Here is a 288,358-nt window from a genome sequence, read left to right as displayed (position 1 = left end):
GGTAGACAAGGTGGTGAAGGCAGCATTTAGCACACTGGCCTTCATCAGTCAGAGCATTGACTATAGGAGTTGGGACGTTATGTTACAGTTGTATAAGTCGTTGGTGAGGCCGCACTGGAGTATTGTGCACAGTTTTGGTCACCCTATTATATGAAAGACACAGATAAACTGGAAGGAGTGCAAAGAAGGTTTCTCAGGATGTTGCAAGGACTAGTGGACCTGAGTTAGAGGGAGCGGTTGGCCAGGCTAGGACTTTATTCCTTGGAATGAGGGGTGACCTTATTGAGGTGTATAAAATCATGAGGGGCATCGATAGGATGTACGCACATGGTCTTTTCCCCAGGGAAGGGGAATTGAAAACTAGAGGGCATAGGTTAAAGGTGAGAGGGGAAAGATTTAAAAGGGACCTGAGGGGCAACTTCATGCAGAGGGTGGTGTGGATATGGAATGAGCTGCCAGAGAAAGTGGTTGAGGTAGGTTCAATAGCAACATTTAAAAAGTATTTGGATAAGTACATGGATGGAAAAGGATTAGAGGGATATGGGCCAAACGCGGGCAATTGGGACTAGCTGGGAGGGCACCATGGACCGGTTGGGCTGAAGGGCCTGTTTCTGTGCTATATTGCTCTGTGACTCTAATCATGTAACAGAATAAAACACAAGGGACACGTTCTATCACTGCTTTGAGAAATGCAGCAGTTGGAGTCTGTTATAATATAACAGTTACAGAAAGGATATTATTAAACTAGAAAGAGTGCAGAAAAGATTTACTTGGATGCTACTGGGACTTTATGGTTTGAGTTATAAGGAGAGGCTGGATAGACTGGGACTTTTTCCTCTGGAGCGTAGGAGGCTGAGGGGTGATCTTATAGAGGTCTATAAAATAATGAGGGGCACAGATCAGCTAGATAGTCAAACATCTTTTCCCAAAGGCAGAGGAGTCTAAAACTAGAGGGCATAGGTTTAAGGTGTGAGGGGAGAGATACAAATCGGTCCAGAAGGGCAATTTTTCACTCAGAGGATGGTGAGTGTCTGGAACGAGCTGCCAGAGGTAGTAGTAGAGGCGGGTACAATTTTGTCTTTTAAAAAGCATTTAGACAGTTACATGGGTACGATGGGTATCGAGGGATATGGGCCAAATGCGGCCAATTGGGACTAGCTTAGTGGTTAAAAAAAGGGGTGGCATAGACAAGTTGGGCCAAAGGGCCTGTTTCCATGCTGTAAACCTCTGTGACTCTGAGTCAGTGTAGAGTTTACTCCACAGAGTGAGGTGACATTCATACCTTAGCCACACACTGAAATGGCACTAACACATTCACTCCGGGACCAGGATGTTCTCTCCAACTCCTGGAATATATTTTCCATTGCGATGAAGCATCGGTTTTGCAGTGTGGCCAATCTTTCCCATTAGTGCCAGGACCGCTGTGACTGAGGGCAACTCAGCAAGCGCAGGGTCAGACGCAGCAATATGGAGCCAAGCTCTCGCAATGGGATCTTGTGCGAAAACTCTGCAATTGGTGCTCCCAACTCAGAAGGTCGTGGGTTCGAGACCCACTCCCTACATACTGAGCACAACATTTACCGGGGGGGGAGTGCTGCACTGCCTGAGGTGCCGTCTTGTAGATGAGACGTGCAGCCAGTGCTCAGCCCTCCCTCGGGTGCGTGTAAAAGATCCCATGGCACTATTTAGACGAACAAAATGAACTGCTCACCCGACACATGAAACCGATCGAGCTGTTGTTTGTGGGAGCTTGCTGTGCACAAAATGGCTGCAGCAACAACATTTCAGAAGTACTAAACGGGCTGGAAAGTGCTTTGGGATGTCCCACCGTCACAGCGTGCGTAATTACTAATTCTTTAACAGCCAGTAATCGCACCAGTTGTACACGGCAGGGGAACCAACAGCTCGAGGCAAGTTAATGGCGAACAGTCACAGGCCGTTCCCACAGTGACAGCCACTTACCACATCGCTTGTTTAACCGGAAGTGAGGTGTGCAACCATGTGACCACCGTGCTGCCATGTGACTCGTACAGTCTGATCACCAGCGCATTTTTCCGGTCTTCTGCCTATTGGAGAGAAACGGCCACGGATCAGTTCACAAAACTCACTGATCGGCCTCCCTCCCTCGCCGAGTCCCGGCCTCCCTCCCTCGCCGAGTCCCGGCCTCCCTCGCCGAGTCCCGGCCTCCCTCGCCGAGTCCCCGCCTCCCTCCCTCGCCGAGTCCCGGCCTCCCTCCCTCGCCGAGTCCCGGCCTCCCTCCCTCGCCGAGTCCCGGCCTCCCTCCCTCGCCGAGTCCCGGCCTCCCTCCCTCGCCGAGTCCCGGCCTCCCTCCCTCGCCGAGTCCCGGCCTCCCTCCCTCGCCGAGTCCCCGCCTCCCTCCCTCGCCGAGTCCCCGCCTCCACTGCAGTGGGAGTGCAGCTCAGTTGCGTGTCTCGTTCTCCCCGTAGATCCTCTCGCCTCCCAGCACTTTTCTACTTTTTTTATCATGGAATCTCTGCAATGCAGAAGGAGGCCATTCGGCCCATCATGTCTGCACCGAGCACAATCCCACCCAGGCCCTATCCCCATAACCCCATGCATTTACCCTCCTAATCCGCCTGACACTAAGGAACAATTCACCTAACCTGCACATCTTTGGAGTGTGGGAGGAATCCGGAGCACCTGGAGGAAACCCACGCAGACACGGGGAGAATGTGCAAACTCTGCACAGACAATGATCCAAGCCAGGAATTGAACCCGGGTCCCTGGCACTGTGAGACAACAGTGCTAACCACCGTGCCACCCTAAGGCCTTTTCAGGCAACTATCTTTCCCTCCAAAGTAAGCTACCACTGTAGAGCAACAGTGACACCATTCACAGCTGCTGGGAGCACAGTCGCCTCACTGACCGAAAGGAGAAGAGATTGGGATGAGTGATTTCCTGTCTGAAGCTGGGACACCATCGAAGACAAGTTTTTACTTTACAGTAAACGGATAAAACTTTACTGTATAAATTGTTGAGTGGATTTTTATTTACCTGTTTGATGGTTTCCAGGACAACAGCGGGAGACTGGATCGAGAACGCACTCCAGAAACAGGACGCACTGACACTGGGTTCAGCAGGTACAATGTGCAGGGGGTAGTTAATGTTGTAGGCAAACTGAATCACATTGGCTTCTTGGAAGGAACCTGCCGGGGAAAGGAATACAGACCAAGTCAAGGCAAGGGCTACAACTGAAACCTTCTTTAAATACGACTAGTTAAAAATAAGTTCCAACATATTCTGATTCAGTTCAAAATCACCACGTAAGGCATCCTGCCCCAGTTCAAACCTCAAATCAATACAACAAGGTCACAGTCAGCACTGTATAGGACTGGTGACTGCAAATAGTCACAGGTAGAGCGGTTCTATAACAGCACAAAACTTCCAGGTTGGTACACTAACTATGCCGATGGGCCGTCTGTGTTCTATGACTCTACGCCACGATATCAGATGTCCACCACAGCGCCAGTGCGCTACCCCTCCATGGATTATTCTGCACGAAGTTCAGCGGTCACGGGCATTCGGCCTCTGATATTCAGGTAAGCGTTCTCCAAGGCGGCCTTCGCGACACACGACGGCGCAGAGTCGCTGAGCAGAGACTGATAGCCAAGTTCCGCACACCTGAGGACGGCCTCAACCGGGATCTTGGGTTCATGTCACACTATCTGTAACCCCCACAGCTTGCCTGGACCTGCAGAGTCTCACTGGCTGTCCTGTCTGGAGACAATACACATCTCTTTAACCTGTCTAAATGCTCTCTCCACACACATTGTTTGTACCTTTAAGACTTGATTAGCTGTAAGTATTCGCATTCCAACCATTATTCATGTAAATTGAGTCTGTGTCTTTATATGCCCTGTTTGTGAACAGAATTCCCACTCACCTGAAGAAGGAGCTTAAGGCTCCGAAAGCTTGTGTGGCTTTTGCTACCAAATAAACCTGTTGGACTTTAACCTGGTGTTGTTAAACTTTTTACAGGGAAGGTCCCAGAGGATTGGAGAATAACTAATGTTTTTCCTTTGTTTAAGAAGGGTAGCAAGAATGATCCAGGTAATTATAGGCCGGCGAGCCTTACATCAGTGGTGGGGAAATTATTGGAGAGGATTCTTCGAAACAGGATTTATTCCCACTTGGAAATAAGTGGACTTATTAGCGAGAGGCAACACGGCTTTGTGAAGGGGCTTGATCGAATTTTTCGAGGAAGTGACGAAGATGATTAATGAGGGTAGGGCAGTGGATGTTGTCTCCATGGACTTCAGTAAGGCCTTTGACAAGATCTCTCATGGCAGGCTAGTGCAGAAGGTGAAGTCGCATGGGATCAGAGGTGAGCTGGCAAGGTGGATATACTGGCTCGGTCAAAGAAGACAGAGGGTAGCAGTGGAAGGGTGCGTTTCTGAATGGAGGGCTGTGACAAATTCCTCCGGGATGAGTGCTGGGACCTTTGCTGTTTGTAATATATATAAATGATTTGGAGGAAAATGTAACTGGTTTGATTAGTAAGTCTGCGGACGACACAAAGGTTGATGGATTTGCAGATAGCGATGAGGACCATCAGAGGATACAGCAGGATATAGATTGGTTGGAGGTTTGGACGGAGAGATGGCAGATGGAGTTTAATCCGGACAAATGTGAGGTAATGCATTTTGGAAGGTCTAATACAGATAGGGAATATACAGTAAATGGCAGAACCCTTAAGAGCATTGATAGGCAAAGGGATCTGGGTGTACAGGTACAGAGGTCACTGAAAGTGGCAACGCAGGTGGAGAAGGTAGTCAAGAAGGCATACGGTATGCTTGCCTTCATCGGCCGGGGCATTGAGTTTAAAAATTGGCAAGCCATGTTGCAACTTTATAGAACCTTAGTTAGAATCATAGAGTCATAGAGGTTTACAGCATGGAAACAGGCCCTTCGGCCCAACTTGTCCATGCCGCCCTTTTTTTAAACCCTTAAACTAATCCCAATTGCCCGCATTTGGCCCATATCCCTCTATACCCATCTTAATAGAGTTACGAGTCAATCACATCGCTGTGGCTCTGGAGTCACATGTAGGCCAGACCAACAGATTTCCTTCCCTAAATGACGTTAGTGAACCAGATGTGTTTTTCCGACTATGGTTTCATGGTCATCAGTAGATTCTTAATTCCAGATATTTTTATTAAATTTAAATTCCACCACCTGCCGTGGCGGGATTCGAACTTGGGTTCCCAGAACATTAGCTGAGTTTCTGGATTAATAGCCTAGCGATAATACCACTAGGCCATCGCCTCTCATTTGGAATATTGTGAGTGTAGTTAGGCCACACTTGGAATACAGTGTTCAATTCTGGTCGCCACACTACCAGAAAGATGTGGAGGCTTTGGAGAGGGTACAGAAAAGATTTACCAGGATGTTGCCTGGTATGGAGGGCATTAGCTATGAGGAGAGGTTGGAGAAACTTGGTTTGTTCTCACTGGTATGACGGAGGTTGAAAGGCGACCTGTTAGAAGTCAAGATTATGAGAGGCATGGACAGAGTGGATAATCAGAAGCTTTCTTCCAGCGTGGAAGAATCAATTACTAGGGGGCATAGATTTAAGGTACAAGGGGCAAGGTTTAAAGGAGATGTACGAGGCAAGTTTTTTACCCAGAGGGTGGTGGGTGCCTGGAACTCACTGCCATGGGAGGTGGTGGAAGCAGATACGGTAGTGAGTTTTAAGGGCCAAATACATGAATAGGATGGGAATAGAGGGATATGGTCCCTGGAAAGGTAGGGGTTTTAGTTCAGTCGGGCAGCATGGTCGGTACAGGCTTGGAGGGCCGAAGGGCCTGTTCCTGTGCTGTAATTTTCTTTGTTCTATTGTTTGACCAGGAGCCAGTGTGGGTTAGTGAGCACGGGGCTGATCGGAGACTCGGTGTAAGTTAAAATATGGGCAGCAGAGTTTTGGATAACCTCAAGTTCACAGAGGGTTGAATGTGAGACAGCAGCCAGGAGTGAGTTAGAACATAAGAAATAGGAGCAGGAGTAGGCCATCTAGCCCCTCGAGCCTGCCCCGCCATTCAATAAGATCATGGCTGATCCCTATAACCCCTAATTCCCTTACCGATCAGGAATCCATCTATCCGTGATTTAAACATATTCAACGAGGTAGCCTCCACCACTTCAGTGGGCAGAGAATTCCAGAGATTCACCACCCTCTGAGAGAAGTTGTTCGTCCTCAACTCTGTCCCAAACTGACCCCCCTTTATTTTGAGGCTGTGCCCTCTAGTTCTAGCTACCTTTCTAAGTGGAAAGAATCTCTCCATCTCTCCCTATCCAGCCCCTTCATTATCTTATAGGTCTCTATAAGATCCCGCCTCAGCCTTCTAAATTCCAACGAGTACAAACCCAATCTGCTCAGTCTCTCCTCATAATCAACACCCCTCATCTCTGGTATCAACCTGGTGAACCTTCTCTGCACTCCCTCCAAGGCCAATATATCCTTCCGCAAATAAGGGGACCAATACTGCACACAGTATTCCAGCTGCGGCCTCACCAATGCCCTGTACAGATGCAGCAAGACATCTCTGCTTTTATATTCTATCCCCCTTGCGATATAGGCCAACATCCCATTTGCCTTCTTGATCACCTGTTGCACCTGCAGTTGAAATAGTTCAATCCAGGGGTTACAAAGACATGAACCTGGGTTTCAGCAGCTAAGCTGAGAGGGGACAACATTGGGCAATGGTAGTGGATACTTGCTGCTGATCCAGTCCTGGGTGTCACAGGCAGTCTGATAACTCAGCGACAGTGGAGAGAGCTGGTGGTGAGGTAGTGCTGAGTGTTGTCAGTGTACACGTGAAAATGCCGTGCCTTTGACTGATGTTGTCGAGGGCAGAATGTAGATGAGAAATAGTAGAGAGCCGAGATATCAGTGACGCCATTGCAAGTGATTCTCCGACTCCGATTCGATCAGATAAGAACGGAACCAGGCGAGTGTAGTCCCACCCAGCCGGACAACAGTGGAGAGGTGATGGTGGAGGATGGTATGGCCAACTGTGTCAACGGCTGCAGAGACAGATCCCGGAGGACGGAGAGGAGTCGTTTATCTTTGGTGCAGTTATAATTTGTCACTGAGGTGCGAACAGCCACATTAAGGCAGGTGACCAAATGCTTGGTCAAATAGGTTACTGTTAAGGAGGAAGGGGACAGGGAGAAGATTCCAGAACCTGGAGCCTAGCCGGCTGAAGGCATGGCTGCCAATGATGGAGATTAAAATCAGAGACGCACAAGCATCTGGAATTGGAGGAGGACAGAACTCTCGGTTGTACCACTGGAGGAGATTACAGAGATGGCGAGGGGTCAAACCATGGAGGGATTTGAAGACAAGGCTGAGAATTTTAAAATGGAGCTGTTTATTAACCGGGAGCCAGTGTAGATTCAGTGAGCACAGGGACTGGGTGAATGGGGCTTGGTGTGAGTTTGGATGGGGGCAGCAGATTTTTAAATGAGTTCAGATTAATGGTGTGGAGGTGTGAGGGGACTGAGTCTTTTCTCCGATGGGTACCTGTCAGGTTCAGTGGTGTCACTCTTGCCTGGTGAAAAGGGTAAAGGTTCAAGCCCCATTTCCGAATTACAGCAGAGCATCTAAGGAGTGGCCTTGTTGAAGAAGATATTAAACTCTGGCCCAACCTGCATTTTGTTTCAGACGCTTGTGCCATTAATGTGAAGAGCAGCGAGTTCTGCAGCCTTAACGGATATCTCCAAAACTCTAACAGATTGTCTCAGTGTTGTGTATCTGAGCACTTACCAATCACTGCCATTCACAATCAGTCATAAATCATTGTGAATGTATTTGGGAGTTTCAGAGAGTTGTCTTAAGTTAACAAGTACACCAACTCTTGCGCTAGAATCCTGTGCAATTTGTTATTCTGTTGTTAGTGTGAAAATGGAAATACAGCTGAGTGGCACGGTGGCACAGTGGTTAGCACTGCTGCCTCACAGCGTCAGGGACCCGGGTTCGATTCCAGCCTTGAGTTACTGCCTGTGTGGAGTTAGCACATTCTCCCCGTGTCTGCGTGGGTTTCCTCCGGGTGCTCCGGTTTCCTCCCACAGTCCAAAGATGTGCAGGTTAGGAGGATTGGCCATGCTAAATTGCCCCTTAATGTCCAAAGATGTCTAAATTAGGGGGATTAGCGGGGTAACTATGTGGGGTTATGGAGATGGGTGGGATGCTCTGTCAAAGAGTCGATGCTGACTTGATGGGTCGAATAGCCTCCTTCTGCACTGTAGGGATTCTTTGATCTCAAAAACTGCAAGAAATTACAAAGGGTTATGAATGAAGCCCAATCCATCACGCAAACCAGCCTCCCATCCATTGACTCTGTCTACTCTTCCCGCTGCCTTGGGAAAAGCAGCCAGCATAATTAAGGACCCCACGCACCCCGGACATTCTCTCTTCCACCTTCTTCCATTGGGAAAAAGATACAAAAGCATGAGGTCACGTACCAACCGACTCAAGAACAGCTTCTTCCCTGCTGCTGTCAGACTTTTGAATGGACCTACCTTGCATTAAGTTGATCTTTCTCTACACCCGAGCTATGACTGTAACACTACATTCTGCACTCTCTCCTTTCCTTCTCTATGAATGGTATGCTTTGTCTGTATAGCGTGCAAGAAACAATACTTTTCAGTGTATGTTAATACATGTGACAATAATAACTCAAATCATTAAACCCAAAGGATTACTTCTGAAGGGCAACAAAAGAAGAATATATTATCCGTATATTTATCAGTTGAAGAGGCTCATTTCAATTGATTTACCTGCGTGGGGCATGAGAGCGTAAGTGAACTGATGATGGCCCATATCAGCCGTGGCATCTGGTGCTTTCGGAGCACGCAAACTGCAAAGGAAAATAAAATCATGAAGGCTGCACGTGGACTGGTGTTTGGCTGGAAGCTCTTGACAATTTACTGAAAAAGCAACTACACATCCAGCACTGAGTGTGGCTTCCAGCATGTCTGACTCCACCGCTAGGCTACAGATACCATTAGCCCATAGAAATACCACCGCCCTGTACAGATACAGGGCAGATACCATCACCCTGTACAGATACAGGGCAGATATCATCACCCTGTACAGATACAGGACAGATACCATCACCTTGTACAGATACAGGACAGATATCATCACCCTGTACAGATACAGGGCAGATATCATCACCCTGTGCAGATACAGAGCAGATACCATCACCTTGTACAGATACAGGACAGATATCATCACCCTGTCCAGATACAGGACAGATACCATCACCCTGTACAGATACAGGACAGATACCATCACCTTGTACAGATACAGGACAGATATCATCACCCTGTACAGATACAGGGCAGATATCATCACCCTGTACAGATACAGAGCAGATACCATCACCTTGTACAGATACAGGGCAGATATCATCACCCTGTACAGATACAGGGCAGATATCATCACCCTGTACAGATACAGAGCAGATACCATCACCTTGTACAGATACAGGGCAGATATCATCACCCAGTACAGATACAGAGCAGATACCATCACCTTGTACAGATACAGGGCAGATACTATCACCTTGTAAAGATACAGGACAGATACCATCACCCTGTACAGATACAGGACAGATACCATCACCCTGTACAGATACAGGACAGATACCATCATCCTGTACAGATATGGGAGAGATACCATCATCCTGTACAGATATGGGAGAGATACCATCATCCTGTACAGATACAGGACAGATACCATCACCCTGTACAGATACAGGACAGATACCATCACCCTGTACAGATACAGGACAGATACCATCACCCTGTACAGATACAGGACAGATATCATCACCCTGTACAGATACAGGACAGATACCATCACCCTGTACAGATACAGGACAGATATCATCACCCTGTACAGATACAGGACAGATATCATCACCCTGTACAGATACAGGACAGATATCATCACCCTGTACAGATACAGGACAGATACCATCACCCTGTACAGATATGGGAGAGATACCATCATCCTGTACAGATGCAGGGCAGATATCATCACCCTGTACAGATACAGGACAGATACCATCATCCTGTACAGATATGGGAGAGATACCATCACCCTGTACAGATATGGGAGAGATACCATCACCCTGTACAGATATGGGAGAGATACCATCATCCTGTACAGATACAGGACAGATACCATCACCCTGTACAGATATGGGAGAGATACCATCACCCTGTACAGATATGGGAGAGATACCATCACCCTGTACAGATACAGGACAGATACCATCATCCTGTACAGATATGGGAGAGATACCATCACCCTGTACAGATATGGGAGAGATACCATCATCCTGTACAGATATGGGAGAGATACCATCATCCTGTACAGATACAGGACAGATACCATCACCCTGTACAGATATGGGAGAGATACCATCACCCTGTACAGATACAGGACAGATACCATCATCCTGTACAGATATGGGAGAGATACCGTCACCCTGTACAGATATGGGAGAGATACCATCACCCTGTACACATACAGGGCAGATACTATCACCTTGTACAGATACAGGACAGATACCATCACCCTGTACAGATATGGGAGAGATACCATCACCCTGTACAGATACAGGACAGATACCATCATCCCTTACAGATATGGGAGAGATACCATCATCCTGTACAGATACAGGACAGATACCATCACCCTGTACAGATATGGGAGAGATACCATCATCCTGTACAGATACAGGGCAGATACCATCATCCTGTACAGATATGGGAGAGATACCATCATCCTGTACAGATACAGGGCAGATACCATCATCCTGTACAGATATGGGAGAGATACCATCATCCTGTACAGATACAGGGCAGATACCATCATCCTGTACAGATATGGGAGAGATACCATCATCCTGTACAGATACAGGACAGACACCATCATCCTGTACAGATACAGGACAGATACCATCACCCTGTACAGATACAGGACAGATACCATCATCCTGTACAGATACAGGGCAGATATCATCACCCTGTACAGATACAGGACAGATACCATCACCCTGTACAGATACAGGACAGATACCATCACCCTGTACAGATATGGGAGAGATACCATCATCCTGTACAGATACAGGGCAGATACCATCATCCTGTACAGATACAGGACAGATACCATCACCCTGTACAGATATGGGACAGATACCATCACCCTGTACAGATATGGGACAGATACCATCACCCTGTACAGATATGGGAGAGATACCATCACCCTGTACACATACAGGGCAGATACTATCACCTTGTACAGATACAGGACAGATACCATCACCCTGTACAGATATGGGACAGATACCATCATCCTGTACAGATACAGGACAGATATCATCACCCTGTACAGATATGGGAGAGATACCATCACCCTGTACACATACAGGGCAGATACTATCACCTTGTACAGATACAGGACAGATACCATCACCCTGTACAGATACAGGACAGATACCATCATCCTGTACAGATACAGGACAGATACCATCACCCTGTACAGATACAGGACAGATACCATCATCCTGTACAGATACAGGACAGATACCATCACCCTGTACAGATACAGGACAGATACCATCACCCTGTACAGATATGGGAGAGATACCATCACCCTGTACAGATACAGGACAGATACCATCATCCTGTACAGATATGGGAGAGATACCATCATCCTGTACAGATACAGGACAGATACCATCACCCTGTACAGATACAGGACAGATACCATCACCCTGTACAGATATGGGAGAGATACCATCACCCTGTACAGATATGGGAGAGATACCATCATCCTGTACAGATATGGGACAGATACCATCACCCTGTACAGATACAGGACAGATACCATCACCCTGTACAGATACAGGACAGATACCATCACCCTGTACAGATATGGGAGAGATACAATCACCCTGTACAGATACAGGACAGATACCATCACCCTGTACAGATATGGGACAGATACCATCACCCTGTAGAGATACAGGACAGATACCATCACCCTGTACAGATATGGGAGAGATACCATCACCCTGTACAGATACAGGACAGATACCATCATCCTGTACAGATATGGGAGAGATACCATCATCCTGTACAGATACAGGGCAGATACCATTATCCTGTACAGATACAGGACAGATACCATCACCCTGTACAGATACAGGACAGATACCATCACCCTGTACAGATATGGGAGAGATACCATCACCCTGTACAGATACAGGACAGATACCATCACCCTGTACAGATATGGGAGAGATACCATCACCCTGTACAGATATGGGAGAGATACCATCATCCTGTACAGATACAGGACAGATACCATCACCCTGTACAGATATGGGAGAGATACCATCACCCTGTACAGATATGGGAGAGATACCATCACCCTGTACAGATACAGGACAGATACCATCATCCTGTACAGATATGGGAGAGATACCATCACCCTGTACAGATATGGGAGAGATACCATCACCCTGTACAGATATGGGAGAGATACCATCATCCTGTACAGATACAGGACAGATACCATCATCCTGTACAGATATGGGAGAGATACCCTCACCCTGTACAGATATGGGAGAGATACCATCACCCTGTACACATACAGGGCAGATACTATCACCTTGTACAGATACAGGACAGATACCATCACCCTGTACAGATATGGGAGAGATACCATCACCCTGTACAGATACAGGACAGATACCATCATCCTGTACAGATATGGGAGAGATACCATCATCCTGTACAGATACAGGACAGATACCATCACCCTGTACAGATATGGGAGAGATACCATCATCCTGTACAGATACAGGGCAGATACCATCATCCTGTACAGATATGGGAGAGATACCATCATCCTGTACAGATACAGGGCAGATACCATCATCCTGTACAGATATGGGAGAGATACCATCATCCTGTACAGATACAGGGCAGATACCATCATCCTGTACAGATATGGGAGAGATACCATCATCCTGTACAGATACAGGACAGACACCATCATCCTGTACAGATACAGGACAGATACCATCACCCTGTACAGATACAGGACAGATACCATCATCCTGTACAGATACAGGACAGATACCATCACCCTGTACAGATACAGGGCAGATACCATCATCCTGTACAGATACAGGGCAGATATCATCACCCTGTACAGATACAGGACAGATACCATCACCCTGTACAGATACAGGACAGATACCATCATCCTGTACAGATATGGGAGAGATACCATCACCCTGTACAGATATGGGACAGATACCATCACCCTGTACAGATACAGGACAGATACCATCACCCTGTACAGATATGGGAGAGATACCATCATCCTGTACAGATACAGGGCAGATACCATCATCCTGTACAGATACAGGACAGATACCATCACCCTGTACAGATATGGGCCAGATACCATCACCCTGTACAGATATGGGAGAGATACCATCACCCTGTACACATACAGGGCAGATACTATCACCTTGTACAGATACAGGACAGATACCATCACCCTGTACAGATATGGGACAGATACCATCATCCTGTACAGATACAGGACAGATATCATCACCCTGTACAGATATGGGAGAGATACCATCACCCTGTACACATACAGGGCAGATACTATCACCTTGTACAGATACAGGACAGATACCATCACCCTGTACAGATACAGGACAGATACCATCATCCTGTACAGATACAGGACAGATACCATCACCCTGTACAGATACAGGACAGATACCATCATCCTGTACAGATACAGGACAGATACCATCACCCTGTACAGATACAGGACAGATACCATCACCCTGTACAGATATGGGAGAGATACCATCACCCTGTACAGATACAGGACAGATACCATCATCCTGTACAGATATGGGAGAGATACCATCATCCTGTACAGATACAGGACAGATACCATCACCCTGTACAGATACAGGACAGATACCATCACCCTGTACAGATATGGGAGAGATACCATCACCCTGTACAGATATGGGAGAGATACCATCATCCTGTACAGATATGGGACAGATACCATCACCCTGTACAGATACAGGACAGATACCATCACCCTGTACAGATACAGGACAGATACCATCACCCTGTACAGATATGGGAGAGATACCATCACCCTGTACAGATACAGGACAGATACCATCACCCTGTACAGATATGGGACAGATACCATCACCCTGTAGAGATACAGGACAGATACCATCACCCTGTACAGATATGGGAGAGATACCATCACCCTGTACAGATACAGGACAGATACCATCATCCTGTACAGATATGGGAGAGATACCATCATCCTGTACAGATACAGGGCAGATACCATTATCCTGTACAGATACAGGACAGATACCATCACCCTGTACAGATACAGGACAGATACCATCACCCTGTACAGATATGGGAGAGATACCATCACCCTGTACAGATACAGGACAGATACCATCACCCTGTACAGATATGGGAGAGATACCATCACCCTGTACAGATATGGGAGAGATACCATCACCCTGTACAGATACAGGACAGATACCATCACCCTGTACAGATACAGGACAGATACCATCACCCTGTACAGATACAGGACAGATACCATCACCCTGTACAGATACAGGACAGATACCATCACCCTGTACAGATACAGGACAGATACCATCACCCTGTACAGATACAGGACAGATACCATCATCCTGTACAGATACAGGACAGATACCATCACCCTGTACAGATACAGGACAGATACCATCATCCTGTACAGATACAGGACAGATACCATCACCCTGTACAGATACAGGACAGATACCATCATCCTGTACAGATACAGGACAGATACCATCACCCTGTACAGATACAGGACAGATACCATCATCCTGTACAGATACAGGACAGATACCATCATCCTGTACAGATACAGGACAGATACCATCGTCCTGTACAGATACAGGGGAGTATTTTGAACATTTATCTCAGTCATTGGATACACAAACTGTCGTCTGCTTCAATTCTATTTTCCTGATTTGGGGAGAAATGCTTGTCCAGTTTTGCAGTAATCGCTCCCAATAACATTCAGTCCCTTGTTAAAATGCTGAGTGTTGCAAACCAGATCGGCCACATTCCATCTCCACACAGGCATGTATGACCTTTAATGGTCAAATCTTGAGGTGTGCCAAGCCACTCAATCCGCCCCTCTGTGCCAGCGTACTGTCAGACGGTCAGACCCCGGGATTATTAACAGCAGAGTGGAGCCAGCTGAGATACGCAGATTGTCAGCGGATAAGGCAACTCGGAGGCTGCCATGTATTTATTGTTTCTTTGGGAGGGGACAAATGGCAGAAAACAAAGGTCCTGTTTGATTTGAGTCCAGCTGTTGCGGGACTTGGTGCGAAGGCACCCACCCAACTGGTGACATTCGGTGGTTTCACCAGGGCCTTCAGTTGTGATTTTATTGGTCTCCATGTTTAATGGATGAGACAGTGGCTTTGGAAATGATGTGCGGGTTAGGGTGGATTGGCCATGCTAAATTGCCCCTTAGTGTCAGGGGGATTAGCTCGGGTAAATGCATGGGGTTACGGGGATAGGGGCCTGGGTGGGATTGTGGTCGGTGCAGACTCGATGGGCCGAATGGCCTCCTTCTGCACTGTAGGGATTCTATGATTCAGAGAAAACCGTGGGAATAATTCCTAGCTTAAGAAACCACTTATAGCCAGACAGGCTATTTACTTTACAGCAGGGTAGTCATGGAGATGGAGGGAAGAGATGCACAATTAATAAGAGGGCTGCTCTTACTGATCCTGATGACAGAGGCCATTCGGCCTTACTGATTCGGCTCTTACTGATGACAGAGACCACTCCATCTGACGAAGGAGCAGCGCTCCGAAAGCTTATGGTATTTGCTACCAAATAAACCTGTTGGACTTTAACCTGGTGTTGTGAGACTTCTTACTGTGCTTACTGATCCTATCAGACGGACTGGGGAAGAGCAGGCACGAGTTTAAATTACTCAAAAGATTGAGCACCGGGCTGCTGTTCTGTTCCCAGCGAGTAGGGAGCCTCTAGACTGGGTTCCCAGTCCCTGCTGACTCTCCATGGTCTTCTGGAGGGAACCGGAGCAGTTCCAGACTGAGACACACATCGCAGCAGATGAAAATGGAGCAGATTCACACATTACACTTGCCCCACGTGACTTCCTGGGCCTGAGGCAGTCAGAACAGAATCTTAGGGGGTATTTTTGTTCCATTGATGGGTTACTTCCTGCTTTGCTCTGTCACCCAGGAGGTTGGGGGAGGGGGGCGCGTGGTAAGGGCCGGTGGATAGTCACAATGTGGGTTTACTGGACCATTGCTACCCCTTACTTACACACACCCAGTGTCGTTAAATAACCCTTCCAATTTTCTAATTCTCTGCCTAAGATCACTCTGTTCCATTCTAATATTCTGACAATAAATATCCCAGATGGTTTTAGAGCCACTCAGTCCAAAGTCTGAGGGTTCTACGGGTTCCCAAACCTATCATCTCATTCACTCACTAAAACACTGAGCTCCTTTCTGATCTGCAGCCCGCACTGTCTGCTTTGAAGGGGTAGCAGCGACATTGTCACTGGGCTAGTAATCTGGAGACCCCAGGGTAATGCTCTGGGGACCTGGGTTCGAATCCCACCACGGCACATGGTGAAATTTGAATTTTTAAAAAATCTGTAATTAAGAGTCTAATGATGGCTCTGAAACCATTGCAGGTTGTCGTAAAAGCCCGTCGCTAATGTCCTTTACAAAGAACAAAGAAAATTACAGCACAGGAACAGGCCCTTCGGCCCTCCAAGCCTGCACCGACCGTGCTGCCTGTCTGAACTAAAACCCCCTACGCTTCCAGGGATCCCCCTAAAGAACAAGGGAAGGAAATCTGCCGTCCCTGCTCTTGTATTCTAGCCCTCTAGAAATGAATGCTAACATTGAATTTGTCTCCCTAACTGCCGACTGAACCTGCATGTTAACCTTAAGAGAGTCCTGAACCAGGACTTCCAAGTCCCTCCAGATTTCCGAAGCCTTTTCTCCATCCCCTGTGAATAGAATCATAGAAACCCTACAGTACAGAAAGAGGCCATTCGGCCCATCGAGTCTGCACCGACCACAATCCCACCCAGGCCCTACCCCCATATCCCTACATATCTTACCCGCTAATCCCTCTAATCTACACATCCCAGGACACTAAGGGGCAATTTTAGCATGGCCAATCAACCTAACCCGCACATCTTTGGACTGTGGGAGGAAACCGGAGCACCCGGAGGAAACCCACGCAGACACGAGGAGAATGTGCAAACTCCACACAGACAGTGACCCGAGCCGGAAATCGAACCCGGGTCCCTGGAGCTGTGAAGCAGCAGTGTTAACCACTGTGCTACCGTGCCGTGACTCCAGGTCCTCAGCAGTCAGGGATTGGCCCAGCCAACGACGTCCTCATCCCGTGAATGAATTAAAAAAAAAAGGTGCACAAAGATCCTGGGATTATCAGGATAGTGTGTGAAATGTGAAGCTGGGTAGAGCTCACACAGTCAGCCTCTCACTCCTGTCTGATCCCAGTCCCATTCCCTCCCAATCCTAACTAGACAGTTCAGTGGCGGAGTGAATGGAGCTGCTTTAAACTGGGATAGGTTTTTAAATATATATCACACCGATACTAAATAATGCCCCATGGCTTATATTAGCTGTTTCATGGGCAGTGGAGTGTGGTTATTATAGATAGGTGGCCAATTTATAAATACAACTAAAGGCTTGTTTCACTGTACTATATAAACTACTCGATCAACTCTCTCTTACTTCCAGGTGAGTTGGAATTAAATCTAGGCCAAAGTTACAGAGTTCTCAAGCCTTCTCATTCACTCCGTCACAGGAGCAGAATCTCTACCGTGCAGAAGGAGGCCATTCGACCCATCGAGTCTGCACCAACCACAATCCCACTCTGCTAGTCCCCCTGACACTAAGGGGCAATTTAGCATGGCCAATCCACCTAACCCGCACATCTATGGACTGTGGGAGGAAACCGGAGCACCCGGAGGAAACCCACGCAGGGAGAACGTGCAAACTCCACGCAGACAGTGACCTAAACCAGGAATCAAACCCTGGCGCTGTGAGGCAGCAGTGCTAACCACTGTGCCACTGTGCCGTATCGGATTCCCACTTCATAGAATCATAGAAACCCTACAGTGCAGAAAGAGGCCACCTGGCCCATCGAGTCTACACCGACCCAGAATCCCACCCAGGCCCTACCCCCATATCCCTACATATTTACCCGCTAATCCCTCTAACCTACTCATCTCAGGATATTAAGGGGCAATTTTAGCATGGCCAATCAACCTAACCCGCACATCTCTGGATCATAACATTACATAACACTTACATAACAGTTATTCATTTGGACGTATTTAGAGATACAGCCATATCCTTGAGGTGAATGAATCTCGATCTTTCTCAGTACTTACAGGGATAGTGTCATTACGTTTCGATGCACTGAGTATCCATACTTGCAGTCATTGAGTAACGCTACACCAAAGCCATACTCCGATAGGTCAGCCCACTTGTGTCCCCAGACCTAGGGAGTCAAAAGGCAAAGTCATTTTCTACTTCACTTCTGCTGAGATGAAGCATCTCTCTTTCGGGATCGAAAACACCAAAGGATCTTTTGGAATATTTAAATTATTAAATAATAACTCAAAGCTGTCTAAATCCAGCGGGAGGGATTTACCGTGCCCAGTCTACAGTTCAGAGTCCATTCAGAGGATATTCTTCAAAGCCTCACTTGACCACTAGAAGGACAATCATGAACACCTCATCAGATCATCACCCAATCTTCTAGACTCAATACAAGCCTCGTTATGCGACCTACCCTTATAATTGGACCCTTTTAGCCCAGGTACCATAGATGCATTTAAGGAGGAGCTAGCTAGGTGCATAAGAAAGGACTGGGAGACCTTGCTGGTAGGGTGAGAAGAGTAGTGAGGGGGAGGATGCCTGTGTGGAACATCTCTCATGCAGAGTCTAGACAGAGGATAGAGAGAAACTGTTCCCAGGAGTGGAAGAGTCGCGAGCCAGAGGTCACAGATTTAAAATAATTGGCAAAGAGACCAGAGGCAACATGAGGAAGAATTATTTTTACACAGTGAGTGGTAACAATCAGGAATACACTGTCTGAAAGGGAGGCAGAGATAGTTTCAATCACAGCTTTTAAAAGGGAACTGGATACTTGAGCACTTGGCACATCATAACACTCAGGGCTATGGGCCAAGTGCTGGCACATGGGATTAGGTGGGAACCCAGCTGTTTCTAACATGTCGGTACGGACTCGATGGGCAGAAGGGCCTCTTCTGTGCTGTATGATTCTATGATAAGGACCTGAAGGGAAAGAAATTGCAGGGCCAAGGGTGGGGAGGGAGCAGGCACTGACCTGATGGGCTGAATGGCCTCCTTTTGTGCTGTAGCCATTCTATTATCTTATGAAACACCAGACCAGAACAGTTGGCCCGTTCCGTGCTGAATATTATAACAGGAGATAAGTTGTGGTATTCTCTGAATCTCTTCACAGCTCTCAGGGCAGTGCAGTGGTGATCGGGAATTTGGCAACGTGAGACCGGGGATTGTACCACTGAAAAGAGTAACTGAATATTTCAGTATTCCGATTTCCTGCTTCTACAGAAAATATTGGCCTTTTCCCAAACAGCTCTCGAGTAAGAAGCTGCAGAACATTCCGGATCCATTCCTTCGCGCACCGTCAGCTAAAGGACCATTTCAACATTAAATGGAAAAGAACGATTGCTAAAGAGATAAATGTTTAATTTCTTATCGGCTGTGGGAGTCATGAACAGCAATGGCTGAATCGTTAATAAAGACTTACACCAACAGGCACAGGGTCAAACCAGCACCACAGATTTTCAAGCTTCTTTGGCTTGGAGTTGTCACGCAATGAGGCATGAATGAGCCAGGCTCTGATGCCCTGTAGCCAGGCAGCATTCAGTAACTAACCCCCAGACAAAGGAGTATCGGTGATAATGATGAGGATTGGCTGTCAAACATTTCTCAGCTTTCAACAGGACGGTGGAAAATCGACTTTCAAAAATCATTTGGGCGTCGCTCCATCCCTAATTAGACCATAAGGTATAGGAGCAGAATGAGGCCATTCGGCCCATTGAGTCTGCTCTGCCATTCGATCATGGCTGATATGTTTCTCATGCACACAATCCCTACAGTACAGAAGTAGGCCATTCGGCCCATTGAGTCTGTACCGACCACAATCCCACCCAGGCCCTATTCCCGCAACCCCACACATTTACCCCGCTAATCCCCCTGACTCTAGGGTCAATTTAGCATGGCCAATCAACCTGACCCGCACATCTTTGGACTGAGAGTGGAAACCAGAGCACCCGGAGGAAACCCACACAGACACTCTACACAGATAGTGACCTGAGGCCGGAATTGAGCCCGGGTCCATGGCGCTGTGAGGCAACAGTGCTAACCACTGTGCCACCGTGCCTCCCTCATGGGACTCTCAACCGCATCTCCCACCTTTTCCCCATAACCTTTGATCCCCTTACCAATCAAGACCCTATCTATATGAGACCACAAAGTTGCCCTCGAGAAGGTGGTGGTGAGCTGCTGTGGCCCGGGTGATGTAGATACACCCACAGTGCTGTAGAGGAGCGAATTGCAGGATTTTGACCCAGCGACGGTGAATGAACGTGGACATATTTCAAATCAGGATGGCGTGTAACATGGATGGGAACTTGCAGGTGGTGGTGTTCCCATGTGTTGCTCTCTTGATCTTCTGGGTGGTGGAGGCCATGAGTTTGGGAAGGTGCTGTTTTGTAATAAAACATGCTGAATCCCCACAGCGGAAATGAAATGAGTCAATCCCTGGGTCAACATGAAGAGACAAGATAGCGCAAAAGACAAACTGGACTAAAGCCTTTCTAAAGTTAGAACCCAGATGCCATTTCACATCGAGCGGGTTGCTACTTGTAAATAGCTTACATTTCTGCACAGTATAACATCCCAAGGCACTTATGAATATCAAACTGTTAACTGTTGCCCATAAACAGTGGGCTGTGCTCAGAAAAGCAGAGTAAGCCCGGTAATAATGAGATGCTGGCATTGAGATGCTGAGCTACTCTGTTAAACATGGAATCACAGCAGGGTCGTTAGTATCTTAAAGTTTAACGTTAAGTTTAAAGTTCATTTTTTAGTGTCACAAGGCGGCTTACATTAACACTGCAATGAAGTTACTGTGAAAATCCCCTAGTCGCCACACTCCGGCGCCTGTTCGGGTACACTGAGGGAGAATTTAGCACGGCCAATGCACCCTAACCAGCACGTCTTTCGGATTGTGGGAGTAAACCGGAGCACCCAGAGGAAACCCACGCAGACACGGGGAGAAGGTGCAGACTCCGCACAGACAGTGACCCAAGCCGGGAATCAAACCCGGGTCCCTGGCGCTGTGAGGCAGCTGTGCTAACCACTGTGCCGCCTTGCAGCCCCCCATTCTGAAATTGCTCTGCATTTCCCTGCTTTCGAGATGATAGAGATTAAAAACTCTCACACTCAGAACTATTTCCAAACTGTAGATCTTTGCCAAGGATTTTGAATAACTTTTGTTTTCGCCTGGAGTGGAAACTTTCATTCCACGTCTGCGTTACATCAACTATTCCAAAGCCTTGAACCCTCAATGAATTATCCACGACGCTGCTGTTTGTAACTTGGAGATTTGTTCATCCACCATCCACGGTGCTTCTTGGTCTGGGAATCAATCTTGTGTCACTGGTCCTGGTTTTCAAATTCCTCCACAGCTTTCACTGGTGGCCGTACCTTCATATGCTGAGGCTTAAACTCTGGAAAGCCTTCCCTGAATCTCTCCAACATCTGCAACCTCCATTGACTCTCCCTAACACTAAAACCCTTACCTCTCTTGACCAATCTGTTTGTCGCCTGTCTTAACATCTCCTTGCAGTGGCTTGATGTCAAATTTCATTCACTAACGTCCCTCCGAAGTTCACTGGGATGTTTTACAGGGTGGCACGGTGGTTAGCACTGCTGCCTCACAGCGCTAGGGATCCGGGTTCGACTCCTGGGCTTGGGTCACTATCTGTGTGGAGTTTGCACGTTTTCCCCATGTTTGTGTGGGTTTCTTCCCACAGTCCGAAAGACGTGCTGGTTAGGGTGCATTGGCCACGCTAAATTCTCCCTCAGTGTACCCAAACAGGCGCCGGAGTGTGGCGACTAGGGGATTTTCACAGTAACTTCATTGCAGTGTCACTGTAAGCCAACTTGTGACACTAATAAATAAACTTTAAACTTTATGTTAAAGGTATTTGGTAAATGCTTTGGCTGACTTATTTTAGTAAGAAGTCTTACAGCACCAGGTTAAAGTCCAACAGGTTTACTTAGCACAAGCCACAAGCTTTCAGAGCGCTGCTCCTTCATCAGGTGAGTGAGAATTCTGTTTACAAACAGGGCATATAAAGACACAAAGTTGTGTCTTTATATGCCCTGTTTGTGAACAGAACTCCCATCACCTGATGAAGGAGCAGCGCTCTGAAAGTTTGTGGCTTGTGCTACCAAATAAACCTGTTGGACTTTAACCTGGTGCTGTAAGACTTCTTACTGTGCTTACCCCAGTCCAACGCTGGCATCTCCACACTATGACTTATTTTAATCAGCAGATCGGGGGTCGATGCTTTTACTGAAGCGAGCGACTCAGGAGAGTTGCTGAACCTCAGCGTGACGGAACTGAACTGCAGCCATCCACAGAGCCAGGATGCTTTGGCCAGGTTGCCATTTCGAATGAGTGCGTGTTAATTCACGGTGTCACATCAATGATTTCCCCCAAAGGACGTCACCTGCACTCAGTGGGTCAGCAAGGATAGGCAGAGGCACCGAGGGGAAAGCGTGAACTGAAGGCGACTAGAACAGCAACAGAGGAGTGACGCACTCTGGGAAACGGGTCCAGTTGCTGGGCAAGAAGAGCTTTTCTCTTCTCCCAGATGTAGCTCTTGTACCAGCGCAGGAACATTTCAGCTCAGTCAGAGTGAAATCTGATTAATCTCCCCTGACAGCCCCAGTGAACCCACCAATGATTCCACCAAAAGTGGAAACCACTTGACTGGGAAGATATTCACATCGATACGATTAGCAAGCAGCGAGAAATGGAGCAAACGTTTCAGACGTGCCTCAACGAAGCAACTAAGGTTTTAGTTTAAGTTTATTTTAGTGTCATAAGCAGACTTCCATTAACACTGCAATGAAGTTATTGTGAAAATCCCCCCTAGTCGTCCCACTCCGGCGCCTGTTCGGGTACACTGAGGGAGAATTTAGCACGGCCAATGCACCTAAGAAGCACGTCTTTCAGACTGTGGGAGGAAACCCATGCAGACACGGGGAGAACGTGCAAACTCTGCACAGGCAGTGACCCAAACCGGGAGTTGAACCCGGGTCCCTGGCGCTGTGAGGCAGCAGTGCTAACCACTGTGCCACTGATGGATGTGCAGCAAATACACCGGGGAAGGAGTTGCTTCGTATGTTGCATTGCCGACGAGACCATTGTGTGAGAGACACGTTGTGTGTCTGTGCCGTATATGAAGTGTCAGGTGCTTTATATATATAACACGTATGTCTATCAGTGTTTCTCGTGTTAGTGCCTGTTGCCAAGCTGCTGTAGCCACGTGCTGGCTCACACCTGCTCACAGGTCCAAAAATGTACGGGTTAGGTGGATTGGCAGTCTAAATTGCCCCCTTAGTGTCAGGGGGACTAGCTAGGGTAAATGCATGGGGTTATGGGGATAGGGCCTGGGTGGTCGGTGCAGACTCGATGGGCCGAGTGGCCTCCTTCTGCACTGTAGGCATCCTATTCTATGATTCTATGAGGTGTAGCCACCATTTTCCTCTATCGTCAACTAGTGTCTCCCAGCTGCTAAAATGTCAATGTTTAGAGCCTTCATGTTGTGTTTACAAGCATCCATGAACCACAGCTTGGTCTTGTAGCTCTGGCTAACTTGCCATACAGAAAATCCATGGCTATACGTCCATTTCCCGTCCTTCAAATGTTCCCAAGCCAGCAAAGTAGCCTCTGCTTGATGAGTTTCCATCAGCTGCCTTGGAATTATCACGTTGGATTTCAGAAGGAGCTCCAACCTACGGAGCTGACTCCAATACGTTTCCACAAGAGCTCCCTGCTAGTCTTCTCTTTCAGTGTGGGTTAACTGAGCAGAATGGTGGAATTGCTGATTTTCAACAAGGGAACTCTGCGTTCTGAATGTAAGATTGGACTCAGCAAATCGTGTCCAGACATCGGCATCTGCCGTATGTGCATTTCACAAGAGCAGAACACAGCGTCTCTTACTCCCAAGCTATCTCCACAATCTGGTCGATTTCGGGCCATTCTTTAAGATCACCAAACCAGAGTTAAAGTCACTAATCTATGTTTGGTCTTTTCCTTCTCTCTTCCTCTCCCCTGGGTGACATGGTGGCACAGTGGTTGGCACTGCTGCCTCACAGCGCCAGGGACCCGGGTTCAATTCTGGCCTTGGGTCTGTGTGGAGTTTGCACGTTCTCCCCATGTCTGCATGGGTTTCCTCCGGGTGCTCTGGTTTCCTCCCACACTCCAAAGATGTGCTGGTTAGGTTGAATGGCCATGCTAAATTGCACCTTAGTGTCAGGGAGATTAGCAGGGTAAATGCATGGGGTTATGGGGATAGAGCCTGGGTGGGATTGTTGTTAGTGCAGACCTGATGGGCCGAATGGCCTCCTCCTGCACTATAGGATTCCTTATCTTTCGGTATACAATAAAGTTTCAAGTTTCCTGGACCTTTTTCGTGAAGAAGTCCTTCCTGATTTCACCACTGAAGGGATCAGTGCTGGACTAGGTTGATGTACTAGGTTACTGGACCCTATATCAGACCACCCTCTGTCCCACAAAGCTAAGCAACGCCCTGGGTTGTCTTTCCATGTAGTTTTGGGGCTTCACTTCCCATTAAATTGCTGAATGAAGTGCCTGGTCTGTGCAACACAATTCCGCAATGTCCCTACCTCAAAGCGCGCCCAATCCCACGAAGTGTTCTGGTGCGTTGGCCGCTGCAGGTGTCCAAACTGGATTTCGTACGTTGCGTTAAGACTGTGCACTGTTGTGGGGAACTCCACCTTCAGGAACTTGTGTGCCTCGTGCCATTCCACCTGCAGAACAGGAATGGAACCCGGTCCAAATGGCTGCTAATTGATTCGGAACAGCAAATCTTCAGGCTCCCAAAACCCACTCACCTCTGTTTTAAACTTAATATAGGGACAACAGGCATCCAGTATGATTTCCTGGCGGATCTTGCTGGTGTCACTGATACGGATAGAGTGTCTTACACTCCCCCTAACTCCGCCAGGGCACACTACTTCCAGAGGTTTCAGCACTTGTGAGACAGGCTTCCTAATGAACAAGCAGAAAAAAAAGGATCCCAGTTGAGATTAATTCAGATTCTAAGTATATTACGCAAAACATCTCTCTCAGCTTTTCCCATGAACATGCTGCTGCCACTTTGTTGCTTAATCATTCCTTCCTATCAACCAACATTTGCTTTGGATCTGGTGGTTGTTTTACAGTTCCTGCCACTAACACTCCCCATTTACCCCGACTGGGGTACGACACACACTGCTTTGTCTACACCAGTGGCTGGGTTCTTTCAGAATCACTGACCGGAATTCTATCGGTACATCCGCCCCGATCCCGGGGGCGGGCGAGGCTCGGAGAACGGCATTCTCCATTGGCTTTGGACGGGATCGTACGAACCTCGGATGCACATGCCGCTAAAATTCCGCCCAATGTGTCCTGGAGTGGGACTTGAACTGGGTGCTTTTTGGTTCAGAGGCACTGGATCGCTCTGGCTTCCTTTCCATTAGACAAGCTAAACCCAAAACCTAGAATTCCAAAATGGTGAAACTCTGATGCACCAATGTTAGCAAAATTCAAAGATGGGAACTGCATAACATCTCAGCAGCCAGAGCACTGGAAAATAGTTGGTGAGATTATTCTATACATTTGAAGTGACTCTCAGTGGAGACACTAATGTAGGAGGGTTTTATTTGCTATTGCCTACAGGAGGTATCTGTTCAGTGTGCACTGCGGAACAGTTAATCCTGATTGCTGTACAGCTGGGTCACCCTTATAAGACCATAAGACATAGGAGCGGAAGTAAGGCCATTCGGCCCATCGAGTCCACTCCACCATTCAATCATGGTTGATTTCAACTCCATTTACCCGCTCTCTCCCCATAGCCCTTAATTCCTCGAGAAATCAAGAATTTATCAATTTCTGTCTTGAAGACGCTCAACGTCTCGGCCTCCACAGCCCTCTGTGGCAATGAATTCCACAGACCCACCACTCTCTGGCTGAAGAAATTTCTCCTCATCTCTGTTCTAAAGTGACTCCCTTTTATTCTAAGGCTGTGCCCCCGCGTCCTAGTCTCCCCTGTTAATGGAAACAACTTCCCTACGTCCATCCTATCTAAGCCGTTCATTATCTTGTAAGTTTCTATCAGATCTCCCCTCAACCTCCTAAACTCCAATGAATATAATCCCACGATCCTCAGACGTTCATCGTATGTCAGGCCTACCATTCCTGGGATCATCCGTGTGAATCTCCGCTGGACCCGCTCCAGTGCCAGTATGTCCTTCCTGAGGTGTGGGGCCCAAAATTGCTCACAGTACTCCAAATGGGGCCTAACCAGTGCTTTATAAAGCCTCAGAAGTACATCCCTGCTTTTGCATTCCAAGCCTCTTGAGATAAATGACAACATTACATTTGCTTTCTTAATTACGGACTCAACCTGCAAGTTTACCTTTAGAGAATCCTGGACTAGGACTCCCAAGTCCCTTTGCACTTTAGCATTATGAATTTTGTCACCGTTTAGAAAATAGTCCATGCCTCTATTCTTTTTTCCAAAGTGTACGACCTCGCACTTGCCCACGTTGAATTTCATCAGCCACTTCTTGGACCACTCTCCTAAACTGTCTAAATCTTTCTGCAGCCTCCCCACCTCCTCAATACTACCTGCCCCTCCACCTATCTTTGTATCATCGGCAAACTTGGCCAGAATGCTCCCAGTCCCGTCATCTAGATCGTTAATATATAAAGAGAACAGCTGTGGCCCCAACACTGAACCCTGCGGGACACCACTTGTCACCGGTTGCCATTCTGAGAAAGAACCTTTTATCCCAACTCTCTGCCTTCTGTCTGACAGCCAATCGTCAATCCATGTTAGTACCTTGCCTCGAATACCATGGGCCCTTATTTTACTCAGCAGTCTCCCGTGAGGATAGAATCATACAGCGTAGAAGAGGCCCTTCAGCCCATTGAGTCTGCACCAACTCATTAGAAACACCTGAACTCCCAACTAATCCCATCTGCCAGCACTTGGCCCATTGCCCTGAATGTTATGATGTGCCAAGTGTTCATCCAGATACTTTTTAAAGGATGTGAGGCACCCCGCCTCCACCACCCTCCCAGGCAGCACATTCCAGACCGTCACCACCCTCTGGGTAAAAAAGTTTTTCCTCACATCCCCCTAAACCTCCTGCCCCTCACTTTGAACCTGTGTCCCCTCATGACTGACCCTTCAACTAAGGGGAACAGCTGCTCCTTATCCACTCTGTCTATGTCCCTCATAATTGTGTACACATCAATCACCTTGCCCCCCTCAGTCTTCTCTGCTCCAGGAAAACAACCCATGCCTACGCAACTTTCTTCATAACTTAACTGTTCCATCCCAGGCAGCATCCTGGTGAATCTCCTCTGCACCCCCTCCAGTGCAATCACATCCTTCCTATAATGTGGTGACCAGAACTGCACACAGTGCTCCAGCTGTGGCCTCACCAAAGTTCTATATAACTCCAACATGACTTCCCTGCTTTTGTAACCTATGCCCTGACTGATGAAGGCAAGTATCCTATATGCCTTTTTCGTCACCCTGCTAACACGCCCTTCCACCTTCAGAGATCTGTGCATATAAGGTCCCTTTGTTCCACAGAACTTCCTAGTGTCCTACTATTCATTGAATACTTCCTTGTCAAATTACTCCTTCCAAAGTGAATCACCTCACACTTTTCAGGGTTAAATTCCATCTGCCACTTATCTGCCCATTTGACCATTCCGTCTATATCTTCTTGCAGCCCAAGACACTCTGCCTCACTGTTAACCACCCAGCCAATCTTTGTGTCATCCACAAATTTACTAATCCTACCCCCCACATAGTCATCTGTGTCATTTATATAAATGAAGAATAATAGGGAGCCCAACACAGATCCCTGTGGTACGCGACTGGACACTGGCTTCCAGTCACTAAAGCAGCCTTCCCTCATCACCCTCTGTCTCCTACAACTGAGCCAATTTTGAATCCACTTTATCAAAGTACCCTGTATCCCATGTGCATTTACCTTCTTTACAAATCTCCCATGAGGGACCTTGTCAAAGGCTTTGCTGAAATCCATATAAACTACATCCACTGCACTACCCTCATCTACACACCTGGTCACCTCCTCAAAAAATTCAATCAAATTTGTTAGGCATGACCTCCCTCTGACGAGGCCATGCTGACTATCTCTGATCAAGCTTTGCCTCTCCAAGCGGAGATGGATGCTCTCCTTCAGAAGTTTCTCTAATAGTTTCCCTACCACTGACGTGAGACTCACAGGTCTGTTGTTCCCTGGGTTATCTCTGGAACCCATCTCAAATAGCGGAACCACATTAGCTGTTCTCCAGTCGTCTGGCACCTCCCCCGTGGCCAGACAGGAATTGAAAATTTGGGTCAGAGCCCCTGCCATCTCCTCCCTTGCCTCCCACAGCAGCCTGGGACACAATACATCTGGACCCGGAGACTAATCCACTTTTAAGGCTGGCAACACCTCTTTGCCCTTCCCTATGTCAATTTGATCAAGAACTCACAGTCTCTCTTCCTGAATTCCATACCATCATCCTCATTCTCTTGGGTGAAGAAGGATGTGAAGTATTCAGGGATGTATGGAGGGAAGATAGAAACTAGAAACATTCCCAAAGACTTTTAAAGCATCAGTTGAGAGGAATGATGCCCCAGTACCTACATATCGCCCACCATGTCCCCCCTCCCGTGCCTCCAGGCAGGTAGCTGTAGAATAGCACGTACAGGAATTTGGCGACTTTGATTCACAACAATGGCTTCTCTCTCATTAGAAGTGGCACAGTTTAAACTAGTTAATGTTGATTATAAAGATTACTCTGGACATTACCTTGTTTCTAAGTGATAATCCATGACATCCCACGCATCCCAGTACAACGGAATGTCGTCAAAGAGCACAAACTGGTTCCCATGGCAGCCCTCGGGAATAGTTTCCCTGAAAATACAACAAATACAACGTTCTTAGCGACTCCGGACCCGAGTGATGAGCACAGCAAGTTCACGGTCCTGGAACTAGATCATGCCAGGGAGATGTGTAGAAACAGATATTGTGCTAAAGCTGCCTTTAACGTTTTGCCTCTTTAAACACAAAAACCATGAACAAGGACTGAATAGATGCTGAAAATGTGAATCTCGGCGATGAGGGAAGGGCAACATTTCATAAATACCACTCTCAGCTCCATTGTCCTTACAAGTCACTGCCCTGTGCATTGCCGTGCCACTCTCCCCATTCGTTATTCCCCCCCAAAAACCTTCCGCCAAACTCTTTGCCACTCTGGGAACAACTTGCTGCACAGGCAGTCTCTTTTGCCCCTCCGTCGACCCCTGTAAAGTGCCTGGGGATGGCGATGCAGCATGGAGCTAAACTGCTGATCCGAGTGCTGGGAATTAAAAATAAATACAGGCTTTCAAGCAATTTAGGTCGCAGAGTAAATGAGCATCTCTGGCTCCGGTCCAAGAAAGAAAGCCGTCAAGGGCTGTGAAGTATCACAGCTTCACAGCTCCGGGGACCCGAGTTCGATTCCCGGCTCGGGTCACTTGTCTGTGTGGAGTTTGCACATTCTCCTCGTGTCTGCGTGGGTTTCCTCCGGGTGCTCCGGTTTCCTCCCACAGTCCAAAGATGTGCGGATTAGGTTGATTGGCTATGCTAAAAATTGCCCTTAGTGTCCTGAGATGTGTAGGTTAGAGGGATTAGTGGGAAATATGTAGGGATATGAGGGTAGGGCCTGGGTGGGATTGTGGTTGGTGCAGACTCGATGGGCTGAATGGCCTCTTTCTGTACTGTAGGGTTTCTATGATTCTTCTAAGTGGTTACAACCTATTATCTTTGCACTGGTCTATGTATTAAAGATGTGGAGATGCCGGCGTTGGACTGGGCTAAACACAGTAAGAGTTTTAACAACACCAGGTTAAAGTCCAACAGGTTTATTTGGTAGCAAATGCCATTAGCTTTCGGAGCGCTGCTCCTTCGTCAGATGGAGTCTTCTGAAACTCCATCTGACAAAGGAGCAGGGCTCCGAAAGCTAATGGTATTTGCTACCAAATAAACCTGTTGGACTTTAACCTGGTGTTGTTAAAACTCTTACTATGTATTAAATGCAGGGAAGTGAGTTGTAAAAGGGGGCTTCTGGGGGTGATCAGAATGGTTCAAAAGCAGAACCTGTCTCTGGTGTAAGCATCAGTCTTTCTCTGCGTTACCCAGATGTCCCAGGGCTGGATATAGAACAGAATGGCAGACTATTTAAGATCTCTATAAAATTCACAAGCTTTATTTTTACTGTATTTAATTCGGCGCATTTAGTTAAGATCACTGCCCATTGGATTGGGTGATTTAGTAAATATTTTTGCAATCTAGTATTTATTACCTACGTTTTAATAAAGTAATACAGTATGAATGGAACTCCAGCTGTTTTCAAATCTAATGTCCATCGACTGCAAGATCGCTTTAGAATAATGAACATCACTAATTACAGTTTGACAGATAAATAACTACCGTCCATCAAACATTTGAGTTTTCTGAAGCTCAATAGGATGCTCCTGATGTAAGATTTTGATTCCAGAGTGAATTTCAGATACTTTTGACATAGTTAGGTTAGGATTTTAGAAGGTTTATTTATTAGTCACGAGTAAGGCTTACATTAACACTACAATGAAGTTACTGTGAAAATCCCCTAGACCGGCGCCTGTTCGGGTACACTGAGGGAGAATTTAGCGTGGTCAATGCTCCTAACCAGCACGTCTTTCGGACTGTGGGAGGAAAACGGAGCACCCGGAGGAAACCCACGCAGACATGGGGAGAACGTGCAGACTCCACACAGACAATGACCCAAGCCGGGAATCGAACCCGGGTCCCCTGGCGCAGTGAGGCAGCAGTGCTAACCCACCGTGCTACCGCCCATACAGCAAGTGCCCGTAAACACTCTGAATTATAGTAATCCCAGTCACATTTCTGTATGTCACAGTAACTGAGAAAACATGTCACTACATTAAAATTAATCAGAAGAGCTTTGATTTGCTGATTCATGTTCCTGAGGGAGTCCCAGTTGAAGTTGAGGAAGGATGTCTTGGAGTTACTGCTTCAGTTGATTTAGATTGTGTAGATGTGTAGATGGGGATTTTACACGTTTATTCTGTGGTCACGAAATGCTTCATTTTGACACGGAGTTCCAATCTTTATAGATCATAGAATCTTTACAGTGCAGAAGATGGCTATTCGACCCATCGAGTCTGCACCGACCCTCCGACAGAGCATCTCTCCCAAACCCACCCCTTCCCTATCCCATCTACCCCGCAAATGTATCTGGGACAGCAGATACATGGGAACGCCACCATCTGCAAGTTCCCCTCCAAGCCACTCACCATCCTGACTTGGAAATATACCACCGTTCCTTTGCAGTTGCTGGGGTCAAAATCCTGGAATTCCCTCCCTAACAGCATTGTGGGTCAACCCACAGCATGTGGACTGCAGCGATTCAAGAAGGCAGCTCACCACCACCTTCTCAAGGGCAACTAAGGATAGGCAATAAATGCTGGCCTAGCCAGCGACAACCATGTCCCACAGATGAATAAAAAAAGACACCTAACCTACACATCCTGGAGCACTAAGGGGCAATTTAGCATGGCCAATGCACCTAACCCGTGCATCCTTGGATATTAAGGGGCAATTTAGCATGGCCAATCCACCTAACTCGTGCATCCTTGGATATTAAGGGGCAATTTAGCATGGCCAATCCACCTAACCTACACATCCTGGAGCACTAAGGGGCAATTTAGCATGGCCAATTCACCTAACCCGTGCATCCTTGGATACTAAGGGGCAATTTAGCATGGCCAATCCACCTAACCCACACATCTTTGGATACTAAGAGGCACCTTAGCATGGCCAATCCACCTAACCTGTACATCTTTGGATACTAAGGGGCAATTTAGCATGGCCAATCCACCTAACCCGCACATCTTTGGATACTAAGGGGCAATTTAGCATGGCCAATTCACCTAACCAGCATGTCTTTCGGACTGTGGGAGGAAACCGGAGCACCGGAAGAAACCCAAGCAGATACGGGGAGAACATACAAGCCGGGAATTGAACCCGGGTGCCTGGTGCTGTGAGGCAGCAGTGCTAACCACTGTGCCATCATGCCACAATCCGGTGCTTATTTTGGCACTTTCACCCCACTTTCAAGTTTGGAACTATACCCTGAGGTTAGTTTGCTTATTCATAGATGAAGGGAAATGAACACTGGCCACATTTATCAATATGCAAAATCAGAGACCAAGTGCACAGCCTCATGAAGTCTGCACGAACCATGTTCCTGACTGGTCGCAATTCATTCATAACACACAAACTCGAAAAATATTAATGTTACTCAGTCGGAAGAAAATACCTGACTGTTAAAACATTTATTTCACTACTTAATCAAGGTTTAAGATTTCAAAGATGTACCCAGATTCAGTAAACAATGGCACCCTTGAGGATTCATTTAATATTAAGATAACAATAAATCTTTGTTTACTGTAAAATTAAGCTCTTCTTCAGTGTTTGGTGATACCATATCAAAATACAGGTGTTACTAATTTGTGTTCAACATTGGCACGCACTGAGCAATTGAACGCTTCACTGATTCTCATTCCATCAGTACCATTCTGGAACCCACCTGACAGCTTCAGTAGCGTGGTCAGAGGCTGGGAATCCTGAGGTGAGTAACTCACCTCCTGACTCCCCAAAGCCTGTCCATCATCTACAAGGCGCAAACCAGGAACATGATGGAATATCACTGGATGGGTGCAGCTCCATTAACACTCAAGAAGCTTAACACCATCCAGGACAAAGCAGCCCCGCTTGGTTGGCACCACATCTGTCAGAGATCCTTGGGTACCAGCAATCTTAGGCAAACTCGATTCTTAACACAAATAGCCCTGGACACCATGCACCCAATGCAAGGTCTTTAATTACTTGTGCACAAGGAGAACTCCTCCTCCTTCCATCGAAAAGGCTGGAGTGGTTCGGCCGTTACGGAGAAACAACTCAGCAGTTTTTTAAAAAAGTTTATTTATTAGTCACAAGTAAGGCTTACATTAACACTGCAATGAAGTTACTGTGAAATTCCCCGAATCGCCACACTCCGGCGCCTGTTCGGGTCAATGCACCTAACCAGCATGTCTTTCGGACTGTGGGAGGAAACTGGAGCACCCGGAGGAAACCCATGCAGACACGGGGAGAACGTGCAAACTGCACACAGACAGTGACCCAAGCCAGGAATCGAATCTGGGTCCCTGGCGCTGTGAGGCAGCAGTGCTAACCACTGTGCCACCGTGCCGCCCATCAGGAACAAGAGATTTTTCACATAGAACATAGAAATGCTACAGCACAAACAGGCCCTCCGGCCCACAAGGTGTGCCGAACATGTCCCTACCTACTAGGCTTACCTATAACCCTCTATCTTACTAACTTCCATGAACTTATCCAAAAGTCTCTCACTACCGGCAGCCGATTCCACGCACCCACCACCCTCTGAGTGAAAAACTTATCCCTAACATCTCCTCTGTACCTACTCCCCAGCACCTTAAACCTGTGACCTCTTGTGGCAACCATTCCAGCCCTGGGTAAAAGCAAAGAACAAAGAACAATACAGCACAGGAACAGGCCCTTCGGCCCTCCAAGCCCGCACCGCTCTCTGGTCCAAACTGGACCATTCTTTTGTATCCCTCCATTCCACTCCGTTCATATGGCTATCTAGATAAGTCTTTAACGTTCCCAGTGTGCCCGCCTCCACCACCTTACCCGGCAGCGCATTCCAGGCCCCCACCACCCTCTGTGTAAAATACGTCCTTCTGATATCCGTGTTAAACCTCCCCCCCCCTCACCTTGAACCTATGACCCCTCGTGAACGTCACCACCGACCTGGGAAAAAGCTTCCCACCGTTCACCCTATCTATGCCTTTCATAATTTTATACACCTCTATTAGGTCTCCCCTCATCCTCCGTCTTTCCAGTGAGACAAACCCCAGTTTACCCAATCTCTCCTCATAACTAAGCCCCTCCATACCAGGCAACATCCTGGTAAACCTCCTCTGCACTCTCTCTGAAGCCTCCACGTCCTTCTGGTAGTGTGGCGACCAGAACTGGACGCAGTATTCCAAATGCGGCCGAACCAACGTTCTATACATCTGCAACATCAGACCCCAACTTTTATACTCTATGCCCCATCCTATAAAGGCAAGCATGCCATATGCCTTCTTCACCACCTTCTCCACCTGTGACGTCACCTTCAAGGATCTGTGGATTTGCACACCCAGGTCCCTCTGCGTATCTACCCCCTTTATGGTTCTGCCATTTATCGTATAGCTCCCCCCTACATTAGCTCTGAGAATCCACTCGCCTCTGAGAATCCACTCTATCAATACCTCTCAACATCTTATACACCTCTATCAGGTCACCTCCCATCCTTCGCCTCTCCAAGGAGAAAAGACCTAGATCTTTCAACCTATCCTCATAAGGCATGCCATCTAATCCAGGCAACATCCTTGAAAATCTCCTCTGCACCCTTTCTATGGCTTCCACATCCTTTCTGTAATGAGGCGACCAGAACTGGGCACAGTACTCCAGGTGGGGTCTGACCAGGGTCCTATACAGCTGCAGCATTATCTCCCAATTTCTAAACTCAATTCCTCTATTGATGAAGGCCAGTATTCCATACGCCTTCTTAACCACAGCCTCTACCTGCAACGCCGCTTTGAGCGTCCTATGAACCCGGACCCCAAGGTCCTTCTGATCTTCCACACTGCCAAGCGTCTTACCCTTAATATTATATTCTTTCATCCTATTCGACCTGCCAAAATGAACCACCACACACTTATCTGGGTTGAAGTCCATCTGCCACTTCTCCGCCCAGTCCTGCATCTTATCTATGTCTCGTTGCAACTGCTGACATTCCTCTACACTACCCACAACACCACCAACCTTTGTGTCATCAGCAAACTTGCCAACCCATCCTTCCACTTCCTCATCCAGGTCATTACTAAAAATCACAAAGAGCAAGGGTCCCAGAACAGATCCCTGGGGCACTCCACTGGTGACCGACCTCTATGCTGAAAAAGACCCATCTACAACCACTCTTTGCCTTCTGTGGGCAAGCCAGTTCTGAATCCACAAAGCAATGTCCCCTTGTATCCCATGCCCCTTCACTTTCTCAATAAGCCTTGCATGGAGCACCTTATCAAACGCCTTGCTGAAATCCATATAAACTACATCTACCGCTCTTCCCTCGTCTATGTGTCTAGTTACATTTTCAAAAAATTCAATTAGGCTCGTAAGGCATGATCTGCCTTGGACAAAGCCGTGCTGGCTATTTCTGATCATACTATTCCTCTCCAGATGTTCATAAATCCTGCCTCTCAGGATCTTCTCCATCAACTTACCAACCACTGAGGTTAGACTCACTGGTCTATAATTTCCCGGGCTATCTCTTCTCCCTTTCTTGAATAATGGAACCACATCCGCAATCCTCCGGAACCTCTCCCGTTTCCATTGATGACGCAAAGATCATCGCCAGAGGCTCAGCAATCTCTTCCCTCGCCTCCCACAGTAACCTGGGGTACATCCCATCCGGTCCCGGCGATTTATCCAGCCTGATGCTTTTCAAAAGCTCCAACACATCCTCTTTCCTAATGTCCACAGTTAAACTCCTTGGACTCCCCAATGACTCCTAATATTAGATTTGAGAAAATGTGTGCCATTGAAATGAATACACCACCATCATGCTGAGCAGAGCATATAAAAACTGCATTCATCGTGGACCCAAATGTATGGATTTCATTTTTGATGAGACTTTGTAGAAATGGAATTGTTATTTTTCATTGACATCCATGTTTGCCAATTAAATCCTGGCTTTTCGCCCTTTCTCACTCAATGAAAAATTGACTTCTGCTAATCCTTCATTTGCAAAACATATCCCCATATCTCGTCTTTGGTATTTGTTATGGAAAGCATCCGGTCTTGTTCACACTCTGGTGAAGGTCAAAAAGCAGAATGTTATGTGGCCTTGTCTGACTCAGACAGGCTCCCTTGAAGGTCTGCGACTGATAACATTCTCACAAGCTGTTACAGAGAAGGCATGATTGTTTTTAAAAATCTGAGCATTTTAACTCCCACACATCCACAAACATTCACTCCCTCCCGACAATCAGTGGCAGCCGTGTGTACTATCTCCAAGATGCACTGCAGGAACTCAGCAAGGTTCATTGGACAGCACCTTCCAAGCCCACGACCACTACCATCTAGAAGGACACAGTTTGAAGTCTCACAACACCAGGTTAAAGTCCAACAGGTTTGTTTGGTATCACGAGTTTTCGGAGCACTGCTCCTTCATCAGGTGAGTGGCCCGAGTTGCCCTTGACTTACCTGGTGAAGGTGCAGCGCTCCAAAACCTCGTGATACCAAATAAACCTGCTGGACTTTAACCTGGTGTTGTGAGACTTCTTCCTGTGCCCACCTCAGTCCAATGCTGGCATTTCCACATCATCTAGAAGGGCAAGGGCAGCAAACACACAGGAACATCACCATCTGGAAGTTCCCCTCCAAGCTACTCACCATCCTGACTTGGCAATCTATCGGCCATTCCTTCACTGTCGCTGGGTCAAAACTCTGGAACTCCCTCTCTAACAGCACTGTAGGTGTACCTACACCACATGGACAGCAGCAGTTCAAGAAGGCAGCTCACCGCCACCCTCTCAAGGGCAATTAGGGATAGGTAATAAATGCTGGTCTAGCCTGCGATACCCACATCCCCATGAATGAATAAAAAAAGTATTAGATCAGCAAATGCGCAATCACCATTGTGAGGGCACAAATTGGTATTACAAATGCAGCTATATAAGACCCTCGTCAGACCCCACTTGGAGTACTGTGCTCAGTTCTGGTCGCCTCATTACAGGAAGGATGTGGAAAAGATTGAAAGGGTGCAGAGGCGATTTACAAGGATGTTGCCTGGATTAAGTGGCATGCCTTATGAGGATAGGCTGAGGGAGCTCGGTCTTTTCTCCTTGGAGAGACGTAGGGTGAGAGGAGACCTAATAGAGGTATATAAGATGTTGAGAGGCATAGATTGGGTGGACTCTCAGAGGCTTTTTCCCAGGGTGGAAATGGCTGCTATGAGAGGACACAGGTTTAGGGTGCTGGGGGATAGGTACAGGGGAGATGTTAGGGGTAAGTTTTTCACACAGAGGGTGGTGGGCGAGTGGAATCGGCTGCCATCAGTGGTGGCAAACTTAATAGGGTCTTTTAAGAGACTCCTGGATGAGTACATGGGACTTAATAGGATGGAGGGTTATAGGTAGGCCTAGAAGGTAGGGATATGTTCGGCACAACTTGTGGGGCCGAAGGGCCTCTTTTGTGCTGTAGTTTTTCTATGTTTCTAAATGTTCATAGAATCCCTACACTGCAGAAGGAGGCCATTCAGTCCATTGAGTCTGCACCCACAACAATCTCACCGGTGGGCAGGAATCTCTACAGCAATAGTGCTCTGGGGGGTGAGTATTGTCTAACTCCCTTACTGGAATTTTGTGCTATATTCTGGCCATGGCGCAGGTTTTCAGGAAATTCCAGGGTAAAGGATAAAATGAGTGCAGAAGATTTTTAGATCAAAGAAGACCACTCAACCCATCAAGTTCAAGCCAGCTCTCTGCAGAGCGATCCAGTCAGTCCGCAATGGTTTCTAACCAACTCATTCCTACGCCTCAATGAAAGACAGACTCAATACTCATCACTTTCTAAGTTTCTTTCCAAAACAAGATCACGCTTCTTCCATTGCTCTCATATTGCTGTGTAGATGCGGGGTAGACCCCCCACAGAGCTGTTACTGCTCAGCACACTGCTTCAACTGAATACGAATCTGTATCCTGACTAGAATCTCACCCAGGCACAGTATCGACAGACACTTTCGAACAGCTGTATTCTATAGGAAGTTTAATGTTATCTTGATCTTAAATGAAACCCTCAAGGGTGTCATTCTTCCTGACTTGTTTCGTTGTCACCTTAAACCGCGATCAAGTTGTAAAATAAGTGTTTCAACAGTCAGGTATTTTCCTCTGACCTACATTCTCTTTGCATTAATATTTATAGAGATTGTGTATCAAGCGTGCGTTGCAAGCAGTAAGGAAACATGGTTGGTGCATCTCCCTGTGTCTGCGTGGGTTTCCTCTGGGTGCTCCGGTGAGGCTGAGCACTTGGCTTCCGATTTTATATACTGATAAATGTGATCAGCGTTCGTTTCCCTTCATCTATTAATAAGCAATATTTGAAAGTGTCGCTATGTTGGGCTGAAAGAACCAAAATAAACATGAGACTGGAAAATTCGCTTGGATTATTATACTGAACTGACCTTCATCCAGCACCTCAATAATTGCTATTAACTCACTCGGGGGGAAAAGGGAAATGCTGGAATTATAGAATCCCTGCAGTGCAGAAGGCCATTCGGCTCTTCGAGTCCGCACCGACTCTCGTAAAGAACATCTAACCCAGGCCCACCCCCTGCTCCATCCCTGTAACCCCACGCATTTGCCCATGGCCAATCCCCCCAAACCTGCACATGTCTGGACAATAAGAGACAATTTAACACGGCCAATACACCTAACCTGCACATCTTTTAAAGTTAAAGTTTATTTATTAGTCACAAGTAAGGCTTACATTAACACTGGAATGAAGTTACTGTGAAATTCCCCTAGTCACCACACTCCGGCGCCTGTTCGGGTCAATGCACCCTAACCAGCACGTCTTTCAGAATGGGGGGGAAACCGGAGCACCCGGAGGAAACCCACGCAGACACGGGGCGAATGTGCAAACTCCACCCAAGTCGGGAATCGAACCCAGGTCCCTGGCCCTGTGAGGCAGCAGCGCTAACCACTGTGCCGCCCAATGGACACTAAGGGGCCATTTAGCACGGCCAATCCACCCAACCTACACATCTTTGGGCTGTGGCAGGAAACCAGAGCACCCAGAAGAAACCCACGCAGACACAGGGCGAACGTGCAAACTCCACCCAAGTCACCCAAGCCAGGAATCGAACCCGGGTCCCTGGCGCTGTGAGGCAGCAGTGCTAACCACTGTGCCACCCCAATGCTGCAGGCTCGCCAGCATTTACAGAAATGAGCAGTTTAGTTTTATAGTCTTGGTCAGAACCGCAGTCCAGAAATATTGTTTGCACGTTGGCAAACACTCTTGTGTTTTTTCGGCATTTCCTATACTTACAGCATCTTTACAAGGACGTTTTGGTGCGTGGCACCTTGGACAGGTAGAATTAGAGGCATCCCCACCCGCATGAAAAACATCACACCTGCTGAAAGAAATTATTTCATTTCGCGTATGGAAAGGTTAAGAAATGATTCCCCTGTACCTTTTGTAAAGTAAATGAGTAACTTTTGTCAAACGGCCCAGCGAATCGAATACGACTTTGAGAATTCCGTTCTCCATAAGTACAGAGCCATCTCCCTGGAACGTGAACAAACGATGCTTCAGGGTGTAGCCACAGGGAGTAGGGAAAGGGGAGAACAGGGACATGAGGGCCAACAGCACAAAGACTAAGAGGGAGAGAGTAAGGAAGAGAAAAGGGAAAAAGGAGGACAAAAGTTTGAAAGTGCACAAGGAATCCAGAGCACGAGAAGGGAATAAGTGAAGTAAGAGATCATGAAAGGCAGGCTTGCATTTATATAGCACCTCTCATGACTCAGGAAGTCCCAGAGAACTTTACAGTCACAGAATCATAGAATTCCTACAGTGCAGAAGGAGGCCATTTGGCCCATCAAGCCTGCACTGACAGACCCTATCCCTGTAACTCCACGTATTTACCCCTGCTAATTCCCCTGTCACTTAGGGTCAATTTAGCACGGCCAATCCACCTAACCCGCACATCTTTGGACTGTGGGAGGAAACCAGAGCACCCGGAGGAAACCCACGCAGACACGGGGAGAACGTGCAGACTCCACACAGAGAGTGACCCGGGGCTGGAATGGAACCCGGGTCCCTGGCGCTGTGAGGCAGCAGTGCTAACCACCGTGCCGCCCCAATGAAGTATCATGTAAGAAACACGGAAATTAATTTGGGATGAGCAAGATCCCACAAACAGAAATACAACAGTGAACGGATAATCCTGCTTTTTAGTGGTGCAGGTTGAGGGATGCTGTCAGCAGACTGGGAGAAGCTTCTTCAAGGCAGGGCATCCACCTGAGAGAGCAGGCAAGGTCTCGGTTCAATGTTTTAGCTGTCAGCATGGATTCTCTTGAACTCTCAATCCCCTGACTCAGTAGCTGACAGATGGAAGGTACACGGAGCAACAGCATGACAGAGTGCGTGGAGGAAAGGTAGCAAGGGAGTGACAGAGAGGACACACGGATTCACTGACAGATGAAGAGACTGCATCTTACCTCTTGGCGTTATCATTACCTGAGAAGTGACAATGACTGGATGAGGTGGGACCAGGGGACTGGTCACTGTGGCAAACCCCACACTGGGAACCTTTACCAGAGCTGCAAATGACACAGAACGCACACCTTAGTAAATGCAGTACCAGGAGAGCTTACGTTTGCTCTGTTCATTGGTGTACACAAGTTGGCATGGTGCCAATCTGGCAGTGCCAATTTATGCCAGGGGCGGTGCCAGGGTGGGCCCTAGTGGGAGATTCATTTTGGGGGGGGGGGGGGGGGAATGCCAGCGATGATTGTCGGGGCGGGGGAAGGGAGGCTGAGGCAGACTGGGGAGCCCTTGACACCTTTGCGGTGGGGAGTGGGGGAGGTTAATTTTTGATCTGATCGGGGCACCCTTTAAAGATGGCACCCCGGACTCCATGGAGTCAGTCTTGCCGGCTCTATCAGGCCCTGCCCCGCCAGAATAATGGCGTGAACCAAAGCTGGAGAGCTCCACAACAGATTTCAGTCTGAGCCTGACACTTGGAAAGAGTTGTTGAGATTCCGCCCCAATGTAAAGTTTATTTATTAGTGTCACAGTAGGCTTACATTAACACTGCAATGAAGTTACTGTGAAGTTACTAGTTGCCACACTGGGTACACTGAGGGAGAATTTAGCATGGCCAATGCACCTAACCAGCACATCTTTGGACTGTGGGAGGAAACCGGAGCACCCGGAGGAAACCCACGCAGACACGGGGCGAACGTGCAAACTCCACACAGACAGTGACCCGAGGCCGGAATTGAACCTGGGTCCCTGGCGCTGTGAGGCAGCAGTGATAACCACTGTGCCACCGTGCCCCCCGTCAGCACAATGACCTTTCTTCAGGACTACAATAAATTCCACCTCTCTTTTAGAGTCGAGCTTCGTCAGAACCTAGAGGAATTGGATTCAGAAAAGCAAGTCAGTTGAGGAAGGTTATATTAAGCTGGTTAAGTTGTTATGAATGAGGAGAAAATCAGGGTCGTCAGAAACAAGAAACAGGATGTTTAATTCAGCTACATTAAGAATTGCAAAGAAAGGTTTGCTTGGTTGAGACTGAAGCTGGCACTAAGTCAACTTGGACAAGGAAATGGACTAGTCAAGTACTAGATACTGCATGGTAACTGGAACTGCCAAACCCTGGACAAACATACTGCAAGCAACTTTTTAGGATCAGATTTCTCTGGATCAGGTCCTGTTGTCGATCTAACACGCTTGCTTCCAACAGAATGATTGAAATCACTTCCTGCGTGAGTTTGCCAAGCTCCCATTTCTCACAACACTGGAAAGGCTGAGACAGGGAGAGGGCCCAAAACTGGTTTTGATAAGAATAGATTTTTTTTAAAATCCCACATCATGTAGAACAGATATCAATACTTTATTTTAGGCAACTCAGATGGGTACTAAAGTTTGCTTTAGTTGAGGAGGGGGAGGTGATGGCCTAGTGGTATTATCACTAGACTATTAATCCAGAAACTTTGCTAATGTTCTGGGGACCTGGATTCGAATCCCACCAGGGCAATGGTGGAATTTGAATTCAATAAAATATATCTGGAATTAAGAATCTACTGATGACCATGAAACCATTGTCAAGTGTCGGAAAAACCCATCTGGTTCACTAGGGAGGGAAATCTGCCGTCCTTACCCGGTCTGGCCTACATGTGACTCCAGAGCCACAGCAATGTGGTTGACTTTCAACTGCCCTCCAAGGACAACTAGGGATGGGCAATAAATGCTGGCCAGCCAGCGACGCCCATGTCTCACGACTGAATGAAAAAAAGGGAAACTAAGAACTTCTCATGATCTGATTGGCATAAAACTGGTCTTGGTACCCCTGGGCTGGGGAAAAAACAGCACCCGGCCAACCTCAATCGCTTTCCGGTAACCTTCTCGGCTGTAAAATGTGTGCAAGTGTATCAAACTGTGTTGTGATACACCCCAAGGTCAAATAGCTGGTTAACACTCGCTGTCCAACGTGATTACTTGGGCACAGTTCCAGAGGCCAGCCAATAGCTGCTGAGCTACACCCATACAGGAAACAGAAGGGCAAAACAGGGCGTATGAAATACATTCAGGACAATTCTAAATGTGCTCCCACAATCACGCCAGAAAAGCGACATATATAGTGATGCAACTGACTGCTGCCTCAATACACAGACCTCCACCTCTGACTCCCCATCCAGAATATCCTTGCTCGCTCTGCCAGGGAAAGAAGCCCAGGATGCAAGCCAGGTCTCCCCTGGCTCAGAGCTTTCACAGTGGCGTCACTCTAGATATTGAGTCAAGAGCAGCATTGACAAAGGCCATGGAGAAGAATAATGGAAGCTAATGTGGGGAAGCTAAAATACAGGAAGAAAATAAAATATATTTAAAAAATAGGAAGCAAAAATTATATTTCTGAGTATCATATTGCAAAAACCAGTTTCCTTCTGCGTGCAAATAAGTTTTGCAATTTAAACTTTGGCTGTGGCTAAATTCTCATCACAATTTCACAGGTCCCCTGTTGATGTAGGGTGTGTGCTCCTGTAGGGAATACTGCCCTTGCCAGCTTCCCTCTACGATAGGAGGGGGTTCAGCTCCCGCTGAGCTTTGTTCTAGGCTAGAGGGCGGTCATGTTAGTTCAGCTGGGAGAGAGATCCCATCGAAAGGCTCTCTCAATGAGAGATCTCCAACCACCAAGTTAAATTCTATTACCTAGGACTTCGTCTCCCTCTAGCCGGGGCATTGAGATGACTTCAGTCCGTTCCCACGACAGGGTGTTTAGCACATTGATGTTCTTCCCGGTCTCCTGCACGGATCCTCCCAAGAGACACTGGATAGCCTCTTTCAGAAGCTCGTTCCCACTGCTCTGGATTTCTGCAATTAACAAAGGGGAAATAGGAACATTAAAATGGCCGCCAGGAAAGGCAACATTTATTGAAGGCGAGTCAAGCTCCACAAGCCAAAAAGAAAATCCATGTTTCGATTGGGATGGGGAAGGGGGAGAGAATCATTTTTGATGCTTCCAGACAGGGAATAATCCGCCCTCGCCTCTGAAGGTTCAAAGCTGATGCTCTGATTCTGACAATTTCTGTGTCTTCACTTCTCTGCTAAAGCCATCAAGATGGGAAGCTCAAATTCAGCGAGGCCTTTAAAACATTTCAATTTAATTCGAGTAATTAAGTTGCGATCAGCCAACAATCGCAGTGACAGGTCAAAAATGACAAACAATTAAAACTATCCCATCTCAGCCTTTGAGTTGCTATGACATTTTGCCTGATTATACTCCTCTGAAGCACTTTGGAATGTGAATCATGAAGCTCCTGTAGAAATGCAAAGTCTTATTAAAGGTAAAGTTTATTAGTGTCACAAGTAGCGGCACAGTGGTTAGCACTGCTGCCTCACAGCACCAGGGACCCAGGTTCAATTCCGGCCTCAGGTCACTGTGCAGAGTCTGCACATTCTCCCCATGTCTGCGTGGGTTTCCTCCGGGTACTCTGCTTTCCTTCCACAGTCCAAAGATGTGTGGGTCAGGTTGATTGGCCATGCTAAATTGACCCTAGTGTCAGGGGGATTAGCAGGGTAAATGTGTGGGATTACAGGAATAGGGCCCAGGTGGGATTGTGGTCAGTACAGACTCGATGGGCCGAATGGCCTGCTTATGTACTGTAGGGATTCTATGAGGTAGGCTTACATTAACACTGCAATGAAGTTACTGTGCAAATTGCCTAGTCGCCACACTCCGGCGTCTGTTTGAGTACACTGAGGGAGAATTTAGCACGGCCAATGCACCTAACCAGCATGTCTTTAGGACTGTGGGAGAAAACCGGAGCACCCGGAGGAAACCCATGCAGACACGGGGAGAATGTGGAGACTCCGCACAGACTGTGATCCAAGCCGGGAATTGAACCCGGGTCCCTGGTGCTGTGAGGCAGCAGTGCTACCCACTGTGCTGCCCATAAGATAGCTATGATGTGGAGATGCCGGCGTTGGACTGGGGTAAACACAGTAAGAAGTTTAACAACACCAGGTTAAAGTCCAACAGGTTTATTTGGTAGCAAAAGCCTTTTGCTACCAAATAAACCTGTTGGACTTTAACCTGGTGTTGTTAAACTTCTTACCATAAGATAGCTGCCAGAGGACATATAAACATTTGCTCATGTGTAACTCTGAGGGATTGAAGGACACTCTCACCGGGAGACCCTGTAACCTTTTTAATTTCAGCAGAAGAACTTACATTCACTTTTCAGTCACTAAAAATAGTTGTACGTAGTGTTTTAGGCAACCTTTTAAAGCAAGGCTTCCTATTAAACAAATAGAAAACATTTTGTACTTATTGGAACAAAGCTGAATCAAATAGTATTTTGATGGACCAAGTTCTCTTTGTGTTTAAACATTGCTGAAAAAAGAAAGATGTTGCTGAAGCTTTTCATCATGCACTTATCAGGACAAATGCAAGGACATCAAATTTCAAACAAACCATTTACACTACAGGAGAAAAGACTGATCTACAAGTTGATCTTGATTGGCTGAGACATTGCCATGGAGAGAGCGATGGATACCAAAGGCTCCCCAAGCCTACAGATAATTCACAAAGCTGGTGCAAGGTTTGAACATATTCCTTTTGCTTGCAGAGAACGGGTCCCTGAGCATGAATGTATCTTGCTCTCAGTAACCAAAACTGAGCCGCATTACAAACTCAACAGAACATTCACTTTTAGATTTAATTCCATGATTGGGCAGCATTTGTTGAACAATCCCGAGTGTGCTATTAGCTACAGTAAAAAATAATTTAAGATAATCAGTTGAGCTTGTAACATGGATCATTCACATTTGTTGGAAGCAACATAAATTCATACGTAGGGACCTGTTCTCTGTAAGCAAAAGGAATACACTCAAGACTTGTGCCCTTTTTAAAGGGCGCCCGGGATGGTGGCACAATGGTTAGCACTGCTGCCTCACAGCATCAGGGACCCGGGTTCAATTCCCGGCTTGGTTCCCTGTCAGAGTCTGCACATTCTCCCCGTGTCTGTGTGGGTTTCCTCTGGGTGCTCCGGTTTCCTCCCACAGTCCGAAAGATGTGCTGGTTAGGAGCACTGGCCATGCTAAATTCTCGCTCAGTGTACCCGAACAGGTGCCGGAGTGTAGGCGACTATGGGGTTTTCACAGTAACTTCATTGCAGTGTTAATGTAAGCCTACTTGTGACACTAATAAATAAAGTTTAAACTTTTTGAATTACCCAGAGCTTGGGGAGCCTAAAGTTCCCCATTGCTTTCTCCATGGCAACTCCTTGGCCAATCAGAGTTGGTTTGCCACCCAATTAGCACCCTTTGCTCCTGTAGTATAAGTATGTCATGATCATTTTGTAATTTGATTTTGTGTTTGACCTGATGAGTGCAAGACAAAAAGCTTCGGCAGCAAGTCTCTCTTTCAGCAATATTCCCTCTGTAATAAAATCTTACAGTAAGAAGTCTCACAACACCAGGTTAAAGGCCAACAAGTTTATTTGGAATCATGAGCTTTCGGAGCACTGCTTCTTCATCAGGTGAGTGGCCCTAGTTGCCCTTGACTTACCTGGGCAGGAAGGAGCAGCGCTCCAAAAGTTCGTGATTCCAAGTAAACCTGTTGGACTTTAACTTGGTGTTGTGAGACTTCTTACTGTGCCCACCCCAGTCCAACGCCGGCATCTCCACATCGTAAAACCTTACAAAAGGTTTAGGTTTATTTAGGTTTATTTATTAGTGTCAAAAGTAGGCTTACATTAACACTGCAATTAAGTTACCGTGAAAATCTCCTAGTCGCCACACTCCTGTTTGGGTACACTGAGGGAGAATTTAGCATGGCCAATGCACCTAACCAACACATCTTTCGGACTGTGGGAGGAAACTGGAGCACCCGGAGGAAACCCATGCAGACACGGGGAGAACGTGCAAACTCCACACAGACAGTGACCCAAGCCGGGAATCGAACCCGGGTCCCTGGCGCTGTGAGGCAGCAGTGCTAACCACTGTGCTGTCCCATATTGGGTGCCTATGGTTTGAAATATCAATGAATTACAAAATAGAGATTAGAGGCAGTGTCAGATTGCTATGTTCAATGCAACACAGCAGTTCCTCCAACAATCAACCCTATAATAAAATCTTCCTCAAAGTATTATGTACAAGTGTGACAGCCTCTACAACCCAAGGAAACAAGTTGAAAGTGATAAAATTACACTTATATGTACACAAGTTTAATGGTACAGTAATTATGATAATCTGGTGTAATAAAAATTGTAATTAGCTACAGTGAAGTTATGTGAGGAATCACACCAAAAAAAAAAGACATACATTACTCAAATAGCCTGAGAAGTAAACATAATTACAGATTTGGATGCTTGGACAATAAGCTGTGAGGGCAGATGCCTTACCTTCATAGTACTTCATTGCATCTTCCACCACAGACTGAATACACGAGCCAGGCAGCACATCGTGGAACTGATTGAGCAGCAGTAGTCTGTGAAATGTGACAATTACATACAATTGACTCAAATGTGCCAGTGTTTATGCTCGTCACGTCCTCCCCCCCACCCCTCACCTCACCCTACTCGGCAGAAACTTTCAATTTTTTTCCCAGGTGTTTATCTAGATTCCTCTCACATGTATCTTATAGTTACAGAGTCCTGCAGTACAGAAGGAGGCCATTCAGCCCATCATGCCTGTACCGAACACAATCCGACCCATCCCCACAACCCCATGCATTTACCCTAGCTAGTCCCCCCTGAAACTAAGAGGCAATTTATCATGGCCAATCCACCTAACCCGCACATCTTTGGACTGTGGGAGGAAATCGGAGCACCCGGAGGAAACCCATGCAGACACAGGGAGAATGTGCAGACTCCACACAGACAGTGACCCAAGCCGGGAATTGAACCCGGGTCGCTGGCACCGTGGGGCAGCAGTGCTAACCACTGTGCCACCTCTATATTATCTATAGAATCTATATTATTCATCCCAATCACTCCTTGTGGCAGCAAGTTCTCACACTCTGGGAAAGAAGCTTCTCATAAATTACCTATTGGATTTATTAGTGACTATTGTACCCAGCTAGCTCGGATGGTAGGACTTGAAGCTCTTAATCTCAGGGTCATGGGCTCAAGCCCCTTGTTGGGTGCTATGTTTATGGGCCTCACAGCGCCAGGAACCCGAGTTCAATTCCGGCCTTGGGTCACTGTCTGTGTGGAGTTTGCACGTTCTCCCCGTGTCTGCGTGGGTTTCCTCCGGGTGCTCCGGTTTCCTCCCACACTCCAAAGATGTGCGGGTTAGGTTGAGTGGCCATGCTAAATTGACTCTTAGGTCAGAATTCTACCGGCCCGGCCGCCACGGGAATCAGAGCGGACGAGGGGTGGGGCACGGGAAGGTCCACTGACCTCGGGCAGGATTTTACAGTTTCGGGACGAACGAGACTGTAAAATCCCCCGCTTAGTGTCAGGGGTATTAGCAAGATAAATAGGTGGGGTTACGGAGACAGGGCCTGGGTGGAATAGTTGTCAGTGCTGGATCAATGTGTCGAATGGCCTCCTTCTGCATTGTTGAGATTCTGTGATATTTATGGCCGCCAGTTTAGATTCTCCATAACAAGTAGAAACATCTTCCCCACCAATGCCAATACTATCAAATCCTTTAATTATCTTAGAGATTTCTCTAGAGGAAGAAAGTGGCCCAGGCTGTTCAATCTATGCTGAAAGAAATAACCTCCCAACCCTGGTCTCATCCATGTAAAGGCTTCAATATTCTCGCCTCCAGTCAGGTTTAATATCCCAGCTGCATGCAGTGCTGCTCAGTCCACTATTTACAGAGCTTTTTGTAAAGTTTTCACAACCCGTGGGAAAATTAAATACACAGAGAAGCAGCATTAAATTTCCTAAACGTCAATCACAACTTCAGCCCTATCTTCAATGGGTGCTGCAATTCTAACTGCACACACACAGCAAGTGCTGGCCCTCTGAGAGTAGCTACTCCTGAAGCCAATCATTAGAAATCCTTCTCTAATTTATCATAGAATCAAAGAAACCCTACAGTGCAGAAAGAGGCCAGTTGGCCCATCGAGTCTGCACCGACCACAATCTCACCCAGGCCATACCCCCATATCCCTACATATTTACCCGCTAATACCTCTAACCTACGCATCTCAGGACACCAAGGGACAATTTTTTTTAGCATGGCCAATCAACCTAACCCGCACATCTTTGGAGTGTGGGAGGAAACCGGAGCACCCGGAGGAAACCCACGCGGACACGGGGAGAATGTGCAAACTCCACACAGACAGTGACCCAAGCTGGGAATCGAACCCAGGTTGCTGGCGCTGTGAAGCAGCAGTGCTAACCACTGTGCTACCGTGCCGCCCCATACAGTACAATTGGGGAGGACAACTGATTCACTCACAGGCTCACTCACTGACTCTTCTACATTGTGACCAGAGTTTGGAGATCACCTCCGCCAGACTTTCTCCTACACTCCCAATGCCTGGAAATGGTCCGCTGCTCCACCAACAAGGAACGTCACTCATGAAAGGTCCATTCTACCAGCGTGACTGGCCTGTGGCTTAGGCTGCGGTCTTGTACAAAATGATGCCTTGGTGCAGCCATCAGCACGACTGTCAAGAGGAGGGGAAGCACTTCATTACAAGGGACAAAAGAAGGAATGAATCCCTCTTTCACAATGCCTACCTATTTTGTTCCATAGATTGCATAAAGGGCTGGAACAGTTCAGCTCCCGAGCTTCGGCGACACGGCAGCACAGTGGTTAGCACTGCTGCCTCACAGCGTCAGGGACCCAGGTTCAATTCCGGCCTCGGGTGACTGTCGAGGTGTAGAGTTTGCACGTTCTCCCAGTGTCTGCGTGGGTTTCCTCCTGTGGTTCCGGTTTCCTCCCACAGTCCAAAGATTAAGTGGATTGGCCACGCTAAATTGCCCCTTACTGTCCCAGGATGTGTAGGTTAGTGGGGTAAATACGTGGGGTTAGAGGGATAGGGCCTGGGAAGGATAAAAAGGTGGGATGGCGCAGACTTGATGGGCCGAGTGGCCTCCTTCTGCACTGTAGGGATGCTATGATTCTGATTATTAACTTAGAACTCTATGTGGAATAGGGAAATCGAAAAGCAGAGAGAAATTAACAAGGCAATAAATGAAACACACATTACCTCCACAGATGCTGCAGCTGGGCACTCGGATATTCGAAGCTGTCTTTCTGGACTGAGGCCAGGCTGCTTACCACTTCAATACTGCGAAGGATACACTCACACTTACGGTTACCTTTCTTAATCTGTAGAGAAAGACAAAAATGGACCTAAATTGGTGAGGTAGAGTTGCTGAAAGGACAGGTTTAATAAATCAAATGGTCTATTATAGTTTGCACTTTCTACCATTCATATCCAGAGCATTGATGCTTTTTAGAGGAAGCTAGAATGGGCGGCACGGTGGCACAGTGGTTAGCACTGCTGCCTTACAACACCAGGGACCCATGTTTGAGTCCCGGCTTGGGTCACTGTCTGTGCAGTCTTTACATTCTCCCCGTGTCTGCGTGGGTTTCCTCCGGGTGCTCCGGTTTCCTCCCACAGCCCGAAAGACGTGCTGGTTTGGGTGCACTGCCAGGCTAAATTCTCCCTCGGTGTACCCGAACAGGCGCCGGAGTGTGGCGACTTGGAGATTTTCACAGTAACTTCATTGCAGTGTTAATGTAAGCCTTACTTGAGACACTAATAAACAAACTAACCTAAATTAATAAACTAAAGCTAAGTGTAAATGAGGGAGAAAGGAATTGAGGGTACGCAGACAGTGGCACATGAAGTAGAGAGGAACAAGGTCTGTGTGACCATGAGTACTGACAAGAAGCAGGTGGCAGATTCATGTGTAAGTTCTAAGTAATTCTGTCCACTTTTCACAATTGAGGGAGATCTTCCCTTTGCCCAGACGTAGATCATGTGATTCCTCAAAATGGTGGCTCCTAAATAAGTGAAAAAGCCTCATCGTAAGAACATGAGAAATTGGGGAAGGCCTTTTGGCCCTTCCGTCTGCTTCACCGCTCAATAATCTGCTCATACCATCACAATTGTATTTTCCCTTCAATAAGGCCACAGCTTCCCTGGATGGTATTTGATATGATTTGATTTGATTTATCATTGTCACATGTATTAGTATACAGTGAAAAGTATTGTTTCTTGCATGCTATACTGTTCATAGAGAAGGAAAGGAGAGGGTGCAGAATGTAGTGTTACAGTCATAGCTAGGGTGCAGAGAAAGATCAACTTAGTGCGAGGTAGGTCCATTCAAAAGTCTGACAGCAGCAGGGAAGAAGCTGTTCTTGAGTCGGTTGGTACGTGACCTCAGACTTTTGTATCTTTTTCCCGACGGAAGAAGTTGGAAGAGAGAATGTCCGGGGTGCGTGGGGTCCTTAATTATGCTGGCCGTTATTCTGAGGCAGCGGGAAGTGTAGACAGAGTCAATGGATGGGAGGCTGGTTTGCGTGATGGATTGGGCTACATTCACGACCTTTTGTAGTTTCTTGCGGTCTTGGGCAGAGCAGCAGCCATACCAAGCTGTGATACAACCAGATGGATATCTTGATGTGCCCTAGAGGGCTCAATGAAGCAGCAGCCGCCGTCTCCTTTACGAGTAGGAATGACAATTCCTGTGACAGCTGGGGGCTACACCACCTCACCACAGCAAGATCTTGGTGTGATTGATTTTAAAATGCAAGGTCAAATATATAACATCCTGCCAGCAATATTCAATAAAACAGTTCACACCAAAATGTTTCACAGGATAGAACCTTAAATTTGACAACTAAGTAAAATATGTCCATAGAATCATGGAAAGCCTACAGTACAGAAAGAGGCCATTCGGCCCATCGAGTCTGCACTGACCACAATCCCACCCAGGCCCTACCCCCATATCCCTACATAGTTTACCCGCTAATCCCTCTAATCTACGCATCCCAGAACACTAAGGGGCAATTTTAGCATGGCCAATCAACCTAACCCGCACATCTTTGGACTGTGGGAGGAAACCGGAGCACCCGGAGGAAACCCACGCAGACACGAGGAGAATGTGCAAACTCCACACAGACAGTGACCCAAGCCGGGAATCGAACCCAGGTCCCTGGAGCTGTGAAGCAGCAGTGCTAACCACTGTGCTACCATGCCGCCCACAATGCAGTGATTTTGGCAAAGTGAAATTACACCTGTTTCCTCCCAAACTCATTTGGACAGCACGGGGACACAGTGGTTAGCACTGCTGCCTCACAGCACCAGGGACCCGGGTTCGATTCCAGCCTCAGGTCACTGTCTGTGTGGAGTCTGTACGTTCCCCCCGTATCTGCGTGGGTTTCCTCCGGGTGCTCCGGTTTCCTCCCACAGTCCAAAGACGTGCAGGTTAGGTTGACTGGACATGGAAAATTGCCCCTTAGTGTCAGGGAGACTAGCACGGTAGATATGTGGGGTTACGGGGATAGGGCCTGGGTGGGATTGTGGTCAGTGCAGACTCGATGGGCCAAATGGCCTCCTTCTGCACTGTAGGGATTCTACGATTTCCTCCCACAGTCCAAAGATGTGCAAGTTAGGTGGATTAGGCATGCGCGGGGTTATGGGGATAAAGTGGCGGAGAGGCCTGGGTGGGATGCTCTTGGAATCAGTGCAGTCTCGATGGGCCGAATGGCCTCCTTCTGCACCGTAGGGATTCAATGATTCCTGATGAGTCAATACGGTCAGACATTGATCATATGGGGCTTCAAGTAATTGCTGAAGGTAAAGGAACAGGCCAATGGCTTTAATTGCTTGCTGGTCAGAGAGAGGGTTTGTGTAACAAGGGAGAATTAATTTACTGAAGTTGCATCAACTTAAACTAAATTTGAAGTAATTTAAAAGAATTGCAGCATCAGATTTTAAATTGAATAGTTACCACGGATCGTTTTTAAAAATTCTTGCCAGCATCACTGGCAAGTTTAGAATTTGATACCCATCTCTGATTACTCTTGGCTGGCTTGCTGGGCCATTTCAGGGGGCATTTAAGAGTCAACCACAGTGCTGTGGGTCTGGAGTCACATGTAGGCCAGACCGGGTAAGGACGGCAGATTTCCTTTTCTAAAGGACATTAGTGAACCAGATGTGAAATATGACGAATTGATGATAGTTTCATGGCACCATTACTGAGAGTAGCTTTTAATTTCAAGAAATTAATAACTGAATTTGAATCCACCAGCTTCCATCACGAGATTTGAAACCCAATGTCCCGAATGAACATTAGCCCGGGCCTTTGGATTACCAGCGCAGTGACATTATCGATCCGCCACCATCTCTCCCCATCGACAGTGGAATAATGTGATTACGGTGACCGTGTGCCCGAGACTCTGGATGCAATTTATAACCTTCTCAAATGGACTGAAGTGGTGAAAACCTCCCATTCTGCCCCAGGGTCCATGGCCAATTCTGTCAATGGGGCATGGTTCCAGCCAATGGGGTTTTGAACCAGTGTAAGGATTGCAGAAACTCCAACATATTTAAAAAGCCACAATCCTTTACACTAAAACAGAAAATGCTGGAAAATCTCAGCAGGACTAACAGCACCTGTGGGGAGAGAATAGAGCCAACGTTTCGAGTCTGGATGACCCTTCGTCAGAGCTGAGAGAAAAGAGGATCAGCGGAGATTTATAGTGCGATTTCTTGGTTCTATAGAGAGATTGAATAGGTTGGGACTTTATTCCCTGGAGCGTAGAAGATTGAGGGGAGATTTGATAGCGGTGTATAAGATTTTGATGGGTATAGATAGAGTGAATGCAAGCAGGCTTTTTCCGCTGAGGCTAGGGGAGAAAAAGACCAGAGGGCATGGGTTAAGGGTGAAAGGAGAAAAGTTTAAAGGGAATATTAGGGGGGGCTTCTTCACGCAGAGAGTGGTGGGAGTGTGGAATGAGCTGCCGGATAAAGTGGTAAATGCATTTACCACTTTAACGCTTAAACGCTTTTAACATTTAAGAAAAACTTGGACAGGTTCATGGATGAGAGGGGTGTGGAGGGATATGGTCCAAGTGCAGGTTAGTGGGACTAGGCAAAAAATGGTTCGGCACAGACAGGAAGGGCCAAAGGGCCTGTTTCGGAGCTGTAATTTTCTATGGGTGGGGGTATGCAGAATGGGACAAAGGGAATGTAAATGAGGATATAGGAGGCATCCATTTGGAGACTTTTAGCACTTTTATCACCTTCTCAGCCTCCTGTATCCTCAGGACAAGTCGTGGTTATGCTGCTGTAACAGGACAGAGTGGAGTTGTTCGGGTATTGTAATGAGTGACAGCTGCACCTACAAGCTTCATCCAAATTCTTTCAATGCCTAGGAGCTCTCGGCACAGCCAATGACACAAGTGAGATTTGATGAGTGCCTAGAAAGTAAATAGCTTTCTTTACTCATGATTGTGTGCTAATGTTATATTTAGATATATATATATATAATTTTTTGTTTCAGGGGACTGTTTACAGATTCAGCTCTATTCTGCACGCAGTCGGTGTGTCTGGAAAACATTCAGCTCAGATACTGGGAGAGCAGGAACATAGGAATTAGGAGCAGAGGTCGGCAAGTTCAGCTCTTCAAGCCTGTTCCGCCATTCAATCAGATCATGGCTGGTCTCTCCCTGGTCTCAAATCTCCCCACCTGTTCCCCTATCCCTCTTTCCCTTTTTTCATTAGAAATGTGTCTATCCCCCTCTTGAAATCTTTCAACGATTCATTATCAGTTTTAGCCATGCAGTGTTTACTTAGGATAGAGTGAATGGATTTTTGTTTATAGATGGAGATTACCTCTGAGACTTTGATTAAAGGAACGTAAGGTGGGTTTAGGTATGACGGGTCATGTGATGATGTGGCTAATGGGAGGAGCTAGGTCTTTAGCAGAGAAACAGCTTTTCAGTTCTGGCTGGGAATTGTTTGAAGACAGAGTTCTACAAGCTGCTCTGAAATTCATTCTCTGAAAGCCTCAAGACAGACTACACTCATTATAGGAAGTATATTTATGGTTGCTAATCATATTTAAAGTAGTATTGTAAATCTGTAATAGTAATGTTGCCTATTTGGAACTGAAACAGTGATAAGTTAGAAATTAAAGTTGTCATTCATTTTTAAAATATTGTTCAACTGTAAATGGTTAAGCTGTTTCATTTGTTAGAGTTATATTTAAACTGTGTTATTAAATAAAGTCTGTTTTACTATAAAAGATCCCTAATTTGTCAGGGGAATTACTCCTGAAGCGAAGCAGCTTTTCCACACATTTATGCCAAAATAAAAAATTGTTGGGGTCTAGTCTGGCATTCTAATGTAAATTGAGCTTCTGGTCCAGGATCTTAAAACCACTGCAAATAGATGAATATATAATTACATAATTAAATCTATATAGTTACATATAAGAGCAGCAGACACATGGGAACACCACCACCTGTAAGTTCCCCGCCATGTCACTCACCATCCTGACTTGGAAATATATCGCTGTTCCTTCACTGTCACTGGGTTAAAGTCCTGGAACTCCCTTCCTAACAGCACTGTGGGCGTACCTACACCAGATGGATTGCCAAAGTTCAAGAAGGCAGCTCACCACCACCTTCTCAAGGGGCAATTGGGGATGGACAATAAGTGCCGGCATAGACAGCGATGTCCACACCCCGTAAATGACTTTTTTTTTTAAAAAAAGCAAGTCGGTATATTTAAATTTAGGAGTTTCGCTACAGCGTTCAAGTCCTCCATTGTCTCTGTTTCCAGATGGCTTGGCAAGATCCAGTCTTGGATTAACCTTGATTTCCTTTATCATCCATCAGTTTACAACGTGGTTTTTCCCAGTTAACTTCAACTTTAGCATAAAGCTTGGGTGATTGTCTGTTTGCACATTCTCCCCAGGTCTGCGTGGGTTTCCTCCGGGTGCTCCGGTTTCCTCTGACATTCCAAAGATGTGTGCATTAGGTTGATTGGCCGTGCTAAATTGCCCCTTAGTGTCAGGGGGACTAGCTAGGGGTTATGGGGATAGAGCCTGGGTGGGATTGTGGTTGGTGCAGACTCCTTCCGAACTGTAGGATTCTATGATTCTATGAAAATTTGAAGGCCAAAATGATTTATATATTTTCCTTCTTTACCAAATATTTCTATAACAGTACAGAGTTATCAAAATGTTCACCTTATACACATTTAAATCAGAATTAATGTTGAAAAGTTTCCTTCAAATGTGATTAATGTCCTTCCAAAATTTGTGACCGGGGTTCATATGAAGCATTATCCAAAACATTGCTGATCAAATGCACTGGAATGCGAAACAAATAGCACAAATGCTAGGTGTAGCCGTTTGAAATGTATTACAAAATACTTTGAGCTTTTAAAAGGGAAGTAAATATAGGTTCTGAAAGGATATGGGGGAAAAACAGGGAAGTGAAAATAAGAAGATAACTTTAACTTCCTCCTTTACTGTAAAATCCCACAATTAAGAATCATTTTAGTTCTCCCTCATTCACTATATTATTGGTATTTGCCACTTTTACCGTACTTCCGGGGGGGGATCAGCCAGTATTAAGGGACACAGGTTTAAGGTGCGAGGGGCAAGGTTTAAAGGAGATGTACGAGGCAGATTTTTTACACAGAGGGTGCCTGGGGAGGTAGTGGAAGCAGATACGGTAGTGACTTCTACGGGGCGTCTTGACAAGTACATGAGTAGGATGGGAATAGAGGGATATGGTCCCCGGAAGGGTAGGGGGTTTTAGTGAAGTCGGGCAGCATGGTCGGTGCAGGCTTGGAGGGCCGAAGGGCCTGTTCCTGTGCTGGAATTTTCTTTGTTCTTATTATAGTAAGTGCAGTACAGGTTTTCAGTTACCTCCAAACAGTTGGAAAACATATACGGCACTTTGTTCAATTCAGTCTTATATAATGTGAAAAAAACTTTAACTAGTTCCAATAATGGCTTCCATGAAGGTTTGCTCTGGCTGCAATCCCAATATGGAGGAGTGCAGCAAGGAGTTCTAAGCTGCAAAGTTACAGTAATCTATGTGTCACTCTGAAGTTTAAAGTTTATTTTGTTAGCGTCACAAGTAGGCTTACATTAATGCCTTAATGAAGTTACTGTGAGAATCCCCTAGTCGCCACACTCCGGCGCCTGTTCGGGTACACTGCGGGAGAATTTAGCATGGTCAATGCACCTAACCAGCACGTCTTTCGGACTGTGGGAGGAAACCGGAGCACCCGGAGGAAACCCACGCAGACGCGGGGAGAACGTGCAGACTCCGTACAAGCAGTGACCCAAGCCGGGAATCAAACACGGGTCTCTGGCAGCAGTGCTAACCACTGTGCCGTCCCACCGCCCTCTGTTAGTAATAAAGACTATTCCCTGTAATTTGGAGGTATAAATGTATATTGTTTGCCGTGGGGGGGGGGGGCGAATTTTAACACCCCAGGAGAGCGGAGAGTTGCGGTGGAACTGGGGGTTGGGGGCAGGGGTGGTGGCAGGGTGTATCTTCTCAAAAATAAGAACCTAACCCCAACATAAATACCCCTAATTCCGGTTTAACCAAGGTGAGCTGGGAGGAGAGATCCACCCCATCCAATAGTTGCGTGCTTTTCCAGCACTGCTTGTGGACCAGGAAGAGGAGTACTTTCCACCAGTTGTCTTGGTGATTTGCGTCCCTCCCATTAATTGCCCCTCCTCAAATTATCTCTCCCTGCCCCTGCTGTTGAGAAGGGAATTCCAGGATTTTAACCCAATGACAGTGCTCCCGTCCCTAGGTCAATGCTGGGTGATCTATCATCTACAAGGCACAAGTCAGGAGTGTGATGGAATACTCCCCACTTGCCTGGATGGGTGCAGCTCCAACAACATTCAAGAAGCTCGACACCATCCAGGACAAAGCAGCCCCGCTTGATTGGCACCACATCCACAAACATCCACTCCCTCCACCACTGTTTTCGTTAGAGAGAAGAAGGTTAAGAGGTGACTTAATAGAGGCATACAAGATGATCTGAGGATTAGATAGGGTGGATAGTGAGATCCTTTTTCCTCGGATGGTGTTGGCTAGCACGAGGGGACATAGCTTTAAATTGAGGGGTGATAGATATAGGACAGATGTCAGAGGTAGGTTCTTTACTCAGAGAGTAGTAAGGGCGTGGAATGCCCTGCCTGCAGCAGTGGTGGACTCGTCAACGTTGAGAGCGTTCAAGTGGTTATTGGATAAACATATGGATGATATTGGAATAGTGTAGATTAGATGGGCTTTAGATTGGTACCACTGGTCGGCGCAACATCGAGGGCCGAAGGGCCTGTACTGCGCTGTAATGTTCTATGTTCTATCACTCAGTATCAGCAGTGTGTATTATCTACAAGATGTACTGCAGAAATTCACCAGAGATCCTAAGACAGCACCTTCCAAACCCATGACCACTTCCATCTAGAAGGACAAGAGCAGCAGATACATGGGAACACCCCCACCTGGAGGTTCCCCTCCAAGCCACTTGTCATCCTGACTTGGAAATATATCGCCATTCCTTCGCAGTCGCTGGGTCAAAATCCTGGAATTCCCTCCCTAACGGCATTGTGGGTCAACCCACAGAACACGGACTGCAGCGATTCAAGATGGCAGCTCACCACCACCTTCTCAAGGGGCAACTGGGGATGGGCAATAAATGCTGACCAGCCAGTGACGCCCACGTCCCATGAATGAGTAAAAAAAAAATTCCCTTTTCACTTTCCTGCAGCGGTTTGGTACATTTGAGTGCTTTGCTCTGCCATTTTAGAGAGTCGTTCAGAGCCACAAAGGTTTGGAGTCATATGTAGGCTAGATTTCCTTCCTTAAAGGATATTAGTGAAGGAGATGGGACTTACAGCAATCCATGGTTGGATGGTCACCATCACTGAGCTTTTCACTTTAGATTAATGAATCAATTGAATTTAAATTCCTCCAGCCACCCTGGTGGGATTTGTAACTGTGTCCCCACGGCATTAGCCTGGGTCACTGGATTACTATTCCAGTCCCCACAATACTTAACAACGAGAAAGGTTCCCACCTTTGCTTGGGAAGTATAGGTACCATTGTGTAGCTCCAAGAAGAGTTCACCAACCCAGGTACAAAGCATTGTGGTGTCAGCTTCCAGGATTGAGAAGAAGATCTCTGGACTGGACTGTTTCACCCTGAGATAAAGAGTGTCAGTTAGTAGCTAGCACGATAGGGTTAATCTTTCATATATAACTCTTCAACACGTGGCAAACAACATACCTTGTTACAGATACAGTTTTTAAAATACAGAAATAAAGGAAACGAAAACATTTCATCATAAATTTTTCTGATTCGGCTCCCTGGATCAGCAACTTACTGACCCTGAACTGGCCTCAGCTACAAGGAGCTGGATTTTCGTATCCATAGCGTGACTGGTTAATGTTAAACAGGAGAAGCCTGGTTGGCAGTTATTGTGCTATTACCAAGTACTTAGGGCCCAGAAACAGGTCATTCAGCCCAACAAATCCATGCCTGGGTTTAGGCCTCACATGAGCCTACTCCCACCTATTCCACCTAAACTATCAACACGCCGTTCTATTGGTGTCCTCCCACAAGCTTATTACGATAACCCCCAGGACTTAAAGTTCATTTATTAGTCACAAGTAAGGCTTACATTAACACTGCAATGAAGTTACTGTGAAACTCCCCTAGTCGTCACATTCCGGTGCCTGTTCGGGTCAATGCACCCTAACCAGCATGTCTTTCGGACCGTGGGAGGGAATCGGAGCACCCGGAGGAAACCCACTCAGACACGGGGAGAATGTTCAAACTCCACACACACACACACACAGTGACCCAAGCCAGGAATTGAAGCCATGTCCCTGGCGCTGTGAAGGCAGCAGTGCTAACCGCTGTGCCGCCTGATATGGGGAATCCCTAATCCCAGTAGGACGCATGGAATACGAATTCCCGGGAGATTGGTAATTACCTTGCCCGGTGGAACTCGTATCCCGTGTTCTTTATAAAGCAGGCCCCAGAGCGGGGCTTTTGTTGTAAAGTCCCGGTTGGGACCTGCATGGGTTTCACCACAGGCTTGTGGTTTGGCTTTATTTTGACTTTATGCAATAAAGCACTGTTCGTTTACAGCTGACTCCTGAGTTATTACATTGATCTAGCTTCCTCTTAAATGCATCTGTGCCACTTTCCACAACTACTCCTTATGGTCATGAGTTCCACATTCTGAGATTGACTATTCTCTATGATTTTCTCCTTAATTCCCTGTTATATTTATATAACTACTTTATATTTATTTATGTACTAACATCTCAACCAAAAGACAGCGTCTCACCCCAGCAGCGCAGCACTCCCTCAGTACTTCACTGCGGTGTCAGCTTTGATTTTTGGGCTCAAGGTCTGGAATGGGATTTGAACCCGCGACCTTTATTCATTTGTGGGACTTGGGCGTCGCTGGCTGGCCAGAATTTATTGCCCATCCCTAGTTGTCCGAGGGAAGTTCTGAGTCAACCACATTGCTGTGGCTCTGGAGTCACATGTAGACCAGACCGAGTAAGGACGGCAGATTTCCTTCCCTAAAGGACATTAGTGAACCAGATGGGTTTTTCCAACAATCGACAATGGTTTCATGGTCATCAGTAGATTTTTAATTCCAGATATTTTTTATTGAATTCAAACTCCGAACCCGGGTCCCCAAATCGTTACCTGAATTTCTGGATTAATAGTCTAGCAATATATATTTTTTTATTCATTCATCGGACATGGGTGTCACCGGCTGGCCACCATTTATTATGTGGAGATGCCGGCGTTGGACTGGGGTAAACACAGTAAGGAGTCTAACAACACCAGGTTAAAGTCCAACAGGTTTATTTGGTAGCAAATGCCACTAGCCTTTGGAGCGCTGCTCCTTCCCATTTCTCGCCATTTATTGCCCATCCCCAGTTGCCCTTGGAGGGCAGTTAAGAGTCAACCACATTGCTGTGGCTCTGGAGTCACATGTAGGCCAGACTAGGTAAGGATGGCAGATTTCCTTCCCTAAAGGACATTAGTGAACCAGATGGGTTTTTCCAACAATCGACAATGGTTTCATGGTCATCAGTAGATTCTTAATCCCAGATATTTTTTATTGAATTCAAATTCCACCATCTGCCATGGTGGGATTCGAACTCAGGTCCCCAAAACATTCTGGATTAATAGTCTAGCAATAATACCACTAGGCCATCACCTCCTCTCTGACTCAGTGGCGAGAATGCCATTCACTAAACCACGGCTAACATGGCAATAACCCTGGGGACAATTCCAGTGTCGTTCTTGGTCCTGCTTATAGAAATTGGGGATGGTGGAAATGGAAACATCTCAAAAGGAAATCACATGGGCGTTTGTAGGAAATAAATTTGTAGGGCTTTGGGGATTGCCCTGCAGGAGTCCAACATGGGCTCGATAGGCCGAATGGTCTCCTCTGCAGCATAAATGATTCTATAAATGACCCAGGACCACTCACCCAGCTCTTTTCCCTCCAGGGAGAGTCTGTCCAAGCAGGATATCACTGTCAGAACACCGAAAGAAATCAGCCCTTTTGTGTGTACAGTGGACTCTCCATGGTATTGCTCAGAGTGAGTTGCAGGAATAATTAGGCAACATATACTGCATTTTCAGAGAACGGATGAACGATCACATAGTATTTGTGCTAGGAGTACATTTCAAAAATGTCATGTACCCAACACAGAAGACCAAGTAGTTGATCCTTTGTGACATTAATTACAGGTTGCGTGGACATGTTGAGATGCTTAGCTGCTCAAGAGGAGATTGTGCTTAACCTGAAATGTCCCTTTAAGGCCTCTGCTCAGGGACACCCTGTGGAGAGCCCAGAAGCCTAATGCTGCCGGCCACCCCTCTAGACTGGGAACCTGTCTCTGGAGGAGTCCCAAGTTATCAAGATCAGAAAAAAACAGCTGAAAATGACTGGGTATTGTTCTTATTTCTGATACACTTGGCACACAAGTGCAATTTAACACCAGGGTACTGTTTCTAGGGACGATTCCCATCTGAAATCGAGCGCTTTAGGCTAGAAAATGTTTGACACAATCTGCCAGTCCACTATACCATCCAAATAGCCAAGTATCTTCCCTGTAGCCAAAACCCTCCTGAAGGCAAGTCTCTTTCCAAAATACTTTGTTTTTTTCTCTCCCCCCAGTACTTCAATCCCCCCATGATGACTAACCATCTGCAGAGTGAGGGGGGGATCCGCAGTAAATACACTCCCACACCTCAAAGACTATTTCCTAGGTTGCTCGTGTTATGAAGCAGAAGTGGATCCCCCGTCCGAGAACTAACACTTAACCCCTCACCCAGTAATCTGTAAAAGTGAATGTTAAGTGGTATGATCTGCTCTTCAACAGCTTTTAGTGGTTAAATCAAAATAACTCCCTGACACACTCTCTAAAGTCAACAAGTAATAATTTATTTATCTCATTAACAATGAGCAAATTAACTAAACTATTAACAAACCGAATAAAACATGATTCTAACGGAATGCTGTTCAGATAAGTACAATTCCCACTCATTAACAAAAAAAAATAGAATTTCAGTCACTCTAAATTACGACCAGGTTTTGTCTCTTCCGGAATATTCTGGGCCTGTTCTGTTGATTCTTCTTTGCTATCTAGATGAGGCTTTGAGATAAAAGCTATGAGCTATGGCAGGTGGCAGTTGTTCTCTTCCTCTGTCGCACTGCCCCCTTCCTTTTATACCTGTGATGACAGATCAATATCCCTCACAATAGGATTGATCCTAGGTTGCCAAAACCATCGGATTTAAATTTAATAGGTTCTTGGTATCCAAGTGCCTAACTCAAATCGATAGGCTGAATTCAAATACTGGAAAACCTGTTGCTTTGGTAACCCTGCTGCTTGGCCTTCTATTACAAATGTTTCATTTTGGGCACTCTATCTGTACTTGCTTTTTTTTTAAGCTTTCTAAGCATAGAAAAAGCACCACATTTTTAAAGGGACCGTGCAATGCTCTCTCCCTGGCATCTTACAACTTTGCAAACACCAGTTTACAATTACTCTACTCAACTTCACAACACTGGCACAGCACAATGGTGTCTCTTTCTATGCTCCGTCCTCCTCCTCAGTAGCATCGCTATGAATAGGAACTCAGCAGGATATGAATTGCACACCTTCACAGGAGCTTGGGTCCCCTTAAACCACAAGCAATTATGACTTTGTAAATACGCAGTTGCATGAAGAATTTAAAAATATATATTTTATATACACAATACATACTTTGCACACAACTTGACATAATGACAGGAACATAAAATGGCAGGTGAATAATGACTCCGCTCAGGCCAGACCTAAGTGGGAAGTTAGTTAAAAATGTACGAGATTTTTATAACCAGGGCGGCACGGTGACACAGTGGTTAGCACTGCTGTCTCGCAACACCAAGGACCCGAGTTCAATTCCCGGGTTGGGTCACTGTCTGTGCGGAGTCTGCACATTCTCGCCGTATCTGCGTGGGTTTCCTCCGGATGCTCCGGTTTTCTCCCAAAAGACGTACTGGTTAGATGCATTGTCCATGCTAAATTCTCCCTGTGTAACCCGAACAGGCGCCAGAGTGTGGCGACTCGGGGATTTCCACAGTAACTTCATTGCAGTGTTAATGTAAGCCAACTTGTGACACTCATAAATAATTAAAAATATATAGTTTATATGTACGAGATTTTTATAACCAGGGATTGCTCACTGACCTGGGCAGTCCGTCTGTGTTCTGGACTCTCTGCAGTCGGTCCAACATGTTTTGGGTGGGTCCACCTCCTCCATCTCCAAACCCAAATAGGAACACACTGTCATTCACACGGCCCTTATCTTTGTTGTTTTTGACTGTATCCAGCAGCTGTAACACAGGGGGTGGGGGAGGCAAATGGTTAAATCCTTTGGGACAAAATCAATTTTGGTTCTGGTTTTTGTCATTCGGACATTCAGCAATATTGTGACCAACAGCAAGCCGCGGCTGTGAATGCCACACAGCCACCCAAGGCTTTTCGCCGGGGTGCACTGAGACATGCTGTGATATCGGGCTAAAGATGGCAATATAGCTCAGGTGGAGAAAAGCTTGGTTCAGAGAGTAAGTTTTAAAGAGCATCTTAAAGGAGAGGAGAGAGAGATATAGGCCAGAATTCTCCCCAAAAAGTTCCAACTCAAATTCGGATGAAAACTGGAGTAATTCACGCTGTTTTTTTCCAGTGGGAGTTCAGGGGAGAATCTCCCACACTCTGTGCACTGCAGAGGCCGCCAGCATGAATATAATTATAAATCAATGGATAGGGCTTATTCCTGCCCAGGAGGCCAGCACTGAACAGATCACTGAGCATGCGCCGATCTGTCAGCGCCGAGGTTGGTGTACATGCAGCGGACCCACACTGCCGGCCTCCCGATTGCTGGCCAGTCCTGTGATCTCCACGACAAAGGGCCTCCGGCCCGATCGCTGGCACCCCAATCATTCCCAGGCCCAGCCCCGGCCACCCGCCCCCTCCCGACAGTTACCAGCTTGCTGCAGTGCCAACCCCGCAGCAAGCTGACCCCCTCCAGCCTTTCCCAATCGCTGGCCTCCCTCTTTCCCCCACCAATCCTGTCTGCAGAGTGGCAGCGGGACACCCCCACCCTGTCAGGCCATGCTTCCAACAGGCCTCACCCCCTTGTGGGCACAGACTGGCATTGCCAAGGTGCCAATGCCAGGGGGCACCGCCTGCCCACCGCCCACACCCCTAGGGGGCCCCGCTTGACCCCCTTCACTCAGGCCACTAGTTTCCCGTTAGTGCAGCAAGGTGGCAGTGGTTACTCACAGCACCAGGGACCCGGGTTCAATTCGGTCTCGAGTGTCTGTCTGTGTGGAGTCTGCACGTTCACCTGTGTCTGCGTGGGTTTCCTCCGGGTGCTCCGGTTTCCTCCCACAGTTCGAAGATGTGCAGGTTAGGTGGGATTAGCCATGTTAAATTACCCCATCGTGTCCCACGATGTGTAGGTTAGGAGGGTCAAAGTTTAAAGCTTATTTATTAGTGTCACAAGTAGGCTTACATTAACACTGCAGTGAAGTCACTGTGAAAATCCCCCAAGTCGCCACACTCCGGCGCCTGTTCGGGTACACTGAGGGAGAATTTAGCACGGCCAATGCACCCTAACCAGCACGTCTTTGGACTGTGGGAGGAAACCGGAGCTCCCGGAGGAAACCCACACAGACAAGGGGAGAATGTGTAGACTCCGCCGGGACCCAAGCCGGGATTTGAACCTGGGTCTCTGACGCTGAGAGGCAGCAGTGCTAACCACTGTGCCGCCGTGCCGGGGTAAATATGTAGAGAAAGAGCCTGGGCAAAATGCTCAGTCGACGATTCGGTGCACTCGATGGGCTGAATGGCCTCCTGCTGCACTGTAGGGATCCTATTCTATGAACCTGAAAGCGACATGGCTGAAGGCGTGCCCATCGGTTGTGGAGAGGGTGAAGTGTGGGGGAATGCCCAAGGGGCCAAAGCAGACCGAGGTTTGCGAGGGAAGGCACCGAAACTCCAAAACTGACTGGCAAAGCATAAAAGACAAAAAATTTATGCCTCAAGCACCTCCGCCCTCCTGCAGCACAGAGTTCCTGATCTTAGCTGTGTGGTCCAAAGGAAACAAGATGTTTTACTCATCGAGAAGCAGCCAAAATTTGAGAGGAAATGTTATTCTGGCGAATTGTCTGAATGGCGGAATGAGAGAGATCTGGGAGTGTTGCCCACTGGTGTACTCCCAGCGGAGCGGAAGGAAGGAAAGGAGAAAATAAACTGCAAATTTAATAAGGAGCCCCAAAACAAAAATAAAACAGCGGCCAACGAGAAAACTGGAGTTCAAGGCTGTGTTAAATATTTCTGCAAAGACTAAATTAAATGTGGTGAAGAAGACAGGAATGGATTCTATGCAGCGGGGGTGGAAATATTTTTATCAGCACAACACTTAAATCTAGAGAATGGAAATGTTTTATTGATGAATGTTTTAATAATTCTCAAGAAAATCTCGAGATTTATCAGAAACACTACATTCTGCACTCTCTCCTTTCCTTCTCTATGAACGGTATGTTTTGTCTGTATAGCGCGCAAGAAACAGTCCTTTTCACTGCATACTAATACATTACACAATGCACCTAACCGGCATGTCTTTCAGACTGTGGGAGGAAACCAGAACACCCGGAGGAAACCCAGGCAGACACGGGGAGAACGTGCAGACTCCGCACAGACAGTGACCCGAGCTGGGGATTGAACCTGGGTGGCACGGTCGGCACGGTGGTCAGCACTGCTGCCTCACAGCGCCAGGGTCCTGGCTTCAATTCCGGCCTCGGGTCACTGTCTGTGTGGAGTTTGCACGTTCTCCCCGTGTCTAGCGTGGCTTTCCTCTGGGTGCTCCGGTTTCCTCCCACAGTCCAAAGATGTGCGGGTTAGGTGGATTGGCCATGTTAAAATTGCCCTTAGTGTCCTGAGGTGCGTAAGTTAGAGGGATTAGTGGGTAAATATGTAGGGATATGGAGGTAGGGCCTGGGTGAGATTGCGGTCGGTGCAGACTCGATGGGCCGAATGGCCTCCTTTTGCACTGTAGGGATTCTATGTGACAATAATAAATCAAATCAAATCAAAAATAATGAATTGGGAGCTGATTTTAAAGAATACAACATTTTAAGACATGTTTATTTCATCACCAAAACACCTTTCCATTCCACTATTCGAGAAAAGCAATCAAAGCTACTGGCGCTGTCAAATGCTTGTGAAAATGTAATTTGAATTCAAATTGTTATTTGCACCATTCTGATGAAGCTTTCCTCTTGGCTGCTGTGTGATCTCTCGCTCCACATGTTTTTAAAGAAAAGACAATGGCTTTGAACTGGCCTCAATAGATCCCTCAACGTGACTCATGCAAAGCAGCTACGCTGAATTTGAAAGCATTTAAATGTAATTCCTCCGTTGGAAAGTGAAAGCTCGACACTCCAAACACTGGGAACACAGTATCCAACGCCGCCATCTCAGCATCACAGTAAACAGAGCAGGGGAGGCAGCATTGTGGCAGACCGCTTCAAGTAACCGCAAGTCAAATAATACAGCCTTTGACACATTTCATAAGTAGGTCAATGTGTCCAGCAAGGTGACAGAGAATTAAAAGGCTTGACATCTGGACTGTGCTTTTAAGAGAAAAATACTTTTTTTTCTATTTGTTCATGGGGTGTGGACGTCACTGGCTCGGGCCCAACACTTATTGCCCATCCCTAATTGCAATTGATTCCCTCTCGTCAGTCAATGGGGCCTACGTCAGGCTCTGCTGCTTCAGGCTTCTAGGATTACAAAAACACACAAAGACTGTTCAAGGTTTCTCTCCCAGTTTTCTAGTGTTTGAAAGGAAACCTGCCCTTCCCCAGCAGATAATGGAACGTTAAGAGACACGATTATAGCTCAGACACACAAACAAATTGCTGCAATTTGCTGGCGGGGGGGGGGGTGGTGTGGATCGTTCCGACGAGGCACCAAAATAGAAAACAAAAATAGCCCCAATCGCGTAGGTGAACTCTAAAACACCTGCACCCACGGCTGCAGGAGCAAAGCGTGTATTCGACTAAAACTGAGGAAAATGATGTGGTCCCTACCCCAAAGGGTGGTGGAGGCTGGATCTTTAGAAGTATTTAAAGTGGAGGTGGATAAATATTTGAGAGATCGAGGAATAGAGGTCGAGGGGGGAATGGCACAGAAAAGGAGTTGAGGCCGGCATAGGTCAGCCAGGGTTGTATTGAATGGTGGGGCAGCTTGAACAAAGAACAAAGAACAGTACAGCACAGGAAACAGGCCCTTCGGCCCTCCAAGCCTGTGCCGCTCCTTGGTCCAACTAGACCAATCGTTTGTATCCCTCCATTCCCAGGCTGCTCATGTGACTATCCAGGTAAGTCTTAAACGATGTCAGCGTGCCTGCCTCCACCACCCTACTTGGCAGCGCATTCCAGGCCCCCACCACCTTCTGTGTAAAAAACATTCCTCTAATATCTGAGTTATACTTCGCCTCTCTCACCTTGAGCCCGTGACCCCTCATGAACGTCACTTCTGATCTGGGAAAAAGCTTCCCACCGTTCACCCTATCTATCCCCTTCATAATCTTGTACACCTCTGTTAGATCTCCCCTCATTCTCCGTCTTTCCAGGGAGAACAACCCCAGTTTACCCAATCTCTCCTGGTGGCCCACTCCTGCTTCTGTTTCTTGTGTTCTTGTGAAAGGAACAATGATTATCTTTATATTAAGGAGTTAGCTTTTCTCCTTCTCTGGTTAACATTGGCTTCCAGTCCAGCAACACCTCAAACTGCTTATGGCCTCATCTCTCCCTATCTCTGTAACCTCCTCCCATCCTACATCCCTCCAAGATCTCTGCCTCCTTCAATTCTGCCCTCTTGTGCACCCCTGATTTACTTTGCTCCAGCACTAGAAACTGCCATAAGCGGTCAAGGACCAAAACTCTGTCATTCCTACTTCAAACCTGGTCAGGAAATGAAGATTTGTGGGCGACACAGTGGTTAGCACTGCTGCCTCACAGTGCTAGGGATTTTGGCTTGGGTCACTGTCTGTGTGGAGTTTGCACGTACTTCCTGTGTCTGCGTGGGTTTCCTCTGGGTGCTCCGGTTTCCTCCCACAGTCCGAAAGACGTGCTGGTTAGATGCATTGGCCGTGCTAAATTCTCCCTCAGTTTACCCGAACAGGCGCCAGAGTGTGTCGACTAGAGGATTTTCACAGTGACTTCATTGCAGTGTTAATGTAAGCCTACTTGTGACACTAATAAATAAACTTTAACTTTAAACTTTTTGAATTATGCGGAGCTTGGGGAGCCTATAGTTCCCCATTACTTTCTCCATGGCAACTCTTTGGCCAATCAGAGTTTTGGTGTCTAATGTAGGCCAGACCTGGTAAGGATGGCGGATTTCCACCTGCGAAGGACATTAGTGAACTCGATGGCTTTTTAGTTTCGTGATCATTATTAATGAGACTAGCATTTTATTCTAGAATTATTAATTAATTGAGTTTAAATTCCCCAGGTGGAATTTGAATCCATGTCTATGGAGCATTAGTCCAGTAACATTGCCACAATGCTCCCATTCTCTTGTTTAGGAGTGGCACTGGGGTTAGTACTGCTGTCTCAGTGTCAGGGACCTGGGTGCTATTCCCGGCTTGGGTCAGTGTGTGTGTGGAGTTTGCACGTTCTCCCCGTGTCTGTGTGGGTTTCCTCCGGCAGTCCAAAGGTGGGCAGTTATGCTCAATTGCACCTTAGTGTCCAAAGATGTCTGTGTTAGATGGATTAGCCATGATGAATGTGTGGGGTTACAGGGATTGGGTGGTGGAGAGGATCTGGGTAAAATACCCTGTCAGAATTGGTGCAGACTCGATGGGCCAAATAGCCTCTTCTGCACTGTAAGGATTCTATGCGCTTTGTTGCCACATTTTGTCTGTGAGTGCTCCAGTCTTGCGATGTTGTGGGTGCTATATTATCACAATTTGTCGTTGTTTTGTGGTAGCAGTGAAGTAATCTGCTGGCAGATTTCTGTTTACGCCAAGTACAGTGGCACAGTGGTTAGCGCTGCTGCCTCACAGCGCCAGGGAACCGTGTTCAATTTCAGCCTCAGGTCTGTGTGGAGTTTGCACATTCTCCCCGTGTCTGCGTGGGTTTCCACCGGGTGCTCCGATTTCCTCCCACAGTCCAAAGAGGTGCGGGTTAGGTGGATTGGCCAAGCTCAGTTGCACCCTTCATGTCAGGGGGACTAGCTAGGGTAAATACATGGGGTTCGGGCCTGGGTGGGATTGTTGTTGGTGCAGACTCGATGGGCTGAATGGCCTCCTTCTGCACTGTAGGATTCTATGATTCTAAGTGTCAAAGGTAAAAGACTGCATTGCGATGGTGTTCTCTACAGCAGTGGACCTTGCAGTGGCCATCGTGTCCACTGGCTCCAGGGCTAACGTCCGGTTTTAAAGGACAGGATTGGTGGGACATGTTCCTTTATAACCTCACAGACCAGGAGACGCACAGGATGAGATTCTGAACAAAAAGTGAAAAAACAAAGTGGATCAGAGGACCACCTCTCAGTCTGCACCTGGATCTGGCTGGGACCTCCACCTACAGGTATAGGATCCGCTGGGAGGGAGTTTTCCTAAGGTTGTGTGAAGGCAAGGGTGGCCTTAGCGAGAAATTACAGGGTTATCTACCGGGTACGCTCGAGATCTTTCACAATGAATGGACATGGTGGGACTTCATTCACGTTGTGTGATTTCAAGAAGAAATTAGATATAGCTCTTGGGGCTATTATGGTATAAGGGGGGAAGAGGGGAGAAGGTGGGTCAGGATATTGAATTCGATGATCAGCCATGATCATAATGAATGGTGGAGCAGGCTCGAAGGGCCGAATGGCCTACTCCTGCTTCTGGTTTCTATGTTCATAAACCCTCTGGGCAAGACACTAGCAGAGTGTCTTTATTGCTTGTGTGGCTGGGCGAAAATCCTATTTCAAAAGGAGAGGGGAAAAAAGTCCCTCAGCTCAAGCATCACTGTACCTGACCCCTGCTCTGAGATTGAAGCTTACTTCATACTTACCTCTGCTACCTTGCCATTCATTTCATAGCTGTTACCAGGTGGAAAATGGGTCAGGACCCTGGAGCCGTCAATTCCCTCCCAAAAGAACGTGTGGTGCTGTAAAGGTCGGCAAGAACAGCAGAGAGAAAAATGAACAAGTATTACTCGACACGACAAAGAAACTGCGGCAGTAGCATTTTCCAGTTCGACATCAGTGCCCAACTAATCATACAATAAATCCATAAAGCCAACAGGAAAAAACATCGGAAGCAGTTAGGGTACATTTATGCACGTGTTTCAATTCCGACTACAAAGCCAATCTTCCAGCGAAACGTAGAAACATCAAAACTTCCAACAGAAACAGAAAATGCTGTAAAATCTCTGCAGCTCGGGCAGCATATCCGTGAACAGAGTTAACGCCTCGAGTCCGCATGACTCTTCTTCAGAGTTAAAGAGAGGTAGAAGTACGAAGGATTATATATGTTATAAGAGGGGGTGTAGCAGCTGGAGCAGGGCAGAGGGTTAGTGATTGGTGGGAGCAAGGAGAGATTGCGACAAAGATGTGTAGGTCACGAGACAGAGGGAGTGTTAATGGCAGTGGAGGATGCGGGTTGTTGCATAAGGGTAAGATATCAGAAGGTGTTAATGGGGAGGCGATGGCCTAGCGGCATTATCGTTAGACTATTAATCCAGAAACTCAGCCAATGTTCTGGGGACCCGGGTTCGAATCCCGCCACGGCAGATGGTGGAATTTGAATTCAATAAAAAATATTAAAAATCTACTGTGAAACCATTGTCGATTGTCAGAAAATTCCACCTGGTTCACTAATGTCCTTGGGGGAAGGAAATCTGCCGTCCTTACCTGGTCTGACCTACATGTGACTCCAGAGCCACAGCAATGTGATCGACTCTCAACTAGGGATGGGCAATAAACGCTGTAAGAGTTTTAACAACACCAGGTTAAAGAGTTTTGTTAAAACTCTTACTGTGTTCACCCCAGTCCAACGCCGGCATCTCCACATAATAAAGGCTGGCCAGCCAGCGACACCCATGTCCCACGAACGAATGAAAAAAAAAAGAATAAAGGTCAGTGAAAGCAAAACTTAAGGACAAATGACAGATGGCCCGGTGGTGGTGGTGGTGGTGGTGGTGGTGGTGGTGGGGGGGGGGGGGGGGGGGGGGGTTTGCATTGGGACAAAAAATGTTTCAGATATATTAAAAAAGGGAGGAGAAACGTCACAGTCTAAAGTTGTTGAACTCAATGTTGAGTCCTGAGGGCCTCATCAGAAGATGAGGTGCCGCTCCTCCAGTTTGCGTTGGGCTTCGTTGGAGCACTGCAGCAGGCCATGGACAGACATGTGGGCATGAGAGCAAGATGCTGAGTTAAAACGGCAAGCGACAGGAAGGTTGGGTTCATGCTTGTGAACAGGGCAGGGGTGTTTCCCAAAGCAGTCTCCCAGTCTGCGTTTAGTCTCCCCTCAATGCTGAGGAGGCCACCAGCCTTCTACTCTGCCCCAGTTGCTACACCCCCCCTCTTATACCGAATATAATCCACCAATTTCCACCTCTCTTCAGTTCTGAAGAAGTCATGCAGACCTGAAACATTAACTCTGTTTCTCTCTCCGCAGATGCTGCCGGACCTGCTGACTTTTTCTAGCATTTTCTGTTTTTGTTTCACATTCCAGTTTCCGCAGTATTTTGCTTTTATTTTAGCGTTTAATTCAAAACTTCTAAAGTAGGAACCCTTCCAGTTAAAGGAACTCATTAGGTATTGAACAGCTGATCCACACGGATGATGAAAATCCCACAGATAGTGATACTGTAAGCAAGGTATTTATCATAGAAATCATAGAAACCCTACAGTGCAGAAGGAGGCCATTCGGCCCATCGAGTCTGCACCGACCACAATCCCACCCAGGCCCTACCCCCACATAATTTACCCGCTAATCCCTCTAACCTACGCATCCCAGGATTCTAAGGAGCAATTTTTTTTTAACCTGGCCAATCCACCTAACCCGCACATCTTTGGACTGTGGGAGGAAACCGGAGCACCCGGAGGAAACCCACGCAGACACGAGGAGAATGTGCAAACTCCACACAGACAGTGACCCAAGCCGGGAATCGAACCCGGGACCCTGGAGCTGTGAAGCAGCAGTGCTAACCACTGTGCTACCGTGCCGCCCAGGTCCCTCAGGTTTGCTCTTCCATTCAGTTAGATGACAGGTTAACCTGTACCACAAATCCATTTTCTTCTTGCCTTGGCCCTCTATCCCTTGACACCCTCAGCTAATAAAAAACTCTATCAATCTTAATCTTCCGGGGGGAAGAGAGTTCCACATCTCCATTGCCCAATTTGTGAAGACATGCTCCCTAATTGCACCTCTGAATGGCCTGACTCTAATTTTAAGGTTCTGTCCCTTTGTGCGGGACTCTCCGGCTAGAGGGAAGAGTTTCTCTGTATCTACCCTGACAAATCCTTTTAACACTTCTCTCAGATCACACCTCAATCTTCTAAATTTGACAGAATACACGCAAAGTTTGTGTGACTTGATCTCTTAATTTAAGCCTTTAAACCCTGCTATCATTCTGGATCCCCAATCTGTGTTGAACGCTAAGATCTATTAAATATAACTGGCATCGGTACACCCAGGTTCGGGAGGGCAAACTGACCAGTCTCTGATACGGACCACCATTCCGACAACCCTGCCCAAAACGTGGGGAGCAAACAGCAAATACAGACAAGATCGGGCTTTAGTGGAATGTCTCCCACATTCAAAAAGACCGCAGATATTCACCGTCCAGCCTCACTTACAAGAAATGAAAATAGGTTTATTTTATTTACTGTCACAAGTCGGCTTACATTAACACTGCAATGAAGTTACTGTGAAAATCCCCTAGTCGCCACACTCCGGCACCTGTTCGGGTACACTGAGAGAGGATTTAGCACGGCCAATGCACCCTAACCAGCATGTCTTTCAGACTGTGGGAGGAAACTGGAGCACCCGGAGGAAACCCACGCAGACACGGGGAGAATGTGCAAACTCCACACAGACAGTGACCCAAGCCAGGGATCTAACCCGGGTCCCTGGCGCTGAGAGGCAGGAGTGCCACTGCTGTGCCACCGTGCCACCCCCTTGGATGAGGGAGATTGAGCAAAGGGAAGGGCTCCAGGGAGGATGAAGAAAGAGAGAGGAAAGGAGAAGAAATTCCAAGCTTTCAAAAAAATGTAACAACTGCATCAAACTCTACGGGGTGTGTATACCAGACCAGTTTAACACTAGTCTCAAATAGTTCCAGCTTCACACCAACACTGAACTGGGCAAGTAAACCCAGAGCCATGGCCCAACCAGACTGTGGAGTGAAGCAGAGTGCGACTCAACGAAGAACAAAGAACAGAACAGCACAGGAACAGGCCCTTCGGCCCTCCAAGCCTGTGCTGATCATGATATAGGAAGAATGTCCGAGGTAGATTCTTTACTCAGAGAGTGGTTGGGGTGTGGAATGGACTGCCTGCAGTGATAGTGGAGTCAGACACTTTAGGAACATTTAAGCAGTTATTGGATAGGCACATGGAGCACACCAGGATGATAGAGAGTGGGATAGCTTGATCTTGGTTTCAGATAAAGCTCAGCACAACATCATGGGCCGAAGGGCCTGTTCTGTGCTGTGATGTTCTATGTTCTATGATGCCTGCCTAAACTAAAACCGTATGCACCCAGAGTCCATATCCTTCCATTCCCATCCTATTCATGTATTCGTCTAGTTGCCCCTTAAATGCCGCTATCGTACCTGCTCCCACCACCTTCCCAGGCAGCACATTCCAGACATTCAACACTCCCTGTGTACAAAAACTTGCCTCACACATCTTCTTTAAACCTATGTCCCCTGGTATTTGACTTTTCTACCCTAGGAAACAGCATCTGACTGTCCACTCTGTCCATGCCCCTCAAAATCTATTAAACCTCTATCAGGTCACCCCTCATCCTCCGTCATTCCAGTGAGAACAAACAGAGTTTATCCAACCTCTCCTCATAGCTAATACCCTCCAGACCAGGCAACATCCTGGTAAACCTCTTCCGTACACGGAGTTGGGGGTAGTGTGTTAAAGTGGATTGGGGACTGGCTATCCGACAGGAAGCAAAGAGTCGGAATAAATGGGTGTTTTTCCGGTTGGAGGAAGGTAACTAGTGGCGTGCCGCAGGGATCGGTACTCGGGCCGCAACTATTTACCATTTATATAGATGATCTGGAGGAGGGGACGGAGTGTAGGGTAACGAAGTTTGCAGACGACACAAAGATAAGTGGAAAAGTGAATCGTGTGGAGGACAGAGAAGATCTGCAGAGAGATTTGGACAGGCTGAGTGAGTGGGCGAGGATATGGCAAATGGAGTATAACGTTGAGAAATGCGAGGTTATACACTTTGGAGGAAATAATAACAAATGGGATTACTATCTCAATGGAAACAAATTAAAACATGCTACCGTGCAAAGGGACCTGGGGGTCCTTGTGCATGAGACGCAAAAGCCCAGTCTGCAGGTACAACAGGTGATCAAGAAGGCAAATGGGATGTTGGCCTATATTGCGAGGGGGATAGAATATAAAAGCAGGGATGTCTTGATGCACCTGTACAGGGCATTGGTGAGGCCGCAGCTGGAATACTGTGTGCAGTATTGGTCCCCTTATATGAGGAAGGATATATTGGCACTGGAGGGAGTGCAGAGAAGGTTCACCAGGTTGATACCGGAGATGAGGGGTTTGGATTATGAGGAGAGGCTGAGGAGATTGGGTTTGTACTCATTGGAGTTTAGAAGGATGAGGGGGGATCTTATGGAGACTTATAAGATAATGCGGGGGCTGGATAGGGTGGAGGCGGAGAGATTCTTTCCACTTAGTAAGGAAGTTAAAACTAGAGGACACAGCCTCAAAATAAAGGGGGGTCGGTTTAAGACAGAGTTGAGGAGGAACTTCTTCTCCCAGAGGGTGGTGAATCTCTGGAATTCTCTGCCCACTGAGGTGGTGGAGGCTACCTCGCTGAATATGTTTAAAGCGCGGATGGATGGATTCCTGATCGGTAAGGGAATTAAGGGTTATGGGGATCAGTCGGGTAAGTGGTACTGATCCACGTCAGATCAGCCATGATCTTATTGAATGGCGGGGCAGGCTCGAGGGGCTAGATGGCCTACTCCTGCTCCTATTTCTTATGTTCTTATGTTCTTATGTACCCTCTCCAAAGCATCCACGTCCTTCTGGTATTGTGGCGACCAGAATTGTACACAATATTCCAAATGAGGCCTCGCTAGTGTGGGGGCCAGTTCACACTACATTAAACAAAAAGAAAAACCCCATAAGTGCTGCAAAATTTGAGACAGAAAGGTGAGAGAGGCTGGATAAACCCAGCCAAATAAGCAACATGCGTGCAGGAAATAGACAGGTTAACTTTCAGCCTTACTCCTGTCCTTAAGTAGTACGTTCCTATATATTTACAAAATGCTATCATTAAACAGGTGATAGAACACAATCATAGCGCTGCACAATGGTATATAATGCTAGTTAATTAGGTACATATATATTCAATAGTGAGTTCATACAAAGTTCAAATCAGTGAATAGATCTGAAACTAGCATATAAGAAATGAAGTTGAGGTAGCCCCAACCCAATTCCTGTGCATTTACAGTATGAAAATATGCAAAGAATGATACAAAAGTGACCCAAACTCAGAAAGCTAGTTCTGAGGAATGCATTCGGCAGCCTGCACTCCTGGGTGGCAGTCCTTACCTCATGTCACTGGCTCGGCGGCACAGTGGTTAGCGCTGCTGCCTCACAGCACCAGGGACCCAGGTTCAATTCCGGCCTTGGGTCACCGTCTGTGCGGAGTCTGCACGTTCTCCCCGTGTCTGCGTGGGTTTCCTCCGGGTGCTCCGGTTTCCTCTCACATTCCAAAGATATGTGGGTTGGGTTGATTGGCCATGCTAAAATTGCCCCTTAGTGTCAGGGAAAGGTTAAGTGCGTGGCGTCATGGGGATGGGGTCTGGGTGGGATTGTTGTCGGTGCAGGCTTGATGGGCCAAATGGCCTCCTTCTGTAGTGTAGTGATTCTACGTGGGCAGAGAAGGTGCAGGATTTTCCTGGGCTCTGCTTTCTCTGAACCCTTTGTCAACATCTTATCAATGACATGAAAGTTTGTTAATGCCAGGTGCAGAGCTAAGGGAAGCAGGCGATAGGTATTTGAACACTATATAAAATGTAAAACACCCAGATAAAGAGGTCATCGCTGGGACGAGGGGATGTGAGGAATGTTAATACCGAACAATCCACAGTCTCAGCAAGGAAAGGCTCAGGGTATCAGCTGGCCTGCATCCTGTCCTTGGCCGGCTGAGCTTTCCATTTCTCCTTAACACTTCGAATGCCCCTCCAAGTAGTCAGCCTCCAGAGGTTGTGGTGGCCGGTAACTGCCTACTCATTGTCTGTGTCAATGTCCGCCATCTGCAGGTCTCTCCTGGTAGCAAAAGCAGTGACATCCAGCAGGTTGTGACCATTGGCCAGTTCACCATGTGGAAGGTCTTTGTGTATCCGGACGCCATCTATCCGATAAACATGGCCGAGCCAGCGCAGCCATCGCTGGCTCAGTGTACGTTTATGGAATCAGGACACTCTGAATCGGTGACCTTGTTCAACCAGGAGATGCTGGGCAGACCTTGGGCTGTTTTCCTTCATGTCATGATGTGAAGTTGCCGGCGTTGGACTGGGGTAAACACAGTAAGTAGTCTCACAACACCAGGGTAAAGTCCAACAGGTTTATTTGGTAGCACGAATTTTCGGAGCGTTGTCCCTTCATCAGGAGAGTGAAGAGTTCAGTTCACAAACAGGGCATATGCAGACACAAACTCAATTACAAGATAATGGTTGGAATGCAAGTCTTAATAGGTAATCAAGTCTTTACAGGTGCAGACAATGTGAGTGGAGAGAGGGTTAAGCACAGGTTAAAGAGATGTCTCCAGCCAGGACAGTTAGTGAGATTTTGCAAGCCCAGGCAAATCGTGAGGGTTACAGATAGTGTGACATGAACCCAAGATACCGGTTGAGGCCGTCCTCATGTGTGCGGAACTTGGCTATCAGTTTCTGCTCAGCGATTCTGCGTTGTCGTGTGTCGTGAAGGGCGCCTTGGAGAACGCTTACCCGAAGATCAGAGGCTGAATGCCTGTGACCGCTGAAGTGCTCCCCCACAGGAAGGGAACACTCCTGCCTGGTGATTGTCGAGCGGTGTTCATTCATCCGTTGTCGTAGTGTCTGCATGGTCTCCCCAATGTACCATGCCTCAGGACATGTCAGTGAGTGTCATTTCAGTTGCGTGTGACATTTCTAATATCTGAACAACTCTCCTCCATAGTTTCATCCACAGAACTGAAACTAAACTTCAGTTACCAATACCAGGCTAATCGGCGCAATACCTATGTGGTAACTTGAACCCACAATAAAGATGGTCGAACACGTTGTCAAGAGAACAACCTTGACACGGGTGGCACAGTGGTTAGCACTGCTGCCTCACAGTGCCAGGGACCCAGGTTCGATTCTCGGCTTGGGTACAAAGAACAATACAACACAGGAACAGGCCCTTCGGCCCTCCAAGCCTGCGCCGCTCCCTGGTCCAAACTAGACCATTCTTTTGTATCCCTCCATTCCCACTCCGTTCATGTGGCTATCTAGATAAGTCTTAAACGTTCCCAGTGTGTCCGCCTCCACCACCTTGCCCGGCAGCGCATTCCAGGCCCCCACCACCCTCTGCGTAAAATACATCCTTCTGATATCCGTGTTAAACCTTCCCCCCCCCCTCACCTTGAACCTATGACCCCTTGTGAACGTCACCACCGACCTGGGAAAAAGCTTCCCACCGTTCACCCCATCTATGCCTTTCATAATTTTATACACCTCTATTAGGTCACCCCTCATCCTCCGTCTTTCCAGTGAGAACAACCCCAGTTTACCCAATCTCTCTTCATAACTAAGCCCTTCCATACCAGGCAACATCCTGGTAAACCTCCTCTGTACTCTCTCCAAAGCCTCCACGTCCTTCTGGTAGTGTGGCGACCTGAACTGGGCGCTGGGTCACTGTGCGGAGTCTGCACATTCTCCCCGTGTCTGCGTGGGTTTCCTCCGGTTGCTCCGGTTTCCTCCCACAGTTCAAAGATGTGCAGGTTAGGTGAATTTGCCATGCCAAATTCTCCCTCAGTGTAACCCGAACAGGCGCCGGAGTGTGGCGACTAGGGGATTTTCACAGTAACTTCATTGCAGTGTCAATGTAAGACTACTTGTGACACTAATAAATAAACTTTAAACATGTGCAAAACTACTAAACGACATCGGTTAAACATTAACATAGACAAAAGCTCCTACAACACTCTGTAACACCTCTCTGTCCCTTAAATGTCAATTCCTCAACAGGACAGAAATACAATGAAAGTAATGTCTCAATATGTGACATTATTTCAGGAGCTTTGCGATTGCGTTGCGATCTGTGTAATACCACTGGATCTTGAGTCAGCTGATTTGAATCTGGAGATTCAAGCGGCTGAGAATCTATGCCTGACTGTTCCTCATCCATTCCCACAGTGGAGTCTTGTGCAACAGGAACCACTTTCTGGTGAATACCCACAACAGCCCGAACGTCTGCTGTGTTATCTGAAAATGTTGCTGACTCTGAAACCTTTGCTAACTCGGAGTCATAATATAAACCAATATGATCTTAGTGTCTGCGAACAACTCTTCTTCTGTGCAGCTTCACTGGCTAAGATACTGGACCACTTGGGTTTAGAATTATTCCCAGTAACTATTTCTGGTTACTACCAAGGGTCCCGATGTGAACACGATCGGTGTTGAACTGTCTCTCCTTCTGCTTAAAGTTTATTTATCAGTCACAAGTAAGGCTTACATTAACACCGCAATGAAGTTACTGTGAAAATCCTCTAGTTGCCACACTCCGGCGCCTGTTCGGGTACACTGAGGGAGAATTTAGCACGGCCAATGCACCCTAACCAGCACGTCTTTCAGACTGTGGGAGGAAACCGGAACACCCGGAGGAAACCCACGCAGACACGGGGAGAATGTGCAGACTCCACACAGATAGTGACCCAAGCCGGGAATCGAACCTGTGTCCCTGGCGCAGAGAGGCAGCAGTGCTAACCACTGTGCCGCCCTCTGCTTCTCTTGTCTCCTGCCCATTCTTGCTCTGAGATCTGGATGAAGCAGATCCAGCTGAGACTTCAGTCTTATCCAATAATGACTCAGCTGGAGAGAGAGAGAGCCCTGTTGTTGATACGATACTGGAACAGGAACCTGGAGAGCCTGGTTCCCAAAGTATCCCCTGCCATTCTCTTCAAGCCCTCTTTCACAGTTTGAACAGCCCGCCCATTTGAAGCTGAATGAAGTGGCGCAGTATGCACATAGCGGAATCTATTCTGTTGCATAAAGTATTGAAACTAATCACATGTAAACATGGCTCTGTTATCATAGAAGGAGGCCATTCAGGCCATCGAGTCTGCACCAACCACAATCCCACCCAGGCCTTATTCCCACAACCCCACACATCCACTCTAGCTAGTTCCCCCTGACACTAAGGGGCAATTTAACATGGCCAATCCACCTAACCTGCACATCTTTGTTCTCTGAAATGACCTGTGAGCTGTGAAAACGTGGTGTCACTTCTGTGTTGTAACAGGAGCTGTAATGTTACTCACGACGTGTGCATCGAACCACTTACAATGCACATCTATGATGATCAAAAACATGTGATTCATGAAAGGTGCTGCAAAGGCCACATGAAGTCTGGGCCATGGCTGATCAGGCCACTCCCAAGGATGAGGTGGTGCTTGTGCTGTATCTGACATGCTGAACAGGATTTCACCCTGATCCATATTAGGCCACCACACACACGATCTGACTAGACATTTCATTCGAGGGGGTGGTCCTCGTGAATTTCATCCATGACTTGTGAACGACCAGGGGCAGGAACTATCACTCTTGACCCACCCCCCCCCCCTGACCCCCCCCCCCCTCCCCCCCACCACCACCACCACCACCACCCCTCCACCCCCCAACAGTATGTAACCATCCTGCACACTTAACTCATCTTTACGCTTCACAGGGGGTTGCAACCCAATCATCTCCTGCAACAGTTGGCCATCCCTGCATCAGATATCTCTTGGCTTGGGATGTTCCCGGAGGAAACCCACGCAGACACGGGGAGAACGTGCAGACTCCGCACAGACAGTGACCCAAGCTGGGAATCAAACCCGGGTCCCTGGCGCTGTGAGGCAGCAGTGTTAACCACTGTGCCACCGTGCAGCCCATCTGGAGCTGCCTTAATAACTTCAACTTTCCCTTCCACAGGGCCTCCTTCTGCACTGTAGGGTTTCTATGTTTCTATGTTTCTAAGGGAAAACCATAGCACAGATTTGTGCTATGGTTTTATGACCGAGATACTCTACACTTTGTGCCTGGAAAATGCATGTGTCCCAGTGCAGACGCAGTCCCGCTTCGGAAAACCTTTTTGACACTTGATCCAGATTGTGGAGGTGCTTTTCCTCAGTATTCCCCGTAATCGAGATGTCGTTCAAGTAGGCTGCTACATGAGGAATGCCCTGCAACAGGTTGTCCATCATTCTTCGAAAAATCGCCTGGCTGGAGGATACCCCAATGTCCTAATGACTGTATCTGAACAGACCTTAATGCGTGTTAATTGTAATGTACTGCTTAGTCTCTCCTCTAGCAAGAGTTATCAATAGGCACGGCTCATGTCAAGCTCATGTTGCCACACTAAACTTCAAAAAACCTTATTTTTTTCCTTCCTTGTTTCTCCTTTGTCGCGAAAAGATGTGGAAACTTGAACCCACAATAAAGGTAGCTGAACATGTTGCCAAGAGAATAATCTTCTTTACATAATGAAATAACAAAGTTTACAAACGGCAATAACTCAGCAAGAACTACAAAAACAGCAGTAACTAGTACACAGGTCTTGCTTACAGAACACCCTCTTGTAGACCCGAAACCCACGCTGATGAAGACATGACACGCGCAAACTGTCCTGGTCCCCCCATGCCGACACAATAATTAAGAAAGCCCACCGACGCCTCTACTTTCTCAGAAGACCAAGGAAATTTGGCATGTCAGCTACAACTCTCACCAACTTCTACAGATGCACCATAGAAAGCATTCTTTCTGGATGTATCACAGCTCGGTATGGCTCCTGCTCTGCCCAAGACCACAAGGAACTACAAAAGGCCGTGAATGAAGCCCAGTCCATCACTCAATCCAGCCTCCCATCCACTGACTCTGTCTACACTTCCCGCTGCCTCGGGAAAAGCAGCCAACATAATCAAGGACCCCTCACATCCCCTCTCTTCCATCTTCTTCCGTCGGGGGAAAAAGATACAAAAGTCTGAGGTCACGAACCAACCGACTCAAGAACAGCTTCTTCCCTGCTGCTGCTCAGACTTTTGAATGGACCTACCTCGCATTAAGCTGATCTTTCTCTACACCCTAGCTATGAGTGTAACACTACATTCTGCACTCTCTCCTTTCCTTCTCTATGAACGGTATGCTTTGTCTGTATATCGTGCAAGAAACAATACTTTTCACTGTATACTAATACATGTGACAATAGTAAATCAAATCAAAAACCCATTAAAAGACATCGGTAATACATTTACATAGACAAACGCTACTACAACTCTCTGTAATGTGACGATACTGTGCCTTTATGAAGTGTATTTGAGCCATGGTCCTGTGCAGGGGCTGGTGTAACAGTTTTTTATGCACTCGGAGCTGTGTCTACCGGCATCCTGTATAGTTGTTGCAGCAGCCTAATTGTTTCTAATGGCTAGAATGTTGGTTTTAATCTGAACTAATGCTGTTCTGCTGTTTTCCCCAGGGACTTTGCAGAGTGGGGTTTCATCGGGATAATTGGCAGGTATGATCACGTGATGGGGAAAGCTGGGCTTTTCACAGAATATTTAAGCTTGGATGCTGCTTGTGGAGTTAAGAGAGAGCAGTCTCTTTCTTTTCCCCTCTCTGAAGTTGGAGCCTGGGATCTGCCAGAGGCTGGGTTTACTTCTTTGAGGTTTTGCTGTTTGGAGGATATATCCTTCTCTGAAAACTGCTGCCGGGATCGTTGTCCAAAAGTGATAAAAAGCTGAAAATCTAGTGTTACGTTAGTATACTTGTTTTGGTGCTGATTCTGAGGAAGAGTGTATGCCTATGGGATATTGCTTTGAATTGGAACAACAGAGATAGCTAGCTGTTAGGAGTTATACTGTGGCATGTCTAAGTCTTGTAATTGGTAAAAGTTATGCTAATTCTTTCTTTATATTCTAACTGTGTTCTTAAATAAACTTTGTTGGATAAAAGCTTCCTAGTGGATCACTGGAATCATACCTGGAGTGAAATACCTTATGCTCACCCTAATGCCAAAAACAATCTAAAACTTAGAGTCTAGGCTAACTTCATAAACACCTTGGAGTCTCTGGCCTGTAACAGTAACAACTTGCTTCTTCAAAATGGTGACACTCGCGTACAAACCTCCACTCATGTCTAAATCACTTGATAGATATACTTGAATGTTTGTAAGCAGAAATAAATCACGTTACTGACTGTACTGCCAGCCTTCACGCTACACTCCCACAGAGCTACACTCTCTGAACACGTTCAAGTTATTTTAACGCGCGCTCCGAAAATCTCCAAACAGCAGCCAGGACGACCGGCGGTGATTACCACCAGAATCGAGAAACTTACCGGGAATTCATTCACCAGGTTCCAGCTGAGTTTCTGAGTTAGGAAGCGTGTGATACCGCACCCCTGCATTATCTGTGGCAGCTGGGCAGAATATCCAAACGTATCTGGCAACCAGAACTATTCAAAAAGATAAAGAGAGAGAGAGAAAGAGAAAGTGTTTAATTTGTAACGTGTTTCAGCTCTGTAAATAGCTCAGTGAACAAAGAACAGTACAGCACAGGAAACAGGCCCTTCGGCCCTCCAAGCCTGTGCCGCTCCTTGGTCCAACTAGACCAATCGTTTGTATCCCTCCATTCCCAGGCTGCTCATGTGACTATCCAGGTAAGTCTTAAACGATGCCAGCGTGTCTGCCTCCACCACCCTACTTGGCAGCGCATTCCAGGCCCCCACCACCCTCTGTGTAAAAAACGTCCCTCTAATATCTGAGTTATACTTCGCCCCTCTCACCTTGAGCCTGTGACCCCTCGTGATCGTCACTTCTGATCTGGGAAAAAGCTTCCCACCGTTCACCCTATCTATACCCTTCATAATCTTGTACACCTCTATTAGATCTCCCCTCATTCTCCGTCTTTCCAGGGAGAACAAGCCCAGTTTACCCAATCTCTCCTCATAGCTAAGACCCTCCATACCAGGCAACATCCTGGTAAACCTTCTCTGCACTCTCTCTAACGCCTCCACGTCCTTCTGGTAGTGCGGCGACCAGAACTGGACGCAGTACTCCAAATGTGGCCTAACCAGCGTTCTATACAGCTGCATCATCAGACTCCAGCTTTTATCCTCTATACCCCGTCCTATAAAGGCAAGCATACCATATGCCTTCTTCACCACCTTCTCCACCTGTGTTGCCACCTTCAAGGATTTGTGGACTTGCACACCTAGGTCCCTCTGTGCTTCTATACTCCTGATGGCTCTGCCATTTATTGTATAACTCCTCCCTACATTATTTCTTCCAAAATGCATCACATTATATTGGTATTGAACTGTAGCCTGTGCTGGTGGAAAGGTGGCACCAAAATTGGCCAAGAGCCAAATAGGCAAGAACCAAATAACTCTCCTGTCTGTTATCAATGAGCCTCTGTGGGAGAACCTGTGTGCAAATCAGAAAGCAGGGTAAACACCCAGGGAATGCCCGAGAGTCACAGCTTCAATGCATTTCTCAAACAGGAACAAATTCAGCTGCGGTAACAAAATTAAATCACATGGGACGAATAGTCACCCGGGCAAGTGACCATTATCCCAGCGTGAGGATCCCACTATACACATTGGGGCATTCCAGTCCTCCATCCCACAAACCGCGCTGTGTGCCTTACTTGCCAGAGTGGGTGGGATTCTCCGGCCTTGTCCGTGGCGGGACCAGTCACAAGCAAGAATGGAAAACTTGGCGTCCCAGCCGAAAGTCCATTCGCTTTTGACAGCACTGGAAAATCACAGCCACCAACAAGGGATGTCTGCTAACCCCCACTTTGGCTTCGCTTTAGTGGCCAGTGGCAGAAGAACTTCAGCAGCACGGCGGCACAGTGGGTTAACACTGCTGCCTCACAGCGCCAGGGACCCGGGTTCGATTCTCCGGCCTTGGGTGACTGTCTATTTGGAGCTTGCACATTCTCCCCGTGTCTGCGTGGGTTTCCTCCGGGTGCTCTGGTTTCCTCCGAAGATGTGCAGGTTAGGTGGATTGGCCATGCTCAATTGCCCCTAAGTGTCCCAGGTTGTGTAGGTTAGATGTATTGGACAGGGTAAATGTGTGGGGTTATGGGGAGAGGGTGAGGGAGAGGGCTTGAGTAAGGTACTCTTGTTAGAGAGAGTCGGTGCAGACTCAGTGGGCCAAATGGCCTCCTTCTGCACTATAGGGATTCTATGTGAAATTCGATAGGATGGACAGTGAGAGCCTTTTTCCTCGGATGGTGATGGCTAGCACGAGGGGACATAGCTTTAAATTGAGGGGTGATAGATATAGGACAGAGGTCAGAGGTAGGTTCTTTAATCAGAGAGTAGTAAGGGCGTGGAATGCCCTGCCTGCAGCAGTAGTGGACTCGTCAACTTTAAGGGCATTTAAAGGGTCATTGGATAAACGTATGGATGATATTGGAATAGTGTAGGTTAGATGGGCTTTAGATTGGTTTCACAGGTCGGCGCAACATTGAGGGCCGAAGGGCCTGTTCTGCGCTGAAATGTTCTATGTCTTTCATTGACTGAACTGTTAAAAGTCTCAGACAAGGCATGTTTAAATCGACATAGTCATTAAGAGCAGGAAAAGCTGCTCCATTAACAACTTTGTAAAACAAGTTTCCAATTTTTAAAAAAATAGTAGAGAACATTGCAGAGATAAAGCAGCTTTGGGGCAGGTGTGTTTACGGTGGATATTCCTGAGGCCTCAGTAATTGGAACTAAGCAACTCGCTGGATTCTTGGCTCACTTCAAAATCAAAGGTCGAGCAGAACGCAGCTACAATTAAATTTTAGATCTCAAAGTGGCCCACACGATTTCACCCAAATCTATTCCAATGTGACTGCCAATTGCTGAGCTGATAATCCAAGTTACTTAATAAAGAGACTGTTGTCTCAGGCGGTGAGGCGTTTGTTTAGAGGAAGGAGGAGCCAAGGCGGGGGTGAGCAGACAGAAAAATGTTTAGCTGGTTTTATAAACGTACAGCTGAAAAAAAATGCTGGAAGGGTGGCCAAGAGGGCTCGTACGAACATGTGGAATAATGCAATGGAATCTAACAGATAGCTGAGTGAAACAGGTTAGCAGGACTGTAAATAGCATCAAGTAACAGCCTCAACACATGCAGGGTTTAAACAGTATTCAACAACATGAGTACATGAAGGGCGTTAATAAAGATTTAAGGGAAGTCCACTGAAGTTGGCAAACATTACAGAGCTTTCACTGAGGAATGCAGCAGAAAAACAGAGAAAAAAAATCATGTTTTTCTTTATTTATTTGTGGGACATGGGTGTCGCTGGCTGGGCCAGCATTTATTGCCCATCCCTAGATGTTCTTGGAGGGCAGTTGAGAGTCAACCACATTGCTGTGGCTCTGGAGTCACATGTAAGCCAGACCGGGTAAGGACGGCAGATTTCCTTCCCTAAAGGACATTAGTGAACCAGATGGGTTTTTTCCCGACAATTGAGTTAATTGATATGAAGCACATAAACATAAAAAACACACTGCTGCCTGACAGCGCCAGGGACCCCGGGTTCAATTCCGGCCTCGGGTGACTGTCTGTGTGGAGTTTGCACATTCTACCCCCTTGTCTGCGTGGGTTTCCTCCGGGTGCTCCGGTTTCCTCCCACGGTCCAAAGATGTGTGGGTTAGGTTGATTGGCCATGTAAAAATGTGTGGGGTTACGGGGATAGGGCGGGTTTTTGGGGCATGGGTGAGCTACTCTGTCAGAGAGTCGGTGGAGACTTGATGGCCAAATGGCCTCCTATATTGTAGGGATTCAATGAAAAAAATGTGGTAAGCATTAGGAGCTTGTTGCTCAGTTAGAGTGAGATAAAATCACTCTAACTCAAATCAAAGTCTTCTCTTATGCATCATAAAATAATGTCTTTTTTAAAAATGAGATGAAAATAGAATTTGACTGTTTACCTGATGATCGGTGAACACTTAAATCTCAATTTTGCTGTCAAGAAGGTTTTGAAATGGATATTTGGTGACTTAAAGTATTGCAGTGTCACCTTGTGTCAGATTTAAGTGTCCGGACTGCTTTCAGAGATAGTGTGGGAGAGGACAATTAGGGCAGGAGGTTGCTGTAAGAATCAGTTACCATTTGCTCTATAAGTATTAAGAGATGTATCTTGATTGAGCTGAAGGTATTGAGAGAGATTCCTGGACTGTCTCTTACAAAGGCTACTTTTTTCTTTCTCTCAGAAACAAATCTAACATTATAAAGTTTGTACACACTAACAATACAAACTAGCACTGCTGCCTCACAGCGCCAGGGACCCGGGTTCGATTCCCGGCTCGGGTCACTGTCTGTGCGGAGTCTGCACATTCTCCCCGTGTCTGCGTGGGTTTCCTCCGGGTGCTCCGGTTTCCTCTGAAAGTCGTGCTGGTTAGGGTGCATTGGGCCATGCTAAATTCTCCCTCAGTTGTACCCCGAACAGGCGCCGGAGTGTGGGCCACTAGGGGATTTTCACAGTAACTTCATTGCAGTGTTAATGTAAGCCCACTTGTGACACTAATAAATAAAAACTTAAAGCTTAAATGTTCAACTTAAATTTACATTACATCGAGATTCCCTTTCGATGATTCGCTTTTACTCAGTAACTATTCAGAAATTACCTTGCAATGCAAGCTCCCGTTGCCATGCCAACTACTCACCTCACAGCAATACTTTCCAAACTCTTGCTGGAAGAATCTTTGACCCTGGAGGAACTGTCGGACCATGGATTCGCCAGAAGGGAGGTTTCCATCCTGCAAAACCTGGACATTAGTGCCCTCTACTGGCTGACTTTTGTGACTGCTTCAAAATCCAAGTAAAACAGAGATATAATCCAACACCAACTGGAGCAGGAGCAATATAGATTTGTGAATGTACATTCGTAATAATATCTGCTTGCTCAACAAGTACAAGCATTCATTTCTTTGTTAGTTGTAAAACTTTGGGCAGTAATATAGTATTGAAGATTAAATAGTACTAAAGATCAAATTCGGCATGTCCGCTACGATTCTCACCAACTTTTACAGAAATGCCATAGAAAGCATCCTTTCTGGCTATATCACAGCTTGGTATGGCTCCTGCTCTGCCCAAGACCGCAAGGAACTACAAAGGGTCGTGAATGAAGCCTAGTCCATCACGCAAACCAACCTCCCATCCATTGATTCTGTCTACACTTCTTTCTTTGCCTCGGCAAAGCAGCCAGCATAATCAAGGACCCCACGCACCCCGGACATTCTCTCTTCCGTCGGGAAAAAGATACAAAAGTCTGAGTTTACGTACCACCCAACTCAAGAACAGCTTCTTCCCTGCTGCCATCAGATTTTTGAATGGACCTACCATATATTAAGCTGATCTTTCTCTACACCCTATAATTGTGACTGTAACACTACATTCTGCACTCTCTCCTTTCCTTCTCTATGAACGGTATGTTATGTCTGTATAGCGCACAAGAAACAAAACTTTTCACTTATCAATAGGTGTATTATTGTCACACGTATTGCCCAATACATGTGACAATAATAAATCAAATCAAACACGCTGCTTCTGCATTCCAGTTGTACCTAACCTATCCTTCTGATTCCCAATCTTTTTTATCAAAGCTACCTACCTCCAATTCATCCCATCTCCCATCTCCACTCATCTGCTGTTGAGTTGCTCATCCGTGCCTTTGTCACCTCCAGGCATGGGTATTCCAAAGCTCCCATGAACAGCTTTCCAACCTTCTTAAATTTAGCTCATCCCGCATCTGCTGTCTGCACCCGAAGTCGCATCAAGCTCAGCTCATTATCACCCACCGTGCTTGCTGGTCTACATTGGCAACTGATCCGCCAGCGTCTCAATATTCACAAAGAGCAGTGAGATCAGTGATCAGCTATTCACCGATCGGCACGGTGGCACAGTGGGTTAGCACTGCTGCCTCACAGCGCCAGGGACCCGGGTTCGATTCCCGGCTTGGGTCACTGTCCGTGTGGAGTTTGCACATTCTCCCCGTGTCTGCGTGGGTTTCCTCCGGGGGCTCCGGTTTCCTCCCACAGTCCAAAGATGTGCTGGTTAGGGTGCATTGGCCGTGCCAAATTGGCCCTGTGAGCGGGATTTTACGATCTCGCCCGAGCGAGATACGAGGTATGGAGATTTCCGTTCCACGAGCCTCACCCACCCCGATTCCAGGGCGGGCAAGACGGTAAAATTCCAGCCTTAGCGTCAGGGGGATTAGCGGGGTAAATACGTGGGTTACAGGGATAGGGCCTAGCTGGGATTGTTGTCAGTGCAGACTCGATAGGCCGAATGGCCACTTCCTGCACTGCAGGGATTCTATGATTCTAATGTGGTTCCAATGGTGTTGATTCAGGATGAAATGTTAGTCAGGTCACTGGCAGGATTCATTGTTCCCTATTACATCTCATCTAAAGGATGGCACTCAGACAATGCAGCACTCCCTCAATACTACACTCCGGAGTGTCGGCCTCGCCTATCCTATATAAGACCCTCGTCAGACCCCACTTGGAGTACTGTGCTCAGTTCTGGTCGCCTCACTATAGGAAGGATGTGGAAAAGATTGGAAGGGTGCAGAGGAGATTTACAAGGATGTTGCCTGGATTGAGTGGCATGCCTTATGAGGATAGGCTGAGGGAGCTCGGTCTTTTCTCCTTGGAGAGATGAAGGATGAGAGGAGACCTAATAGAGGTGTATAAGATGTTGAGAGGCATAGATCGGGTGGACTCTCAGAGGCTTTTTCCCAGGGTGGAAATGTCTGCTACGAGAGGACACAGGTTTAAGGTGCTGGGGGGTAGGTACAGGGGAGATGTTAGGGGTAAGTTTTTCACACAGAGGCTGGTGGGCGAGTGGAATCGGCTGCCGTCAGTGGTGGTGGGGGCGAACTCAATAGGGTCTTTTAAGAGACTCCTGGATGAGTACATGGAGCTTAATAAGATGGAGGGTTATAGGTAGGTCTAGAAGGTAGGGATGTGTTCGGCACAACTTGTGGGCTGAAGGGCCTGTTTGTGCTGTAGTTTTTCTATGCTCTCAAGCTTTGGAGAAGGAAATAACCTCACAACCTTTCGATTCAAAGCGGAGATAAGCTGACATTTCACGTCATGTGGATAGGAAGGGGTGTGCAGTGCTTTCTAACAATAGCTCCGATACCTTACCATTTCCACCCAGGTGCCTCCCACTGTGACAAACTGCCCCTTCTCAGCGGACTCCTTGAGTTGTGTGTACAAGACTGGATACCAGCACTTAACCCACTGCAGCTGCTGCGCCTGTGAGAGAGTGAAAGGAAATTATATCAGCTCTTGTTCATTCTATATGGTATCTCTTTCAGCACTCAACTCCAAAAAATCATTGAAAAAATAAATCATTTGCATTTATATAATACCTTTCACATTCTCTCTGAAGCCCCAGAGTGTTCCAAACAACAACTTGCATTTATGTAGCACCTTTAATATAACAAAGCATCCCAAGGCACTTCACCAAGTGTAAACACAACAAACACTGACACCAAGCCGACGGGGGAGATGTTAGAAGAGACTGATGGTTTGGTAAAGAGATAAGCATTAAATAGTGACGAAGAAGAGAAAGAGGAGGCGCTTTATGGAAAGAATTCCAGAGTTTAGGGTGCAGACACAATGACACAGTGGTTAGCACTGCTGCCTCACAGTGCCAGGGACCCGGGTTCGATTCCCAGCTTGGGTGACTGACTGTGTGGAGTCTGCACGTTCTCCCCGTGTCTGCGTGGATTTCCTCCGGGTGCTCCGGTTTCCTCCCACACTCCAAAGATAGAGTCATAGAGGCTTACAGCATGGGAACAGGCCCTTCGGCCCAACTTGTCCATGCCGCCCTTTTTTTAAACCCCCCTAAGCTGGTCCCAATTGCCCGCATTTGGCCCATATCTTACCCATGTAACTGTCTAAATGCTTTTTAAAAGATAAAATTGTACCCGCCTCTACTACTACCTCTGGCAGCTCGTTCCAGACACTCACCACCCTCTGTGTGAAAAAATTGCCCCTCTGAACCTTTTTGTATCTCTCTCCTTAAACCTATGCCCTCTAGTTTTAGACTCCCCTGCCTTTATTGCCCACAGAAGGTGATGTTTTCGGTCTTCAAAGTGGAAGTGGACTAGAGACTGTACACAGATCACAATTTCAACAGTCCAGGTGATTAAAATTTAGTCAAAAATTATGTAGCTGCACAACAAATGCGGTTAACTGTCAGGCATAAAACACTGATGTTTTTTCCCCCCGAGGTAGTGGGATCCAGCAGACAGGCTGAGATCTCAACACAAAACAATGCAATGACATTTTAACTTGGGCAGGGGGTTTAATGTGCGCGTTAGGTGGATTGGCCATGCTAAATTGACCCCAGTGTCAGGGAGATTAGCAGGGTAAATATGTGGGGTTACAGGAATAGGTGGGATTGTGGTCGGTGCAGACTCGATGGGCCGAATGGCCTCCTTCTGCACTGTAGGGATTCTAGGTGATTGAGGACACGGCCGTCCACGGAGGGATAAAGTGTGGATGGCTGGGGTTGTAAGGCAGGAAGAGATTCTAAAGGTGGGCGGAGCGAGGCCATGGAGGCATTTAAACGTGTCTAACGTGAAGCAATGCTGGATCAGGGGCCAATGTGGATCAGGGGTGGTGAGGGAGTGGGGGCTTGGTGTGGGATAGGAGTTCCCTCTGCTGGCACCTGGAACTGAACATCCGAACTTACTGAGCAATGGCAAATTCTTGGATCCAGTTATGAAGCAGCAGCAGAAAGTCTGGAAGCTGCCAGGGTCTAAAACATAGCGACACTACTAAAGCGGCACGCAAAGTTAGAATGTCATGAGAAGACTCAGAAAGATTTCCTCTTTGCAGATAATGAGGATCACATGGATAATCGCCCGATAAAAATTGGTGAATTTATAAAACCAGGGTGCATCAGAAGCTGATAATAATATTCTAAATAAAACTGAAATCGGATACAGTTTCCTTCAGGGTAGGTAACACCAGGAACCTGTGCGATTTCAAGAAGATATGGTTCTTGGGGTTCAAGGGATCAAGGGAAATGGTGGGGTGAAGGCAGGATCAGGATATTGGATTTGATGATTAAACTAAACAGCGGAGCAAGCTAGAAGGGCAAATGGCCTACTCCTGCTTCTATTTTCAACGTTTCTATGTTTTCAGGAGGCTGGGCGAGATTGGGTGGATTAAATATTAATGTTAGGTTTAGTTAAAGGTTCAATTCATAGAATCATAGAATTCCTACAGTGCAGAAGGAGGCCATTCAGCCCATCGAGTCTGCACCGACCACAATCCCACCCAGGCCCTATCCCCATAACCCCATGCAATTACCCTGTTAGAACATAGAACATAGAACATAGAACATTACAGCGCAGAACAGGCCCTTCGGCCCACGATGTTGCACCGACCAGTTAAAAAAAAAAACTGTGACCCTCCAACCTAAACCAATTTCTTTTCGTCCATGAACCTATCTACGGATCTCTTAAACGCCCCCAAACTAGGCGCATTTACTACTGATGCTGGCAGGGCATTCCAATCCCTCACCACCCTCTGGGTAAAGAACCTACCCCTGACATCGGTTCTATAACTACCCCCCCTCAATTTAAAGCCATGCCCCCTCGTGCTGGATTTCTCCATCAGAGGAAAAAGGCTATCACTATCCACCCTATCTAAACCTCTAATCATCTTATATGTTTCAATAAGATCCCCTCTTAGCCGCCGCCTTTCCAGCGAAAACAATCCCAAATCCCTCAGCCTCTCCTCATAGGATCTCCCCTCCATACCAGGCAACATCCTGGTAAACCTCCTCTGCACCCTCTCCAAAGCCTCCACATCCTTCCTGTAATGTGGGGACCAGAACTGCACACAGTACTCCAAGTGCGGCCGCACCAGAGTTGTGTACAGTTGCAACATAACGCTACGACTCCTAAATTCAATCCCCCTACCAATAAACGCCAAGACACCATATGCCTTCTTAACAACCTTATCTACTTGATTCCCAACTTTCAGGGATCTATGCACACATACACCTAGATCCCTCTGCTCCTCCACACTATTCAAAGTCCTCCCGTTAGCCCTATACTCAACACATCTGTTATTCCTACCAAAGTGAATTACCTCACACTTCTCCGCATTAAACTCCATCCGCCACCTCTCGGCCCAACTTTGCAACCTGTCTAAGTCTTCCTGCAAACTACGACACCCTTCCTCACTGTCTACCACACCACCGACTTTGGTGTCATCAGCAAATTTCCTAATCCACCCAACTATACCCTCATCCAGATCATTAATAAATATTACAAACAGCAGTGGCCCCAAAACAGATCCCTGAGGTACACCACTTGTAACCGCACTCCATGATGAATATTTACTATCAACCACCACCCTCTGTTTCCTATCCGCTAGCCAATTCCTGATCCAATTTCCTAGATCACCCCCAATCCCATACATCTGCATTTTCTGCAGAAGCCTACCATGGTGAACCTTATCAAACGCCTTACTAAAATCCATATATACCACGTCCACTGCCTTGCCCCCATCCACCTCCTTGGTCACTTTCTCAAAAAACTCAATAAGGTTAGTAAGGCACGACCTACCTGTCACAAAACCATGCTGACTATCACCTATCAATTCATTACTCTCCAAGTAGTTATATCTGTTAGTCCCCCTGACACTAAGGGGCAATTCAGCATGGCCAATCCACCTAACCCGCACATCTTTGGAGTGTGGGAGGAAACCGGAGCACCCGGAGGAAACCCACGCAGACACGGGGAGAACGTGCAGACTCCACACAGACAGTGACCCAAGCCGGGAATCGAACCTGGGTTCCTGGCGCTGTGAGGCAGCCGTGCTAACCACTGTGCCGCCATTCTGTGAATGAATGCATCCTTCTTTTCCACGACTGAGATAATAACAGTAGCAAACCCCTCCGAGCAGTAGTTCAGGCATCCTTAAGCGTTTACATGCAAGGAAGCCCCGGTGCCAAGTATTAGATGTGTGAGATCAGTGACAATGCAGAGCAATGCTGCAGGAGTAGAGGGCGAGTCTAGGATGAATGAAGAGGTTTCTCTTGTAATTCTGGAGCAGCCACACAGTCAGACTGAGTGTCACAGAGAAATGGGCATTTGTGGCTCATGAGATGCGTGGCTGAGTGACTAACAGCTGTCAATGGGTCTTGCAGCTGTTTCTCCTCCTCTCTCTGCCCAAACATGCCAGGGGCAGCTGGCACAGTCCTGAACATGGCCTCTATCACAACTTAAAAGAACCAACAATAAAGGTAGTAAAATCTTATAAAAACAGCAAAATGCTGGAAAATCTCAGCAGCTCTGGCCGCATTGATTTGATTTATTGTCACATGTATTAGTGTTCAGTGAAAAGTATTGTTTCTCGCACTCTATACAGACAAAGCATACCGTACATAGAGAACGAAAGGAGAGGATGCAGAATGTAGTGTTACAGTCACAGCTAGGGTGTAGAGAAAGATCAACTTAGTGCGAGGTAGATCCATTCAAAAGTCTGACGGCAGCAGGGAAGGTGCTGTTCTTGAGTCGGTTGGTGCGTGACCTCAGACTTTTGTATCTTTTTCCCGACGGAAGAAGGTGGAAGAGAGAGGGCCTGATTTTACCATTTGGAGTCTAAGGGCCGGATCCGGGCGTAATGCAGATCCCAGCCCGGAATCCTCTTTGCAGCGCGCCCATACGCTTTTTGCCGGCTCCAGTCCGATCCGCGCAGTGGGCGGGGCTTAGCACTGCCGGAACGATCGGAGCAAAAAATCTTAGCACTGCCGGAACGATCGGAGCAAAAAATCTGAAGCAGCGCGCCCGGGCGGGAAAGAAAAAAACAGCAGAGAGGCGGGGGAGGGCGGGGGGGGGGGTACATGGGAGATTCTTGCAAAACTGAAAATAATGTAGCATCTTCTTTGTGCTGCCTAATTATCTATGGGAAAGGTAATTAAACTACAGTGTCCTAGTGAGCAATTAGTGACCTGTATGATGCATTTGTGATCTGTAACTGGGTTGTTGATGTCCCTGTAGCCATGAGTCAGGTGCTCAAATGTTCAGAGTCATGTGGTGAACTTGGAAGAATTGTCCCCCTGGTGGAACTTGGTTGGAAATAAGATTCAAGGAGATTACTAAATCTGGGAAATCAACCACAGTGAAAAGAGGTTTGTATTGGCAACTCTTCTCTCACATTCCATGGCAGATGTGCCCCTACTTATGAATGTGATTTGCATGGGCAACGTTGGGTGCAGCTAATCTGCCTCTGGAGCAGCCTTGGATCCCTTCTTTCATCTTGTTTTCATCTGAACATTGCACAGAATTGGAGGAATTCCCTTTGGAAGATAATGTCAAAATTATAATCGCAGGAACTAAAAACCTGACAGTCAAAAATTTGGGAAAATATTTCAAAATATATATCCCCATCCATATTTTGAAATATTTGAAGTCCATCCTCACCCCCTCCAACCAGAGATCCATCTGAGGCCTCCCCCCTCCTCCAGCGGAAGGCCAGGAAGGTGCTGCAGGCTCTCGAAGAACTGCAGGTCGGAAGGATGGTGGAGGGAGACCAGCGATCGAGGTAGGTTGTGGGTGTGTTCTGCCGAGGGGGGCCTGCCTCCCAGGGGCGTCCGATCCCGGGTAGGGGCCTGCCTCCCAGGTGGATCCAATCCACCTAATCTCTCCTCGTATCTTAGCATTTGGAGTCCAGTATCACTCTGGTGAATCTACACCACACACCCTCCAAGGCCAATGCATCTTTCCAAAAGTGCACAGAATTGCTCACAGCATTCAAGCATGGTCTAACAAGGGCTTTGTACAGCTGAAACATGACTTGTATTCTCTTGTATTCTATTATGCTCCTCTAAATATAAAGGCCAGCACTGTTGTCTACCGTCTGTACCTATTCATGATATTTTAATGAACGGTGGACTTGCACCCCAAGTCTCTTTAGGCTTTGGGTTAGATGCTAGGAAGTATTTCTTCATTCAGAGAGACATTACCCTCCGGATGTAGTGAACATATGATGGATATAATTTGCTTCAGTGATAAGAGTTACTCCAGTTACAGATATTAGTTAGATATGACTGAGGGGAGTCATAGAACATAGAACAGTACAGCACAGAACAGGCCCTTCGGCCCACGATGTTGTGCCGAGCTTTATCTGAAACCAAGATCAAGCTATCCCACTCCCTATCATCCTGGTGTGCTCCATGAGCCTATCCAATAACCGCTTAAATGTTCCTAAAGTGTCTGACTCCACTATCACTGCAGGCAGTCCATTCCACACCCCAACCACTCTCTGAGTAAAGGACCTACCTCGGACATCCTTCCTATATCTCCCCCATGAACCCTATAGTTATGCCCCCTTGTAATAGCTCCATCCACCCGAGGAAATAGTCTTTGAATGTTCACTCTATCTATCCCCTTCATCATTTTATAAACCTCTATTAAGTCTCCCCTCAACCTCCTCTGCTCCAGAGAGAACAGCCCCAGCTCCCTCAACCTTTCCTCATAAGACCTACCCACCAAACCAGGCAGCATCCTGGTAAATCTCCTCTGCACTCTTTCCAGCGCTTCCACATCCTTCTTATAGTGAGGTGACCAGTACTGCACACAATATTCCAAATGTGGTCTCACCAAGGTCCTGTACAGTTGCAGCATAACCCCACAGCTCTGGGTAACAGCAGTGCCTCGGGGAATCAGGGAGGAAACAGGTTTTTCTGGAAATGTATTTTTATTCTATTCATTCGTGGGACATGGGCGTCATGAGAATCAACCACATTGCTGTGACTCTGGAGTCACGTGTGGGCCAGCCGGGGAAGGACAGTAGATTTCCTACCCTAAAGGACATTAGTGAACCAGATTGGTTTTTCCGACAACGGTTTCATGGTCATCAGTAGATTCTTAATTCCAGATATTTTTTATTGAAATTAAATTCCACCATCTGCCGTGGCGGGATTCGAACCCGGGTCCCCAGAACATTAGTTGAGTTTCTGGATTAATAGTCTAGCGACAAGACCACTAGGCCACCGCCTCTCCTGGACACAGTTTATTTTTCTTTTACCTCCTAAGAGATTCCCACGGTTCTGCGATGGGTCACTGTCCGTGTGGAGTTTGCACATTCTCCCCGTGTCTGCGTGGGTTTCCTCTGGGTGCTCCGGTTTCCTCCCACACTCCAAAGTTTTAAAAAAAGTTTATTTTGTTAGTGTTGCAAGTAGGCTTACATTAACACTGCAATGAAGTTACTGTGAAAATCCCCTAGTCGCCACACTCCGGTGCCTGTTTGGGTACACTGAGGGAGAATTTAGCATGGCCAATGCACCCTAACCAGCACGTCTTTCAGACTGTGGGAGGAAACTGGAGCATCTGGAGGAAACTCACGCAGACATGGGGAGAATATGCAGATTCCGCACAGACAGTGACTCAACCGGGAATCGTGTGGCATGTCCTCCATTACACTTCCTGAGGTCGATGACTATCTCCTCATCGGTGGAAAGAATAACATAGCTAACATTTAGTGTCCATATGACTGTTCTGCAGAGCCAACATGCAATCCAATTACGCACATTACTGCCTTCTGGGTGTGCATGTTAGGTGGATTGGCCATGCTAAATTGTCCGTTAGTGGTCCAAGACTTGTAGGTTAGGTGGATTGGCCATGGGAAATGTCTGGGGTTATGGGGTTAGGATGGGGGAAAGGACCTGGGTAAGGTACTCTGTCAGAGAGAGTCAGTACAGACTCAATGGGCCGAATGGCCTCCTTCTGCACTGTGGGGATTGGGAAAATCCATGCCATTCTTCACTCAGCATTAAGGGGGCACTATCCTGCCTGTAGCTCATACTACCAATGACTTACAAGAATTTGAGTGACTCAGAATGTAAAGACAGAAGAAGCCTATATCCACTATATGAATCGATATTTCATCATATATCAATGAGGCAAAAAAGAAAACATTGAGATAATTAAGGGTCGACTCATTCAGGAGTTGCAGGAGTTGTATATAAGCTACCAATCCCAGCAGTCACTCCGCAAACCTTCCGCAACAAAGCATTCAGCCATCAATTGCGTCTGGTTCCAGACACCGAGCTCACCGCAGTACAGCCACACTCCACACTGACTGAAAGTGAAAGCTATATTATATTTCAGAAGAGGAAGCCTTTTTTTTACAAGTGCAAACTCAATGACAAGTGTCAGAGAATGCATTACCGAGGCACTGGTTTACAGTAAGGGTGCTTCACCAATGAAAACAGTCAGGTACAGAGAAACATCAGCCACAGTGGGGTTAGAAATGGCAGCATTGCACAGTAGGAAAGACCAGAGCTGGGTAAATATAGTGGTCACCATAGGGGACGCTTAAATAAGGAGTCGGACATTTGATTCAGAAAATTGCAAGATAGGGGATGCAGGGGTGATCTCCGAGGATGGCACGGTGGCACAGTGGCTAGCACTGCTGCCTCACAGCACCAGGGACCCGGGTTCGATTCTGGCCTTGGGTGACTGCCTGTGTGAAATCATAGAATCCCTACAGGAAGCCAATGGGCCCTTCGAGTCTGCACCGACCACAATCCCACACAGGCCCTATCCCCGTAACCCCACATATTTACTCTGCTAATCCCCCTGATAGTAGGGTCAATTTAACATGGTCGATCAACCTAACCCGGACATCTTTGGAGTTTGCAAGTTCTCCCCGTGTCTGCACGGGTTTCCTCCCACAGTCCGAAAGATGTGCAGGTTAGATTGATTGGCCGTGCTAAATTGCACCTTAGCATCAGAGGGATTAGCGGGGTAAATATGTGGGGGTTACAGGGATAGGGCCTGGGTGGGATTGTGGTCGGTGCAGACTCGATGGGCCAAATGGCCTCCTTCCGCACTGTAGGGATTCTATGATTGGGATACAGTCTATGAAGTTTTGGACAATTACAAGTCTAAGCAGGCTGGAGATTCAGATGATGGCGGCAAGAGCGTTTGAGAGTCATGTCTTCAGGTAATAAAGGTTTTGACAATGTTAAAGATGAGGGAGGGTGACAGATCAGATGGGCCCCTGAATATCAAACAGGACAGGGTGTTCGGGATGGAACCAATGCCCATCATCAAATTGGCTCTGTGGCAGCAGATAGTGTCTACAGCAAAATAACAACTAAATAAGGCCACAGGAAGAAAACAAACTGGTGGAGTGGAAAGCAAGCTGGCAACTGGCTATCTCACCTACTTTCTGAAGACCAATTTCACCCCCATCATCCCGCTTAAAGAGATAAATTTGATCACAGGGATGATGGACCAAAGGACCTCCTTGGATACTGTACATTTTATGAGCTGTTACCATCCTCATGGTAAGGAGTGCAGTAACACTCATTGCTCAACTCAAGGAAGAGGAATATCCACTGAGTCATAGAGGTTTACAGCATGGAAACAGGCCCTTCAGCCCAACTTGTCCATGCCACCCAGTTTTTAACCACTAAGCTAGTCCCAATTGCCTGCATTTGGCCCATATCCCTTTATATCCAGCTTACCCATGTAACTGTCTAAACGCTTTTTAAAAGACAAAATTGTACCCGCCTCTACTACTACCTCTGACAGCTCGTTCCAGACACTCACCACCCTCTGAGTGAATAAATTGCCCCTCTGGGCCCTTTTGTTTCCCTCCCCTCTCACCTTAAACCTATGCCCTCTAGTTTTAGACTCCCCTACCTTTGGGAAAAGATGTTGACTATCTAGCTGATCTATGCCCCTCATTATTTTATAGACCTCTGTAAGATCATCCCTAAGCCTCCTACGCTCCAGGGGAAAAAGTCCCAGTCTATCCAGCCTTTCACTGGGGAGATGTATCTGTGAATTTATTCAAAACAAACCTTCCAAAGGGATGGAAGAAGAGAGAATATGGAAGAACTATAGTTGGATAGTGTGTTGCACCTTCCTAATTCTGGTGAGGCCATTAGAGGGAGACACAGAAGTCAGACAAGGCAGCTATCAAGAGGAAGGAATTACATTTGAGATGATGACTCAATTAGTGACATTTTATTCATTACAGGTGGTTAATTACAAAGACCAAGGGAAGAGACAAGTGTCCAAACTCTCATCTAACAGCATGGGATTAAATTTGAAAAAATCAATTTCTACATAAAAATGCTAACAGAATGATATATATTTCTCTGGTCAGAGCTATGGCCGATTTTATAGTTTAAAATTTATCAGGCTTACATTAAGACTGCAATGAAGTTACTGTGAAAATCCCCTAGTCGCCACACTCCTGCGCCTGTTCGGGTTCACTGAGGGAGAATTTAGCATGGCCAGTGCACCTAATGAGCACATCTTTCGGGCCGTGGGAGGAAACCGGAGCACCCAGAGGAAACCCACGCAGACACGGGGAGAACGTGCAAACTCCACACAGACAGTGACCCGAGCTGGGAATCGAACCCGGGTCCCTGGTGCTGTGAGGCAGTAGAATCATAGAATCTATGGCACAGAGACAGGCCCTTCAGCCCAATGTGTCAGGAACGAGATGCCAGAGGTGGTAGTAGAGATGGGTACAACTTTGTCTTTTAAAAAGCGTTTAGACAGTTACATGGGTAAGATGGGTATAGAGGGATATGGGCCAAACGCGAGCAATTGGGACTGGCTTAGGGGTTAAAAAAAGAGGCAGCATGGACAAGTTGGGCCGAAGGGCCTGTTTCCATGCTGTAAACCTCTGTGACTCTATGATTCTACCTGGTCCATGCCGATCAAAGTGTCCTTCTAAGCTAACCCCATTTGCCTGCATTTGGCCCATATCCCTCTAAGCCATTCCTATCCATGTATCTGTCCAAATGCCTTTTAAATGTTGTCAATGTCCCTGCCTCAACCACTTCCTCCGGCAGCTCATTCCACATATGTACCACCCTCTGTGTAATGCTAACCACTGTGCCACCATGTAACCCCTGAAGAGCCTTTGTGAATTTGAATATTCAACTCTGAATCACAGCTCTAAATTTCTCTTGCTGCATTTTCCACCCTTGTGAAGCAACCAGATAGGAGCATTCTGCAAAAGTAACTAATTCTGTGGCATCCACATTGGTTCTGTTAAACCGGCTGAACAGGAAGATTAATGCTACAGCCACACTGACCTGTGCAGTATTCAGATGATAGGGGCTGATCCATTATGTATTGTATTGGGAGGCAGTTTATATAGACTTTAAAGTGACCAGTCACTTTTAAATATTATTTTAAAAAGCTTTCCCTCCCTATTTCTTGTAACAAAGCAGGTCAAAAGGGTACAGTTGACTTGTTCTCTGTCCCTTTGATGCAAATTCAGCTGTTTAAAGATATGTCAGACCGGCTTGGGTAAATAGCAGGGTAAATAAGTGGGGTTACGGGAATAGGGCCTGGGTGGGATTGTTGTTGTGTGCAGACTTGATGGGCCGAACAGCCTCCTTCTGCACTGTAGCGATTCTATGATCTACGTGGAGAATGGTGAGCATGGATAAAGATTTGATCAAAAGCGGGATAAAGGGTAATGGGGAAAAGGCAGGGAAGTGGAGTTAGGATGAGATGGAGATCAGCCATGATCATATAGAATGGCAGAGCAGGGTCAAAGGGCAGAATTGGTTACTCTCGCTCCTAATTCCTGTGTTCATATTGAACATGATGTGGAGATGCCGGCGTTGGACTGGGGTGAACACAGTAAGAAGTCTCACAACACCAGGTTAAAGTCCAACAGGTTTATTTGGTAGCAAATACCATAAGCTTTCGGAGCGCTGCTCCGAATTAGTATTAATTAGTATTCTGTAACTTGATTTCTGTGATTCTGTGCACTGTTTGAGAGCAGATTTCCACTCCATCTGACGAAGGAGCCGCGCTCCGAAAGCTTATGGTATTTGCTACCAAATAAACCTGTTGGACTTTAACCTGGTGTTGTTAGACTTCTTACTGTGTTCATATTGAACGTCGTGATGTGGAGATGCCGGCGTTGGACTGGGGTAAGCACAGTAAGAAGTCTCCCAACACCAGGTTAAGTTGAGCTCATGGTATTTGCTACCAAATAAACCTGTTGGACTTTAACCTGGTGTTGTGAGACTTCTTACTGTTCATATTGAACAACAGAGGACATTCTCTCCCATGTCGGTGGGAAGCATCTTACCATCCAAAACATCACAGCTAAGATTTCTAACTCCACGGAGGGAACAGTTTCTCGCTGTCTACCTTACTGATTTCTTCAATCATCTCAAACTACTTTACTTGCCTCTGCAGAATTCCACCAAAATTAACAGACCGAGACAGAGTACAGGAATGAGATAGAGGATCTGGTGCGGTGACAGTAATCTCGCCTTCAATGTCAACGAAACAAAAGAGATTGCCATCAACTTCAGGAAGCGTAAAGGAGAACATGCCCCTGTCTACATCAACGGGGATGAAGTAGAAATGGTCGAGAGCTTCAGATTTTTAGGTGTCCAGATCACCAACAACCTGTCCTGGTCCCTCCACGCTGACACTATAGTTAAGAAAGCCCACCAACGCCTCTACTTTCTCAGAAGACTAAGGAAATTTGATATATCAGCTATGATTCTCACCAACTTTTACAGATGTACCATAGAAAGCATTCTTTCTGGTTGTATCACAGCTTGGTATGGCTCCTGTGCTGCCCAAGACCGCAAGAAACTACAAAGGGTCACGAATGTAAACCAATCCATCACGCAAACCAGCCTCCCATCCATTGACTCTGTCTACACTTCCCGCTGCCTCAGAAAAGCAGCCAACATAATCAAGGACCCCACGCACCCCGGACATTCTCTCTTCCACCTTCTTCCGTCGGGGGAAAAAGATACAAAAGTCTGAGGTCACGTACCAACCGACACAAGAACAGCTTCTTCCCTGCTGCCGTCAGACTTTTGAATGGACCGACCTCGCACTAAGTTGATCTTTCTCTAGACCCTAACTATGACTGTAACACTACATTCTGCACTCTCTCCTTTCCTTCTCTATGAACGGTATGCTTTGTCTGTACAGCCGCTCAAGAAACAATACTTTTCACTGTATACTAATACATGTGACAATAAATCAAATCAAATCAAACGAAAGAGTCACACACGTTTGGACATAAGTCTGGTGGCTTTTGATTGGAGTTATTGCTTCATTCTGAAGGCAACGCTGGTTTAAAAGAAAGTGAAATTTCTAATTTATTTTGCTCATTTGAACTTCCTATTTGCTGATTACAGAGTGGTGGTGAAGGAGAAGGCAGGAGGATCTGCACTCTGATTACTGCAGCGTTGAGGTGGGGGGAGACAGAAGGTCAAAGGTCAAACAACACTGGCACATATCTCACCTGAGAGCAAGTGAAGATGAAGTTTGGGTTTTTCTCCATGAGGCGCAGTGCGGATACCCAGCTGCGGGCACACTTCCGAATCGTCTCCTCAAATGGCCACAGCCAGGCTGGTCAACAAAAAGAAAGATTAAAATACTGATGTCATCATACCGAGTAGCCAGGGACAGGTGGAGGCCTTTCAGCCACTCACACCTGCTTCTCCATTCAACTAGATCATAACTGATCCGTCATCTTCACACCACCTCCCCACCTTGATTCCGTGTCCCCTTAAGTAACAAAAACCTATTCTTCTCAGTTTTGAAAAATTTTCAATCGGTCCCCAGTTCAAAAGCTTTTCGGGAGAGAGTTCCAGATTTCCAGAGTTCTAGATTTCCAGAGTTCTAGATTTCCGGAGTTCTAGATTTCCAGCATTCTACATTTCCAGAGTTCTAGACTTCCCGAGTTCTAGATTTCCCGAGTTCTCGATTTCCCGAGTTCTCGATTTCCCGAGTTCTCGATTTCCCGAGTTCTCGATTTCCGGAGTTCTAGATTTCCAGCATTCTACATTTCCCGAGTTCTACATTTCCAGAGTTCTAGACTTCCCGAGTTCTAGATTTCCCGAGTTCTAGATTTCCCGAGTTCTAGATTTCCCGAGTTCTAGATTTCCCGTGTTCCAGATTTCCCGTGTTCCAGATTTCCCTTGTGTGAAGAAGTGCTTCCAGTCATCATCCTTGTCGCAACTCTAATTTTAAGATCACACCCTCTTTTTAAAAAAGTTTATTTATTATTAGTGTTTATTTATTAGTGCCGTGGGGTGGCACGGTGGCACAGTACCTTTTAACTTTTAATCCTTTGCTGCATTTTAATATATCCAGCTCCGTGGCTAGTTTTCTGATGCACATTTAACAAAAATAACTTCATTTCACGGATAAATGGCAGCACAATGGTGAGCACTGCTGATGCTCTGTTTGTGAACAGAATTCCCACTCACCTGAAGAAGGGGCTTGCAGCTCCGAAAGCTTGTGTGGCTTTTGCTACCAAATAAACCTGTTGGACTTTAACCTGGTGTTGTTAAGCCTCACAGCGCCAGGGACACCCAGGTTCAATTCCGGCCTCCGGTCAATGTGTGTGTGGAGTTTGCACGTTCTCCCCGTGTCTTTGTGGGTTCCCTCCGGGTGCTCCGGTTTCCTCCCACAGTCCAAAGATGTGCGGGTTAGGTGGATTGGCCGTGCTAAATTAACCCTAGTGTCAGGGGGATTAGCAGGGTAAATATGTGGGGTTACGAGAATGGGGCCTGGGTGGGATTGTGGCTGGTGCAGATACGATGGGCTGAATGGCCTCCTTCTACACTGTTGGGATTCTATGATTCTGTGAAGTTACTGTGAAAATCCCCTAGTTGCCACACTCCGGTGCCTGTTCAGATATACTGAGGGAGAACCTAAACAGGTGCTGTGAGGCAGTAGTGTGCCATCGTGCCGCCCCCCCCGGTGTTCTTGTTCTGAACTCCCCCAGCAGGGAAAATAGTTTCCCCCTATCTACCCTATTACCTCAATTAAAACATCCCTTCATCTTCTACATTCAAGGAAGACAAGCAACGCATCTAGGCAAACTGGACAATGAGTAAAGGATACGGAGGTTCCATTAATTTAACGGCACAGACCGTGAGGGCTGAATGGCCTCCTTTTGTGCTGTAAGGTTCTATGGTGCAGCCCAACTTATAATTCTGTGGACGTCAATGCAAGTTTTTAAAAAACCGGGGCTGGGAGGGAATGAAAGACAAAGATTTGTGATCAATTGCTTTTTTATTATGCCACAATTTGCGATCTACACCTGTAACACTTTGAAGAATGACTGTGTAGATTTTATTCAGAAAAATCTATATTTTAGTAAGGCCCTTCCTCCAGCCCCGACACAGCAGCAGCAATATCCAGCAACTCAACAAGGCTTCTTTGAAAGCACCTTCAAAACACACATAATCTCTACCACCCAGGAGGGCAAGGGCAGCGGATATATAGGAACACCATCACCCGCAAGTTCCCCTCCAAGCCAAATGTTGTCCTGACTTGGAACTATATCACCATCCCTTCAGTGTTGCTAGATTGAACTCCCTTCCTAACAGCGCTATGGGTGTACCTACACCACAAGTGGTGCAGTGATTCAAGAAGGCAATTTTCCACCACCTTCCCAAGGGCAATTAGAGATGGGCAATAAATTCTGCCCTAGCCAGCAACTTCCAGAGTTAGTTGTAGTCAAATTTTTGTTGACCAGTGTGGACACGATGGGCCAAATGGCCTCCCTCTGTCCTATAAACGTCTATGAATCTATAATTGATGCGCATAACAGGTTCCCACAAAAAGCAATGAGATAATGAGCAGATAATCTAACATTCAGTCTTGCCTGAGGAATAAATATTGGCCAGGCTGGCAAAGCTTCCCTGTTCTTCTTCCAATCGTAATATAGGATTCTTTACTTCCATCTGAGGGAACAGGTATGGCCTGTGTTTAATGTCATCTGAAAAGACGGCATCTCTGACAATGCAGCAGTCCCTCAGCTAGATCAAAACACAAGACGTGGGCCTACAAATATGGGTTAAGGATAAGACTATAATGCTGCGGGTCCTATTCTGCATTTTATGCTTACATTGGAGCAATTTTCCGAACCACTTTTGTATATTACAGGACGGAGCTTACTGACCGGCACTGGCTCTTGGTTAAGCAATGCCACAATTTTCAAATTCTCATCCTTGTTTTCAAATCCCTCTACAGCTTTTCCCCTCCTTACTGGGCAGCACAGTGGTTAGCACCGCTCCCTCACAGCGCCAGGGACCCAGGTTCGATTCCCGGCTTGGGTCACTGTCTGTGCTGTGTCTGCACGTTCTCCCCATGGTCTGCGTGGGTTTCCTCCCACATTCTGAAAGACGTGCTGGTTAGGTGCATTGGCCACGCTAAATTCTCCCTCAGTGTACCTGAACAGGTGCCGGAGTGTGGCGACTAGGGGATTTTCACAGTAACTTCTTATTATTCCCCCTCTAATTAAACCTTACAGTGAGTCTTGGGTATCCATTATTCTAAGTGCAGACTATTTAAACCCTTAATTGGTTTATAGCCTGCAATGCATCCAAAGTATTTAGTTCTTTGTGTAAACTTTTTCAATTCCGGACAAATGTGAGGTAATGCATTTTGGAAGGTCTAATAAAGATAGGAAATATACAGTAAATGGCAGAACCCTTAAGAGTATTGATAGGCAGAGGGATCTGGGTGTGCAGGTACACAGGTCAGTGAAAGTGGCAACGCAGGTGGAGAAGGTAGTCAAGAAGGCATACGGCATGCTTGCCTTCATCGGCCAGGGCATTGAGTTTAAAAATTGGCAAGTCATGTTGACGCTTTATAGAACCTAGTTAGGCCGCACTTGGAATATAGTGTTCAATCCTGGTCACCAGACTATCAGAAGAATGTGGAGGCTTTGGAGAGGGTACAGAAAAGAGTTACCAGGATGTTGCCTGGTATGGAGGGCATTAGCTATGAGGAGAGGTTGGAGAAACTTGGTTTGTTCTCACTGGAACGACGGAGGTTGAGGGGCGACCTAATAGAAGTCTACAAGATTATGAGGGGCATGGACATAGTGGATAGTCGGAAGCTTTTATCCAGGGTGGAAGAGTCAATTACTAGGGGGCCTGGGTTTAAGATGTGAGGGGCAAGGTTTAAAGGAGATGTACGAGGCAAACATTTTACACAGAGGGTGGTGGGTGCCTGGAACTCGCTGCCAGGGGAGGTAGTGGAAGCAGATACGACAGTGACTTCCAAGGGGCGTCTGGACAAATACATGAATAGAATGGGAATAGAGGGATATGGTCCCCGGAAGGGTAGGGGGTTTTAGTTCAGTCAGGCAGCATGGTCGGTGCAGGCTTGGAGGGCCGAAGGGCCTGTTCCTGTGCTGTAATTTTCTTTGTTCTTTGTAATTATTCAATGTTACAACCTGTAACTCAATCCCTAATCGATTGAAATTGTGACACTCCACTGTGTTAATGTAAGCCTACTTGTGACACTAATAGATAAACTTAAATTTATTTCTGTAACCGCCTCTAGCCCTAGAACAGACACACCCGTGCTCCTCCAATTTTGGACTTCTGAGCATTCCTGATTTAAATTGCTCCCCCACTGGAGTCTGTGTCTTTGTCAATGGAGACCCTAAGCTCTGGAATTCCCTCCCTCAATCTCTCTTTGCACCTTTTAGATGGTCCTTAAAGCTTCCACTTGGGAGGAGGCATTTGGTTATCTGCCCTCCAATCTCCTAATGTAACTTGGAATAAAGTTTTGTTTGATAATGTTCCCACGAAATGCCGTGGGATCTTTTTCTATGTTAAGAAGTGCTATATAAATGCAAGTTATTGTCTGACACACAATCCTCTCAACAGATCCTGTAATTTACACCAGATATTCATTATGCCTACATGGACCATCAGAACCAGTGAACTGGATTTTTAATCAGTCAGACTCCACGACAGCAGTGGAGTGAAACAATTCCAGCTGATTAGGGATTCAGTTACAGGTTGTCACATAATTGAATCATTCAGATAGTTTACCAAAGAACTAAATATCTTGGATACACTACAGGCTGTGGACCAGTCAAGGATACCCAAGACTCACTATAAGGCTTAATCAGAGGGGGAATAATGGAATAAAGCAACAAAGCAAAGATCTGTTTTTAATTCATTCATGGACATGGGTGTCGCTGGCTGGCCAGCATTTATTGCCCATCCCTCGTTGCCCCTTGAGAAGGTGGTGGTGAGCTGCCTTCTTGAATCGCTGCAGTCCATGTGCTGTGGGTTGACCCACAATGCTGTTAGGGAGGGAATTCCAGGATTTTGGCCCAGCGACTGTGAAGGAATGGCCAATATATTTCCAAGTCAGGATGGTGAGTGGCTTGGAGGGGAACTTGCAGGTGGTGGCGTTCCCATGTATCTGCTGCCCTTGTCCTTCTAGGTGGAAGTGGTCGTGGGTTTGGAAGGTGCTGCCTAAGGATCTTTGGTGAATTGCTGCAGTGCATCTCGTAGATAGTACACACTGCTGCTACTGAGCGTCGGTGGTGGAGGGAGTGAATGCTTGTAGATGTGGTGCCAATCAAGCGGGGCTGCTTTGTCCTGGATGGTGTCGAGCTTCTTGAGTGTTGTTGGAGCTGCACCCATCCAGGCAAATGGGGAGTATTCCATCACACTCCTGACATGTGCCTTGTAGATGGTGGATAGGCTTTGGGGAGTCAGGAGGTGAGTTACTTGCTGCAATATTCCCAGCCTCTGCCCTGCTCTTGTAGCCACTGTGTTAATGTAGTGAGTCCAGTTGAGTTTCTGGTCAATGGTAACCCCAAGGATATTGACAGTGGGGGATTCAGTGATGGTTACACCATTGAATGTCAAGGGGCGGTGGTTAGAGTGTCTCTTATTGGTGATGGTCATTGCCTGGCATTTGTGTGGCGTGAATATTATTTGCCACTTGTCAGCCCAAGCCTGGATATTGTCCAGATCATTTGAACATGGACTGCTTCAGTAGCTGAGAAGTGGCGAATGGTGCTGAACATTGTGCAATCATCGGCGAACATCTCCACTTCTGACCTTATGACGGAGGGAAGGTCATTGATGAAGATTGTTGGGCCTAGGGCACTATTCTGAGGGACTCCTGCAGTGATGTCCTGGAGCTGAGATGACTGACCTCCACAACCACCTTCCTATGTACCAGGTATGGACTCCAACCAGCCGATACCCATTGATTCCAGTTTTATCTACATTTACTAGTAAACATTAGTTTCTCTTCAGCGAGGGGCTGCATGCTAACTTTCTCAGACCTGTATCGATGTGGCAGTGTCCCATAGCGTGCACTGTGTGCTGGCTCGCGCCATTCTGCTGCTGAAAAAAATCAGCGGCCAATCTGCGAGCTTTGGCAAAGGTGCTCGGATCTTCCACATCACAGACATTCACCATCTTATTGGCGGTGTACAGTGCTTGATAGCTACGCTGATTGTCAGTGCCAAGTAACTAGAGAGAGAGAGAGAGAGAGAGGAGGGGGGGTTAAAAGGAGGAAACAAACAGATCGCAGGATAAAAACATAACAGATTAAATCAATAGTACACCCAGAGTGAATTTACCATTTGTCCTCAGGATGTGGGCATTGCTGACTGGGCCATCATTTGTTGCCATCCCTAATTGCCGTCGAGAACGGCATTTGGGCAGCACAGTGGTTAGCGCTGCCGCCTCACAGCGCCAAAGGCCCGGGTTCAATTCCGGCCTTGGGTCACTGTCTGTGTGGAATCTGCACGTTCTCCCCACGTCTGCGTGGGTTTCCTCCGGATGCTCCGGTTTCCTCCCTCGGTCCAAAGATGTATGGGTTAGGTTAATTGGCCACGCTAAATTGCCCCTTAGTGTCAGGGGGATTAGCTGAGGTAAATATGTGGGATTACGGGAATAGGACCTGGGTGGGATTGTGGTCGGTGCAGACCCGATGGGCTGAATGGCCTCCTTCTGCACTGTAGGGATTCTATGAAGGTGCCTCCTGAACTGCTGCAGCCTGTCTGGTGTAAGCAAATCCACAGTGCTAGGATTCCAGGATTCCAGTTCCAGGATTATGACCCAGTGACAGTGAACTAACGGTGATATATTTCCAAATCAGGATGGTGAGTCTTGGAGGGGAATGGAGATGTGGTATTTCCAGGTGTCTGCTCTCTTGTCCTTCTAGATGGTGAAGGTTTGGAAGGTGCTGAGGAAGAAGTCTTGGTGAGTTGCTGCAGTGCACCTTGTAGATGGTACACACAGTTGCCACTGTGCGTCAGTATTGGAGGTAGTGAATGTTTAAGGTGGTGGATGGGGTGAAATCAAGTGGGCTGCTTTGTCCTGGATGGTTTTGAGTTTCTTGAGTGTTGTTGGAGCTGCACCCATCCAGTCAAATGGAGAGTATTCCATCACACTCCTGACTTGTGCCTTGTGGATGGTGGACAGAGTTTGAGGAGTCAGGAGGCGAGTTAGTCGCTGCAGGATTCCCATCCTCTGACCTGTTCTTGTAACTGCAGTATCCATAGAATCCCTACAATGCAGAAGGAGGCCGTTCGGCCCATCGAGTCTGCACCAACCACAATCCCACCCAGGCCCTATTCCCATAACCCCATATATTTACCCAAGCTAATCCCCTGACATTAGGGTCAATTTACCATGGCCAATCAACCCAATGTGGAGATGCCGGTGTTGGACTGGGGTAAACACAGTAAGAAGTCTCACAACACCAGGTTAAAGTCCAACAGGTTATTCGATAGCAAAAGCTTTTGCTACTAAATAAACCTGTTGGACTTTAACCTGGTGTGTGAGACTTCTTACAATCAACCTAACCCACACATCCTTGGACTGTGGGAGGAAGCCAGAGCACCTGGAGGAAGCCCACGCAAACACGGGAAGAATGTGCAAACTCCACAGGGACAGTGATCCGAGGCCAGAATTGAACTCGGGTCCCTGGCGCTATGGGGAGTAGTGTACCACCGTGCCACCCGTCTTATACTTATATTGCTTATAGTCCAGTTCAGTTTCTGGTCAATGGTAACAACCAGTATGTTTATACAGGAGGCGCAGTGTAACATTTTATGGGAAAGAGAGCACCGACAGCAGTGCAGCACTCCCTCTGCACTGCAGAGGTGTCAGCCTAGATTGTATGCTGAAATCTCTGGAGTGGGAGTTGAACCCCCTGTCCTCTGACTCAGAGAAGAGCGGTAGTCATGATGTGGAGATGCCGGCGTTGGACTGGGGTAAGCACAGTAAGAAGTCTCACAACACCAGGTTAAAGTCCAACAGGTTTATTTGGTAGCAAATACCAGAACCACAGTCAACACCAGGATTGTTTTTGCTTTCATTACAGGGATAAAAAAATTAACTAATTTCCTTGATTATAAAGATGCAAACGAAGTCACTGGTGATTCAAACCCAGTCGCGCCGACCATAGGATCATTCCGGTCAAGATAGTTAAGAAGGCATGTGGGATACTTGCTTTTATCAGTTGTTGTCACTGAGTGTATGAGCAAAGAGGTAATGTTGGAGTTGTACAGAGCCTTGGTTAGGCCACAGCACTGTACTGTGTGCAGCTCTGGTCACTTCACATATGTGATTGCATGAGAATGGGTCCAGAGAAGGTTCACCAGAATGTTATCTGGCATAGAGTATTTGAGCTATAAGGAGAGACTGGATAGACTTGGGTTGTTTTCTCTAGGGCAGCGAAGGCTAAGGGGGGGGGAGGGAGAACATGATTGAGGTGTATAAGATTATGAGGGGTATGGACAGGGTGAGTAGGGAGCAGTTTGGTTGAGGGGTCAATCATGAGGGGATCTGTGCAGAGTCTGCACGTTCTCCCCATGTCTGCATGGGTTTCCTCCAGAAGCTCCGGTTTCCTCCCACAGTCCAGAGATGTGCGGGTTAAGTGCATTGGCCATGCTAAATTGTTGCTTGGTGTCAGGGGACTAGCTGGAGTAAATGCATGGGGTTATGGGGATAGGGCCTGGGTGGGATTGTGATCGGTGCAGACCTGATGGGCCGAATGGCCTCCTTCTGCACTGTAGGATTCTATGAAATCTGAGCACAAAATAGTTTTAGTTCACAGGACTGAACTAGACAGGTACTGACCACATTTTCATTAACACAAACTCAATGGGCCGAATGGCCTCCTTCTGCACTGTAGGGATTCTATAACATATCAAGACACGCACACGCAGCCGGCCGTACCTTTGCCATATCAGAGAGGATCTCGAAGTCAATCAGCAGTTCGTGAACAGCCCTGTTGAAGACGACCAGCTCGGCCTTGTGGAGAGTGAAACTGCGGTTTGGGTCGGGGGGCGAGATCATGGAGCCTTGTCCTGCACCAAACAATCCGTTGCAAGCCAGCTCCACATACAGCTCCAGGCTGCAGAGAATAAACCTGTGGTAAGGTCATCTCCCCCACCAGCAAATTACAGCCATCACAACCACCAGATACAGGAAGTAGAAAGACCAGTACATCGACGTGTCCAATGGATATCAACCTCATCATTTACTAAATCATCTAATCCTGGGATATGAGCAAAGTACAAAACATCACCCTGCCATTACACCTCCCCCCAACCGCTTTCCTTCCTTCAACTAGATAACCAGGGCAAGATTAACAAAACTTGCTTCCCGAATTCTCCTTTCTTTTTATTCATGGGACATGGGCACTACTGGCTGGCCAGCATTTATTGCCAATCCCCAGTTGCCTGAGTCAACCACATTGCTGTGGCTCTGGAGTCACATGTAGGCCAGACCAGGTAAGGACGGCAGATTTCCTTCCCTAAAGGGCATTAGTGAACCAGATGGGGCTTTCCGACAATTGTCAATGGTTTCGTGGTCATCGGTAGATTCTTAATTCCAGATTTTATTTTCTATTGAATTCAAATTCCACCATCTGCCGTGGCGGGATTCGAACCCGGGTCCCCAGAACGTCAGCTGAGTTTCTGGAATTAATAGCCGAGCAAGAATACCACTAGGCCATCACCTTCCCCTGGGAAGAAAAACATTGTAAGGAGTCTAACAACACCAGGTTAAAGTCCAACAGGTTTATTTGGTAGCAAACGCCACTAGCTTTCGGAGCGCTGCTCCTTCGTCAGATGGAGATTTCCACTCCATCTGACGAAGGAGCAGCGCTCCGAAAGCTAGTGGCTTTTGCTACCAAATAAACCTGTTGGACTTTAACCTGGTGTTGTGAGACTCCTTACTGTGTTTACCCCAGTCCAACGCCGGCATCTCCACATCAAGAAAAACATTAGCATGGAAAAACATTGGCCATGCTAAATTCTCCCTCGGTGTACCCAAGCAGGTGCCGGAGTGCGGCGACTAGGGGATTTTCACGGTAACTTCATTGCAGTGTTAATGTAAGCCTACTTGTGACAAATAAATAAATAAAATTAATAAATAAGAGAGAGGATATGAGCAAATAACAAGAGACAGAGAGAGATGATTATAAAAAATGTAAATGAGAATGTTGGAAGAACCCTATAGGGGAGTGCTGATTAGCTATGGTACTTTCCCAAGAGTCTATCCATCCATTCTGAGACGCACTTTATTGGAGGATTTATATAACCATGGAGTGTACAATGGCCCAAAGCTGAATGGATACGAGTTCTGACCTGTGAGGATCTTCATCCGTGAGCTTCTCCGTCAGGATGTAGCTGATCTTCTCCCCTTCCTTGGTCAGTCCCTGAAATAACAATCAATTTTGGATGATTCAGATGCTATGGCTGGAATTTTCCCATCCTGCCTGCCACAGGAATCGCAGCAGGCGGGACACGGACTATGCAAAGGTCTGTTGACCTCGGGCAGACTTTTCCGGTCTTGGGGAGAGCGCGGCCGGAGAATCCTGCCCGATGTCTTAAAGAGGTCGATTCTCCGTCACTTAAACGTTTCGGTTTCAGTACGGATCCAATGCCCAGAATTTGCTGTGTAACTTTGCAAAGTTCTCTGTCTAAATAGCTAGATATTAGAGATTTGCATTCTAATTAGTATTCTGTAACTTGATTTCTGTGTCTGTGCACTGTTTGAGAGCAGATATCCACTCCATCTGACGAAGGAGCAGTGCTCCGAAAGCTTATGGTATTTGCTACCAAATAAACCTGTTGGACTATAACCTGGTGTTGTGAGACTTCTTACTGTGCTTACCCCAGTCCAACGCCGGCATCTCCACATCATAAATAGCTAGATGCAGCATTTACTCCATAATCCAGGGATCCGGGTTCGATTCCTGGCCTCGGGTCACTGTCTGTGTGGAGTTTACACGTTCTCCCCACGTCTGCGTGGGTTTCCTCCGGGTGCTCCGGTTTCCTCTGAAAGACGTGCTGGTTAGGGTGCATTGGCCGTGCTAAATTCTCCCTCAGTGTACCCGAACAGGCGCCGGAGTGTGGCGACTAGGGGAATTTCACAGTAACTTCATTGCAGTGTTAACGTAAGCGGACTTGTGACTAATAAATAAACTTAATCTGTGCCTGATGTTATTCCTGTGCCTTATCCTATACCATCCTTCCCAGGTATCCTGTTCCATAATGTTGCTTGGCAGCGCAGGACTTGATCACTGCTGCAAAGAGAGACATGTGGCTGAACTTATCAAGACAATTATGGAGCTGCCAAATTTCAAAAACTCAAAACCATTTACACAAAAGAGGCTCTGACTGATCGGCTGAGGTGTTGCTATAGAGAAAAGACCAGGGAGCTACAGCTTCCCTGAGCTTGCAGGAAATTTAAAGGCGGCTTGAACATATTCCTTTTGTTTGCAGGCAACCAGTCCCTGAGTTTTGCCTATAGCAAGTATAAATGAACTAAGTAACAAACACCACTTACTATCTTAAATTGGTTGATGGTGTAGCAATTAGCACACTCAAGATTGTTCAGCAAGGATTGGCACGTAACATGAGGTGGCACGGTGGCGCAGTGGTTAGCACCGCTGCCTCACAGCGCCAGGGACCTGAGTTCAATTCCGGCCTCGGGTCACTGTCTGTGTGGAGTTTGCATATTCTCCCCATGTCTGTGTGGGTTTCCTCCGGGTGCTCCGGTTTCCTCCCGCAGTCCAAAGATGTGCGGGTTAGGCGGATTGGCCGTGCTAAATTGCCCATAGTGTCTCAAGATGTGTAGGTTAGATGGGTTAACCATGGTAGATGTGTGGGGTTACGGGGATAGGGCAGGGGAGAAGGCCTGGGCAAGACGCTCTGTCAGAGAGTCATGTGCAGACTCGATGGGCTGAATGATCTCTTCTGCACTGTCAGGATTAAGAACATAAGAAATAGGAGCAGGAGTAGGCCATCTAGCCCCACGAGCCTGCCCCGCCATTCAATAAGATCATGGCTGATCTGAAGTGGATCAGTTCCACTTACCCGCCTGATCCCTATAACCCCTAATTCCCTTACCGATCAGGAATCCATCTATCCGTGATTTAAACATATTCAACGAGGTAGCCTCCACCACTTCAGTGGGCAGAGAATTCCAGAGATTCACCACCCTCTGAGAGAAGAAGTTCCTCCTCAACTCTGTCCTAAACTGACCCCCCTTTATTTTGAGGCTGTGCCCTCTAGTTCTAGCTTCCTTTCTAAGTGGAAAGAATCTCTCCACCTCTACCCTATCCAGCCCCTTCATTATCTTATAGGTCTCTATAAGATCCCCCCTCAGCCTTCTAAATTCCAACGAGTACAAACCCAAGGATTCTATGATTCTATGGGTTAATTTAAGTTTGCTAGCAGTGACATACATTCATACATTGGTACCCATTATCTGAAAAGAAAATAAATGTGCTCAAGCCTTGCACCTTTTCGAATTACCGAGATGTTTGGGGAGCCTATAGTTCACTTTTGCTTTCTCCACGGCAAGGCATCGGCCAATTGAGTCAACTTGCCACTCAATCAGCATCTGCAGTGTAAGTTGTGATCGTTTGAAATTTGGTATTCTTGCATTTGTTCTGATGAGTGCAAGAGTAAAAGATTCAGCAACATGTCTCTTTTTAGCGATGTTCACGTTTCCTGTCCCATTATATTACAATACATAAAACAGGAACCAAATTTTACTCTTGGTTTCAATGTGCTAGCCACATCAAAACAGGTGAGGACATTTCCTCTGGTCATTATTTCAACCAAAATCACTGATTTGGACCTAAATGGTTCCATTATTTCACCAGAAATACAGGAAGTAATCGTGTTAGATTGTCACTAAGACAGTGTGCTAATTCTGCATGCAAGAAAATGGTCTTAATCTATTTAGTCATCTGTACATTCATGCACCATGAGAAATGGGCATCCCAGAATAATGTTCCAAAGGGAAAGTATCACATTCTTAGCGTGACATACATCAGAAAGTCCACTGATGAGGCCAGAACCGGAGACGCAGCTTAAAAATAAGAGCTTTGCCATTTAAATCGGATGGAGACAGGGAGAATTTCTTCTCTCAGAGGGTTGTTTGTTAGTCTGTGGAATTCTCTGTACCAGAGAGCAGTGGAGGATGGTCATTGAATATATTCAAGGTTGTGTTAGACAGATTCTTGATTAACAAGGGAGTCAAAGGGCAGAGAAAAGGTTAGACAGGAAAGTAGAGTTCAGGCCACAATCAGATCAGCCATGATCTTATTGAATGGTAGAGTGGGCTCAAAGGGGCCGAATGGGCTACTCCTGCTCCTAACTCATTTATATGTTCATTTGTTCATATATATGTTCGTAAAAGAACTGCACAGTGCAACAGTGTACAAATTACTAAATAGATTAAGACCCACACTACAAAGATGTGCGGATTGTGCTAAATTGCCCCTTAGTTTCAGGAGGACTAGCAGGGTAAATATGTGGGGTTACAGGGATAGGGCCTGGGTGGGATTGTGGTCGGTGCGGACTCGATGGGTCAAATGGCCTTCTTCCACACTGTAGGGATTCTGTGATTCTTTCTCGTGCATGCAGAATTAACAGATCACAGGTTGAAAAGCACTAACTAATGGGCTTCAATCTGAACCATTCTACACACATCACCTAACCCTCACAGTGAATGACATGCTCACAGAAACATATCATACAGATATGATGTGCCAACTTTTGCAATTTAACAATGACCAACAAATCAGTAAAGTTTAATCCTGTGGTTTTGTGTCACAATACAGGAACAGTCCAAGCTTTACAAGATTATGATGCTAGGCCATCAGTACATCAACCGCTTGAATCATTGGGAATCTAAATGTAACTAACTTCATTGCTGATTAGAAAATAAACACTGAGAAATAGGCACCATTGTAAGATATCTGACATTGATGTATGCACGTTCTCCCCGTGCCTGCGTGGGTTTCCTCCTGGTGCTCCGGTTTCCTCCCACAGTCCAAAGATGTGCAGGGCAGCACAGTGGCACTGCTGCCTCACAGCGCCAGAGAGTCAGGTTTAATTCCAGCTTCGGGTCACTGTCTGTGTGGAGACTGCACATTCTCCCCGTGTCTGCGTGGGTTTCCTCCGGGTGCTCCGGTTTCCTCCCACAGTCCAAAGATGTGCGGGTTAGGTGGATGGGCCATGCTAAATTGACCCTTAGTGTCAGGGGGATTAGCAGGGTATATATGTGGGGTTACAGGAATAGGGTCTGGATGGGATTGTGGTCGGTGCAGACTCGATGGGCCAAATGGCCTCCTTCTGCACTGCAGGGATTCTCTTGATTAGGTGGATTGGCCACGGTAAATGTGCAGAGTTATGGGGATAGGATGGAGGGGAGGGCCTGGGTGGGATGCCCTTTCAGAGCGTCAGTGCAGACTCAATGGGCCTCTTTCTGCACTGGATTCTATGGTGAGACAAAAAGGTGAAGTGATAAGGCAAGAGCAGAGCGTATTTTCTTTTATGTTGCGAGTGCTTTATAGCCTTGGTTGTGGAACAATTTTCACAGTAGCTTCATGGCGGTGTTAATGTAAGCCTACGTGTGACACTAATAAATAAACAAAACGACCGATTGATCGAGGGGCTGCTTTGTCCTGGATGGTGTCGAGCTTCTTGAGTGTTGTTGGAGCTGCTCCTATCCAGGCAAGTGGGGAGTATTCCATCACACTCCTGACTTTGAGGAGTCATTAAAAGTCGTGCATGTGACTAAAAGAGTGTCTCCATAACCATGCCTGTGTACATCAATTATTAGACAACACTGGGCTAATTTGATAGCTTTTTTAAAAACTAAAATCACACATTTTAACAGGTTTTAATTCTCATTTATGTTCTATATTGGCACCACACTAAATTTTAGCCAGAAAAGGCTGGAAATAGCACAGCAGGTTTGGAAGCATCTATGGATCGAGAAACAGAGCTAACATTTTAGGTTCTGATCTTTCACTAGTTTTCTCAGTTCTGACGCAGGTTTTAACTCTGTTTCATTCTCCATCGGTGTGGCCAGACCTGCTGTGTGTTTCCAGCAGTTTCTGCATTAATTTCAGGTTTCCCAGCGTCCAGTATTTTGCTTCCGTCAATTTACCGTACCTGAACTGGGATGCCATTTCGCCATACCAGCGCTTCTCCATCGCTCTCCCACACAAAGTGCACCTCCTCGCCTTTCCAAGCTGTTGGAATGGTCAACGTCACCCGGAACCAGGATGTCCACCATCTACAGCAAGGAGGCCAATTGGAAGATTGAGAGAATTGGCGTCAGTTTAAAATCAGTGCGCAGATGCCCTGTTACACTCAACTCGCGGTTCCTCACCGCAAGAGAAAACAAAATTCGAATGGTAATGAATAAAGTCTGAAATTGCTGCCGACAAAATCAAAAAAATGAGCACGGCGGCACAGTGGTTAGCACTGCTGCCTCACAGTGCCAGGGACCCGGCTTCGATTCCCGGCTTGGGTCACTGTGTGGAGTCTGCATGTTCTCCCCGTATCTGCAAGGGTTTGCTCCGGGGCTCCAGTTTCCTCCCACAGTCCGAAAGATGTGCAGGTTAGGTGCATTGGCCGCGCTAAATTGTCGCTTTGTGTCAGGGGGACTAGCTAGGGTAAATGCATGGGGTTTTAGGGATAGGGCCTGGGCGGGATTATGGTCGGGTGCAGACTCAATGGGCCGAATGGCCTCCTTCTGCACTGTAGGGCTCTATGAACAGTACATAATCTGAAATCAAAATAGTTTCAGTTAACAGGGCTGAACTAGACAGGTACTGACCACATTTCCATGAACACAAATATTCATTAAAATATTCTAATATTTGCAACCATTGCTGTATTTTTAACTAAATAAGAATTCCTCAAATCAGCCAGTGTTCCCATTTATACTTACGTTGGTCCAAAGGAAGCCCCAACCTTAACAGGTTTGAAGTCCTCTTTCACTGCTGTCTCGTATGAGATACGCGAGGGTGTCAGAAAATAGGAGAGTGATTCAACTGGGCAGGAAGCACCAAACAGCCTACAGGAGACACAAGGGCAACACGAGATTAGTTGCTGTTGTATAGGTTAATGCCATCTGCAGAACATTTTAATCAAGCCTCGTAACGATCATAATGTGGGGAGACGATGGCCCAGTGGCATTATCACTAGACTATCAATCCAGAAACTCAGCTAATTCTCTGGGGACCCGGGTTCGAATCCTGCCACGGCAGATGGTGGAATTTGAATTCAATAAAAATAATCTGGAATTAAGAATCTACTGATGACCATGAAACTATTGTCGATTATCGGAAAACCCATCTGGTTCACTAATGCCCTTTAGGGAAGGAAATCTGCCGTCCTTACCTGGTCTGGCCTACACGTGGCTCCCGAGTCACAGCAATGTGGTTGATTCTCAACTGTCTTTGGGCAACTAGGGATGGGCAATAAATGCTAGTAAGAAGTCTCACAACACCAGGTTAAAGTCCAACAGGTTTATTTGGTAGCAAATATTTGGTATTTGCTACCAAATAAACCTGTTGGACTTTAACCTGGTGTTGTGAGACTTCTTACCGTGTTCACCCCAGTCCAACGCCGGCATCTCCACATCAATAAATGCTGGCCAGCCAGCGATGCCCATGTCCCACAATAATGTGCAATAATCCATGTGATGTAGACAGGTAGACTGTATAACTATCATTGGCCAGGGAGGTCTATCTGTTAAGGGATGGTAGCAAAGTAGTTATGTTACTGGATTGGTCATCCAGAAGCCCTGACTAATGCTGCAGAGTTAAGAGTTCAAATCCCACCATAGCAGCTGGTGGAATTTAAATTTAATCAATTATTAAATTTGGAATGTAATGCTAAGGTGGGATTTTCCAGCCGTGCTCACCCCAAAACTGGAAAATCCCACCTGAGGTTAACGGACCTTTGCATGGTCGGCCCCCCGCCTGCTACGCTTCCCGTGGCGGGTGGGACGGGAAAACACCCCCCCCCCCCAACCAACCTCCACTCTCTTCAATATGATCTCATGAAGCTATCAGATTGCAGCAAAAACCCATCTGGTTCACTAATGTCCTTTCGGGAAGGAAATCTGCCGTCCTTACCTGGTCTGGCCTACATGTGACTCCAGAGCCACAGCAATGTGGTTGACTCTCAACTGCCCTCAGGCAACTAGGGATGGGCAATAAATGCTGGCCAGCCAGCGATGCCCATGTCCCATAAATGATTTTTTAAAAAGTTATGTCAATCCACAACGGAAAAAAAAAAAGTCCTGTGGGTGTAGTTCCACCACACGGACACCGGCAGTGATGGGAAACCTAAACTGAGTGGCCCTTGTTTATCTCAGTGGGCCACAAGACTGAAATCGGGCTTGTTCACTAACCGTGACCCCATGAATAAGATTAAATACATTTAATACACGCCAAACATTTCATAATGAGTTATAGGAAATGCTTCATCATTTATTAGTAAAACAGAAGGAATATTGACACTTTGGACACAGAGGGAGCGCACGGCTCTCACAGTCAGTGTTGTGAGCAATCAGCACTCGCTTCACTTCACTCGCCCTCTTACGTGTGAATCACTTCAGTCACACCGGTAGAAAAAAAACTACGCGGACGGAAATCAGTGGAATGTGGCAACCCCGCGCATGGGCAACGGTCAACAAAATGTCTGGTGGGGGCCTCACTCAGAACCCAGATGGGCCGCATGTGGCCCCCAGGCCGCAGGTTACCCACCGCTGAGCTACAGCGATTCAAGAAGATGGCTCGCCACCGCCTTCTGTACAGAAATAAATGCTGCCCTTGATCTCGGTGCTCGCATCCCAAGTGTGAATAATAAAAAATGGACTTTTCCTTGCGTATAGACAGGCAGCATGTATAGTTATCATTGGACAGGGAGTTCAACCCCTAACTGATTTCACCAACAGAAAGGTCACTCAATACAAACAAACCACTTTGCTGCGACTGCTTATTATAATTGACACTTCCAAAAGTACTCAGCCTCTTGAAGGGCATTTACTGTGAGACTTTAAATAAAGTGATGGGTACATGTTGATCTGCTCGGAAGAGTATTTGTTTTCAAGACGTATACAAAACGCAGTTAGAGACTGGAGCTCAGGATTTTTATTTGTAGAGGAGCTTGATAAAGTGTTGCTTTTGTTCTGTGTCTGCACTCCAACAGGGGGTTAGATTATTAACCGGGACACAACAAGTTCAACGCCGCCGTAATGAGTCGTGATGCAAGATCAGAGATCAGAAACGTTTTCTCTGTTTCTCTCTCCACAGACGCTGCCAGGCCTGCTGAGATTTTCCAGCATTTTCTGTGTTTATTTCAGATTTCCAGCATCCGCAGTATTTTGCGGGGGGGGGGGGGGGGGGGTGTCAGGAGGGGTGGGAGAGAGGGGTTCGAGAATATGTGGAGCTGTTATTTGGGAGGTGGGTTTGAGGAAAGGGGTGTGGGGCAATGGTAGGATTGGGGACGTCAGTGTTTGAGGAGATAAGTGTTTATGGGTATGGGGTCCATTTGTGTTTTTAGTTGTGGGTAGGGGAGGTGGTGGCCTAATGGTATTATCGCTAGACTATTAATCCAGAAATTCAGCTAATGTTTTAGGGACTCGGATTCAAATCCTGCCGTGGCAGATAGTGGAATTTGAATTTTTTTTTAAAAATCTGGAATCTACTGATGGCCATGAAACGATTGTCAGAAAAACCCATCTGGTTCACTAATGTCCTTTAGTGAAGGAAATCTGCCATCCTGACCTACATGTGACTCCACAGCAATATGGTTGACTCACAACTAAATGCAGGCTAATGACTGATTTTAGCTAGGTGTGTGTTTGTTTTAATCTGAGCTAATGCATTTTTGTTGATTTTGGTTTTCCCCTGGGGTTTCAGAGTAGGGATTACATTGATTAACAGAGGCAGAATCATGTGAATGGGAGGAGCTAAGTCTGATTGGAAAACACAGAGTTCTCTGATTTTAAAAGAGTCAGTTTCTGCCTAATCCTGAAAGAAGCAAGTGGTGTCTGTTTCTAGAGGTGATCTAAGGCTCTAGGACTGTTAACAAGTACAAATATGTAAGCCTGTATGTTGCTAACTGATTTTGAAGAGAAATTTAAGTCTATAAGAGGAATATTGCTTGAATTGGAACTAATAGAGATAGGTTAGCAGTTAAGAATTGTATCTAATACAATTGTATCATATTTAAGCTTTTTGTTTGGTAAACGTTAAGCTAATTCATTTGTTATAGTTAAACTGTATTGTTAAATAAAGTTTGTTTTGATAAAAGCTTCCTTGGGTGTCAATAGAATCACACCTGGAATAAAACAGCTTATCCTCACACTAATACCAAAATAGAAAAGAACTGTTGGGTTCCATAACATACTTTGATTTGATTTATTATTGTCACATGTATTGGGGTACAGTGAAAAGTATTGCTTCTTGTGCATTATACAGACAAAAAATACTGTTCATGGAGTACATTGGGGAGAAGGAGAGAGTGTAAAATATGGTGTTACAGACTGGGGTTTCTGCTCTGGTACCCTAATACTGGGTTTGGGGGGGGGGGGGGGGGGATCTTTTTTGGTTGGAGGGTATATTTAGGGGGTCTGTCTCAGTTTTGGGAGGGGGTCTATCTGGGAGCATTTTTATGTTTGGAAGGGGGTTCAGTCTGGGTTTAGGGGTATGTTTAGGGTGGTTTGTCTGGGTTTGGGGGGGGGGTTCTGTCTGGGTTTAGGTGGGGAGCATATTTTGGGGGGGTGTTTATTTGGGTTGGAGAGATTGGGGTTGTATTGGTGGGGTGGGGTGTCGTCTGGGTTTTGGGGAGTCATTCTGGGGGAGGGATGTTTGTTTGGAACATCCAAACATTGTTTGGGTGCTTGTTTGTTTCGGTCTGGGATTTGGGGTATATTTAGGGTGTTTTTTTCTGGGATATATATTTGGCAGGAGGGAGAAATATGTTTGGCACAGGGGTAGATTGTGGGGGTGTAAGTTTGGATTGGGGTGTCTGAGTTTATGGATATATTGTGAACGGGGGGGGTGTATATTTAGGGGTATTCTGGGGATGTTGGGGTACACTGGGTGAGGAGGTTATGTCTGGGTTTAGGGGCATATTTAGGGTGGTTTGTCTGAGGAGGGTGTGTTTGGATGGAGGGTTGCGTCAGGGTGTGTATATCTGGGGGGTATTGGGCTGCAGTGTGTGTGAGGAGGTTCTGTCTGGGTTTAGGGGCCTATTTAGGGTGGTTTGTCTGAAGTACATATGTGGGTGGGGGTATGTTTGGATGGAGGGTTGTGTCAGGGGTGTAGAGGGTATATTTGGGGAGCTCTGTCAGGGGGTGTTGGGCTGCACTGAGGGAGCGGGTTCTGTCTGGGAGGTATATTTGGGGGGTATCTCGGAGTGTTGGGGTACACTGGGGGGGTCTGTCTGGGTGTGGAGGGTATATTTGGGGAGCTCGGTCAGGGGGGTATATCAAGGGCTGTTGGGCTGCACTGTGTGAGGGAGCGGACTCTGTCAGGGGGTGTATATCTGGGGATGTTGGGGTACACTGGGTGAGGAGGTTCTGTCTGGGTTTAGGGACCTATTTAGGGTGGTTTGTTTGAGGTACATGGGGGGGGGGTGTTTGGATGGAGGGTTGTGTCAGGGGTGTAGAGGGTATATTTGGGGAGTTCGGCTGCACTGTGAGGGAGCGGGCTCTGTCTGGGGGGTATATTCGGGGGGGTATCTCAGTTAGGGGGTGTTGGGCTCTCTCTGGGGGGTATCTCAGGGGATGTTGGGGTGCACTGGCGGGTCTGTCTGGGTGTCAGGGGGTGTATATTGGGGGTGTTGGGCTGCACTGTGTGTGAGGGAGCGGCTCGGGCTCTGCTCCGGCTCCTCGGCCGGGCCCCGGGCCTCAGGCTCCGCTCCCCCGGCTCTCGGGCCGGCGGTATATCCACTCACCGGCCCCGCAGGTTGGCGCGGGTGAAGTACAGATCCGAGGTGAACTTCTCGCCCCGCTCCAGGGTTGTCCGCCGGTTCTTCAGCACCAAGCTGGCCATGGTGCAGCCGCCTCTAGCGTCCCCCCAGAGACCAGCTCACACCAACTCCGTTCCGGGGCTCTCAGTGCCTGCTCAGCCTGACCTCTCACCTGGCTCCCTGTCTGACCTCTCACCTTGCTCTGACCTCTTCCCCTTTTCTAAATTTTACCTCTGGCCCATCCATTCCCCTCCCCACCCTCCCACCTCTTCATCTTAAGAAGTCTGACCACACCAGGTTAAAGTCCAACAGGTTTATTTGGTAGCAAAAGCCACAAGCTTTCGGAGCGCTGCCCCTTCATCAGGTGAGTGAGGACTCGTGTTCACAAACAGGGCAGATAAAGACACAAACTCAATTTACAAAATAATGGTTGGAATGCGAGTCTTTACAGGTAATCAAGTCTTAAAGGTAGAGACAATGTGAGTGGAGAGAGGGTTAAGCACAGGTTAAAGAGATGTGTATTGTCTCCAGCCGGGACAGCAAGTGAGATTTTGCAAGCCCAGGCAAGTCGTGGGGGTTACAGATAGTGTGACATGAACCCAAGATCCCGGTTGAGGCCGTCCTCATGTGTGCGGAACTTGGCTATCAGTTTCTGCTCAGCAATTCTGCGCCGTCGTGTGTCTTCATCTGGCACAGCTTACCCTCTGATTTCAGCCTCTCTGCCGTTTGGCCATTCACACCTTCTATTCTCTCTATGGACTGCCAATAGCAGCCTTTCCCCTTATTTCTGTGGCTATGACTCATCTTTCGTTCCCTCCCCCTGCAGTATGAATGTCTCCCACTTTCTATGCCTTTTACCCTTGACAAAGGGTCATCTGGACTCAAAACGTCAGCTCTTTTCTCTCCTTACAGATGCTGCCAGATCTGCTGAGATTTTCCAACATTTTTTTTCTTTTTTTGATTTCTGACCTCCCACCTTGCTCACTATCCCTCTTACTGACCCTCAACCTCAGTCTAAATGGTCAACTTCCGGCCCAACTAGAATATCTCATTAAACTTAGACTTTTACAATCATCAACAGAAAGAATCCACACCCTTAAATAACTCACTTCCTATCCAATTTGTGTTAGAAGTTTTGATAGAATCCCTACAGTGCAGAAGGAGGCCATTTGGCCCTTCGAGCATGCATGAACAATCCCACCCAAACACGATCCCCATAACCCCATACATTTACCCTGCTAATCCCTCTGACACTAGGGCCAATTTACCATGGCTAATCCACTTAACCCCCCCATATCTTTGGATACTAAGGACAGAATTTTCCCATCCCACCTGCCACGGGAATCATACTGGCGGGGACAGACCATGCAAAGTTCTGTTGACCTTGGACAGGATTTTCCTGTCTTGGGGTGAGCACAGCTGGAAAATCTGGCCACATGTGTCAATTTAGCATAGCTAATAAACTTAACATACACTTGGGGTGGCACAGTAGTTAGCACTGATACCTCACAACGCCAGGGACCTGGGTTCGATTCCTGGCTTGGGTCACTGTCTGTGCAGTGTTTGCATGTTCTCCCCATGTCTGCATGGGTTTCCTCCGGGCGCTCCGGTTTCCCCCCACAGTCCAAAGACGTGCTGGTTATGTGGATTGGCCATGCCCCTTAGTGACCCAAAATGTGTAGGTTAGAGGGATTAGTGGGGTGAATGTGTGGGGTTACAGGGAGAGGCCCTGGGTGAGATACTCTGTCAGAGAGTCGGTGCAGACTTTAAGGGCTGAATGGCCTCTTCTGCACTGTAGGGATAAAAAAAAGTAACTCAACTCTGACTCCCCAAAGCTTGTCAACATCTACAAGGCACAACTCATGAGTGTGATGAATACTCTCCACTTACCTTTTAGGGGGATTAGCGGGGCAAATATGTGGGACTATGGGGATAGGGCCTGGGTGAGATACTCTGTTGGAAAGTCAGTGCAGATGCGATGGGCCAAATGGCCTCCTTTTAGCACTGTAGAGATTTGTTTTGTAAGTTTTCCTTTGATTCCCTGGATAATGAATTTAAATTGCTTTAATGACAAGTTGAGATGTAAATTCTACTAGATACAAAAAGTCCACACATTCAATAGTTAAGTAAATGGAGATCTATTGTGTAGTGCTACAATGTGATTCATATCATTATAGATATTAAGGGATAGGGCACCATTGCTGCTATGATGACAAACACATGTTGATGGTTCAGGGCAAAACATTCTAACTATTCAGTGATATTGCTGAAAAAAAATAGTTTTGTCGAAAAGAATTTTGCACTCATCAGGACATTTCACAAGAATACAAATCCAAGGGAGACAACAAGTGTATACCCTAACAGAAGAGAGTGCTGATTGGTTGGCAAATGGACTCTAATTAGTAGTGATGTTTCCATGGAGAATGCACCAGTTGACAGTGACTGACAGTTAACTTCCAAGCATTGTTTGAAAATTAAATTCGGGCAGCTTGACTCTGGTCAAGTCATTGCCCTGAGGCATGAACCAGCAATTTGAGCTTGATTCAACTGAACAAAATAAGTGACAGCCATTTGGGCTCTTTCTATGCTGTAACTTTTCTATTGGGATAGCCATCAGAGGCAGTGCCACTGAGAAGGGGATGTATCTAGTAGAATTTACATCTCAACACAGCTAAGGGGATCATTGCAAGGATCATTGCTAGACCCCAGGCTTAGATGGGAGGGAATTGATTTTTTTCTACTGAAGTGAAAAACTTCACTTATTCACATTATATTCCATTTGTCATGTTCTAGCCCATTCACTTGAAGCCTTTCTTCATCCTCACCTCCTCATTCTAACCCAGTCTGGAGTCATCAACAAGTTTGGAAATATTACAATTGGTGCCTACATCCAAATCATTTCTGTAGCTAATGAACAGCTGTGGCCCTAGCACAGATCCTTGCGATACTCCACAAGTAACAGCCTGCCATCCTGAGAATAATCCATTCACTCCTACTCTGTTTTCTGTCTAGTGGGCGGCACGGTGGCACAGCGGTTGGCACTGCTGCCTCACGGCGCCAGGGACCCAGGCTCGACTCCCGGCTTGGGTTACTGTCTGTGCGGAGTCTGCACATTCTCCCCGTGTCTGCGTGGGTTTCCTCCGGGTGCTCTGGTTTCCTCCCACAGTCCAAAATTGTGTGTGTTAGGTGGATCGGCCATGCTAAGTTGCCCCTTTAGTGTCAGGGGGACTGGCTAGGGTAAATGCATGGGTTATGGGGATAGGGCCTGGGTGGGATTGTGGTCAGTGCAGACTCAATGGGCCGAACGGCTTCCTTCTGCTCTGTAGGATTCTATGATGCTAATTAATTCTCAGCCCATAGCTGTATGTTTTTCCCTTGTCCCATATGTTCTAATTTTGTTTCCCATCCTTCTGCGGGCCAAGATCTGAAAATTCACATCCACTGGCTCTCCGAAATCCATATGTAACATCCCCAGTTTGTCGAACATGATTTTCCTTCCATAAATCCACACTGACCCTGCACAGTGTTACCATTTTTTCCTAACTGGCATTCAAACATACAAATTATGAGTAGGCCACTCGGACCCCCCCTCCCCCCACCACCACCATGCCTGCTCCGCCATTCAATAAGATCATGGATGATTGAATTTTAACCTCAACTTCACATTCCTGCCTATCCCGATAACCTTTCACGGTTCCGTTAATTGAAGAGAACATTAGCACAACAGAGAGAAATGATCAAAGTTCAGGAAACCAGGATATGGAAGTGGTTTGGGTAGTGATGAGGGATGAGAAAGGCAAGAGGTCACTTATTAGGGAGCCTGTACACCACTCCCATAATAATCACATGGTAGAACGGGGATGAAATAGTGGGAGCTCGTCAAAAATGTATGGGGATTCTAATTTATATACAGACTGGAATAATCTGATGGGTTGTGACGTTAGTGTACCTTTTAAGAATTTTTTAAAAAATCATGTTCTCTGCAGTTGTAAGCAGACCTTTTCAGGGTTTTTTTCTCATTGTTGCCAGGCCATCTGCTAGAAGTCCATTTATTGCTACTTCAATGGCTTAAACGTTTATTTTTACTCTGGGATCTTTTATGAGCACGCTTTGTGAGGGGGAAGATTGATTGATTGACAAGTCAAAGTTAGGTGGTTCCTCCCCAGGAAAAAAAAATGATTTTCAGTTTTAGTTTAGAAGGGGGGTGGACATCAGACTGAAAGCAGTGTTTCTCTCTCCCTTAGAAATTCTGCTGATTAGCTTGAAGCAAAGCTTCTTCTTGGAGTGGAAAATCTGTTGTTGGTGGTTGGCTTGCCTAGAGTCTCCCTCTCTCCCTGGTGTTTTGGGAAGCTGTTCTGACTCCAAGCTTGTCTGTGTGTAGAGTTTTGAGATGCAGAGGGATCTGGGTGTCCTAGTGCATGGATCGTAAAAGGTTAGTATGCAGGTGCAGCAAGTAATTAGAAGGCCATCATATCCCTTCTATACTCCTTATACACCTATGACTGTGTAGTCAAATTCCCATCCAACTCAATTTTCAAGTTTGCTGATAACACCACCGTACTGGGCCGGATCTCAAAGAATGACAAGATGGAGTACAGGAATGAGAAAAAGAATCTGGTGAATTGGTGCGATGACAATAATCTCTCTCTCAATGTCAACAAAATGAATGAGCTAGTCATTGGGTTCAGGAAGCGTAGAGGAGGACTTGCTCCTGTCTACATCAATGGGAACGAAGTAGCAATGGTCGAGAGCTTCAAGTTTCTAGGTGTCCAGATCACCAACCTGTCCTATTCCCTCCATGCTGATGCTATCATTAAGAAAGCCCACCAACGCCTCTACTTTCTCAGAAGTTTTATCCGGAGTTTAATCCGGATAAATGCGAAGTGATGCATTTTGGAAGAAATAATGTAGGGAGGAGTTATACAATAAATGGCAGAGTCATCAGGAGTATAGAAACACAGAGGGACCTAGGTGTGCAAGTCCACAAATCCTTGAAGGTGGCAACACAGGTGGAGAAGGTGGTGAAGAAGGCATATGGTATGCTTGCCTTTATAGGACGGGGTATAGAGTATAAAAGCTGGAGTCTAATGATGCAGCTGTATAGAACGCTGGTTAGGCCACATTTGGAGTACTGCGTCCAGTTCTGGTCGCCGCACTACCAGAAGGACGTGGAGGCATTGGAGAGAGTGCAGAGAAGGTTTACCAGGATGTTGCCTGGTATGGAGGGTCTTAGCTATGAGGAGAGATTGGGTAGACTGGGGTTGTTCTCCTTGGAAAGACGGAGAATGAGGGGAGATCTAATAGAGGTATACAAGATTATGAAGGGTATAGATAGGGTGAACAGTGGGAAGCTTTTTCCCAGGTCGGAGGTGACGATCACGAGGGGTCACGGGCTCAAGCTGAGAGGGACGAAGTATAACTCAGACATCAGAGGGACGTTTTTTACACAGAGGGTGGTGGGGGCCTGGAATGCGCTGCCAAGTAGGGTGGTGGAGGCAGGCACGCTGACATCGTTTAAGACTTACCTGGATAGTCACATGAGCAGCCTGGGAATGGAGGGATACAAACGATTGGTCTAGTTGGACCAAGGAGCGGCACAGGCTTGGAGGGCCGAAGGGCCTGTTTCCTGTGCTGTACTGTTCTTTGTTCTTAAGACTAAGGAAATTTGGCATGTCCACTACAACTCTCATCAGCTTTTACAGATGCAATGTAGAAAGCATTTTTTCTGGTTGTATCACAGCTTGGTATGGCTCCTGCTCTGTCCAAGACCTCAAGAAAGTACATAGGATCGTGAACGAAGCCCAGTCCATCACTCAAACCAACCTCCCATCCCTTGACACTGTCTACATTTCCTGTTGCCTCGGAAAAGCAGCCAGCATAATTAAGGACCCCACGCACCCCGGATATATTCTCTCTTCCACTTTCTTCCGTCGGGAAAAAGATACAAAAGGATACGTACCAACCGACTCAAGAACAGCTTCTTCCCTGCTGCCGTCAGACTTTTGAATGGACCTACATCGCAGTAAGTTGATCTTTCTCCACACCCTAGCTATGATTGTAACACTACATTCTGCACCCTCTCCTTTCCTTCTCTATGTACGGTATGCTTTGTATAGCGTGCGAGAAACAATACTTTTCACTGTATACTAATACATGTGACAATAATAAATCAAATCAAATGTTCTTATTTATTCCGAGGGGAAATAAATACAATTATTGCAAGAGGAAATTAATTCCATTATTCGGGGAATGGGCGGGACCACATCTCTAATACTGTGTACAGTATTTGTCTCCTTCATAGAATCCCTATCGTGCAGAAGGCGGCCATTCAGCCTATCGAGCCTGTACTGGCCACAATCCACCCAAGCCCTATCCCCATAACCCCACGTAATTACCCTGTTATTCCCCTTGATATTTAAGGGGCAATTGAGCATGGCCAATCAACCTAGCCTGAACATCATTGGACTTTGGGAAGAAACTAGAGCACCTGGAGGAAACCCACGCAGACACGGGGAGAACGTGCAAATTCTGCACAGACACTGACTCGAGGCCAGAATTGGGACCCTGGAACTGTGGAGGCAGCAGTGCTAACCACTGTGCCACCCCAAACTGATTCGGGAAAAAGATACAAAAGTCTGAGGTTACACAGCAACTGACTCAAGAACAGCTTCTTCCCTGCTGCCGTCAGACTTTTGAATGGACCTACCTCGCACTAAGTTGATCTTTCTCTACACCCTAGCTATGACTGTAACACTACATTCTGCACTCTCTCCTTTCCTTCTCTATGAACGGTATGCTTTGTCTGTATAGCGCGCAAGAAATAATACTTTTCACTATATACTAATACATGTGACAATAATAAATCAAATATCTTGAACCTTCGATCAAAGATCCTCTCTTATAATGTACCAATCTCACCCCTTATTAACAGCACTATCTGTCCTTTTTCTTATCCCTTCTAAATGCTGAATATCCTTGGATATTCCCAATCTTGGGCACGTCTCTGTAAGGGCAATTAAATCATACCCATTTAACTCAACCTGTGCAATCAAATCATCCACCTTTTTGCGAGTGCTGTGTGCTCGGTGGCACAGTGGTTAGCACTGCTGCCTCACAGCACCAGGGACCCGGGTTCGATTCTGGCCTCAGGTCACTGCCTGTACAGAGTTTGTACATTCTTCACGTGTCTGCGTGGGTTTCCACCGGTTTCCTCTCACAGTTCAAAGATGTGCGGGTTAGGTGGATTGGCTATGCTAAAATTGCCCCTTAGTGTCAGGGGGATTAGGAGGGTAAATATGAGAGGTTTCGGGGATTGGGCCTGGGTGGGATTGTGGTCAGTGCAGACTCCATGGGCCAAATGGCCTCCTTCTGCACTGCAGGATTCTATGATTCTAGAGTGGCTTTAATTCTGCTGCTTTAACTTCATTCTCTGTTCTGACCTTATTTGGTGCTGGCCTATGTTTTATCTGTCTTCTATTGTTGCTTTCTACTTCCTTTCACCCTTGAATCTGAGTTCCCTCTCAGGTACCATTTCCCTACCAATCTCGTTCAAACCCTCTCCCGATAGTGAATACCCGCATGGTGGGATGAGGCACTTAAAGTTTATTTATTAGTGTCACAGGTAGGCTTATATTAACACTGCAATGAAGTTACTGTGAAAATCCCCTAGTTGCCACACTCCGGCACCTGTTCGGGTACATCAAGGGAGAATTTAGTATGGCCAATACACCTAACCAGCACGTCTTTCAGACTGTGTGAGGAAACTGGAGCACCCGGGGGAAACCCACGGGGAGAATGTGCAGACTCCACACAAACAGTGACCCAAGCTGGAGCACCCGGGGGGATCCGGCAGCAAGCTCATGGTCTACAGAGCAGGTCCCTGGCGCTGTGAGGCAGCAGTGCCAACCACTGTACCACCATGATATCCTATTGTAACAAGACAGGTATCAATCACGAGGTCCAACATTGCCTTCAGTGTGCCAGTGCAGCCTTTGGTCACCTGAGAAGAGTGTTTAGATCCGGCAGCAAGCTCATGGTCTACAGAGCAGTAGGGATAATTGCCCTTCTATATGGCTCAGTTGTGGAATATGTACATCAGGCACCTTAAAACCCTGGAGAGGTCCTGCCAACACTGCCTCCGCAAGACCCGGCAGATCCATTAGCAGGAGAGGAGCACCAATGTCAAATGTTATTGCTCAGGCCGACATCCCCAGCATCAAAGCATAGACCACGCTTGATCAAGCGTCACAGGGGGCCTCAGACTTGGTGACAGGATGGGAAGACCGTCCTTGAGCTTCCCACCACAGAATTAAAAGGGTTAGAGGTGGTGGAGAACCCACCAGCCACCCCGGCGTTTGATTAAATGTCTCCTCCCTGCCACCAAACTCATCACAAGGGAAGGCCACAAGATTCTGCCCAGTTATCTTTAAAAGAACTTGCCAGTCGTAGTTACAAGGATTAGGCTCAATTATGTTGTTGCCGGGGTTAAATATCTACCAGGACACACATTTTAATTTCCCCATCTTATCATTCTAAGTTTCCCTCAGCTCCTGTGATTACTTGTATTAACTTATTCGTGGGTGGTTAGAAAGAGGGGCTTTTTTTCTCTATGCAAAACTCACTGATTTGTTTTATAGAGGCCTAGAAGAATTTATTTTGTAAAGGGTGTGGACTAGAAGTTGATAAGATTAGTGCAGGAGAATTAAGAGCCTTCAGTTCTTCCCTATATCTCTCGTGGCAAGCTAGAGATGCACGAGGAAGGTAGGTTAACAAGAGTACACAGTTCAGTACTGGGTGGCATGGTGACACAGTGGTTAGCACTGCTGCCTCACAGTGCCAGGGATCCAGGTTCGATTCCCAGCTTGAGCCACAGTCTGTGTGGAGTCTGCACGTTCTCCCCGTGTCTGCGTGGGTTTCCTGCCACAGTCCAAAAGACGTGCTAGTTAGGTGCATTGGCTATGCTAAATTCTCCCTCAGTGTACCCGAACAGGCGCCGGAGTGTGGCGACTTGGGGATTTTCACAGCAACTTCATTGCAGTGTTAATGTAAGCCTACTTGTGACACTAATAAATAAACTTTCAGATTCCATCGGGAAAACCTGTTTGGATCCTATTCAATACAATGTTCAAATCCCTTCAGGAAATCAGGGTCTGATCCAATCAGGCACTAGCTTCAGATCTCAAAGGGAACACAGATCCAGTCAGGGGCGCAAGATCTTAGAGGTTTCCTTCCCCTTTTCTTAAAAAGCAGAATCATGGAATGGGGTCCAACGGGGTTTCCTTTCTTGGGTAAATAACAGGCAGATGTTTTACGGATCCCTAGATAGCTGGCGGTGGAGGTAATGGGGGCTTAAGCTGAATTGTTAATATGTATTTGTCTAATGGATACAGAAGTGAGATCTTGCATCCTTTTTAATAAAGATGTGAATAAGTTTTCAAAGTACAGAAACAAAACCTAGAGACAGCAGGGCACTGGAATTAGTTTTGGATTGCTAGATCAAAGAGCTGTCAAACACAGTGGGCCAGATGGCCTGCTTCTGTGGTGTAACATTTTATAAGGGGGTTTCCCCCCCCCACCCCCCCAGAAATCTTTAAAAGAAACAGCCATGTCAAGAGTGTAAAATTAACCTCTTGTAGAAAAGAATCAGAGAACCTCAAAATGCAGAGGGAAGCTATTTGACCAGTGCCAGCTCTTTGTTGTCCTATATCCCCACCTTCCCTGTATCCCTGCATCCCTGCAAATTCGTAGCCTTCAATTACATTCCCAATTGGCTTGGATCTCGTTTGTCTCTCTTGTGGGGACCATGAACCGGATTCAGTTGGATTTTGAATTTGGTTTCTGGAGCAAGCAAGGAATGGATTTGGGTTTAATATCAACGCAAAATACTTTGGATGCTGGAATCTGAAACAAAAACAGAAAAATCTCAGCAGATCTGACAGCATCTGTGGTGAGAGAGAGTAGAGCCAACATTGAGTCTGGATAACCCTTCATCAGAGCTGAGAGGAAAGAGAGTCAGCAAAGATTTATACTATGAGGATAGGGAGGGCATTGAGTTTTAAAATTGGCAAGTCATGTTACAGCTTTATAGAACCTTAGCTAGGCCGCACTTGGAATATAGTGTTCAATTCTGGTCGCCACGCTACTAGAAGGATGTGGAGGCTTTGGAGAGGGTACAGAAAAGACTTACCAGGATGTTGCCTGGTATGGAGGGCATTAGCTATGAGGAGGGGTTGGAGAAACTTGGTTTGTTCTCACTGGAGCGATGGAGGTTGAGGGGCAACCTGATGGAATTCTACAAAATTATGAGGGGCGTGGACAGAGTGGATAGTCAGAAATTTTTAAAGTCAATTACTAGGGGCACAGGTTTAAGGTGCAAGGGGCAAGGTTTAAAGGAGATGTACGAGGCAAGTTTTTTTACCCAGAGGGTGGTGGGAGCCTGGAACTCACTGTTGGGGGAGGTAGTGGAAGCAGATACGATAGTGAGTTTTAAGGGGCGTCTGGACAAATACATGAATAGGATGGGAATGGAGGGATATGGTCCCCGGAAGGGTAGGGGTTTTTAGTTCAATCAGGCAGCATGGTCGATTGCAGGTTTGGAGGGCCAAAGGGCCTGTTCCTGTGCTGTAATTTTCTTTGTTCTTTGGGTGGTGGAATTGGACAAAGGGAATACGAATGAGCATGCAGAAGGCTGAGGTGGTGTTGAAAGGGTCCATTAAATGATCAGAATTTTGGTTTTGGGATTAGGGTTTGCCCAGTCCATTCTGAGCACTGACTTTGTAACTTTAAAAAATTTAAGGTGGTGCACTCCAGATTTTAGCAACCCTCTCTATGAAAGAAAACCTAATTTACCCTACAGTGCCAGTCATTTTAAAGCTTCATTCCTGGTATTATCCTGATGAACCTTTACCAAGGTCTTGCCTTTCTTCCTAAAGTCTGGTACCCAGAATTATACACCGAGACCTAACAAATGATTTGTAACAGTTTAGCAAGATTTCCTTGCTTTAGAATTCAACACCCTGACTGGTTTGTCGGTAAAAGCTCTGGGTCCAATTCCCACTCGTCTGAGGAAGGACATTCTTGCCATTGAGGGAGTCCAGCGAAGGTTCACCAGACTGATTGCCGGAATGGCAGAACTGACATATGAAGAGAGACTACATCGACTGGGCTTGTACTCACTGGAATTTAGAATAAGAGGGGATCTCATAGAAATATATAAAATCCTGGCGGGACTGGACAGGCTAGATGCGGGAAGAATGTTGGGGAAGTCCAGAACTAGGGGTCACAGTCTAAGATTAATGGGTAAGCCATTCAGGACTGAGTTGAGGAAGAACTGTGGCATTCTCTACCACCGAAAGCTGTTGGGGCCAGTTCTTTAGATACGTTTAAAAAGGCAGCTGGACGTGGCCCTTGTGTCTAAAGGGATCAAGGGGCATGGGGAGAAAAAGGGAGCGGGATACCAAAAGTGCACGATCAGCCATGATCACATTGAATGGTGGTGCAGGCTCCAATGGCCTACTCCTGCTCCTATTTTCTACATTTCAGGTCTTGATGGCCCCGCAGGGCGTGCTCATTACGTGACCCAACAGGTTGATTTTCAGTGTGTAAATCCTTCCAGTACACCAAATGACAGGCAACTAGAGCAGGAAAGCTTCCTGGTCAACCATACCGCAGAAGGGAACGGCAAACCATTTTACCAAGCATAATCATAGACCAACCCAATGGAAGTCCAAGGTTGCCAACGCCCTCTTAGGGCATGGTACCTGAAGCAGAACGACTATATTTTACAAAGCCAAAGATCACATGTTTTTTTAACTGCATTAGCAACTTGCCCTGACATCTATAACTTGACAATTTTGCAGAAGGTACAAATATCTGGATATGCGGATCAAACAAAGCACCAACAGCTAAACCTATAAACACATGCCTCAGTCCTATTTTGTAATTGTTTCATAGGATGTGGGTGACACTGGCACATTTTTATTGTCCATTCTCGATTGCCCTTGAGAAGATGATGGTGAGCCATCTTCTTGAACCCCAGCAGTCCATGTGCTGTAGGTTCACCCACATACTGTTATCGGTGCATTATCAATGAAAGGACATCAAGTGTTTACTCACCCACTTAGCTTCTTCTTTAGAGGCCCAAATGATTGTTTAATTACGTAACTGGAGAGATCCCAAGGCAGGAGGCAGTGTTGCGACATTACTTGAATCAAAATTGGTGCTAACTTGTTTTCCTCCTCATTCCCCCCACTATTTTACAATTGTTGTTCGAGTTTCTTTCTTAGTGTCACAAGTAGGCTTACGTTAACACTGCAATAAAGTTACTGTGAAGATCCCCTAGTTGCCACACTCCGGTGTCTGTTCGGGTACACGGAGGGAGAATTTAGCATAGCCAATGCACCTAACCAGCACGTCTTTCAGGCTGTGGGAGGAAACCAGAGCACCTGGAGGAAACCCACGCAGACACGGGGAGAACGTGCAAACTCCACACAGACAATGACCCAAGCCGGGAATTAAACCCGGATCCCTGGCACCCTGAGGCAAGAGACCCTGAGGCAACAGTGCTAACCACTGTGCCACCATGCAATTATGTAGCTTTAATATTGAACCTGTAGTTACCAATATTTTGCACATACACTGGCTATTGAACAAACAAGGATGGAACTAGGATCTGTCTACATTTTTTAAAAAGTGTTTTAAAATTCGGGCAATTCAGCTATTAACTACCTACCTGATAGGTACGGTAAGTAACTATCTATCCGGTATGTACCTACGTGGGCCGCACAGAGGCACAGTGGTTAGTGCTGCTGCCTCACAGCACCAGGGACCCAGGTTGAATCCCAGCCTTGGGTCACTGTCTGTGTGGAATTTGCGCTTTCTCCCCACGTCTGCATGGGTTTCTTCTGGGTGCTCTGGGTTTCCTCCCACAGTCCGAAAAATGTGTGGGTTAGGTTGATTGGCTGTGCTAAATTGCCCCTTAGTGTCAGGGTGATTAGCAGGGTAAGTCTGTGGGGTTACAGGAGTAGGGCCTGGGTGGGATTGTGGTCGGTAGACTCGATGGGCCAAATGGCCTCTTCCTGTACTGTAGGGATTCTACTTCAATACCAGAGAGAAGGATAGCACAAGAACAACTTATACTCACAGATCTTTAAAAACAAATGTAATTTATTACAGATTTTTTTTAAATTACATAAATTAGATTTTTTTCAAGATGGCACTGGAGCAAGGTGACTTCTTAGAAATCTTAGAAACCCTACAGCACAGAAATAGGCCATTCAGCCCATCGAGTCTGCACCGACCACAATCCCACCCAGGCCCCATCCCCATATCCCTACATATTTACCCACTAATCCCTCTAACCTACGCATCCCAGGACACTAATGGCAATTTTAGCATAGCCAATCAACCTAACCCACACATCTTTCGACTGTGGGAGGAAACCGGAGCACCTGGAGGAAACCCACGCAGACACGGGGAGAATGTGCAAACTCCACACAGACAGTGACCCAAGCCGGGAATCGAACCCAGGTCCTTGGAGCTGTGAAGCAGCAGTGCTAACCACTGTGCTACCGTGCCGCCCCTTCTTGCGAGCTGTGCCCAGAATACCTTCTAATTCTATCTTTTACTCTTGTTCTACGCTTCTAAAACTGTATTCTAACTTTTAAAAACTCTAACAATGCTCTTCTCTGCTTTGCCATCAGTCTTTTGAATGGACCTACCTCGCACTAAGTTGATCTTTCTCTACACTCTAGCTATGACTGTAACACTACACTCTGCACCATCTCCTTTCCTTCTCTATGAACGGGCATGGTTTGTCTGTATAGCGCGCAAGAAACAATACTTTACACTGTATACTAATACATGTGACAATAATAAATCAAATCAAGTAACAAGCCAAAAAGGGGATTAATGAAAACAAATACACTTCACACAAGACAGCCAGATTTCAGCCCTGGCGATATTTTAATGGGAAATACTGAACTACAAGTCAAGTTTACAACTTCTGTATAGAAATCACACGTGGGTGGCCATAGATCACAGTACAGAATACAAAAAGCAATATATATGCATTGTACAAGCTGGCTTAAAAGCCCTGCCTCTTATTCTTTACAAAGTGAAAAAAGAGAGGACGCAGGGGCAAACTGTACAAATCAGTCTCCGACAGTGTCTGATCACGATATTGATGAGCACAGTGGCTATCTGAACAGAAGCAGTTATGTTAACTGGACAATCTGGAGGTTAATGCCGACAGTCGGGTGGATGAGTTTTTTTTTAAAAAAAGCTTAAATTACAAGAACTTCCAGCTGCCATTAGTCAAACCTTGCCTCAATTAGATTAGTTCTTCTGAAGGCTCAGCAAAACCACTCCCCGCCCCCCACCAGCTCAGCCTTGGGAGGGGGAAAAAAAAAGGTGGGCAACCTGGATCAGTGGACGTTAGAAAAAAGCCAGAGAAAAGGGGGTGGGGTGGGGGAAGCAGGGAATGAAGATAATTTAACTAATTTACATAGAAATTTATAAAACGGAAGTTTTTTCACGGACCAGGGAAAGCCCGGATTACCAGTCTGCTCGTTGTCAACAAAAAAAGGCAGAATATTGGATTCCGTGGTCAGCAGAGAGGGCTGTGACAAGGCTCGAATGGGTTGGAACATCAAGTTATGAAATGAAACCCGTGACGTGTACTGTTCAGACTCATCAAAATTAAAAATGGGAATCGTTGAAACATAAAAAAAATCACCTTTCAACGAATGAAAAAAAACCCCAGCTTGAGCTGTAAAACAATACGGCAGATGGGCAAGTGTTGTTAAATGTATAAAAACAGATTTCAAAGGCATTATAATTAACAGTCTTGCGCTTCAGACAGCCCTGAGCACTTCCGATGTACAACAGACAGCAGTGAATATTCTAGCCAAACAAAGTGAAGGTTCGCAGAAAATCTTTCCAAGCTTTTTTTTTTGTGTGTGACCCGCTCTTTTTTAAACAAGCGTCCCACCGTCTTCCAACAGCGTCTCTTTGTATTCACAACAGATTTTAAATGCTAGAATCGAGCTGCTTTATAAAACGTCCCAAAATAAAATGACCAAACCCGTGGAAAGCACTTTTGCAGTAAAGCAGCGGGAAAATTGTTGGGACAGCGTCAAAACGTGACCGTATTAATAAATCGCCGATGCACTTCTGGAGAAACCATCGAAAAGGAGGGTGAAGATAACCTGAATGGACAGCTGCCATATTAGTAAGAGAGAGAGAGAGAGAGAGAGCGCTCTCACAGTCAGTCAACCACTTGCTCATTAACATCTCTTAATACCTGAAGCTACTAATCAATAGGGTCAAATACTGCATAAAACTGAAACCAGCAGTCTACCAGACTTCCAACAGGAAGCAAATTGTGTTTGGAAGACTAAAGGCAGATTTAAAAAAACAGGTCACAGGTAAATTACCCTCAGAAACCCAGAGTTCAATGTTTCCATAACGAAAGAAAAAAGGTGATTGGACAGTTCCAATGATGTCTGCCATGAAGTTTGGTCCAGTTGTTATTAGACGAGCAAACTTGAATTAAAACTTAAAAACAAAAAGGCCAAAATGTACTATGTAATGGCATACTGCACAGGGGACACTTTAATGATACAAGTGTTCTGTACATAATGAAATATCTTTTCACTAACAGAAATCCACACACAAAGAAAGCTACAATTACTCTGAAATCCCTTTGGTAAAAACTTTTTAATAATGGTGCCTCATTGTTCCATATTAACTAACTTCAAGCCACCTCATACTATGATACACAATAAGCTAGTAGATAATGCTAGCACATTGATGCAGATTGGTTCTTTTTTAAAAAAAATGTCTGTTGACAATATGTACACAGTATTTACAAAAACATAGCAGTGTTTTTTTTTTGTGTGTGGGGAGAGAGAGCTGGTGTATGGCATTGGATGAGATGCCACAACGTGGGCACATTGCGCAAGGGGGTAGGACCTGCTGTGCAAGTTGGTCATGGCCCCTTGAATAAAGCACTGTATTTCACCCTGTATTTGTTGATTTTCATGAAGTGCACTGTCTCCGTCTCACAGGTGGTTGAGCAAGGCACCATGCCCTCCAATCCCTCTCCCATTAGCCACTTGCCGGTTTCGGTGGCCATTTCGCGAGTCACGTGCTCCTTGCTCCATTTATCCACCCAAGCCTGAAACCGCTGGTGTAACCGTGTGCTGACCCGCTCGTGAGACTAAATCCGAAGAGAGAAACAATGAGAGCCATCAATCATACCAATCAAATTCAACAATAAGATAAAGGCAAAATACTGCGGATGCTGGAATCTGAAAAAAAACCCCCCCCCAGAAAATGCTGGAAAATCTCAGCAGGTCTGACAGCATCTGTAGAGAGAATACAGCCAACGTTTCGAACCTGGATGACCCTTCATCAGACAAAGAAAATCAGACAAGATGTAGGTGAAGGGATGGACTCATGGTCTCAAAACAAGGGTTCGGCCAATTTTTGAGTGAGGAATTTTCTCTTCATCACAGTGGCACAGTGGTTAGCACTGCTGCCTCACAGCTCCAGGAACCCGCGTTCAATTCCAGCTTTGGGTGATTGTCTGTATGGCGTTTGCACATTCTCCCCGTGTCTGCGTGGGTTTCCTCCGGGTGCTCGGTTTCCCCTCTCAGTCCGAAAGATGTGCAGGTTAGGTGGCTCGGCCATGCTAAATCGCTCCTTAGTGACAGGGAGATTGGTAGTGTAAACATGGGGTTATGGGGATAGGGCCTGGGTGGGATAGTTGTCAGTGCAATCTTGATGGGCTGAATGGCCTCTTTCTGCACTGTAGGGATCCTATTCTACCTCAGTCTTCAAGATAGAGCTGGGTGGATTTTTAACTATTTAAGGTAGGTAGAATAGAGCAGGAAGATCAACCATAATCTTACTGAATAACAGAGCAGGCCGCAAAGACTAAATGGCCCTTTCCTGCTCCAATTTCTTATGTTCTTTATGAAACAGACGCTCAGAAAAATATTTAACAATTGCTTTCCAGCAGAGAAAGATGCATAAAAACCTATTACGAAAGGGAATGATTATTGAGACATTAAAAATACTACTTAATCCTCAGTCCAGATTTTGTATACTTTTTACAAGTAGACTCCATCGCAAGGACAAATTTAACAATCAGTGGGGGAAAAAAATTAAGTCAGTGCAGTATCGTGAGTCTGCTGCTAGATGGCAGTGACGCTTAGTAACTAAAAAATACTGAAAATCTGTCTCCTTTTTTACTGCAACAATTTATTCTCATTGAATTGAAAACTTTGGGACTTTAGAAAACTCAAACCCAGCTCCACAGAAATCATTGTCATGCTTTTTGATGTGGCTCCATTTTTCAAAAGCGGCATGGAACTCCAGATAAACAGCGACTAGTTTAAAGTTTATTTATTCGTGTCACAAGTAGGCTCACATTAACACCGCAATGAAGTTACTGTGAAAATCCCTTAGTCGCTACACTCCGGCGCCTGTTCGGGTACACTGAGGGAGAATTTAGCACGGCCAATGCACCTGACCAGCATGTCTTTCGGACTGTGGGAGGAAACCAGAGCACCCGGAGGAAACCCACACAGACACAGGGAAAGCGTGCAGACTCCGCACAGACGGTGACCCAAACCAGGGATCGAACCTGGGTCCCTGGCGCTGTGAGGCAGCAGTGCACAGGCAGCTGTGCTACCGTACCGGGTGGCACAGTGGTTAGCACTGCTGCTTCACAGCTCCAGGGACCTGGGTTCGATTCCCGGCTTGGGTCACTGTCTGTGTGGAGTTTGCACATTCTCCTCGTGTCTGCGTGGGTTTCCTCCGGGTGCTCCGGTTTCCTCCCACAGTCCAAAGACGTGCGGGTTAGGTTGATTGGCCATGCTAAAAATTGCCCCTTAGAGTCCTGAGATGCATAGGTTAGAGGGATTAGCGGGTAAATATGTAGGGATGTGGGGGTAGGGCCTGGGTGGGATTGTGGTCGGCGCAGACTCGATGGGCCGAATGGCCTCCTTCTGCACTGTAGCGTTTCTATTTCTATGATTCTATGCTAACTACTGTGCCGCTGTGCCACCCTAACTTGTTAAAATGTCTGTTGTTAGTTTAAAAAAACCTGCTTTCAAATTAGCCCAGTGTTGTCTAATAATTGATGAACACAGGCATGGTTATGGAGACACTCTTTTAGTCACATGCGCTAATTTTAATGACCCCTCAAAGCCTGTCCACCATCTACAAGACAAAGAGTGTGATGGAATATTCTCCACTTGCCTGGATGAGTGCGGTTCCAACAACACTCAAGAAACTCGACACCATCCAGGACAAAGCATCCCACCGATCGATTGGTAGTTTAGTTTATTTATTAATGTCACAAGCAGGCTTACATTAACACTGCAATGAAGTTACTGTGAAAATCCCCTAGTCGCCACACTCCGGCGACTGTTCGGGTACACTGAGGGAGAATTTAGCACGGCCAATACACCTAACCAGCACGTGTTTCGGAGTGTGGGAGGAAACCGGAGCACCCGGAGGAAACCCACACAGATATGGGAGAACGTGCAGACTCCACACAGACAGTGACCCAAGCCGGGAAGTGAACCCGGGTCCTTGGCGCTGTGAGGCAGCAGTGCTAGCCACTGTGCCACCCTAACTATCGTTAGCTGCTGCAAATTAAACATAGAAATAGTTTTTTGCTAAAAATAAAATAAAAGCGAAATTAAATCAGTAGAGATAAAAGCACTGGGTTTAGAAGAGAGATAGAGATTACGTGTGGGGGAAGAAGGGGTAATGAAGCATGTAGAAGTGTTTAAACTTGAAATAAAAACACAAGGGGCGGGATTTTATGGTCTTGGTCGAGCGAGACCGGAAATTCCCACCCGAGGTCAATGGACATTTCTGCTGTGCGCCCCTCGCCCGCTCCGATTCCATGATGGGCGGGACGGTAGAATTCCGGCAAAGATGTTGGAAAACACTCAGCCAGTCAGACAGTATCTGGGTTTGCTTTTGTTTAGACAAGGATGGAGTTGATTTTCGAAGTATACATTGCAAATTTAACAAGGAAGGAACTGAGGGCCAGGAGCATCCAAAATCAACACTGAAAAGACAAAGCAAGTTCTAAAGCAAACTAAATTTAATTAGAAATAATGCCTTACGGCAGAGCTTTGTCTACAGAATATATCCTGAGTAGAGACAAGTGTGTACAGTGTCCTTTACATTAAGCAGCTGTAACTTCATCAAAGGGCTTTGCCACCATCCTGAAGATTGTACAGGTTTTATTAACCTGTCTTCTGTTTTTTAAAGGTTTACTAAGTATTTCTTGCTGATGGCTGTACATATCATTTATGTTCTGTCATATTCACCCAATTATAGCCAAACTACTCAAAGTAAAAAAGATTTTTTACCTTCAGTATCAATGAGAAAAATTCAAAGTGTTGCCATGAGAAACCATTAAAAAGTATATGGCGAGTAATAACACTGTCTCAATCCCTATAGATTAATTATACAAAGGGTCTGAACAAAACATACAAGTATTCTCTTTCATACCCCCTCACACACACACACACACAAACACATACAATGTAATTCTTTTTAAACCTATGGGGTTTAAACCTATGGATGGAGGCAAACTCAATAGGGTCTTTTAAGAGACTCCTGGATGAGTACATGGGACTTAATAGGATGGAGGGTTATAGGTAGGGCTAGAAGGTAGGGATATGTTCGGCACAACTTGTGGGGCCGAAGGGCCTGTTTTTGTGCTGTAGTTTTCTATGTTTCTATGTTTAGGGAAAGGTGCATGGGGAAAGGTTTAGAGGAGATGTGCGAGGCAAGTTTTTTTTTACACAGAGGATGGTGAACGTCTGGAACGCGCTGTCCTGGGGAGGTGGTGGGAGCAGGTACGATAGCGGCATTTAAGGGGCAACTAGACAAATACATGAACAGGATGGGAATGGAAGGATACGGACTCCGTAAGTGCATACGGTTTTAGTTCAGGCAGGCATCATGATCAGCACAGGCTTGGAGGGGCCGAAGGGCCTGTTCCTGTACTGCGTTGTTCAAGAGGCATTCTTTCTTGACTTTGTGCAAATCCCTCTTTAACAGAACCAATCCAATGATGCTCATCGATATATACAGGGAGTGTTGGAAACACCGCATCTGTGCAGAGAGAAACTTAGGGTTTCAGCTCAGAACCTTTCTGGTGAAAAGTCATCAAGCTGAAATATTAACTCTACGTTTCTCTGACTTGCGAGTGTTTATCAGCATTTTCTGTTCTGTCAGATTCCCAGCATCCATCCACAGTATTTTGCATTTTATAACCTCGACACAAGCGATTGCAAACAGTATACTGACCTGGCGAGCCCGTAGCAGCGCAGTTCTCCTGTACATGTAGTCTTCGGATTTGAAGACGTACACCATCTTGTAGGAGTTGAGTTTAAAATTACACTGCGCTTTATCGTAATTTTCTGCATTCTCTATAGATTTCTTATTGCTGCATTCCTTCCCTTCCTTTTCCTGCTGTTCCCGACCCCGTTGGCACTTGCGAATTCGACGCAGATTCCTTAAAGAAAAGGGAACATACAGATCAGAGACCCAGTGGAGTGTGGTGAAACAAAATGTGTGTGTGTGTGGGAGCTGGGGGGAGTAATCTACAGGAAATATGCAAGACCTGTGAAAAGACAGGCATTAATTGTCCCCCCCCCCCCCCCCCCCACCTCACTTTCAGTGTCACTCCCATTCTCCCTAATAACCCCTTTTCGTGGGACATGGGCGTCGCTGGCTGGGCCAGCATTTATTGCCCATCCATTGGCGGGCAGTTAAGAGTCAACCACATTGCTGCAGCTCTGGAGTTGTATGTAGGCCAGACCAGGTAAGGATGGCACATTTCCTTCCCTGAAGGACATCCCTCATCATGTTTAGTTTTGTTTTCAAATAGCAATCCTGGTAGAGCTTCAGATTCACACTTTTTGGAGGGAAAATGAGACTTGAACAATGCTGACCAAACTGTACAAATGCACTGATGGGCAGTAAGTTTGAAAGTCAGTGCGTGTGTGTGTGTATTGGGTGGTACATACTGTATTGAAATCAAGCACAAGTTTGCGGCTGTCAAATTACTGTTCAGAAAACATTGCAACAACTTTCCAAAGCTGACCATTACAATGACAGAATCTTACAGCACAGAGAAGGGCCATTCCGGTTTCCTCCCACAGTCCAAAGATGTGCAGGTTAGGTGGATTGGCCATGCTAAATTAAATTGTCCGTTAGTGTCCCAAAATGTGTAGTTTAGGGGGATTAGTGGGGTAAATGTGTGGGGTTACAAGGAGGGGGCCTGGGTGAGATACTCTGTCAGAAAGTCGGTGCAGACTCGAAGGGCCGGATAGCCTCTTCTGCATTTAGGCATTAAAAAAACTCAACTCCTGAATCCCCTATCCACCATCTCTAAGGCACAAGTCAGATGTGATGGACTACTCCCCACTTGCCTGGATAAGCATAGCTCCAACAACACTCATGAAGCTGGACACTATCCAGGGCAAAGCAGCCCTGCTTGATTGGCACCCCATCTACCATCTTAAACATTCACTCTCTCCACCAGCAATGCAGAGTTAAAGCAGTGTACACAGACAAAATACACTTCAGCAACTCACCAAGTCTCCTTTGACAGCACCTTCCAAACCCACAACCTCTGCTACCTAGAAGTCCAAGGGCGGCAGATGCATGGGAACACCACTGGCTGCAAGTTGCACTCTATGCCTGACTTGGAATTACACTGCCGTACTTTCATTGTACCCAAGTCAAATTGCTGGAACTTCCCGTGGGTGTACCCACATCATGGGCTGTAGCAGTTCAAGATGGTGGCTCACCACCATCTTCCCCACAGCAATTAGTGATGGGCAATATACGCTGGCCTTGCCAACGATGCCCACATCTTGTGAAAGAATTAAAAACTTATTTAAGTGCGCACACCCTTTAAATTCGTTTTACTTTGTCACACATGCCTGTAACATAAATGGGGTTGATCTGTTCTTGGCTTGCACTGGAACCTCTAGGTTGCCGCATAGTTATGCAGCTTAGAGGAAACTTTGTTAATTGTTAAAACTAGAACCAGAGGGCACAACCAAGGGACGATCCTTTAAAACAAAGATGAGGGGGAATTTCTTCAGCCAGAGAGTGGTGAATCTGTGGAACACTTTGCCGCAGAAGGCTGTGGAGGCCGGGTCATTGAGTGTCTTTAAGACAGAGATAGATAGGTTCTTGATTAATAAGGGGATCAGGGGTTATGGGGAAAAGGCAGGAGAATGGGGATGAGGAAAATATCAGCCATGATTGAATGGCGGAGCAGACTCGATGGGCTGAGTGGCCTAATTCCGCTCCTATATCTTATGATCTAATGCTTGTTCCATCTTTGCTTATAAAATACACCACAAAAACCTTGTTAAGTTTGAACTGTACCAAAATTATCCAACCATTTAATAGTGCACAGTGCAATAGAAAATCTCTGCGCAACCTGGCCTAAGAGATTGTACCAGTGATGTTCAACTGTGGAGAAAGAAGATACTTTTTAGTTTCCTTTGACTTATAGGTTCTATTTACCAATCGGGAGGTCTTGTGGCACAGTGGTTAAGAATCTCTGGCTGGAATTTTACCGCCCTGCTCGCCATGGGAATTGGAGTGGACAAGGGGTGGACAATGGGAAGGCCTGTTGACTTCGAGTGGGATTTTACGGTTTCGGGATGAATGAGGCCCTAAAATCCCGCCCCCTGTCTCTGAGCCAGAAGCTCTGGGTTCATATCCCACTCCACAGCTTCATGACCAAGGAAGATGTGTCCATTATATAGCCAAACAGGTGAAGTATAAACCTGTGAATCCTTCCATCTTCACTCCATCTGACGAAGGAGCAGCGCTCCGAAAGCTTATGGTATTTGCTACCAAATAAACGTGTTGGACTTTAACCTGGTGTTGTGAGACTTCTTACTGAATCCTTCCAACATACAGCAATGGCAAGTGGTAAGAGTGAGAGAGATTCCTGGTCAGCCACGTAATGGAAAGAAAATCGGAGCTTCTACCATCACTATTCATAGCTCTGGACCTCAACACACGTTACCACAACAACTCCACGCGGGGGGGCTGGTTGGCTCAGTTGGCTGGATAGCTGATGTGGGATCAGATTGGTGCTAACATCATGGGGCTTGATGCCAATTCTGGTTGGGATGGATTCGGGACATGGCTCCTTGCCCTACCCATGGTGGAAGTTATGGTGCTGCAGGTTTGACCTGCCTTTGGAGAACTGAAGGTGATTTATAAATCACAGGGTGTTCAAAGTTCTTGAGACTGCAGAAAATGTGAAGAGAAGTAAAGGCGGCACGGTAGCACAGTGGTTAGCACTGCTGCTTCACAGCTCCAGGGACCCGGGTTCGATTCCCAGCTCGGGTCACTGTCTGTGTGGAGTTTGCACATTCTCCTCGTGTCTGCGTGGGTTTCCTCCGGGTGCTCCGGTTTCCTCCCGCAGTCCAAAGATGTACGGGTTAGGTTGATTGGCCATGCTAAAAATTGCCCCTTACAGTCCTGAGATGCGTAGGTTAGAGGGATTAGTGGGTAAATGTGTAGGGATATGGGAGTAGGGCCTGGGTGGGATTGTGGTCGGTGCAGACTTGATGGGCTGAATGGCCTGTTTCTGCACTGTAGGGTTTCTATGAAAAATGCTTTAATGCTGTACCAGTAAAGGGAGTGCCTGACTGATCACACTGTCAAAAAACATGATGAGATGACCAAAAAGATTATTGTCCCTCACCATATTTTAATGGTGTACCATTTCACCCTTAGCAAATATTGGTTATTATATGGATAATATGTTTCAAACCTCAGGTGCAGGATGAAGCTGTCTTCTACCAACGGGTTCTTGACCTGTCCTGTACCAATGGCAGGTACGTTTTCAACACCGAGTAAGCTCCGCAACAGATCAATTCAGTAGAAATTGTGCGCACAATGATGTGGGTAAAATGACCAATTCACAACAGCCATGATGTCCAAAGACGTGCGGGTTAGGTGGATTGGCCATGCCAACTTGCTTCTTAGTGTCAGGAGGATTAGCAGGGTAAATGTGTGTGGGGTGACGGGGATAATTACGGGGATAGGGTCTGGGCAGGATTGTTGTGGGTGCAGGCTCGATGGGCTGAATGGCCCCCTTCTGCACTCTACGGATTCTATAATTCTAAGATCTGCGAAATAGAGAGACTAGCATTTATACAGCACCTTTTACAACCTCAGCATAGCCCTGAAGTGTTTTATTGCCAATTAAATGCTTTTGAAGTGCAGTCACTATTGTAATTTCCTATTTTACAGCAGTGACTGTACTGCAAAGTCCTTCATTGGCTATAAAGTGCTTTGTGATGTCCAGTGAATGCTATATAAATGCAAGACTCCCTTTTTTCTTTTTAAGATAGGAAACCAGGCAGCAAATAAGCAAACTCCCACAAACAGCAATGTGATAGTAACTAGATAATCTGTTTTGTCAATGTTGGTTGAGGGTTAAATATTGATGTGGAGATGCCGGCGTTGGACTGGGGTAAACACAGTAAGAAGTTTAACAACACCAGGTTAAAGTCCAACAGGTTTATTTGGTAGCAAAAGCCACACAAGCTTTCGAGGCTCTGAGCCCCTTCTTCAGGTGAGTGGGAATTCTGTTCACAAACAGAACTTATAAGACACAGACTCAATTTACATGAATAATGGTTGGAATGCGAATACTTACAACTAATCCAGTCTTTAAGAAACAAAACAATGGGAGTGGAGAGAGCATCAAGACAGGCTAAAAAGATGTGTATTGTCTCCAGACAAGACAGCCAGTGAAACTCTGCAGGTCCACGCAACTGTGGGAGTTACAAATAGTGTGACATAAATTCTGATTCTAGGATCGCATGATAAAGACTCAGGAGGAAAAAAGCAGAAATATTTATGTGAAATAGTGTGACATAAACCCAATATCCCGGTTGAGGCCGTCCTTGTGTGTGCGGAACCTGGCTATCAGTTTCTGCTCCGCGACTCTGCGCTGTCGTGTGTCGCGAAGGCCGCCTTGGAGAACGCTTACCCGAATATCAGAGGCCGAATGCCCGTGACCGCTGAAGTGCTCCCCAACAGGAAGAGAACAGTCTTGCCTGGTGATTGTCGAGCGGTGTTCATTCATCCGTTGTCGCAGCGTCTGCATAGTTTCCCCAATGTACCATGCCTCGGGACATCCTTTCTTGCAGCGTATCAGGTAGACAACGTTGGCCGAGTTGCAAGAGTATGTACCGTGTACCTGGTGGATGGTGTTCTCACGTGAGATGATGGCATCTGTGTCGATGATCCGGCACGTCTTGCAGAGGTTGCTGTGGCAGGGTTGTGTGGTGTCGTGGTCACTGTTCTCCTGAAGGCTGGGTAGTTTGCTGCGGACAATGGTCTGTTTGAGGTTGTGCGGTTGTTTGAAGGCAAGAAGTGGGGGTGTGGGGATGGCCTTGGCGAGATGTTCGTCTTCATCAATGACATGTTGAAGGCTCCGGAGGAGATGCCGTAGCTTCTCCGCTCCGGGGAAGTACTGGACAACGAAGGGTACTCTGTCCACTGTGTCCCGTGTTTGTCTTCTGAGGAGGTCGGTGCGGTTTTTCGCTGTGGCGCGTTGGAACTGTTGATCAATGAGTCTAGCGCCATATCCTGTTCTTATGAGGGCATCTTTCAGCGTCTGGAGGTGTCTGTTGCGATCCTCCTCATCCGAGCAGATCCTGTGTATTCGGAGGGCTTGTCCGTAGGGGATGGCTTCTTTAACGTGTTTAGGGTGGAAGCTGGAGAAGTGGAGCATCGTGAGGTTATCCGTGGGCTTGCGGTACAGTGAGGTGCTGAGGTGACCGTCCTTAATGGAGATGCGCGTGTCCAAGAATGCAACCGATTCCGGAGAGTAGTCTATGGTGAGCCTGATGGTGGGATGGAACTTGTTGATGTCATCATAGAGTTGTTTCAGTGATTGTTCACCATGAGTCCAAAGGAAGAAAATGTCATCGATGTATCTAGTGTATAGCACCGGTTGAAGGTCCCGTGCGGTGAAGAAGTCTTGTTCGAACCTGTGCATGAAGATGTTGGCATATTGAGGTGCAAATTTGGTCCCCATGGCTGTTCCGTGTGTCTGGATGAAGAACTGGTTGTTGAAGGTGAAGATATTGTGGTCCAGGATGAAGCGGATGAGATGTAAAATTGCATCTGGAAACTGGCAGTTGTTGGCGCTGAGCACTGAGGCCGTTGCAGCAATGCCATCGTCCCCCATGACGATGGCATTGCTGCAATGCCATCATCCCCCATGACGATGGCATTGCTGCAACGGCCTCAGTGCTCAGCGCCAACAACTGCCAGTTTCCAGATGCAATTTTACATCTCATCCGCTTCATCCTGGACCACAATATCTTCACCTTCAACAACCAGTTCTTCATCCAGACACACGGAACAGCCATGGGGACCAAATTTGCACCTCAATATGCCAACATCTTCATGCACAGGTTCGAACAAGACTTCTTCACCGCACGGGACCTTCAACCGGTGCTATACACTAGATACATCGATGACATTTTCTTCCTTTGGACTCATGGTGAACAATCACTGAAACAACTCTATGATGACATCAACAAGTTCCATCCCACCATCAGGCTCACCATAGACTACTCTCCGGAATCGGTTGCATTCTTGGACACGCGCATCTCCATTAAGGACGGTCACCTCAGCACCTCACTGTACCGCAAGCCCACGGATAACCTCACGATGCTCCACTTCTCCAGCTTCCACCCTAAACACGTTAAAGAAGCCATCCCCTACGGACAAGCCCTCCGAATACACAGGATCTGCTCGGATGAGGAGGATCGCAACAGACACCTCCAGACGCTGAAAGATGCCCTCATAAGAACAGGATATGGCGCTAGACTCATTGATCAACAGTTCCAACGCGCCACAGCGAAAAACCGCACCGACCTCCTCAGAAGACAAACACGGGACACAGTGGACAGAGTACCCTTCGTTGTCCAGTACTTCCCCGGAGCGGAGAAGCTACGGCATCTCCTCCGGAGCCTTCAACATGTCATTGATGAAGACGAACATCTCGCCAAGGCCATCCCCACACCCCCACTTCTTGCCTTCAAACAACCGCACAACCTCAAACAGACCATTGTCCGCAGCAAACTACCCAGCCTTCAGGAGAACAGTGACCACGACACCACACAACCCTGCCACAGCAACCTCTGCAAGACGTGCCGGATCATCGACACAGATGCCATCATCTCACGTGAGAACACCATCCACCAGGTACACGGTACATACTCTTGCAACTCGGCCAACGTTGTCTACCTGATACGCTGCAAGAAAGGATGTCCCGAGGCATGGTACATTGGGGAAACTATGCAGACGCTGCGACAACGGATGAATGAACACCGCTCGACAATCACCAGGCAAGACTGTTCTCTTCCTGTTGGGGAGCACTTCAGCGGTCACGGGCATTCGGCCTCTGATATTCGGGTAAGCGTTCTCCAAGGCGGCCTTCGCGACACACGACAGCGCAGAGTCGCGGAGCAGAAACTGATAGCCAGGTTCCGCACACACAAGGACGGCCTCAACCGGGATATTGGGTTTATGTCACACTATTTCACATAAATATTTCTGCTTTTTTCCTCCTGAGTCTTTATCATGCGATCCTAGAATCAGAATTTATGTCACACTATTTGTAACTCCCACAGTTGCGTGGACCTGCAGAGTTTCACTGGCTGTCTTGTCTGGAGACAATACACATCTTTTTAGCCTGTCTTGATGCTCTCTCCACTCCCATTGTTTTGTTTCTTAAAGACTGGATTAGTTGTAAGTATTCGCATTCCAACCATTATTCATGTAAATTGAGTCTGTGTCTTATAAGTTCTGTTTGTGAACAGAATTCCCACTCACCTGAAGAAGGGGCTCAGAGCCTCGAAAGCTTGTGTGGCTTTTGCTACCAAATAAACCTGTTGGACTTTAACCTGGTGTTGTTAAACTTCTTACTGGGTTAAATATTGGCCAGGATACCAGAGATAAATCCCCTACTCTTCTTTAAATAGCGACATGCGATCTTTTATGTCCACCTGAGATGACAAATGAGGCTTAAGGGCGGCTCAGTGATTAGCACTGCTGGCTCACAGCGCCAGGGACTCGGGTTTAATTCCAGCCTCAGGTGACTGTGTGGAGTTTGCATGTTCTCCCCGTGTCTGTGTGGGTTTCCTCCGGGTGCTCCGGTTTCCTGCCACACTCCAAAGATGTACAGGTTAGATGGATTGGCCATGCTAAATTGCCCCTTAGTGTCAGGGGGATTAGCAAGGTAAATGTGTGGGGGTTACGGCAATAGGGTCTGGGTGGGACTGTTGTCGGTGCGCGGTCAATGGGCTGAATGGCCTCCTTCTGCACCGTAGGGATTCTATGATTAAGTTTCATGTCTCATCTGAAAACTGTACCTCTGACGGTACAGCACTGCTTTGGTACTGCAATGAAATGTCAGCCTAGATTTTGTGCTCATGTCCCTGCACTGGGAATTGACCCAAACATCTTCTGACACAGAGGCGAGAGTGGTACCAAGTTTGAAAGTAGTAGGACAAATGACAAGTCCCATTTAGGGGCCTAATTTCTGCTCCATGTATTTATTCACCCTCTAAAAGATTAAAATTATGTATATTTATGAAGAAAAATTGGTTTGCATCACCAAAAGAATTCCAGCAATGTGAAATTCAACCAAGACAAAAGAGTGGACAGGGAATACTGCGGCATTAGGAACTACAGTTATTTGGTGCTTTGCCATTTAGGTCCAATGTGGTGGACCTGCTTTGCATACAGACCCTGAAGAAGTTTATTTTGTGGAACTTGATGGACTTGCTGTAACTTGTTAGCTCCTACGGTGAGTGTCAGTTGTGGCTCAGTTGGGAATATAATCATTTGAGTCACAAGGTTCCAGGTTCAGGTCCCACTCCAGGACTTAAAATTGTAGTTGACACTCCGGTGCAGTACTGAGGGTGTCCTAGACTAATACAGGTACAGTGTCTCAGATATTACTTTAACCAAAAGCCTAGATGAATGGAAAAGTTCCCAAAGGTACTATTTCAAAGAAGAAATAGGTCACTATGGACCGGTTGGGCCAAAGGGCCTGTTTCTGTGCTGTATTGCTCTATAACTCTAAGAGTAGGGGAGTTATTTCTAGTATCCTGGAAAATAATTATCCCTCAAATTAACAAAACAGATTATTAGATCATTATCACATTGCTGTTTATGGGAGCCCGCTGTGCACATTGAATCATAGAATTCCTACAATGCAGAAGAAGGCCATTTGTCCTATCAAGCCTGCACCAACAGGTCCTAGTAAGAAGTTTAACAACACCAGGTTAAAGTCCAACAGGTTTATTTGGTAGCAAAAGCCACACCTTATTTGGTAGCAAAAACCACACACAACAGGTCCTACCCAGACCCAATCCCTGTAACACCACATATTTACCCTGCTAATCCCCTTGACACTAAGGGGCAATTTAGCATGGCCAATCAACCTAACCGCACATCTTTGGTGTGTGGGAGGTAATGGGAGCACCTGGAGGAAACCCACACAGACACGGGGAGAACGTGCAGACTCCACACAGACAGTGACCCAAGCCGGGAATCGAACCCAGGTCCCTGGCGCTGTGAGGCAGCAGTGATAACCACCGTGATAATCATGTCACCCATATTTGGCTGCCACGTTTCCTATAGTACAACAGTACTAAATAATTTAAATAAAAGTATTTGATTGGGTGGAAATCGCTTTTGAGATATCCAGTGATCATGAAAAGCACTATATAAATACAATTATTTTTCATGATCCATGAATTAATCCACACCTTATTTAAGGATATTGTCCAGAAATGGACTTATCTTAAATCTTATTACTGCAAGAAATAAATAATTGGTTCTGCAGGTGATAAATTTCTTAGGAAGGGCTACAAGTTGGATTCAGTCTCTAAGAGCAGCCACAGGATGCTGTGGTAGGAACATTGAACAATATGGGCAAGGTTACGGCGTGTAAGAGTCTTAGAAATTATAGTGTTGCCCAATGATTACCTTGTGATGATTGTGGTTAAATGAATGTGGACAAAGTGTGCAGCCTCTCACCTCTCAAGTATTTCTCCTATTACCCCATAATGACGTGCGGTCAGTGTAAGATATTTGTCCATGATAATTTGTTCAATGAACTCATGAAAAGGGTGCATTTTTAAACTAGTGTGGGCAAATAATTAATAGATTCAAACTTTGGTCTCACTTTTCCCTTGGGCCTGTTCCATCATTCAATTAGATTACGGAACTCAACTCTGTTTACTCACGTTTGCTCCATATACCTTAATACTTTCATAGTTTATGGGGCAGCACAGTGGTTAGCACTGCTGCCTCACAGTCCCAGGGACCTGGGTTCAATTCCGGCCTCGGGTCACTGTCTGTGTGGAGTCTGCACATTCTCCTCGTGTCTGCGTGGGTTTCCTCCGGGTGCTCCAGTTTCCTCCCACAGTCCAAAGGTGTGCGGGTTAGGTGGATTGGCCATGCTAAATTGACCCTTAGTGTCAGGGGGCTAGCTAGGGTAAATACATGGGGTTACAGGGGTAGAGCCTGGGTTGTTGTCAGTGCAGACTCAATGGGATTCTATGACACTCCCATCTCTGTCTTGCGTCTTGCAAATCTCAATTGACCCAGCAATCACAGCCTCTTAGGGGAGTGAATTCCACATTTCCATAACCTTTGCTTTCCAATATGGAATACCCAATACTCGAATCCAAGTTTCAATCCTCTATCTTCATGGTTAAACTGCTGTTTCATTTCGATAAATGTGGGTTTTCCTGGGGTTTTCCTCCAAGACCAATATATCCTTCCTGAGATACAGTGATCAGAACTGAACACAATAGGGCGGCACAGTGGTTAGCACTGCTGCCTCTCAGCACCAGGGACCCAGGTTTGATTCCTGGCTTGGGTCACTGTGTCTGTGGAGTTTGCAGGTTCTCCCCGTATCTGTGTGGGTTTCCTCCCACAGTCCAAAAGACGTGCTGGTTAGGTGCATTGGCCTAAAAATTCTCCCTCAGTGTACCCGAACAGGTGTAGGAGTGTGGTGCCTCGGGGATTTTCACAGTAATTTCATTGCAGTGTTAATGTAAGCCTACTTGTGACACTAATAAACCAACTTAACTTTACACCAAATGGGTTCTTACCAACACTGCATAATTGAGGGGTAATTTATTTTTCCCTTTTTTTGCAAGAGACCTTGAAATAACATTCCCTTAGCCACTTTCATTGCCATTTGCACTTGCACACTGGTTTTTAGTAATGTGTGTGCCTGGACACACAACACTTTGCCGCTCCAGTTTCTAGTCTCTTGCCATTAAGAAAATATTCTGATTTACCTTTCTGAATAACTCTAATTTCTCCACATTGAACTTTATCTGCTATAGTTTGCCCTCCATTCAATCTGTTTGTGTCCCTTTGTAGCTTCTTAGAATTAGAATTCTTACAGTGCAGAAGGAGGCCATTCGGCCCATCGAGTCTGCACCGACCACAATCCCACCCAGGCCCTATCCCCATAGCCCCACGTATTTACCCCGCTAGTCCCCATAACACTAAGGGGCAATTTACCATGGCTAATCAACCTAACCCATACTGGAGACCAGGAGTAAACCCATGCAGACACGAGAAGAATGTGCAAACTCCACACAGGCAGTGACCCAAGCCAGGAATCAAACCCAGGTCTCTGGAGCTGAGGTAGTAGTGCTAACCACTGTGCTACCGTGCTGCCCTCTCACTCTCGTTTTCAAACTTGTTCTTTCTTGTAACTTATTGTTTGCAAACCTGAATATACAACTCTCTATCCACTCATTTATATATAGAATCCCTACAGTGCAGGAGGAGGCTATTTGAGTCTATATTGACTCTACAACAGAGCATCTTACCCAGGCCCCCTCCTTGTAACCCTGTGTATTTACCCAGCTAAAGTTTTTGAAAGTTTATTTATTAGTGTCACAAGTAAGCTTACATTAACACCGCAATTAAGTTACTGTGCCACCATGCTGTCCCCTAATCCCCAAACCCACACATCTTGGGACACTAAGGGTCAATTTAGCACGGCCAATCCACCTAACCCGCACATCTTTGGACTGTGGGAGGAAACCGGAGCACCCGGAGGAAACCCACGTAGACACGGGGAGAATGTGCAAACTGCACACAGTCATCCAAGGCCGGATTTGAACCTGGGTCCCTGGCGCTTTGAGGCAGCAGTGCTAACCACTGTGCCACCGTGCTGGCCCTAAATGCGTGGTGAAAAATTGAAGCTTGAGAACAAATCCCCAAAGAACTACATGTCACATTCTGCCAATCAAGAAAATTCCCTTATTCCATAACAACCAATTATCCAATCCATTTCCCAAGATTATCTCCAATTTCACACATACTAATTTTTGTTAATCTAATGTGCAGAATCTTATCAAATTGTTTTCCTGAAGTCCACAGAAACAAGATCTGTAGCATTTCCCTGTACGTTTCATCAGCGACCATCTGAAAAAAATTCAACTACATTATTCAAGTATGACCTACCCTTCATAACCCCAACTCTCTCTCTAATCACCTCACACTTGTCCAAGTGTTCACTGTCTCTGGTGATAGGGAGGTTACTGGAAACTGACGTCTTTCATCTATCTCTTGGTAAAAGGCCTTTGAAAGGGTATAGAGGAGGTTTAACAGAATATTAACGGGGAGGAGGGACTTTGAAGTTGGAAAAGTTTGGACTGTTCTCCTTGGAACAAAGGACTTAACAGAAGTTTTCAAGATGATGCGAAGTTTCGATAGAGTCGACAACAAGGTTGTAAATTTAAATTCATCAACAAAAGATTTGGAAGGGAGACGAGAAGAAATGTTATCAGTCAAGAAAGTTGTTGGGATATGGGCCACACTTCTAACAAGTTGTGGAAGCTGATTTCATAAATAATTTTCAAGGGAGTTGGACATAAATTTGAGCATGAAGAATTTGGGTTGTGGACAAAAATGGGAACGCGAAACTATGCACTATTCATCTTCCAAAAAGCCAGAACAGGCGTGACCAGCCAAACGGCCTCCTTCTGTGCTGGAAGCTCCCATGGCCCTTTCCCTTAAATATTATTTACACCGATTCAATGTTAAATAGCTATGAGCAAGGTTCATGGTTTAGTAACTGGACAAGCCTTACCTAGGCAGGAACACAGGTTTCTGTGCTAGATGTTCCCGTAGTTCAGGAGAGGTAGAATCGGAATTCATATAACGGTCCAAAAAGTCTGACCAGCGCTGCAATCAAACAGACAAGTGTCACTTAAACATGATCAGCCACCGGGGAGATGGTAGATTACTTGCTACATGTATAATTTATTTTCTTATGTTGAAGTTCAACCTCTACATATATTTATAAATTCCTTCCAATGTGTTTGGTTTGGGGTGGCGTCAGGAAAAAGAAAATCACCTAGGGACACTGTTCCTTTAAATAAAACTGCACGTTCGTGTGATAAGATTTCTCCCCTCTCTGCTGATTCACATCCACACATTAAGGCAGAAGCTCAACAGTGAGATCTTGGAGACCAACAAAAGAGAAGAAAGACTCGAAAGACTTGCCTTTGTATAGCGCCTTTCATGACCTCAGGACGTCCCAAAGCGCTTTACAGCCAATGAAGTCCTTTTGAAGTGTAGTCACTGTTGTAATGTAGGAAACGCGGCAGCCAATTTGTGCACAGCAAGCTCCCACAAACAGCAATGTGATAATGACCAGATAATCTCTGTTTTTTTTTTAAAAAGTACTGGTCGAGGGATAAATATTTTGGCCAGGACACCGGGGATAACTCCCCTGCTCTTCTTCGAAATAGTGCCATGGGATCTTTTACGTCCACCTGTGAGGGCAGACGGGGCCTCGGTTTAATGTCTCATCCGAAAGACGACACCTCCAACACCTAAAAGGGTGACACCTGCAACATGGCATGGATAAGTCAGGGGTAAGTTAATGTTGACACATCCAAGCTTCATTAAAATGATAAAGCAACAGTAACAGTAAAGAACTGATTATAAATCGATCCAAAAATGTACACGGCAGAAATGGCTACGTGGCCTAGTCAGTCAACACTTTATCCTCCACACTGGTAGAAATCCTAATCCCAATAAAGCAATGAATGCGACACATCCCTAACCTGTAATAAACCAGAGAACAGCCAGAGGCTGAGTTATATGTACGGGTTGAGCTTGAATCAAAATTAAGGCAGATTTTAGCTACCTCTGTTTTAACCACCCCAAGGATTTGCAAGTCATCCTCATTCTTCAATCCACTTGAACTCAAGCAGCTGTTGCCAAGAGAGTGGATGGGCATCATGCTCACAGGCCTCTGTCAAAGCCCATCTTGTGCAGTCGCTAGGAGTTGGGAATTAGCATCCAGACTAGATTAATGTCTGAAGTATAACAATATCATAAAAGGCACTCACAGTTGAGCACCTGGAAAATAACGTTGGTAGCTGTCATAAAGCTAGCCTCCAGAGGAGCCCTGGACATATCAGCTCAAGAAGTGGCCAAAATACAAGTGGAGTGAGCTCTGATTTTTTGGTTCATGTCTCCAGTTTTACCAGGATATGGCAGCCTAGTGCAGACTGGCACTGGTGCGAGGCCAAGTGTTCAAATAGCACCACGGCAAGTAATGAAACCAAACTGATTAAATCTGGTCATTTGTGGCTTGGTGCTAGTTTCTGAGTTGGCGTCAAATACAACCACGAGCCTGCCATTCCTCTCCAGTCTGGTCTACACGTGGCTCCAGGCTGACTCAGCTGTAGACAACTGCTACAAGATTCAAAAACAAGTTAAAACATCTGACAAATATCTAAGCCTTGTATTAGGGCAATCCCAGTACAGTCAGCCCTGTAATGCCTGTCTCACTAGTCCAACATCAGAAGAAGAAACTCGAATAACAGATCTATCAGTTAGTGTCGCAAACTCCCAAGGTGGTTCCTGGGCTTGTTCTACCAACAGGTTAGACCCACTAGGAGGTGAGGGAATAGTGAAATGACCCCAGCAGTTGTCAACATTTACTCCTAATTCAATGAAGTTTCAAATAGGGTCAAGAAAATATCCTGATCATTCCCTATTGTACCTCTCAATGCACAAATTAGATTCAAAAATTTCGGAGAAAGCTCTGAGGGAAGTAAGTTCATGGAATGTATCCTGAATAGCGGTATGTCCATCAGCTACTAGAAAGTGTAGCTTAGTTATACCGCCATTGACTAAACTGGCCAAGTCCTGACGTACAGAGCTGCCAGGCCAAGGGCGTGCATCAAGTTGCAAGGGAACCAATATAAAGAAGAGCATTGGAATGACCACCACACAGTCCTTGTAAGGACAAAGTCTCACCTCTACGGTGAGTACAACCTCTATGGGGTAGAATGGCACTCTTGCCACCCAAAGCATCAGCATCTATGAGGCTCTGAGAAGCAACAGTGGCATACAAGGACAATCTGTGATTTCATAGTTCATCACATACCTTACCTTGATGCTCATCAAGCTACAGGACAATATGGAGAGTGTAAAGGCGTGCCAAGCATATTGTTGAATGAGGTACTTAAATGAAGTTACTACCTGCATGTTGAACACTAGAGGCGCAGGATATAGTCAGAGCTAAGCAAGCCCTGAAACAATAGAGTACGATAAAGCTTTACCACATTCAATCGAGAATGGCTGTGGAGTGCCAAGTAAACAACCACGAGGAAAAGACTCCATGAACATTCCCGTAACCAATGGGGTGAAGCAAACAAGTGTAAAAGAAAAAGTTTAAGTGCTTGTAAATATTTTTATGCTCAGTAAACAATTCTACATCGGACATCATGAAGCTCCCAATATTGTAAATGCCAGTAATAGTGAGAAGAATCGGAGTGCACCGGACACAATGAAGGACATAGTCCACAATAACAAACTGGCTGTAAAGCTGGAGTCCTGCACACCGCGGCTAACTGCTCCCTTAGCTAAACTGTTCAAAAATAGCTGCAGCAGAGACATCTACCCAATAATGTGGAAGAATTCCTAAATATGTCCCATTCAGAAAGAATGGGATTAAACTAATCTGGCCTAATACAGCCTTTCATCCTCCTTCTGATCAATACTAATGGAATGGAATCATCAATAGTACCATCAGGCAACACCTACCTCACCAATCTCCTGTTTGCCAATGTTCACATCTAGTTCCACTAGAAGCACTTTAGCTCCAGACCTCTTTACATCATCACTATAAGCTTAAGATCTGCATATCAGGAGAGGTGAAACCTTGCCACCCTCAATATCAAAGCAACATTTGGACAAGTATAGCACAAAGTAGCCTTAATAAAAGTTGGGTTAATGGGTGGAAACCCAGTTCAAGAGAAAACCTTTCAGTGCTAGACTCATACCTGACACATAAAGTGATGTTTGTGGTTGTTGGGAGCCAATCAAATGAAGGATGTCGCTGTTTCTCAAGATCCAACCATCTTCAGCTGCTTCATCATTGGTCATACTCCATTAATAAGTCACAAATGGTTCTGTTTGCCTATGATTTCAGTGTTCAGCTATACTTACAACTCCTCTGATAACGAAGCAGTCCATGCCAATCAGAATCCAGCTTTTAGCTGACAAGTGGCAGCCATCATTCATGGCACCCAAGTGTTAGATAATAACAGTCCCAAAGAAAGCCCAGCCATCTTCCATGGCCTTCAACAGTTCGATTCCTGGCTTGGGTCACTGTCTGTGTGGAGTCTTCACATTCTCCCCGTGTCTGTGTGGGTTTCCTCCGGGTGTTCCGGTTTCCTCCCACAGTCTGAAAGACGTGCTGGTTAGGTGCATTGGCCATGCTAAATTCTCCCTCAGTGTACCGAACAGGCGACTAGGGGATTTTCACAGTAACTTCACTGCAGTGTTAATGTAAGCCTACTTGTGACACTAATAAATAGACAAATCTAAACTACTACCGCTAAGGATCACATCAGCAATGTTGTGAGAACATCATCACTTCAAAGTTCTCCTCCAAGAACCATATCATCCTGTCTTGGATATGTATTGGTGTTCTTTTGTCAACTCTGCATTAATATTCGCAAATTTCCTCCCCATCAGCTTCGCCACCACGACTGTGGTGATTCAAGAAAACTTATCATTGCCTGCCTTGGGAAACTAGGAGTGGCAAAAAATGGACTCTTGTCAGTATCGTCCATATCCTGAGAATAAATTAATAAGTAAGAGGAGAGAGTTAACAAGACGTACATTTTGTAACTTACCACATATTGGGTTTTTCCAATGTTTTACTTTCAAGGGAAACAGGCAGCTGCCTACACCAGTGAAGATGTGTTTGTGTCGTTCATCCAATTGATCACTGCTCTGTGAAAATCATCCTTCCTCTCAATGGTAGAAAAGGTGAGGTGGATGAAACTTCAGCGTAAATCACTCCCAACTAAGATAAATTAGATGCCAACTTGATTCATCTAGTCGCTCATCTCTTAGCTTGGTTTAAACCACAACCCAGATCCCAGTCAGATCTAAAACCAAGCAATAACAATACTGAGGCAATAGCAACTTTCAAATGAGACATTAGACGGCCAGTTTCCAGTGGTTCTGAGGAACATTGTTAAAAATTGTACAGCAGCAATTGAAGATAAGCAGAGTGCCTTTCCAGTGGCCAATATTCCTTTATAAATCAACTTCACCACAAACTGATCGACCGGTCGTTCAGTTCACAGCTCTTTGTGGCATCTTGCTGTGTGCAAAACGGCTCTTGCGCCTGAAGTCACTGTATTTCAAATTCAATGCATGTGCAGTGTTTTGAGACATTTCTGGGAAATGCAAGAAGTCGCGATATAAATGCAAGTCTTTCACTCCGTCATTCTTACCAACTCAAAACAACTGTTGAAGAAACTTAACGGGGCAAAGAATTCCTCTGTCATGGTACCCAACAAGTTACAGTGGATTTATACTAACTTTGTAGAGTTCACGGACCCTACATGCTGGAACAAGGGCAAAGGGACAATTCCAAATATAGAAATGCCTAAGAATACAAGAACCCACACAATTAATATAACTACAATTCCTACTATTTAATTAAATGCTACAAAATATGGGCACACTTCCACATAACACTTTGCCAACTTCTGGACAAATGTGATGGGGACATTAATTGCATTAACAAATAAAAGTTGAGCGGCACCAAGATGCTCATACCCCATTCTCTTTGGTAGCTAAGTCTATTGGTGAAAGCCAACATTTTTCTGACCATGTGCAAATCAGCTCACTGTAATACTATGTTCAATCACTTCTGTCTGGGATGTGAGCTGGATGTGTTGCTGCAGTAAAACACTTGAGCGTCAATGAATTTCATAAACTATAGAAAGCATTCTTTCTGGTTATATCATAGCTTGATGTGGCTCCTGCTCTGCCCAAGACCACAAGGAACTACAAAGGGTCGTGAACGAAGCCCAGTACATCTCTCAAACAGCCTCCCACCAATGTCTACACTTCCTGCTCCCTCTGAAAAGCAGCCAACATAACTAAGGACCCCATACACTCAGGACGTACTCTCTTCCATCTTCTTCCATTGGGAAAAAGATATAAAAGTCTGAGGTCATGAACCAACCAACTCAAGAACAGCTTCTTCCCTGCTGCCATCAGACTTTTGAATGGACCTATCTCGCATTAAGTTGATCTTTCTTGACACCCTAGCTATGACTGTAACACTACATTCTGCACTCTCTCCTTTCCTTCTCTATGTTCGGTATGGTTTGTTTGTATAGCGCGCAAGAAACAATACTTTTCACTGTATACTAATACATGTGACAATAATAAATCAAATCAAACCAATACAGGCACAAGCTATAATGAAGGCAAGAGTCCAAAAAGAAATACAATGTAGGAACCACAACATTGTGTGGAGGAAGATCTGTGTATTCCCTTTGCTCTTACATGTAACATTCTAGAAAAGACCTGTATTCAATAATTGAATTTAAAATGGATCTTCTAGATTCTCCAAATCTAGGTGGTTCTAGCAAAATAAGACTATCCTGTCACACAGGCAGGTCCCCAGGCTGGGAGCACCCCTCATCATTCAGCAACCTCAACTTCAGTTTTGTGTCAAGCGCACCTCTGCTTCCACAGGATCATCTGAGTTTTCCTCTTCAGTGTCCAACAGGTCAATGGTTAATGACACTTGTTCTCGGTTGTGTATGAATGTAAGCTAGGGAGGAAGAAAATAAGTAATAAATCTGAATGGCTCCAAAGTGCATTCAATATTTGTTTCTACAGTATTATTTTCAACTATCAACTCGCATTGAGGTCGTGCAGCGTAATTTTATTAAGCTATATCTACATTAAGTATATAAAAACACAGCAAGATACAGCCAAACCCATCTATCCCGCTAAATGTGTTTCCACCTATTAACTGTTAGAATGTAATCATTGGATCTGTTGTAATGTGACCAATGGTAACAAGCTGTAAGGGTCAGTTGACCCAGTAAACCATGTAACCAATGACAGGATGATGTGATGATCAGCTGACGCAGTATAAATAAGAACCTGTTGGGAATTGTGAGGAGCTTGGAGTGGCCCAGGGCGAGGCCCCAGGTTTGGAGTAATGAAGTTTCTTTATTAAACCCTTTCTTTGATTTATAAGTTGGAGTAAGTTTTGTTGTATTTTTATTGTCTACATTTGAAGAGTTTTGTCTGGATGAACTTTAACCACCTTCCAATATTTTTCAATCGCCTTTTCCTCAAGATATACATTGAAACTTAAAAGGAGCGAATAAGCTAAAAGGGTCGAGTGCTGCATACTACAGGGAGGGGGTCAGTCAGCTGACTCAGACCCGTGGGAGCCAATTCACTGCACACCAGCCCCGCCCATAGTCATAACGCACCGTGGGCGGGCTAAGTTGCCAAATTGTGGGACTTCTGCCCCTGCATGGAAAGCAAGTCCTGCCCTTGGAAGCTGCTGGCCAGACCAACTGGAGGGGGGAAAAGAGGGCTGTCGAGTAGGCAAGTAGGAAGAAAGGCGGGGGGTACCAACTTGCCCCCATGCACAAACACACCCTCTGAAGATAGTACCCTCCCCTTTCTTCCCACGCTTTTGGAAAAAACACCTGCCCATGCCAATCATCTTATGGCACGGGCAGAGTATTATCGGCTTGTTAACAAGCTTGATTGACCCAATGGTTATTTATTTAAAAATGGTGGGCAGACTACCAATTGCAATGCCCACTCCCCTCACGCTGAAAACATGCCTGGATGGGTCAATTGAAATCCACCCCAAAAGCAAATTTGAATGAGGTAAAATGGGCAACTCATAGAATCCCCATAGTGCAGGAAGAGGCCATTCAGCCCGTCGAGTCCACACCAGCAACAATCGCACCCAGACCCTACCCCCGTAACTCCACATATTTACCCCATTAATCCCTCTAACCTACCGGGACATTAAGGGAAACGTCACTTTAAATTTTGATTTTCCCCAAATGCTTTTTGTAAAGAAAAGGTAAAAAAATTCCCAAAAACATGACAAATGCGCTAAAATGGTATAATTTGAAACGGAGTCGGAGTTGAGGGACTTGAGAGTTCAACTATAAAATCTTTGAAATTGGACACATTACTAAAGCTGTTAAAACAAGAGCGTGTGGGATCCTAGGTTGTACAACTGGGCACTCAGTAAGAAAGCAAGAAGCACTGATACAAATCATCGAATGAACAGGAGGTGGAATGTTGTGCCTGGTCTTGTGTTCTTTACAATTGATGCAATGGAAGGGGTGCAGTAGAGATTCACTACAATGGCGGGATCAGGGTATTGAATTCGATGACCAGCCATGATCATAATGAATGGTGGAGCAGGCTCAAAGGGCCGAATGGCCTACTCCTGCTTCTAGTTTTTATTTATGTTTCTGTGTGTGTTTCTATCCCAAAAGTAAGTAAGCAGCAAGAGACTAGAGAATCTAGAACATGAGGTGTTCAAAACGATGGTTTTGATATAAGTAAGGAAAGGTGGTGGATGAATTCATGAGTAGAGGCCATTGATTTAAGATCATTGCCAATAAACCAAAGAAGTTATCACATTTTTAAATCCAGTGCATTAAAAGCATGTAAAAATGGGGACAAAATGGAAGGCTAATTGAAGGTATACTTGTATTACAACTGTTGCTCTGATACACTGCAGTTCACTGTTCACCAATGAGTGCATAAATATACTATATCTGGTGTTAGGACCTGAATGGAACATGAACAAAGCAGAGCAGGACTCAGAGGGGGTCTTTATTCCCTTTGGCTTCATTAACAGTTCACCCCTTTTACTTATATTTCACAGGGCAAAACTACATTCCTCTGACTCCAAATGTAGCCTGAATGCCCAATCAGGTAGTTAATAGCCACTTGGGTTCCTCCTGAACTGCAAAGTTCTATTGTTCTAAGAGACGGGAACTGGGAGTGGAAGAATGTTGTGCAGTCTGCAGTTTAATCCTCATTAACAACAGTGGATTGTACTGCGTACGTACATGGGGGAAATGGGAGATTTCCTCAATTGTGCATTCCAAATCCCAAATGTCTGATAGGCTTTTGTAGTTGGTAATGTTTAAAATGTATATGAATTGTTACAATTGCAGAGGAGGTGATGGTTTAGTGGTATTATCCGCTGGACTATCAATCCAGAATAATTCAGCTAATATTCTGGGGACCCGGGTTCGAATCCCACCACAACAGATGGTGGAATTTGAATTCAATAGAAAAATATCTGGAATTTAGAATCTACTGATGAACCCATTGTCGATTGTTGGGGAAAACCCATCTGGCTCACTAATGTCCTTTAGGGAAGAAAATCTGCCGTCCTTATCCGGTCTGGCCTACATGTGACTCCAGAGCCACAGCAATGTGGTTGACTCTCAACTGCCCTCCATGGACAATTAGGGATGGGCAATAAATGTTGGCCCAGCCAGGACGCCCATGTCCCACGAATGAATATAAACAATACACTCCCCATTACATTATTTTTTCTCTCTGCAGTGACCACCTTACCACTCCAACTGACACACAGGTTCTTAAGAGTTGTTTTCCTCAAATATGTGAAGCCACCACATACAGTGCGCTCCAAACAAAAGACCAAATTCAGAACACATGTGGCATCAGGCATTGTTTCAATGTCACTCGTGCAGTACTGAACTCCATTTAAAAGAATCAAAGCAATACAAGTGTTATGTTGGAACCCCACCATGTGCATCTTCAAGAGTCGCTGAGTAAAATTGAAGTTATTTTCCACCACGCTTGACTCCTGCTCACACCTCCCTGAAATGAGATCCAAACAGGGTTTGTGCCGATGAAGAATCAGTATGTGAACCACACTTACCTTAAAACAGTTCTCATCTGACATGAGTTGTTCAGCTTTGCGCTGGTAGTTGCTCTCGATAACAGCTCGGGAGGAAATTGTTGCCAGCGGACCTCCGGTGGCACAGTTATTACTTTCTGCTAGGTACAGATCGGTCACCTGTATACAGATTTCATCGCTCACAATATGCTGCAGCTGTAAAGAACAAAAACACAAAACACAGAGAAAAGGTCAGCGATTTGAGCAGATCTTTTGATTAAAGATTATGTTGGGAATTTAACGGCTAGGTGAGTAACTGTCTTAATCTCAGCGTTAGACAAGCTGAGCAAGCATGTTCACTCCAGAAAGGCTAATAAAATGACTGGCATTAAATGGTGGCACCATGGCACAAATATAATGAAACCCCAGTGGGTGGGGTGAATGTTAGGCCATAAGACATCGGAGCAGAAGGAGGCCATTCATCCCATCGAGAGTGCTCTGCCATTCAATGAGGTCATGACTGATCAGATATGATAATCCTCAACTGTACTTTCCCACCATATCCCATAACTCTTAATTTCCTTACTGATTAAAAATTGCCAGAGATCCAGGTTCAATTCTGGCCTTGGGTGACTGTCTGTGTGGAGTTTGCACATTCTCCCCGCATCTGCATGGGTTTCCTCCCACAATCCGAAAGACGTATTGGTTAGGGTGCATTGACCGTGCTAAATTGACCCTGAGTGTACCCGAACAGGCGCCGGAGTGTGGCGACTAGGGATTTTCACAGTAACTTCATCGCAAAGTTAATATAAGCCTACTTGTGACTCTAATAAATAAACTCTACACCTTGAACATAGTTAATGACCCAGCCTCTACAGCCCTCTGCTGTAAAGAATTCCACAGATTCACTCCACTCTGAGAGAAGAAATTCCTACTCGTCTCTGTCTTAAATGGGTGGCCCCTTACTCTGAGATGATGCCCTCTGGTGCTAGACTCTCCCACAAGGGGAAACAACCTCTGCATTTACCCATGCTCACACATGTAACTTCCCCATTCTAGATTCCCAATCTTGGCCATGCCAATGAGGGGGGAAACGCGAGTTGAGGTTAGGTCAGTACCTACAAAGAAGGGCCAGCTTGGCTATTCTCAACCTTCCAGAAGGGAATTGTTCAGCTGCTATGTAACATGAGGAGACTCAAGGAAAGAATACACCTTTAAGAGTAAAATATATTGAGCGATATACTTCCCAGGGAGATAATTATAGAAATATTCATCTGCAGCAAATTCTTACTGATCGCAAATAATGGATTTTTATTGCCAATTCCATAGTTTCCAACTATCGTGTAAAAGGAATTACAAAACCAGACATACCACAAGCAACGTTTAACCTTCCAGTACTCTCATTTTGCGTTTTATTCCTCCCCGCTGTTGCGTTTGCCCCAAACAAAATAAACACAAAAAAATGGAACTCACTAAAGTTTGAGGCTGTGTTTTTCCCTTTCTAAACGGGAAAATAAATTCCTTATGCTCAGATGGATTTTAGCAGTCCTGTCTGAACAACGGAGATATTCGACCACATACTATGTTCTAAAGGAAAGGCTGCAAACAAGTAAATCAGGCGACATTTGTTAGCGTCAGATAACCAGCTCTGGTTAAAGCTAATTTCAGAAAGTTCCTCTGTTGTGGAGAGGGAAGGATAGGCAAGCTGTGTGCAGATGTCTGGCAGGGCTGAATCAACAACCTGTGCATGACTGGGATCAGGAATCCAATACGTAAAGAAGTCTGGAGAAAAGCCTGGTTATATATAAAAACAGAGGTCATGTTTGAGAAGACCATTCGCTTCACTGATATTTATCACTCTCAATGCCACAGACCATCACTGTAATACCGGCATACGATTTTCACTCTGAGAAGCACCTAATTCCCTGATTTAACAGAAGAGCTCTGGTTTACATGAATATTTAAATCCTTTAACATTAAAACATGTTGTCTGTGGCAGGGGTATCCAAGTTTCTTTGCCACTGTTGAGAATAGCCAAGCTGGCCCTTCTTTGTGGGTATTGACCTAGCCTCAACTCACGTTCCCCTCTCATTAGCGTGGCTGAGATTGGGAACCCTGAAGCCATCCTGACCATGTATAAAAATTCCAATCATCGTTCTATTAATTCCCGTGCATTTCAAACCATCCATTCCAACAAATGTTGTTTCACTGACCAATTGTGTCATGAATTTCCAGCCCATCAAATTCAAACCACGTAAAAAAAATAATAAAAACACACTGGTTAAATAAAATGGCCCTTGTTTTATGGACCAGAGTATTGATTACAGACCGCAGGTAGCCACAGGCAACGCTTCTAATAATGGCACTGGATTTCAAGCAATCATTTAAAAATATTTTTATCGGAAAATACTATGGATAATAGAATGTTTCCACTGGTGCATCATTACAGGACAATTCAAATACACTCTCCAGATCATACCGAACAACAATAACAACTTGTATTTATCTATAATCTTTAACTTTATAAAATGTTCCAAGTCATTACTCAGAGGCACTATAAATAAAATGTGACACGGAACCATTAAACAGATATTAAGGCAGATGACTAAGTTGAGAGGCAGAGAAGTGCAAGGAGGGAATTCTAGAGCTTGGAGCCCAGGGAACTGAAGACATAACCAAGAGTGGTGGAGTGGACATACTCAAGATATCAGAATTAGATAGAAACGTAGAGAATAGAGAAAGGAGTAGGCCATTTGGCCCTTCGATCATGCTCCACCATTCATTTTGATCATGGCTGATGACAAGCGCAGATATCTCGAGAGGGTTGTGGGGCTGGATGAGATTACAGAATTAAGGAGGGGCCACGGAGAGATTTGAAAATAATGACGGGCATTTTAAAATCAGAAATCAGTTTCAAAAGGGGCCGGGAGGGGTCAGCAAGCACAGGGGCGATGGGTGAACGACATGTGGTGCGAGTTGGGACGTGGGCAGCAGAGTTTTGGATGACCTCAGGTTTACGGAGGTTTAGAAAGTGGGAGGCCGTCCATTCAGCCTTTCCGAAGCTCCCAATTTTTCAGCAGAGTGATCCCTCGTCCACTAAGTACTAACAGCAGGACAGTCTGACAGCATGACTTAACGTGAGGATAAACCTGTGTCCCACCACTCCCGTGGGAACATCTATAGTGCAATACCCTTGAACAGGCAATGGTGAAGATTGGTTTAATGGATTAAACAAAATCTCTAAAGGAAGAACATTTTTTCAGCCCACTTCCCATTTTGATCCAGCTGGCCTGTATTAACTAACCACCAAGTAAGCAACCTGCACAACCACACATCAATATTTCAATTAATAGAAACTCTTAATTCTGCGTAGGGGCAACTACGAAAATATTAATGTGGGTACAATATGCTTCAGAGTAATTAAGTTGGCTGTTGTCCGCCAGATTATTGGCTGCACTGTCCAGCAGTATTAAGAATAGATCCTTCAGCATGTAGAATTTTATGGAAGTAATTCACAAAGTACTTGAGAAATGTAACTGCTCAGTCTAACAAAGCCAACTTTACAGGATCATTCCCAAATTCCCACCCCCATTCTTCATTTCTCTCCTTTGCTTCAGATATCTCAAATCTAAGACACGGTTACTTCCTCACCGATTCCCAGTGACCGTCCAGAAAGACACCCTCGCCACTGACCGTCCAGAACGACACCCTCGCCACTGACTGTCCAGAACGACACCCTCGCCACTGACTGTCCAACACGGCACCCCTCGCCACTGACTGTCCAGAAAGACACCCTCGCCACTGACTGTCCAGAAAGACACCCTCGCCACTGACTGTCCAGAACGACAGCCCTCGCCACTGACTGTCCAGAAAGACACCCTCGCCACTGACTGTCCAGAACGACACCCTCGCCACTGACTGTCCAGAAAGACACCCTCGCCACTGACTGTCCAGAAAGACACCCTCGCCACTGACTGTCCAGAAAGACACCCTCGCCACTGACTGTCCAGAAAGACACCCTCGCCACTGACTGTCCAGAAAGACACCCTCGCCACTGACTGTCCAGAAAGACACCCTCGCCACTGACTGTCCAGAACGACACCCTCGCCACTGACTGTCCAGAAAGACACCCTCGCCACTGACTGTCCAGAAAGACACCCTCGCCACTGACTGTCCAGAAAGACACCCTCGCCACTGACTGTCCAGAAAGACACCCTCGCCACTGACTGTCCAGAAAGACACCCTCGCCACTGACTGTCCAGAAAGACACCCTCGCCACTGACTGTCCAGAAAGACACCCTCGCCACTGACTGTCCAGAAAGACACCCTCGCCACTGACTGTCCAGAACGACACCCTCGCCACTGACTGTCCAGAAAGACAGCCCTCGCCACTGACTGTCCAGAAAGACACCCTCGCCACTGACTGTCCAGAAAGACACCCTCGCCACTGACTGTCCAACACGGCACCCTCGCCACTGACTGTCCAGAAAGACACCCTCGCCACTGACTGTCCAACACGGCACCCCTCGCCACTGACTGTCCAGAACGACACCCTCGCCACTGACTGTCCAGAACGACACCCTCGCCACTGACTGTCCAACACGGCACCCCTCGCCACTGACTGTCCAGAACGACACCCTCGCCACTGACTGTCCAGAACGACACCCTCGCCACTGACTGTCCAGAAAGACACCCTCGCCACTGACTGTCCAACACGGCACCCCTCGCCACTGACTGTCCAGAAAGACACCCTCGCCACTGACTGTCCAGAAAGACACCCTCGCCACTGACTGTCCAGAAAGACACCCTCGCCACTGACTGTCCAACACGGCACCCCTCGCCACTGACTGTCCAGAAAGACACCCTCGCCACTGACTGTCCAGAAAGACACCCTCGCCACTGACTGTCCAGAAAGACACCCTCGCCACTGACTGTTCAGAACGGCAGCCTTGCCACTGACTGTCCAGAAAGACACTTCATTTCATTCTCTCTATCTTCCAGTAGAAGTCCTTACCCTGCATCCAATAGGAAGGATCACTGTTAATGCACTCCAAAGACACCCAATATCTTCATTTTTCACATTTCCACAGCTGTTTGCCACATTTTGTGCCTGCTCCTTAAGGACAGTAGACATCACTCACTGCAAACACTAACTTGGGCCAAGAGCCATTCATCCATCACCTACACTCCCTGGAGCATTGATTTCAAAAATATTTTACATGAGCCTTTGGAACTTGCCTCCGCCTGGTTTCCAAACCTCTTCCAAGCACTCTGTCCGCAACTTAACTTCTAAACTTTAGCACAGTCCACCTCTCCCCCTCTGCTCCAGCACTGGCAATACAGCCTTCAACCATCATAGCACTGCACTTAGGAATTCTCTTCCTACATTTCTCTGCCTTCAAATCCCCTCTCAAGACCCATGTGTTTAACCAGTCAATCCATTCCCACCTCATCTAATTTCTGCTGGTGTCCAATCAACCCTAAGAAGCTCCTCGGATCACTCTGTAATAGTAGAGGTGTTACACAAGTGTAACTTCATGCTTCAAATACACAGCCCTTCTGAAAAAAGCATTCAACTGCTAAATTTTCCGTACATTGAGTTTGTACGATTCTCCCGATAGCCACATCAGGATATTCTATTTGGGAAGGGAGTGGAGCGGACAGAAATATCTGACCAAGTGAAATTGAGATCAAGGCTTAGGAAGGAATGGTAAGAGTTCAGAGTGGCTGTATCTTACCTGCCTGACTATACTCTGGATGAGTTTATCCATTGTAAAAGCGATGAATGCATGAATAGTAAACATTTCCCGAAGTGTGTCCTCATACTGGGAGGAGTCCATGTTGCCATCCAGAAGGTTCCGCACCATATCAAGGAATGCTGGGTAATAATCCTCCACATCAATATCCACTGAAATTTGATAAAACAACAGGTTACACCCAATCAAGCCTTGCACAATCGTAAAACAATTCCTATCACATCTTATCTCTTGCACAAAGTACCAGTTAGAGCACCCAAAGTAAACAGGTCTCACACGTACACGGAGAAACGTTTCTCACATCTACTGCCACGGGTAAAACAATCCTTTTCTCACATACGTACAAAGCACCATCCGTGACATCAGACATAAACAGCACCTCACAGACCCACTCCCCCCCCGCACCTTGTGTACAAGAAAATTACAAGTGGGATCTGGAATGCAAACATTTCTATAATAAACATTCAATAGTAACAGTGAGAAAACAAGATGTTTTTTAAGAAGTGAGAAACTTGTAAGTATTGACGTTCAAAGAGACTTGGGTAAGCTTTTGTACAAGGGACGCAGAAAATTAGTATTCAGGTGAAGCAATTGAAAGGGCAAATGGCATGTTGGCCTTTATTGCAAGTGGATTGGAGTACAAGAACAAAGCAGTCTTGCTACAGTTGTACAAGGTTTTGGTGAGACCACATCTGGGGTACTGCATGTAGTTTTCACATTTAAGAAAGAATATACTTGCATTGGAGACGGTACAGCGAAGGCTCACCAACTTGGTCCTGGGGATGAGGGGATTGTCCTCTGATGAGAGGCTGAGTAAACTGGGCCTATATCCTCTTGAGTTTAGAAGAATGAGAAGCGATCTTGTTGAAAACTCCAAGGCTTGATAAGGTAGACACAGAGATTGTTTGCACTGGTCAGGGAACCCAAAACACAGCAGCACAGTCTTAAGATAAGGGCTGTTCATTTAGAACTGGGACGAGGAGAAATTTCTTCACTCAAAGGGTTGCGAACTTTGGAATTCTCTACCCCAGAGAGTTTGAGATGCTCCATCGTTGAATACTTTTAAGGCTGGGATAGACAGATTTTTGGTCTCTCAAGGAATTAAGGGATACGGGGCAAGAAATAGAGTTGAAACCCAAAAGCAGCCATGATTGTATTGAGTGTCAGAAGAGGCTTAATGGGCTGTGTGGTCTATTCCTGCTGCTATTCCTCATCTTCTTGTATTCAAAAGGGAATTGGATTTAAAAGTAAAGATTCTCAGGGCTAAGGACAGGGTGAAAAGGACTAACTGATGGTTCTTTCAAAGCACCAGCACAGGCCAAATAGGCCGAATAGCTTCCTTCCGCATTGTATGATTCTATCCAAAAGCTAACACTTACTTTTCTATTTAATTATATCTATTACAGATCACAGTAAATGATTAAAATCGCCCTAAAGGAAATGTAGCACGAATAACATGTCAAAATATCACATAGTTCTAGCTGTACTGAGACACCCTGGATTTCCTCTTGTGATTGAGTTACTATAACCTGCGATGTGATTGCAGTAGAAAGGGTGCAGAGGAGATTCACCAGGATGTTGCCTGGGCTGGAGCGTTTCAGCTATGATGAGAGGCTGGATAGACTCAGGTTGTTTTCCTTAGAGCAGGGAGGACTGAGGGGGGATCTCATCGAGGTATACAAAATTGTGTGTGGTATAGAGAGGGTTGATAGGAAGAAACATTCCCCCTTAGTAGAGGTGTCAATAAACAGGGGACAGAGATATACGGTAAGGAGCAGGAGATTTAGAGGGGTTCTGAATCACCCAGCATCATAGAATTATTACAGTGAACCAGCTCTCCAAATGAGCATTATGACTTAGTGCCATTTGCCTGTCCCCTACATGTCATTTCCATTCAAATAGTCATCAAATGCATCTTGAATGCCTCGGTTGAACCTGCCCCCATCACACTTCCAGGCAGTGCATTAAAGACCATAATCACTCACTATGTGAAAATGTGTTTTCTAAGATCACACTTGCTTCTTTTGCAAATCAAATTAAATCTGTGTCCCCCTCATTTTTGATCTTTTTACGAGCGGGAATAGTTTCTCCCTGTCTACTCTATCCAGCCCCCTCATAATTTTGAATATCAAATCCTCTCTCAACCTCCTCTCTCCGAGAACAGTCTCGAAACGTCAGCCCTTTTCTCTCCTTCCAGATGCTGCCAGACCTGCTGAGATTTTCCAGCATTTTCTCTTTTGGGAAAAGTCCCAGCCTCTCCAATCAATCTTCATAGCTGAACCATTCTTGTAAACCTCTTCTGCACTCTCTCCAATGAGTTCACATCCTTGTGGGATTAAAGGAGGCAGTATGACTGAAGGAGATTTCAGAGAGGGAGGGGCAAAGCCATGGAGCAATTTGAAAGATAGGAATTTTTAAAACAGGACATTGCTGGATCGGAGGTCAATGTAGATTAGCGAGCACGAGAGTGATATCTGAACAAGACTTGGCGCTAGTTAAGACACGGACAGAGTTTTGGATGACCTCAAGGTTATGGAGGGAAGGACGTGGAGACCTGTCAGGAGTGAGTTGGAATAGTCAAATCCAGCAGTAATAAAGGCAAGAATGAGGATAAATAGGTGGTGGGAATCTGGAATTAACTGCCTGAAAGGATGGTAGAGGCGGGAACCCTCACATCATTTAAGAAGCATTTAGGTGGGCACTTGAAGCACCATAGCAATACAATGCTACGGACCAAGTGGTGGGAAATGGGATTAGGATAGTTGGGGGTTGATGGCCGATGCAAACACAATGGACGGAAGGGCCTCTTTCTGTGCTGTAGAACTCTATGACTCTATGAACCTGCAGGCCCCACTTCCTCAGTGTTTCAGCTTTTATTGATGACGGTTCCAAGTATCTCTTTGTTAATCTGAAAGCTCTTTCCCAGCACTTGCCACATTATTTTAAGCCCTATGTTTGTAATGACTTCAATCAGGCCGTTGAGGTTGGCCTATTGGAAGATGAACTCCCTGATTAAGGAGTCAATTGATGGGCTAATCAGGGAGTCTTTTCCTTGTATTTAACCAGGAGTGTTGGTTCCTCTGGCACTCCCGAAGGTAGACTGCTGACTGATAGCACTCTGCGTACTGCTGTTGGAATTGTAAATAAAGGGATTTTGGTGAAGGGACTTCTGCCTCCGAAGACTTATTACAATGTTCTTCTCCAGTGACAAGCCCAAAACAGAATGTGACATTGAGAAGGCAGAGGCTGATGTTAATTGTTTGACAGGATTACAGTTACAACAACAAAACTGGTCACTCCCTCCTTTACTTTATTTGTCGCTCTTGGTACCAGAACAGTGCAGCTGTGAAAGAATTGTCTCAGGAATATCCCAATGCGCTTCGTACAGAATGAATAAAGTTGTGAAATTGTTATTGTTGTGTAGCTGATCACAAAGCAAGATCCCACAAACAGCAATGAAGTGAATGACCGTTTTCCATGGTACTGGTTGAAGAAGGGAAGTATACCAGGAGAGTGGCTGAACTCCCTGTATTTCCTGCAATAGTGCCATAGTTACCTTTAACATCCACCTGAATTAGCAGAACAGGAGCCGGAATTTTCCCGTCCCGCCCACCGCGGGAATCGTAGCAGGCGGGAGACGGACCCATGCGTTGGGCGGGATTTTCCGGCCTTGGGGCGAGCACGGTCGGAAAATCCCACCCAGGATCTCACTTTAATGCCTTAATCCAGAGGATTTAGCCTTCAACATTGCAAGATCCATTACTACACTTGAACTGCAGCTGGAATTATTTGCTCAAGTCATGCAGCCGTGGGCATGAATCTTTCGACTCAGAGGTGAGAGCCTTACCACGGATACTGGTAGGCTCTCTTCCTCAACACAATTTGCTGTTTTTAGTCATTTTACACATACTGCAGGGAGACTTTCCCCAGTCACATTACCAGAAGTGCTATCACAGTATTAAATATCAATGTATCAGAGTGAAAAATATGCCAAGTAAAATTCAGAATGAATTGCAGTTTACTGGGGAATCACTATGATGACAACAGATTTCATACAGGCAGTGGAGCCAATACACCTCCAGTCAGAGCAGTCTGTGCACTGGGGGATTCTGTAGTTCCAAATATGTTCTGCACAAAACACTCAAACATTAGGTTAGTGTCAGCATCACTATTACAAATTCAGGCTCATATGGAGGAGGCGATGGCCTCGTGGTATTATTGCTAGATTATTAATCCAGAAACCCAGCTAATGTTCTAGGGACCCGAGTTCGAGTCCTACCATGACAGATTTGAATTCAATAAAAAATATCTGGAATTAGGAATCTACTGATGACCATGAAAAAAACCCATCTGGTTCACTAATGTCCTTTAGGGAAGGAACTCTGCCATCCTTACCTGGTCTGGCCTACCTATGACTCCAGAACCACAGCAATGTGGTTGACTCTCAACTGTCCTCTGAAATGGCCTAGCGAGCCACTCAGTTCAAGGGCAACTAGGGATGGGCAATAAATGCTGGCCCAGCCAGTGATGCCCTTGTCCCATGAACGAATAAAAGAAAACACCAGCATGGATCTGTTTCTCGTGTTCTGTGTGATCCTCTGTAAACTCTCTCAGTTCATCGGCACAAAACCAGCAAAGGCTTTTCAACACAATGGAAGTGAGGTATTTTCTGATCACGAGACAAGTTAACAAACTACACTGCTTAGTCCGTGAAGAAGTAAACCTTCATCACCTAGGAATTTTCAAAATTAAATGTGTGGAAATTTCCCCCATTGGCAAGTTGGCTGGTTGGCTGAAACACGTGGGAGTCACGGAGCAACCTTGCTTTCTCCATGCCAACAACTCAGCGAATTAAAGTTGACTTGCCAACTAATTAGCAGACCTTTCTTCTACAGTATAAATTGTTGTGATTATTTGAAATTTGGCATTTTGTTTTATTTATTTGTGGGACATGGGTGTCGCTGGCTGGCCAGCATTTATTGCCCATCCCTAGTTGCCCTTGGAGGGCAGTTGAGAGTCAACCACATTGCTGTGGCTCTGGAGTCACATGTAGGTCAGACCAGGTAAGGACGGCAGCTTTCCTTCCCTAAAGGACATTAGTGAACCAGATGGGTTTTTCCGACAATCAACAATGGTTTCATGGTCATCAGTAGATTCTTAATTCCAGATTTTTTTTTTTAATTGAATTCAAATTCCACCATCTGCCGTGGCGGGATTGGAACCTGGGTCCCCAGAACATTAGTCAAGTTTCTGGATTAATAGTCTAGTGACAATACCACTAGGCCATCTGCCTCCCCTATTTTGCATTTTTTCTGATGAGTGCAAGGTGAAAAACTTCCGCAGCATCTTTCTTTTCAGTAATACAAAACATATTACAAAGATCCTGTCAGACTGTGTTAATGGCGGAAAAATAAAGTGACTATTTATTATTTCCTAATGGGGAAAGATCTCTCAGACTCCTGAGTATACTCACTCGGTTCCTTCAGTCGTAGCTGAATAGCAGGACTGTCATTTTTGTCCCGTTTTCCTGTTAGCATCTCTCGTTCCCTCTCTCTGCATTCCTCTTCAATCTGCTTCTCCGCCTGGTTGTAGATCTTCAGGAGTCGCGAGCACAGGATCTGGTGAAGCCGGATGAAAATGTACCAGTTATTGTTCACAAAGAACAGGTTGTACACATCGTCCAAGCCCCGCAGCTTCTGGGCTCCGGTGTTGCTGAACATCAGCTTTGGCTTGGAAGGGCTACTGCCGATGCCATTGTGCTTTTTGGTTGCCCCTGTGCTCTCGTCAATGTCCATCTCCTCATCCTCGTCGTCCTCTTTCTCATCCTCTACGTCCGAGAGCTCGCCGCGCTGAGCAAACAACAGGTCAGGGATGAAGTGATAAATGATCTGTTTGATTTTGTACTTATCATCCTTCTGTATCCCAGCCTGCCGCTTCACATGATGGATAATGAGAGAGGCTGCGTCCTCCATGATCTGCTTGTCTTCGTAAACAAAGGTTAAATGAGAACCGGCTGCGACATGCGTGTGATCTTCGGACACCTGTTCTTGTCGCTAAAATGCCACAAATAAACAGAAGGGGAAGAAAGATTAGACATACATTTATAAAAGCAACGTAAAACTCGTTAAATAAGTAACAGTAACCACAACAAACTCCAAGGGCTGCAACTGGAGTACTGTGTGCAATTTTGGTCCCCTTATTTGCAGAAGGATGTATTGCCCTTGGAGGGGGTACACAGAAGGTTCACCAGGTTGATACCGGAGATGAGGGGGTGTAGCTTATGAGGAGAGATTGAGTAGATTGGGCCTGTACTCGTTGGAGTTTAGAAGGCTGAGGGGAGATCTTATAGAGACATATAAGATAATGAAGGGGCTAGACAGGGTAGAGGCAGAGAGATTCTTTCCACTTAGAAAGGAAACAAGAACTAGAGGACACAGCCTCAAAATAAGGGGGAGTCAGTTTAGAACAGAGTTGAGGAGGAACTTCTTCTCTCAGAGGGGAGTGAATCTCTGGAATTCTCTGTCCATTGAAGCAGTGGAGACTACCTCGTTAAATATGTTTAAGTCACAGGTAGATAGATTTCTGATCAATAGGGGAATTAAGGGTTATGGGGAGCGGGCGGGTAAGTGGAACTGAATCCACTATCAGATCAGTCATGATCTTATTGAATGGCGGGGCAGGCTCGAGGGGCTTGATGGCCTACTCCTATTTCTTATGTTCTTATGAATGAAGCCCAGTCCATCACGCAAGCCAGCCTCCCATTCATTGACTCTGTCTACACTTCTCGCTGCCTTGGAAAAGCAGCCAGCATAATTAAGAATGCCACACACACCACGGACATGCTCTCTTCCACTTTCTTCTGTCGGGAAAAAGATACAAAAGTCTGAGGTCACATACCAACTGACTCAAAAACAGCTTCTTCCCTGCTGCCTTTTGAATGGACCTACCTCACACTAAGTTGATCTTTCTCTACACCCTAGCTATGACTGTAACACCACACTCTGCACCATCTCCTTTCCTTCTCTATGAATGGTATGTATAGTGTGCAAGAAACAATACTTTTCACTGTATACTAATACATGAATAGAATAGAATAGAAACCCTACAGCACAGAAAGAGGCCATTCGGCCCATCGAGTCTGCACCGGCCACAATCCCACCCAGGCCCTACCCCATATCCCTACATATTTACCCACTAATCCCTCTAACCTACGCATCTCAGGACACCAAGGGTAAATTTAACATGGCCAATCAACCTAACCCGCACATCTTTGGACTGTGGGAGGAAACCGGAGCACCCGGAGGAAACCCCGGAGGACAATAATCAAATCAAATCAAATCAAATCAAAATTAAATCTGTTAAAAGAGTTGATGTTTATTTTATGCATTTCCAATTTTGTTGCGTTAAAGGTGCTGGATTGATATACCTGTCATTTTAAGAGAAAGACCTGTATTTATATAGCACCCTTTGCTGCCTCAGGATGTCCCAAAATGCCAGTAAGTATGCCTGAAGTGCGGTCACTGTTGTAATGTAGGAAAATGCAGCGGGCAATTTGTGCATAAGAGCCCACAGCAACAATAAGATAACGATCAGATCATGTGTTTTTAGTGATGTTGGTTGAGGGATAGCACTATAGGAAGAACTCAAATGCTTCTCTTAAAAATAACGACACAGGATCACATCTGTCTGAGAGGTCTATAATCTCACCCAAAGGATAGCACCTCTAATAGAGCAGCAATCTCTTGCGGCGACAGTGGAGTGTCAGCTTAGCTTTATGTGGTCAAGTTGCTGGAATGGGGATTCAACCCACAAACATCTGATTCAGAGGTGAACGTGCTACTGACTGAGCCACAACTGACACGCATTGATATTCAAATTGGTGCAGTTTTGTAAGAGATTACAACACTCCTGAATTCAATTATTTTCAAGTTGCCAACAAAGGTTTGATTTGAATTTTTCACAGTCTCAGTGATATTGGCCCCTCTGTGGAACCAACCATTAAATCTCACCTGATAGTCCTCCAAACTAAAACTGTATAAGGGGACAGTTTGTGCACTTACAAAGCAAAGACAGGGTGCGGTTTCTTTCTGCGGGTAGTGGATTAGAATCAATGATGCATAAACACCCATCACTAGCCAGAAATGAAAACTATGCCAAACTCCAATGTTTGTGAAGGACATGCTCAGTAGACTGGACTCAGTAGACTCAGTGAATGGATAACATCAACCGGACACAAAGGGCCCGATTTTACCATTTTCATTCTAAGTGCTGAATCTGGGCGTAATTCAGATCCAACTTGGAGATCTGCTTTCAGGCGCCCCCCATACACACTCAGCATGAAAAAAATATCCCCAGTCCCATTCGCGCTGTGGGCGGGGCTTAGCGCAGCTGAAACGATCGGAGTTCTGAACTGCGCATGCGCAGTTGGAAAAAATTTGAAAAAGCGCGCCCGTGTCAGATCGCTCGCGGGCCGCAGAAAATGGAGAAAGCGGCCCGGGAGCGAAAAGCCGGAGCGATGGACCCCACACACGTCACTGTCCCCCTTATCCACCCCCCCACTACCCACACACATCACTGTCCCCCTTATCCACCCCCCCCCACTACCCACACACATCACTGTCCCCCTTATCCACCCCCCCACTACCCACATACATCACTGTCCCCCTTATCCACCCCCCCCACTACCCACACACAGCACTGTCCTTCTTAACCACCCCCCCACTACCCACACACATCACTGCCCTCCTTATCCACCCCCCCACTACCCACACACAGCACTGTCCCCCTTATCCACCCCCTCACTACCCAGACCGATCGCCACCCCTGCCCCCCGCCCCCCCCCCAACCGATCGCCCGCAGAGTGGCAGCAGAGCTCCCCCCTCCCCCAGACAATGATCTGGCCTCACTCCCCTCCCCCACCAGAGAATGATCTGACCCACCTGCCCCCCCAACCACCACTGATCTGAGTCAGGGAGCCGTTGGAAGCACTGAACTCGCTCTTCAGCAGCTGGAGTGCCCGATTCAGACTTTTATTTGGCAGGTCCATTATGGCGCGGTTCTGGGTTGGCAAACGCGGTGGTAAAGTTGGGTGGGCAGTTCATTAATTCAATTTAAATGCATGCAAATGCATTTAAATCGCCGTTGCGCCAGTTCTGGGCGCGAATCGAATCACTGCCATTCCCGGGTTTCGGTAAAGTGGCAAGCTGCCCGAACGCGGGCGCGGATCGTGTTAATGGCCTCACACCCGACTTTACCACGTTTTGGGCACGACTGCAATGGTAAAATTGGGCCCAAAGACACAAGTTAAAGTTTCTGGCAGGAGCTACAGAAAGGTTATTGCTAAGCAATTTGACAGAGCAAGCGCCTATGCCTCGGGTAGTAGCCTCCTGTAGAGTATAGCCCAATTCATAAATGTTTAAGGAACCGAAGGCATGAAATCACTTTGCTACTAAACACCAAGATAAGCGCCCTAATGCCCCACCATACCAAGCAATGCAAGACTCATAACCTCAACGGCTACTTGAAAACTTAAAACGCGCCTCTTAAGAGACTAGCTAAAGCTGAAGCTTGTGGAATTGCAATTACTGAGCTGGTTAGGATCCAAGCTGAGTGGCAGGAGACAGAGTCAGGATAACGAGTATGTATTCGAATGGGTAGGATGCAACAACTGGTCTTCTCTGAGGATCTGAGCTGGGGCCTCAACTATTTGCTGTATTTGATAACAGCTTAGATGGTGGGACTGAAAACTACATTTCCAAATTTGCCAATGACTCAAAGATAGGCAAGATTGTAAGCAGTGTTAACGGAAGCAGAAAATTGCAATTGCACAAGGAAGGTGCATAGATGCTTCAATGTCATTTGGACAAGTTGAGTGAGTGGGCAAATGCATAGCAGATGCAGTATAACGCGGATAAATGTTAGATTATCCACTTAGTAGCAAAAACACAAAGGCAAATTATTATCTGAATGGCTATAGATTGAGTGTGTGTAATGTGTCACGAGACCTGGGTGTCCTCGTACACCAGTCACTGAAAGTAAGCATGCAGATGCAGCAGGCGGTAAAGAAGGCAAATGGTATGTTGGCCTTCATAGCGAGAAGATTCGAGTACTGGAGCAGGGATGTCTTGCTGCAGTTATACAGGGCCTTGGCGAGACCACACCTGGAACATTGTGTGAAGTTTTGGTCTCCTTATCTGAGGAAGGATGTCCTTGCTAATGAGGGAGTGCAGTGCAGGACCAATGGATGATGAGAGGCTGAGTGAGTTAGGATTACATTCGCTGGAGTTTAGAAGAATGAGGGGGAAATCTCTTAGAAATCTATAAAATTCTAACAGGACTAGACAGGGTAGATGCAGGAAGGATGTTCCCCGTGGCGGGGGAGTCCAGAACCAGGGGTCACATCTGAGGATAAGGGGTAGACCATTTAGTACTGAGATGCAGAGAAATTTCTTCATCCAGAGAGTGGTGAGCCTGTGGCATTCTCTACCACAGAAAGCAGTTCAGGCCAAAATATTGTATGTTTTCAAGGAGTTAGATATAGCTCTAAAGGAATCAAAGAATGTGGAAGGAAAGAGAGAATGGGTTATTGAATTGGATGATCAGCCATAATCATGAAGAGCGCAGCAGACACGAAGGGCCGAATGGCCTACTGCTGTTCCTATTTTTCTACAGCTATACAGAGCTATGCTTAGACTATGTTTTGCTCCGGCTGCTGAAAGTTGCCTGCGCTGTTTGCCACCTTGACCTACTCTGTCATTTCCAGCTCCAACTGATGAGCAAATTTCCGCAACAGCCAGCAAATATGTGAGGAAATCCCAGCAAACTGACTGTAGTCACAATCTTTCAGTAAGTTTGGGTATCGGCAAACAGAAATGGCTCACATTTCTCAGTGAATGATCAGTCCAACAAACAAAATTGGGAAAATTGAGATCAAAACTGCAGTGGTCAATAAATAATTCCGACACATCCCATCACTGCTAGCAGTAGGTCTTTCCCACTACACCTCAAAGTCACCAGTTAGAAATCAGTAGACACTTTCCACCTCTCCCAAAACAAACCAACACCAGTTACAAGTGCGCAATGTACCTCGTCATATATGCTCTCGATCTCATTCAGCAAACTTTTGGAGCGCAGAGTTTTGGTGTCATTCTGCTTGAAGTTAATTCCCTGATGATCAAGAGACTTCAGGTAGTATTTCTCATTCTGCTCTCTCCAAATCTTATTGAAACCCCTTTGTGCTTCTCGCCACTCTTCCTCTTTTGCTTTTAACCTAAAGAGGGAAGACAAAAGAACAATTTAATGAAGGATTCCAAGTTACAATTCGCACAAGTGAATGAGAAAGGAGCAAAAAGAGCAAATCAAAAAGCAACTTTGGTGAAATGATGGGAGAGGGAAAGTATTGGGCGCCGCACCGTGTTGTCACCAAGGATAATGGGTGAGATCTCTGGCCTCCCAGCCATGGGAGCTGGCGTGCTGTTTGCTAGTGGTGGGATTCTCTTGTCCTGCCACTGTCAATGGGAATTCCCATTGACGTCACCCCACGCTGGCGGGGAACCCATGAGCGGGACCGGAGAATCCCGCCAACATGAACGGCCAGGGAATTCCAGCCAATATATCCATGAACCTCCAGAACCAGTTTCCAATCACAAAACAGCTAGCAGTGGGTCATGGAGAAAACTGGAGAAAGTCACCCTCGGGCACTGTCAAACAGTTCCTGGCAGCCAACTTCGGAGTGGCCCATGTGGCAGCACTTTGCTGACCTCCTGATTAAAAAGGCAGATCAAAGAAAGGAAGTCAAAAGAAAGAGGACAGATAGAACTGCAGATTAAAGTTATAATAATTCATTCTAATACCATGCTTTATCCTTCTTAAACTTCTGCAGCTACGCCCAGTGTGTTGTTAGGAAGACAGTTCCAGGATTTTGACCCAGCATCTCCGGCTCATGTCCTTCTAGGTGTTGCAGGTCACAGGTTTAGACGGTGCTATGGAAGCAGCCTTGATGAGTTGCAGCAATGTCTTGTAGGTGGCACATACTGCTGCCAACTTACATCAGTGGTGGAGGGAGTAAATGTTTAATGGAGGATGGGGTGCCAATCAAGGGAGCTGCTTGGTCGTGGATGGTGCCGGGTTTCTTGAGTGTTATTGGAGCTGCACTCATCCAGACAAGAAATCATACTCCTGACCGGACGGGTTTTGAGAAGTCAGGAGTTGAGTTACTCACCGCTGAATTCCCAGCCTCTGACCTGCTCTTTTAGCCACAGTATTTAACACACCCCAGCATGTTGATAGTGGGAATTTAGTGATGGTAATGCCATTGAACGTCAAAAAGGTAGTCCTGTTTCAGAATCAGTGTCCTGCACACTATGATTAGTCCCTTCAAATTTCCTTTACTGCTTTCCCCCTCTCTCCTGAAGAGGGAGACTGTTGGCTCTGGTTCCGCGGGTAGTAACAATGCTCTAGTACCTCACCCAAGTTGCCTTTCTTTATGTGCAAGTCAACGAGAAATGACAGTGGGGTTTTTTGACCACTTCAGCCCTGTCTTCACTTCACCAACACAATCTCTCTCTCCCTAATTCTGACTTCAATTGGAACAGGTTTCAGGAGAATCATAGGTATATACAGTCAATGGATAACGATCAAGAATGGAAACCACTTCCTTCATCGGAAAGATGCTGAAATAGGGACTTGAGAGGATGAGTATTTCCCTTGGAGAAGTGAAGACTATGAGGAGATTTGATAGAGTGATCTGGACAAAGTAGATAGGGAAAACCTGTTCCCGTTGGTGGAATGATTGAGACCAGTTCAGCACAGTTTTAAGCTAATTGGTAAAAGAAGCAAGGAAGATACGAGGAGAAACATTTTCACGCAGCAAGCGGCAGGCATCTGGAATGCGCTGCCCAACAGACTGATAGAAGTAGAGTCAATCGAGGCATTTAAGAGGGAGTTGGATTATCATCTGAAAAGGAAAACGTTGCAGGGCTACAGGGATATATGGATATATTTGTGGCAGAGGCATAGCACAACGTAACTTGCTCCTATGGAGGACCAGCACGGGCGCAACAGACTGAATGGCCTCCTGGACTGTAACCATTCTGTGAACGAAAGAACAGCACCATAACCCAGCTACTTCCTCGGCCGGGGCTGGTCACCTCAGTTACAAAAGATTCAACCTGCAATCAGCTGCTTTGTATAACTGAGAACACATTTTAACTTAGCTTTTACTGTTGGCAAACATCAGCAAACAAATGTTTAATATGTTTGCAGGGCGTGCCTGTGACTGCTATTTTCATGTGTTAACCCATTTATCCTAGATGGGTGTAGCGCCTGCATTACAAAAACAGAGGATTCAAACTCATCAACATTGCCAACATCTTAGGGTCAAGGCATTTATGCATTGAGACAAACTAGAACCTCTTAATCCAGTATAGAAACTGTTGCAGAGATATCTGCATTCATTTAATCTTATTAATAATCTTATTACACCAGTGCCAAATATATACAATGCATACATTACAACAATGGTACCTCGATTTCAATATATACTACATTTAAAGTACTTTTCTAATACACTGCAGGATTGAATCTACCTTTTCAGCACAATGGGAACTGCTACTGCAGGATTCTTTTTCAGGCCGTCAAGTATGTCCGCAGCCTTGTCTGCATATATCCTCTGAATGGCCTTACGGTGAATGACTTCTGAAGTGCCACCAAGGGTGTTGTCCAGACGAAATTTAGCTTGGTCCTCCGCTGACATCCGTGACAGCTTCTTCTGAACAGTCTCCAGGACACGGATCGTTGCTAGGTTCGTTTCCAAGACGACGTCGAGCTGTGCCAAAAAAATGCAAGAATTTGGGTTTTGTTCTGAAACGTGGTCAATAAAGTTTTCAACTCCTATGTAAAAAAAATAATTGCCAGGGAACTTTCGAAAAGTAAAAGTCAGACATCGGATTCTTAGCGTCCACTTTTCCAGAGAGACCCACTGCACCAGACCATGGTATGACCCACATGATCTGTTCCTGGGACAAAGGGGGTGCGACAGAAGGGTATGGAGACTTTATTTAAGTAGAACCTAAATTATTGTGCCCTGCACAGTCCATAAATGACTGGTGACTGTTGGGTCCATGAGCAAACTTCAGTTCACTCATTAAAAATTTCTTTATTAGTGTTACAAGTAGGCTTACATTAACACTGCAATGAAGTTACTGGGAAAATCCCCTAGTCGCCACACTCCGGCGCCTGTTCGGGTACACTGAGGGAGAATTTAGCATGGTCAATGCACCCTAACCAGAACGTCTTTCGGAGTATGAAGAAAACCAGAGCACCTTGAGGAAATCCACGCATACACGGGAGAACATGCAAACTCCACACAGTGACCCAAGACGGGAATCGAACCCGGGTCCCTGGCGCTGTGAGGCAGCAGTGCTAACCACTGTACAGCCGAAAATGGTGTATGGCATAACACACAAAGTTCATATTTTCCTCTGTAAAAATTGAATTAAAAGGATAACAAAAAGTAATAAGACAGTAATAATACTTTAATACAGGATTACATTTTAATGGGCAGAAATATCGAAGCAATTGCTTGTTTTAAAGTATAGTTGCAAGTTAAGGGCCAAAATGGCCTGGAAGGGATCAAGGTAAAATATTAGCTGATCATTTTGATTCCAATAGTGAAATTACACATGATCTAAAATGCATGAATTACTAACTGGAAGTAGTCTAAGTATAGAGATCCTAATCCTGATACGACAATAACTTCAGAGTTTGTAACAGTTGATACTCCTTATAGGTCAGTCATCAGGTCCTAAACAGTGAAACCTAATCCAGCTCCCATGTGTTATGCTTCAAAAATATTGCAGCCGGAATGTGTGCAATGCGCTGAACTGAAAATCCACAGGACAGCCAATCTACGTACAACAGAAATAACTAGAGCCTTTTGCACACAGCTCAGCACTAAGTCACCAATCACTAACCATTCATAGGAACATCAGGAAAAGGCCATTCAGCCCCTCATGCCTCCTCTTGGAGTATGCCTCTGTCATGGAGTATGACAGAAAATTAATAAGAAATATATGAACGGATAATGAAAACTTCTACAACTATAGAAAAAGGAAAAGTGTAGTGAAAGTGAGGGTTAGTCCCTTAGAAGGGCGAGATTAGGAAATTAACAATGGAAAAGTTTAAAGTTTATTTGTTAGTCACAAGTACATTAACACTGCAATGAAGTTACTGTGAAATTCCCCTAGTTACCACAGTCCGGAGCCTGTTTGGGCCAATGCACCCTAACCAGCACGTTTTTTCAGAATGTGGGAGGAAACCAGAGCACCCGGAGGAAACCCACGCAGACACAGGGAGACCATGCAGACTCCACACAGACAGTGACCCAGGCCAGGAATCGAACCCGGGTCCCTGGCGCTGTGAAGCAGCAGTGCTAACCACTGTGCTGCCGTGCCGCCCTACATGGCAGAGGTATTGAACTTTTGCATCTGTCTTCACCGTTGAACACACAAAACACATCCCAAGAATAGTGAAAAAGCGGGAGGCAAAAGAAAGAGGAAGGAACTTAAAACAATCGCAACCTCTAAAGCAGAAGTGTTAGGAAAACTAATGGTCTAAAGGCTGAAAAGTTCCTTGGACCTGATGGCCTGTATCCTAGGGTCTTAAAAGGAAGTGGCTGCAGAGATAGTGAATGCATTGATAGTAAAATTCCTACAATCCTGGGACGGTCCCAGTGGATTGGAAATGTAATACCACTATTCACAAAAGAGACAGAAAGGAGAAAACTATAGGTCAGTTATGAGAGGGTGTTCCCCTTTGTTTGAGAAAGTAAATCCAAACTTCACATCCAAATCGCCCAGTGAAGTGTTTTTAAAAAATTAAGAATACAAACACACACAGCTGCTTCTGAACTGCCCATCAAAACAGGAAGACCCCTTTGACCCTTTTCTATACAAGAGGAGAAATACATCAAGGACTCCGTCTCCAGCGCACCCTACTGACAGGTTTTTATATAGAACTTTTTGTTTTAACTAAAATATGTCCTTTAACAAAAGCATAAACTTTAGACACAAAATCACACCCAGCTCTAATTTTAAGATTATGTCTCAAGTGTTCCTCATTCATCAACCAAAAGAAAGTTTCTTCATAATGTACCATATCTAATCCTATTGACTAGAATTGACCTGTACTCTTTTTTATTCAAACGTAGGACTTGGGCATCACTGACTGGCCAGCATTTATTGCCCATCCCTAGTTGCCCTTGAGACGGTCATTATTAATAAGTGGTTATGAAGAATAATAAGTGATTGCATTGAAAAAATAGAAGATCCTGAGAGGATTTGACCGGGCGGATGCTGTGTTTGTTTTCCTCTCTGGAGAGTCCAGAACTCGGTGTCAGGGCGAGGGGCTGATGATTCAAGTCTGAGATGAGGAGGAATTTCTTCACTCAAAGGGTTGTGAATCTTCAGAATTCTCCACCCAGAGTGGCTGTAGATGCTGTCACTGAGTATATTCCAGACTGACATCGATAGATGTTTGGACTCCAGGGAAAATTATGGAATGTAGGGATTGGGTGGGTAAGTAGAATTGAGGTCAATGATTAGCCATGATCCAAATGAATGGCAGAGTATGCTGGGGAGGAACTGCAAGGCTTACTCTGGCTGCCATTTCTTATCGTCTGAACATTTCAAACACCTTAATCAGATCACCACTCAAAACTTCTATAATCATCATTTCCCTTAATACCAAACACCCTGATTTCAAGTGATAAATAATGCACAGCGTATGTACCAGTTCTCAGGCAAAAGTAAGCGATCTTCAGTTATATACCAATATTTGCTTCTAACTGTCCTCCCAACAAGACAAGCAAAACCCTCCAGGATTAACCCATGACAAATCAGAGCCTATATCAACACCCCACCCACTTGGATAAAGGAAGGAAACCCTAGGGAGAGAGGAGAGAGGATTATCCAATAGACACCAGATGTGGTTTTTCCACATACTCTTTTATAGGAAGGATATGAGGAATAGGACAGCCCAACCTCACAAGGAACAGGACACTACCCCCACCACCACTTGGAGGAGTAGGTCACTCCTCCAAGCGGCCTAATCTCCACCCAAAAAGAGACTCCAACAACAATGAACCGAAGTCCACAGACTCGCTCTTAGGTCCTGCAAATAACAGGACACTACATCCCAGTGGATCCAAGTCTCGAGAGAGAGAGAGAGAGAGAGAGAGCAGTCCAGAAGCCCCCGAAGGGGACTTCTTGCGGGGAGGGCAACCTACTCCCCTGTCCAACATACCCTCCACCTGTCCCAGATAAACACAGCCACTACTGCCCTAGCCTGCTCAACGGTACACTAAAATATTCACATCACTCCTATACAATGAACAGAGCAAACTACCCTTTCTCTGGGTACCCCAAAAGCATCATTTAGGCCCCGCTATCAACGAGATTCGACCCACTTCCCTCCCCATCACAGAAACTCCAGCAACCGGATAATATACCCACCATCCATTTCATGAACCAGGCAATCAAATAATCAGCGCATCTAAACCAAAATAGAAGACCAGCCTAACAAGGCTAGACGTCCAAGGGTAAATCAGCTCCGCCCGGCACCAGAACCTAACACCCCCATTCCAGCAACACCAGAGACCCCAATGACAAAAAAAGCTCAGTCCTGTCTAGGATGCATGATTTGTCTGTACTTTCTCGAGAAACAAGTAAGGATTCCCTAATCCCAAGATGAAAACCACAACCCCAATAGATCTAACGGGGAATTTTCCTTACTCACAACAAGGACTTAATAGACCATACCAACCATCTCTACACCAAACTACCCACCCGCCAGCCTGTTGTGGCACGACTCATCTTATCTAAAAGCTAAAGTGAAGGGTACTAAAGTTGTCTTCCTCAGTGTAAATGCATGGATTACAGCACATAAAAGAATAAACATACCAGGTAAATACCACACCACTCGTGTGTTATACAGTAACTCCATACATTCCTCACGGAGAGGAGGAGACCTACAAACAATTAAATAGGGCCTCCCTCATTTCACCACTGGAGCACGCCAGTGGACGAATACCATCAAAAAACCAAATAGACAATCTGCTTTTCACAATATGACCGGATAATAGGTGACACAGACACTCTTGTCAGGATAAAAGACAGAATCACAAAATCAGGATTATAATCTCAACGGAACAAAGTTGAGGATTACTGATGAACTGCAGGGTAATATAATCAAACACAGAGCTCGAAAAGACCAAAGCCATGACTGGATCATCGAGCAACATCCAGGATCCATCCAGAGTTTCACCAAAGCCTCTGCGCCTCTGCCACTGTCGTCCTGGCAAAGAAAAGCCTAGGCCCTGGCGGGTGGCAAGGACCCAACACGTCCTGCCACCTCCAATCCTTCTCGACGAACACCAAGGACAAGATAATGTAAGAACGGTGGTCGGCGTCGTTAACCGGCCCTAGGCAAACCGGATACAATCATCAGAATTTTACCAGCTCGTCTGCCACAGAATCGGAGCGGGCGGACAATGGAAATGTCCGTTGACCTCGGGTGGGAATTTCCGGTCTCGCTCGAGAGGGGCCATAAAATCCCGCCCAATGTGCATCATTGAACTCAAGATGCCCAGTCTTCAAATCCAAATTGTGAAAGCATGGCAATCAATTCTCAGATTTGGCTGGGGATTCATCCTCAGCGCCTCTCGGCAGACCGGGTGCACGGATACCCCTTCTCCGGCCCCATCTCCCCGAGTCAGCCAGGATGAATGACACAACATGCAGTAGGATCTCCAAGGACCGAAGGTGAGTCTTTACTGAGGAAACTGCCCTCTCCATTGACAGGATTCTCATCTCCAATCATCCATTCTCTTTGGGACATCTCGCAGTTTATCAACATGAGCACCAAAAATCTGTGCCGGGGAGCCGAGACTGTTGTCCACACTTTTACTCAACACCAACAGCATCACCGAAGCATAGGTCCCCTCACCGCCACCGTGAACCGTGCCTCACCCCGGTCGTCTCCGAACACATAGAAACCAGAAGCAGGAGTAGGCCATTCGGCCCTTTGAGCCTGCTCTGCCATTCATTATCATGGCTGGTCATCAAATTCAATATCCTGATCCCCCCTTCCCCCCATATCCCTTGACCCCTTTAGCCCCAAGAGCGATGTCTAATTTCTTCTTGAAATCATACAACTTTTTGGCCTCAATTACTCTCTCTGGTAGTGAATTCCACACATTCACCACCCTCTGGGTGAAGAAATTTCTTACCTCAGTTCTAAAAGAATAACCCCTTATCCTCAAACCGTGACTCCTAGTTCTGGACTCCCGCACCATTGGGAACATTCTTTCTGGATCTACCCTGTCTAACCCTGTTAGAATTTTATAAGTTTCTATGAGATCTCCTCTCACTCTTCTATACTCCAGTGAATATAATCCTAACCGACTTAGTCTCTCCTCATGTGACAGACCTACCATCCCAGGAATCAGCATCGATCAAACAAGGATCTTTTTGACTTAACTTAGTTCCCCTTTGCCAAAGTGTAGCCTGGATCTTTCAGGATCATAGTATAGATTATACACGTCTGGATTGGATAATTATGGGTTGTGCATCATGATAAAAAATGGATTAAAAGAATGAGTCGTGCCAGAGCTCACGAAATGCAGTTGTTCCTGCACTTACATCACGTGATCCCCCTGGAATGTTATTCTTTTGTCAAAGGTTCAATACAGAAGAAAAATGTAACCAGTCAGTAAAGGAAAGAAAACTCAAAGCTTTGCATCAGTTCTTCACCAGTCAGAATATTGCAACGTGTAAAATGTGTAAATTCAGAGATGAGCACTAGATGGCATAGTGGCTTGCCTCTTCTCTTCAATAACAGTTCCAACCCATGAGTCTCCCCAACACGAATATCCACTGACTGCACTCCAATGGGTAACATAATGCTAGTGGCCATTTCAGTGTTGTGTGTGTGGGTAGGTGCCTGTGTCCACAGGATTGTTCAGCATGCCTGCTTACTGGGGACACACTCCGAGGCAAAGGTCAACTGCTGCTGGAGAAACATCAAAATCCTTGCTTTGGTCTGCCCGAAACACCTTGGTCTTTCCAGTGCAAAGAGCAGTCCACAGCTGAATATTAGAGACTTTGGGCAGCACGGTGGCACAGTGGTTAGCACTGCTGCCTCACAGCGCCAGGGACCCCGATTCGATTCCCGGCTTGGGTCACTGTCTGTGTGGAATTTGCACGTTCTCCCTGTGTCTGCGTGGGTTTCCTCTGGGTGCTCCGGTTTCCTCCCACAGTCCAAAGATGTGCGGGTTAGGTGGATTGGCCATGCTAGCTCGGGTAAATGCATGGGGTTATGTGATGGGAAGAAGTTTAACAACACCAGGTTAAAGTCCAACAGGTTTATTTGGTAGCAAATGCCACTAGCTTTCGGAACAGGCCGTCCCTTTGTCAGGTGGAGTGGAGAAATGCTCACAAACGGGGCACACAGAGACACAAACTCAATTTTGGATACTCAATAATTCAACAAACTCAATAATTGAGTTTGTGTCTCTGTATGCCCCGTTTGTGAGCATTTCTCCACTCCACCTGACGAAGGGACGGCCTGTTCCGAAAGCTAGTGGCATTTGCTACCAAATAAACCTGTTGGACTTTAACCTGGTGTTGTTAAACTTCTTACTGTGTTTACCCCAGTCCAACGCCGGCATCTCCACATTATGTGATAGGGCCTGGGTGGGAGTGGTCGGTGCAGACTCGATGGGCCAAATGGCCACCTTCTGCACTGTAGGATTCTATGATTCTACTACATTCCAAGGTCCAAGACTACGTGCTGGAGGATGCACTAAAATTTGAGGCAGCCAGTGCCAAAGCTCATTGGGAAAGAACACTTTCTAAGATCCATCTGCCTTGTTATATCGAGGGGGTAGAAACCGTGTGAAACCTCTTGGCTGATATCTTTGTCACGGAATGTACCCTCTAAATATCATGTTTAATTGCAATTTTATTGAAGCAAACCAGAGTGCCACATGCTGTTTGGACAGATTTTGTATTGCACCTTAGGCAATGTCCACTTTGAATTATTATGGAATGTAATTTTACATATTTTTATGAATAATGTCTATTTTTGGAAAAAACACATCTGCTTACCTCAAACCTCTCATCTTCACACCTGTAGATGTGCTCTTCGTATTGTGTTTTCTTTGAGCTAACAAAGGTAGAGTCTTCAGACCAAGACGGAAAGGACACCCACGTATCATTCAGAACCTGTAGTAAACGTATCAGTAACAATTACAAAGCAACAAAGAGGTAAGAAAGCATAATCTATCCACAAGTGTTAGTGTTTGGGAGTCTTTTCCCGGGAAAACAGTGAGTCTGGGTCATTGAATACGTACGAGGATGACCACGTATGGCACAGTGGTTAGCACTGCTGCCTCACTGCGCCAGGGACCCAGGTTCAATTCCGGCCTTGGGTCACTGTCTGTGTGGAGTTTGCACGTGTCTGCGTGGGTTTCCTCCGGGTGCTCCGGTTTCCTTCCACAGTCCAAAGTTGTGCAGGTTAGGTTGATTGGCCATGCTAAATTGACCCGAGTGTTAGGGGGATTAGCAGGGTAAATGTGTGGGGTTATGGGAATAGGGCCTGGGTGGGATTGTGGTCGGTACAGACTCGATGGGCCGAATGGCCTCCTTCTGTACTGGAGGAATTCTATGATTCTATGAGTTACAGATTTTTGCTCGCCAGAGGAAACCTACACAGATACAGGGAGAACGTGCAAACTCCACACAGACAGTCACCCAAGACCAGAATTGAACCTAGGTCCCTGGCGCTGTGAGGCAGCAGTGCTAACCACTGTGCAATCAGATAAACCATGATCTTACTGAAAGGTGGAGCAGGCGCAAGGGCCATACGATTTACTTCTGCTCCTATTTCTCAAGATGTTTCTGATTGATCTGCAATTCAACTCTATTTACCCACCTTAGCTCCAAATTCCTCGCCAATGTCCATGTCTAAACTACCAATGTCCACGTATAAAACTACCAGTATCTTTGGATATGACGAAGCCCAGTATAAACAACAAAACTCATCACCAATAAAACATGACTGAAATATAAGTTTCCAGTTCTCACTTCTTTGAATTCACATTAACATTTTACCATTTGTGTGGGTAGTGCAAAGTTAATCTTCAGCCTTCAGAGTAAAATCATTTCCTTTTTGTGGTGAGTGACTAGATCCGCACAATCATTTACCAGATAGTGGCTTACAGTAGGAACTGCTTGGGCAATAAAATCAGAGGGGTGTAATACTTTACACCAGCAACTCTTCCACAAGTCGTCACCCACCCCGGACAACAGTGTTAAAGCAAAGTCAGAAATCAGCCTCAGGGTTAGTCTCCTATTCCAGACATCTAGGGAAATGCTGGACATATTCAGTCGCAAGAACCTTCAGTGAAGTAACTTCATATTGATGTCCTTACCTCTTTGCAGAGGGGAGTTCTGCCAGTGCACTTGGGCTGTTGGAAGCTTTTGGGCAGTGCTCGATAACTTGAACCAAGTCGCTTACAAGAAGCGTAATCAATTTCCATTGCTATACCCTCTGTCGCTCTCTCCTTCGGAAATGCCTCAATGTGGGAGGACTCCTTATAACCCAGGAAATTCTTAAACCAGACAAAGAGCTCCGGAAACTTCCTGCAAGAAAATATGGGACAATTCAAAAAGTAAATTTGGTTCATCTCCTTTCTGGTTTGATAGTCACCTGCCCAACCTAGTGGACAGGATGGCTTGTCTTTCAACATTTTCCTTGCTCTCTGTTGGGGAAGTTGACAGAAATGGAGGTTCTCAGGCTCAAACCCTCTCCCAATCAAACTGTACCCACAGTGTCCAAAAATGCACTTCTGGTGAACTGGTGCGGTGACAATAATCTCTCCCTCAATGTCAACAAAACGAAGGAGATTGTCATCGACAATCCTTGCGGAACCGCAAGGAACTACAAAAGGTTGTGAGTGTAGCCCAATCCATCACACAAACCAGCCTCCCATCCATTGACTCTGTCTACACTTCCTGCTGCCTCGGCAAAGCAGCCAGCATAATCAAGGACCCCACACATCCCGGACAATCTCTCTTCCACCTTCTTCTGTCGGGAAAAAGATACAAAAGTCTGAGGTCACGTACCAACCGACTCAAGAACAGCTTCTTCCCTGCTGCTGTCAGACTTTTGAATGGACCTACCTCGCATTAAGTTGATCTTTCTCTACACCCTAGCTATGACTGTAACACTACATTCTGCACTCTCCCGTTTCCTTCTATGAACGGTATGCTTTGCCTGTATAGCGCGCAAGAAACAGTATTTTTCACTGTATATTAATACATGTGACAGTGATAAATCAAATCAAAAATCCCATCAACTAAAAGCTCTACAATACGTCAGTTTAGTACATTTATATGTGCAACTAAACAGTGACAAGTTCCACAACATAGGCTGCATAAATCCAAAGCTAGATTTAAATCAGCAGGCATACAACAAAGTCTAATATTTATAAACAATACACTGCAAATTTTATTTTACTTTCTTTAACCTCGGAATCAAACTGTTAAACTACTAGTTGCATATACCACCCTCTTCTTTTAGGCTTGGGGGAAGCGTTACTTTGAATGGATTACTTGAGTAATTGATGTAACATCGTAAGAGCAGGCAGGACAAATGGCTTGGTCCAAATTAAACAGCTTGCAGATCAGCAGTAAGTTAAAGAGAGCCCACCCCAAGTACTGGCGCTTGTTATCTGAAGCCAAAAAAACCACAAGAAAGGTGTTTGCTATTTAGTTTTATAGGCACACAGTTTTTTTCCCCCTGTAAAATACTTGCATTAGTTCTGAGGTCGAACAGGTAATTCTTACACTAATCAAACCATCTCCAACTGGTTGTCTTGGCTGACGAAAATCAATTTTAAAAGGCTATGACTTTTGAAAATTCTACTTGTATCAGGTTATAAAACCCACTGGGTGAGAATGATACTGCTTCTGTGCACAAATGGAAATGCCCAATTTGTAGGTTGCATCAACAACCCTAAACATTTGCATTCTGATGAGTTAGGACCATGTTAACATAGCCCCATAATTCCAAACATAACCTGGTCGCCAGTCATTGTCGTGAACAGGAAAGGGTCAGCAGGTCCTCATCACCCCAGCTGGTGAAAAGTAAAAAGGAATAGTAGTGCGGAAATCAGATTACGTCACCAGAAACCTTTGCCATACAACTTTTGGAGGTGAGTTGCCAAAAAATATCTTCCCAACACACGACACGCACTGTGCAATTTTTTATGGCTTATTATTTTTTTGAAGATGACAACTACCCACTTGCTTTACATCTCAAAGTTCCATTTCCTAATCTTCCAGCTTCCTGCATCACACATCGTTATAGTCTGGAAATTGGTCATGCTGCATCTTTGACTCAGGGAAATAGACTGAACCACAGAGTATTTCTTTGTTCACAATTAAAAAAAAGAAGCGCTGCAATGAACCCTTTGTTTACTTTGGACTGCTGAAGCCTTCAGAAGTTTGAGCGCCCTGACCAGGAATCAGACCCCGTTCTCTCTCTCGGCGTTCACTTACCCCAAGAAAGGAAACACAAGCTGGACCAGCTCCGCACGGGAGATCACCTCCTGGTTAAAGATGACAAGGCAGCGTAGGAAGTTCTCATAAGCTTCTGCGCTCCGCAGGGCTTTCCGCACCTAAAGTCAGACAAATAAGGAATGCTTGATTGTACTTTTCATTCCTTTAATCCATAACACGGGGGGGTGGGGTTGGGGAGAGGGGTTTATTTAAAGCAGAAGTCCACGGAACTTGTTGGCACAGTAACAGCAAACGTGTCTCATCAATACAGCAACTGTCTAATGCTCCATTGGCTTGGCTGATGTTTGCCTTTCCCAATACACGTTGAAATACAATCCAACCATTGCTCAGGTTATTAGATCTTTTTATGTAAAAAATGTACCAACTTGTAAACTCACAAATGCTTAAAGTGAGCTGATTTATTAAGAACTATTGCAAAGGAACAGTTCAAGAATTGCATTTCTTTATTTTCTATAGAAATACCTTGAGGGGACAATCAGAAAAAGTTTATCCCACACACAGAAAAGCCTAAAGAAAATCACGTTCATCCCAAGTCCTTTTTTTTTTACACTGACGTGTCAGCTGTGACTCAGCTGGGAGCAACCTCACCTGACTCATGGGGTTCCACGTTCAAGTCCCACTCCAGGGCTCGAGCACAAAAATTGAGGCTGACACTCCAGTGCAGGACTGGAGGAATGCTGCACGGTCAGAGATCCCATTGTCCAGGTGAGATGTTAAACGAATGCCCCAGTTTGTCTGTTCAGGTGAATGTAAAAAATCCCATGGCACTATTCCGAAGAGGAGGAGGGGAGGTATCCCTGGTGTCCTGCCCAATATTTATCCAACAATCAACATCACACAAAATAAAAATCATCACGTTGCTGTTTGTGCGAGTTTGCTGTGTGCATTTCTTAACTTACAACAGTGGCAACACTTCAAAAAAAGCTTCAGTGGCTGTAAAGTGCTTTGAAATGCCCAGCGGTTGTGAAAATCACCATACAACACATCTTTCTTATTTCATTGTACAACCTGAAGCGGACTTGGAGATCATCCTCAACACCGGTGCACCACAAGGCTGTGTCCTCAGCCCTCTACTATACTCCTTATATACCTATAACTGTGTGGCCAAATTCCCCTCCAATTCGATATTCAAGTTTGCTGAATGCACCACGGTAGTGGGTCGGATCTCAAACAATGACAAGACAGAGTACAGGAATGAGATAGAGAATCTGGTGAACTGGTGCAACAACAATAATCTCTCCCTCAATGTCAACAAAATGAAAAAGATTGTCATTGACTTCAGGAAGCGTAGTGGAGAACATGCCCCTAAATACATCAATGGGGGCGAAGTAGAAATGGTTGAAAGCTTCAGGTTTTTAGGTATCCAGATCACCAACAACCTGTCCTGGTCCCCCCATGCCGACATTATAGTTAAAAAAGCCCACCAACGCCTCTACTTTCTCAGAAGACTAAGGAAATTTGGCATGTCAGCTACGACTCTCACCAACATTTACAGATGCACCATAGAAAGCATTCTTTCTGGTTGTATCACAGCTCGGTATGGCTCCTGCTCTGCCCAAGAGCGCAAGAAACTACAAACGGTCGTGAATGTAGCCCAATTCATCAAACAAACCAGCCTCCCATCCCTTGACTCTGTCTACATTCCCGCTGCCTCAGAAAAGCAGCCAACATAATCAAGGACCCCACGCACCCCAGACGTTCTCTCTTCCACCTTCTTCTGTCAGGACAAAAAATACAAAAGTCTGAGGTCATGTACCAACCGACTCAAGAACAGCTTCTTCCCTGCTGCCGTCAGACTTTTGAATGGACCTACCTCGCATTAAGTTGATCTTTCTCTACACCCTAGCTACGACTGTGACACTACATTCTGCACCCTCTCCTTTCCTTCTCTCTGAACGGTATGCTTCGTCTGTATAGCGCGCAAGAAACAATACTTTTCATTGTATACCAATACATGTGACAATAATAAACCAAATCAAATCAAAATCTGGGCTTGCGCACTCACCTCTGTGTCTGTGTTTTAAATCAGCCAATTTAACTTCCACTGGCTCAGTACAGATCAGACCCAAGAACAACTCTGAAACGGAGACTGGGCCAAGTGTAACATTGCGCTGCAATGTGTGGAATCAAACAGCAGATGCCACTAGCTGGCTCCCACAGCGAAAACAATCACTGTCTGTCTCTGTCCGCACTGAGTGTCTGTGGGCAGCCAGAGCTTATTCCATCAGGATTAATGCAACAAATATATTAGAGCATGGGGGCCATATCATTAACACAGGCACTTTATCTGCACATGGTTGGGAGGTGTACTCCGCAGTTACACCATCGCCAAATACAGCTTTTTTTTTTCATCAAGAAACATTTTTGTGCAGGAATTAAAACCCTCGGCATCTCGTAAGGACTTGGCAAAATGCTTTATCCAGCAGATTGGTCACTGATTTACTTTTGTTCATAGCAGTGAAGTACAGCTTCCTCCTCAACCCTTGGTGCAGGCCCAGGGTTAAACACAGGTCAGCACTACCTGCGGCTGTGTCAGATCTACACAAGCCGACATATCTCCCTCACTATAATAAAAGTAAAATACTCCGGATGTTGGAAATCTACTATAAAAACAGGAAATGCTGGAAAAAACTCAACAGGTCTGGCAGTGTCTGTGCAGACAGAAACAGAGTGAAGAAGGCGGAACGGGGGCACAGTGGTGAGCACTGCTGCCTCACAGCACCAGGGACCCGGGTTCAATTCTAGCCTTGGGTGACCATCTGTGTGGAGTTTGCACATTCTCCACATGGGTGGGTTTCCTCCGGGTGCTCCGGTTTCCTCCCACAGTCCAAAGATGTGGGGGTTAGGTTGACTCGCCATGCTAAATTGCCCCTTAGTGTCAAGGGAATTAGCAGGGTAAATATGTGGGATTACAGGGATAGGGCCTGGGTAGCATTGTTGTCGGTGCAGGTTTGATTGGCTGAATGGACTCTTTCTACTCTGTCGGGATTCTATGATTTCGAGTCCATATGAAGACGAGTCCTACGGACTCGAAACATTAATCCTGTTTCTCTCCCCATAGATGCTTTACCCCGTATTTTCTGTTTTTATTTTGTATCTCCTTCACAGGAAGGCCTCCAGTCCCTCTGCAAGCTTCCAGCTGCTCATCATTTTAATTCTCTGGCCCACTCCCACTCTGTCTGCAACATCTTAAGCCAGTAATGGGCAACCTTGACTAGTGAGTGAGCCGCATGGGTGACCCTCCTGGCCGCAAGATTGAAACCGGGCTTGTTCACTAACTATGACCCCATGAATAAGATTGAATACATTTAATACACGCCAAATATTTAATAACAAGTTATAGAAAATGATTAATCATTCATACATTAATAGAACTGTCAACTTCAAGTGGCAAAAACAAATATTTATGCTTGATTGGACGCAGAGAGAGGAGCGCACGGCTCTCACAGTCAGTGTTGTGAGCAATCAGCACACACCTCATCTCACCTGCCCTTGCTTTATGTGCAAATCATTTCAGTCACACCTGTAGAAAAAAAGCCACACGATGAAAACCAGTGGAATGTGGCAACTCTGTGCATGGGCAACAGTCGATATAATGTCTCGTAGGGCACACTCAGAACCCTGATGGGCCGCATGTGACCCACCACTGCCTACGCTATTCTAATGAAGCTCAACGGAACTCAAGGAACAGCATCTCATCTTTCGATTAAGCACATTACCACCTTCCGAACTGGAGATCAAGTTCAACAATGGCGAGAGAAACAGAGTTTTAGGCTTGTGGCCTCACATCAGAACAGGTGGTCACAGGTCACTGACCGGAAACGTTAACTCTGTTCCTCTCTCCAAAGATTCTGTCAGACCAGGTATTTCCAGCATTTTCTGTTTTGTTTGGCATTTTCAGCATTTTGCTTTTAGAACCACAGAATCCCTACAATGCAGAAAGAACCTATTCAGCCCACTGTGGGAGAAAACCGGAGCAAACACACGCAGACACGGGGAGAACGTGCAAACTACACACAGTCACCCCAGACCGGAGTCGAACCCGGGTCCCTGGCGCTGTGAAGCAGCAGCGCTAACCACTGTGTCTAGTCCAACAATTTCCATATCACGGTCACTGCTCCCATTACCAGGTGTGAGTGATGATTCTGATGTTGACTCTCACAGTTCCTCTGAATCTATGGTTTGTTTCTTTACTTATCCCATTATCATCCAGTTCTGCCTTGCATCATCATCTCTTTTGCCATTTAATATCTCCTGCCTTCCACCCTGTCATAGGCTTTCCCATCTTGTTCCTTCTTCTTTCCCTACATAACAAAGACACCTATGTCAGACTCCTATTTATTGGCTACAGCTCAGCCTTCAACACCATTATTCTACAAAACTCATCTCCAAACTCTGTGGCCTGGGGCTCGGCTGCTCCCTGTGACTGGATCCTAGACTTCCTAACCCAGAGGCCGCAATCAGTAAGGATAGGCAACAACACCTTCTCCACAATCATCTTCAACACCGGTGCCCTATAAGACGGTGTTCTCAGCCCTCTACTATACTCCTTATACACCCAAGACTGTGTGGCCAAATTCCCCTCCAACTCAATTTTCAAGTTTGCTGATGACATCATTGGAGTGGGTCGGATCTCAAACAATGACAAGATAGAGTACAGGAAAGAGATAGAGAATCTGGTGAACTGATGCAATGACAATAATCTCTCCCTCAATGTCAACAAACGAAGGAGATAGTCATCGACTTCAGGAAGTGTAGAGGAGGACCTGTCTACATCAACAGGGACAAAGTAGAAATGGTTGAAAGCTTCAAGTTTCTAGGTGTCCAGATCACCAACAACTTGTCCTGGACCCACATACCGATGCTATAGTTAAGAAAGCCCACCAACGCCTCTACTTTCTCAGGAGGCTAAGGAAAGTTGGCATGTCAGCTACGACTCTCACCAACTTCTACAGATGCACCATAGAAAGCATTCTTTCTGGTTGTATCACAGCTTGGTGTGGCTCCTGCTCTGCCCAAGACCACAAGGAACTACAAAGTATTGTGAACGAAGCCCAGTCCATCAGGCAAACCAGCCTCCCACCCATTGACACTGTCTACACTTCCCACTGCCTCGGAAAAGCAGCCAACGTAATCAAGGACCCCACGCACCCCGGACATTCTCTCTTCCACCAGGAAAAAAATACAAAAATCTGAGGACACGGACTCAAAAACGGCTTCTTCCCTGCTGCCATCAGACTTTTGAATGGACCTACCTTGTATTAAGGTGATGTTTCTCTACACCCTAGCTATGACTGTAACACTACATTCTGCACTCTCTCCTTTCCTTCTCACTGAATGGTATGCTTTGTCTGTATAGTGCAAGAAACAATACTGTGTACATATGTGACAATAATAATTCAAATTAAATCAAAATCCCTGTTTCCGAACTTGTTTAAAACCCATTATATCTCAAACTTGTTGCGGTTCTGATAATCAACCTGAAACATGAACTCCGTTTCTCTCTCTCTCGCTGTAGATGCTGCCTGACCCGCTGAGTATTTCTAACATTTTCTGTTTTGATATCTCGACAAGTAGGAGAAATAGCAATCAATCTTTCGGGGACTGTAAGGAAAAAGGGCATTTTAAAAATACTTTGAAACTTGATTCATGGGCTTTTTCCATTCAAAGTTGTCCATAATCAAACAGTCAATAAGTAATAAGCTTCTTCAGAAGACACAGCTTTGATTCAATACATCAGAGGCTTGAAAAGCTGGTATCCGCAAGTTTTTTTTTTAAAAAACAGGCAGGGCCAGCATTTATTGCCCATCCCTAATTGCCCAAGAGTTTTGGCGGCGAGTCACTGATAACTTGTTTGGTGCAAGTGAGTTGCAGGCTAGGTCACTTCAGAGGGCAGTTAAGGGTTAATCTCAGCGCTGTGGGTCTCGAGTCGCATACAGGCCACATCGAGCAAGGACAGCAGACAAGGACATCAGTCAACCAGATGGGTTTTAACGAAGTAGTTTCATGGAATACCATTATTGAGACTGGCTTTTTATTGCAGATTTATTTCATTAGCTGAATTCAAATTCTCCAGCTGCCCAAGGTGGGATTTGAACTCGTGTCTCTGGGCCACCCTCGCGATTAGTCCAGTAACGTGAAGCACTACGCTACCATACCCATCCACAACGAGGAAGGACTTGGAAAAAAAAGAGCCTGCAACCAAATTCCTTTAATGCTCTGATTTGGAATCAATCTCACTTACCTTGTCAAAGAATAGGGTTTCTGTTCCAGCTCCATGCTTACTGGCTTCAGCCAAGGACTGGTCTTTCAATCCCAATATTTTTGGTTTCTTCTACAAAAGAAAGAGGAAGCTGTGGTCACCGACGATTCTTGGTTAATGCAGATGAAGACGTTTACGGCACAGAAAGAGGCTACTTGGCCCATCAAGTCTGCACCAGCCAAGAAATATGAGCCCCCCCCCACTTTTAGATAAGTTAAGGGTATCTGCCTCTACTGCCCTTCCAGGCAGTGAGTTCCAGACCTCACCAACCCTCTGGGGGAAAATTTATTTCTTCATCTCCACTGTAATCTTTCTACCAATCACTTTAAATCTAAGCCACCACGTCACTGCTCAGGTAAATAGCCCTTCCCATCCGTTCTATCCAGGCCCCTCACTATTTTGTACATCTCAAATCAAATCTCCCCTCAGCCTCCCCTGTTACAAGGAGAAAAACCCCAGCCTATCCAATTTTCCCTCATAGCTGCAATTTTTCAGCCCTGGCAACATCCTCGTAAATCTTCTCTGTACCCTCTCTAATGCAATTCACCCTTTCCTGTAATGAGGTGACCAGAACTGCACACAGTACTCAAGCTGTCGCTTAACTAATGATTTATACAGTTCCAGCACATCCTCACCGCTCTATTCTATAGCTTGGTCTTTCAGAACAATTGCAGAATGAAGACGCGATCTCATTGTAACAGCTTAACATGCAAACTCCAGTAACCTAATGATCACATTACCATAGTCTTTCACCTCCACTCAGTCCCGGACCACGCAAGCGAGGAGGGAGCCTGCTTCCCATCTCTAAACAGTTCACTGACAATCAGGAGTTCGCTATATAGGAACTATGATACAAGCCCATATTTTACATAAATTAACCAGCAAGTTCCCAAATAATATGACATGTTTTTATTTAAACGTAGAGCTAGTAGGTTTTGCTGCTCTTCCAGGGTGTTGAATATATCAAATTTAAAATGTTATAAACTGCTTTTGAAATACAAATATCATTGAATCATAGAATCCCTAAAGTGCAGAAGGAGGCCATTCGGCCCATCGAGTCTGCACCGACCACAATCCCACCCAGGCCCTTTCCCCACAACCCCATGCATTTACTCCAGCTAGTCCCCCTGACACTAAGGGGCAATTTAACATGGCCAATCCACCTAACCCGCACATCTTTGGCCTGTGGGAGGAAACCGGAGCCGGCACCTTCTGACTTGGAAATCAAGAGTTTACAAGCACCTGACAATTTACAAATTTCTCTAATCAACCTTTTCTGTAAATAGAAACATTTTCAGATCAGTTAATCAGATTTTATAGCCTTAAATTGCTTCCCATGGGCAGTCTCTGACCAATCCAGGACACGAAGCCCAGGCTATTCAGTTCTAGTTATGGTTTTTATTTTTTACTACTTTGTACTACTTGCATTTCCTGGACTCGAAATTTGGAAAGGGCGAGACCTACTGCTACTGCCTCTTCTCCAATGGATAGATCCCAAACCTGGCAGCTTGAGCAATGCAAATTAACAAGCACAAGTTTTATGCGTGGCCAACAGGACTCCATGACATGCACCTTAGTGTTCCACAAAAATGTCTTGCATAAGCTTCCTTTGAAAGGGCAGTAAGTAAACACACATAGGAACATAGGAATTAGGAGCAGAAGTAGGTAAATTTAGCCCTTCAAGCCTGCTCCGCCATTCAATCAGATCATAGCTGATCTCTCCCTGGTCTCAAATCTACCTCCCCACCTGCTCCCCTTATCCCTTTTTTAAAAAAAATCAGAAATATATCTATCTCCTTCTTGAAACCATTCAATGATTCAGACTCCACCGCGCTCTGGGGCAGCGAGTTCCACAAATTCACCACCCTCTGCGAGAAGTAGTTCCTCCTGATCTCAGTTTTAAATCTACCGCCTCTCAACCTATACCTGTGACCTCTTGTTCAAGATTGCCCCACAAGAGGAAACATTTGGTCTACATTTACTTTATTAATCCTTTCTAAAATTTTATATACCTCGATCAGATCCCCTCCCATCCTTCTAAACTCTAGCGAGTACAAACCCAAACTATCTCTCCTCATATGTCAACCTTTTCATCCCTGGAACCAACCTGTGAACCTCCTCTGAACTGCCTCCAATGCCACCACATCCTTCCTCAGATAAAGCCGCCAAAACTGGACACCATACTCCAGATGTAGTCCCACCAACACCCTGTACAATTGCAACAACACGTCTCTACTTTTATACTCCAGTCCCTTTGCAATAAATGCCAACATCCCATTTGCCTTTTTTATTACATGCTGCAGCTGCATACCGACTATTCATCAGTGCCAGAATAATAACGTGCCTTTTTAAAATTTATTAGTGTCATAAGTAGTCTTACATTAACACTGCAATGAAGTTACTGTGAAAATCACCGAGTCGCCACACTCCGACACCTGTTCGGGTACACCGAGGGAGAATTTAGCACGGCCAACACACCTAACCAGTACGTCTTTCAGACTGTGGGAGGAAACCAGAGCACCCGAAAGAAACCCAGACAGACACGGGGAGAATGTGCAAACTCCACACAGACAATGACCCAAGCTGGGAATCGAACCCGGGTCCCTGGCGCTGTGAGGCAGCAGTGCTAACCACTATGCTGCTCTGTAAAGCATCCAGTGTTACACAGTATAATTGCCCTATCATTATAAAACAAGATATCATTGGATTTACAACGAGCAAGACCACAGGGGTGCTACTAAACTGCACAGTATCAATCGGCCACAAGATACCAAAAGCACATTTAGCAAACATTGTACGCCATCTTGTTCAGAAATTATGCAGGAGCATCTCGGGGCAGTTTAACATTGCTACAACAAACTTTTCTCCACATCAACACATTTGAGTCAGTATTCTTTTGATTATGCCTGTGTGTAATCCTCTATGTGTCTACTCTGTCTACACTTCCCGCTGCTTCGCAAAAGCAGCCAGCATCATTAAAGACCCCACGCACCCCGGACATTCTCTCTCCCACCTTCTTCTGTCGGGAAAAAGATACAAAAGTCTGAGATCACGTAACAACTGACTCAAGAACAGCTTCTTTCCCTGCTGCCATCAGACTTTTGAATGGACCTACCTCGCATTAAGTTGATCTTTCTCTACACCCTAGCTATGACTGTAACATTACATTCTGCACTCTCCTTTCCTTCTCTATGAACGGTATGCTTTGTCTGTATAGCGCGCAAGAAACAATACTTTTCACTGTATATAATACATGTGACAATAATAAATCAAATCAAATCCGTTAGACGTGCTATACAGATGGGTGCTATTGTTACTGGACTCTTGCTAATTCTGTACTGGAATGTGAACAGAGTATCCAGTAGATTCTCCACAGAACTGCCTTACTCGGAAGTGCAAATTCTTGCTTTGTCACACAATTAGCCTACACTTACTTTGACAGGCGGAGTGGCTCCTGTGCCTGGGTGACGACGGATCTGGCAACCATTCTGATTACTTCTTTGCTTGTTGTTGTTCAGCTGAGGCTTCTTCACTGTGCCACCGTGATCATTCCGAACAGAATCAGCTTTCTCTGCTGTCGTTTTACTTAGCAGCTACAAAGCAGAACATACCTTTCAATCAGACCAGTGGTAAGCTCAAGTGCCAACATTTAGTAAACATTAGGTACACATGCATGCTCATCCAGACTGCCAAGTTGAGGAAACAGTGCATATTCCACTTTGCAGCAAGGAGCAGCATTAATGACTCAGCTCAGATCCTCGGCGAGGGTCTCTCCACCTCTCATTTACACAAGACTACCAAAAACCATCATTAACTTGCAGAGAATTGGAATTGCTAGAAGCTCAATCAAGTGGATTGGGGAGTGGGAGGGTAAAGGGCAACCAAAGCTAGTGCCAAAATGAAAGAGGAGTAATTGTTGCTCGTTTAAAAAAAGTCAATTTTTACTCTAGATGATCGAGATTTCTTGTGAGGCTTCACCAAGTATTTACATTCATACTTTCCATGGTTCTAACCTGTCTCTCACCCTCCCAAACGTTCAAACTAGTCAAAAGCTAGTTTCTAATAATAGTACCAGTTCCAACTAACGATGACTTTGAAAGTATAGGTAGAGGAACGTAACAGTTAGTATTTGTGCACTTTAGCCATTGTACTTTACATTTTAACCTCAAATTCAACTGGGTGAAGAAAATGCAGCCAAACGTAAACGGAATAGCCAAACCAGGATGTCAGTACAGGACAATACTTACAACCGAGCTGTTGGCATCAGGCAAGAACTGTCCAAATTCTGAAAGAAGGTCTTCCTGGTTTTTAAAGAGCCTTGCCACCTGGGCATATACCTCCTGCTCAGTCAGTGCTGGTGTGTAGTTCCCGCCGGCTTCTTTTGCATTCCGTTGTTCCTTCTGTCACAGCAAAAACATTTCGGGGCATCTTATTACGGGCAAAATGCCTGATTCAACAAGTGGTAAAGAAAGGGAGCTTATACACTCATATCTAAACAGAGAGGCCTGAATTGCCAGTGCCTGGTAGATATATTCTAGTAGGGAGGTGGATTTGAGACCAGGAAGAGATCAGCCATGACCTGATTGAATTGGCGGAACAGGTTCGAAGGGCTGAACTGCCTACTTCTGCTCCTAATTCCTTTGTTCCACGTGGATGATTCAATAATCCATCTGAGTGGCTGCATTAATTTCAAAGTTAAAGGCTGTCCCAGAGAAGCGGCCCAACATCCAGGTAATGAAGGCTCTCTGGTGCAGTAAAAGATACGTTTCCACTGACCAAAGACAGCTATGCTCATCCTGCCACCCTTTTACACATGGGAAAGTGAGCGCTTGACAACCTTTCTCCTAATCTCTTAAGAAAATGAAAGACCTACAGGACAAGCATAATGCCAACAGAAAAGGGAGAAATTATAAAAAGGATGAAATGAAAAATAAATGGGGGGGGGGGAAAGAGAGAGAGAGAAGAGAAGAGAAGACACATGAATGTTGTGTTTTTCCTTTCCTTACCTGGTAGGTGTGCAGGATCTCCAAAAAGGCCTTATAGATGTCAGGCTGCCCCTGGAAACGGTTTTTGATCTTGTTGACATAGTTAATGGCATGGTTGAACTCCACAGGCTGGTTGTTCTGCATGGGCGGTGTAGCAGTATGAGCACTGGTGACTGGTGTGTGGGGTTGCACTGGAGGTGACCGAGGAGAGGCATATGGAGGCAGGGATGCATTTGGCTGGCTGGTTGGAGTATGCGTCTGTGACTGCAGTGGCTGCAACAGAAAGGATAGTGAATTGTGTAGACTTGCGTTGAATTCTATCCCATAAATCCCAAGGATTACTCTGCAAAACTGGTCAATCAACTCAGTACCAGAAGGGAGGGAGGGGGTGCAATACCAATTGACAGTATTTTGTGGCCACCTTGGGAGTTAAAAACGTTTACTGATTCCTATTTGTCATCACCCTAGACAATTGTCAGTTTACCTGTAACACTGATTAGGTCATTGGATACACTCTGCAATTGGCTTAAGCCTGTGAATTATCAGGTGAAGCAGTGCTTCATTGCACCCCCTTTGATCTGGTCCACTGCATTCGCTGTTCCCAACGCGGTCTACTCTACAATTGGATTGACCAAACGCGAGACTGGGTGACCGCTTTGCAGAGCATTTTCGTTCCTTCCTAAGCAAGACCCAGAGCTTCCTGTCACTTGCCATTTCAACATAGCATCCTGCTCTCATGTCCAGAAGACGTGCTGGTTAGGGCGCATTGGCTGTGCTAAATTCTCCCTCAGTGTATCCGAACAGGCGCCGGAGTGTGGCGACTCGGGGATTTTCACAGTAACTTCATTGCATATTAGTGTAAGTCTACTTGTGACACTATTAAATAAATAAATAACATGCCAATCCTTGGCCTCTTGCAATGTTCCAGTGAAGCCCAAACAAAACTGGAGGAACAGCACCTCATCTTTCGATTCACTTTACAGCCTTCCGGACTGAACATTGAGTCCAACAACTTCAGAACATGAGTTCTCCCCTCCACCTTCTCCCCACTTCCATTTAATTTATTTTATCTAATTTTTTTAAACAAGTACTTTTGTTTCTCCCATCGATTCATTTTTCCACCTTTTCAAAATCTTGCTTTCCATCTTTTTCCACCCACTGCAGTCTCCGCTCTCCCCACTCCACCAGGGCAGCTGTTACATGTCTCAGGTTGTCCTTTGACACTGTGCTTATATCCATCCTGCCATTTATACATTCTGATCTCTTAATGGGCCGCTATTGGCACCCTTCTTAGCCATGATCACCACCATTTGGGTGGCACGGTGGCTGGCACTGCTGCCTCACAGCGCCAGGGACCCGGGTTTGATTCCTGGCTTGGGTCACTGTCTGTGTGGAGTTTGCACATTCTCCCCATGTCTGCGTGGGTTTCCTCCGGGGGCTCCGGTTTCCTCCCATACTCCAAAGGTGTGCGGGTTAGGTGGATTGGCCGTGCTAAATTAACCCTCGTGTCAGGGGGATTAGCAGGATAGTAAATATGTGAGGTTACAGGAATAGGGCCTGGGTGGGATTGTGGTTGGTGCAGACTCCATGGGCCAAATGGCTTCATTCTGCACCGTGGTGATTCTATTTACATTCTCTTTGTCTTTTTGTTCATGACATCTTTGTCAATCACTGTCTTCAGCTCTGACGAAGGGTCATCCAGGCTCAAAATGTTAGCTCTATTCTTTCTCTACAGATGCTGTCAGACATACTGAGATTTTCCAGCATTTTCTGTTTTTGTGCCTGCGAATTATCACTTGAAATCTATAAATGTTCGCACTGCGTGATTAGTAACTAGGTGGAGCCCATAGCTTGTCTAATACCTGCCTCTCTTTGTCAGACATGGGAAGAACCATGGATGGTTTTCCCACAATGTCGTTCTGGCTGAGTAATTCATTGCAATGACCGGTGAAGGAATTGATTTATAGGCCGATGCCTATTCTGCATTATGGAAAGACATGATTCATTTTCTCTGATTTTTTACCACTGATTTCCTGTGTAATGTGTATGCTAATGAAGATATTAACCTTTTTTCAGTTTAAAACCCAAATGGCAAATATTTTACACTGGTGCATTTTAGAACATAGAACATTACAGCGCAGAACAGGCCCTTCGGCCCACGATGTTGCACCGACCAGTTAAAAAAAAAAAAACTGTGACCCTCCAACCTAAACCAATTTCTTTTCGTCCATGAACCTATCTACGGATCTCTTAAACGCCCCCAAACTAGGCGCATTTACTACTGATGCTGGCAGGGCATTCCAATCCCTCACCACCCTCTGGGTAAAGAACCTACCCCTGACATCGGTTCTATAACTACCCCCCCTCAATTTAAAGCCATGCCCCCTCGTGCTGGATTTCTCCATCAGAGGAAAAAGGCTATCACTATCCACCCTATCTAAACCTCTAATCATCTTATATGTTTCAATAAGATCCCCTCTTAGCCGCCGCCTTTCCAGCGAAAACAATCCCAAATCCCTCAGCCTCTCCTCATAGGATCTCCCCTCCATACCAGGCAACATCCTGGTAAACCTCCTCTATAGACCCGAATTCCTGTAAGCACATTATTAAATTTCTAATCCTGGCAATGATCCGGACTGGAAGTTGGTAAGTTTAAGTTTATTTATTAGTGTCACAAGTAGGCTTACATCAACACTGCAATGAAGTTACTGTGAAAATCCACTAGTTGCCACACTCCGGCGCCGGTTCGGGTTACACTGAGGGAGAATTTAGCACGGCCAATGCACCCAACCAGCACGTCTTTCGGACTGTGGGAGGAAACCGGAGCACCCGGAGGAAACCCATGCAGACACGGGGAGAAAGTGCAGACTCCACACAGACAGTGACCCAAGTCAGGAATTGAACCCGGGTCCCTGGTGCTGTGAGGCAGTAGTGCTAACCACTGTGTCGAGTACAGGATTAATTTAAGGGAATTCCAATTTAGGCAGCAACCAGGGAAGTGTGTGCATGAAGAGATCCCCATTACTGTCACTCGATACACGCATTACACTATCCAAACATACAAGGTGGTGTATATTTTATATACTTTACAGCTCTCGGAAAGATTTCCACAGACTTTACATAACTGAAAGTTGACATCATTTAAACCTTTTGGAATAGTGAGCAATACTCGAAAAACAGTTTGACAAAAGGCTGCAGCATTACGGACATTATTCTCAGAGAGCAATAAATGGGAAAATAACTCCAGGCTTGTAAAGAGTGTTTCCATGAAGCAAGTTAGTTTTACTGCTTACTAATTCACTGGATTTATAATTCCAACTCAAAACTGATTTTGACAAAGAGAACTGCAGAGACTGGAACAACTATTTGATAAAAAGACAAAGCACACATGCTGGATAAAATGCAACCAAACAAATGTTATCACTGTGTTCAGCGCGTGCTGATCCGTATTATTACTGACATTAGCATCAAGTATATTCTCTCTTCAGATTCTCTCCTCTTTTATATCTGTTGCTATCAGCCCTCTACTCAAAAAAACTATCGATCCCACCATCGATACCACCCCATTTCCAATTTCCCTTTCCCATCCAAAATCCTCGGGCATGTTGGCACCGCCCTTCCCCCACCCCTAAATCCATGCCCACCTATGCCGGAACTGCAGGCCTGAAACCCTCCAACCAGGTTTCCACCCCTGTCACAGGACAGAAACTGCTCTTATCAAAGTTACAAATCACATCCTATGTGACTACAACAAAAATCAACTATCCCTCCCTGACCTATCTGCAGCCTTTGACACCATTGATCACACCAACCACACGAGAACACAAGAAATAGATGCAGGAGTGGGCCACCAGGCACTTCAAGCTGCCCCGCCATTCAACACAATCATGGCTGATCTATGCCGGCCTCAACTCCTTTTCTGTGCCATTTCCCCCAGCCCTCTATTCCTCGATCTTTCAAATATTTATCCACCTCCACTTTAAACACTTCTAATGATCCAGCCTCCACTACCCTTTGGGGCAGAGAATTCCAGAGATTCACCACCCTCTATGAGAAGAAATTTCTACGCATCTCAGTTTTAAATGACCGGCCCTTTATCTTGTTGCTATGTCCCCCTGTTCCAGACTCTCCCACTAGTGAGAACATCTCACCATCTACCCAGTCAAGCCCCATCAAGACCTTACATGCTTGAATAAGGTCAGCCCTCACTCTTCGAAACTCCAAGGAATACAAACCCAGACTATTTAATATCTCTTGATAGGACAACCCTCTCATCCCAGGAATTAACCTGGTGAATCTCCTTTGGACTGCCTCCAATGTTACTATATCCTTTTTTAGGTAAGGGGACCAAAACTGTACGTAGTGTTCCAGGTGAGGCCTCACCAACACCCTGTACAATTGCAACAAAACCTCTCTATTTTTAAACTCCAACCCCTTTGCAATAAAGGCCAAAATGCAGTTTGCCTCCTTAACTACTTGTTGGACCTGCCTGCTAGCTTTTTTGTGACTCATGCACCAGAACACCCAGATCCCTCTGTACTTGGCTCACCTGCAGTCGCTCTCCATTTAGATAATATTCAACCTTTTGATTCCTCCTGCCAAAGTGCATGACCTCAGACTGCCCCACATTAAACTCACCCCGTCACCCAACCTATCTATAATATCGTTGCGGAATCACAACATCCTCATCACAACATGTCCTTCCACCGATCTTCGTATCATCGGCAAATCCACCACCAATGTTTCTCCACCATTGTCCAGCTGCACTCACCAGGTTCTATCCTTATCTATCTAATTGCAGTTAAAGTATTGCCTGTAATGGCTTCTCTTCCTGCTCCTGTACCATTACCTGTGGTGCCTCCTCCTCGGTGACATCGCAGAATTAATTTTCACGTGTACGCTGTTGACATCCAGTTCTACGTCAACACCACCTCCTTTGATTCCTCCACTGTTGCTAAATTATCAAACAGCTTATCCAAAATCCAGGACTGGAGCAGCAGTAGTTTCTTTCAATTAAATATTGGGAAGGCTGAAGCCATTGTCTATGGTCACTGCTCCAAACTCCACTTTCTAGTTTTGACCTCCATCCCTCTCCCTGACAACTGTCTGAGACTAAACCAGACCATCACAACCTGAGAGTCATAGATGATGAAATGTGTTTCCAAACACATACTTGTGACATCATTCATGCTGCTTATTCCCACCTCCATAACATTGCCCAAATCCATCCCTTTCTCAACTCATCTGTTGCTGGAAAGTTCATTCAGACATTTGCTATCTCTACACGTCACTATTCCAATGTGCTCCTATCTGGCCTCCCACTTTCTGTAAACTTGAAGTCATCGAAAATTCTGCTGCAAAACAACTTAGTTGCATCAAGTCATAGAAACCCTACAGTGCAGAAGGAGGCCATTCGGCCCATCGAGTCTGCACCGACCACAATCCCACCCAGACCCTACCCCCACATATTTTACCCGCTAATCCCACTAACCTACGAATCTCAGGGGCAATTTTTAACCTGGCCAATCAACCTAACCCGCACATCTTTGGACTCGTTCACCAATCACCCTTGTGCTCGCTGACCTACACTGACTCCTGATCAAGTAATGCCTTGATTTTAAAATTCCCACCCTTGTTTTAAAATCCCTCCATGGCCTCTCTCCTCCCAATCTCTGCAGTCTCCTCCAACCCAGCATGGATTCATGAGAGGAAAGTCGTGTTTGACGAACTTACTGGATTTTTATGAAGATGTGACTAGTGCGGTTGACGGAGGGGAACCGGTAGATGTGGTGTTTTTGGATTTCCAAAAGGCATTCGATAAGGTGCCTCACAAAAGGTTGCTGCAGAAGATTGGGGCACACGGAGTTGGGGGTAGGGTGTTAGTGTGGATTGGGGATTGGCTATCCAACAGGAAGCAGATAAATGGGTGCTTTTCTGGTTGGCAGATGGTGACTAGTGGCGTGCCGCAGGGATCGGTACTGGGGCCTCAACTGTTTACTATTTACATAGATGATCTGGAGGAGGGGACTGAGTGTAGGGTAACAAAGTTTGCTGACGACACGAAAATAAGTGGGAAAGTGAATTGCGTGGAGGAAGCGGAAGGTCTGCAGAGAGATTTGAATAGGCTGAGTGAGTGGGCGAGGATCTGGCAGATGGAGTATAATGTTGGCAACTTTGGAAGAAATAATAGCAAATTGGATTATTATTTAAATGGAAAAAAATTACAACATGCTTCTGTGCAAAGGGACCTGGGGATCCTTGTGCATGAGTCGCAAAAACTCAGTTTGCAAGTACAACAGGTGATCAAGAAGGCAAATGGGATGTTGGCATTTATCACGAGAGGGATAGAATATAAAAGCAGAGAAGTCTTGCTGCATCTGTACAAGGCATTGGTGAGGCCGCAGCTGGAATACTGTGTGCAGTATTGGTCCCCTTACTTGCGGAAGGATATATTGGCCTTGGAGGGAGTGCAGAGAAGGTTCACCAAGTTGATACCGGAGATGAGGGGTGTAGATTATGAGGAGAGATTGAGCAGATTAGGTTTGTACTCATTGTACTCATTGGAGTTTAGAAGGCTGAGGGGTGATCTTATAGAGGCATATAAGATAATGAAGGGGCTGGATAGGGTAGATGTGGAGATATTCTTTCCACTTAGAAAGGAAACCAGAACTAGAGGGCACAGCCTCAAAATAAAGGGGGGTCAGTTTAGGACAGAGTTGAGGAGGAACTTCTTCTCTCAGAGGGTGGTGAATCTCTGGAATTCTCTGCCCACTGAAGTGGTGGAGGCTACCTCGTTGAATATGTTTAAGTCACGGATAGATGGATTTCTGATCGGTAGGGGAATTAAGGATTATGGGGATCAGGCGGGTAAGTGGAACTGATTCACTTCAGATCAGCCATGATCTTATTGAATGGCGGGGCAGGCTCGAGGGGCTAGATGGCCTACTCCTGCTCCTATTTCTTATGTTATGTTCTTATGTTCTTAACCCACAATCCTCCACGATATCGACACTGATTTAGTTCTGGCCTCTTCTGCATTTCCAATTTTAATTGCTCCACATCAGTGGACCTGCCTTCAGCTGCATAGACATTAAGATCAGGAATTCCATCCCTAAACCTCTCAACAATCTTCCTGTCTTCCTTTAAGTTGCTCCTCAAAACTTACCTTTTTGACATTTTGCAGCTTGGTGTCCAATTTTGCTTTATAAACTTTCTTTTGTTGTATTATAATAATGCCAGTTGCTGTTGTTTTTAAAAAAGCAATGTTTGTGCACCAATTCAGGTAATAACGGCGGCACAGTGGTTAGCACTCCTGCTTCACAGCGCCAAGGACCCCAGTTTGATTCTGACCTCAGGTCAGTGTCTGTGTGGAGTCTGCACGTTCTCCCCGTGTCTGCGTGGGTTTCCTCCGGGTGTTCCGGTTTCCTCCCACAGTCCGAAAGACATGCTGGTTAGGTTGATCGGCTAAGTTGACCCTTAGTGCCAGGGAGACTAGCGAGGATAAATAGGGATTACGGGGATAGGGCCTGAGTGGGCTTGTGGTTGGTGCAGATTTGAAAGGCCGAATGGCTCCTTCTGCACGGCAGGGATTCTATGATTTGATGAATATTTTGCAATAAGACAGGCTTGTTGAAGGGAGCTGTTCACGACATCAACAGGTTACAGTGAAATCTGTTTTATTTCACGGACGAGCTTCTACCGCTTTTGATACCAAACACCGAAAGCTAACATTCCTGACTACAATTTCGCCACATTGATTCATTCCCAGGACTTCATGGCCATGGAAGCTGTTATCACACGTTCTTGGTGTCAACTAATCACTGCTCACCTAGTTATTTATTAAATGATATGGGTTTCTTAACTTTAAATAAAGTCCAGCTGTTAGAAGGTGAAAGCCCTTCCACCCCTTCCCACATCTTTGGCTGTCAGAATAACAAGGTGGGGAGGGGGATTCCGCTATTAAACATACACGTAAAGGAACAATTACATATTGATTCTGCGAACGTTTAATGCTGTCACAGTTCTGACGGTTGCACTGACGAATGACCAATGCCTTGATAAAGTTTAGCAGCTGAAGTTAGTTCCAAATTTGCCAATGCTCAAAAGAAAATTAGGAATCTAATGAACACTCGAGAGTGGAAAAATGTGTCTGTTATTTATAGGTCAGCAGATGCTTTAGGTTCATGCAACAGTCTAGTTGACCATGAATGTGCTAGAGCTTCCTAAAGCAAGATCCACCCATTCACCTGAGAGAAAAGTACTTATTAAATTTAGTGACAATTCTGAAATTATTCAAGTAATAATCTAGTGCTCACCATACCGGCAAATAAATCCAACCAATGCAAGCACAATACTGTATTAGTCCCTGCCATGCAAGCAATGCCTTGAAGTACGCTAGCAAAATGAATCAGTCATCAGGTCCAATTCCTAATGTTGGATATTATGGCCAGGATTCTCTGGCCGTTCATGCCAACGGGATTCTCGGGCCTGCTTGCAGCGCTGCCCCATCCGCGGGTTTTCCAGCAGCAGGGAATTCCACTGACCAGATAATCCCGTCACCAGTGAACGGCACGCTGCCTTCCTTCACCGAGAAACACAGGGTTGGGAGGCCGGAGAATCTCGCCCTATATGTTTTCCCATCCGAGTTCAGCAATTGAGAGTCGTCGACTTTGTAATATTGCAAGGCATTACACAAAACCTGACAGCTGACACCTTAGCCAGCAGCAACCATGCACATCTGTTCGGATCTCTGCAACAACGCTATCAAAGGTGCTCACAACTCAGAAGTTTACCTTCAAAGAATTGCAATTGAGAGAGAAAGTTCGGAGGATAGGTTTGTGGTGATACAGAGAGGTGGCATGGTGATATATGAAACATAGAAAAAAACTACAGCACAATACAGGCCCTTCAGCCCACAAAGTTGTGCCGAACATGTCCCTACCTTAGCAATTACTAGGCTTACCTATAACCCTCTATCTTACTAAGTTCCATGTACTTATCAAAAAGTCTCTTAAAAGACCCCATCGAATCCGCCTCCACCACCGTTGCTGGCAGCCCATTCCACGCACACACCACCCTCTGAGTGAAAAACTTACCCCTGACATCTCCTCTGTACCTACTCCCCAGCACCTTAAACCTGTGTCCTCTTGTGGCAACCATTTCAGCCCTGGGAAAAAGCCTCTGACTATCCACTCGATCAATACCTCTCAACGTCTTATACACCTCTATCAGGTCACCCCTCATCCTTCGTCTCTCCAAGGAGAAAAGGCCGCGCTCACTCAACCTATCCGCATAAGGCATGCTCCCCAACCCAGGCAACATCCTTGTAAATCTCCTCTGTACCCTTTCTATGGCTTCCACATCCTTCCTGTAATGAGGCGACCAGAACTGAGCACAGTACTCCAAGTGTGGTCTGACCAGGGTCTTATATAGCTGCAACATTATCTCATGACTCCTAAACTCAATTCCTCGATTGATGAAGGCCAGTACACCATACGCCTTCTTAACCACAGCCTCAACCTGTACAGCTGCTTTGAGTGTCCTATGAACTCGGACCCCAAGATCCTTCTGATCTTCTACTCTGCCAAGAGTCCTACCATTAATATTATATTCCGCCATCCTATTTGACCTGCCAAAATGAACCACCTCACACTTATCTGGGTTGAACTCCATCTGCCACTTCTCCGCCCAGTCTTGCATCCTATCAATGTCTCGCTGCAACTTATTCAGGTTTGCACAATTGGGAATGCCAGAGGAGCCTCTGATCTCGTCTGTCCTACAAGTTGGGTAAAGCCCGAAAAGCAGCAAAGATGAAGCGGGTTATACAATACTGAGAACGCCAGGAGACCAGCAAGATTATTCTCTGACCCTGCTCACCTTGGGAATTTTGGCAGGAGGTGGTTGTGGAGCTGGTTGTGCTGGGGCAGGAGCAGCGTGCTGCTGGGGCTGCTGCTGGTGCTGTTGTTGGGGTTGCGGCTGGGCTGCATGCTGAGGAGTGATCTGATGCACTTGCCCCGGCGTCGTCACGTTCACCATGTCGTTAGTCTGCACCTCAATTTTGTAGCCAGGGGGCAGGAAGGTGTTGAAGCCCATGATGAGGTCGGGGTGCCCCTTGAAGAGCTGAGAAACCCGGCTGATCACTCCGGGGGTATCAATGCTGCAACATTTCAAACAGAGGTCAGTAAAATTCAACTCTGCAGCCTCAACCTACCAAAACCAACCAATACATTTACTATCCAAATATCTTCACTGAGTCTGAAGTGTTTCCACTGATATCACTCAATAAGGGGAAATCATGGAAGGAGAAAATTAAAATGCAATCATGCTTCAATTCTGATAAAGCGAGGTGCCCTGTTATGTATGACCCGTTTCCAGAAACAATATAATTTTATTCCATTTTTCTTGGGGTTAGCACTGCTGCCTCACAGTGGCAGGGACCCGGGTTCAATTCCGGCCTCGAGTAACTGTCTGTGGGGAGTCTGCATGGTCTCCCCATGTCTGCGTGGGTTTCCTCCGGGTGCTCCGGTTTCCTCCCACAGTCCAAAGATGTGCACGTTTGATGGATTGGCCATGTTAAATGTCCCCTTCGTATCAGCGGGATTACCGGGGTAATTATGTGAGGATACGGGGATAGGGCCTGGCTGGGATTGTTGTCAGTGCAGACTCGATGGGCCAAAATGATCTCTTTCTGCACTGTAGGGATTCTATGATTCTATTCTATGAATGCAGTCTCTACCATTCCAACGAACTCTAAGCAACTGCCTTCTCAACCTTACCTTATTAGTTACATACTCCTGTTAGCGTCTGTTGGATTTTGCTCTGCACAAATTGGCTGTGGCATTTACAGTTAATGAATTTTACAGCATAGAAGGAAGCCATTTGGCGCTTCATGCTTGTGCTAGCTCGGAGTTATCCGATTAGGGCCACTCCTCCCTCTCTTGTAGACTCCAAAATCGTCTATGTAACAAAAGTAACCGAAAGGCGAACCCGCACATCTTTGGAGTGTGGGAGGAAATCGGGGCACCCGGAGGAAACTCACGCAAACACGGAGAACGTGCAAACGCCACACAGACAGTGACCCAAGGTCGGAATTGAACCCAGGTACCTGGCGCTGTGAGGCAGCAGTGCTAACCACTGTGCCGTGCCCATAAACTACCAACTAGTGGCACTTGAACAGCTGAATAATTGGATGACTAGTTAGTAGCTGATAATTACTGTGTCAGTGGAGGCTGATTCAGGTCTTTGGACTTTAATGGTTTAAACAAGGTGCCCCGATTCTGAAAGGATTTTTTAAAAAGATCATGCAAGGTCTACTGAGATCCCTTGCTTGAAATCCCAGCACCACGGTGGCACAGTGGTTAGCACGGCTGCCTCACAGCACGAGGAACCCAGCTTCAATTCTGACCATGCTAAATTGTCCCTAAGTGTCCAAAGATGTGTAGGTTAGGTGTATTATCGGGGTAAATAGTCCACGTGTTAGTAATGCCCACCCCCCACAGCCAAATGCATTCCCCACCCTTCAACCCTCACCAACTACCCCTTCACCTCTCTTGCTAGAGCCTGTCTAACTGGGGGAAGCAGTGGTATTGTCCAGGTTAATGCTCTGGGGACCCGGGTTCAAATCCCACCAAGGCAGATGGTGAAATTTGAGTTCAATTAAAATCTGGAATTAAAAAGTCTAATGATGACCATTAAATCATTATTGACTGTTGTAAAAACCTATCCCATTCACCCATGCTCTTGGCTTTGCCCACATCCCGTGAATGAATTTTTAAAAAACTGACCCCAGTGATCCCAACCCCACTTACCGTGGTCCAAAGGCCACATCCATCCTGCTTCTCTGAGCTGGGTGCAGTCCCAGAAATGGCCTCCACTCCTGGTGGTACTGCTGGGACCCAAGTGCTGTCAGTCCTCCAGGGCAGGATCTCATTGTTAAAGAGACAGGAGCCCCAGCAGCAGCTCACTGCCTGACAGACATAATATCCAGTTGGAGAAATTGGGGACGTTCTCCTTGGAGCAAAGGAAGTTATGTGCAAGATTTTATGACCAGTTTGGAAAGTTGTTGCCTTTACAAGGACCAGGATCACAGATTTAAAGTTTTGGGCAAGAACTATCGGGGGATGTACAATGATCTGAAATTCACTGCATACGAGAGTAATGGAAGTGAATACGATGAATGATTTTAAATGGAAACTAGAGGGCACTTGAGGAAAATAAAACTGAGGGATACAAGGATAGAGCAGAGACATAGAAGCGACTGTATTGCTCTAGAGATGATGTGGAAATGCTGGCGTTGGACTAGGGTAAACACAGTAAGGAGTCTAACAACACCAGGTTAAAATCCAACAGGTTTATTTGGTAGCAAACGCCACTAGCTTTCGGAGCACTGCTCCTTCGTCAGGCGGAGTGGAAATCTGAAAAAAATTTCCACTCCATCTGACGAAGGAGCAGCGCTCCGAAAGCTAGTGGCGTTTGCTACCAAATAAACCTGTTGGACTTTAACTTGCTCTAGAGAGCCAGCATGGACTCAATAGGCTGAATGGCCTCTTTCTATACAGTAATGACTTTAAGATTCCTGCATTAATTGACATATAGGTCACAATTCTTTTAAAATGTGAAAAAGCAGATCAGTCTATACACCCATCTATGTGGTAGAGGCAAGTGGAGAGAATCTCCCCGTACCCTACCTCTGAGATTTAAACTCCTTCATGATGTCAAGGAAGTCATTGTAAACCTGGGGCTGGTTTCCAAACTGCAACTTCACCTGGTCAAGATAGGACAAAGCATCTTCAACCTGACAAAATGGAAGGCAAAAAAAAAAAGGAACAGCAGTAGAAACATCTTTTTAGGACAATAACTTCAAGCTAAAGAGCAAATAGGACAATAGGTGATAACATCCTCAGAACAATCTATTCAAAATCATTGTGAAAAATTAACATTTATGCAGGACATTGTAGGAGGTCAGTTAGCCTAATTGGCTGGGTGGTTACAGTGTAGTGCAGCACGGATTCAAGCCTTGTACCAGCGATGCTGGTTCATGAAGAGCTACCTCCTTGTCTTGTCCCATGCTTGATGAGGTGTGGCGCCGTTCAGGCTATGTAACCACTTATCCTCCTCGGAGAGAGAGAGAGATGCCTATGGTCCCCCATGGATTGTGGCTGCTTATCATTACCAATTACCATGCGGGGAATTGCAAGAAATACAGTATGACGCATCATTGTTAATATCAAACTTGTACTCTACATTAGCAACAGCACTGGGGCTATTACGCAAAACACCATAGTAGAATAACACCATCACATGGCAATTAATACAACAGCACACTTGAAAGCAACATTGCCATGGCAACTCAATAGTGCTGTTAAACAATACTGTCAGTGGACAGCAATACGAGAGTGCCAAGATGCAACATTTCAATCATAAATGCAACACAAGATGTTAATACAGCACTGCGTTAAGCATCAGAAATGCAACATCAAAACGTCAGAAAGGCATATTACAGAATCATAAAGAAATACTAGTTTTGTCACCTGATATTATAGGGTGGAAAAAAAACACAGATTGCGCTCTAACAGATAACGTTGTTATGATGGCGAAGTGCAACAGATACCTTATCATGCAATGTTTGATAACATTTTCACACAATTATTTTCTCAAGTGTCTGCTGCACCAAGTTATCCAGTTTCACGCTTTCCTTTAATCAAACTTGGAGAAATAGACAGGGAAAAAAAGAATGTGAAGAAAGAACACAAGAGAGAGTGAAAGAGAAAGCAAGGGGTGGTGAAGAAGATAAGAGACGGAAAGAAAAGGCATGCAATTTATACAGCATTGTATTGTATTCTCAGAACAGCCCGAATACACTTGGTAATAACGGAGCTGCTTTTGAAGAAGTAATTCCGTAATGTAGGTTGGAATTAAACTGAAATGGAGCCACATGAACGATATTGTACAGAGAGAGAGGTCCTGTGTAAACTTAAAAACTGCGAAAACACGAGGCAGCAAGATTCAGAAATAAGTAGATTCTGCAACACACACACACACACACACACGAAAGACTGAATACATCTACATAACTCATCCTCACACACAAGGAGAGGTGGGAAGGTAGGATGGGTCCCTCCATTTCCTTCCTTTTAACTGTTTATATCAACCTTTCTTAAACATGTTATCTCACCTTTGTAAGAGCAGGCTTTGTACAAGCTGGGTACAAGATAGTATTAACGTATAGACATAGTAAGAAGTCTCAACACCAGGTTTAAGTCCAGCAGGCTTATTTGGAATCACGAGCTTTCGGAGCACTGCTCCTTCATCAGGTGAGTCACCTGGTGAAGGAACAGCGCTCCAAAAACTCGTGATTCCTCATAAACCTGTTGGCCTTTTAACCCTGGTGTTGTGAGACTTCTTACTCTGCCCACCCCATCTCCACATCATAACATATAGACATAGCCATGGAACTCAAGAAAAACTGGCGTAACAAATCTTATAGTAATTCAGAATCTTATATGAGGGTGCAATATTGTGGAGATAGCGCAACAATACTGCTTTCTAACAGCTCTACACTTTAAATTACTGCTTCAAGTGCGGCAGTCAGCCAACTATCATGCCAGTAGCTCAGGGCAGAATAAAAACTAAATTAAATTACACCTACAGATTTGATCCTCAGATTATGACATAGTTTAGAGTTTCAGATAATTTTGTGAAATTGCTTTCTTTTCACACCCGTGGTTCATGTGGTCGTTTGAACTCCCTGACAGAATCTTATGACAAAGGCGGCCGCTCTGCCCATGTTTACCACCCTCTGTAAGAGCCATCCTTTTCCTATTCCCATTTACACAATATGGGTACATGAATAGGGAGGGAATAGAGTGATATGGTCTGAGTAAGGGCGGAAGGTTTTTTTTAAGTATAGTTAGGGCATCATGATCGGCACGGGCTTGGAGGACCAAAGGGACTGTTCCTGTGCTGTATTTTCTTTGTGCTTTGATATTTTCAAATATTAATCACTGAATCCAGTAAAGAATTCCATGTTCTAGCTCTGTCCATAAGAAAAAGCCGTAACCTCTTTCTTCGTTCTTTAAGTAATGGCCTGAAATTTATATTGTCGAATTAAAGTAGTGTATTTATTAGTCACAAGTAAGGTTTACATTAACACTGCAATGAAGTTACTGTGAAATGCCCCTAGTCGCCACAGTCTGGCACCTAACCAGCACGTCTTTCAGACTGTGGGAGGAAACCGGAGCACCCCGGAGGAAACCTATGCCGACACGGGGAGAACGTGCAAACTCTGCACAGACAGTGACCCAAGCCGGGAATCGAACCGGGTCCCTGGCGCTGTGAGACAGCAGTGCTAACCACTGTGCCGCATTACATTACTGCTATGTTACTTACTTGTAATGCACATTAACTATACAGGTATTTGGGTCTTATCACTAAGGGGAAATAAATCTGTAATTCTAACATTAGTAGTCTTGCTGAACTGGATTAAAAACTCATCATCATCTTCAAACCTTTCAGTCTCTGACAGGCAAACACAAATGGTTCTCTTCACTGCAAGTAAATCTAAATGACAGGCGAATACAATGAAATTAGGCAAGAAAACATGTGGATATAACTGAGGCATGCATCTATATCTGCAAGTTACAGGAGAAAAAGTGGAATTTATCTTATTTCAAATTTTGGGCGTTAAGTATCACATTAAAGTTTTTTTTAAAAAAAATTTTAAAATCAGATCTTTTTAAATTCAGCCCTGTTGTAGCAATGAGAGCTCACCTTTAGCCTCTGGAACTGCTGCTGTCCTTGGACCGGTGTGGCTGGTGCTCCTGGAGGGTGGGCGTGGCTCTGGGGTACCACCTGCTGTCCATGAGGCTGAACTGATGGGGGGTGATGGTGCCCACTGTGTACAGCTGGAGTATGGCTGTGGCTGCCAGAGCTCTGTGGCATGGCTGATACCTGCAGCAGAAAGAGGTGGTAACTGTCACACTGATACCACAGGATAATTACTAACCCTTCATATTCACCACACAGTCATAGAATCCCTACAGTGCAGAAAGAGGCCATTCGGCCCATCGAACCTGCACCGACAACAATCCCACCGTTTAAACTTTAAACTCCGGTCCTATCCCCGTAACCCCATGTATTTACCCTACTAATCCCCCGACACTAAGGGGCAATTTAGCACGGTCAACCCACACATTTCTGCAGACTGTGGGAGGAAACCACAGCACCCAGAGGAAACCCACACAGACACGGGGAGAATGTGCAAACTCTACATAGTCACCTAAGGCCAGAATTGAACCTGGCGCTGAGACACCAGTGCTAACCACTGTGCCACCCATAAATTGAGAAAACTATCAAGTTGCCTCTGTCTCCTGCCCGGGACATTTGAATGCAGTGACCTCCTTACAAACCCATAACAACTTCCCCCAACAAACTGACAATACAGTTATAAAACACAGTATCCTCCAACTCAACGTGAGCAACACTGCAGATACTCAGAGGGTCATAGAGGTTTACAGCATGGAAACAGGCCCTTCGGCCCAACTTGTCCATGTCACCCTTTTTTTAACCCCTAAGCCACTCCCAATTGCCCACGTTTGGCCCATATCCCTCTATATCCATCTTACCCATGTAACTGTCTAAACGCTTTTCAAAAGACAAAATTGTACCTGCCTCTACTACTACCTCTGGCAGCTTGTTCCAGACACTCACCACCCTCTGTGTGAAAAAATTGCCCCTCTGGACACTTTTGTATCTCTCCCTCTCACCTTAAACCTGTGCCCTCTAGTTTTAGACTCCCCTACCTTTGGGAAAAGATATTGACTATCTAGCTGATCGATGCCCCTCATTATTTTATAGACCTCTATAAGATCACCCTTAAGCCTCCTACGCTCCAGAGAAAAAAGTCCCAGTCTATCCAGCCTCTCCTTATAACTCAAACCATCAAGTCCCGGTAGCATCCTAGTAAATCCTTTCTGCACTCTTTCTAGTTTAATAGTATCCTTTTCTATAATAGGGTGACCAGAACTATACACAGTATTCCAAGTGTGGCCGTACCAATTTCTTGTACAACTTCAGCAAGACGTCCCAACTCCTATATTCAATGTTCTGACCAATGAAACCAAGCATGCCGAATGCCTTCTTCACCTGTATCCACCTGTGACTCCACTTTCAAGGAGCTATGAACATGTACCCCTAGATTTCTTTATTCTACAACTCTCCCCAATGCTATCATTAACTGAATAAGTCCTGCCCTGGTTCGATCAACCAAAATGCATCACCTCACATTTATCTAAATTAAACTCCATCTGCCATTCGTCAGCCCACTGGCCCAATTGATCAAGATCCCGCTGCAATCCGAGATAACCTTCTTCACTGTCCACTATGCCACCAATCTTCGCGTCATCTGCAAACTTACTAACCATGCCTACTAAATTCTCATCCAAATCATTAATATAAATGACAAATAACAGTGGACCCAGCACCGATCCCGGAGGCACACCACTGGTCACAGGCCTCCAGTTTGAAAAACAACTCTCTACAACCACCCTCTGTCTTCCGCCATCAAGCCAATTTTGTATCCATTTGGCTACCTCACCCTGGATCCTGTAAGATTTAACCTTATGCAACAACCAACCATGTGGTACCTTGTCAAAAGCCTTGCTAAAGTCCATGTAGACAACATCAACTGCACTGCCCTTATCTACCTTCTTGGTTACTCCTTCAAAGAACACTTGCTGCACTGTGATAAGCCCCACGAAGTCCATGGGGAATCACTGATTGATTTCCCTGTGGAGTTCATTGAGTGTGTACGAGTTCTCCTGGTAACAGGCAGTGGCCTGCCCAGCTGGAACTCATTACCTGAGCCCTTTATAAGGCAGGCCCAGGACTGGGCCTGTTAAACTGTAGTCCCAAGGACTCGTGTGCGTGCGTACATCATGGTAGTGGTTTTACTTTGCATTCTGTAATAAACGATGTTCCTTTCCAGTTGGGCTTCCTAAGCCAATACACTGGCGAAGAACAAGAAAAGTTTTGGACAACCTTGCCTTTCAATGAAGCCAGTGAGACAGTGACAGGGAGTTATTGAAAATGCTGCTGTTTGGGAAACTGAAAACCTACGATGCGGGTGTGAAGTACGCCAAAATAATTAGATATTTCCTCTGGGCAAATGGAGTAGAAGGGGACAACCAGCAAAAAATCATCTTCCTAGCCGCTTGTGGGGCCCCCGACTTTCAGCATCATAAAAAGTTTAACCTACTTGGATTCAAAATCTTTCGGCAAATTGGCAGGTATGGTATTGGCCACTACGACCCTAAACCATCCGTTATATTGCAAAGCTACAGGTTTAACACGGCAGATAGAGACCGATTCAGTGACCTGGGGAACCAGTCACTGAATTCTTGACGAGGCAGGGATGTACTGCTGAGGCTGTATAAGGCTCTGGTCAGACCACATTTGGAGTATTGTGAACAGTTTTGGGCCCCATACCCAAGGAAGGATGTGCTGACCCTGGAGGGGGTCCAACAGAGGTTCACAAGAATGATCCCAGGAATGAAGGGTTTGTCATATAAGGAGCAGTTGAGTCAGGGTCTGTACTCAATGGAGGTTATAAGGATGAGGGGGGATCTAATTGAAACTTACAGAATACTGAAAGGCCTAGATAGAGAGGATGTTTCTACTAGTGGGAGAGATTAGAACTCGAGGGCACAACCTCAGAGTAAAGGGACATTCCTATAAAACTGAGATGAGGAGGAATTTCTCCAGCCAGAGGGTGGTGAATCTGTGGAATCATTGCCACAGAGGACTGTGGAGACTAGGTCATTGAGTGTCTTTAAGACAGAGACAGATAGGTTCTTGATCAACAAGAGGATCAAGGGTTAGAGAGAGAAGGCAGTAGAATGGGCATGAGGATCATATCAGCCATGATTGAATGGCAGAGCAGACTCGATGGGCCGAATGGCCTAATTCTGCTCCTATATGAGGAGAGAGTGACAGCCCTTGACATCAAGGCTGCATTCAACCGAGTGTGGCATCAAGAAGCCCTAGCGAAACTGTAATCAATGGGTATCAGGGGGCAAATTCTCCGCTGGTTGGAGTCATGCCTGGGACATAGGAAGATGGTTTAGTTGTGGAGGGTCAGTCATCTCAGCTCCAGTACATCTCTGCAGGAGTGCCTCAGGGTAGTGTCCTAGGCCCAACTATCTTCAGCTACTTTATCAATGACCTTCCCTCTATCACAAGGTCAGAAGTGGGGATGTTTGCCAATGACTGCACAATGTTCAGCACCATTCGCGACTCCTCAGATGCTGAAGCAGTCCATGTTCAAATGTAAGAAGATCTGGACAATATCCAGGCTTGGGCTGACAAGTAGCAAGTAACATCTTTCACCACACAAATGCCAGGCAATGACCATCACCAATAAGCGACACTCTAACCACCGCCCCATGACATTCAATGGTGTAACCATCGCTGAATCCCCCACTGTCAATATCCTTGGGGTTACCATTGACCAGAAACTCAACTGGACTCGCCACATAAACACAGTGGCTACAAGAGCAGGTCAGAGGCTAGGAATACTGCGGTGAGTAACTCACCTCCTGACTCCCCAAAGCCTATCCACCATCGACAAGGCACAAGTTAGGAGTGTGACGGAATACTCCCCACTTGCCTGGATGGGTGCAGCTCCAACAACACTCAAGAAGCTTGACACCATCCAGGACAAAGCAGCCCCGCTTGATTGGCACCACATCTACAAACATCCACTCCCTCCACCACCGACGCTCAGTAGCAGCAGTGTGTACTATCTACAAGATGCACTGCAGCAATTCACCAAAGATCCTTAGACAGCACCTTCCAAACCCACGACCACTTCCATCTAGAAGGACAAGGGCAGCAGATAAACGGGAACACCACCATCTGCAAGTTCCCCTCCAAGCCATTCACTATCCTGACTTGGAAATATATCGCCGTTCCTTCACAGTCGCTAGGTCAAAATCCTGGAATTCCCTCCGTAATGGCATTGTGAGTCAACCCACAGAACATGGACTGCGGCGATTCAAGAAGGCAGCTCACCAGCATCTTCTCAAGGGCAACTAGGGATGGGCAATAAATACTGGCCAGCCAGTGACGCCCATGCCCGACGAATGAATAAAACAAAATATCTTATGGCCTTATGGGACTGCAGAAATTGGCAGAAAACTGAGTGCAGGTCAGCAATTCCAGAAGTGTTATGTCAAATTAATAATATTGCAACCCAAAAGAAGCTACTGACCAAACTAACTCTGGACTTCAATAAAGCCATAGAACTGGCCCTTTCCCATGTAAATGAGCAAAAAGGGGGTCAAGAGCTTCAGGGGTCCAATGATGGTACCATCCTCAGCCTTAGGCAACCCCCATACTGCAGACCCATGTCCCCGGCAGCTAATGCTTACGTCTCCCATTTGCTGCCACGGGTGACTGGAATCACAGGCTGTGAAATTCCAGGACTGGATGGGAAATCTCTCCACAATACAGTGAGGAGTGAGCACATCTGTGCTGCTCTTGTAGTCACAGGGTCCGCCCCAGGCAAGGCTATCGAAAAAGGTAAAATGCGTACTGCCCAGGCTGAAGGGCTAAGCTACCGCAGGATAGGGTGTTCCAATAAACTAGCTGGAGAATGAGGAATTGATGCAGCATTGCCACACCCAAAGTGGCTCCAATCAAGATTAAACTCCAGGTAAATGGCCAGCCCCGAGACATGGAGGTAGACACAGGAGCCACTGTATCGATTATTGAGGAGCAACTCTTCTGGTGACTCCCGATTGGGCATCTTGCCTTTAAGCCTGTGAGGCATCAAGGCTAGATTGGCCACCTACACTGGGGAACCCTTACGTATTGTTGTGACCACTGTAACCCCAGTTACGTATGGGCATCAGACAACTCCTCCTAAAAGTGATGTAAGGACCAGGGCCCAGCCTTTTGGGAAGGGACAGAAAATCCACCTGGATTGGCAACAGATCTTTAAAATGGGTACTGGCAAATGGATACCTCCAAATTAGGCATGAGCCACACCTACTGGAGCTTGAAGTGTCATCCGGGAAGTACGTCACCATAAATACTCACAAAGGGCTGTATGAGTATACTCGCTTACCCTTTGGGATGTCTTCAACTTACGTTATTTTTCAAAGGGGTGATGGAGAACATTCTTCAAGGGGTGCCCAGAGTGGCAGTCTGTCTGGATGATGTTTTAATGTCGGGAGCTACTGAATAGGAACATTGGGAGAGTTTGGAGGAGGTCTTATGGCTTTTGTCTGATGCTGGCATCCAATTTAAGAAGGGTAAAATGTGTGTTCCGTGTCAACGAAGTAACATACCCTGGGTACAGAGTTAACAGAGTTACCCTGTTGAAGAGAAGGTGAAGGCCATAAACGGGGCACTGACTCCAAGGAACGCAACAGAGTTTCAGTCTCATAAATTACTATGGAAAATTTATACTGAACTTGGCGACCTTGCTTGGCATCCCTCCACACACTGTTAAAACAATTCAGAAATGGCCGTGCCGAATGCCACAAGAGAAAGCAAGTGCAAACATTAAACAACAATTGCTGTCAACAAATATACCAGCCCCTTATGACACCCTGAGACCAGTCATTGTAACCTGCAACGCCTCCCCCTATGGGATAGGAGTGGTATTATCGCACCATTGGTACGATGGGACAGGACGTCCAATCACAAACCCTGGTGGATGCAGAGAGGAAGTATGCCCAGATCAGAAAAGAAACCATGGTGCTCGTGGTGAAAACGTTCCATCAGTTCTACGGTCGGCATTTCACTACAGTAACCGATCACAAATCTCTTTGAGGAAGACAAGGTGATTCTTCCTATTGCACGGGCCTGGATTCAACGCTAGGCATTGCTATTAGTTGTCTAGGAATATACCTTAGAACATCACCCAGGGAGACATATAGCCAACACGGATGCCTTGAGCTGCCTGCCGCTACCCACCAGCCTACCCTGCTCCTCCGAAGGAGGAGGTATGTCTGGTGGCCTAGACACTGATATCAAAAACCTGGTCAAGCGGTGCAAAACTTGCCAGGAAAACCAGAAGGCCCCGCCAGCAGCCTTATAGTACCCTTGGGAATGACCGAGGAGACCCTGGATGCGAGTACATGCAGATTTTGCAGGGCCATTTATGGTCTCCACGTTTTAAATTCTTATCGATGCCCATTCAAATGGATCGATGGACCATAGAGAAACTCCTTCAATCTTTTGGTACTCATGGTGTACCCAAAGTTCTTGTGTCAGTCGATGGGACCCCATTTACCAGTGGGGAATTTCAGACCTTTATTGGAGTACGAATGGAGTAAGGCATGTCCGGCACCCGACCACCCGTCCTCAAACAGCCTGGCTGGGCAGGCGGTTCAGACATTCAAAAATGGCATGAAGAAACAAACCACAGGTACTCGAGAAATAAAGCTCATATATTTCCTTTTTAATTATAGGACTATGTTGCATATGACAACCGCAATGGCCCCGGCGGAGATGTTGATGGGCCGACAGCTTCAGCTTGACGTTCCAAAATTTGGCCGACAATATCTAGTTAAAACAAGAAGCCCAGAAAAAGAGCCATGATGGTCAACGATTGGGTAGAAACTTCAAACCAGAAGGTATGGTCCACGTGAGGAACTTTGGTGGCAGCTCTTTGTGGATTCTGGGAGTTATTCTCGAGAAAACAGGACTGGTGTCTTGTATGGCAAAAAACAGGGAGAAGACCGTAAAGAAGCATGTAGACCACCTCTGCCTGTTACAGAGGGAACCCTCCGTCAAAGCAACTGTTTCTATGAACGTGCCACTGTTGGCGTCCTTCACACTGGCCTGTAGATCGGAAACTCTGCCTTCTCAAGAGCCAGTCAAAGAACAATACAGCACAGGAACAGGCCCTTCGGCCCTCCAAGCCTGCGCCGCTCATGTGCCCAACTAAACCATTCGTTTGTATCCCTCTATTCCCAGTCTGTTCATGTGGCTATCTAGATAGTCAGTTGGATGACGGAGATTCTGGCTCAGACATGGAGACAGAGGCAGCAGGCGGACACCCAGTCAGAGGTCCCCACCGAGGACAAGCCTTCTGTAGGGGTTCTTTGATCCTCTTTGCGGAAGAGGCATTCACCTTTCCGTTACACGCCCCCCCTGACCAGACTCTACAAGCGATGGAGATGAGGCCATGACCAAAGTGACGGAGAAGGCCCCATCATTATGGGTATAAGGGGAAGCCCTCGGGCTGGGGTGGGGTGAGGCGGGTCCATGAGGAATCACTGATTGATCATTCTGTGAGGCTCAATGAGGATGTGTTTCCCTGGTAACAGGCAGTGGCAGCTGAAACTCATTCCCGGAGTCTTTTATAAGGCAGGCCCAGGACTGGGCCTGCTGAACTGTAGTCCCAAGGACTAGTGTGTGTGCGTACACCCTGGTACCAGGCAGTGGCCTGCCCAGCTGGAGCTGTCCTAGGCAGAGGCTAGTGTGTGTACACCACAGTAGTGGTTTCACTTTGCATTCTGTAATAAACTATTACAGTCAGGCTTCCGGAGTCATTACAATTACATTTCCTGTACACCACACTGCAGACATTACGCACCACCTGATGTTAATTTCTATATTACAATTTGAAACAGCTGACATTTACAAGACTTCCCAGGAATACAAGATACTGATTTAAAAACCAGGTTTTTAAAATCAGCCAATCCAAAAAAGTCAGAACAATAATCTGTCAGCTGAATAGTGACTAATCTCTCGATGAATCACACGGCATTCACTTATCAATTAGATCTTGTTGGCTGAAATATTTTACTTAGAAGAATAACAAAAAGTTTTTTTTTACATAAATTCCCAGAAACATCACAACCCCTCATTTAAGAATCATAGAAATCATAGAAACCCTACAGCACAGAAAAAAGCCATTCGGCCCATCGAGTCTGCACCGACCACAATTCCACCCAGGCCCTACCCCCATATCCCTATATATTTACCCACTAATCCCTCTAACCTACGCATCTCAGGACACTAAGGGGCAATTTTAGCATGGCCAATCAACCTAACACGCACATCTTTGGATTGTGGGAGGAAACTGGAGCACCCGGAGGAAACCCACGCAGGAGAGTGTGCAAACTCCACACAGACAGTGACCCAAGCTGGGAATCGAACCCAGGTCCCTGGAGCTGTGAAGCAGCAGTGTTAACCACTGTGCCGCCCATTTAGTGTGAGCAGTGTCACTGGACATTTGCCTGCCCTTACTCAGGTTTTTTTAAAAATGCGTCTCTGTTTTGGCATAGAAGTTTATTATTTCTGCTTCATAAGATGATACTACCAGCGATTTAACCTTTTACAGCTTCTCAGGTATTTCACTATCTCCTACTGCTTCCCACGTGCTAGAACCAGGAAGCTAACAGGCTCACAGGCCAATATTGTGAGTCAGCCACAGAAAAATGCTGGCGGGAAGCCCAGTGTGACTTAGCTTGTGATTTTTCCTTTCAAACAGTACAAAGTGCCTGGATTCTTATCGCTCTTCTGCCACCCTCCCCAACTGAAGCCAGGAAGTCATCATGCTCCACATTTTCCTCCGAGTCGAGATGCGGGGAGAAGATTCTCCCTGCAGTCAAAGCAAGCACTTTCAAAGTTTACAGCACACTTTCTGGTCATTTTATGCACTTTGCATCCCTTTTAACAAAAATTGTACCTGGTATGGTACAGTTTTATTCAAAGGCAATTCAAACATCGACCTCCAGATGTTTTTTTAAATAAGTGAGATTACGGTTTTATTCTGCACTTCTTAGGCAACATTAGAACAGTGAAAGAATACACTTCCAACTGCAAGTTAATGATGTTTAGCGGTTTGGACCTTCGGCAGGAGTCTTAGATCATATCACATAACAAAGAAAGGTAAGTACAGAAATATTAACGGGGCGGCACGGTAGCACAGTGGTTAGCACTGCTGCTTCACAGCTCCAGCTACCTGGGTTGGATTCCCGGCTTGGGTCACTGTCTGTGTGTGGATTCTGCACATTCTCCTTGTGTCTGCGTGGGTTTCCTCCGGGTGCTCCGGTTTCCTCCCACAGTCCAAAGATATGCAGGTTAGGTTGACTGGCCATGCTAAAATTGCCCCTTAGTGTTCTGAGATGGGTAGGTTAGAGGGATTAGCGGGTAAATGTGTAGGGATATGGGGGTAGGGCCTGGGTGGGATTGTGGTCGGTGCAGACTCGATGGGCCAGATGGCCTCTTTCTGCACTGTAGGGTTTCTATGATTCTATGGAAACACTGCATGGAGTGGACACAGCAAGCAGAGAGTGAAGTACACCGATCTTCTAATGTGCTGCACCCGATCCTTGCATTAGCAGTTCGCCGTACTGCAAGTTCCTGATCTTGGCCATGCTACCCGAGTGGCACCAAATAGAAGCAATCAGCAACCCCATGGTAAAGCAGTGGGAAATAAGAACTTCCACGTGACTCCGTCCTACTTACTCTTGCATATCTGGCGGCCAGTTATACTGATACTGACAGGAAGCTGGGAGCAACCTCTCAATACACACACAAAATCCAAAATGGAAATATTTATCTCCACCAGAAAATGGCGTGAGGGCCAAAGTTTTATTTTAACAATGAAAACAAGGTTGGTAATTAAACAATGGCACAAGTTTGCAGAAAGTTGTTTTTGCTAATCTCACACACTTGCAGGAAAGCAGGAAACAATGCTTTGGTGCTTGGAAAGTTAACAGCCTGTCTTCATAAGCAAAGACTTTATAAGAACCTAAGAAATAGGAACTGGAGTAGGCCATTTTTTCCGAACCTTTCATGGTTGATCTTCTACCCCAACCCCATCTTTCCACACCATCATATCCCCAAATTCCTTCAGTAACCAAAAATCTATCGATCTCCATTTTACATATATTCAATGACGGAACATCCACACTGTTTGGGTAGAGAATTATGAAACATAGAAAGACTACAGCACAATACAGGCCCTTCAGCCCATAAAGTTGTGCCGAACATGTCCCTACCTTAGCGATTACTAGGCTTACCTATAACCCTCTATCTGACTAAGTTCCATGTACTTATCTAAAAGTCTCTTAAAAGACCCTATCGAATTCTAACGCCCCGTCTAATCCTAACAATGTCTCGCTGCAACTTCTGACATCCCTCCACACTATCCACAACACCTCCAACCTTTGTGTCATCAGCAAACTTACCAACCCATCCCTCCACTTCCTCATCCAGGTCATTTATAAAAATCACAAAGAGTAAGGGTCCCAGAACAGATCCCTGGGGCACTCCACTGGCGACCGACCTCCATGCAGAATATGACCCATCTATAACCACTCTTTGCCTTCTGCGAGCAAGCCAGTTCTGGATCCACAAAGCAATGTCCCCTTGGATCCCATGCCCCCTCACTTTCTCAATAAGCCTTGCATGGGGCACCTTATCAAATGCCTTGCTGAAGTCCATATATACTACATCTACTGATCTTCCTTCATCAATGTGTTTAGTCACATCCTCAAAAAATTCAATCAGGCTCGTAAGGCATGATCTGCCTTTGACAAAGCCATGCTGACTATTCTTAATCATATTATACCTCTCCAAATGTTCATAAATCCTGCCTCTCAGGATCTTCTCCATCAACTTACCAACCACTGAGGTTAGACTCACTGGTCTATAATTTCCAGGGCTATCTCTACTCCCTTTCTTGAATAAAGGAACAACATCCGCAATCATCCAATCCTCCGGAACCTCTCCTGTCTCCATTGATGATGCAAAGATCATCGCCAGAGGCTTAGCAATCTCGCCCCTCGCCTCCCATAGTAGCCTGGGGTACATCTCATCCGATCCCGGCGACTTATCTAACTTGATGCCTTTCAAAAGCTGCAACACATCCTCTTTCTTAATATCTACATGCTCAAGCTTTTCAGTCCGCTGTAAGTCTGCACTACAACCACCAAGATCCTTTTCCATAGTGAATACTGAAGTAAAGTATTCATTAAGTACCTCTGCTATTTCTTCCAGTTCCATACAAACTTTCCCACCATCACACTTGATAGGTCCTATTCTTTTGCGTCTTATCCTCTTGCTCTTCACATACTTGTGAAGATTCATAACCCTTGGAGCAAAAACATTTCTCCTTATCTGTCTTAAATGGCCAGCCCCTTATTCGTAAGCTGTGACCTCATGTTCTAGATTCCCAGCTAGGAGAAACATCTTTACAGCAACTATCCCATCAAGCCCCTTAAGAATTTTGTTATGTTTCTATCAGATCACTTCTCATTCTTCTAAACTCCAGGGATAATAGATCTAATCTGATCAGTCAATCTTTGGGAGTTTTTGAGGACAATTCCTTCATCCCAGAAACCAGTCTAGTGAATCTTTGTTGCCCTCCCTGTAGGGCAAGTATATTCTTCCTCAGGTAGGGAGATTAAAGCCTTACACTACTCCAGGAGTGGCCTCACTATTGCCAAATTGTAAGAAGAATTCTTCATCCTTTTCCCCCAAACTCTTTGGGACCAAAGCCAATGTACCACTTGCTTCCCTAATAGTTTGTGTGCATGCATGTTAATTTTCTGTGATTCATGTACAAGGACACCCAAATCCCTCCGAATGCAAACCTTTCCCAGTCTTCCACCATGCAAACAATATTCTGCTTTTCTATTTTTCATATTGAAGTGGAGAACCTCACACTTCACCACGGTATCCCTGATGCAGATGTGAAAGTCTAATTCAAGAGGAGAATTCCATGCCGTTCAATTTTAAATACACCCAACCCACCAGCCGGGCTTCCAGACAGTAACAGATGTATGACATCCAGTCACTGTGGCACTGGGAGAGAGGCAACAACCTTCCTGTGGCCCTCCTGTCAAAGTTAAGTTTTCCAACCTGAAAACCTACAAACTAATGCCGTCAAGACTCCTCAATGTTGACGGCCAATCCTGAGAAAGATGTGAGCTACTTACAAAAGAACCCTTTTGTAAGGGGTTCCCCTCCAAGCCACTCACCGTCCTGACTTGGAAATATATCACTGTCCCTTCGCAGTCGCTGGGTCAAAATCCTGGAATTCCCTCCCTAACGGCATTGTGTGTCAACCCACAGCATGTGGACTGCAGCGATTCAAGAAGGCAGCTCACCATCACCTTCTCAATGGCAACTAGGGATGGGCAATAAAAGCAACGCCCATGTCCCAGAATTAATAAAATGGAATGCAGACATGGTCACTCTAAGAAACTAACCTCGTGGATTATTCCAGCAGCCAAGCCCAAATTCCCAGGTACCAACTCATTATAAGTAGGGATAACAAAGGAAAGCCACACCAAAGACGCAAAAGACGTGAAATCAGACGACCCCCTACTCCATCACAAAGTAGGTCAGCTGACCATGACAAATGTCTACAAGGCACCAAATAATCTATGGCTCAACATTGTAATGATGAAGGGGCACCTGACGAAGGGGCAGCGCTCCGAAAGCTAGTGGCTTTTGCTACCAAATAAACCTGTTGGACTTTAACCTGGTGTTGTGAGACTTCTTACTGTGTCAACATTGTAATACAGCCTCCGCATACCCAACCATGCATACTGGTGACTTCAACAGCCAACAGCACATATGGGGATACCTTCAACAACAATGCGAGGGAACACCATCAGACCGGACCTCCATGCGTCACCTAAAACTTGTGTTCAATGCAAATTCCATTCTACTAGATGGAATAAAGACGACTCACCTAATCTTCAGTTCATGACACAGGACAGCAATGGCCAACTACTGATCAGCTCCCGACAAGTGCTGCCCTTCTTCCCTCAGCATCACTCAACTCTCATTCACATTAGCCTTGAACTAACAGCTATCAACTCAAAGCCAAAATCATGTTGGAATCTGTGGAAGGACAACTGGAATGCCAATAGCAGATACTTAAAAACCACCATTAACCGGACTTCAACCCTCCCAGAAACCTATAGCTGCATTACTCGACTTCTCCCACTGGCAACCACCAAAATTGTTCCCCAGAGTTTCAGAAAAGGTTTCATCCCATGCTGGATCTGGAAATATGAATGGTGCCCAGAAGAATACAGAGAAAATGGAGACCCCAATGTGACAACTGAACTCCTCAGTTCCTTTTAGGGAGGACACCTCATAAGATGGCAGGATACAATGGAGAAGATTGACTTCACGCACTCAATCCAAAAGGCAAGGAAACTCCTACACTGCCTGGGAGCTACCATGTAACAGCCACACCAGCAGCCCAAAATCAGCTAATGCTGTCATTTCACACCTCGACTCAAAGATACCGGCCAGCCGGGAAGATGAGAAGAGGGTAAGAACAGTCCTGATGCAGTCGCAAGACTGCCCCAGAGCTGACAGGTTTCTCAAGCCCTTACACACAAGAGGAATTGGGCAGCGCCCTGACAGCTACCAGCTCGGGCAAAACAGCAGGAGTCAATGGGATTAGCCAGAATTCCTGAAGAACATTGAATCACAGGGAAGGAAGTGGCTAGCAAAGCTGTTGACCAACACCCACAGCACAGGCACAAATTTTCACGCAGGTCGCAACTACTCCAGGCACATCATCAGATATTGTGGCCGGTTTGCAGAAAGGCGAGTTTGAAGGACGTATTCTATGCCTAAGACACAGGCATGCTGCTGAAACTCTCCAAAATCATCTGCTATATTAAAACCCTTCAACCAATCAACTTCACGATTAACATCTGACAATTGTGTGCAACTTGGAGATTAAAACAGCTGCCCTTGCACAACCAACAATGGGCAGGTGAAGCAGCAATAGTCTACTGCTGGGTAGACCAGGGTGAGTGAAACAGTGGGTAATGCATTGGTTCTGCCACCCCAAGTGGACTGATCCACTTCAGTGCTTGGGTCAGTCCTTGCATGGCTCCCTTCAACATATACACCAGTGGCCTTCCTCCCACAAACTCATGGCTCTTCCCATTTGCCGACAACTTGGCCCTGGCTTTCCGGGGTAAAGAACATCAGCACATTGAGAAAACACTCACTGTAGATCTATGTTGTCCGGAAGCCAATTTCAGAAAATGAAGATTTCAACACTGTTAAAATGTCTTCTGTCAAGACAAGCTGCTCACCTGAACAACTGGAAGACCAGGGAAGAGCTTCACCCACAATCCAACGCCATGTACCTTAGCATCACTTTTGACCTACCGGCAAATTCCCCCAGAATACCAAAGCCAAGGTCAAGTCAAGGATGAATCTTATACGGAAATTCCTCTACTTTCTCGAAAGACTAAGAAAATTTGGCATGTCAGCTACGACTCTCACCAACTTTTACAGATGCACCATAGAAAGTATTATTCCTGGTTGTATCTCAGGTTGTATGGCTCCTGCTCTGCCCAAGACTGCAAGGAATGACAAAAGGTCATGAATGTAACCCAATCCATCACGCAAACCAGGCTCCCATCCATTGACTCTGTCTATACTTCCCACTGCCTCGGCAAAGCAGCCAGCATAATTAAGGACCCCACGCACCCCAGACATTCTCTCTTCCATCTGGAAAAAGATACAAAACTCTGAGGTCACGTACCAACCGACTCAAGAACAGCTTCTTCCCTGCTGCCGTCAGACTTTTGAATGGACCTACCTCTCATTAAGTTGATCTTTCACTACATCCTAGCTACGACTGTAACAATACATTCTGCACTCTCCTGTTTCCTTTTGCTTTGTCTGTATAGCGCGCAAGAAACAATACATTTCACTGTATACAAATACATGTGACAATAATAAATCAAAACAAATTGGGAAGTACCGGTTAGGGCCGCAGAACCAATGCACTGTTTCACTCACCCTAGTCTACCCAACTGCAGAGTACTGCTGCTCCACCTGGCTCAGGAACCACCACATAAATGCAGTTGATACCCACCTCTGGGAAGTCATAAGTGTTATTTCTGGGAGATTAAGACTAACATGGTTCAATTGGCTTCCTGTTTCAATACTGAACTGTATTGAACTGGGGTGCTCCAAACTCCATTCATCAGCAGGTTCAACATTAGCAACTTGCCTATTTCTGTGAAGCAGATATTAAGCTCGCAGGAACCAACTGGCACAGAGATGTGTCAATTTTTAATTTATTCTTTCACAGAAACATAGGAGCAGCAGGAGGCCATTTGGCCCTTCAAGCCTGCTCTGCCATTCATTACGATCATGGCTGATCATCCAACTCAATAACCTAATCCTGCTTTTTCTCCATAACCTTTGATCCTATTCGCCCCAAGTGCCTTATCCAGCCGCCTCTTGATTACATTCATGGGATGTTGATGTGGACGGCAAGATCAACATCTGTTGTTAATCCCTAACTGCTCCTGAACTGAAAGGGTTTGCTTGACTATTTCAGGGAGCAATGAAAAATCAACCGTATCACTGTGGGTCTGAAGTCACAGGTGAGGATGGCCGATTTCCTTCCCTAAAGGACATTAGCGAACCTGATGGGGTTTTTTTTTTAAATGACATCCGATGATAATTTCATGGTTGCCATTACTGAGAGCAGCTTTCAATTCCAGATTTATGAATTGAATTTGATTGGAACAGCTGCTGTGGTGGGATTTGAACCCATACCCGTTAGGAATTAGCTTGGGCCTCTGGATTACTTGCCCAGTGACCATACCACTACGCCATCTCCCCAGAGGGATATTGGTCCTTGAACCAAATCCTTTCCTTCTCTTGCACCAAAAGCTTATTTATATCACTGGATGTGGAGTTTATCCAAATCTCTGTTGTAAGGATATAATGACAGAAGAAAATGAAGCAGTCTCAACTCCAGTAAAAAGGCTGAATATACCAACTTCCTTAACATAAATCACACATGCATGCTTACACGCGCACTCAGCAGTGAGCTACAGCGAGGCAAGAGGTTATTTTAACTTCAATAAAACACATGTTAAGAAAGGATGCTTACATAGATTCTCACAAGTGGTCAGGTGGCTGCCGCACAATTCTTGATGAGTAAGTATCTGCATTCTAGGCTATGTTATGGGCGGCACGGTGGCACAGTAGTTAACATTGCTGCCTCACAGAACAAGGGACCCAGGTTAAATTCTGGCCTTGGGCAACTGTCTGTGTGGAGTTCGCACATTCTCCCCGTGTCTGCTTGGGTTTCCTCCGGATGCTCTGGCTTCCTCCCACAGTGTAAAGATGTGTGGGTTAGGTTGATTGGCCATGCTAAATTGCCCCTTAGTTTCGGGCAGGGTAAATACATGGGGTTACGAGGATAGGGCCTGGGTGGGATTGTTCTCGGTGCAGACTCGATGGGCCAAATGGACTCCTTCTGCACTGTAAAAATTCTACGATTCTCTATGATCGTAGAATTGTTTTCTATGCACCTATTATATTCTACTGTCAAAACCTAGGACATTATAAAAGCAGCATGCTACATGGTTAAAATATCTCAGCAAAGTTAGCACAGTCTTATAATCCAAGGAGGCGGAACATTAGATATGCAAACAGTGCTTCACTTGTCCCTGGCTTGGTCCTACATCCCTGGCCATGGTGAGGAACAGGTGGATGTGGAAAGACTTCATGCACTCAGTGTCCCTGAGGTTCTGCTCATCAGATGCTCCCTCTGCCCCTGGGGCATTAACACTGAATGGATTTGTGACTCATTTCCTACTTAGATCAGTTTTCTGAATGAATGATTCAAATGGGCTGAAAAGCAAGCTTTCCCAATTGTCTATTTTTAACCATACGGGACAGAAACCCCGATAAAAGCAGAACATTTCTTGGTACTCTAGTTTTATACATAAAAAAGACTGAAAGCAACGTGTCAGCCAAAGAATTATTCAGTCTAATAACTGGGACATCCAAGAGGCAGCACCATATACACTATTCAAGCGTTTGATTTGAATGCGCCGATCCACCCAGACTCATATGTTGTTGCACCATACTTTGGGTCAGCGTAATCACTGGTTCTCAGGACACCAGCTTCCGGCTGTATTGTAAATATTATGCAACGAGTGCCAAGTGTCATCCGTGTGATAACAAGTTTAGGATATCACAGTGACGCGATTATGGTGCGAGAGCATCTTCTACCAACTCCAGATTCAGAGCCTTAAAGTTTATTTATTAATCACAAGTAGGCTTACATTAACACTACAATGAGGTTACTGTGAAAATCCCCTAGTCGTCACACTCCTTTGGGTACACGGAGGGAGAATTTAGCACGGCCAATGCACCTAACCAGCACGCCTTTCAGAGCACCCGGAGGAAACCCACGCAGACATGGGCCGAATGTGCAAACTCCACACAGACAGTGACCCAAGCCGGGAATCGAACCCGGGTCCCTGGTGCTGTGAGGCAGCACCTTTGGGTACTATCTGTAAGGGACATGAAGTATGGAGGTAAAAGTATCCCTTGCCACCAATTTATTAATGAAGGAAAATTACTCCAGTATGATTTTGACTAGGTATTCCAATTTAAGTCATTCTTCAGTCTTAATTACGCTACAATTGCAGATAGTATTCTGTAATGTAATGCTGCTAATCCATGTACACAGCTGCTGCCATTAGTAATTGTCCTGGTGGATACCCAGCTGCTGTACAGTGGATACAGGACTACACCTGTAATTCACTCCATGTACAGTTGCTAGTGCTGTCTCAAGAGGTGCAACACATCTCCACTGAGGGATACACACGTGACTTGTTTTCAATTCAGCTGGCTACTCACCCCACACCTAACTATGGATTTTCTTCTAGGGCTAGTGGGATAGCAAGTGTTGACACGTCTGAGTAAAAGTTGCCTGTGCATTGTCACGGCCAAGGAATGATGTGTGAAGGATGAAGACAAAGGGGAGAATATAACTAATGACTCACCACCCATTAGTACTAAATAATGCACAAAATGATGTATGTAAATTAGCACCTTCTACTCTATATACTATGCCAAACGGTTAGCGAACCATCACTCCAACCCTTCACTGAGGAGACAGTTCAATGTCTCAAAGAGAGACAGTTCAATTTACCACTGCTAAATGAAGGGCAACTACTGTTGCTTGTACTGTCAAATCCACGAGGATGAATAAGATATGACCTTTGTGTCTATTGAAGGTCATCACTCAAATTGTACATATTGTATTAAAATACTGGCTCGGCCACAACTGGAGTACTGTGTCCAAATTTGGGCACCATACTTCAGGAAGGATCTGAAGGCATCAGGGAGGGTACAGAAAAGATTCACGAGAATGATTCCAGGGATGAGGAACTTTAGTTACATGGACGGATTGGAGAAGTTGGGACTAATCTCTTCGGAAGAGAAGATCAAGTGGGGATTTGGCAGAGGTGTTGAAAAATACAAAGGATCTGGACAGGGTAGAAAGAAGGAGCGTGAATCAGAGGGTACCAGGAAAAGTGATTGGAAAAGAAGCAACGGAGACTTGAGGAAAATCCTTTCCATGCAGCTTGTGGTTAGGAACTAGAAAACACTGCCCGATTGTGGTAAAAACAGATTCAGTTGAGGCTGTCAATGGGGAATTTGATTATTATCTGGAGAGAAAAGATTTGGGAAAAGGTAGGGTGGTGGCACTAAATGAACTGTTCTTGGAGGGAGCTGGCATGGACATGAGCAGCAGAATAGACCCCTTCTGTCGCATAACCATTCTATGATTCAGTACGATTCTATAATGTATCACCGCTTTGATCAAATTCCAACTCATTCTACAAGCATCTGGGATAGATCAATTAATCTCTTAAATGGAGATAAACTTCAAGGGAACCTCCATTGAACTCCTATTTAACATGTCCAATGATCACTCCACTAGCACCTCTCACTACTTCACATACATAGTAACAATAAGAGTCAAAAGTAGATTTCTTTGGAAACTTACAGACTGCTGTGGTGAGATTAACAGTATTTTATCACCAAACTGTTCTCCAACACTCTGCTTGCTACATTGCAACATAAAAATTAAAATAACCACTCAATTTCTATTTTTTTTTAGAAAAGCTTTAAAAACCAGGTGAAAACAGGGTTCCAACTGTTAAAAACATAGAATGATAAGGGCAGGGAAAAAGGCCATTTGGTCCATCGTGTGCAGCAGTTCTGTGAAAGTGCTATCCAATTAGTCCCATGTACATGCCTTTTGAAAGCGAATGGTCCATAGTTTGTGGTCAGCAGTGAAGCAAGTGACCTCTGCTGAGTTCGAAGAATAGTACGCTGAAAAATTTAGTGATCCCCGAGGCAAGATCAACTCTCAATGTGCGATTTATTTTCTTGCCTTTCATTCCATTCTTGTCCCAAAGGTTGGCTGCGCTATGGACAATCTTTCTCCATTGACTTATATTCTCCACTGCCTGTCTCATAGAGAGGCCAGTCCACGTTCTGATGTTATCCATTCGTGCCATCTTGGGTCTTTCTTCTGCAAGTTTCCAGGTGTTCCTGCCTTGCATTACCTCTTCTTCCAAACAATCCCCTCCTGTTTGCACCATGTGTCCAAAGTGTGTGAGCTTCCTTGATATCACTGCCTCAAACAAGTTCCTCTGAACATCAGCTTTCTCATTTCCCACTTGGTTATCCATAATACACATATCTGTCTGATCCTTTCATTTCAAATGTTCTTATTCGAGCCTCGTCACTCTTCTTGCTGGTCCAGCTTTCACAGCCAGATATTGTCACCGGCCACACAATGGCTTTCAGAAGACAAACTTTCATTGTATTTGAGATGCTGCGGCTACTCCATACTCTTTTCAGTGAATTCACAATGGCACAACCCTTGTTACTTCTAGCCCGAATTTCTTTGGTCGATTCTGCATCTTGTGTAATGAGGGCCTCAGGACTGCCGAAGCTGTTTAACCTTGGTTAATCAGAATCTTTACACCCATCCCAATCACCTTTGCTTTGATCAGGAGACTGTATTTCCAGTTCACTCGATCAAGACGATCCACCAACTCCTGTAGCTCCTGCACAGAGTTAGTGAACAAGCAGATTGTCATCAGCACACGGTAGATATGAAACTCACTGCGTGCCAATCAGTATCCCACATTTGCATGCATCAAGTGTCTCTCTCAAGCATTTCTGCTACGATATTGAATAAATATGGTGAGAATACACGTCCTTGTATAACACCCTTTTTGACTCTGAACTATTCTGAGGGTGCCAGCAACACTGACCCTACCTCTTTGCTTACGATATAGTGAGCAAGCTGATTAAATGTGGTGGGTATCCAATGTCTAACATTGTCAACTGGAGTTTTTCGTGCAAGACCAAATTAAATTCCTTCTCAAAGTCAGTGAATCACATTGACTGCTGATGTTCTTGGATCTTGCACATTACAATTTGAAGATTATTGACTTAAGCCTCTGGTCCTCTTCAGGTCAAATTCCAGTTTTCTCATCTGCAATCTCTCTGTCTTTTTCCAGGATGAGCCTAAGCAAGATTTTACTTGCATGGGAGATCAAAGCAATTGTTTTATCAGTTTTGCACTGTCACCTTTAGGTCACCTTCGTTTGGAAGGGGGATAAAGGCAGAGTCAATCCAATCCTCCAGCCAATCATCAGCCTTCCATCAGCCATCCTAAACGGTCTGTTCACTCCTGATTCTCCTTCCTTCTTCAGTAATTCTGCTGATATATTGGCCAGGTCCCTGGCCTTATGTCTGGCCGCTTTATGAATGGCATGTTGTATCGCTGGGCAGCACAGTGGCGCAGTGGTTAGCACTGCTGCCTCACAGCACCAGGGACCCGGGTTCAATTCCCAGCTTGTCTGTGTGGAGTCTGCACATTCTCTCCGTGGGTGGGTTTCCTCCGGGTGCTCCAGTTTCTTCCCACAGTCCAAAGATGTGCAGGTTAGATGGATTGGCCATGACAAATTGCCCCTTAGTGTCAGGGGGTTTAGCAGGGTAAATATGTGGGGTTATGGGGATAGGGCCTGGGTGGGATTGTGGTCGGTGCAGACTCCATGGGCCAAGTGGCCTCCTCCTGCACTGTCGGGATTCTTTGGCCTCGGCTCGAAGTGGAAGCAGCTCATGTTCAACTTGGCTTTTAAATTCTGACCCACCGCCATTCTTGTAAAAAAGTACTCACAAAAATCACACGATCGTGCAGCAATTTTCTTCACTTCCATTTCATTCCTGTCAGAAACTGACTGAATACAATGTTGAAACTTTCATGTAATTGATTGGAGAGGTTTCCCGACATTGCCTTCTAATTCATTACATGCTATTTGGCTGTTTCTCTTCCACCCTCTCGCAGCTATCTTTGAATTTCTCTCTTTAAACTTTTTTCCACATCCCTTTTTCCTCTTTGCCTCCCTCTTGGCTTCAATCAGGGAAAAAAATCTCATCAGATATCCATTCTTTCCATCTCAGGGGCTGCACAAATCCCCGCATTTCCTTTGCTACATCCTGGAGAGAACAGTTTCTGTGGTTTGCCAAAGCTCTTCTGCAGCCGCCATCTGTAGAGCTTCAAATCTGTTAGTGACTTCCACTGCACACCGTGCTGCCTTATCATTCTCGTCTAAATTCAGTTGTGTCCTTAAAGCCCGTTTTATCCTTCTGCTCACTCTGACCTTCAGTATCGCCACGAGCGAATGATGACCAGTGTCACGGTCTGCGCCTGGATACATCTTGCAATTTTTTAATCTTTGATTTGACTCTGCCTACACTTCCCGCTGCCTCGGCAAAGCAGCCAGCGTAATTAAGGACCCCACGCACCCCGGACATTCTCTCTTCCACCAGGGAAAAGATACAAAAATCTGAGGTCACGTACCAACCGACTCAAGAACAGCTTCTTCCCTGCTGCTGTCAGACTTTTGAATGGACTTGCCTCGCATTAAGCTGATCTTTCTCTAGCTATGACTGTTACACTACATTCTGCATGCTTTCATTTCCTTCTCTATGAACGGTATGCTTTGTCTGTATCGCGTGAAAAAAACAATACTTTTCATTGTCTGCTAATACATGTGATAATAATGAATCAAATCAAATGATGCTTAAACCATGGATTGGCCAGAACCAAATCATGCTGTTGCCAAAATCCAAAGAAATTCTCCAGCTTCATTAGCATCTCCTAATCCAAGTGGGAAATCTGGACCCCATCTCTAACCCAAGCACCAATCCCTGCACTGAAGTCACCCATAACTAACAAAATGTATTTTTTGAGTTTGTTTCATCACCGTCAACATATCATGATAAAAATCCGGAACATTTTTTTCCGCAGCAGTCAATGTAGGTCCGTAAGCTTAAATCAAAGTGATGTCTCTTGCTTTCGCATTGAGGCACACAGCTCTAACCCTATCAATGATTGATTCAGATCCGATTCGGGCTTCAGCCGAACTCTCGTGTATCCATACTGCTACTCCATACAGGCTACCCACACCTTCTCTGGTTTAAACTGTGGTGTGTCTTTACAGTTTTATGAAGTGAGCTTGACCTTCCCAGCGCACTTCTGCCAGCTCACACATAATCCACACCAATTCTCTCCGTTTCCCTTGTAAGGAACTGTACTTTGCCAAGCTGAAACATGCTACGCACATTCCCTGTTCCAACTTCTTACAAAGTTGAACTGACACAAGCTGATTACTTTCCTGGCCCTTTGATACCAATAATGGTGTTCCCTTTCCCTTTCTTCCAGCAACAGATTTTCTAACCCTGTCCTGGTTACTCAATGGGGAACGCAGACCTTGGTTCATAGAGTCATAGAGGTTTACAGCATGGAAACAGGCTTTTCAGCCCAACTTGTCCATGCCGCCCATTTTTTTAAACCACTCAGCTAATCCCAATTGCCCACGTTTGGCCCATATCCCTCTATACCCATCTTACCCATGTAACTGTCTGAATGCTTTTTAAAATACAAAACCATACCAGCCTCTACTACTGCCTTTGGCAGCTTGTTCCTGACACTCACCACCCTGTGTGTGAAAAAATTGCCCCTCTGGACCCTTTTGTATCTCTCCCCTTTCACCTTAAACCTATGCCCTCTAGTTTTAGACTTCCCTTCCTTTGGGAAAAGACGTTGACTATCTAGCTGATCTATGCCCCTCACTATTTTATGGAGCCTCCTACGCTCCAGGGAAAAAGTAAATCTAGGATGCATTCGCTGGGTGGTGCATCAAGCCAGTATGAGGTCTGTTGCGCATCTATTGTTCATAGTGCTGTCTGGGTAAATAAGACATTAGGATCCCTCACTTTTCCATCTTGCAGTGAAGAAACCATTCTCCAGCTGCACTGGATACCTTCCTTCCTGTTGCCACAGGTTGCCCATGGTCACTTTAACTTGGTCATCCATCCAGCCAGAGCCCAGAAGAACCCACTGTTGCACAAGTCTTCACCGCCCACATTAGCCTCACCAACCCACACCTCACAACTAGAAAAAGGGGATTGCTTATTGAGGCTATGCCACCAGTGATGAAAGGCTTGACTGAAGTACCACCTCGGGTGTTACACGAGATGGACAGGTTAACTAGGAACTCCAAATATAGCAGGCTAATGCGACTGGTTGTAGCATTGCCCAGCATCGAGCTACAGTAATGTCATCCAGCTGTCTAAGCAGCCAACCACTTTAAATTGCTTTAACAAACCAGGGAATGAAAAGCAATAATTAAATCATTTATTTTTTAATTTACAGAGTGTGAAATATAAATTGGGACGTGTTATGGAGAAGCTGAAATGTCATGAACAAACTTATAAACAAAAGAACATCCATTAAAAATAATCATAAGGAAGAAACAATAACAGTCTACTAATTTTTTTCAGGGTCGGATAGGTTGTTCAGCAATGATTATTACTCAGAATGCCGTTAGAAACCCAGCTACACCTCATAGAAAAAGGCTTCACTTTTTATGGAATTTTTAACAGCAACGTGAGAGTGGAAAAAGAGAAGTTCACGCCAAATCAACTGATTTCATTGATTGCTGGCTTGGGGGGGAAAAAACGGCAGGAAGGTTGTCTACAGCAACGCCTGTGGCACGCAGTGAACTGCAGGCCACAACTATGCATTAGTTTATGTTTGCATTAAATTCTGAACTTGCGCTTTGATTAAGGGTAATAATGGTAATCTCTGACAGTTCTGGAAATCCCCGACCATTACTGAATCTGTTTTCCTATCTGACAATGCATTCCAAGTCATAAAAACTCAACTGTGTCAAACAAAACTCATACAACGTTTGATTTTCAACTTAAGCCACATGTGTACCAAAGCAATCAGTAATTACAATCTCATAACTAACGGTTAACAGTAAGGAATCTTTGGCAAAATATAAAAGATCTACTTTCAGACTGATTTTTAAATTGTACTTAAATGTATATATTATTTTGTACCAAGAATTGGACATAAGATGGTATTGTGCTTGGACAGAACATTTAATCACAGTAAAACCAGTACATAAAATGAGAGCAGGTTACGTCAGATAACAGCAAGCTGCAGGAGACAAAACCTGTGCTAAAGTATGGGTGGGATAGGCTAGCAATGAAAGTTAACTAAATTCGTCTCATGTCAACATTTATTGAAGTCCTTTAGACTGGATTGCAACTCATTTTTGAAGACTAATCCAAGGAGGTCGCAGCAAATGGATAATAAAAATAAAGTACCTGGTATCCTGGGGTGACTGAATACTGAATGCCGGCAGTGGGCTGCATGTTCTCTGACACAGCCTCGTAGACAGGGGGTGCTGGGGCTAGCACTCGATGCTGGTGTGAAAACGTTTCAGCACTGCTTGCGATCCGACGCTGCTGAGGCGCATAAACCGTTTCCTGCTCATCTAGTCGGCGCTTCATTATGTGTTCATACTCAAGGGAGCCCTATAAACCTGGAGGGGGAAGCAGGACCATTAAATACACACAATATAATTGCTTATTCAATTCACTGAAATACTTTAACACCACAGATTTATGTAGCATCTTTTACACAGAGACACATTCCAAGTAGCTCCGCAGAGATGTATTCAGAGGAAAATGGCGGGGCGGGGGGGCAAACCTATGGTCAGAGTTGAGTTTTGATGGGGGTCTTGAAAGTTAGAGGAAGGCACAGTATCATTGGAAAGGGGGAGCACCTGAACTAACTGAATAGTTGGTCATGAGAAAGTCAACGCGCTCCTCACTATTGTTGGAGGTGAGAATGAAGCAAATGCGGAGAAGGATTTAAAGAGACGGTGGCTAAAATACGATGGGGGTTATCTTTGCTCAGCCGGATGGCCTTGGGCAGTGGGTTGAGCCATGGCGATGGATGGTTAAACCCAGGCACACCGGGTCCCCTGGATTTCTGGGAGCAAGGGAAATCTACTAGGGTGGGAGAGAACTAAGGGTTTGATTAAAGGGGCCAAATGGGCATCAAAGGTGGAGATGAGGGAGTGGCAAAAGAAAAAGTAACAGCTGCAGAAGTATTGTGGCAAATCCCGAGCCAGACAAATGCAGAGTCTATTCATATTACAGGGCAAGAGGTTTCAAAGTACATTCAACACAGAAAAATAAGAAGCCTCCTTTAACTCAGCCGCTGACAAGAATATCAATTTATGAGGGAGTTGAATCATAGGTAGTATCATTTTTCACAACTCCCGAGAAACACTGCCTTTTTACAACCCCTCGGCTGGAAGATCCAACCCAGGTTGTGGCCAGCACTACCCTCAATTCCTCCCCATCACCAGTTCGTTCACATTAACAGCAAATGCCTATCATAACCCATTCTATGTGGATTGGTTTGGAACTGGTGTCATTAAGTGCTGTATAAATGCAGGCTATTTTTTTTCAGACTGTGTTGCGCAGAGCTACCATCCACAGAGTACAGTCAGTGAGCAGGAGAGAAACATGTGTTTCTGCGCTCCCACTGAGTATTTCACTGCAATGATTCAGTTACTCATCAACATTTTACATAAAGGATGGAATTCTCCCATTCCGAGAGTGGGCGATGTGGCAGGCAGCTTTGGTGGTACCTCTGCCCACCAGAATGGCAGCACACCAGGCCAAATTCTGTGCCTGGAACCTCATTAATTATACACAGGCGAGTCCCCTCTGCATCTCCCGGTGGGCCAGCAACCAAACCAGCTGACAGGTTCAAAGGTCCTGGTGCCAAATTTAAACACCGGTCCAGCACACTCATATCACCATCTCCAGTCCGTCTGTCTTCACCAGGATATCGGCAATCCAGAGGCAAAAGGTGAGTAGCCTCAAGATGGACCCCTACCCACTGCCTCTGGAGCCATCATCCACCGCCATCCAGTAACCGATATGGTATTCCTATGACCTCCTTGTTTGTGATCTTTTCATACATCCTTGTCGGGGCTCAACTTCCCTCCCCTCAGCCTTCTGATGTTCATCTTCTTCATCCACCTCCTTGTCCTTCTCTGGTGCAATCGTGAGCCCTCATCCTACCCACCCCACTCCTTGCACTGCCCTCCTTCTGCATTGTTCTGTCAAGCCAGTCCCCCTCACCTCGTGCTCCACTCCCAGTCGAAATCCGGACCTTTGCTGCGGTGACTGCACGAGTCCCACAGCACAGTGCTGTCCGGACGGAGACCGGTGTGTAGCACAAGAGGGACGGAGACCTCACTGCTCCCCAACCTCAGTCGCAGTACAGAATTGAGGCAGTGACACAGCAGGACCCATGGGTCCAGCGGCACGGTGCCGCCCATGAAGACCAACTTGGCGTGGGGATGGATCGCAGGAACCTGTATGCCCTGGCAGAGTGGTGAACAGCACATCAGGAGCAGCGCAGCGCAGTGACAGAAAGTTGTTACACGCACCTCTAAGTCTCTGGTGAACTGAGAACCACCTTGTGCCCACCATTTATGAGCGATCGGGATTGATGCCGACATGGTTTCCCGCTGGTGTGATGCCAGATTCGAAGGCCTGACAGGGCACCAGTGGAAAACCGTTTTAAACTGTCATTCATGTCATCTTCCAGCGGGATGACTGACACCATCAAGAGAATTACACGGGTGAGTTTCCGACTCCCGCCAGATTCTCCGAGCCTGCCTGCCACCAAACCCACCACGGGCGGGTTGGGAGAATTCCGCCCCAAGATACAGAAATTCTGCCCTTTGAGCCAATTCGGAACTTCACATCGATGAATGAGTAAAGGAAAAAGAATATCATAATTTTAAAAGTTAAACACTGCACAAATGCAAGTGAATAAAAGTCAAAATAATTTATAGATTGCACCCTGCCAAGACTAATTGTGCTTCCTCACGGAGACGCCAGGTCCTCCCCACATGCTCGTATTCCAACTGGGATCTGCCACGCAGCTTTATTGAACTTACATAAACATGAACTTTCAATGTCAGTCACAGAATTAATTGCCTTCTCAGAAATATATTTAAAAACCAACGAAGTAAAGCTCCCCAGAACATGTTTTATTTAACGGTTCACAAACACCTAGCAACACAGTCCAATCCCTGCCTGTCGTTTCCCCTCTACAGAAGACGCAGCAGACACAAAACTCCAAAAATTACTTTTCATGCAACCGGTACACCAGCTTAAATTAAAGCCATTGCCAGTAATTACAGCTGCCTGACTGTACAAGCTCAGCTCCCTTTGCATTCATGCAAGGGCCTCCATGCGTCAAACTTCAAACCTTCACAGGAATTAAATTTCTCCTGTTAATAATGATAGTAAATTTGGTCGCCAGACAAAGCAGACGAGAAGAATTTCATCCTTTATTCATCCCTTTAGGGTTCAACATGTTAGAGGACAAACATTGCCTTGCATGATGAATCACAGGATGCTGTGAATAGGACAGGGTATGCTCAACGATATGTAGCAACTAAAGTATTACTGAAAGTAAATATGATAAGGAAATGCACCCATATTATTTTTATACATACACACAATAAAACCTATAAATTACAGGCATTGCAGGGACTGGTATCAGCTGTTTCTGTTTTGCAAAGGTCCTTATTTTCAAAAGGTTATTGCATGCACGTTAAAGTGGTTTTTACCCAGCATGCACAACAGCAGAGAAATCGCCCTATCTTTGGGATTGAGCCATGCCATCATTCAATCTCAGGCATAGAGCAGTTTCTCAGCTGAGTTGCATTCTGGGTAAATGGCTCTCCATTCCACAAAATCTGTTTCTTCCACAGAATCCGGTGCTGCCTCGCGCTGACCGGTGTACATGGACCTTAGAGGAATTTAGGTGCACAAAGCAAGCAAGTGCAAGGGGAAGCAGGAGTAATCCCTTCTCTGAGAAATTTTCACATACAGCAGCTTTGCAATGGGCTATGTCCTTCCTGTATGTTAAGTTGTGACGATGCTTTGTGCCCTGAAGGCTGTCCACAGTTTGGAATCTGAGAGTGTCTGTGGTTTCTGAGTGACTCCTGTATTTTACACCATGTAAACATTTCGGTCTCTCAGTGTCCTTTTATTTGCAGATTGTCATTTATAAAGTTGTCCCTTCTGGAAGTAAACTAGTCACTTCTTTTGAAGAGTGCGAGATCTCACCCTTCCCTCATCATATTGCTCATTGCAACTGAAAAGGAAAGTTCAAGATCACGAGGCATGTAGAAATAATAAAGGCCTTGCCCTTAGGCAGATCATCACTACAGAACACGTCTGCATTAAAGTGAGGCTAAAATCTGATGTCAGTTTAAGCAAGGCTGACACAGAGCAGAAGGAGGCCCCTTATAGGTGTGTTGGCAACTCTATAGGCAAGAAAAAGTTCTGATCCAGTCCCAACATGTTACAAACTTTTCATAATTGTACTCACTGCAGGAAGAAACAAACTGAGAAGCGGTCGCATGCCAAAAGACAAAACGACCAAAGATGATTGTGATTTCTACACAAATGTTAATAGACTGGACAGTCCTGTTCTCTCAGAGAATAGCACTAAGTGGGAGTCAGGAATCCTTCAAACCAGCAGGACATTTTATACCTGCATCAATTTAACAGCAGCACTCAACAACAACTGATATTTATATGGCACCTCTTAAGTAATAAAAAATCCCAAGGCACTTCCAAGCAGCACAGAATTTCTACAGTGCAAAAGAAAGCCTTTTGGCACATCAGGTCTGTACCAACTCTCTGACAGAATATCTTACCCAGGTCCAACCCCCACCCTATCCCCCTAACCCCTCTAACCCACACATCTTTAGACACTAAGGGGCAATTTAGTGTGGCCCATCCACCTAACCTGCACATCTTTGGACCGTGGGAGGAAATTGGAACACCCAGAGGAAACCCAAGCTGACAATGGAGGAACATACAAACTCCACAGTCACCCAAGGCTGGAATCAAACCAAGGTCCCTGGTGCTGTGAGGCAGCAATGCTAACCACTGTGCCACCATGCTGCCCCCTTTGTAAAATTTGACAAGTCAAATTGGGAAATATTAAGTTAAATGACCAACATCTTGATCAAAGAGGTAGGTTTTATGGAATTTCTTAAAGACGGAAAGTAAGAGACAGAGGGAGGTGTAGGGAGGGAGTTCCTGAGTTTAGGGCCTAGGGAACTGAAAGCATGGACACCAATGGTGGAGCAGTTCAAATCAGGGACGCTCAAGAAGCCAGAATTGAATGAGTGTAGATATTTCAAAAAGGTTCACAGAATTATTATGGTGCAGAAGGAGGCCAGTCAGCCAATCATGTCTGCACTTGCTCTCCAATTTAGCATTATGACTTAGTGCCCTTCCCTTGCCCCATACCCCTACATGTCATTTCTATTCAAATTATCATCAAATGATAATCTGATGATAATTTGAATGCCTCAATTGAACCTGCCTCCACCACACTTCCAGAAAGTGCATTGCAGACATGAACCACATTTGCTTCTTTTTCAAATCACTTCAAATTTGCATCCTCTCGTTACGAGCAGGAACACTTTCTCCCTATCTACTCTGTCCAGTCCGCTCATGATTTTGAATATCTCCATCAAATCTCCTCTCAGCCTTCTTCTTTCCAAGGAGAACAGTCCCAACCTCTCCAATCAATCTTCATATCTGAAATTCCTCATTCCTGCAACCATTCTTGTCAATCTCTTCTGCACTCTACCCAATGGGTTCACATCCTTGTGGGATTAAAGGAGGTAGCAGGGCTGAAGGAGATTTCAAAGAAAGAGGGGCAAGGCCATGGAAAAATTTGAAAGATGGGAATTTTAAAAATAGGATATTGCTGGTCCAGGAGTCAATGTAGATCAGCGAGCATGAGGGTGATATTTGAACAAGACTTATCACAAGTTAAGACGAGTTTTGGATGACTTCAAGTTTATGGAGGGTAGGATGTGGGAGATATGCCAGGAGTGAGTTGGAATTGTCAATCCAGCAGTAATAAAGGCAAGAATGGGGATAAAAAGGTGGTACCTGGAACTTACTGCCTGAAAGGATGGTAGAGCCAGGAACCCACATAACATTGGCTCTGTCTACACTTCCCACTGCCTCGGAAAAGCAACCAGCTTAATCAGGGATGCCAAGCACCCCGGACATACTCTCTTCCACCTTCTTCCGTCGGGAAAAAGATACAAAAGTCTGAGATCACATACCAACCGACTCAAAAACAGCTTCTTCCCTGCTGCCATCAGATTTTTGAATGGACCTACCTTTCATTAAGTTGATCTTTCACTACACCCTAGCTATGACTGTAACACTACATTCTGTAGCTTCTCCCTTCCTTCTCTATGTCCGATATGCTTTGTCTGTATAGCGCGCAAGAAACAATACTTTTCACTGTGTACTAATAAATGTGACAGTAATAAATCAAATCAAATCGAGGACTTGAAAGGCCACAGTATACAAGGCTACAGACTAAGTAGTGGAAAATGGGATTGAAATAGATAAGTGCTTGATTTCGACAGCAGATGAACTGAGACAGGAGCATCAGCCACAGATGGAAATGGATGGTCTTAGTGATGCCATGAATATGTGGTTGGAAGCTCACCTTTCATGACACCAAGACTTCAAATAAACTGTTTGGTCTCTGACTGTTGGTAGATAGAGAGATGGAGTTATTAGCTAGGGAGCAAGTTTGGACTGGGGGCTGAAAACAATGGCTTCACTCTTCACCACATTTAATTGCAGGGAACTTCTGATCAACCATGGTAGAAATCAGATAAGCTGTCTGTAATTTAGCACAGTGGAGGAATCAGAGAGTTGATGGTGAGGTAGTGCTGGGCAGCAAGAGTGTGCATGAGAAAACTAATGCCGTGCTTTCAGAAGATGTCAATAAGGGGCAGAATGTAGAGACAGGGGCTAAGAATAGATCCTGGGGACACAGGAGAGGTAACATCGTAGGAGTGTGAAGAAAAGAGATTGCAAGTGATTTTCTGGCTATGATGAGATAGATAAGAATGGAACTAAGTGACAGCACTAACCACACATTAGATTAGACCTTCCGATGGCAGCACGAATTCTATTTGCAATTATATAAACTGCAATGTTTTTGGAGATCAGTTATTAACTTTGCTGTACATTCTAACCAAGTTAAACACTGACTAATTAGCACTGGCAGTGTTTCTTGAATTGTTGCCAACTTGGCGACTACCCTCCTAATTGTATACAATGTGCTCCCTGCAGGTTGCAAGGAGATTTTCACCATTCTACAACATTTTCCATTTTCGTATTATTTGGTCAAAGTATCGACTTGCTTTTAATATAGTCTCAGTTTTCTGGCATTTTTAAAAAATCTTTCCCACAGGTTTCTGTTGGACACTTTGACGATATTGTTGAACTTAACTCTACCCTCCCTGCTCCAATGTTCAGTCATTTTAGCATAATTTTTCTTATTTTAAGGCTGTTTTCATCCATTTTATTTCAGTATCTTTCCTTCAAATTTGAGTCTGAAATTCTTGGCCAAGTTTTTAGACTCCACAACAGGGAAGGGAGGAAAGAACATGACAGACTAGAAACATAGAAAACTACAGCACAAAACAGGCCCTTTGGCCCCACAGGTTGTGCCGGACATGTTCCTACCTTTTAGGCCTACCTATAACCCTCCATCCTATTAAGTCCCATGTACTCATCCAGGAGTCTCTTAAAAGACCCTATTGAGTTTGCCTCCACCACCACTGATGGCAGCCGATTCCACTCACCCACCACCCTCTGTGTGAAAAACTTACCCCTAACATCTCCCCTGTACCTACCCCCCAGCACCTTAAACCTGTGTCCTCTCGTAGCAGCCATTTCCACCCTGGGAAAAAACCTCAGAGTCCACCCCGATCTATGCCCCTCAACATCTTATATACCTCTATTAGGTCTCCTCTCATCCTACGTCTCTCCAAGGAGAAAAGACCGAGCTCCCTCAGCCTATCCTCATAAGGCATGCCACTCAATCCAGGCAACATCCTTGTAAATCTCCTCTGCACCCTTTCAATCTTTTCCACATCCTTCCTGTAATGAAGCGACCAGAACTGAGCACAGTACTCCAAGTGGGGTCTGACGAGGGTCTTATATAGCTGCATCATTATCCCCGGACTCCTAAACTCAATCTAACAGGAACTGTTCCAAATCTGTTGTCATCAAAGAATTTACTCTGCATGTTCTAGGCAAGTTTTCTCTGCCCAGAGAGACAGCTAAGATAACAGTGAAATGTTGCCTCAGGTGAAGACCATGCTTTGAGATGACAGACCGGAAAGCAGCAAGACATCAAGTTGGAGATCTCCGTACACCTCAACTAGTCAAACACAAAGATTAACTGTTATTTCTGGGAGCTTGCTGTGTGAAGATTGGCCGCTGCGTTTCTTACATTACAAAACTTTTAAAAGTACTTTGTCAATCCAACCTCAGAGACCGCGTGACCTTTTTGTCCAAGGTTTTGACAAACCTCAGGAACCACGCGACTTCCTAACCAATAGCGCAAGTGATTTGGAACGGATGTGCACACAGTTGGGGCCTGGACAAGCAGGTTGTGACAGTTATGATAGTGCTGTTGTTTTGCCGTAAATAATCTTTTCTTCATGTAAATGAATAGTTGTTACTTCATCAGTTGTTTGGCTGCCAGGAGTTCTGCCATGACACATGTTCTGAACATCTGTTATTGGCAGCACGGTGGCACAGTGGGTTAGCACTGCTGCCTCACAGCGCCAGGGACCCAGGTTCGATTCCCGGCTTGGGACACTGTCTGTGCGGAGTTTACACATTCTCCCCGTGTCTGCGTGGGTTTCCTCCGGCTGCTCCGGTTTCCTCCCACAGTCCAAAGATGTGCGGGTTGGGTGGATTGGCCATGCTAAATTGCCCTTTAGTGTCAGGGGGAACTAGCTAGGGTAAATACACGGGGTTACGGGGATAGGGCCTGGGTGGGATTGTGGTCGGTGCAGACTCGATGGGCTGAATGGCCTCCTTCTGCACTGTAGGATTCTATGATTGCATACTTCATTGGGTGCAAAGTCCTTTGGGAAGTGCTAAGATTATGAAAGGCACTAAATAAATGCCAGTTTTCTGTTCCTTCTAACTTCTGTTTGGTTGAGAAAACTCAATAACTGTATTGCTGCATAGATACTTCAAATAGAAATAGTAAAAACTTTTTACAAACCCACACTTTCCTGAAATCTCAATGGCAACACAAATTGCTAGTGTTCCTAGCTGAATACTAATTATTAGGCATACTAAATATAGATAAGTCTAGATAAACACTTAAAATCATTTTCAGTAGATCAGCAAGTTATTTTTTTTCTCTGAAGTGGTATAAAATACCAAAGTTCCACTTTGGGGTTCTCTTTGCGTATATTACCACTTTCCTTCATCAAGCACAACAACATGCTCATGTGAATACAGGTCAATAACGTACTTCCTGAGTCTGTTTGTGTGGTCACACTTCTCCCTGTTATACATCACTACCATTTATCAGCACTTCAGGAAACCTCAGACACAGCTGACCACATATTAACATGTTCCACCACAGGATACTAGACTGAAACAGAGAAACCCCTTCTACACAGCTCAGATACGTAGCCTTACTAGTTATTTGTTACATTTGAACTTCAACACATTTAGAAAACATCTAAAAACGTTAGTCAAGCTGTAATAGTAGAGGATGAAAGCTGTATACTTTCATGGAATACCTCTCTGCCCATTATTTTGATATCTGCTTATTTATGTGATTAATGCCTTCACCAAAACAGGAGATAGAGGAATAAGTGGCCTACAAACGTATTCAGGATTAATAACAGCAACAAAAAGATACAAAAATCTGAGGACACGTACCAACCAACTCAAGTGTCAGCAGTCGGCACTGCTGCCATCAGACTTTTGAATGGACCTACCTCGCATTAAGTTGATCTTTCTCTACACCCCAGCTATGACTGTAACACTACATTCTGCACCCTCTCCTTCTCTATGAACAGTATGCTTTGTCTGTATAGCGCGCAAGAAACAATACTTTTCACTGTATACCAATACATGTGACAATAATGAATCAAATCAAAATCAAGTAATTTCTGGATTACAATGTTTTAAATAAATGGGTTCTAACAGCAAGTTTCTATCAGAAAGAGCAAAGGCTGGTGCCTGCAGTTCCCTGGGGAAAATTATCTATCTTTGCACAGTGGAAGATCTTTAGAACATAGAACAGTACAGCACAGAACAGGCCCTTCGGTCCACGATGTTGTGCCGAGCTTTATCTGAAACCAAGATCAAGCTATCCCATTCCCTATCATCCTGGTGTGCTCCATGTGCCTATCCAATAACCGCTTAAATGTTCCTAAAGTGTCTGACTCCACTATCACTGCAGGCAGTCTATTCCACATCCCAACCACTCTCTGCGTAAAGAACCTACCTCTGATATCCTTCCTGTATCTCCCACCACAAACCCTATAGTTATGCCCCCTTGTAATAGCTCCATCCACCCGAGGAAATAGTCTTTGAACGTTCACTCTATCTATCCCCTTCATCATTTTATAAACCTCCATTAAGTCTCCCCTCAGCCTCCTCCGCTCCAGAGAGAACAGCCCTAGCTCCCTCAACCTTTCCTCATAAGACCTACCCTCCAAACCAGGCAGCATCCTGGTAAATCTCCTCTGCACTCTTTCCAGCGCTTCCACGTCCTTCTTATAGTGAGGTGACCAGAACTGCACACAATATTCCAAATGTGGTCTCACCAAGGCCCTGTACAGTTGCAGCATAACCCCATGGCTCTTAAACTCCAACCCCGTTAATAAAAGCTAACACACTATAGGCCTTCTTCACAGCTCTATCCACTTGAGTGGCAACCTTTAGAGATCTGTGGATATGGACCCCAAGATCTCTCTGTTCCTCCACAGTCTTCAGAACCCTACCTTTGACCCTGTAATCCACATTTAAATTAGTCCTACCAAAATGAATCACCTCACATTTATCAGGGTTAAACTCCATTTGCCATTTTTCAGCCCAGCTTTGCATTCTATCTGTGTCTCTTTGCAGCCTACAACAGCCCTCCACCTCATCTCCACTTCACCTTTACAGGGAAGCTGACCACAAAACCCCACTCCAGATATTACCATCCACCTCTCAGTGATTGAGTATGTAACAAACCAGCAAATACACAGTCAGTATTGAGAGAACATGTTTTTAAAAAACATTCCTGTTGACTAATTTTTATAAATACAAATATCTGAAAAACAGGAATTAAATTTAAACATCAAGCAGCACCTTTTAGAATCTGCCAGTCATAATTTTATCAGCAATGGTAATTTCTGGACCAACCATTGCCTAAAATATATGAGCATTTCCATCAAAAGGGGGCAGCATAGTGGCGCAGTAGTTAGCACTGCTGCCTCACAGCGCCAGGGACACGGGTTCGATTCCCGACTTGGGTCACTGCCTGTGCGGAGTCTGCACGTTCTCCCCGTATCTGCGGGGGTTTCCTCCGGGTGCTCCGGTTTCCTCCCATAGTCCGAAAGACGTGCTGGTTAGAGTGCATTGGCCATGTTAAATTCTCCCTCAGTGTACCCGAACAGGCGCTGGAGTGTGGCGACTAAAGGACTTTTACAGTAACTTCATTGCAGTGTTAATGTAAGCCTACTTGTGACACTAATACGTAAATAAAATAGAAGAAGTTGAGTATTTCTGCCTTGTGGCACTAATAAATAAACTTTAAGCTAAAAAAAAACCTTTAAAACTTAAACTTTTAAACTTTAAACAAAAGGTTTAAAATGCTACAACCCCTCTAATTCACACAAAAACTGAGAACAGACATTCTCAATCCGAGAATCCGCTAAGACCATACTACTATTACTTTTTAAAAAACAGATTGTTCATGTTCTCTCAATACTAATCGTGTCTTTGCTGCTGTGTTTTATACCCACTACGTATTCAGGATCCCAGCGCTATATAAGACAACACAAAGGTTAGAGTTCACTGCTCACAGCGAGAACTCATTGTTACTGATTTACCTTCACCAGGTGACAGCAGCAGCCTCACTCACAGCAGAAGGTGCTCTACCAGTACACAATAGTATCAAGTAACTCAACGTGATACGTAATTACAATGTTCTTGCGAACCACTGTATGAGGAAGATTAGACCATAAGTGAACTACCGGTACACATCAGTTACTATCTCTGGTAAAACTTCCTCTTCAAAACAACAAGTCTAGTTCAACCTCAGCTCACTGGAGTGGAAGCATTGAGATTACTGAGGACATGTCTCACCGTGTTTTTCTACACCATGTAAATTACTGATACAAAGACATAACCTATCACCAGAATGAACACAAGGTTAGAAGTTTCAGATTAACCTTAAGATGAGTTCAACAAGGATAAGGACAGGAATGCTACAAGTAAACACTAAATATACATATTGAATCAAAGTGCCACCCCCTCTCCCACCTTTGATTATCCCCTGTAAATCCAAAAGTGACATTTGGTGTTGTTTCATTTGATATATTGAAAAATCCTACAATTTCACATACTCCTCACAACTTTTACATTGTAAATTCAGTCCAAAGATGTGCGGGTTAGGTTGATTGGCCATGCTAAAAAAAAAATTGCCCTTAGTGTCCTGAGATGTGTAGGTTAGAGGGATTAGTGGGTAAATGTGTAGGGATATGGGGGTAGGGCCTGGGTGGGATTGTGGTCGGTGCAGATTCGATGGGCCGAATGGCCTCTTTCCGTACTGTAGGGTTTCTATGATTTCTTGTGTCAGCACTTATCGTAGAAACCTCCAAGCAACCCTACTTCTCTCGGGCCAAATTGCAACTTAACAATGAATACTATAAAGTCAAAATATCGTATGAACAGAAGGACAACAAGTATGACTTTAAAAATGGAGACTGAGTTACACCTGCCCACCCTGGTCTATATTCTCCCTCCCAGCTTCTCTGCATCAATAAATACTGATGTGGAGATGCCGGCGTTGGACTGGGGTAAGCACAGTAAGAAGTCTTACAACACCAGGTTAAAGTCCAACAGGTTTACTTGGTAGCAAATACCATAAGCTTTCGGAGCAGAGCTCTTTCGTCAGATGGAGTGGATATCCACTCCATCTGACGAAGGAGCTCTGCTCCGAAAGCTTATGGTATTTGCTACCAAATAAACCTGTTGGACTTTAACCTGGTGTTGTGAGACTTCTTACTGTCAATAAATACTCCCAGTCAGCATCTGTTCTTCATAGTGCCAATCCTTGTTGATATTCTTGGCCTCATCATCATCATCTCTGAAATGGAACTCTTGCGTGTCCTCTGACTCACATCCTACGCTGTTCAACAGAGCAACAGAGAAACCCAGGCTCCTCTTCGATTCCAACTCTTTTTCATTTAACAGTTCCAATTCTCAGTAATTCCTGATTACACTCAATAACTGTATGTCATTTTCATATTTCCATTTTCTCTTCCAACATCTCTCATGCATTGAGTGACAGGTGCAAGGAAAAATGTTTATAGCCTATTTGGCTGATCTTTGGCCTCCAACTTCTCCCTCGCCATCTACTCCAGTCTCAACACCTAACTGTTACCCAGTTACCACTGGACATGTGTGTGGGAACAACATGCTCAGGCTTAACCCTCAGAAAACCCTGCTGCATCTCATTGAAGTACAGAAGAGCCACCACCATCCTCATATGAATGAAAGACAGGCTGATTTTGCCAGCTGAAGAGGACCAGAAGTAAATCATTCAGTAATTTAACTATTTTAACATTGCCCACTTCATAGAAGAATCAGAATCCTGACAGTGCAGAGAGAGACCATTCAGCCCATTGAGTCTGCACCAGCCACAAACCCGTCCAGGTCCTATTCCCGTAACCCCACATATTTACTCTGCTAATCCCCTGACACTAGGGTCAATTTAGCACAACCAATCCACCTAACCCGCACATCTCTGGACTGCGGGAGGAAACCGGAGCACCCGGAGGAAACCCACCCAGACACGGGAAGAATGTGCAAACTCCACACAGACAGTGACCCGAGGCTGGAATTGAACCCAGATCCCTGGCACTGTGAGGCAGCAGTGCTAACCACTGTGCCACCCGTGTCCCCCCACCGTGCCACCCCACTTAGCAAGGGAGAATATGGTACAGTTGTTGAAAAATGTTGAACATACAAGCTACACTTTCTAGCTGTTAAACACAAAATAAGAATGCCGTTTTGTAACACGGCTACTCGTATGGACTGACACTATATAAGAACATAAGAAATAGGAGCAGGAGTAGGCCATCTGGCCCTTCGAGCCTGCCCCGCCATTCAACAAGATCATGGCTGATCTGAAGCGAATCAGTTCCACTTACCCGCCTGCTCCCCATATCCCCTAATTCCCTTATCGATCAGAAAACTATCTGCCCGTGATTTAAACATATTCAACGAGGAAGCCTCCACCACTTCAATGGGCAGAGAATTCCAGAGATTCACTACCCTCTGAGAGAAGAAGTTCCCCCTCAACTCTGTTCTGAACCGGCCCCCCCTTATTTTGAGGCTGTGCCCTCTAGTTCTGGTTTCCCTTCTAAGTGGAAAGAATCTCTCCACCTCTACCCTATCCAGCCCCTGCATTATCTTATATGTCTCTATAAGATCACCCCTCATCCTTCTAAACTCCAACGAGTACAGACCCAATCTGTTCAATCTCTCCTCATAAGCTACACCCCTCATCTCCGGTATCAACCTGGTGAACCTTCTCTGCACTCCCTCCAAGGCCAATATATCCTTTCGCAAATAAGGGGACCAAAACTGCACACAGTACTCCAGTTGCGGCCTCACCAGTGCCTCGTACAGTTGCAGCAAGACCTCCCTGCTTTTATATTCTATCCCCCTCACGATAAAGGCCAACATATTGACTCCTTCCTTCTCATTTTTGTAATCTATAAAACTCTGCAGGGCCAAAATACACACGCGACAACTGAAGAGCTATTTCAGCGTCAATGTGCCACCAAGCTTCCAGTCACCTCTCCAGCTCATTGCCAATTTTTGTTTCCTTATGCACCTGTGAAGTGTCTTGGGACGTATATGTTAAAGGCATAATACAACTAGAAGTTGCTGTTATAGCACTTCTATGGTGAAGCGCAGCTTTTAGAAACATAGAACACAGAAAAACTACAGCACAAAACAGGCCCTTCGGCCCCACACGTTGTGCCGAACATATCCCTACCTTTTAGGCTTACCTATAATCCTCCATCCTATTAAGTCCCATGTACTCATCCAGGAGTCTCTTAAAAGACCCTATTGAGTTTGCCTCCACCACCACTGACGGCAGCCGATTCCACTCGCCCAACCACCCTCTGTGTGAAAAACTTCCCCCTAACATTTCCCCTGTACCTACCCCCCAGCACCTTAAACCTGTGTCCTCTCGTAGCAGACATTTCCACCCTGGGAAAAAGCCTCTGAGAGTCCACCCCATCTATGCCTCTCAACATCTTATATACCTCTATTAGGTCTCCTCTCATCCTACGTCTCTCCAAGGAGAAAAGACCGAGCTCCCTCAGCCTATCCTCATAAGGCATGCCACTCAATCCAGGCAACATCCTTGTAAATCTCCTCTGCACCCTTTCAATCTTTTCCTCATCCTTCCTGTAATGAGGCGACCAGAACTGAGCACAGTACTCCAAGTGGGGTCTGACGAGGGTCTTTTGAGGTTTTACTTTGCACCTAGCCACGTTCACACGATCCTGATGTTGATGGATGCAGAGCAACATAAAGAAAACAAACCATAATAAAATGATCAGTTCATACCCAACTAATCAAAATATTAACAGTGGTTTGGCACTACAGAACTTGAATATTGCTGAAACAAAAGATTTTGTTAAAGTTTTTTGTCTTGTACTCATCGGAACAATCACAATGTCAGGAGAAATAACTTTACACTGAGGTGAGAGTGCTGACTGGTTGGCAAGTGGGCTCTGATTGGAGAGGCATTACCATGTACGCACATTGTGCCTGTTTCACCTAAACAAAATAAGTGATAGCCATTCACTGGTTCATTCCTCAGGGCAATGCCATGACCAATCAGAGCCAAGCTGCCTGGCTTAAACTTTCAAACAATGCTTGACAGTTAACTGTCAGTCACCATTAACTGGTGCATTCTCCATGGCAACACCTCTACCAATGTGGAGAGGTTTAGGAAGGGAGTTCCAAAGCTTGGGACTATGGCAGAAGGGGGCACGGCCACCTGTAGTGAAATAACTAAAAACAGGGATCATAGAAACCCTACAGTGCAGAAGGAGGCCATTCGGCCCATCGATTCTGCACCGGTCACAATCCCACCCAGGCCCCACCCCCCACATATTTACCCGCTAATCCCTCTAACCCACACATCTCAGGACACTAAGGGGCAACTTTAGCATGGCCAATCAACCTAACCCACACATTTTTGGACTGCATCTTGGATGCTCAAGAGGCCAGAATTAGAAGGAGTGCAGATATCACAAAGGTTATGGGGCTGGAGGAGATTACAGAGATTGGGAGAGACAAAGCCATGAAAGGATTTGTAAAGGTGGCACGGTGGTTAGCACGGCTGCCCCACAGCACCGGGGAACCGGGTTCAATTCCCGGCTTGGGTCACTGTCTGTGCGGAGGCTGCTTGTTCTCCCTGTGTCTGCGGGGTTTTCCTCCGGGTGCTCCTGTTTCCTCCCACAGTCCGAAAGACATGCTGGTTAAGTGCACTGGCCATGCTAAATTCTCCCTCAGTGTAACCCAAACAGGCGCCAGAGTGTGGCAACTTGGGGATTTTCACAGAATCTTCATTGACACGAATAAATAAACTTAAAACTTAAACAAACAAGGATACTAGACAAAAGAGCCCCTCAGTATTTCTGATGTCTTATAACCTTTCAGTTTTGGTATCACATTGCAAACCCATCTGGCACCATCTCCAGTGTCTTCATACCTTTTTGTAATATGGAGACCAGAATTTGTGCAAAGGCTGAGAATTTTCATGCAGTCACCTACAAACCGCCATCCTGATTTTACCCTGGTCATTGTAGGGAGAGGACTACAGAGTTCAAATCAACGCAATGGTAAAATTCAAGTGCCGCTATCTGAGGCTGAGCAGCATGCTGCGCTGTTCTTTCAGTCAAGGGTGCGTGGCATGAGAAGACACAGGAAAGACCAAGTGAGTTTGGGTGGCATGGTGGTTAGCACTGCTGCCTCACAGCACCAGGGACCAAGGTTCAATTCCGGCCTCGGGTCACTGTCTGTGTGGGCTCTGCACGTTCTCCCCGTGTCTGTGTGGGTTTCCTCCCACAATCCAAAGATGTGCGGGTTAGGTTAAATTGACCCTCGAGTCAGGGGGATTAGAAGAGCAAGTATGTGGGGTTATGGGGATAGCGCCTGGGTGGGATTGTGGTCGGTGCAGACTCAATGGGCCGAATGGCCTCCTTCTGCTCTGTAGGGATTCTATGTCATTACAAAAAGTCTCAATTTATAAGCAAGGTCTGTCAAGTCAAAGCAAAAAGCATGCTGTCGAGTCAAAGGAATTAGATTATTAACTTTTGTGAACCTCTAGTTTATAAACTTTAAAAAGTATCTCCAAAATAAACAGGGAAGAAATTAGTAATCCTATTGCTGGGGAAATTCATAGGAAGAAGATCTATTTTATTATTTAAGTATTTCAAAGTTTGTTACACTAAAGAACTGCAACTAAATATAAACACAGTTTATGCAACATTCAAGTGATTAAGGGCTGTGCTACAATCAAAAATGATTCAATGGTCAATAAGACAGATCCAGCACAGCTTTTCCATATTCTTTTCAAAAATATTGATCATTGTAACAAACTGCAACAGTTACAGGTTCTGATGTGAGCTCAGTTCTGAATCGGCAGAACATCCTAGCATATGACAACACTTTCAGGTATCGGATATTTTCATTGTCTGCTACATAAAAACAATTCAACAGTTACTCAATGACTTTGACAGCATTGTGATACCATCAGAGGGTTGCACCATCTGTAATATCACCGCAAAACATGCAGCTGTAAAGACGAAGTAAAGTTAAAGTTCATTTATTAGTCACAAGTCGGCTTACATTCACACTGTAATGAAGTTACTGTGAAAATCCCTTAGTTGCCACACTCAGCGCCTGTTCGGGTACACTAAGGGGCAATTTAGCATGGCCAATGCACCCTAACCAGCACGTCCTTCGCACTGTGGGAGGAAACCGGAGCACCCGGAGGAAACCCATGCAGGCACGGGGAGAACGTGCAGACTCCACACAGACAGTCACCCAGGCCAGGAATCGAACCCAGGTCCCTGGCGCTGTGAGGCAGCAGTGCTAACCACTCTGCCGCCCCAGTATGTCGCTCCACACATATCTCTTAAGGGTCAGTAACAGGAGAACTAGAAATCACTCTATTGACATATTTTCCCTGTTGCTTCCTGGATCATTTGACAAGTGCCAATAGCATCAGTGAGATGAGTGACTATGAGTGAAGCAAATGAACAAACATAAAGCACTCTACTGTACGTACTGATGTGGACGCTGCGTCCACAGCCAATAAATCCACAAGAGATCGTCCTGCTGATGGGATCATCAGTACTCAACTTAAAATGAACTTTCAATCTAATTGCAATCAGCAATAACAGTTAAAATCATAACCCTTTAAGTTGTTGAAGACTGATAAGGCAATTTAAAGGGAGCACAGTGGTTAGCACTGCTGCCTCACAGCGTCCGGGACCTGGGTTCGATTCCTGGCTTGGGTCACTGTCTGTGTGGAATTTGCACATTCTTCCCGTGTCAGCGTGGGTTTCCTCCGGGTGCTCCGGTTTCCTCCCACAGTCCGAAAGATGTGCAGGTTATGTGGATGGGCCGTGCTAAAGTGCCGTTTAGTGTCCCAGGATGTATAGGTTAGGGGGATTAGCAGGGCAAATACATGGGGTTACAGGGATAGGGCCTGGGTACGATGCTCTATTGGAGAGTCAGAGCAGACTTGATGGGCCGAATAGCCTCCTTCTGCATCGTTAGGATTCTAAGTAACATTCTAAGTAATAAATTACACTCTACAGACCTCCAGCACACCCTCCCATTTTTAATAAAGATATGTACATCTTAATTCTTAAAACTTCTTCCTGCTTGGGTTTTGGCACATGGAGAAGGGCAGCAAACTGTCAAACATCTTCAACGTTGCCCATGGCTGCTCTCAGAGTTGCAAATCACATTTTGATTATTGCTCCCTCCCTCCGAGATATACATGGTCTCCAGTTAACGCATGCTGCGTGTTGATGGGGAGACTCCTTGAGAGGAAATGTTGGTCTAGTGGTAATGTCACTGGACTAGCAATCGAGTGGCCCAGGCTAATGCTCAAGGGAAACAGATTAAAATTCCCACCACAGCATCTGGTGGAATTTAAATTCAGTTAATCAAATCTGGAATTGAAAACCGGTCTCAGTAATCATAGATCATAGAATCCTACAGTCATTCAGCCCATTGAATCTGCACCAACCAAATCCCAACAATGCCCTATCCCCATAAATTTACCCTAGCTTGTCTCTCTCTCTCTCCTCTTTCTCCCCCCCCCCCCCCCCCCCCCCACCTTCCTTACCTGGTCTGGTCTACATGTGACTCCAGATCCACATGAAGGTGGCTGCCTCTTAACTACCCGCCTGAAATGGTGCAGCAAACTACTCAGCTCAAAGGCAATTTTGAATGGGCAACAAAGGCAGGCCTTGCCAGTGATGCCCACATCACATCCCATGAAAAAAATACAAACATTTTAAAAATGTAAAGACGAAGAAAATGCAACTCACACCCCTTCATATTAAGCTGGTGCTCAATAGTGCTGCGCTGCCTGGGCGTTGCAAACTGGTCACTTTTTAAAGGTTTGCTTCCACTCCACAATATCTGAACAGTACAAATACATTTCCACCATCTGCTCTGCTGCATCCTTACTACTAGAATGTAAGAGAATATTTATCAGCAGTTCCTTGCAGCACATCAATGTATTAATATTTTCAAACAGTCTGAATACTTAAATGAACCTAATCAGCTGCTGTTTGAAGGTACACCCTGTAACACAATAAATAAAACCCCATCTTTATTCAAGATTTTATCGCATTGTCATAAATTAAAATATTTTTTAGAAACTACTTTTGTTAGCTATAGTAGGTGCAGATGGGCTGAATAAGATTTGATTTATTATTGTCACATGTATTTGGATACAGTGAAAAGTTTTGTTTCTCGCGCGCTTTACAGACAAAGCCATTCATAGAGAACATAAAGGAGAAGGAAAGGAGAGGGTGCAGAATGTAGTGTTACAGTCATAGCTAGGGTGTAGAGAAAGATCAGCTTAGTAGGTCTATTCAAATGAATGATGGCAGCAGGGAAGAAGCTGTTCTTGAGTTGGTTGGTACGTGATCTCAGACTCTTGGCACCGCTCACAATGCCCTTAAGTTACACAGCTCTAACTGGGAGCAAAATTAAATACTATTTATATACATCTTTTCAACAACACATCTGGTGACAGTAAGTTTGCTCTGCGCATGTAGATTGTTCATATCAAATGAACAAATCTCTTGTAAGCGAACCTGTTGTGCATTCTGGTATCCATTACTAAGTGGCACCAGGTTTAACACTCACTCCCTGAAAGGCTCTTCTGGAGAAGGTGCTTTAGAGCATGTTACCATAACTCAATCCCCAGATCTGAGCTGGTCAAGAAAATTAATTCTCCGTTGGGATCGTTATTTTGATTTAATTACCTTTTTTGCGGGAACTTACTTGGAGAAGTTACTAAGTACTGTACAAAAGACAAGTTGAAGCTATCACAGTTAACGACTGCAAGTGCTGAAGCCAGTTCAGTTCTGATAAGGAACATCTCACTAGCTGTTCTTTACGGGCTAGAAAATGTATTGTTGGGAGGTATTCTTGGTGCACGTTAAACTTTATAAGAAACTCCACCCAGTGTCTGTTGCACAACTCTTTTTGTCAGCTGTCCCAACAGAAACCTTCAGTCATTTACAGCACAAGTTCCCACATTGCTAAAGTAACGTTTATTTATTAGTCACTAATAAATTAACACTACAATGAAGTTACTGTGAAAATCCCCTAGTCGCCACACTCCGGCGCCTGTTGGGGTACACTGAGGGAGAATTTAGCACGACCAGACTTTCAGACTGTGGAAGGAAGCCGGAGCACCCGGAGGAAACCCACGCAGACATGGGGGAGAACGTACAAACTCCACACAGACAGTGTCCCAAGCCGGGAATTGAACCAGGGTCCCTGGCGCTGTGAGGCAGCAGTGCTAACCACTGTGCCACCAGAGTGGGAGAAATATCACTTACTGCTTTTACATTCAATCAGATGAGACTAGAAGAAAGTCAGTTTATTCAAGCTCCAAATCTCTTAGAAGCAGCAATAAACAAAGCAGAATTGCATTGCCTATTTCAACACCTGTTCGCCAAAACAGATGGCAAACTTGGTTCAGTAACTTCAGTGAAGCCACCTTACTCTCCTAATCCAGCCTCTAAGTAAAATTCAAACTACATGAAGGAACCAAGTTGAAAACAACGATTAAAAGGATAGTGCAAGCCCCAACTAACAGGAAACCAAATATTCCCCAGGCCCGGTTGTCTTTCTTGCCAAGCAATTGCAAGGTACACCATGCAGTGATTGTTCAGGGCAGTGATCTTAAAGGTCATCTCAAATAAAGAAGAGTTGGCACATGGTATAACTTAAGAAAGAAGTATAGGAGATTCATGGTAAAATTTTACTGCCAAGGGCTGCTTTATTTTCTCCGTGTTAATCTTGAAATACCCTAATCTCAAACACTGCAAATTAACTACATACAAAATTACATTCAGCTATTATATTAGAGAAAAAGGGCAAGACACTGCACCTTATTATATCCTTAGGCATTCTAATTATTTCTATGGTGCAGTTAGTTATTTGTGGATGAATGCTGACAACAAGGTCCCACAAATAGCAATTAAGCTGAATGACCAATTTAATGGGGGTTTTTTTTGTGTGACTTGGGGAGGAAGGCTACTGGGAGAAAACTCAACTTTTTTTTTTGAGTAGCAGTCACTGGAACAAATAGATGAGGCCTCAGCTGAGTGCCCCAACTGACAGACTGTACCTCTGACAATTGAGCACTCTCTGAGATTAGAGTGGCAGCCAAGATTGTGTGCTCAAGCCTTGGGAGTGGAGTTTCAACCTTCTGACTCAAGGGCTACAGTTTAAGACCTTTTTCTTAGAGTACTGAATCCCTACAAAAATATTTTTAACATGGACAAGTTGGGCCGAAGGGCCTGTTTCCATGCTGTAAACCTCCAGGACTCTATAACCATACCACAATCGCCACATTTATAGTGTTTTTCATGTGGTGAAACTATTCAAGGTCCTTTTTAAAAAAAAGAGGCGTGGGGAAAAACAGATGCCAAGCTTAAAATTAGAAAAATAAATTGCCCAAAGCAATGATTGGTAGGCTTCTGAAGGTGGGGAAGAGGGCAATTGGGTTCAAGTGTGCAGGCTTGAAAGTTCTGCCAAGGATTGCAAAGTAACTGGAAGGGGGAAATGTGGAGTTGACCATATTATGGTAAGTAGACAGTGCAAGCTATCTAAGGACCTGTGAAGGGGGATTCTGAAAGAAGTGTACAGAGGCAAGGAACTGGTATGGGTTGGGGTGAGAGTTAAGTTGAACTTAGCATGATATAGAATGCAAGCAGCATGGTTACAAATCAAAGTAAGAATGCAAATGTATTCATAAAATGGCACCCTTCAAACGACACTAATTTTATAACCAAATATAATGAGAAGAATTTCACTATAGGGAATTTGATAGTTGAAGTGAGATTGCAGGAAAGGGTTTTAATATGAACAAAATCGTGGAGTTATGAAAGAGGTTTCTCCAAACATGCACCATATCTAGAAACACTTATCTGGGTAATTGAATTTTGCACACCCAATCTGGTAGCTAATAAATTTCCCTTCCTCACCTCCAATCTCTAATTATTCAGATTTACAGCTTTCTCTTCTCTTAAATAACAAAAGGGCAGTCCCAAAATCACAGATTAATTGGTAACATTACACAATTCCTACAAAGAGAGATTAATCAGATGAATCGATTGTTCTAACTTCATCATGCCTGTGAGGCATTTATTTTTACATAAAGATATCACTAGAACTTCAAGCCTGATCTTTGAATTCTGTGAGGAGGATTGGTTAGCTTCCCAAGTCTACTTTATTCATCTACTACACTCCCAGCACTGACACTTCTATTAAACTTCTTATTCTGTTAGAAGAAGTGCAACAAATGCTTCACTAATTATTAAAAGGATACAATTATATCTGGTACTACAACTTTTCTAAAGTCTATTTATTAATGTCACAAGTAGGCTTACATTAACCCTGCAATGAAGTTAGCTGTGAAAATCCCATAGTTGCCACACACTCTGGCACCTGTTCGGGTACACCGAGGGAGAATTTCGCACGGCCAATCCACCTAACCGGCACGTCTTTCGGAACGTGGGAGGAAACCAGAGCACCCGGAAGAAACCCATGCAGATACGGGGAGAATATACAGACTTCACACAGACAGTGACCCAAGCCGAGAATCGAACCTGGGTTCCTGGGTGCTGTGAGGTAGCAGTGCTAACCGCTGTGCCACCCCATCTCTGACATTGAGCTAAGTAACAATATTCGGAAAGCAAAAGTGATAATATTTCAATTTAGACTAACAGAGATTATTACCAAAGTTTTGGATAGTTTAGGGAGTTAGTATTATCAGAAGCGGGTGCTGCTGGAATGCTATCTGCAATTCTATCATCCCAAATGGCTGTTTAACATTAAATTTTGGCTCTAGTGCCTTCAAGTAATTTACTAGTTCACTAGTTAGCTAATCAAAGCTGAACTGTAAGCCAACAGCAGCATAACACCTAAAGAAGTAGATGAATGCAGTGCTCAGAAACATTAACCAGAAGAGACTGATACTCTACAATGTACTCTCTCAAGGATGTAAACCCCTGCTTTCTTTGGACAGAATGGCACAATGATTCACCAGATCTATGCAGATTTCTGGGTATAATTTCAATGAAGCCCAAGGTGGTGGAAGAAAATCTCTTCAATAGTTCATTAATTTCTAGACCCCTCAACTGCAGTTTTTGAAGCAAGTATTTCAACATTGGCCAAATAACTTATATCTCCCAAATCAACAGAAATCCAGCTAATCCACAGCAGATTTCAACTAAAGCTGTTTCACTGCATATTGCAAAGAAAATGCAACCACCTGGGATTCATAAAGCCTCACCTGAGGACCTAAGCTCAGGAATGCACTCCTTACACTCTCTGACTCTCTACCTCACCTTTCCCCTTTAAGACACTCCTTAAAACCTACCTCTTTGACCCAATATCTTTTTACGTTGCCCCTGTGAAGTGATAACTTCTTGTTGAACCTTCTAGACAAGTATAGCAGCAAGGCTCTGGGGTGGTGAGACAAAGATAAGAGGATATTGAGCACAAGAGTTTTTTGTTCAATTGGATTAATGGAAGGGGGAACTACAAAAGTATAATCAGAACCATACACATGGTCAAACTAATTGAACTTCAACAAATTAGCAAAGTATCCAGGCCATTGCTGTGGTCAAGTTAAAGTTTATTTATTAGTCACAAGTAGGATTACATTAACACTGCAATGAAGTTACTGTGAAAATCCCCTAGTCGCCACACTCCAGCACCTCTTCGGGTACACTGAGGGAGAATTTAGCACGGCCAGTCAACCTAACCTGCACATCTTTGGACTGTGGGAGGAAACCGGAGCACCCGGAGGAAACCCACACAGACGCGGGGAGAACGTGCAAACTCCACACAGATGGCGACCCGAGCCGGGAATCGAATCTGGGTCCCTGGTGCTGTGAGGCAGCAGTGCTAACCCGCTGTGCCATTCTGCCGTAAATAGGGTAAACACACAATTGATACGATTGTGGATTTGTGGTCAATCACGAGCAGTGAGAAATGGGCATCAACTGAAACAATGCCATGATGAGATATCGGTAAAATTCACACACGACCTCCAAACTGCATTCCCTACTGCAGACAGGAGAATGCACTTCAAAATTGTGAACAAAAAAACACACGCTGCTCCCAAAGATTTAGCCACATGTGACTAATTGTACTTCCTAAAAAAAGAGTTTTAAAAATGAGACACTTAATGTCAGACAAGCGGTCCACGCTCAGTGTATGCACACATACTTTAACCGTTTATGCATTTGGGAAACAGGACAATGAAAAGCAGAGTGTCTGAGAATACATGCAAGGTGTTTTCTCCTGGCGTTAGTACACTTCGTTAGAACAGTACTGCCATATCCACACCAGTCTTACAGCTGTGTGGCTGCCACATCACTAACATTACAGTTCACACGGAGGCTGAAAAACTACAACCCCCAGATTGCTTTGCCTGCTTCCCTCCAAATCAAACTGGCATTCAGCGTGCAAAGCTCCAATCTAAAGTTCAAACAGTCCGGCAAAGCTGCAGCGCGAAGGAAACCTGGCTTCTAACAGCCCTACACGTCAATCTAACACTCGTTGGCACACACAGTGTAAACTCAACTTTATAAATCTACATAACAGGCCCCACCCACTGCCTGTTGCACAACTCATTTTGTCAGCTGTCACAACAGAAACCTTAAATGGATCTGGACTCAAGAAATTTCAGTCATCACAAGTTTCCACATTACTAACCTCACAACAATGCCTGTAAAGAACAGCTAGAGAGTTTCACCGTTTGAGAGCTGAACTGGTTTCAGCAGATGCAGTCATTAGTTGAGGAAACTTGAAAATTTGTTACTTTGTGTTCCTTTGCACCGTACTTAGTAACTTCTCCAAGCAGGTTCCCGCAAAGTGGTAATTAAATCAAAACAACACAGGATCACAATGAGATACAGGTAGTATAGCCATGTGAAGACCACCATCCTTTTAAGACTACCAGACTTTTGAATGGACCTACCTCCCATTAGGTTGATCTTTCTCTACACCCTAGCTATGACTGTAACACTACATTCTGCTCTCTCTCCTTTCCTTCTCTATGAACGGTATGCTTTGGCTGTATAGCACGTAAGAAACAATACTTTTCTCCAGTATACTAATACATGTGACAATAATAAATCAAATCAAATCCATCCTCTCACTTCTAAGACCTGCGTGAATGAAACAAGAATATTCTCCCTTTACAGACAGAAAGAATATTATATATTCAGGCTCTCTGGGGAGTACTTGTGAAAACAAAAATAGTAAATAACAGTATTAAACTGTTAATCTAGAGATCAGGGAGTGGCCTACTGTTACAGTAAGTGTCCTTATAAAAGATATTGTTAGAGCAAAACACACAGATTTAATCTGCAGAGCTGGTAATATACCTGGTCCAGGTACACCAAATTGTTCTACTCCTTTAGCATACAAATTCATCCAATTACAAAGAAAAAAAAGGGACATTTTTCAACCATTGCCAGAAACTGAATAAACAAAACGATTCCCACTTTAAATTAGAGAGAAAAGCACACTTGTCAATGCAGGTAGGGACCCGGGAATTGATGAGAAAATTAAACATGCAGGTCGCAAAAGATGAGAAATTTATAAAAAACACCAGGGAGTTCTCACATACTCCCAGGTACAAGTCCCTGGGAGGACTACAAACCTCTCCAACACATCCTTCAGAGATTTACTTTTCAACTCTCTCTTCCACCAGGTCACATATAGGGGCTGAACAGTGATAGGAGACAACAATGTTCTGTGCATCAAATGATCACTGAACTTGCAAAGAGGGCAGAACTGATTTTTCTCACTACTTATTCAAAAAGCACGGGAAGAAATTATTTGTAGTCACCAAAACACAGAGACTCGCAAACCATGACCTTCTCAAATTACCACCAATCCAGTGCACACATTTGACTTAGAGTCTTACTGTACAATTCATTGAGTCAAACTGGACAAGAATATCTTTGAGAAAGTTTTTTTTTAAGTTTAGCCACCGTTGGCAGAAGCCTCGATTTACTAAACCATACATCAGAGAAACTATTTTTCCCTTATGAGAAACTTTTCTATGAAAACAATACAATCACAAAAAAAATCAGCCTTTCACGCAGTTAAGACAAGTATACCTCATTTCAAAATCAGACTGTCAAGGAAACATTGAAGAATTATCTTTGGACTGAATATATTGCGTTGATCTCCAAATAAACAATTACAACTCAATTTACACTCTCCGGTGCTGTCATCTCATCCAGCCCCAGAATCCTCCAAATTCCCTATTTTTGGTGTCTTAACATTCCAATTGTTCCTCCATCGGCAGTCATGCCTTCAGCAGCCTGGGCCCAAGCTCTGCAATTCCCTCTTTAAACTTCTACTTTGCTCTATTTCCTTTAACACACTCCGTAAAATGGATCTCTTTGGCTAAGTTGATGATGACCTGCCCTAATATCTCCTTGTGTGGCCTGGTGTCAATTTACTCCATAACACGCCTGTCAAATGCTTGGGGACTTTTAAAATCAAGTAAAGATGTTATATTAACTGTTGTTTCATCCCTTTTACCACACCTTTATCTATGTACCCCACCTCCCTTTTCTCTCAAGCTTTATATTACACCATCCTAGTCCCCATCCTTTCCTGACAGCCCTGTGTATATATCCCCAGCCTTCTTTTGTTCTGTTTGTTAATTCCTCCACTCCTTACTGTGCAGCCTACAAATGCAGCACATTCCTTACCAATGTAGCCACTGTTTTGAGAGTCTGTAGCTCCCATTACAAACTCCTCCTATTAAACATACTTAGTGGGGGCACAACATCGAATTACCCCATCAAGCCTCTGTGGTTTACATGAAAAACCCAACAAGTCATCTTGGCTGGCGCAAACACGATGGGCTGAATGGCCTCTTTCTGTGCTGTACTGCTTGTAAAGTCAACAAGCACACACTTTAATCTAGGAGGGTCAATAAATGTAAAGAATAACCTCTCATCCCCAGGTCCCCCGAATATATTGGGACTGCTTGTCAATACGTGTCAACTGATTTCTCCCTCAAAGCAATGTTCAGCACCCCCAAACTGTTTCACAAGAAGCCTCCAGTCCCAAACCCATTCCCAATTAATTCCACCTTGAACTTAAGTCTTGGACTACCCACCCTGCAGTTCCCTTTCACACTGCAGTAACAGGACACCCCACATGCCTTCGTGTGAAAAACAGTCACAAAAGCACCCCACTATATCCTCACGTTCACATAATTCAATCGTCACTGATTCTTACCTGCAGGCGTCTTCTGTTTGACTAGAGTGCTTTCTTGTAAATTTATTACTGTGGAATTTTTGAAAAGACCACAGAACCTTTTTTTCTTACACATCCTGTAATAATGCAGTTAGGGACAAACTTGCATTTATACAGCGCCTAATGTGTAGCCAGTGACTTGTGCTACCATCCAGGAAACTGACAGCTAACGTAGGCACAGCCAGTTCCAGTCAACAAACATGACTTAAGTGACCATAGGACCTATTTTAGTGGTCCTGGCAGAGGGATAAATGCTAGCACGGACACCAGTCTTTCTTCTCTAAATAAATGTTTCGTGATCAAATGGGGTCCGATAGTTTTTTTTAAAAAAAGGACATTTTAACCAGACGTGTGAGCACTAAAAAGGACAAAGTGGCAAGTTCAGAATGTGAACCTTCCGTTCGGGGCACAGCCACTAACTCTAGTGCTAACATACTCGGTCCCCTACCTTCATTTGACGTTTAAAGATTTTTTTGCAGCTCAAGTTTATTTTTGACGGGTCAGTCGCACACTGCGAGGATGGCCGAATAAACAACTCTACAGGTATACTGCACCAGTCTGACATTCAAAGTTTTTGTTTAAACAAGGCGAGGATCTCCTCCCCCCCACAGTTTCACTTCCGATTATCGGGCGATTGATGTTTAGCCAGATACTCCCTCCCCCCCAAAAAAACACACACGCCATGTCCCCAAAGTGTCCCTAATCTCCACCCCCTCCCCGGCTCAGATCACCCCCCTCCCTCAGTACAACACAATCCAAACCAGCCCGGGAAGCGCAGCAACTTCCCCACCCCGCCCCCCGGTTCCATCCACAAACCCCTCTCCTGCAGACTCCTCCCCCGGCTGCCCTCAGCGCCAACCCCCGGCTTGGCCCTCGGCCCCTTTTCGCTCCTCGGATGGCCTCAATAAAGAGAGGGGGAGATAGAGAGAAGGGGGGAGAGAGAGAGGGGAGATAGAGAGAAGGGGGGAGAGAGAGAGGGGAGAGAGAGAGAAGGGGGGAAAGAGAGAAGGGGGGAAAGAGAGAAGGGGGGAAAGAGAGAAGGGGGAAGAGAGAAGGGGGAAGAGAGAGGGGAGAGAGAGAGAGGGGAGAGAGAGAAGGGGGAAGAGAGAAGGGAGAGAGAGAGAGGGAGAGAGAGAGAAGGGGGAAGAGAGAAGGGGGAGAGAGAGAAGGGGGGAAAGAGGGGGAGCCCGATCTCCCCACCCCATACTCCCCCCCCAAAACAAATCCCCATCTCACTCCCATCCCACTTTGCCCCCCACCCCCATACACATACCCCCCACATACACTAAACCCATCAACCCCCACACACACACCTACAAACACCCATCACCCCCTCCCTCCACTCCAGACACCAACTCACCCTCTCCCCATTGCTGGATCTGCCTCACAAAATCCAACCCCCCCCCCACCAAGGGGGGGGGGAGGGGCTAGTGGGGGAGGGGCTAGTGGGGGGAGGGGCTAGTGGGGGCGGTGCTTGTGGAAGGGGCGGGACGGTGGTGTGTAGGGGGAGGGGAGATGGGCGGCCGGGGGGAGGAGCCGCCGGGGGGAGGAGCCTACGGGGGGGCGGTCCGGGGGGGTGGGGGGAGGAGGAGGGGGGATGGGGGCCCGATTGCCTCCCCCTCCCTCCCCACCCCCCCCCCCCCCCGTGCCGATCGGCCGCTTCAATCCCGCCGATCGGGCGCCCACCCCCAAACCCTTCTCTCTCTCGCTCTCTTCCCCCTCCCCTCCCCGCCACCCTCGCTCGCTCTCCGAACGCGAGGCCGAGGCGCCGATTGTTGTGCAGGCCGCGGCTCCCCCTCCCCTCAGCTCTCTCTCACACACACACACCGAGCATCGCAGCCCCTCTGCCGCCGCCCCCCTTCCCGCGACCGCCGCCAAACACCTCAGCGCCGCTCTCTCTCCCTCCCTCACACACACACACCCCCTTCACTCACCGCTCCCCCGGCACAAGATGCAGACTTTCTTCCCTCCGCCGCCACCACACCGCTCTCTCTGGGCCGTCCCGGGCAAACAGCGGGCACCGCCGCCGGGAGAAATCCCTCCGGCTGGCGGGTAAATTAATCTCTAATCAGAGGCGGAGGAGGGGGGGGGGGAAAACCACAAACAGCTCCCGGAGCGGAGGCCGTCTGTTCGTCCGCTCGCCGCCTGTCAATCAACAGCGTCGCCGCTGCCGCCGGATGTCCCGCCCTCCCCCACCCGCCATTGGCTCCCGCCACCACCCCCCGCCGCCCCGCTCATTGGCCGCCGGCCGCCGTCAATCAGCCCGCTGTCGTCTGTAACCTGACAACCGGCTGCCCCTCCCCCTCGAGGGGAGAGGATGTCCCGCCTCCCAGGCCTGGAGCGCCGCCCCCTACCCACCACAGGGCGCCCGATTGGAGGGACGCGCCTGTCAATCAGGTGGCGTAGGGGGTGGCTGATTGGAGGCGGGAAGCTGTCAATCAGAGCGCTGGCCGCCTCCCAGTCGCCCCGCCCTCCCCCCCTCCTCCCTCCCCCGCGCGCGCGCCGGGCGCCGCAAAACAAAACGGCAGGCACTGTGGTCCCGCCCCCTCCGGCCGCGCTGATTGGTCGGATGGCCGGAGGGGGATGGCGCCGCTTCCTATTGGTCCGCCGCCACGTCCGTCATCGTGATGGACAGGCCGCTGTCCTTAATAGCGGAAGTGCCACGACTGGCACTGGCACTGGCTCTAGTACAGGGGGAAAGCAGCTCACCATTTCCCCCACAGTGAGTGCAGGTTTGCATTCAGTGACTGGTTGGTGGCTATCTCTCCTTTTACTCCTCTACCTTGCACCCTTATGCTCTAAATTAATTCCCCAAGAGGATTCAAACCCAATCTCTGCTGCAAATCCAAAGGTGTGCAAGTCAGGTGGATTGGCCATACTAAATTGCTCCTTATTGCCTCAAAGGTTAGATGGATTAGCTGTGGTAAATGTGTGTGGGTTGGGAACCTTGGTAAGATACTCTGTCAGTGAGTTGGTGCAAACTTGATGGGCCAAATGGCCCCCTGCACTATAGAGATTCTATGTAATGGATGGCTGGGTCAGGCTACTTGTGGTGTTTGTGGGCTGACTTGTACAGTTGCATTAAAATCTCTAACTCTGGTAGGTTTTATTGTCAAAGCTCTCACTTCTACAGAGTGAAATTCTTGTTGGGTGAAATGTGTTTCAGAAGTGACATTTGTTCATTCAATTATAACTATAAATTAACACCAACTCAAATTGTTTATTTAAATTTAATACTATCTTGACTTGTTTAGTTTCAGAAAATATTGATGTCTACCTGTGATGTTTTAGCTTGAATGTGAGTGGGATTTAAAGTTTATTTATTAGTGTCACAAGTAAAAGTTTATTTGGTAGTCACAAGTAAGGCTTACATTAACACTGCAATGGAGTTACTGTGAAATTCCCATAGTTGCCACAGTCTGGTGCCTGTTTGGGTCAATGCACCTAACCAGCATGCCTTTCAGACTGGGAGGAAACTAGAGCACCTGGAGGAAATGCACACAGACATGGAGAATGTGCAGACTCTACACACAGTGACCCAAGTTGGGAATTGAGCCCAGGTCCCTGGCAATGAGGCAGCAGAGCTAACCACTGCTACCATGCTGTCCTTACAGTAAGTAGGCTTGCATTAACACAAGTTAGTGAAAATCCTCTAGTCACCACACTCTGGTGCCTATTTCTTAGAATCTTAGAAATCCTACAGCACAGAAAGAGGCCATTCAGCCCATTGAGTCTGCACCGACCACAATCCCACCCAGGCCCTACCCCCATATCCCTACATATTTACCCACTAATCCCTCTAACCTATGCATCCCAGGACACTAAGGGCAATTTTTTAGCATAGCCAATCAACCTAACCTGCACATCTTTGGACTGTGGGAGGAAACCGGAGGAAACACACGCAGACACAAGGAGAATGTGCAAACTCCACACAGACAGTGACCTGAGCCGGGAATCGAACCCAGGTCCCTGGAGCTGTGAAGCAGCAGTGCTAACCACTGTGCTACCGTGCCGCCCATCATTTGGATACACTGAGGGATACATTTGGATACCGTGCCGCCCATGTATTTGGATACACTGAGGGAGAATTGGCATAACCAATGCACCTAACCTACAACAGCTGGGGAAAAGGATTATTTGACCTTTTGTTTAGATGTTTTTCAGTTTGGTTGTTTTAACTTTTCTAGACTTTCTAGACTCTGGTGCTTGTTTGGGTACGCTGAGGGAGAATTTAGCAGGGCCAATGCACCTAACCAGCACATCTTTAGGAACGTCTTAACTATTGCCACAAACTCCAATCTGCTGTACAGAAACAAGAATGGGGCACTTAGCAGCTGTCATTACTTATCAGTAATACTCCTTCAAAACATTACCCCAAGTACCCTGATTGAACAGGAGACACCTGTTAGTAGTGCTGCCAAACTTGAGGCCTTGTTAACGTGTGGCTTCTGACGTGTGTTCAGGTCCTGGTCGATGACAGTGAAACCCAGGTTCGATTCCAGGTTAGCACAATAACTAAGTCATCACTCGATGTCAATTACATACAACTGGTATGGAGGAACCATGCTGCAATCATATATCCTGACTTAATTTGAGTTTGTTTATTTGGTTTGACCAAAAGAGGGCAGGAAACTCACCATTGTCAGTATGCAATGCTGGCAGAACAAGTTATTCAAACCCACATTGAGCTGTTATTGCAAGAAAAATTAAAGTCTAATACTGAATAGTTTCCCCACACCTTTACTGCTTTCTCTATGGTCCACCATTGCTGAGATTTGGACAGATTGGGGATTTATTGTGGTTAATTAAGATCAAGAATGCAGCTTGTCATGTGGAAGTGCTACAGACTGGGGGAAAATTGCATGTCTGATCCCTGCTGTATTAATCAACTGATGAGAGTATGGGCTTCTGGGCAATGAAGAGGGGTAGGGGAATTGTAATCACAATTGTATGATCTCTACATTAAACGCCAAAAGTGCTGCATCAAAAAAGATTTGAAAGATTGGTGAGAGACTTTGTAGAGTTTTGGGGAGGCAATGGGTTGCTGTGGGAATGCAGCAAGGTTTATAAATTTGGAGAGGTGAATTTGGAGAGTATGAAGCCCAGGATGCTGATGACTGGGGATGAAGGTGTCTGGCACAAAGGCCAAGGAGAATCTAACTTGATTGGGCTGATTTGGTAGCACGAGCTTTCAGAGTGCAGCGCTCCGAAAGTCCATGCTACCAAATAGACCTGTTGGAATTTAACCTGGTGTTGAGACTTCTTGCTGTGCCCACCCCAGTCCAATGCTGGCATTTCCACATCTTGATTGGGCTTGTTGAACTGTAGGAGATTAGTGAAAGGAATGGTAAGGCAATGGAGGCATTAGAACATGGATATAAATCTTAATTTTGGGGATCAGGAGCCATTATCGCTCTGTTAGGATGGGTGATTGGGAAGCAATACTTGGTGCAGGATAGGATCCAGGCAGCACCATTTTGGATGTTTACAGATAATGGTGGTTGGGAGGTTGGTCAACAGAGCAATAGAAGATTCCAGTCTAGGGATGATCAAGGATTGAATGAGGTTTTCATGGGCTGAGATACAGGGGGAGGTGACCAATATTAAGAGGTGAAATGAGCAGTCTTCATGACGGGGAGGATACGGAGACAAAAGTGCAATTTGATGTGGAACAGTGCACCAAAGTTACAAACTTCTGGAGCCTGAGGCAGAATCTGGGAGGGACGGAGGGCGTGGGGGATGAATCTGATGGAGATGGTGCAGACTTGTGACAGGGACCCGAAGAATTACTTTGATCACCTGAACATTTAGCTCATTCAAAATTAGATGTTAGCTCCCCAGCATTGGCAATTGTGGCTTAAACCTGACACTTGTACTTTCTCCCTAATCTCATGTCGCTGCCTCTCTCCAACCCTAAAGGATACTAAAACCCTATGTACAGTTCCAGGTTTTCAGCCAACAGTCCTGCAGCAATGCAGCCAATAATTCATAGAATCATATTATATCATCTATAGAACATTGACCAGAATCTTGTCACAATTGAGAGAATGAAGCCGGAAGAGGTTGACAGGTTTTGGACCTTCTCTGGATATTATAAAGCAGTTTAATGTGTCCAATTTGGAGAAACTGTTTCCACTTTACCACTGATACACACACAAGATTTCAGAGGAAGTTCTTAACATGATGAAAGCAGAGGGCATTGGAGGAGACACTTAAACTCTGTGAGCTTCACACTTGCTGTATTAAACTTCACTTGCCCAATCTGGAAAAGAATCCCCCCAAATGGTGCATTTGAGATACAAAGGACAACTGGATGACAACCCAAAGGAGCTATTAGAAGGGGTGACTAATAGCTCTTGGATTTATTCCTTTATTCCTGGCGGCACGGTAGCACAGTGGTTAGCACTGCTGCTTCACGGCTCCAGGAACCTGGGTTCGATTCCCGGCTTGGGTCACTGTCTGTGTGGAGTCTGCACGTTCTCCTCGTGTCTGCGTGGGTTTCCTCCGGGTACTCCGGTTTCCTCCCACAGTCCAAAGATGTGCGGGTTAGGTTGATTGGCCATGCTAAAATTGCCCCTTAGTGTCCTGAGGTGTGCAGATTAGAGGGATTAGCGGGTAAAATATGTAGGGATATGGGGGTAGGGCCTGGGTGGGATTGTGGTCGGTGCAGACTCGATGGGCCGAATGGCCTCTTTCTGTACTGTAGGGTTTCTATGATTTCTATGATTCATAGAGTGCCTCACAGCACCAGGGACCCGGGTTCGATTCCCGGCTTGGGTCACTGTCTGTGTGGAGTTTGCACATTCTCCTCGTGTCTGTGTGGGTTTCCTCCGGGTGCTCTGGTTTCCTCCCACAGTCTGAAAGATGTGCTGGTTAGGTTCATTGACCATGCTAAATTCTCCCTTGGTGTACCCGGACAGGCGCTGGAGTGTGGCAACTGGGGGATTTTCACAGTAACTTCACTGCAGTGTTAATGTAAGCCTTGTGACACTAATAAAAAAAAGGGTTGAATAGCGGAGCAGACTCGATGGGCCGAATGATGTAATTCTGCTCCTCTATCTTATGGATATTCATTACAGGCTATACCCCTCTAGTTTGGGACAAATGGCATAAATGAGAATGTCAGTGAGATATGATTATTGAAAAAGATGTACATTTATTGCTTGCTACTGTACATGATATAGGGATGCTTTGTTTGACATATAGAGACACCGATGTATCCCCAGGGATAATTAGTCATACGTTGTCATCAAAGTGCTGAACTGTTCTGAAGAAGTTTGATGAAAGCTTGTGGTTCAGGGTGTGACCAGGTCAGCTGCTATCTGAAAGGAAATCCCTTTCAAGCCCCGAGTTTCTCCTTTTTGCCTTCCTTGCTCTCTCTCATCATGCTCCAAATACACTTTTTGCTGTTCTCTTCTCTCCCTCCATCCTCACGTGTGAAAACACAAGACCCTTTCTTTCCCAATCCCTCAAAACAGTAAATTTCTTCACCTGCGGTTTTCCAATTCGCTCCAAATCTTCCTGATCAAAAACCTTAATCACTCCAACTTTCCCCAAGTTACTCACCACCTACCTTTCACAACCTGACCAGTGGCTTTCAATCCTGCAACCATTTAGAAAAATGTTCTATTCAAAACCCATTCTGTTCAAAGACTCAGCCCACTAAAGCTTAATTTTATTTATTAGTGTCACAAGTAGGTTTACATTAACACTGCAATGAAGTTGCTATGAAAATCCCCTAGTCGCGACACTCCGGCGCCTGTTCGGGTTACACTGAGGGAGAATTTAGCACGGCCAGTGCACCTAACCAGCACGTCTTTCAGACAGTGGGAGGAAACCCACGCAGACATGGGGAGAACGTGCAGACTCCACACAGACAGTGACCCAAGCCGGGAACCGAACCCGGGTCCCTGGTGCTGTGAGGCAGCGGTGCTAACCACTGCCACCGTGCCGAATACATTTTATGATGGAGGAAGGTCTTTGAGACCACAAGAAATAGGAACAGGAGTAGGCCATTCGGCCCCTCGAACCTGCTCCACCATTCAACAGGATCATGGCTGATCCGACATTCCTCACGTCCACTTTCCTACCCTTTTCCCATCAACCCTTGATTCCCTTACTGATCAAAAATCTATCTCCGCCTTAAGTATACACAAGGACTCTCTCCCCACAGCTCTCTGTGGCAAAGAGTTCCCAAGACCCTCAGAGGAAATTCCTCCTCATCTCAGTCTCAAATTGGTGCCCCTTTATTCTGAGAGAACGCCATCGGGTCCTAGACTCTCTCATGAGGGGAAACATCCTCTCAACATTTACCCTGGCAAGCCCCTTAAGAATCCTACATTGCAATGAGATCACCTCTCATTCTTCTAAATTCCGACGAGTCCCAACCTGTTTAAGCTTTCTTCATAAGACAATCCCTCCCTACCGGGGATCATCCTAATGAACCTTCTCTGAACTGCCTCTCATGAAATAATATCTTTCCTTGAATAAAGTTTAAATTTCCTTAAAACTGCTCATAGGACTCCAGGTCCTGAAGCAGCTGAAGATGGTTGGGTCTAGGGCACTACCCTGAGGAAAGGGGGTAGCACAGTGGTTAGCACTGCTGCCTCACAGCTCCAGCGACCTGGGTTCGATCCCTGGCTTGGGCCACTGTCTGTGTGGAGTTTGCACGTTCTCCCCGTGTCTGCATGGGTTTCCTCCGGGTGCTCTGGTTTCCTCCCACAGTCCAAAGATGTGTGGGTTAGGTTGATTGGCCTTGCTAAATTGCCCACAGGATGTGTAGATTAGAGGGATTAGCGGGGTAAATGTGTGGGGCTGTGGGGATGCGGCCTGGGATTGTTGTTGGTGTAGATTCAATAGGCCAAATGGGAGCCTCCTGCACTGTAGGGAATCCATAAACTCCTGCAGTGATGTCCTGGGACTGGGATGATTAATGTCCATCCAGCACAACCATCTATCTTTGTGCCAGGTATGACTCTAGTTTTCCCCAAATTCCCATTCCAGTTTTGCTAGGGTTCCTTGATGCCACATTCGGTCAAATGCTGCCTTGATTTCAAGGGCAGTCACTCTCCCCTCACTGCTTGAATTTGACTCCCATGTCCATGTTTGGACTGAGGCTGTGATCCTGGGAGAATTTTGATTTGATTTATTATTGTCACATGTATTAACATACAGTGAAAAGTATTGTTTCTTGCGCGCTGTACAGACAAAGCATACCGTTCATAGAGAAAGAAATGAAAGAGTGCAGAATGTAGTGTTACAGTCATAGCTAGGGTATAGAGAAAGATCAACTTAATACAAGGTAGGTCCATTCAAAAGTCTGATGGCAGCAGGGAAGAAGCTGTTCTTGAGTCGGTGACCTCAGACTTTTGTATCTTTTTCCCGACGGAAGAAGGTGGAAGAGAGAATGTCCGGGGTGCGTGGGGTCCTTGATTATGCTGACTGCTTTGCCGAGGCAGCGGGAAGTGTAGACAGAGTCAATGGATGGGAGGCTGGTTTGCGTGATGGATTGGGCTACATTCACGATCTTTGGTAGTTCTTTGCGGTCTTGGGCAGAGCAGGAGCCATACCAAGCTGTGATACCACTGGAAAGAATGCTTTCTATGGTGTATCTGTAAAAATTGGTGAGAGTCGTAGCTGACATGCCAAATTTCCTTAGTCTTCTGAGAAAGTAGGTGTTGGTAGGCTTTCTTAACTATAGTGTTGGCATGGGGGGACCAGGTTGTTGGTGATCTGGACATCTAAAAACTTGAAGCCCTCGACCATTTCTACTTTGTTCCTGTTGATGTAGTAAGAAGTCTAACAGCGCCAGGTTAAAGTCCAACAGGTTTATTTGGTAGCAAAAGCCACTAGCTTTCGGAACGCTGTTCTTTCGTCAGGTGGGTGGGAGTTCTTCTTACTGTGTTTACCCCAGTCCAACGCCGGCATCTCCACATCATGACCTGTTGATGTAGACGGGGGCATGTTCTCCTCTACGCTTCCTGAAGTCAATGGCTATCTCCTTCATTTTGTTGACGTTGAAGGAGAGATTATTGTCGTCATACCAGTTCACCAGATTTTCTATCTCTTTCCTGTACTCTGTCTCTAAAACTGAGCAGGTTATTTCTTTTTGAGGGCCACTTGAAAGTGTTAATGATGACCGCCTGATAGTTTTGAGAGTAGGCTGGGGCTGGGTTGTTATCCTGCTTTTTGTGCACAGGACCTGGGCAATTGTCCACGTTGCTGTGTATGTCCACGATGCCAGCATTGTAGCTGTACTGGAACAGCTTGGCTAAAGATGTGACTAGTCTGGAGCACCAAGTCTGCAGTACCAGAGTGTTATCAGAGCCCAGAGCCTTTTGCAGTATCCAGTGCCTTCTGCTGTCTCTTTATAACCCATAAAGTGAATCAAATTGGCTGGAGACTGGCATCTGTGATGGGAACATCAAAATGGATCAGCTACTCAGTATTTGAGCCTGAAGGTTGTTGCGAATGCTTCAGCGATATCTTCTGCACTGATGTGCTGGGCTCCTCCATCATTGAGGACAGGGATGTTTGTGGAGCCTCCTCCTCCTCCAGTGAGTTGTCTAATTATCCATTCACAACTGCAGAGCTTAAATTTGATCTTTTAGAATAGAATCCCAACAGTGCAGAAGAAGGCCGTTCGGCCCATCGAGTCTGCACCGACCACAATCCCAACCAATGCCTCTCCCCCACATATTTACCCTGCCAATCTCCCTGACACTAAGGGGCAATTTAGCATAGCCAATCCACCTAACCCGCACATCTTTTGGAGTGTGGGAGGAAACCGGAGCATCCGGAGGAAACCCACGCAGACACGTGGAGAACGTGCAGACTCCACACAGACAGTCACCCAAGCCGGGAATCGAACACGGGTCCCTGGCGCTGTGAGGCAGCAATGCTAACCACTGTGCCACCGTGCTGTCCTGTTTTGTAGCTGCTTCAGGTTGACACCACATATTTGGACATACCTGGTGCTATTCCTGGCATGCCCGTCTGCACTCTTCATTGAACCAGGGTAGATCCCCGGTTTGACAGCAATGGTAGATTGGGTGATATGCCAGACCATGAGGCTGCACACTGTGGTTGCCAATGACCCTCAGTGCCTCATGGATGCCCAGTTTTGAGCTGCTAAATCTGCTCAAACTCTACCCCATTCAGTGGTAGTGCCACAACATGGAGGATACCCTCAATGTGAAGATGGGACTCTCTCCACAAGGACGGTGCGGTGATCTCTCTCTTACCGATACTGTCGTGGGCAGATGTAATCTGTGATGGGTTGATTGGTGGGGATTGAGGACAAGTAGGTTTTTCTCTGTTGATGTTCTCTGTTGCAGACACAGTGTGAAAGCACAATTATACCTGCCCACACTCTGGCTTCTCCTGGACTGGGAAGCAAGGCAAATTGTGCATATGGCATGCATCGACTTGGCTCCATGACACTCCCTCACAGGAGGCGAAAGATTATAGGTTCAAGCCCCGGTCTAATGCATTATGGGCAGTGATTCACCGTCAGAAGGTCTTTGGTAAGATTTTTTTAAATATTCATTCATGGACATGGGGTGTTGCCGGCTGACCAGCATTTATTGCCCATCCCTAGTTGCTCTTGAGCTGCCTCCTTGAATCGCTGCAGTCCATGGCTGTGGGTTGACCCACAATGCCATTAGGGAGGGAATTCTAGGATTTTGACCCAGCGACTGCGAAGGAACAGCCGATATATTTCCAAGTCAGGATTGTGAGTGGCTTGGAGGGGAACT

At 45.8% G+C, this 288,358-nt stretch overlaps 2 protein-coding genes across 3 annotated transcripts in view; both read right to left on the bottom strand.

The window, feature by feature from the left end:
* man2c1 (mannosidase, alpha, class 2C, member 1) overlaps positions 1-124,313 on the bottom strand; it is a 125,843-nt gene extending 1,530 nt beyond the window's left edge. Inside the window, exons 1-25 of the mRNA XM_078200175.1 lie at positions 124,105-124,313; positions 119,081-119,206; positions 118,297-118,420; positions 113,467-113,537; positions 112,052-112,229; positions 109,144-109,333; positions 103,327-103,433; positions 90,184-90,294; positions 87,697-87,789; positions 83,374-83,490; positions 70,612-70,707; positions 63,728-63,873; positions 59,032-59,155; positions 50,164-50,285; positions 47,393-47,478; positions 43,698-43,859; positions 41,001-41,083; positions 39,955-40,049; positions 29,397-29,501; positions 25,410-25,566; positions 25,182-25,325; positions 18,593-18,702; positions 8,800-8,879; positions 3,016-3,167; positions 1,963-2,066 (exon numbers count right to left, since the gene is read on the bottom strand). Of these exons, the coding sequence (XP_078056301.1) occupies positions 1,963-2,066; positions 3,016-3,167; positions 8,800-8,879; positions 18,593-18,702; positions 25,182-25,325; positions 25,410-25,566; positions 29,397-29,501; positions 39,955-40,049; positions 41,001-41,083; positions 43,698-43,859; positions 47,393-47,478; positions 50,164-50,285; positions 59,032-59,155; positions 63,728-63,873; positions 70,612-70,707; positions 83,374-83,490; positions 87,697-87,789; positions 90,184-90,294; positions 103,327-103,433; positions 109,144-109,333; positions 112,052-112,229; positions 113,467-113,537; positions 118,297-118,420; positions 119,081-119,206; positions 124,105-124,202 (2,981 nt within the window). The 5' untranslated portion in view covers positions 124,203-124,313. The remainder of the gene's footprint in view (positions 1-1,962; positions 2,067-3,015; positions 3,168-8,799; positions 8,880-18,592; positions 18,703-25,181; positions 25,326-25,409; positions 25,567-29,396; positions 29,502-39,954; positions 40,050-41,000; positions 41,084-43,697; positions 43,860-47,392; positions 47,479-50,163; positions 50,286-59,031; positions 59,156-63,727; positions 63,874-70,611; positions 70,708-83,373; positions 83,491-87,696; positions 87,790-90,183; positions 90,295-103,326; positions 103,434-109,143; positions 109,334-112,051; positions 112,230-113,466; positions 113,538-118,296; positions 118,421-119,080; positions 119,207-124,104) is intronic.
* Positions 124,314-138,058: 13,745 nt separating this feature from the next.
* Positions 138,059-278,777, bottom strand: sin3aa (SIN3 transcription regulator family member Aa). Of its 2 annotated transcripts, none has more exons than XM_078200169.1 (21): positions 278,537-278,777; positions 248,646-248,863; positions 223,881-224,060; positions 220,799-220,905; positions 217,989-218,268; positions 208,134-208,385; positions 207,375-207,527; positions 206,562-206,720; positions 203,110-203,199; positions 196,845-196,963; positions 194,714-194,924; positions 193,389-193,505; positions 185,811-186,049; positions 183,310-183,493; positions 177,698-178,277; positions 172,207-172,376; positions 166,511-166,684; positions 163,280-163,372; positions 157,355-157,449; positions 144,463-144,670; positions 138,059-140,338 (listed from the first exon to the last, which is right to left on the bottom strand). In XM_078200169.1, the coding sequence occupies exons 2-21, from the start codon at positions 248,829-248,831 to the stop codon at positions 140,108-140,110; spliced, it is 3,828 nt and encodes a 1,275-aa protein (XP_078056295.1). In that variant the 5' UTR covers positions 248,832-248,863; positions 278,537-278,777; the 3' UTR covers positions 138,059-140,107. The 2 variants fall into 2 exon arrangements, with proteins under 2 accessions (XP_078056295.1, XP_078056296.1); XM_078200170.1 differs by lacking the exon at positions 278,537-278,777 and adding an exon at positions 277,963-277,997.
* Between the last annotated feature and the right edge of the window lie 9,581 nt (positions 278,778-288,358).

The sequence above is a fragment of the Mustelus asterias genome, chromosome 29 (assembly GCF_964213995.1).
Source record: "Mustelus asterias chromosome 29, sMusAst1.hap1.1, whole genome shotgun sequence".
NCBI classification, from domain to species: Eukaryota; Metazoa; Chordata; class Chondrichthyes; order Carcharhiniformes; family Triakidae; genus Mustelus; species Mustelus asterias.
The sequence above is the reverse complement of the archived record's forward strand: the minus strand, read 5'-3'. Positions and strand labels throughout refer to the sequence as shown.

Coding starts and splice junctions, on each gene's coding strand:
- sin3aa (XM_078200169.1), bottom strand. CDS start 248,831: ATGAAGCGCCGACTAGATGAGCAGGAAACGGTTTATGCGCCTCAGCAG. Junction 224,061..248,645: donor CAGTCACCCCAGGATACCAG/GTACTTTATTTT, acceptor TTTCTGCTGCAG/GTATCAGCCATGCCACAGAG. Junction 140,339..144,462: donor CGCTGCTACGGGCTCGCCAG/GTCAGTATACTG, acceptor CTTCGGATTTAG/TCTCACGAGCGGGTCAGCAC.